This window comes from Petromyzon marinus, chromosome 51 (assembly GCF_048934315.1).
Source record: "Petromyzon marinus isolate PM22_M1 ecotype Great Lakes invasive population chromosome 51, UKy_Petmar_22M1.pri1.0, whole genome shotgun sequence".
In the NCBI taxonomy this organism is placed as follows: Eukaryota; Metazoa; Chordata; class Hyperoartia; order Petromyzontiformes; family Petromyzontidae; genus Petromyzon; species Petromyzon marinus.
The window spans coordinates 14,236,111-14,474,575 of record NC_133717.1 but is presented as its reverse complement, the minus strand read 5'-3'; the positions used below and the strand labels follow the sequence as shown (position 1 = coordinate 14,474,575).

The following is a 238,465-nucleotide window of genomic DNA, read 5'->3' as shown; positions in this document are numbered from 1 at the left end:
ACGGTGGGTGAGATTGGCTCACCCACACTCTCCCCGTGGTCGCGTGAATTTTTCTCCGGATCCTCCGGTTTCCCCCCACATTTATACAAACACGCGTTTAAGAGTATTTGGCTTACGACTATAAATGTCCACACGATGATAAGCCACTTCGTTGAGCGAGACGTTTGTGGCCAGGTAGCTTCTGAAAAAAAGAGCTACATAGCTCAGTGGGCCTTAATTGGCAAAATAAAAAAATTGTTTCTAGTTTAAAATCGCCACTGAATGACCGGGACGTGACATCTTCCCATAACGAAGATGACTGCGGGCGAGCGCCAAGGCGACTCCAGCTGATTGCTGCTGCTGCTGCCCGTTTCGTGACCGCGCGCCTTCGTGCTGGAGACCCACGGGCCGGTGGGGGCGCTGTGATTCGCATGGAAACTGACGGGAAATTAAAATAAAAAGCACGGCCCTTCGACAATCGAAGGGAGGAGGAAGAAGAATAAAAGTAGGGGGGGTGGGGAGCGGGCCACTTGACCACCTCGATTCACGAACGAATCGTCATTGGCATTGATGGCATGTTATTGGTGGCACGTTATTGATGGGACGTAATTGATGGCACGTTAGTTATTGATAGCACGTTCTTGATGGCACGTTGTTATCGATGGCAAGTTATTAATGCCGCTCAATGATTTGCCCGCGGAAATTTGAAACGTAAATGGAATTTTTTTTGCTAAAACATTTGAAAAATTATTAATGACAATCCCCGTTTTGTGCTGCAAGTTCCAGCAGACTCCACAAACGCCGCCGCTCTTGCTCTGAAACAGGAATTTAAAAACAATGTTTAAATACTTGCTTTTCGGTTTGTTTCATTATGAGACCTCCATTGCCACAAACAAGATATAGGAATAGGTTTTACCCTTTTAACTGGCACAAAAACTGACACCTTTATTCAAGGCATCATGTTTGCAATAACCACAACACAAGCAGTCAAAATGCAAACAAAAAAGACAACTCTGACAGTGCATATTATTATCAGAGTTGTCTTTTTTGTTTGCATTTTGACTGCTTGTGTTGTGGTTATTGCAAACATGATGCCTTGAATAAAGGTGTCAGTTTTTGTGCCAGTTAAAAGGGTAAAACCTATTCCTATGGTTTGTTTCATGTTCATTTTAATATTGCGTACGTTTACAAGGTGAACCATTACGGAAAGTAACCGCATTATTGTGTCCGTTTTTATTTTAAAGTGTGTCCGAATTAATATTAAACTATAACTTACTGTCCGTTTTTTATATTACAGTTTATGCAGTGTCTTAAACAATATTCGATTTTATTTTAAACTATCCGTTTTTATAAAGAATTAAAGCTTTCGTGACTGCATAAAATTACTCATTGGCTTTGTCGGTAAAGTCACGTATGTAGAAATACAATAAAATTATATTAAAACAAAACAATCACGACGTTTCGATCACAGCACAAGCGATCTTCATCAGTTTATACAGTGTCTTAAACAATGTTCGATTTTATTTTAAAATATCCGTTTTTATATTAAAGTTTATGCAGTAAGTACAGTCCTAAACAATGTCCGATTTAATCTTAAAGTTTATACAGTAAGTACTACTGTGCTTCATTGTTTTTCAATTGGATTTGCATTCGCAAGTGCTTAGAACGTTTGTGCACGCGAGCCACTTGTGTTGTGACCAAGGGTCGGAACTGAACCTCTGCACTCCGTTGTGCATCATTGCTTTGCTTAAGAGTCGGATAAGAAAGACTGCGTATGGTGACTCTTGACTCTTGCACGTTTATTTACAGAGACACTCCAAAGCTTCGAAGTTCCGACACCGTTCTGCCTCTGTCGCATACACACATCACTAAACTGCATACAGAAACGGGTTGGACACACGAGGACATTTTTAAGTATTTGGAGCATAACATCGTGCCCATTCTGCGAAGCAGACAGCAAACGTTTAATTTCAAGAAATATGCAGAAACTTTTAAAGTCGTGGATGGGAAGCTTTTTAAATTGCGCAGACATAAATGGATTCGTTGCTGTGTGAACGACATAGAAAGAAAATAAGATCTGAAGTGATGTCATGATGCCTCTGGCCATTGGGGGCTGTCAAAAACGCAGATAATCATGGGCAGGACATATTATTGGCAAGGGATGACAAAGCATGTTAAGCAATGCTTTGAAAGCTGCGAGAAATGCCAGAGACAGCGGTCTGTCAAGACAGTGCCCACACCACTACGACCAATAGAAACCTCAGAGCCTTGGCAGCTGGTAGGCATAGGCCTCGTGTGCATGCCAAAATCGGACAAAGGCAGCAGATATTTGAAGCATTTTGCGGGACCCTGGGGTCCCGCAAAAATCAGATCAATAATTATTATTTTTCAGTCCGCCCACTCGTGATCCCGACAGCAACGCGCCGCCCGCCCAGACTCGCACCAACAAGCGCCAGCAGCAGCAGCAGCAGGCGGCGATCAACACGATGGGCGCCACCCCATCGGCCAAACGCAAGCCCCGGGGGGCGTCCGCTGCAGTCGCGCGCGGCGACGACGCCCTCCGGTCAGCCGTCGATCCTCAGCTTCTTTGCCAAGGCGAGCCCGCCCCCGCAGTGAATTTAACGTGTTTATGTAATTTTTCAACTTTTTACGAAACTTAGTGCCCCGAGTAGCTCTCGACAAGGCCAATCGATTGACCACTAGTTTTGTTGTTGGTAAGGCAAGACTCGTGTCGCTACGCGATTTTTCCCACCCCGGGGCAGTGATGGGACCCCGGGGTCCCGCCAATTGCTTCATTTGTTCACAGCAACTTGTCTTTTTAGCAAATTTGTGATTGTCAAAGCTTTGCTTGACAAAACCGCCGACACAATCGCAAAGGCATTGGTGAGCCTTAGCCGAAGATTTGGAAGGCCCTTGGCTTTTTTGTTGGACGGAGGGCCAGAATTTTGCATTGCTTTAAATGACAGTCTTCTGAGCCTGCTCAAGATAGAGCATTTGAAGACCTGGCCATACACGCCGCAGCAAAATGGACAGGTGTGAAACACAAATAAAACGATGAAGCTGCTTTTGAGGAAACTTGCGGGGCCAGATCTAAAAAACTGCGACGATGAAGATAATCTAGAGTCTGCGTCATTTGCCACGAATATGAATTATCAGATTTCTTCAAAAATTCCCCCTTTTGAGATCATGCACCGTTTCCCTGCACGCACGATTGAGACGGGGTTGCCCACATTGCATGAGTCGCAGCTGTTGAAAAACATCGCTCTTTATGACATGGAAAAGCACATGGGAAATACAGCATCAGCAGAATCAACAACTGCAGCGGCAGCAACAGAACCGACAGCTACAACAGCAGTAAGCTGGACATTGGAGAAAGCTGTACGTACAGAAAACCTACAGTTCATGTTTACTTAACAATGTTCAGCTATTAAACTGCAGTGATTAAAATTGGGTTCAAGTGACATGACAGTGCAGTTTCCTCCCTCTTGATGGTGGTACCATCAGAAAAAAAAGCAGAACTCCTGGACGGGGACAACCGCAGAAGCCAGGATCCAGCCCAGACATCTCCACCCTCACCAGGACATCCAACTGAAGCTTGAGTGATGACCTCACAGCTGAAGATCGTTGGAGAAGATGGGCAATGCGAACAAGGACTCTGTGGACCGTGTGCGTGTGTCAGGATTAAATGGGAGCATAGGCGTGAATGATGTTTTGATTGTATGCCTTTGTGGTTGTCGGTCTCAGGTGTGCAACCCTTTGAGGTGCTGCTCACGTCTCTGTTTTATGTGTCTGACTGTTTGCATTTACAGTGGAATGTAATTGTGTGTTGATGAAATGAAGAAGAATACAATGGTATGGCATGCACTGACTGAATTTTTATTTTAATATGTAAACACTCGAAGTATCAAGCTGAAGAAGGAAAAGTACATCACAACACAATGGTCTTGTGTGTACTCGAATCAAAGTTTGTACAAGGTCGGACATTGAAAGAAAGATGTTTAAAGTTAATAGGACATGAACACATTCATCCGCAGCTATGATAAAATCGGACATCGACCTGCTGCCTTGCTTCAGCCACTGGATAAAGTATTACACAAAAACTATCGAGTCAAAACGAAATAAGACATCGGAACACAACTGTCGTTAGTGCTCTCACTATTTAAAGTTTAATATAAGATCTGACACTTCACAGAATCAAATTAATACAGCATCAGAATACACAAACGTAGCTATAATAACATCCGACATTAAACACTTTTTTAAAGACAAAACCTTTTGTACAGCGAATTAACACAGTTGTCTCGTCTAGCGTTAGAACACTGACATTGAACAGCATGAAAAAAAACCCCTTTTGCTCCATTAACCGCGGGATTGAAGTTGAAATAAAAGCGGGCATCAGAATACACTTTACACGCAGCTATGATGAAACCGGACACGATAAAAACATGTAAAGGCATAAAAGACATTTGTTTGCATAGCGAATCAACACAGCCGTCTCGTCTGGTGTCAGAACTGACTGCCATTAAATACAATTTGCTTCGTTAACCGCGCGGGGTTTTTTTTCGATAAAGTTGAAACAAAAGTGGACATTTACAAATCTTGAAGAGTCGTCGTAACGTCGCGCTTGCTTGCAGGCCATCCGAGGAGGTGATCCATGGGGCTTGCTTCACCTGACAGAGCACGCATCGCTCGGTTGTGTTGGAGCACCCCCGGCCAGCCGCTCCCCATCACTTCATGAGCGAATCGTCGCCTCTGTCGTGACCAGGGCCGGATTAGGGCACGGGGCTTTAGGGGCTCCAGAGATGAAGTGAAAAGTTATTTCATTTGTGAATGCTAAATTTAATTTGTTAGCCGTGTAAAAAATAAATTTGATTTTTCTTTAACTTTGTTTTCCTTTTGGAAATATTACTGGGGGCCTCACAGTAGCTGAAGCCCAGGGCTTACCACTCTCGCTCTCAAGAGTCTGTCTGGGCTCTGCCATGCGAGCCCTTTGGAATTGGTGCGAGATGCGAGCTCCATTCCTCACCTGGGGCAGGGGTGGTGGGGAGGTGATTCCTCGCTGGGCTCCACAGTGATTGCTTCCCACATTTTGTTTTGTATGCAAACACAAAAAATGGGACTATATCTGCCTCGACACAAGTTCAAGTTGGGGACCTTTTCTCCAGACTATGGCAGTACGAAGAGCAAACACGCCGAGCACAGCTTTCCCCATCCCCCATTAGACATCGCCGGGCCAGTATGAATGGCATTCGGAACGATACCAGTCTGGCTTTATTCGCTAAACGGGACCCCCCCCCCCTCCCACTAAAAGTACTATGAGTGACATAGCCTGGCAGGGGGCGCTATGGTGCCACCCGACACCACCTGCTGCTTAGGACTCCGCCCATCATTAATTCCTCATGCGGTCAATAAAATTGGTAACACGAAGGTGAGAAGTCAACAGCGGTCCCATTCTTTGGCCCGTTATGCAAAAAAAGGGAATTTCCATCACAGGCTTAGGGCTGCCAAACAGACGAGCGCACCCCCTACGCCCTAATTCGAGAAAACAGAGCTGACGCATTACAGGCTCGCTAACGCTTAGAAAACAGTTAAAATCTGCAATGAACACTAGTTTCTGATAAAGCCACCGCTATTGTGTGGGAGCTTCTCTTCAGGCACGCCGGCCACTTTCCTCAAAAACTTAAAGGGCATTTTTAGAAACAAACAAAAACGAATTAAGATTTGACCAGGTAAGGCCCTCTGAGATATGCGGCTCTTTTTCAGAAGCGACCTGGCCACAAATGATAGCTCAACGAACTGGTTTATCACGTCGGAATTGATATCAGCCAAATACTCTAAACGCGTGTTGAGCCTAAATGTGGAGTGAAAAACCACACGACCACGGAGAGAGAAACATGCAAACTCCAAATAAACAGGCGCCAGGGACGGGTTGGAACCCACGACCTCCTGTATACCAGGTGAGGTAGTTAACATTTCGCCAACGTGGTGCAGCACTAGGTTCCAGCGTAGATTTCCGGATGAAAACTCTCAATTGGCAAATTGTTATTACAGCCTCCGGATGAGTTTCACATGTATTTTTTCCTCGAATACTTTTCGGCTCAATGTCGGTCTTTGACATATTTTGAATTTTTAAAAAACAACTGTAATAACTTTCATTGTTCACGAAATGATTTATTTTTATATTGTTTACCTTTACTGTAATTCCCTTGGTTAATGCCCCCACCTCCCGTATCTTCACATTTCAAGGACTAATCCTCCTCCACCCCCCACCAAACCTCTCCTCACTCTCTTGACCACTCTCTTGTTCAGTGCATCTGGAGTTCTCTTCGATCTTATTACTGGCAGGGAAGTCATTGTACCTTCATGAAGTCAGAGTGACTACTAAGTTAGTATTCTCTGCAGAAGACGATAGCATGTGCATCATGAAGACCTCCTAAACAGTCTACTCTAGAACTGGCACGTGCACTGCTGGGAATGAATGCTTTCAGGGTTGGCTATGGAAATTTCCAGAGATGACATTTCTACAGTTGGAAAGGCATTTTCTTGGTGAGATATTCCCTTGCAATTATTGTTTAGATATTAAATATAAAAGCCAACACCATAACGAACATTTAACTCACCTGTCAATCCAGAATACTGTCGGCCAAAGTACATTGACAGCATCCACTGGTTCATACAATTATTTTCTTGCAACCAAATTCAGGGGGGAATGAGTTTATTGTGTATTTTTCATTGTCATGATTAACAGGATCATGTAATATAAAAAGAACATCAAATATTTCACTCCAATTGATTCAATAATCAAATCGGTACCCCTTATCGACGCGATACATAAAATCGCTAGGGAAGGAAATTGCTTTGGCCCTATGCATAAACACGTGCATCAGGGTAGATGTTTGCACAAACAAGCAGTGAATATCTACATTGTTAACTGCTGATATAAAAAAATAGCCTCCTTATTCTACAGCGATAAATTGGAACTCCTAGCCAAAAGCCTCTCCGCATCATGGCTGGGTTAATGTGTCTGCACACGTAATTGTATCCCAACTGTATAACGTTCCAAGAAAGTTTCTCAGTCAACTCCAACTGAATTGGAAACCTCGGTGTTAAACGTGTCCAAGGTTTATCCAACCCATTATCCATCCCGTAAGTTTTGCAGGGGTGTTGATAAATATTCTTGAAAAAAAGAACATGGCACACACAGTTTAAACATACGGCATACATTTAAATTGTGTTTTACATTCCACAGATAGTGAAAATGCTTTCACATAATTTCACGTTCATATATAAAAATGTAAATTTAAATAAAATATTACTCCATGAAAAATGAAATTCATATTTAATACAATTTAACATCTGAAATGTAGGTGCTCCTTAGAACAAATGTCAAATGCAGCACAATTTTTGTTAAAAATATTATGAAAATGACCGGAACATATCAAAGGCAATGGTGTGCCTTTCCGCGAGTATATGGTCAGCCGAGTTGGCGGCATTTATTTTACAATCGGCTACAGTCCCACATTGCAATGCAACCTGCAACAACCCGACTGATCGCGGAAGGAGTCACACGTTGTGTTCCTGTTAACCCAGCGGTGTACAGCAGACTCATGACTAACAGGGACATACCACAAGGGATTCCCTTTACAAAGTACAAGCGGCAGATTAAGGGGTTAATGCGTTATGTTTGAGTCGGTTATGCAAAAAGTACTAGGCTATCTGTAAGAAAATGGAAATTCAATCTTTTTACAATGAAACTCATTTTTTTAAAGGTTACATTTTAAACAGCTTGTAAAAGGTTAAACGTTTAACATGGCATCGTTTACGGAAAAGGAAATGGCATGCATGCTTAATATTCACCAGCCTGTCATTTGAAGTGCGATAAAGAGAGAACGACATTTATGCAAAATCTAGAAGTCTCGTAACAAATAACCGAGTATATTCTTGGTTCTTTCGGTAAAGTAACGTAGAAGGGAAACAATAAAATAAAAAAATATATATTTTTTATTATTTTATTGTTTCCCTTCTACGTGACTTTACCGAAAGAACCAAGAATATGAATCCCTGCAGTCACGAAAGCTTTAAATCAAAATTTAAATAACCGAGTGAAGTAAAAATATGAATGTTAAATAATTTTCCAAGTGCTTTTTTCACCCCCTTCTCGTTCAGGAATTGCTTTTGTTCATTCTTGACATTGTCGAATGTTATGGATGCAAATAAACAAAAGAAACTTTAAAAATGCCAATGCTTGCACAAATGTTCTCGGCAAATAAAACCGTATATGTTTTACGACCCGATGAAAGGTTCCTGAGATGGGAAATGCTACAGATGACCCCAGGCAAAAGCCTGGATACATAATCAATAGCCGTATTTCCATAGTCTGTCAGAGAAGTATATGTGTCGTGTTGATAAAGGCATAAAACATACATTTACACAAAATGCTTTTGATGCAATATTTTTTTGATAAAGAGATGTTTTACAGTTCGGTTTGGCAAAAAAAAGTGACGTGTACAAGACAGAAGTTACTATCGCAACTTTGGACACAACCCACGGCTATACCTGGAGAAAGTGAGGCATTGTTTCCCATGCCCAGTCGTAAGCAAAGCGAGGCTGGAGACATTGGCAGGACCTTATAAGCCGTGCCCATGGCATCAAAAGTCAGGAATTGGATCAATTCCGAAAGTCAGGAATGGGTCCAATTCCAGTGGAATCGTTCAAACCACATGGTGCACACGAATGATTGGTCTTTTTTGTGAATCGTCACGATTTGTTAATTCAAACACACAATTTAAACAATCACAGTTTCAAGCATGGGGTGGTTGAGCAGTGGATGGAAATCGAGCACGAGGCTCCTGGTGTACAGATCACACACACAGCACCAGGTAGCAGACTCCCCCTGATCTTGTCACAATGTAACAGTTGTTCTCAGCCTCGCATCCACTTTATTCTTTGACTATGATTGTTTTTAGTGGATGCGATATGCATGAAGGCCGCTCAATGCCTTGTTGAGGACGTACGAAAGAGTTTTCCACTAACAGAGTTTGGCTTCTTTTGAAGCATCACACGTCAGTACCGAATAGTTGAACAAATGTGTACAGTTTTAGCCTCCTGTGAATACTTTTAATAGCCTGTTCTCATGGCTTTTCGATTGCCCCTGAGAATGTGTATACTGCATATAGTGTAAGTTAAACGTTATGTATAAGATGCATTTAGACTGCGTTTCCACCCATCGAGAAATAACGTGGGACCGACTCAACTCCTCACCTCTCCAAAGTCAATTGGCATTTCCTTATGACAATTCAATAGACTGGCCTCGCTGTGTTGACTTGGCAATTTCCATCACTGCTCCGGCAGGGCTGCCTCTCTCTCACGGACAACCTCCGTTGACTTCCCATCACCCAGCTCATTTTACTGATGCCCAAGAAATGAATGAGGGCGATGTGGAGGACATGGCCGAGATAACCTTGTCCAGGACTGCACAAGTGGAAAACCTGCTGCTTTAGCAGCCGAGCTGTATCATGACCATTCATCCATCACGATATGTCTAAAAAGTGACCAATGAAAATGTTGAGGATGAAATGTTAAAAGTGTGTAGATAGTCACAAGACAAACTATGTTTCGTTGACTTTATGTTAATTCAATGTCACACGACATTATGTGGACAAATATACACATGAGGCAGTCAAAATGTTTAGTAAATAGGACCCAACATCTTTTTGTAAAACTCGCCCACATTTTCAGTGACACATACGGTTCCAGGCATACAAGGATGCCATCGATTGAACTGGTAAAACTAATTCTTACACTCACGATCAAATCGTGCATTTCACAATCGATCGACCATCATTTCTGCACATTTTATGCAAATTATGAGGTGAGTGGAGTGGGTAAGAACGACAAATCGTACAGATTTAACTCTACAAACAAGACAGTCACATGTGAGGGGGGGGGGGGGGGAGTTGGGAATGCATGTGTGCCCAAATTGTGAGAATTCATTTGCTCAGTACGGGGGTGAATTCGTATCCTCAGACTACTCGCCACACTAACCAGCAGAGCTTGCTAAGACGGGCTTCAAATTGTGCCCGATAGGTTGGCGAAAATGTCTAGCATCTCACTACCGGATGACAATGGACTGCCTCCTGTGTATACACATGCAATGTGATACTTCTATTCTGATGGCCTTTGTTGGGAGGAGGAAAAACCCCTCATTCCACAACCTTAATGTACAAACGTGTTGTTACGACGCAAAAATAATGTAACACGTTGTCGTTGAATTAAGTACCCCACCCCTGCGAAGGACGTTATTAAAAGGCAGGATATTCACGATGGTCTGTGTTGCAATTTAAAAAGCGGCAAAGGATCCTGCATTGACAGCATCTCTTGGGAACGCACGTGCGCGCTTCGTGTGTTGTGGTCTGCAGTAAAGCGGCAACACGGGGGGACGGCGTGTCTTGTGTGTTGGCTCTTTAACGCTGTCGGGGTAACGCGGACGCTTGGGAATTGATGATGCAATTTGAACTTGAATACTTCATGTATTTAAGGGCCGCCGTCACGTTGGCTAGGAGATGTTAACTACCTCGCCTGGTATACAGGAGGTCGTGGGTTCGATCCCGACCCTGACGCCTGCTGTATATTTGGAGTTTGCGTGTCTCTCTCATCATCATCACGGTGTCTAGGAGATGTTAACTACCTCGCCTGGTCTACAAGAGGTCTACGTGGAGTCTCTCATCATCATCACGGTGGCTATGAGATGTTAACTACCTCGCCTGGTATACAGGAGGTCTATGTGGAGTCTCTCATCATCATCACGGTGGCGAGATGTTAACTACCTCGCCTGGTCTACAGGAGGTCGTGGGTTCGATCCCGACCCTGACGTGGTTTTTTTTCTCTCTGGGTCCTCCAGGTTTTCCCTGCACATTTAGAAACATGCCTTTCAGATAATTCTGCTGCGGCAAATGTCCAAATGACAAGACACTTTGCTGAGCTACCATTTGTGGCCAGGTCGCATTTTAAAAAAAGTGAATACCTCAGTGGGCTTTGTTTGGGAAGATGAGGATGGTTTAGTGTTGTATTTGTTTGTGTGATTTGTTGACCTTTCATGTACTTTGCACTGCTATCACGTGTTGTTGTGCTGTGCTCTTACTCGCCCAGACTGGACATCTATGAAAAAGAGCTTTATAGCTCATCGGATTCCTCCAGTATAAATATTCAGATGCTGATGTCGTGGTAACGCGGACGCATTAACGAGCGCAGGCCGCCAGCTCTGAGATGCATCACGAATGACCCAAGCCGTGTTTTGTACAAGAATTTCCGAGAATTTGACACAATCATCGAAAAAACCCACAGATTTAAAGCAGTTATTATTACGTTCGAGATGTCACAGACTTTACAAACACTTGCTTTCTCTCGTGGGACTCTACAGTTTATATTCTGTCCTAACAGGCACCGCAAGTGTTCGGTGAAAGGAATATTTACAATGGAAGACGGAGTGGGGGCTGGCGACTACCGGGAAGATCTTCCCTGCTCTGTTGGCGACTTATAAGGGCTGCGACTCGTCCCCCCACGGAAAGAACGCATTTCATGTTCCGAGAATCTGAACGAGGCGACATGACGAACCTACCAAAGGTGTGGGATCGGTCGATCATAGACATCGCTTGTAGTGGCTTGCCCAAAGCAATGCCTTTGTCCTCGACCAAGAATAACAGCAGCCATTAGCGGGTGTTCAAACACTCAAGAGGCTATGTTGAAAGGCCGCTTGATATGTTTATAATACAGCGGGCCTGATCCGACAGCGGTGTCGGTTCTGAACGCGCTCGCCTAGTGGTTTGTCAGGAATCTCTACGTGTGGCAAAGCGAGCACGAGGCAGCCCCAAGTCCCACTCGACTCCACTGGGTGTGAACAGTGAGTCGAGTATTATAACGTCGTCACACCGCCAGGTAACAGTGTGGGCCAGACTTCGTTTCTAAGAAGTAGGAAATAAGTGGAGGAGGGGGAAAGTTATTTTTACGCAATCAGGCGACCTCTGATTGGACGAGTTTTCACAGAAAGGCTTCTGGCCACAGCTAAACTAAAACTATTTTTTCTTTGACCAGCTTAAGACGCACTCAGCTACATATACTGGAGATCTTTTTCAGAAGCGAACTGATTACAAACGACAGCTCCTCAACGAAGTGGCTTATCATCATGTGGAAATGTATAGCGGCCAAATTCTGGAAACGCATGTTTATAAATGTTGAGGGAAAAACCGGAGGACTCGAAAAAAAACCACGCACTCACGGGGAGAGAAGAAAACTCCAAATACACAGCAGCAGGCGTCAGTGTCAGGATCGAACCCACGACCACCTGTATACCAGGGGAAGTGGTTAACATCTCACAGTCACCGTGATGCTTATGGGGCAACGGTACAAACGCGGCACAAGAAAGGAAACGTCAGTTCGAGAAGAGATAGGCGCCTCAAAGCAGCAAGAGCACACACACACACAGTCAGAGCACGTGTTATCGTCCATGGTAAGGGATGCCTTGTAAAGGCTTGAAGCATATACATTTCAAAAGGATAACATAACAAATTATTTGTGTTTAGAAACACATTAAAAAAATTATTACATATATTAATAAATGTAATGTTACATTTGCTCAGTGCCATAATTACATTTCCTTGTTTCACAGGATGATAAGTTACCAATTATGATGTGACCTTTATAATAGCAATGAAGCATAGCGGCTCTTCCATTTAAGGTGCTAACTTGTAAACATTAGGGGGCAGAAATTAGTTCGGAATTTGAATACAATTACGATAATGAAGCTGTTATACTTTGCTTCGGAGGGACAGTGAAATCAACACCGCACACAGGAGCATCAAGACGAGTCGGGGACAAGGATGCTTAAATGCACTTCTTCAATGCATTCAATCGCAAGTGATATTTACATGTGCAATATATAGTTTTTGCTTTTCAATACCTTAGTGTTACTTTGTAGTTAGTGCCTTTGGTTTTTTTTGTTTAATTTCTTAAAAATTCGTGGAAAAGCTGCATGCCATCATAACACTGAAACAAGAAACTGTGCGTAAAACGCCACCGACACAGAAACTCATACGAGCTAAACGTACGTTCCGCTCTCCAATACGAGTCGATGCTCAACTCTCGGGGGGGGGGGGGCGTCTGGAACACTGGGATGAATAATACGTGCAGACCACGCAGCCCTGCAGTCACTCGTGGAAGCCTCCACACCTCCTGGCGAGTGAAATGAGCGGTTTTCAAACTGGAATATCGTGGGCTGCCGGAAACAAACCCAGTCGTAAGCACGGAGTACACATTGTTGTTTAAACAAAAGGACGAGGTACACATCGAAGGGTCCGCATCCAGGAAAGCGACGATCCCCACACTTTGCATGCCGCACGGCGATTCGTGACGGTGCCGAGGTGCGAGTGGCGTTTGGGAAGGCAGTGCCGTCCCCCCCACTTCAGCCTCGACTCAAATTAAAAAGGACTCAAATTAAAAAAGACCCACCAATGTGGTTGGCGAACAGAACCCGGGGGGGAGGGGGGGGGCACTGACAGAATCCTGCGCTTCTCCAAACACGTTCCGGCACCAAATCTAAACCCGCTTCACTGCTCGCCTACTTACTCGCAGAATGTTAATGTTGCAACGTGGCGGGGGGGGGGGGTCCACAAAAACACCTCAAGAGTAAACGTGGAGAAAGTTCGCGGGTTGGCGGAGAAACAAAGTTGGTGTTGTGGAAACCCCTTGGGATTTCGGTAGACCCAACCACGGATAGGAGTTCATAAATAACTTCACCCTTGCTTCGCGAGTGCCGAATGTGTGCAGGCCCTGTGCGGCCGTGCAGCCTGCAATGCCTAAGTGCAAGGGGCAGAGCTTACAAATGAAGTAAAGTTTTTTGTCATGTTGACTGGCAGACCTGTTAACACTGCTTGATAAGACAATGCCCCATTAAGATAGTTTACCAGTGAATAGATGAACATCAACCGTACTTGGATATTTAATATTTAGAGAGACCTTTGATCATCATTATTTTTTGGACTCAACTTGCAAACGCGAAGACATTTGACAATGCAAATGTTTTGTATCAAAGCAAATGTTGCCTTTGCCCATTTAAAATGTACAGCTGTCAAACAGCGATGCGCGTTTTGACAGAGAATGTGTCCACGAGATGGCAGTGTCAGGTTTGTTGCTGCTGCTGCCGCCTGGCCCTGCGTGCGCAACGTCGTGCTCATAACTCCCGCAGTGCTGCAGCGACGATGGGAGGAGAGCCACTGGGGGGGGGGGGGGTTCCAAACCACTCGCGTGGACCATCAAGCAGTGCTCAGATGGGGGCTCCATCAAGGCTGCGAGTGAACCCACAAGTGCTGGCGTGAGTGGTGTTTTTTTCCAGATTTGGGTTTCACTTGCAATCCAGACATTTTTTGTTCACCCTAAAATAAGGACCAGGAAATGTGGCTATCCGTATCACGCAGTACAGCAACGGAAACTACCTGCTACAAAAAGACAAAGATCCCCCGTATAGCCTTAACAGACTGGAGGGGTAAGTGCTGTTAGCGAGCACCTATGAAGGCCGGAACGTTACACGAGGGCGTGGGTGGCCAGCACCACGCCCGACCGCCTTTGTCTCCCCAGTGGTGATGCTTACACATCGCACCAGGTACTCATTTGAGGCCGAGTCGACCTAGGGGAGGCCCAGGACCGGTTCAAATAATCGTCACCGGTGTTGGCCGTGAGCGGGAATCGAACCCGGGTCGCCGTGCGGTGGAAAGGGGCTATATAGCCAGCCCAGCTGCCATGTTGTGACAATATAGGAAATAAAACACGCACTACTCACACTGCGGCTACAAGCTAACTTGAAAAGTGAAATTAAAGAACTCTTAAAAAGGGGTATTGTGGATAACCCGAGCTGCCTGTGGTGCACCCTGCTATTGGTGCTGTTGGTGGGTGTACAGATTTCTGACGATGCGGGAGGGGGGGGGGGCGAGTGCAGGTGACACTCACAGGCCCCCAACGAGTACTTGAGCAAATCCTCTACAATGTTTACGAAGGATTAACATCTTCACCCGGCAAGACCCGAGTCTTACGACCTTTCAATCGAAAAAATAATTAGGAAACCAAACGGCCTGGACAAATCTCTTGAGTTCTGGAGAATGACTGCAAAGCGAACCTGCTTGCTGTACTACCGCCTTCATGAAGCACCTCATGTTCCCAGGTGGGCATCTCACAACGTCAAACTCTCGCGAGGACCGGCGATTCAGGATTCCATTCCCTGTGTGAACCCTCCACTTGACATCCAAGTAACCACATGGGAGGCAACGTCACCGCTACCACAACGTCTCATCCTCTTCTCTATCCTTATTTTGCACTCAACGTGCCAATGATCCTTTATGTCATTTAGGCAGCACTGCAGAACACATTCCTTCCAGAAGCGTGCATCCACCAAAATATATAAATATATATTCGGCCAACGATTCCTCCTCTGTGCAAACACCAACGCCCGTCGCCATGAGTCCTCAACACCGCACTGATACACAGGAGGATGCGTCTTGAAACGGTCGCTTCTCCAGCGCACGACGGATGGGGGTCCGTTGCCAGAATCGTCAACTTCCTTGCACAATTTTACCGCTGTCGAGCAGTGTTGGGGGGGGGGGGGGGGCTGCGGCACGAAGTGGCGGGCGGGCCGCGGGCGGAGGATCGGTTTTTTTGGCCTTCTCAAAAGTGTCAAACCGCCGAATGGGAATGACCGCGACGCGCAGGTCGGAAAGTGGCGAGAGGAGAGGGGGGGGGCAGCACGAGCGAAGCGGCAGAGCAGTTTGACTGCGGCGCCTCGGGCACGCGGCTCCCAACGAATTTGATTCGAGCCCCTTGTTGTTGTTGTTTTTGTTGTTATCCTTTCCTTTTTTCTTAGGCAGGTGGCCGGCGGGAGATAAGACGGGAAAAACACGCAGTCACATATTGTTGAGAGGAAGCAAAAAACGATAGTTTGTCTGCTTCGATTGTAATTGTTTGCAGTGACAAGGGCGACGCGGGTTTTGTGATAAAAGCCTGCCCGAGTGGAGTAATTGCGAATGTTTAAGACTTACGAGTCTGTTACACTGTAAAAAAAAAGAGAATCCGCAACAATGGAAACCACAAAAAAACCGTGTGACCATTAACATTTGGTAACGAAATTGATAACCTGAGAGCATTACTGCCCGAGAACTGAAGGCTCGCTGTTGATGACATCCCAAGGAACGTTTACATCACCAGAAAAAAGGGTGCACTTGAAACGTGACAAGCCTCTCTGACAGAATTTTTAGCATTTTGAATAGACCGTTGGATACCTGGCCCCGCTAACGCGGGGGGTTGTGGGGCGATTCATGTTGCTGAAGAGGAAATTGACTGCCAATTTCCAGCAGAACAACAGCCAACGGGAGAAACTGCCGCGCTGAGGGTCTGCTCCACGGGCTCTTTATCAAACGGTTCTTACGAGCCACAAGTAAAACAAGAAATGAGTACAAAAGACTGAGGGGACTACGTAGCCATAGAAAGGGGGCTCCACAGACATTGTCAAGCGGAGTCTGCAAAAAGGGCACTTCTCACCCAGCTTTGCTGGCGTGGTTTATCAAGCAACAGTGAAGTCACAAATGAGTTCCGTTACTTTTGCGTTCACGACTGGGGCGCGCAAAAAACATGCCACACCAGTCTGTGTCGGGTCTCCAGTCCGACGGACGGCCAACGCCGTGTCGCTCGGCGTTGGGCCAGCGCCGCGAAAGCGCGAGAACAACTCCTTTCGGACGCCTCGCGCGTAAGCCAAGCTCGGAGCAAACGTCATCGCGGAGAATAAACCGATTGAGGGACCCGTGGTGATCAAGTGAACAAACTATTTAACGTCTTGTTGCGACACAATCGCGAGGGTATTTGAATTTAATTTAAATCTTCCCAAAAGGTTTAAAAAAGGTGTATTGACGCCTTCAAAATGAGAGACAATCTTTACATACGAGGCAGTTTTGGCAAGACTTCCAGTTGCTTGGATTTAATAAGTTGTATTTTTGTGAAATGTAAATAAAAAACAATTGTTTTTTGTGAAAAAACTATAAAGTTAGTAATGCTTAGTATTTTATTTATATACAGCGACACAGCCATTGATCAATTACTCCTTTATAAATTGCTATGGAAATGACAGGAATATTAAGTATTATGTCTGGAGGAGCTAATTGTTGAGGTGAGGTGAGTTTGGCAGAGCCAAGTGCTTTTTTTACAAACACAGCTGCTGGCAAGCCTTTCAGAAAAAAACCCGATCTATAGTTGTGGACATTCGGCCAACTATGTTTGATTTATTTTCGCATTTTTATGAAAAGCCGGAGTGCCAGGAGAATATAGGAAAGAGGATAAAACCCTCCAGAGACGGCTTCACCGCTTCCTACGAGCAGCCAGCCGCCGCCTTCCGTTGCCAAGCAGACGGGGGCGTCACACACATAATGACTCCATCGACACGTGATCCGCCAACCCTGGGCTCCCAAGACGCTGGGATTGCAGGGTGTGCGGCAGACACAAAATCCCATTTTCGTCGTGCTTAAATATCCCGTCGGCAACCCGAGTTCGGCACTGTGGGAAGGGGGGGTGATGTCTGGCATGACGCGCGCCTCCCTCCGCAGCCGGCGCTGGCGACGCACGCAAGCCAGGCTCCGAGTGGACGCGTGCACGCGCTGCGAGACCACGGACACCCCGACGACACCCTCCCCGCCAGACGCAATCACAGCCCCCCGCCCCACCGCTCCACCCGCGTTGTGAATAAAAACGCAAGAACCCTGAAATGGTAAATCGCCTCTACAATGACTGTGTGTGTGGGTGCACGTGCTATGCGCACAGGGCTTGCAAAAAGTTACATTCTTAAAAAAAAAGCGACATGACAACAATGTAAAAAAGAAACCTGAACTCGTAAAATGTTTTACAGGCACATACACACGTTCTTCTTTTCCATCCCCTTTTTCGCATCAAAATGTTTGATCTTTTTAGTTTTTCGAGGGAGTTTGCTTTCGGGAAAGCAAATTTAAAATGGCATTTGTGTGTTGTACACAACTCGCTTCGTAAGCAAACAAATATATTAAAAAATATTTTCTTTCAACGGGAATCGGCAACAAATTGTCGAGGTTGTTGCGCCGCCGTTGACAAGGACCTTAATATCCCTCGAAGCCCGACAATACCACCGGGCGATCGTCGCGATAGTTATTTCGCAGTAAAAAAAAGGGGGGGGCGGGGTTCAGGCGGCCCAACGGACGTGGCAAACGTAGTGTCTCCCTCTCCGGCCCTGTCACAGTGGCCATTCCCACCCAAAGAGTCAGGCGAAGTCTCCCTGGCGCGGGCGACCTGCCCAAGACCATCGTCTCCTCCGTCGTCCACACATCCCCCTCCTCCCTCCACGCCCGCTCTTCAAACCGCTTGGTGGCCAACTGGTGATGGCTTTTAAAGGATACGGATTTTGCATTTTGTAGTGCACGTCGACGCCTCGGAAAACCCAAAAGCACCTTGCATCACGTCGCATCTCATTTCAATGCCCTGCTGCCAGGGGCTTGCCACGGAGACCCCCCCCCCGTCCCCCGGTGGCAGCTCTACCCTACTCGGCGGCAAAATGGTGTAATGCAGTGCCGGCCTGCAAAAGGGCATAAGTCTGGGATGATGTTGGTGGGTGGTTGCTCCCAGTTAAGTAACGTGCGAGTAATGTTTCTACCTGCATAGTGACGACGGGACACGTTGCCTCGTATTTTAAATGAACGTCACGGGGAGGGGGTGGATCTTTAACGTCCACCGTGAAGCAGACGGCACGTATTCGTGGTTAATCCACCCGCAGTACAATAGGGGCGGCCGCTGGGCTAGAACCACGAACGCCTGCGACCAGCGACGGATCTCTTGCAGAAGGTGACGTCACAGGAATTTAGTGACGTACCGTTAGGTTTTTCAAACCGTCGATTCTGCAGACTCGCCATAGACACTTGAGGGTTGCAAGCGCAACCCGAAGGTGCCTGAATCTCACCGCTATTGTCACGAGTCGCCCGTAAAAATCACCAGGTGAGGTCGGGATTTACAATGCTCCCCCCCCGCACTCCCAGCAGTCCACGTAGGCCTGGCCCATGGAAAAGAAAAAAATGGCTCATTACTGAAACAGATGTTGATACATTACAGGAAAATTAGTCCCAATATATGAGTACAACTGGCAAGAAACGCTCTGTGGACCCGGTAACTGTTAATAATCTTAACAGCAACATCACTGCTCGTGCCTTTCGATGGAACTGCAGGCAGTTTTCACGTAGGAAGAAAAAGGCCGGGCGAACGACGCATCCTTTCTCCTGGACGAAACATCACTTTGTGAAGGCTCGCGGATTGACAAGGCCTTCCCTGACGGTAGAGCCCTTTGAAAGTGTGCGAGGCTGCTGGGATGGCCCCCCTTGAGATATGCTGGTGAGAAAAGTAGCACCGACCGCGTGACCACACGTAGTGCTCATTCAGCATCGATTTTTCTTTCCCCCCACCGGTAAAATGGACCACCGCCACCGCTCCACACGGGAAAAAAAAAGCAAACCGCCGGGGGTTTTGTTTTTCCGCGTTGCTTTCGTTTCGAGGGAGGGGGAATCGCCACCTCACGCCTGACGTAGCGCCTCCCCCCCCCACCGGCACCGATTCACAAACGTGCCCTGCCCGGGGCTACCCGGCACCGTCGTTCCTCCCCAGAGCTCCTCCGCCGTCCTCGCGGTTATCGGCGTCGCGAACCGGTGCTTCCGACGCCGCCCCTCCCACCTCGGCCTCGTGAGCGCCGCCGCCGCCGCCGCCATCCCCGCCCTCGCCCTCCTCCATAGCGGCGGCGCCCGTGGGACGACGCGGCCTCGCGCCGCCGAGACCGCGCCGCGCGACCGGAGGCGCGGACGGCTGCTGTAGGTGGCGGGCGGCGGCGGGGGGCTCGGGGGGCCGCCCCCCGGGAGACATGTACTGGCCCAAGAGCTGCATGTGCGCCGGGTTGTTCTGCACGCCCTGGCACAGCTCCCGGCATAGCCCCGTGAAGCTGTGGTAGAGCTCGTCCATGCACACGCGGAGGTGCTCGCGTTCCACCAGCAGGCGGTCCTTCTCCTTGCACTGCAATCGCCACCGTGGCCACGAGCACAGCGCGGGCGAGAGCGCACGGTTAGCGAGCAGGCGCCACCGAGGCCGACGGCGCACGTGAACCGGAGGCAAGCGCGCGACAACGACGAGTGAACACAGCGCGGCGAACGCCGCGATGAGCGGCGCGCAAAAATTTGTTCCGAAAGTGCCAGCGTGCAACTGACCGCCGACCTCCGAACCCGGAGCTGACACGGAGGGACGGACGGATATTAACCGTGCATACCGCGATAATAACACTTTCATGAGAGGCGGCGGATTGGGAAGGCCTTCAAAAGCAGTGGACTGACGACGGCCAATGATGACGACGATGAGCACGGCCGAACGCTTGCGCCACGTTTGCGAGCCGGCTCCCAGGTGATAAAACCGGAGGGTGAGACGCGGCATGCGGAGCGCCGTGGCTGCGTGCGGGGGTACCAGCTTGTGGATCTCCGTCTCCAGGTTGTGGATGCAGTCCAGCTTGCGCTTGCGGCAGCGCTGCGCCGCCAGGCGGTTCTTGCTGCGGCGGCGCATGTCGTGGATGAAGTCGAGCTGCTCGGGGGTGAGCGCGTGCATCTTGAGCAGCTCCTGGAATTCGCTCCGCGGGAGCCGCGAGATCTTCTCCATGGGGAAGGGCAGCTTCATCTGCCGCACAACGTTCGTGGGTGCAAGCGGCCGTAAACCGGTGGTTTAACGCAAGGAATATCGTTGACGTATCCATGAAAACCTCACCGAGTGTGAGGCCTCTTTTTTAAGACCATGCTGCTGCTGATGATGATGATGATGATAAAGAGAGCCTTGCTGCTGCTGAGGATGATGATATGATGGTGAGCGGAGTGAGCGTGGCATCGTGCGTGCTGAAGTGCCCGGACCCCTCTGGTGGCCGCACGAGCACACGAACGTGAGGCCACGCGGGGAAACAATGGCAAGGTGTATTCTTAGTTTTTTCGGTAAAGTCACGTTGAAGAGAAACAACAAAATAACAAAATATATATAAAACAATAAAAAAATTCTCACGACGTTTCGACCATAACTCAAACGGTCATCATCAGGTGTGTTGGTTTGCATAAATTTATTTTTAAACGGCACATTTATTTATTTATAAAAAACGTTGGCGTCACGCGCAGCGATTAGCAGTTTGACCAGGACTAGTCCATCTATTTTTTTGAAAAGAGGAGGGGGGAGACGAATTTTTTTTTTATAATGTATGCTGTCTGAAAGCCACTGTAAGCGTGAACAATCAATCAAGAACTGAAATGATTTATCAAATCTTTCCAATGATTGCTAAGATAGAATCCATCTTCTCGGTTGAAATTGTCTCTGTGCTTGTATATGTGGATAGCCTCATGAACGAATCTCTCATGGAAGCCAGATGGCTTACAAAGAACCTCCGTCTTGGAAAAGTCAATGGCATGTGAGCCTACTGAATTAGAACAATGATCTGCTACGGCCGAGGTGTTGGTCCTACCGTGTTTAAGGTCTGCTTTATGTTCACGAATGCGGTCCGAGACATGGCGTTTGGTTTCTCCAATGTAACTACTACCACAGAGGCAACTTAGTTTGTAGACACCAGGGTATTGTATGTCCGGAATCACATCTTTTACAGACGGAACCAGATCACGGATTTTATGTAATGTGTGGAAACGGACCTGGATCTTGTGTTTATTCAAGATTTTGGAGATCTTTTTTGTGATCCCAGCAATGTAGGGTAAAGTGATGGTTTTGAAAGGCTCCTCAAGAGGGTTCTTCTTCATGGTTTGAGTGATAGCTTTGCGGATTGTATAGTCGGAGTAACCATTAGCCCTAAGAGCTTGGTGTACGTGCTTGAGTTCACTGCTTATGTGTTCCTGGTCGGATATGCATTGGGCTCTATGATACAGAGTCTTGATGAGAGAATTCTTCTGTGATGGATGGTGGTGGGAATCCGGTTTCAGATAAGCATCCGTATGGGTAGCTTTCCTGTAGACAGAGTGGCTCATTGAACCATCAGGTCTCTTTTTAATTAGGACATCCAAAAAAGGTATCTTGCCATCTATTTCGACTTCCATGGTAAATCTGATGGCTGGGTGTATGGAATTGATGTGGTCGAAGAATTGGTCTAGAGCAGGCCGGCCATGTGGCCAGATGACAAAAGTGTCATCCACGTACCTCTTCCATAAGGTTGGGCGCAGAGTGGCAGTCTGGATGGCGTCAGTCTCAAATTTCTCCATGAAAATGTTAGCTATAACTGGAGAAAGGTGGGAGGTTCTTTGTAAGCCATCTGGCTTCCATGAGAGATTCGTTCATGAGGCTATCCACATATACAAGCACAGAGACAATTTCAACCGAGAAGATGGATTCTATCTTAGCAATCATTGGAAAGATTTGATAAATCATTTCAGTTCTTGATTGATTGTTCACGCTTACAGTGGCTTTCAGACAGCATACATTATATAAAAAAAAATTTCGTCTCCCCCCTCCTCTTTTAAAAAAAAAATAGATGGACTAGTCCTGGGCAAACTGCCAATCGCTGCGCGTGACGCCAACGTTTTTTATAAATAAATAAATGTGCCGTTTAAAAATAAATTTATGCAAACCAACACACCTGATGATGACCGTTTGAGTTATGGTCGAAACGTCGTGAGAATTTTTTATTGTTTTATATATATTTTGTTATTTTGTTGTTTCTCTTCAACGTGACTTTACCGAAAAAACTAAGAATATGAATTACTGCAGTCACGAAAGCTTTAAATAAAAATTTAATGGCAAGGTGGTCGGTGCAATGGACAAGGTGCAGAGGGGCCTTTCTGAAATGAGCCAGGTAGGACAATCAGCTCTCATCTATTGCACCTGCAACAGTGCTGTTTGTTGATGGCCCGCTGTGTTTCTCGGGCCTTAGGGGCCCTGTGCCCAGCAGCTGTGAAAACACCCGTGGGGTTAATCGACGAAAGCCTGAGTGTCTCGATACTTTTTTGAGCAGGGTTCTCTACATCTAGATATTTGGCCAATACATTTGTAGACGAGTGTTTTTCGTAGCTCACGCGTGGGACAGGACAACGCAGGGGTCTGTGCAAATGGCTTCACCAACTCGTGTGTTCTGCTAGCCTCGTGACCCCCAAAGGACCTACAATACAATCCACTACACCGACCTCTCTTCTACAAAGCTCTGGGTTACAGCTGTACGCCCCAACGGCCGACTACAAGAGACGACCTCTCTCTCACCACCAACCGAAAGTGAGGGCACAATAGAAACAAATGTTGTTTAAGAATATTATCTCATCTTAAAGGAATGTAAATAAGAATAGGTTTTACCCTTCTGGCAATAATACAGGAGGTGTTAAGATGTTCAAACACCAAACAGACACCTTTTGCAAGGTCCCATGTTGTAGCTGTTCACCCCGAGATATAAATGCCCTGAGAGTGCTTTGTGAATTTTGGCGGCGTTGTTCTCTGGTCTGACACTGGCTGAGACACGGCACTAAAGAAGGCTGTCTCTGGTGTAGACCAATACGTTTCAAAGGCAATGCACATATCACCAGAGCGTGTTTTTGTTTGCATGTTCACCACAAGTACTGTGAGTGGTTAATGCAGGCTTGGTTCCTTGCAAAAAAGTTTCTATTTGGTGTTTGAACATCTTAACACCTCTTGCTTTATTGCCAGAAAGGGTAAAACCTATTCTTATACTTTGATACTGGCAAGATAGGTCCCAGGAATTGAAATAGCGCCTTAACCGAGGCGCTTTACGAAGAATTAACGAAACATATGAATGTAATGGTGGAGATGAGGTGAATGAAATAGATGAGAGGAAGCAATGGGGGAGAAATCTGCGATGTCTGAATTCGGTGAAAGCGAAATTGATGACAGTAAATTATTATGCATGGATTCAATGAATGGGGGTTAAATGAGTGATAGCCATAAAACAAGAATACGAAGAAGAAAATGGGGGCGGTTATGAGGGGGGAGAGATTAAGGGGGCGTGGAGTGAGCTAGGGAACAACCGGTGAGTTCCGAGTGAGGAGCGGAAGCGAGTGAGCGAAGGTGACTGTTTGATGTGGAGGGGGAAGTTTGTTCCAGTGAAGGAGCACAGGAAGAGAAAGTGAGCGAAAGCGTGGATTGTGCGCAAGGAGAAGGAACAGAGTGAGACGGCAAAGATAGAGAACGGAGGGGGAGAAGGCGACGTAGAAAGATACAAGCGGGGCAAGATTCGGTGGGGCAAGACCAAGAAGGGATTTGTAGACCAGGGCGGTTGTCGTACCGTTCTCCGACTGCTTACAGTCAAATGACACGGGCTCACCTCCTTCTTGCACATGTCCTGCTCCTGCGACGTATAAAGTTCACTCTCGTCGTCCGAGAACGAGTCCGACTCGTCCCCGGAGTGGCTGGCGGACAGCGCTGGGTATCTGGTGCATGACGCGCAGGAAGCGGCTGCGGCTGCGGCTGCGGCGGCGGCGGCGGCGGAGGCTGGGCACTGCTGAGCCGGCGGGGGGGAACAGAGGCGAGGCCCCGGGGCGTCGTCCCCGTGCCACACGGGGCCCGACTCCCAGCGCCGCAGCACCGGGCACAGCTCGAACTGCACGGCAGAGGACAGCGGGGGCAGCCGGCGCGTCGGCGGCGGCACCGGCGCCTCGTGGCTCGGCAGGGAGAGGTTGATGGGCGAGGGCCCCGCGCTGGACCCTCTGCTCTCTCCGCCGCACAGGCCCCGCTCCGCAGGCACCGCCGCCGCATCTTCCTCCTCCTCCTCGTCCTCCTCGTCCTCCTCTTCCTCCTCCTCGTCGTCGTCTTCCCCGCCGTGCCTCTTCGCGTGCGCGTAGCAAGCCGCTTCCTCGCCCGCGCTCCCCCGCCTGGATTCCGTCTCCGTGGCCGGAGTGTCCGAGGAGCGACGGCGTGCCGGAGGGAGAGAGAAATCCCCGACGGCCTCCCAAGTGATATCCACGGTGCGGCCCCTGAGCGGACACACGACAGCCGAGGGACTGTAGCCTGAGGTAAGTGGGTACTGAGGGCTCCGGGCACCTGGCTGGCAAGACGATTGCAAACTGTAGGTTGCTTGGCCGCACAGGAAGTTTTTCCTGGGGTCCATCTGAGGTGGTAATCGAGAGGTAGTAGGTATTGAAGGTTCTTGCGACACGGTGTGTTCCAGGTCCATCCCCTCCGGCGAAACCTGTTCCTTGACGCCAAAGTTCGTCACGTGCCGATCCTCGTTGGTTGCTGCCTGAGATGCGTTGGACTCCTGCTTGGAAGGTGCCGAAGCGGAGTCGCCGTAGTGTTCCTTCGAGCCCGTCCACCACTCAGGGGACGCCGCCTCGAGGCGAACCGAGCCGCCGAAGCCCTGCTCCTGCCGGCAGGCCTCTTGGAACCTGCGGTACTTGGGGCACAGGTTGGAGAGGGAGAGCGCGTCGCCCGCGTCGTTCCTCGAGCACCGTATCCGCGTCACGTCCCTGCCGGGGGCGTCACACGCGGCGGTGCCCACGTGGCGGTCGACGAGCCTCGGGTACGTCGAGTCCTCCCGCGCGACGTCGCAGCCAACCCCCGGCGCGCCGTGCTCGCCCTGCTGCTGCGGCTCCGTCTTCACGGATCTCGACGCGGGGCAGAAGTCCACGGGGCGCCGTTCCGACCGGGGGCACACAGGGGGAGGAAATTCCGTGCCCGGGGCGTCTCTGGCGGACTCGCACACGCCGGCCTGAAACCTGATGCCGGTTCTCGGGGAGCTGACGATGACTGTGACGGAGGCGTCGGGGTCCCGCAGCGGGCACATCATGGGCGGCGGCCCGCAGGGTTTCTCGGGCGCCGTCGAACCCACTCCCCCCTCATGCGCATTCTCCCCTCCGTACTCGGGAGTCCCCGTACTCCGCTGCGGGGAGAACCGGGGCTCCCGAGAACCGCAGAACCTTCGTGCGGAGGCCTGCGGGCAGGTGATGATGCTGGCCTTGGCCGCGTCCGTTTGCGAGTACGGCGATGAATTAGCAAAGCTGCCTAGGGGCGATTCGCTGGCCAGATCCTCCTGACCGACGTCGCCCGGACGTTGAGGCTGGCGCTGGCATTGCACGGCCCGCGGGGTCAGGCCGCACCTCTGGGAGTTCTGGTAATGTGGCGTCACGAACGCTAGTCTGGCATCCGGGCGCTCGTCCTTCGCGAGCGTCTCCTCACGGTCGCAGCGCGACTCGGGGCTATTGGGGCTGCGGGGCCTCTGCACGCACCGCTGCGTCGGCCCGCCCGGGGCGGCCTCCTCGCAGCCGCCGGCCACGCCGCACAGGACCTGGACCGGGCCGCAGGCCGACGCGGGCCGGTAGGGCGCCGCCGGCGAGCGCGCGGCGCCGCCGTCCCCCCGCTCGTCGCCTCGGCCGTCCCACCCCCGCGCCGCGGCCTGCTGGTAGCGCACGCGGTCCGAGAGGGGGAGGGGGCAGGTGGACGGGGCGCCGCCGGTGGGAGTGGCGGGACCATCGCGAGGGCCCGCGAGCTTGGAGGCGAGGAACTCGAAGCAGGACTCCTCGAGGTCGTGGACGCGCAGGAGCGACGCGCAGCGGGCCACGTCCGCGAAGTTGTCGCGGCTCAGGAACAGCTTCCCCGTGTAGGCGAACTGCAGCAGGGGGTCGAACCCAGCCGCCGTGACCTGTGAGGGAGCACGGCAAATCCTTCAGACCCGCGTCCCGTCACACGGCCCATTGGGCGCACTTCCCCATGAAATTCATCCCAGTTCTGGACCTCTTTGTGTGTACACACGTGTCCCTGCAATGCCGTGCCCCATTGAACATTATCAACCCGTACTGCGCGGAATGGTAACGATGATAGAGCAGCAGGGTTTCCAATTGTAAAGTCCTGGCCAAAGTTATCTCGGCCCTATCCTCCACGTCGCCCTCAATCACCATCATCCCTCTGGCATCAGTGAAATGAGCCCCATTTGGCGATGCAAAGTAACCGGAGGTTGTCCTGTAGAGGGAGGCATAAAACGGCGATAAGTGCTGTCGGCAGCCCTGCCGGAGCAACCATGGAAATTCCAAGTTACCATGGCGAGCCGAGTCCAATGAATTGTCAATAAAGTACAAATTGACTGTGGAGTGGGTGATGGATTGAGTCGGTCCCACTTTATTACACTTCCCATTATTCAACACGTAAACTATGCGCAATTGTTAGCTCGTAAATACTTGATTAGCACATAAGGGGATAGCTGTTATATTGTGTTTAAAGCAATTGTGGGATGTTGTGTTTTAAGCTTGGGTAAAAAGCCTTTACTGGACATGAAACGATTCACCGATTAAAATTGAGGATTACCGTATTTTCCCGCAAAGAGCCCGCGTACGCATATAACCCGCAAAAATAGCGTTTTGTGAAAAACAAATTTCAGATAGCCCGCACCTCCATATACCCCGCAGGGTCTTGTTTTGTTTGTAAAATGTGGTATAACCCACGGGTTATATGCGGGAAAATACGGAACATTCTAGCTTTGTGCACGTGTAACAACCAATTATTTTCTATTTACGTTGCTTGGAAGTCTTATTTTGGAGGCAATGGACGTGGTTTTGCCTTTAGAAATTAGGGTGAACTAAGAGGACGGCCGTTTGTCACCGGGCCGGTCAGGCCGTGCGGGGAAGGGGAGGGGGGGGGGGTGACGACGTTAGGCCCTGTGCGTCGGCGGAGGCGGAGGCGACCGACCTCGGCGGGCAGGGACAGCGCGGGCCGCGGCTCGGGCTGGCAGCTGAGCGCCGACAGGAAGTAGTCGCTGCACGCGGCCAGCACGGCGCGGTGCGCCGGGAACCGCCGCTCGCCCACCCGCACCGTGACGTCGCACAGCAGCTCGCGCTCCCGCTGCGCGTCGAGCCGCCGCAGCACGCCGGCGCCGTGCTCCGCGGACTCGAACACGTAGCCGCCCGGATCGCTCATCTCTCCCGTGGCGAGACTGCGGGGCGGGACGGACACGCGCACGCACGTCGATGAGAACGCGCGCCCGTGTACGAGCAACAGGTGCACGGTGTGCGTACGCGCGATGACGTCAAAACGCGGAGGGCAGGCGCCTGACTCGGTGCGATCGTTCTACCGCCGAAATACGGAAGCGGAACCCGCGGGACTGCGCCGTGCAGGCGCAAACCAAGGGAGGCCGGGTGCGTGGAAGAAAGGCGGAGCGCGTGCCGACTGTGGCACGCCCTTGTTTGCTCAAGTACACCCCGTGCCCCCCCCCCCCTCGCCAGGGCGCTTTAACACAACAGGCTCGCCAAACGTGACGTGATGTCGATCGCAGGGTGGCATTCGCCCCCGGACGATGACGTGGCCACGGTGGCTTAAGGGCTCCGCGAGTTGCGCAAGTCTTACTGATAGAACTTGTAAGGCATACAAATTGAACTTAAATCGTCTGGTTCGAAGGAATGGGATTTGAAGCGGATCCGAGGTTGCTAGATGGAACAAGCGCAGGCTGACCAGGACGGGTGGACCCCGCACGTGTGCTTTGTAACAGACGACGGCGACTTTGTACAGGGTGCGCTGTTGAAACAGGAGCCAGTAAAGTCGACTGCAAAGTCCTGAGGAATGGGAGAAGGGGTCGCGTCTAGCGCCGAGCGCCTTGCGGCAGCCGAGGCGATTTCTGAATGCGTGCTGTTGACGCTCAACATTGTAGACATGCTGGAGGGTTTTGATTTAAAGCTTTCGTGACTGCAGCAATTCATTTTCTTAGCTCTTTCGGTAAAGTCACGTTGAAGGGAAACAATAAAATAATAAAATATATATAAAACAATAAAAATTCTCACGACGTTTCGACCATAAGACATACGGTCATCATCAAAAGCACCTGATGATGACCGTTTGTGTTATGGTCGAAACGTCGTGAGAATTTTTATTGTTTTATATATATATTATTATTTTATTGTTTCCCTTCAACGTGACTTTACCGAAAGAGCTAAGAATATGCTGGAGGGTGTTGCAGTGATGCATGTCTGTTGATGGGTTGCGCAGAATTCAAGCCTGCAGGAGACAGTACAGCAGGAAGGTTTCTGCCCTAATGGTGCGGCATTTGCTATAAACTTTTTTATTTACCAGGTAAGGCCCACTGAGCTGCTATACAGCTCCTGGCTATCACAAATGATAGCTCAACGAAGTGATTTCCGTCATGTGGAAATTTATGGCAGCCAAATACTCTAAGCGCGTGACGTTGATTCTAAATGTGGAGGGAAAAACCGGAGGACCCGGAGAAAAATCCACGCGATCACAGGGAGAGAGACACTCAAAATATACAGCAGGCGTCAAGGGTCGGATTGGACCCACGACCTCCTGTATACCTGGCGAGGTTGTTAACATCTCTCCACCGTGGCGTCCACTCTTAGATCCATTTTTACGCAATACAACTGACAACCACCGTGCTTGTCCTATACAGTAGAAACCCTCTAAACAACGGTAATTGGTTCCACGGAACCGGTCATGAAGCGAGTATAAGAAACACATATTAAAGGCTTCGTTCTTTCCAATGGCATGAAAAGTTACCCTTTTTCACCCAAGAAACTTACTTTATAATATTTAAACAATGGATATTAATACATAAAGATACTAACAACATAATAAACACATAATATTAAAATAAACATGGTTAATAAATGCATTAATTAATATTTAGTCTACCTTCTGCAGACCATCGTTAACAGAGGAATGGTCGGTAAATGAAAAAAATTGGGCTCTGTGGAGGCCGGTCGTGAAGAGGGGTTCTAGTCTCCACTACTCTACATTACACTATACACTACAATAATATACACTACACTATACACTACACATTGGGCTCTGTGGAGGAGGCCCGTCGTTAAGCGATTAGTCTTTAACAGGGGTGGTCGTTAAGAAGGGTTCTACTGCAGAGGCAGGTCTCGGAATAATGAAACGGGGAGAGCATTTGAGTGTCATCTCCCCCCTATCGGTTTTCCCTCAAAGTAGGTCGCCTCCCGCTCGGTGGCGAACATCCCAGAGTGGACGCGTCGTCGTCACATGAGTCTCGGGACCGACGCCTTCCTTACTAAAAACGCCCACAACGGTGTTGTCAAATTGAGCGGGAGGGCAACCTCTTCCACCAGTGGCTCAATTTAGTGCATTGGGTAATGATTTTATTTTAACACGTAGTAGTAGTAGCAGTAGTAGGCTTTCGCGAACAATATTATCCAAAATAGAGGTTTTTGGGTTAGATCGCGTATATAAATGTCGTTAAACCCGTCACCACCCGACAAAGCCAATGAGTAAGGTTTGTCCAGGTAAATAAAACATGACAATTTGTTACGAGTACAGCACACCAGTGTGTTGGGAGACTAAACCCACTTATAAATGTATATTTACACGATCTAAGCCAAAAACCTCGATTATGGATAAGGATTTCATGTTTGCGGTGATATTTCCAATGAACACCTACAAAACAATACGAAATCCAGCAATTGGCAGTTGATGATCACGAAAGGACGTGTCCCCGTAATTGCCCATTTCAACAAGAGGCTCCCGCCTATGGCAAGTGAGGGTGCCCTGCACGAGTGCTTCGCAGCAAGTGGGTTGCTAACGAGCCATGTGCGGTGGCGTTTTGGAGGTCTCCCCTCACGAGGCGTGAGCGGGGTTTTTCCCGCCGACGCTCCCGATTTCTTCCCAGGGGCGAAAACGCTCAGAACCGACGAAGCATCCCACCGAACACCGCCGTGGGACAGCGTCGAGACCATACCTATTAACTCCTTATCAGTGCCTACCATATTACAGACCAACTCGGACCTTATTGGTCACCCCGTGCCCTTATAAATATCAACGTTCATCCTACGAAGTCCCATCACAAGGGAGAAACACAAACAAATAGACAAACATGAGTTGTTTTTCTTCAATTTCCCCGTACAAGAATACGGGTGAACCGTATGGGTTGACAGGTATACGAGAATCGGTGCGGTTTTGCCCGTGTACAGGACAACAATGTCGCTGTTGTGGCAAAACATTACCGGTGTACGCCATGCCCGTGCGTAGTCATTTGCCTGCTAAAACGATTTGGAAAACGGCAAGGCGTAAAATAAGATGGCGCGTCAACCACGACGCGCCCCCAAGGCCGTTTGCTAAACAGTCGTAACGACCGTGACCACCGTACAAGTTGTACAGCAGGGCCCAAGCAATGTGAAAAATGCAGGCGTCACGCAAAGCTGCCCGGTCACCATTCTCTCCTGCACCCTCATCACTCATCGCAGTTGTACACAGCCGACACACACACAGGCTACCTTTGTTTCATGATATCACAACAACACTTTGACCTAGAGAGGAAATATGCTACGTCGTGTTATCTACAAGCCTGTTGAAGGCTACTTTACACATGCTGGGAAAATGACGCATCCGATTGGCCTGCTGTGGCCGTAACCCCCACAGGCAACACAGAATCTGAGCAAACTCAATTTGTTCCGCGTGCATTCGCGAATCAGTGGCCGAATGTAACAACACAAACCATGCTCATGCGGCGGTTACAACACAGCGTGGCTCTACGTAGCATCTAAACGTAGCCGCGTGCCAAAAGGCTGCGCGCAGTCGGACGCGCGCACTCCCTTACACCCGGACCGCCCTTTACGTGAACGAGCTTGTCAGATCTCGGAAGCTAAGCAGCGTTTCAGCCTGGTTAGCTGTACTTAAATCGGTGACCTCGAGAGCTTGCCAAGTGTTCTAGGTTGCAGGTGTGGGGGATACAATATGGTCAGGCTATACCGAGGTGTGGGAGCCCGAGTGGGGGTTTGAAATCCTAATTGTGGCACTCTGTCCTGCAGCTGGGATTTGAAAGGAGAACTTAAAGTTTCCATCATCATCATCAGCCATGACCAAACCGCTGCTGGATATAGGCCTCGATAAGTTTCCGACATCCATCGCTATCCTGCACCGTGACGATCTACCCTACTGCATGCACTGGAGCTCGTTTCATCCCTCCATCTCACCCACTATAACAAAATAGCACCCAACCGTTATCTTCTGTTAACTCAGCGTGCCAGGCAGGTTAACATGCAGCGGCAGCGCAATGTCTTCTTCCACGATCCTCTCGTACGAACGATGTGGATTACGGCAAACGTCGTCCACGCCGGCTCCCACCCGACGCCACCGGTTGCCGTAGACCGAGAATGTCCTTCGGCCTCTTTCCCATTCCTTGCGGCAAAAACCACCACGACGACCAAGACCGGTGGAAGGTGACTTTGATGGTTCGCGCTCCCCTCCAACTCGCCGGGCACAGTCAAGAGGGCGGCGAGAATGACATTCCTGGCTTCCCAGGGTCCGCTCCCATTTGGAACCGTGTGCTCATCAGGAACGGCAACTCCTCAAAGGGTTTCGAGGAAAGGCCAAAGAATTCCTAAACTGTGAGTCCCTTGGTCCAATTAATCTGCGCGCCCGTGCTCTCTCCGCCCCACAGTCCTCCTAGGGGCTCTAGGGGAGCGAATCGTGACGATGCACGGCAAACGGCTCGACACACGATCCTGTGTTTTGCAGAGAAAATGTTGGCAAGCCGGCTGCCTCGGCAGGCCCGGGCATGCAGGCAAACGTACGGCTGGGTACGCGCGCGAAGCCTGCGCAAGGCTCTCTCGAGACGGCCGTGCTGAAGTGACGCCTGTGTTCCGATGTATCCCTCTGCCCTGCCGGTTTCCTTCATTCTCAACAGCTCGGTTCTCAATGAGCAAGCTACGTGGAACTAACAGTAGTACCACCCGTTCTTGAAAGACAAAGAACCGCCAGCTTGTCTAACGCACAACTACTTGGTAAGGCTATACCCACTGGAAGCCTTCCCATGCTGACACCAACCATGATTATGTAGTCTTGTAACTCTTCTTCTGTCACGTATGTTCTCTCTCTCTCTCTTGCCTGCCTGTCCTTTTCAGACTATGTAGCTATCTCCAGGTGGCTCTTCCTGCCATCGTTTTATAAAAGGCTGTAGGTTTTGTTCCTCGCAAGGCCATCACTAATGGGCACTTCATTCTTTAGTTTGAGGCTGACAATTCTCTTACTCGTGAGGTCACAGGTGTGCACCCATCTGAGTCCAGCATCATCCACTATGGATATCTACCCAGAGTCGGAAGAGCAGCCTTTTTTTAGATTCTGCATGGATTGTACGAACGAGCCAGAAGCCGGGTTTGAAAAGGTGTTCCTAACAAATTCTGAAGAAACGCAAGCAGATCAAGGTCCGAGCACAAGCGGTCCCTATTGACATCATCTCCCTGGCCACCCGGGATGAAATGGGTGGGGCTTCGCCAAGTCAACCGAGTCTACCTCAAGACAAACATTTGGTCGCCACCGTTTATTAACGAAGAATCAAAATTGTGGAAGCTGCTTTTATGTTTAAATCTGCACAGGTCAACCCAGACGATAAGAGGTCGGGCCCAGAGCTAATGGCCGAGTGGAAGTGCAGCTTCTGCACGATTAATCGTCTGTGGTTTCAATATCCCAGGGTGTCAGTCCACTGTGTGGATACAAGCGGACTTACAGCACCGTCCCAGTCAGCACCTTTGATACCAGTGTCTCTAATCAGCTAATTAGTCACTGAAGACCTCACCACAAAGTATATAGCACCCACTTTGCAGCAGCAGCAACAACAGCTTTGGCGACTCCCGGCAGAAACAAAAGGGTTGGAAAATAAACCACCGACTCAGTGGTCAGGACGCTGACCACTAGACTATATCCTGCTGCCAGTTTGTTATTAACCGAGGGGACTTCAATCCACAGCCATAACAGTGGTAAAAAAAAAAGTGCTACAAGGTAGAATTTGTATTTCGGCCGAGCGTGTGTGGGTGGCGACTTCCATGGCAGCAGGGGCTTCTCTCGTGAGCACTTGAAAGTGTTTTTTATCTCACTACGAGCACCCGATACAAATTGCAATCGCAGGTTGGCCCTATCGGATAAATCACTGCAGCTGTAACTGGATCCAGCCACAACTCCACGAATAACGCGTTCAACCTCCTGTTCACGACGTCTCACGCACCTGCACACATGTTGAAGGCATCACAATTTGTCGAGTAGTTTTTCAGATACGCCATACATCATCTGCAAAATAAATAACACATAGGCTTTCGCGACCAATATAAAAAAGAGGTTTTTTGGGTTAGATCGTGTGAAAATAAATGTGTTGTTAAAACCGCCACCACCCGACACAGACCAATTAGTAAAGCTTGTCACTAAAAAAGTGAACATTAGTTACTAGTTCAGCACACCAGTGTGTTGGAGAGTAAACCCACAACATTTACAATTCAGTACTAGTAATTCGAATTGTAATTGTTGTGGGTTTACTCTCCAATGGAGATGAGCCATGTGGCACCTCCGATTAGCACGATTGGCTACGTACGGTGCGAATGAAGTTCAACATTACATACGTACATGCCGCATTGTCATTCGAGCAGAGATATCCATTTGCTTTTACATTTTATCTCTTAGAATTTTACCTCCTCCACCGCCACACCACACTCTGCAGCCCTGCATGGCATAAAGGACTCTCGCATTTCCATTTCGCAGCTTTGGCAATTTCTGGCAAAGATTACCAAGAAGCTCTGAGAACTGAACTGTTCACCCGACACCAAAGTCGCTCTGCTGCGAGTGCGCCGACCACCCCATGGGAGTGCTATCTCTCGGTGGGGCTGTAAACGGCAGACCACACAAGGTTGTGCGCCCCCCACCCCATCATGCCCCCCCCCCCCCGCCCGGAGCTGTTTTGCACATCACCAGCTGGGTCGGTCAAGTGACTCAGGGGACTGACTGCAAAGCACTGCAAAGGTAACATCAGGCACAGACATGTTGACACACTGCGACTGTTGGTGGCACTGCAAGTTAAGCAGCTGGGAGCGTGATCTTTCACCCAGACAGACGCTTCAGCAAGTCGCATCCCACACCCCCCCACTGGGAGACATTAAAACCCCTTTTCTATATTCTCTTCACGTTCTGTTGCTGTACTGCAGACGTGAGACGTGCCTCGACAATTGTAAGGGAGCAGTTTTCCTCGTCGAGGGAGGGCTGTGGAAGTTCGTGCTGCCTGCCGTTGCCCATCCTCCACTTCCCAAAGCTATGGAATTCAGTTCCAAAACTGATGATTTTATTTTTTCCACCCGGTTATCAAGGAACATCAATGGCAGCAACGATTTTGCTCAAGTTTCCCTATCATGTAATAGAGCCCTCAAGCCTGCGCGCACTGTCCCAAGAGCGCGGGGAACTGGCGAACGCAACAGAGCGGCTCTTTGTGTCCAGCACAACACCACAGCACTGTTAGGCGCACAACAACCCTCCCAGCGCATCACCACCACTTACAATGCGCCATCCCCTACGTTACAAACATTCGCTGCACTTCGGCAGCCACACAACAGGCCACGCGTGCATTCCACCAGACGTCCCTCGACCAACGATGCCAACGAAAAAAGGGCGGGCGCTAATCATGAACAGAACGCAGGCTGAGGATTGTTTCTTTGTCCAAGGAGAAATGCGATGAGAAAACCGGAATACGGTTGAGGGGTTCGGCCAGAAGCACTGGAGAAGTGCGGGGAGGGGGGGGGGGATTCTGAGTTTGGATTTCAGTTGGAGCAGAGGCTTGTGGTGTGGACCGCACGGCATGGGGGAGGGACCTCTAGGGTCCTGTTACCGAACGGTTACATGGAACTGAACCTACCATAATCGCTACAGTCGGTTTTCGGGTTAAACCAAAAAGGACTCGAAAACCCATCCGCTTGATGTATGCACGTTGACCTTCTTTCGCACCGTACATAGCCAACCTTGCTAATCGGAGGCGATGCCCTGAACAAAACAACCCACACTTTATAATCACGTACACAGATATTCATTTTTATTCGTTCAAAATAGTTTCACTTATAGCTAAACTAAAACGTGTCCTTCTTTTAAGCGACAGCCCTTGAGTGGTGTGGGAGATTATCCAACATGTCTGCGAGGACTGGGCCCTGTTTTGTAGTGGGCGCATTTCGGGATGCACGAGCCAATGGATTATGGAGTGGAGAGGGAGGGTGAGGATAAGTATATTGGGTGAGGTCAGAGAAGTATGAGGCCTTGGGGGAGACTTTAAAAACAAAGGGGGATACGAGAAACATCAACCGGATAAAACGCTTCGCCTCCATGGAACAAGTCCCGTGTTTGTGGCAACACTTCAACTCGTGAGAATTAATTAATTCAACACGACCAACATCAACCCCCTTTTTAAGAATCCCAACCAATATTGTTTTTTTAACACGTAAACCTCTGTTATGGATATTGTTTTTTTTTTCCCTTTTAAACGCACGCACCGCACTCTCTAAAGTCTAAACTATGAACCCAAGCAGAGAGCAGTCGGTCCCCGCCAGTGGATTTTTTTCTGAGCAGCACCCTGTGGATCGGAAGCGGCGGAGAGCACGGCGCGTACAGTGGGGTCAGACGCGAGCCACGGCGACACCCCACCAGACACCTGGCACGGAGCGGCAGGAAGTGAGTCATGGGGGAAGGAGGCAGCGTGCCCGCCGGGCCGCTCAGAGCCTCCCCCTTCCCCCGCGCGGCTCCCGGCCAGAGAGGGGGGCCCCCCACCACCCCTCCACCGTCCGAGGGCGGGGGGGGAAACGACGCGCGGTGCTGCTCTGCGTTTGGCGAGCTGGAGGGTGACATTCCACTTTGACTGGGAGGGCAGCCGCTACACGCACGCATGCACGCGCGCGCTGAGCAACTGCTGGCGACTTGACACAAAAGTGTTCCTCGCTCAATTAATCCTGCTGAGATGATCGGCTGATCCGACTGAGTTAGCCAGCTTTTGAATCTGTGACCCCATTGTAAAGCAGCCTGCCACAGCACCACCTCGCCAGACGTGCACATCTACAGAATTATTGACTATTTTGTTGTTGCTGTTGCATGGATAGCCCACAGGTTTGTATGTTGGATAAGATAAAACAAGCCCAAAGTGGAGGGTAGGAGGACAAATTAATAACAATCTTTGGTACAGACTCATCAATAAGCAATACAAGCATAAACCATAAAGTAGAATACTGTACCCAAGTATTGATAGCAACTTCTTGGTTTATCAAGGGGAGCTTTACAAAGGATTCTAGGCCGTGTTTTTTTTTAGTAGGGCGTCACGTCGGGACGTCCAACCGATCCCTGTCCGAACGAGCGAGCGTGCGGTACGGAAACCTGCGTGTGTCTGGAGGAAACCCACACGCACGCGGGTAAGAGTGAGAACGCTCCAAGGCGGTGTGGCAAAAGAAGACGGGGCAGCCCGACTTCATTGCGCTGCCTCAACACCGGCCTGCACTTGTTAACGTAGCGAATGCGACGTCCACGGACATAACGCTGCAGTCAACAATTCGAATAATGTTCCTGTGAAAATATTATCCTAACGTAGTTCATATATCGCACCTTAACCGCGAATGGCAAACTGAACAACAACACGATCCAAATCGCACAACACGGGCACCTCCGTGGCCCCCGCGCGGGAGCGTGGCTCAAAGCAATTTCGTGGCTGCGGACTGGCGGTGGCACCGCACCGGCTCCCACAGCTCCTCTCTGGAGAGTGACAGACACAAAGTGGCGTTGTGACCACGCCCAGGGCACGGCAGCTGGAGGGGCTCCCTCGTTGGAAGCGGCTGAACCGTTTGCACTCCTTTTTGGTCCCCTCCTCACCTTCATTTCCTCAGCATGAGCCAGCACTTGTTCACGCAGCGTGTACGACATCCACAGACTTAACACTGCAGTTTTACATTTCAAACAACGATCCTGTGAAAAGTGAAAATCCCTTCTTATCGTAACGTAATTTATATTGAGCCTTAACCGAGAATGACAAAGTGAACAACAATACCATCCAAATCGCACAACAGAGGAACACATTTAGAATAAATTGTTCTGAAGATATGAAAAAAATTACATTCATTTCCATCAGCCACGATCTATCCACTTATGTACTGGACATCTGTAAAAAAAGAGCTTTATAGCTCATTGTATTCCTCAAGTATGAATCAAGATTCCAATTCTGTACGAAGGCCTCCCCAAATGCCACTGCCGTCCCTCACTGTCTGGCGATGCTCGAATATATGCCCTGTGATGCATGCGAACCAATTTGATCACTCCATCTCCGTGGTTGCCGTGCTCTCGGGCGCACCCACGCTCTCCCTTGGCTGCTGCTCTATCAGCAGACTCTTCTACTATCCATCATTCCCTCTATAACACTGTCCTTCCCAAGCCCACTTACTGTATTTAATGGTAAACAGATGCTAGGGAGTGACATTTGGAAATCAAGTTAGAAATGCCTTGCTGTTCTTAAGCACCAATTAGCAAATGGTACCGTTTAGATTTATGTTAAGGTCGCATTGGAGACACAGGCCTCTGTGTGTGTGTGTGTGGGATACATGTTTAGATACATCGTAGAGGACGGTCTCAGGACCAAGGTGAACAAGCCACGAGTGAGTAAACGCCGCGTGCCTTCTGGGAATCATTTGTGAGGGAGCCACACGTTCAGCCCGACTGGCACAGGCGCTTCGGCTGTCAGGACAGGTGCGAGTGTGCGAACGTTGAAGGTAAATGACGCACGAGCGGAAAATTGCATCGCTAAAGCAACAAGACATGAAAGCGAGATGGCCGGGGCGGTGGCCCAGGGAGCTAGCGCCGAGCCAGCACCGAGCCAGCATTGAGCCAGTACTGAGCCAAGACCGAGCCAGCACTGACCCAGTACTGAGCCAGTACTGAGCCAGGATCGAGCTAGTACTGAGCCAGTACTGAGCCAGGACCGAGCCAGGACCGAGCCAGCATTGAGCCAGCACTGAGCCAGGACCGAGCCAGGACCGAGCCAGCATTGAGCCAGTACTGAGCCAGGACCGAGCCAGGACCGAGCCAGTACTGAGCCAGTACTGAGCCAGGACCGAGCCAGCATTGAGCCAGTACTGAGCCAGGACCGAGCCAGGACCGAGCCAGTACTGAGCCAGGACCGAGCCAGGACCAAGCCAGCATTGAGCCAGCACTGAGCCAGTACTGAGCCAGCACTGAGCCAGTACTGAGCCAGGACCGAGCCAGGACCGAGCCAGTACTGAGCCAGGACCGAGCCAGGACCGAGCCAGAACTGAGCCAGCATTTAGCCAGTACTGAGCCATGACCGAGCCAGCACTGAGCCAGCATTGAGCTATTGCCGAGCCGGTACCGAGCCGGCACCGAGCCAACACCAAACCAGCACCGAGTCATCATTGAGTCGTAACCGAGTCACCACGGAGCCCACACCAAGCCAGTGGGGTTGTAGCACCGTGGGGTCCTGCGAGGGACAAGTGTGAACGGAGCACCCGGTACTTAACGGGTCTAAAGATCAAATCCCTCAATGCAACCCATAGGCTGCCACTTCAGTGAGAGAGGCAGGGAGTGTTTAGACGCAAGTGAGAAGGAATCTGAAAGGCTATATTTATACGCAAGCTCAAATCGTATACCTTCTGTCAATCTGAAGGGTGCGAGGGGCATGTGGCCACCGTTTGCAATGGGCATGCTCCAGGCCACGGGACGAAATTCATCATCTGCCGATCTGGAAAATCTCCCCGCGGCAGCTGCGCCCTTTGCGAGCAATGCAAGAGGCAACGAGACCTTCGCACGTGAAATTTCACTGTTTAGTCCCCTCTCAAGGGTTCCCCTGCCCCCTCGCCTCTCCCACACCAACCACCACCAAACCAACAAACTGCCATTACTGCAATGTCACCACCACTGGTGACCCGCTCAAGTGTTCCGGGTGAGCGGGTGATAACAGCTGACAATGCACAGGCAAAGGTCAAACTCTCGACGACTTCTGTCTCGGCCAATCGCAAAGAAGGACGAGACGAATATATTCTGGTGAAGGAACTAGACGGAAATTAGGCGTTCTGCAATGTTACACTTGCGCTGCCAAACCTAGCGTGGTGGGAATTAGAATACTTGAGACTTGACCGCTCAGATAAAAAGCCGAGCCAACCGCAGAGAGAGCTGTCCCCCCCACCCCCTCTCATCGGACGGTCCAGGGGGAGCGCGAGTTCGCAAAGACTCCCGCAAGCCTCTCTCTCTCTCACTCTCCCCTCTCTCTTGCTCCTGCCAGGGCGAGTATCGGGTGAGCTTTAATTGCACGACTTGGCCGCCTCAACAACCCTGGGACGAGGTAGGGTCACATCACGAGCCAGGGCCCCGCTGCGTTCACGCCGCTCCAGGGGCGGGGGGGGGGGGTTAGTGGGGCGCGGGGGTGGGCGGGAGGGGGCCGGGGGGGCATGCACGAGGCAGAGAATTTGGGGAGGTTTTCCGCAGCAGATGTCCGTGCACTATGTGGTACGCACGCGCTGTAGGTTTTACGTTTGGAAAATGCGGATCTCCCTCGAATTAGAGGGCGTGCGAATTTTGTGAAAGAAAAAAAAGGAAATGGGGCTCTTGTTGAGAACGGGGAAGTGGTGGTCGCCTTCACGCGCCCCAGGCAGCCTAGCGGTGCCGCGGGGGGAGGGGGGGGGTGCCGGTTCAGCTCCCGCAGCGGCCCCGTGACCCCCCTGCGGGAAAACTCCCATCAAACCGCGCCGCTCGCTGAGAGGCCGCTCGTCAGACCTCTCGCCGTAACATTCACAAGAACCTGCAGGCCTCGTGAGAGTTTCCGACGCAAGAATTTCCACACGCAGGAGAACCCCGGAATTACGAGCAGGTTCAATCAGGGCACATAAGAGTCACGAGCATGCACCCGCTGCACATGCACCCGCTGCACATGCACACGCTGCACACGCTGCACACGCACACACGCGCATGCACACACGCGCATGCACACGCGTGCATGCAGACGCGCACGCACACGCTGCACTGGTGAATGCACATTAATGACGAGGTATGCTGCCGTGTAATTTCAATCCAGTGATGTTCACGGCAGGTTTCTGGATGATCATGGGAAAGAGAGAAGAAGGCGCGCAAGACACCAACCCACTCCTGCATTAAATCAGGGCACAATGCACACGTGTGCAACACGCATGTGCAACACGCACATGACGCCTCACACTCACAGGCCCCAGCTCTAAAGGAGCTCTCATATTGATTGTGCATTAATAACCCAGAGAGCGGGGGGGGGGGGGGCGGTAATGGTGGTAGCGCATGCGAAACTTCGATCCATCAAATATGATGGCTGGGGTTGGGCGGGTTATGCTGGGATGGGAAAAAGACGTTGGGGCGAGACACCGACCCACGCGTTGCAGCACAAAAGGTGCCTGTCGGGGAGATTATCGCACTTCACCACCTACGACAAACAGGCAGGCTTTCGACAATCACGTGTGTAAAAAATAAAACATAATTACACAAAGTGGGAACCCGCATTGATCAAGGCCTTGAGATTCAGTGAGAATTTCACAGGAAAATATTCAAATCATAACAATGAATCTCGCACCCATGAAATTCACAATAGTTCAGTGGAAGTTGAATTAATTGGACAGTTATTGCCACGCAGGCGGGCGTCAGCTCGCACGTTACACAGATCCATCGCAATGCCGTCAAGGGCCAAAATGGGTTGGGATAATAGGTAGATAGATTCAAGTCTGCTTTGAAAACCCATCTCGTTTAAAGTGGCCTTCCCTCTTGAGTTTGGTCGGTTGCCCTGGTTCTGTTTTTTATTTCCTGCTTCTCAGGCGCTGCACATTTGGATCCTAGGATGGAATGTGCAGACTGGTGATGGCAAATGAAATATGACCAGTGGCGGGAACTATCCGTTAGGGCGGTGGTTCTTAAGCTGGGTTCGATCGAATCCCAGGGGTTCGTTGAGTCACTCTCCGGGGTTCGGCAGGGGTCAAGACACACACAGTATAGCAGCCCGGTTCGCACCAGCAATGTCGGGCCGTTTTTGTCGGCCGTCAAAAAATTGGCAACACACAATTTTTCTTCGCCATGTTAAATTACAAATATTTAGTTGCTTAGTAAAAATGTGTTACACAAAATAAATTCAGCCCACTTGTATTATTCGTGACGTCACGCTCCGCTTGGCCATCATTGGCTGCAGCTGATCACGCCACATTGCGTGATCAGGAACTTGGTGCACTCAGTAGTCGACTTGTGGCTGTTGTGATTGCACGTAATTTGTGATTTTCTTTTAATCTTTCAATCCCTTCATACTAAGTATGTCGAGCAAAAAAAGAAAGTGGTTGGACGAATCCGTACAATATGGATTCACGTGTATAAAGGAACGTGATGGGAGTCAGCGTCCTCAATGTATGATTTGCAATGCCAAGTTGAGCAATTCTAGTCTAGCACCGGCAAAACTAAAGGAACACTTCCTAAAGCTGCATGGAGATGGGAAATACAAGAACACAACGCTCGCTGAATTCAAGGTGAAGAGAGCCAGATTCGATGAAAAGGCTACTCTGCTTGTTCTCGGCTTTGTACCCATCGACAAACCGATCCTCACAGCATCGTACAAAGTTGCATACCTGATCGCAAAGCAGGGCAAACCACACACCATTGGTGAAACACTCGTAAAACCAGCTGCGTTGAAGATGGCGAATATCATGCTGGGAAAAGCTGCTGAAGATAAGTTATCCCAAATTCCTCTTTCAAATGACACTATCAGCAGCAGAATAGACGACATGAGCGATGACATCTTGGCTCAAGTAGTTGCAGATCTGATTTCAAGCCCAGCAAAATTCAGCCTCCAACTCGACGAGACCACCAACGTTTCCAATCTAAGCCAGCTTGTTGGATTCGTGCGCTATATGAAAGACGTGATAAAGGAAGATGTTTTTATTTTGCAAGCCTCTTACAACAACAACCAAGGCAGTCGATGTGAAGAAACTCGTGGATGATTTCTTCAGAGACAACGCTCTTTCGTGGAATATAGTTTCTGCAGTTTGTTCAGACGGAGCTCCAGCTCCGATGCACCACACATCATTGTTACGCACTGTGTTCTGCACAGGCATGCGTTGGCAACAAAAAACTTGCCTCCAAAACTGGCAGAAGTATTAAAAATTGTAGTTGAATGTGTGAACTACGTGCGAAATAGTGCTATGAAGCACCGCATCTTCAACGAGCTGTGTAAGTAAATGGGCTCTGAATTCGAGGTACTTCTGTACCATTCTAACGTTCGGTGGTTATCCCGGGGAAAGGTGCTGAATCGTCTTTTTGCCATGCGTGTGGAATTAGCCCTGTTTTTGCGAGAGTACCAACATTGTCACGCAAATTGCTTCGAAAATTCTGAGTTCATTCTCATTTTGGCGTACATGGCCGATATTTTCGATGCTCTCAATCATCTCAATCGACAGATGCAGGGCGGTGGAGTCAACATCATCGAAGCGGAAGAAAACCTGAAGGCGTTTAAAAAAAAGCTACCTTTATGGAAACGACGAACAGAGAATAACTTTGCAAACTTTCCCCTGCTGGACGACTGTGTAAGTAAGATCGAAGACGTGTCTTGAATTTCTGTACCTGGGCAGCTGAAGCAAGCAATTGCCATGCACTTAGTTGAGCTCGCAAAGTCTCTCGATGGATACTTCCTCATCAGAGAGTCATATCCAGCATGGGTGAGACAGCCGTTCATGTTTAATGTTGCGACAGCAGATGTCAACGATGTATACCTCGAGGAAATCATTGAACTTCAGCAGAGCCAGCTTCAACAGCAACTCTTCAGAACAAACAACGCTCTCAAGGTTTTGGTGTCACCAAATCGTACCATACCCTCTCATTGCTAAGAAAGCCCTTGAGATACTCACACCGTTTGTTACAACGTATCTTTGCGAGCAATCTTTTTAGAGGATGGTAGACATAAAAACTAAGAAAAGGAACAGACTTTGTTGCGAAAATGATATGAGAGTGGCACTTGCCAAGGTGAAGCCGTGCATTTATGAACTTGTATCTGAAAGGCAACAGCGAAAGTCACATTGATTTGCAGTAAATATTAATTGAGATATGTTTTTGCGTGAAATTCATGTTTTGTTGGTTTTGTTCTTTGAACACAGTGATTTTGTGTGCAACTGATGCATGGTTCATTTTGTGCACTAATAAAATATATACCTATCTTATGAAGAGATCATTTTATTTTTCCATTTACAAAGGTTTCGTTGAATGCACTGATGAAGCTTGCAGGGTTCAGTACCTCCAATAAGATTAAGAACCACTGCGTTAGGGAATACAACCTCAGAAATCTGTTATGCTTGTAACGATGTTAAACGTAGCAGCCACGAATGGCTGGAGAGGCCTTAAGAACCAATGATATTGGGGTATATCAAATGAACAAGATTGATTGTGAAACCTTCCTTTCGATACATGTATTACGAGCTCAAAAATCAATACCAACTGATGAACCGATGCATCGCTACACCTCTACCGAAAGTCGTGTCAATCACACTGCAACACGACCGATTGGTTGTCAGAGGGTTAGAATCAAGCGCATTGAATAAGAATAATATAAACATTACACACAGATGAATTTGAGTTATTGAGCTGTCGAAGAATTTTGAGAAATTCATGGAATGAGACAGGATACTGCTTGGAAGGGTGGGGGGAATGGTTAAGAGAGCTTAGAAAAAGATTCAAAAACAGAACGTGATTTATTTTCCCCTAAAAACTTTGAGATGGAAACCGCTTGGATAATACGTCACCGGTGGGGACATGAAGAGGATAATAAGTAACGGATGCCTCATAGTTGGGATGGTGTTGCAATATAAAAAAAGATGAACATAAGGCAATTCAGCCAAGTCAATAGAAGAGATTTGATGACTTGACCGTGAGACTGAGAGTCCGTGGGCAGTTGGACGATAACCATCCCAACGTGAAAATACAAAGCAAAAAACCTGAAGAATGAGCCAAAGCATGTACATGCCGAGACACATCTCCGCAAGCCCTGGGGCGCGAGGGAGGCCTTGGGTTTTATTTTCCAGCGCAGCCACTCAACAACTGCTGCTGCTGCAACGGCTCTGCACGATTGCACAGATGCTGCCCGCACAGCACCGTCATCTGGCTCCATGCATTCCACCTCAGTCTAACGTTGTCGGCCGCACATTCCTCAAGTAGCCAGTGTGCTCGGCTCTACATGTCACACAGCCCAGAGAATGGGGGAACTCAGAGGCCACATGCAGTCCCATTGTATTCACCATCGCCACAACGCTTGTGGCACTAATGGTCCCAAGAGCAGCCCAATAAACTGATGAAGCAAGTGATCAACTGCGTCAGAATCACCTAAGCGAGTACAATTACCTGTCACTAACCAATTAACACTCTTCATGAAATTGTAACTTAAACCATATTAAAGCTCTCAGCCTGTCATCTTAAACAGCTGATCGTGTATTCATACACTCAGATCCTCAATGTAAGCCTCACTACTATTAGGAGAAACAATGTCAAGCGATCACCTATTAGATGTTAATGTCACTAAAAATGATCATCATCATGTCAATTACTTACTCAGAACAGCCTCACTTAGTCTGAATACTTTTTCAGGAGGGTTTCTACATTGGGGATGTTGGCCAATGCCATTATTGAGCTCTTAACAAGCGGCAGGAAATGGGAGTATCCAGAGAAAGTCCACGCATGAGACAGGATGACAGCACAGTCATCTGGCCACCTCTCAGCTAGCGCAGTCAACTTTGTCCCCCCAGTTCTGATGCTGTATGCGTGTACATTGAACTTCTTTCGTACTGTACGAAGCCAACCGTGCTAATCGGAAGGCGCTGGGATGCAGAAGCATGCATTCAATGAAAAGAACTGAACTTAAGGCGAGGTTCAGACACTAATATTCACTTCATGAGAATCATGGCTGCAAACCGCTACGAAAAAATACAAGCAAATAGGATTTATTCGGCATCGTTTATCCGCATGTCAATAAAACGCTTCCTTCCCATATACAGCACATGAACACAGAGAAAATGTGGTGAGTACCCCCCCCCCCACTCCCCCTTGTCGTTATAGTAAAGGAAGACTCAACTCAAAACACAAGTTCCTATTTTGAGCGCAGTTTCAGACGTGACGCGGGCTTCACGTGAAAAAATCTGTTGCTACGGAACCCAAACTAAAGCAGAAAGAGCCACCCATATCTCGGAAGATGTGTACCAACACACTTTCACTGCTAGGCTGTGGTACACTCAGGGCTATGGACTACGGTGATCCACAGCCTGGCGATTCCTAAATTGTTTTGCAACCACTTCTCATCACATTGCCAAACAGAACAAAATACACTCGACTTGTGGGAGATGACGGGCGATTTCCAGCGCGGTTGCAGTGTGGGAGCCGGCAGGACAGCCACGTCACAACGCGTTGGTGCCTGCTGGGAGACGGCAGTGAGTACTGGCTGGGGGGGGGGGGGGCACTCAATTGCAGCGCCGCTTGGATGCCGTCTGACAGGTGAATGGGCAGATTCCTTCCCCCAGCAGCAGCAGGAGGAGATCCACGCTGCTGCACTGCCATGGCTCGGTGCGTTTCTGGAAACAAAATAAAACCCTAATTCTCACTGGGTTTGCGTCTTCCTTCAAGGAGAAATTGCTCCTCACCGCAGGAATGTGGAATTTTCACCACTAAGGACCGCAGGCAAGGGATGGGCACCACCCCCATGGCTTGAAACAAGCGAACATGACACTGTGGTGTTCAGTACAGTACAGCACTCGCATACTTTGAGAAATATCCGCTTGTTCCCCGCCTCGCCCCCGTGATCTATTGACCTGTCATGACTGTGCAGTGTCGCTAGATATCTGTACGCCACTCTGTGACGCGGCTGCATAAAACCACGCGGAATTGCGGCTCGTAAACTCTCTCTCAGCCAAAGGTAAAGCACAGCAGACGCATCTGCAGAGGAGGGCAACGCCTTGATAAACGTCTCCCGACGGCATGGGGACGTCAACAAGACTGCTACATTGTAGAGAAAAGGGCCTTGTCAAAGCGTTGACGCCATTCACCAGCGATGCGCTCTTGGCAAAAAGGCCTTGTAGAGACCACTGGATTCTATCCAAAGCAAGATAACCCTGGGAATGTCATTGTGTTCAGGCAGTCCTCTGCCTGTATATCTCACAAACTTCCTGTTTATCTAACTCCGTGTTTATTTCACAAACTTAATATTTATCTCACAAACGTCCTGTTTATCTCACAAACTTCCTGTTTATCAAACTTCATATTTATCTCACAAACTTCCTGTTTATCTCACAAACTTCCTATTTATCAAACTTCATATTTATCTCACAAACTTCCTGTTTATAAAACTTCCTGTTCATCTACATTGAGGGAAAAAAGTATTTGATCCCCTACTGATTTTGTACGTTTGCCCACTGAAAAAGAAATGATCAGTCTATACTTATATAGGTTTATTTGAACAGTGAGAGACAGAATAACAACAAAAAAATCCGGAAAAACGCATGTCAAAAATAGTATAAATTGATTTGCATTTTAATGAGGGAAATACATATTTGACCCCCTCTCAATCAGAATGATTTCTGGCTCCCAGGTGTCTTTTATACAGGTAACGAGCTGAGATTAGGAGCACACTCTTAAAGAAAGTGCTCCTAATCTCAGCTTGTTACCTGTATAAAAGACACCTGTCCACAGAAGCAATCAATCAATCAGATTCCATAGGCGAATGCCAACGAAAGGCAACGCACAGCGTCCGCTGGTAAAGACATCGCCACGATGCGGTGAGAGCCAAGTGCCAACTCCTGCTGATGTTTTCAGACCAACCCACCGCCCTCCGTTGTTGTTGGAGGGCGACTGCCTCCAACTGCCCAGAAGCGTCCTTCACTAGCCTCCTCCACAGAGGCCGATCTTGACACCACTGGTACCAGTCATCGGCAAGTCCACTCAGCTCCACGTCCTCCTGTACCACATCACTCCATCTCTTCTCCAGCCCGTGCCGCGCCCGTTTAGCCCCCTCGATCTGGCCGAACAAAAGCTGTTTCTGCATGCGGTGGCTAGGCATGCGGGCTACATGACCCAGCCAACGCAGCTTTGCCTGCCGGAGGAGCTCACCGATGGGACCTTGCCCAGATCTTTCAAGGATTTGTGAGCTCCTCACACAATCCAGCCTGGTTAAACCCAGGATGGATCGTAGGCAGGCTAGCCTAAATGTTTCTAACCGGTGAATATGTTCCATTAGGGGGGTCCATGTTTCGCAAGCGTAGAGAAGGGAGGGAATGACCGTGGCTGAGAAGACCTGAAGCTTAGTGCGGAGCGACAGACCAGGTAGCTTCCACACAGCGTTACGCAACCGATGAAAAGATATTGCCGCTCGACTGATTCGGAGTGAGACCTCTGCTGTTAAACTGGAGCCGGTCATAAGTACACTGCCCAGATATGGGAAACTCTCCACTCTCTCCACAACTGTCCCATCACCAATTGGGAGTAGTGGGGGTGGAGTGTCCGATGGTACAAAATACCCAGGCAGGTGCTTAGTTTTGGTGGGGCTGATGGAAAGGCCCCATCTCTTAGTGGCACGCTCCAGTCTCAGCAGCAGCGTCTCCAACTCCTCCTCTGAATGAGCAGCTATTACTAAATCATCGGCATACATAACATGGTTGAGCAATAGGGAGCCATCCCTTGACCGCACCCGGGCATCGATCAGCCTCCCATTATATCTGTACCAAATGGAGATTCCCCCGGTAGAGCTATTGAAGGCTTCACGAACTACATGGTCAAAATAGATGTTAAATAATGTGGGAGCCAGACGACATCCCTGTCATACCCCAAGGTGTACAGGGAATGGATATGACTCCCAGCAATGTAGTTTTACCCGGGCCCGCTCACCATCATGAAGGTCCTTAATGATCGTAAGCAGAGGGTCAGGGACTCCAAAAGCACGAAGAACAACCCAGAGCCCAGGCCGACTGATAGTATCATACGCCTTGACCAGGTCAATAAAGCAGAGATGTAGGTCTTGCTGGAATTCCCTCCACGTCTGCTGTAGCAGACGGACAGAAAATATGGCATCTGTGCAGGACCGCCCTTTCCTGAAACCGCATTGGGGCTCCGCAAGCCTTTCCTCAGCGTGCCTGCCAAGGCGATTTTGAATAATCGTTGCCAGGAACTTTCCCGGCACACTGAGGAGTGAGATGCCCGTGAGCAGAGGGGGACCACCAGGGCATCCTTACAATCCTGCGGAACCCATCCAGTGGTCCAGACTGTTGTTATGATGTCATATAGGGCAGTCTGTGTACAAACGCCACCCTCCCTCAGCATTTTGCTTGGGAGATCATCTCTGCCTGGTGCCTTTCCTGGTCTCAGACTCCGGATCGCCTTCAGTACTTCCTCAACAGATGGCACCTCAACCAGCCACTCACAGGGGGTGACTTCCTCCAATATATGAGGCACCGCAGCCTCAGCAGGGTCATCCCCACTTTGTGCCACGATGTTTTCCTGGCGGAGGGATTTCCCCTCCCCCAGGACCTCACAGAAATGCTCAGCAAATCTGCAAACCTTTTCCTGGGGGTCGACGATTGGATCACCGTTTTTTCCCCTAATGATGGCAATAGGTGTGGCGCTGCAGGTTACTTTTTTGATCGAGCTAAATAGAGATTTGTGATCGCGGGCCACTGAGGCAGACTCCATCTCCTCAGCAACCCTTCCGCTTCCTGGGCACTATTCTCTCCCGGGACCTCAAGTGGGAATTGAACATCAGCTCCCTCACCAAGAAAGCTCAACAGAGGATGTACTTTCTACGGCAGCTGAAGAAATTCAACCTGCCAAAGACAATGATGGTGCAATTCTATACAGCGATCATTGAATCCATCCTCACCTCCTCCATAACCGTCTGGTACGCTGCTGCCACTGCCAAGGACAAGAGCAGACTGCAGCGTATCATCCACACTGCTGAGAAGGTAATTGCCTGCAATCTACCGACCCTCGAGGACCTGCACACGACAAGGTCTATGAGGCGAGCGAGGAAGATTATGGCCGATTTCTCCCACCCTGGACACTCTCTGTTTCAGCTACTCCCCTCCGGCAGAAGGCTTCGGTCCATCAGGACCAAAACCTCACGCCATAAAAACAGTTTCTTCCCATCTGCTGCTGGCCTGTTAAACAAGGCCAAGGGCTAACACTGTTTTTAACATTTGATCTACATAACGACACGTTGCTGATATTAACTATGTTTCCCTATTTGTATTTTTAAATTATATCTTAAAGCTATTTTATATTCGATATTTATTTAATTTTATATACTTCAGCCCCTTAGTGTTAGACTTTTAACCCTTATTATAGTAAGACTTGTTTAAAACTTATTTAAGATTTTAGATTCCTATATGTTGAATGTATGCACCATCCTGCCAAAGTAAATTCCGTGTCGGTGTGAACTTACATGGCGAATAAAACCCTTTCTGATTCTGATTCTGATCCTTGCAGCGCATCACGGCTCTCCGAACTTTCGAGCGAATGCTGCGGTAAGACTCCTCATTCTCTGACGTGGGATGCTGTAGCCGATGACAGTGGGCCTGTCGCTTTTTCTCAACCATCCTGAATACCTCCTCTGTCAGCCAGGGTCTCTGGGGAGGTCTGGACCGCGTACCCAAAGCAGCCAATGCAGCTGCATGAGTGACAGTCCTAAACCTCGCCCATTTACCCTCGACATCAGGAGGAGTGGGGGACGATGCCAACCCCAGCCGCAGGCGATGATGAAATTCTCGCTTGCAACTTTCATCAGATAACTGAGACCAGGCCACTTTAGGTTGGAATGGGGTCCTGGGTGTACACCCACCACAGGAGTGGAAGAATGGCAGGCGCATCTTACAGATGACTAGTCAATGGTCAGAGGGCAGATCAGCTCCACGGTAGGTCCTGGTGTCAAGGACATGGGCTCGCATCCGCTGGTCCGTCACTATGTAGTCCAGCAGATGTTCGTGCTTGGACCCAGCATGTATCCATGATGTTGTGTGGATGCGCCGATGCCGGAACAGCGTGTTGGTAATTACAAGCCCGTTATTGAGCTGATCTGGCCCATGCCCTTCAATCACTCTAGACCAGGTGCCAGCATCATGACCAACTCGGGCATTGAAATCACCCATCAAGATGACTCTATCCCGAGGGGCCACTTTAGCCAGCACCTGTGACAGGTCATAGAAGGCATCTGACTCATCGACTTTGCCTGCATCCCTCCACGGATGTTCGTCTTCGGTGGGGGCATAAGTAACCACGACCACCACTCCTCGCCTCTGGTTGATGGGAAGGCGAGCCCAAAGTAGCCTGGGGCTTACAGCTTCCCACACATCACACACACACACACAAACCTATCCAGGCCCACTCTCCGCCGAACCATTACACACACACACCTAGCCAGGACCACAATCTCTCCTACATACACACTCGATTGATATCACAGCTGCTCAACCCTGCAACAGTCATCTCGTTCAGCGCAACCTCCCTTCACCTTGTGCACATTCGCACCTGGCAAGGGTAACAATCACAGCAGCCCCCACCCATCCACCCACCACCACCACCACCACACACACTCCCCTGGCCAGCAGAACCTCGCACCACCCATCACAACTCACCTGGCCAGGGCATCCACCACACCTCACCTGGGTGACTTGCTGGTGACCTCTACTCGGGGTCCCGGCGCATGTCCCAAGGCTCTCCTCCCCCTGCAGCGTCAGCAGCAGCAGCAGCACGTGGTGTCGCCAGGTCGGCCTCACCGTGAATCACGTGACCCCCCCCATACACCACGTGGTCAGGGCAGATGTGTCTGTCACGTGACCAGACGTTCCATTGACCAGCAATCGCGTCGACGGGCGCGCGTTTTTTGGAGCGGCCGATGCGCGACTGGCGCCAGGAGACGACGTCACTTAGCGCAGCGATTGGCACAGCGTGGCGCCCAATCAGCGAAGACCCCGAGCAGCGGCCAAAGCCGCGTGGTCCGAGCCTAACGCGCGCCCCTCGTCTCCACACTCCCCCCCCCTCAACGTCGCCGTTTGGTTTGTCCCACCACGGCGCCACGTGATGTGCCTCGGCCAATCAGAGGCACGGCGCGGCCGCGCCGCCGCGGCGATGGTTAAGCCACGACCTCGGACAGCGCGGGCCCCCCCACTCGCCCCGCGCCTCTCACCTCAGCCGCGCTCCCCGCCCATGCGCCGCGCCACAACGCCAAGGCGAGCGCAGCCGCGGCGGCGTCAGAGCGAGACGGCGGCTCCCGTGCACTCGGGGTGGGTCTTCTCCTCCTGCCTGCAGCAGCGGAGCGCGGAGTCACCGCGTCCCGCCATCACGGCCCCTCCCCCAGCGTGACGACACGCGCGCATTGACGGCCCCGCCCCCCCCTCGCCGTGACGTTTCGGCCAGCTTCAATGTTGCTCGAGATTCTGCTCTGATGACGTCACTTCACCAATGTCACGGCCAAGTGGGAGCGGGAGTGACGTCACGGCCATGCGCTTTGTGGCCCGCATCAGGACGCAACGTGACGTCACGTCTCGCGCGCGTTCGACATCACTAATATCTGATAATACCGCCGTGGAATCCCTATACCGTGATCAATGTTGCTCATTGGAACACAAATGTTTTTTTCCTCACTGAACATATACGATATGCAAAGTTTTGCTGGCTGCCTGACGTGGGGGTGATGTCGTGAGAATTGTATTGTTTTATATTTTTATTATTTTATTGTTTCCCTTCTACGTGACTTTACCGAAAGAACCAAGAATATGAATCCCTGCAGCCACGAAAGCTTTAAATCAAAATGTAGAACGTGTTGTCTATATTTATTTAAAGTTGCGCATTTTGATGTTACGTCACATTTCTCACCCCCCCCCCCCTCGTCACAAATGTCTGACCCCCCCCCTAGGTGCGTGAGGTCATTCATGGACGGCCCCTAAGACAATTTCTTAAACTGATCAATGAAGAATGTGTCGATTGATGGTAACGATAGATGAATATAATGGTCACGATGACGACGCTGTTGCTACCGATGATCCACATTTAGAAGTATGCATTGAGATTTAGAGTGTTTTAGTGCTATAAATGTCCAAATGATGGGCCATTTTTCTGAGCCATCAATTGCGACCAGGTCGCTTTTGAAAAATAAGTTAATACTTCAGTGGGCTATGCCTGGTAGGATGGGCATGGTTTAGTTTTATTTGCATGTGTTTGGGTGACGTTTACATTTCTTGTACTTTGCACTGATATCATGTGTTTGTACCGTTTGTTGTCATGTTCTTACCCACCCCCTACTGAAAAAGAGATATGTAGCTTATCGGATTCCCCCAGTGTAAATAAGTATTCTGATCCACCAACCCCTATCCCGTGGTGGTCCACTAACCCTGGACAATAGTGGCAGCCGAAGGTGGGAATATATCCAAGAGGCATAGGCGGAGTTTTGACTTCGATATTTTCAGCAGGGGGTTCACCACTTTGTCCCACATTAGGAATCGCGGGTGCATGTAATTAATTTATATTGTAAATTACTGAAAATAAATTAATAAAGCTGTCCAGTTTGGCGGGTGCTGTCCCCCCGTACCACCCCCCCCAAGCCAGAAGGATAACCACTGCGAGATGCAATGACTGTTGACCCCCTGCCCGTTTCAAGAACTCTTAGCCACTGCATTACTCTCTCTCTCGGTGACACTCAAGCAGTGCCGGATTATCCGAGCAGCAAAAGTATCTACATATGCTACGGGCCCCGCACTTTGATTCCGATTCAGTGATTCTGCGCTTGCTCTATTACTATAGTACTATACCACCTTCAACTTTTACAAACGACTGTTTAAGGTTACGCGATGTCGTATTATCTGGCTGTATAGCAAATGAAAAAATACGATTACTTAACTATACAAAAAAAGTTTTACATTTTTTTTATATTTAGGGCCCCTTTATAACATACGCTACAGGCCCCATACTTGCTTAATCCGGCACTGCACTCAAGTCGTGTTTTCTCGGATGGCAACGCGACTCGCCTTTGTAAGGGATCACCAGCTTCGCCACACGCGACCCTGGTGTCCCGCTTAGCTCGGTGGTGGCTGACCCTACGTCCTGGTGACAAAACGACTCGGTTCTCCCCCCCCCCGACGTCTGTTGTTCTTGTTGTTTGACTTGCATCCCACTGGGATTTTTGCACAGCGTTGGTGTATGGTGCTTTTTCAGGAATATTTTGCTGTGTTTCCTGAATTTTCTGTTTGTAGTCTCAGTCACTTTAAGATGTTTTCTTGTTCATGTTTTTTGTTTGTTGCGGTTGCACCCGATTCAAGAGCCGAATGGCTCACAGGGCTATACCAAATAAATGAAACTGAACTCGTGTTCTTCCACAGGAGTGAGGAATCACAAAGGACCTGGGACTGGAACTGTGGACTCGCACGGCAAGATGCGTGTACTGTGTTGAACTTCTTTCGCACCGTACGGAGCTCACCGTGCCGATCGGAGGTGCGGGGAAGGACAACTATGTGGCGGAATAGAAGCGGGAGACTTACACCACCTCCGAAAGTGATGCGGTGGAGACGTGTGCGGGAGCGACATGGATTGTGATGTCTAAATCCGACATGCCTACTGCACGGGTCACATTCACCTGCCATTGCCCATTATCATTGCTTACGGTGCTCGCATTGTTTACCATTCGTGTAAGCACCTATTTTAAACCCTCAATATTCTATACATTTTCTAATGGAACACAATGCTTACACCATTGGCCATGAATTGCCTTATAAAGCAGTGATCGTATATGTTCTGACCATTGCTTCAAATTGGGCTGAGAGTTCTGGTAAAAAAATATAACAGCAATATATAGATGCGTTACACAACACTGCAAGTTAACTGCCCATGATGTTGAGCCTGGTTAACTGTGGCTCTGCAAACTTGCATAACGAGGCATGCAGAATGCTTTCTAATAACTGCAGTGATTGATGCAAAGCTAAACACGTCCGTGTTTTCCAGACTCAAGTTTCTCTCCATTATTAAAAATAGATGCCATACGATATTCTCTAGTCACTTGGCACACTACCAGCTAAGGAACCGTTAAATAAATCTGTCTCGCACCTCCCAGTTTCCACCTTGCATGTCAAATTGGAGCGTATTTTATCCGATAACATGCCTTCAGCCACTGGGGTTTAAGGCAGTTTTAGTTCCGTTTAAGACCTGCAAGTGTGGTGGTCTCAACTTAAATGAGACCATAATTTATGTTTAAATAACACGACCCGATTACCCATAAATATAACGCTCTTAATTCGGAAAAGTCTGATATCCGTTATTTTGTATTGGTAAAATTAGTCCCACGTCGGTTAACATCGTTGGCTTAAGCAGTAAACGTTGCATAACTTTTGGGCCATCTTCTGCAATAAACCTGCGACGACTCATTCAAAATAATTCAATAACTTTTGTTATAAGCAGCACGAGCAGTCATCGACTTACGAACACAATTAGTTTATGGGGCCCGTTCTTAAGTTAAACGGATCGTAAGCCAGAACAAAAAATCTACTGTATTTAAATGCACAAACACTCGCTCCCAGTACGAGTGACTCATTTACATCTCGAGGATCGCTCAGCTGAACAAAATAGTGCAGCGGTTGAATTTGCAAGTGAGAGTTCGTGTTTTAATTCAAAGTTTAAAAAATATATATTCATGGAAGCTGGTTCGTACGTGCGGGTGTTCGTAAATCGAGGACTGCCTGTATGTACATATTTAAGTAGATTAAGCAAGTGATCACCACGTATATACATATGCACTTCTGGGCAAAGTCCTGTACATGTACACGACTGTGTTATTTATTAACAGATAAAAAACTAAACGTTAACACTTGAGAATATGCGGCTCTAAGGAAGGGATATTAAAACTTTGTACATCAAAAACTAAATGTTTAGGTGCCATTGATAAAATATGAACTAAAAGCAATAAAAAAATAGGTATTCAGCCAACAATTTTCCATTACGTATATCCACAACAATAAAACATGTTCATTGGCCTATTAGCATTCTAGAATTGCATTACCCAGTTCGTCAGCAGTCAGACGTGCTATCAAACAATTACGACCAGTTTATCAGATGTTATTTCCAAAATGTACATTCCTATCGGCAAACATGTGAACCGTGAACCAGTTTCTCTCTTGTGGGGATCATCACCTGACCAAGCGCTGAGGTCTAATGCAATATTTTTTTAAACAAACTGTTTAGAAAGATTCTAGATTTGAAGCTTTCGTGACTGCAAGGATCCATACTCTTTGGTTCTATTCGGTAAAGTGACTTTACCGAATAGAACCAAAGAGTATGTTTAGAAAGAGTGCATCTACCAATACCATCTGGTAAACCATCAACATCCTATTAACACACGGAACTGCTGCTGTCGATGGCTAACGGGTCCACAATTAACGTATTTAAACATGCTGCCGGTTAACGTAAATATGGAAGTCCAATATTTAGTCAGATGTGGAAATACATAACGGAACACGATTCAATTACCGAGAAAACGCTGAGGTTCTATACAATATGGTTTTCCACTACGGGTTCTCGTGATACACGTTTTTACATAAAACATACATACATGCATACACAGTACATATACATGCAAGTATTAATAAGTGGTCCCAATAAAATAAACTTGCAGAATATATTGAAATTTGAGTTGTCATTAAGTGTTTCGAGGTCCAGGTGTCTCTTTGCTCAAGTGACAATTCAGTGACGCTCAACACCATGGGCAGTCCTGAGCCAGTCATGTAAATTCCACATTCCTTTGGCAGGAATGTCTACAAAGAGGGAAACTATTGTTTGAACACAGCTACTGAATCGCAGAGCTTAGATGGGCAGCGTTAATCCCTTGCCAATGTGAATCAGGCACTCTGCCAGTGCCACCTGCACGGATGTTGTTTGGCATTTAAGTGTTTAATGTGCTCATACAACTGGCTGCTAGTAGGTATGTCTGGATTGGGCTTGTAACTCCATTAACAAGACATTTCCTACATTTGTACAACTTTTTCAACAAAATGTAATATCCATTGTGAAATTAAATTGTTACCCAGGACCTCAGCAGGGTTGTCTTAATACCACCCACTTACGACCAGATAGGTTGCTCTGGAATATTTATTTCTATTCTAATTAAAACCAAACGTGAACTCAGAAAACGTGGTCCCATTCACTTTGCTCAGTGCGGCAAGAGTACTCTTTTCAAGGTCGTAAAACCAGAATGTAACACGGCGAGTGACATTTGCTGCTTTAACGGAGCACGTGATTAAATGAAGGTGAATTATAATCCCCAGTCGCAAGTAGCCGAGTTCATTATCTCTCCACAGGTACTGGTTCATACCATGTTTTTTTTCTCACTCAGGGCTGCCAACTGACATGAGCAACAACCCATATTAATAAGCAATCGGACCCACTGCCTGATGAATGTTAAGTGGCACTGTGAAAAACATGAATGACCAAATATTAACATCAATTAAATAATATCATTCACATGTGCAAAATAAAAGGAATCTAATAGCAGATCACATACTTTATATATAGAAAAATACAGGTCCTGTACATATTTACAGACATTTTCTCATTTACTCACATTAAGCACTAGCTATATTCCACATCATCATTACACCACCATGCGATCATCATTTAGGCAACAGGCATGTTACTTAATACAATTTTAAACAAAGACATTAGGTTGATATAAAGAGATGGGTGGTGTTTTGCCAACAGGCGAATGGAAAACATACTGTAGGTAATGCAAGCAGATTAAATACTCACTTAAGTGATAAGGCTCTCTTAACTACTATGTGTTCTTATACTGTCTACTACATATTGTATATACACAAACATAGAAATGTTGCCGCAACAACCCACGAGGCTAAATGACAGTGCTGCTTGTGAACAGCTCAAGCTGGCATGACACACAATGGGATAGTGTGTTCTGCATTCAGGCTCACCTCTCTTCTGTCAGAACAATTCGTATGGGTTTTAATACACTAATACGCCAAGGGACCGAGGCCCCCTCAGGCATGGAACCTACTTTGTCTCTGTAGAAGACTCCTTGCATCTTTGTGCACCTTTTGACGATCCTATCACATGGAACAGTGTAGAGAAGTTGTTGTTACTCTGGAGATTGGAAGATCAAAGTGTACAGAAGTTGAGGTTTACTTCAGAGAATATGAGTGATGCTACGGAGACCGTGTGGGACCCTTGCCCTTTATCAGATGTTAATAATGATGCCTCTGGCCCTTAAGAGTCAAGATGGAACATCGACGTTGATCCGTCACTTCAGGTTCGGTGAAAAGGTCTTGATGGGAGCAACTCTGGGACCATGAACTCACATTCAAAATTTACTCTGCATTGGCACGAGGATAACAACGGGAATGAGTGATTTTGGCACAGCTAGAAAATTAGCAAGTGTTGCAAATTTGGAGTTCCAGTGTGATATCCAGATATTGCATAAATCATTGTTTTTCTGTTTCTGCGAGCTCTTATAAAGCTGTACGCGAGTTACTGATTCGTTTACTGTGCTCCCGATGGCCAAATATGACCCTCCCGTTTGACACTGTACTGAATGAGATTCTTCAGGCCCTTCATGTACAGGGTGCAGAGAAAATCCACGTAGTTCTCCCAGGCAACTCCCTGCAACATGACACAGGAGAGAAAACCAGTGTTGAGAGCTCTGGTGTAAGACAATCAGTTTCGGGAACAATGCATACATTCATATTCTTGGTTCTTTCGGTAAAGTCACGTTGAAGGGAAACAATACATTATATATAAAACAATAAAAGTCTCACGACGTTTCGACTGCAACACAAGCAGTCGTCATCAGGTGTGAAAACAAACGGCAAGAACATTTGAAAGAAGTGGCAGTTTGCATTTATTTATTTTTAAACGTTAGCACCACGGATAGCGATTTGACAGTTTGTTTAGATGGACGAGTCCATCTATGTTCGGAAAAGAGGAGGGGGGAGACGAAAAATTAATGTATGCTGTCTGAAAGCCACCGTAAGCGTGAACAATCAATTAAGACCCGAAATGGTGTATCAAATCCTTCCAATGATTGCCAAGCCACAATCCATCTTCTCGGTTGAAATTGTCTGTGTTTGTATATGTGGATAGCCTCATGAACGAATCTCTCATGGTAGCCAGATGGCTTGCAAATAACCTGTCTTGGAGAAGTCAATGTCATGTGAGCCTACTGAATTATAAGTGATCTGCCACGGCCTTGGTGTTGGTCCTACCGTGTTTAAGGTCTGCTTTGTGTTCACGAATGCGGTCCGAGACATGTCATTTGGTTTCTCCAATGTAACTCCTACCACAGAGGCAACTTAGTTCGTAGACACCAGGGTACTGTATGTCCGGAATCACATCTTTTACAGACGGAACCAGATCACGGATTTATGTAATGTGTTGAAACGGACCTGGATCTTGTGTTTATTCAAGATTTTGGAGATATTTTTTGTGATCCCCGCAATGTAGGGTAAAGTGATGGTTTTGAAAGGCTCCTCAGGTGGGTCCTTCTTCATGGTTTGAGTGATAGCTTTGCAGATTGTATAGTCGGAGTAACCATTAGCCTTAAGAGCTTGGTGTACGTACTTGAGTTCACTGCCTATGTGTTCCTGGTCGGATATGCATTGGGCTCTATGGTGCAGAGTCTTGATGAGATAATTCTTCTGTGATGGATGGTGGTGGGAATCTGGTTTCAGATAAGCATCCGTATATGGGTAGCTTTCCTGTAGACAGAGTGGCTCATTGAACCATCAGGTCTCTTTTTTATTAGGACATCCAAAAAAGGTAGCTTGCCATCTTTTTCAACTTCCATGGTAAATCTGATGGCTGGGTGTATGGAATTGATGTGGTCGAAGAATTGGTCTAGAGCAGGCCAGCCATGTGGCCAGATGACAAAAGTGTCATCTACGTACCTCTTCCATAAGGTTGGGCGCAGAGTGGCAGTCTGGAAGGCGTCAGTCTCAAATTTCTCCGTGAAAATGTTGCCTATAACCAGAGATAGGGGGGAGCCCATTGGGGTGCCCTCAAAACCTCTTCTCCAAGACAGAGGTTCTTTGTAAGCCATCTGGCTACCATGAGAGATTCGGTCATGAGGCTATCCACATATACAAACAGAGACAATTTCAACCGAGAAAATAGATTATGGCTTAGCAATCATTGGAAGAATTTGATAAACCATTGTGGGTCTTAATTGATTGTTCACGCTTACGGTGGCTTTCAGACAACATACATTAATTTTTCGTCTCCCCCCTCCTCTTTTCCGAACATAGATGGACTCGTCCATCTAAACAAACTGTCAAATCGCTATCCGTGGTGCTAAAGTTTAAAAATAAATAAATGCAAACCGCCACTTCTTTCAAATGTTCTTGTCGTTGGTTTTCACACCTGATGATGACTGATTGTGTTGCAGTCGAAATGTCGTGAGAATTTAATTGTTTTATATATTTTATTATTTTATTGTTTCCCTTCAATGTGACTTTACCGAAAGAACCAATAATATGAATCACTGCAGTCACGAAAGCTTTAAATCAAAATTTAATACATACATTATTATCAAAGCATTTTTTTTTGCATTTTTTGCCACAAGTATGTGCGGTTAATACAGACTTCACGCCGTGCAATAGGTATATATTTGGTGTTTAAACATCTTAACACCTCCTGTATTTATGCCATAAAGGAAAAAATCTTTTTATCAACCAAATGGCCCCATAGATAAAACATAAATGTCGTTCATTTATGACATAAGAGCACAAATGGAAATTATTTGGTTATGCAGGAAAAAGAAAGAAAAACAGAACTCTATATATCTCACCATGAATTCTAGTGGAAGATTTAATTTTAGCAAAATCCCAAGGAAGACTCTTCCCCACTAAGGGTATGAGAATTCACTCGGGCTCTACCAAGTAAAGATTATGAAACATTTCAATTTGTTTCACCAAATGTGATCCAATTTGTGGGCCACGTCATAAGGTGAGTAAGGAATGCCCTATTGTACTTCATCAGTGAACAGCTGCAGAAGATGCCCTGGGCCATTATCTTGTAGAAGTGGAGTAGCTGGACTACACTGTGCTGAGTGATCTCTCAAGAGTGACACGGAGACCCAGCTGCCACATTGGTCTGCCACCACAACACCTTGGGAGACCACACTTTTCTTATTTATGCATCCAGCTCAAATAGGCTGTTTTAAGCATACACATGCTCTTTATTATGTTTCTATGAAAACACAAATTGGTCCTGCCTGAAAGAGTTATTTGACATTACAAGGCCGATTGTTGAAACTGTATAAAATGTCTTGGCCCACTGTGGGCCGTATTTATTTTGCATCGTGTCACATTGAGACATTTAATATTTATTGTGTTGGTTTTTGACAGATTTAATTGCAGCATGGATTTAATAAAAATACAGCATGGCTCAATATATTTTTTCGCATTCCAATGTGTCATTTGACGCGAGTGGAAAGACCAAAGCGATAATGAGCATAAAGTACTGAGGTTTATTGAGAGAGGGATAGAGAGTGCATGGCGTGGAACTGCTCACTTTAATCTTGTGGAGTCTCTGAATAAGAGCAGATGGGTCCACAAGCATCTCATTCTGTGAAGAAAACATTTAATTAATTCACAGTATCACACAGCACTCGGGCATCCGTGTGGCTCGCAGCCCCCAGTGTATTTCACCCGGTTGACGAGTATGAACCTCACAATAAGCGGGAGGGAGGTGAAGTCTAGTGTATGTTTCTCAATGCAATGAAATGTTGATTGAAGTTTTTTTCTTCGAGGTTAAACATTTCAATTAGCTCTGTCCAAGGGGGGAGAGAGAGGACGGTAAAGCGTGCACCCTATGGTGTGCTCTTTTTAATATTTTAATCGCAATGTTGTTTGACCCCTCAACCGTTCTAACACTGCCATGGCATCTGCATGGAATCACCAAAGTGTCCTACTTATCGCTATAACATGGATATTAAAGTCCCTGGCACATCATTCACAAGATATGATTGATGTCCAAACCCCAAAAAGGAAAAGCTGAATAGTGAACAAAACATCTCCTGTGTAGCCACAGCCAGATCTCCTGCAAATAGTTAAAAAAAATGACATATACATCAATTAAACTAAGCAACACTGTAATAGAACGACTGTTCAGTTGTACACAAATATAGCATTGTGCAAGTGTAGTGATGGTACTATCACTACTGTGTACACACGCACACGTGTGACGTCACTATGCGGGAGACCACGCGGGTCTACACACACACATGACGTCATCCCGGCTGGAGGCGGGAATGACGTCAGGGCCGGTTCTGGACTCGGGAGGCCACGAGGGTGGTGTGAGGTCGTGGCACTCTCTGTGACCCCGGCTGGACATGTGACTGGACCCCAGTGGGGGGCCGGGGGCCTAGGGGGCACCTCGGGGGGCACGTGGACAGCAGGGGGGCTTCGAGAGGGTTCTCGAAGGGAGGCGTGGCCGGGGCGGGGCCCGGGCACGCCGAGGCCCATATAAGCAGCCTCCTCACGAGGTTCGAGGCTGCCCGTATCAAGAATGAAGATGCATCGTGAAGACGCCAAGAAGAGTCAAGCCTCCAGTCAACGGACCTGCCAGTAGCCCACCTGGCTAGGTCACGCTAGAGTATCTGAGAAATGTGTGTTAGCTAGAGTAGGTCGGTGGTCACCACCCTATGCGTAATGTAAGAGTTAACTGTTGTGTTCATTAATAAATAAGTGTTGCCTCCCAAGGAGTTGTGTGTGCACCTAATTCGAATCCACTACACAAGTAATAAAGAGACCATGTCATTTCTGTCAAGTGCTAAGAATAAATGTGCACAAAAAGTTTATTTGTGTAGATACCCAACTGGGTCCTTGGGCCCTTCCTTCACCAACCCCCAACTTAGCAGGTGTAGTAAAGAATGGTGAAACAACCCCACCAGGCAGCACAGAGTGGCGAGGCCTTCATCCAGCGGGGAATGGATGATGGGCTGTCATTACTTTCATGAATTATTAAAGAATGAATGATTTTTGAAACATTCCAACAGTCAAGGTAGTGTGCAGAGTCATAGCATCGTTCATTTTTAACTCAGCTGGAGTCTCTTAAGTCACACCCACACACACCCACCTGTGCGATAAAGCGTAGAGCCATGCCCAGCAGCGCGGGGTGGTATATCAGGCTGTAGCCGCAGTTGTGACCGGGCTCGCCGATGTAACTGGGCTCGCCCTCGAAATGCCTCTTGTTCACAAACCTACCAAACGTGCTGTCGCCTGAAAAGGCACAGCTCTTCCACAGGCAGCTGATGATGCACATCACGTATTCGTTGTACGCCTTGATGCTCTCCTTTTTCCAGATGAAGTCCTGCCTCTGAGTAGGAGGGGGGGGGCGTAAGAGGGGGCAAACCACAATGGCACCCATGCAGCACCAAACACCCCCCCGCCCCTTTTGTCTGTGGCAACAGACGCAAGAGACATGATGTCGGCATAAGTGTATGTGGTGGACGAGGTATAAGGCATTGGTCTACTGTACACCAAAGGGGCAATGAGTATTTTGCCTACGTTTAATTTCAAGCACGTGGCTATATAACTGTATTCGTGGGGAAAGTGGTACCATCAATTGGTTCATAATTATTCCCAGGATGAAACAAAAACAACACGAACATAATTACCGTCAATGACTTGACTGTCTTGAGCTCTGTGATGACTTTCCGATAACTGTCAAAAACAATAAAGCCAAGTTTATTACGGTACTGTATTAAACCTTCGTTTTAATTTTCACTTTCAGTTTATATCAGTACATTTCCTTCTTGTTTATGCGGTGTGTTGTATTTATTCTCTGTACTCCAGGTTTCTCTTGCATTAAAAGTATTCTCTTGACATACTCTTTGGTTATTTCGGTAAAGTCACGTAGTTTAAAATAAAATAAAACAAATCACGACGTTTCGATCGCAATACAAGCGGTCGTCATCAGGCCTTTGCCTTTGCCTGATGACGACCGCTTGTGTTTCTATGGAAACGTCGTGATTTATTTTATTTTATTTCTAACTACGCGACTTTACTGAAAGAACCAAAGAGTATGGATTCCGGCAGTCACGAAAGCTTCAAATCAAGATCTTCTCTTGACCCCAAAGAAGCTGAATGGACAAACATGTACGCTTTTAAATATCAGCAATTAATGTAAATTTACCAACAAATTTCGCATGGACAAGTTATTTACATTATTCATAGATATGTTAGAAGTCTGCCATAAAGTTCAGAGTAATGTTTTATTTTCTAGAATTCTCTACACACAAATGCATGTAATTCAAATTGTAAAATTACTTAGAAACAATATCACGGGCCTTTGCCTTCAGATACCTATCTTACCACAATCTCTATCTGATGTACAAGCATTGGAACAAGACATACCAAATTAAGTCATTGGCAACTGAGCTGAAATCCTAAACCCACTTCACAAATGACAACTGGATTAATCTCATTCAGATGCCTGTATATGAACCCAGCACCTTAGAGTTGCTGGCTCAGAGCTCCGAATGGTACAGCATTAAGGCTCCCGAGCATATGTTGATGTGAACTGTAATGTAATTCCCAGAGGTGACTCCAAGTTGTTACATACCTGCAGAGGAGGTGGCAAAGGCGATCCAGAGTGGAATGGTCCGCGCTCAGGAAGGCAGGGTAAACCACGCTCTGAGGCGCCACCAGCACCACGGGCAGATTGCCGATGTTGTAAACCTTCGCCACCTTCAAGGGTCACAAACCAAGACATCACAACACGAAACATCCAAGCCGCGATGCTGCGACACGGCATGCAAGAACACGCCGTGACTCGCAAGGCCACGGACACACCGCGACACCCAACATAAACACTTCCTGATATTGGCTGCATTATGGGTGGAGGGATAACTTCTACAATAAGGTTATAAAGTCGCTGTTTCTACGACAAAGAGCAAATATTTCAGCCAACAGTTGACTGCAACGTCGAGATATTCCTTTTCTCTTCAGTGACAATAAAAAAAGTCTATTATTTTCAATTAACCCGTAATTTACTGTACCGTTGACCACAAGTGACAATACAAACCAGTATGTAGGGTAGAAGTGCTATGTTGTACTACACTCCGACACTATAATGGGCTCATGGTCCAATTACCGCCAATAACATTACCATCGTTATGCACATCAAGTAAAGCGCCAAATGAGCACACGGCAATATTCATGTCCATTAATGACCCCAATCCAGCAGTGAAAATTCCACATTGCTCAGAGGCCAGTACTTTCATAGGACCACTGCTGAATTTCCACAAAGTAACATTTGTTGGAGCAACTTCTGATTCATCTTCTTTGGTTCTTTCGGTAAAGTCACGTAGAATGAGAATAAAATAATAAATTGATAAAATAAAATAACACAATAATATCCTCACGACGTTTCGGCCACAACACAAGCGGCCGAAACGTCGTGAGAATATTATTGTGTTATTTTATTTTATCACTTTATTATTTTATTCTCATTCTACGTGACTTTACCGAAAGAACCAAAGAAGATGAATCCTTGCAGACACGAAAGCTTTAAATCGATATTCAACTTCTGATTGTGAGTATTCTGTCAGTGTGCTACGCAAAGGTTGGAACACTATAATGACTTGTGGGAAATAGAAAGAATGGCATTTAAAATAACATTTCATCCATTTAACAGCACACCTTATGGAATCAATGGCATCCTAGAAGTGCTGGTTCGTTTACAGTACAGCCAGCACATCATTTTTGGCCCAGCATTGTTTGTGGATGTCTCTTGCCCATTATATTGGCTACCCAGTGAGTACTGGGTTTAACACCCTTGCCCTTAGCAATGGCTTAAGAATAGAGTTGCTCAGAAAAATGGGCAAGTTTAATTCACAAGACTTGTCAAGTGGACATTCAAATACTGTATGCTACAGACGGCTTTCCATTCTTTATCAGCAACAATACTCTCCCAGTGGTCAGTTACATAATACACCAAAGGTGAATTTACCCTCAATTTACACTGCTTTAAATAACAAACTAAGTGTTACACCCAAGGTTCATCAGCAACTCGCCACATTTTCCTGGAACGAGACTTGGTGTCTCAGTGGGATCCCACTTGGCTCAAAATGAAGCTCTTGACACATTGACATACCGTCTGGTAGAAGTCGAGAATGCAGTGCATGAGCAGGCAGTTGGACATCTCCTGCTGGAGGGCAGCTGTGGCCAGTTCACTGATGAAATTCACCAGCTGGTGGATGGCATGCCTGGTGTTAAATTCACCATTGGCCCTGGAGAGTGAGGCAAGAATGCATTATTTATTGCCACGTATCCCTATACAAAAGTGCACAAACACGTGCCATCAAGGGTTTATGATCAGATGTATATTAAACATGTAAAATTATGAGAAATAGGGCATAATATTAATGGCTGAATAGAGATGTCTGTTCATTCCACATGACTCAAAAACAAAAGTAGTCCTGTAAAGATAAGCAATACGTGAAAAATCTAAACTGAAAAAACTCTTCTAAAAGGCAAGTTTGTTTTTTGACAAGGTGTGACCTGACCTGGGAGAGCTGGCTATATAAACCACAATTACAGATGAGACGGCATAGCAGTACTTTTCTCTCAATTAAGTACAGCATTTATCTCATCCCTTACATGTGTACCACACTGGTATGCAGTATACATGCAAAGCAGATACGCTGAAGTTCTCATCTGTGTTTGAGATAATTACTATTGTCACCCATTTTTCTACAAAAAGGTTCTCAACAAAAATAAAGTGTCTGTAAGTGTAATAAACTGCAAATAAGGCTTACAAGGTAGGCTGCTCTGTCAGGCCAACAGCGTTGACCTCTGTCTCCGCTTGCGTCTGCTTGGCCATCAGCAGATTGATGAGCAGCCGGTGAAGGCTCTCTATGATTGCGCACTGCAGGGAAACGGTGGCAACTCATCACTCGCCCAGAGCCTCACTCACTGGTCAGCAGTGAACCGCGCATCCAGCAAGAGCCAACTCGAGCTGTTTACAAACTCTGTGTAAAGAAATCGTGTTTGTTTGCCACCACTTATAAGTTTGTCTAAGCCACAGCAAAATACAAGTATCCGCTACCCGATTGTGCATTTAAATTAATAAACTGCTTACAAATATATTGTTATTTTTATGGTAATTAACGGCTAAATTAGTTTTGAGTCAGAGGCTTTCTAAAAATATTACAGATCATGTGGTAACCTCCGAAACAGGATAATTTCTCTACAACTCTAGCTGTCGCATGACGATGCTGGTTGTAATTACTGGCAAAACGTCACAGTACTCGAATTGTAAATGTTGTGAGTTTACTCTTCAACACACCAGTGTGCTTACTAATTGGCTGTGTCGGGTGGTGACGGGTTTAACGATATATTTATAATAATAGGGTTTTTCCCCTTTTTTCTGGCAACAAAACTGAAACCTTTTTACAAGGATTCATGTCTGCATTAACCACAATACCTGCAGTCAAAATGCAAAAAAAAACATACTATGATAATATATGCATTGTCCTTGAAAGCCGTCCCTTGGTCCACACCAAGGGACGGCTTTCTTTTGAGCCTCGACCCAATATATTATCATAGTATTTTTTTGTTTGCGTTTTGACTGCAGGTATTGTGGTTAATGCAGACATGAATCCTTGTAAAAAGGTTTCAGTTTTGTTGCCAGAAGAAAGGGGACAAAACCCTATTATTACATTTTGGTACTGGCAAAGGAGGTCTAATGATTAGATATATTTATATTAATGCGATCTAACCCAAAAAGTCCCTATTACAGCTACAGCACTTATATAATTGCTAGATTTGCTCTTATCGCCACCTGGCCAAACCAAAAAATCTATGATGGCTCATAGTATAGCGAGTTTGGAATAAAATACACCTCAAGTTATCCCCGTCATGCTATAAGCATCGCGTCGTGAAGCGAAGAATCCATTCGAAAACTCTCAGAGCAGTGCGACCGTTCCGCTTTCGAGAAAGTCCAGGGAAGCGGACACCACGGAGCGACTACCTCCAAGGTTTCTTCAAGCGACGGCTTTAACGATATATTTATATTTACGCGATCTAACCCAAAACCCTCGATTATGGATAATATTGGTCACGAAAGCCCACATGTTAAATGACATCCTCTGGCTTGCCCCACTCTCAAGAAATCGAAACTCCAATCTGAAAACCTCTGTCTCTGGCAGCAATCTGAATGCACACATTGACCCACTGAGGAAGATAAGTAACCATGGTCAATTAAAACAAAAACCGGGCAACTCTGACAACCCTTACTGGAATTCTAATTTCCATTAAATTATACGCTGAAATGTTTTAATGAATATGTTGGAAATTATGGCAGATAACTGTATTATTAAATAATACTCACCACAGAGTTTTGTAAATAAATATTTTAATGGGTATTTGCTTTGAACATTCATGCTTTTTATCCCAAGACATCAGGAGCTTAAATAAAACATGTTTCCCAGAACCTGACTGATGCTGTTATTTATAGCCAACCGTGTGTTGATGGAACTTATTAAAGTAGCTGCCAGGCAGCACTCTCCACTCATTTCTTGCTGCAGAAAAACATCAATGGAAAGATTAGTACATTATTAACATTGTACTTGGCAGCCAATTTGAGTTTCCAAATAAATGGGACTTCAGTGCCGAGCACATTTTACGTGAAATTTCTGTTCATAGTCTACGAAGCCATATCATACAAGAATTGAGTAGAAAAAACTCTAATGTATTTTATTTATCTGGGAACGTTTTAGATACGTGTTAATCATTTCCGTGAGGGTCCTGCTTGCTGAATAACGTGTCAAGATTCCAAATGTCGTTTTCTTAATTTTTTTGTTACTGTGGTGAGACTAAAAATATGCTGGACTAAGCACACGTGTAAATGTGTGGCTGATAGTGTAATACAGCAATGGCTATTAACTTACCTTGAAGTAGACACATGAAGAGATGAACGTCAGGGTCAGAGGCTTCAGGAAACACTCGTACAGCTCTAAGTGCACAATAATAACAAACACCGTGTGGTCATGCGCCAAAAAAATCACTCAGATGCAGAAACAATTGTACATGAAACACAACAATGCTGCCTCACACAGACATGTAGGAAAACATGTCGTACTCCCCCTTCTATGCCTTTTCATTCGCAGCAGAGGCATTCGCACACATACATTGGCTCCATCTATCGCACCTCCGATAAGCAGTTGGCTACGTGAACAAACGTACACATCTATATATGGTTCACCAACTCCAAGTCACCAAACTTCAGTGTACTGCGACACACCTTGGATACGTTCAAGGGGCAGAGGGCCCCCGAACACTTCTATTGAAAGACCCATTAGTCCAGGCGCATCATGATAAGAGATAACGATCTGAGGAGCTGGCAATCGGAGGCGCCATACCTTCCTGTGAATTCTCAAGTTTAGGGATGCAAGGCGCTGGCACCCGTACTCATTAACTGAGTGGGTGCGTCACATGCCCCACCACTGGCAAGGCTTTCAGCATCCTAACACCCCACTGACGACAGAGTGCTCCGCCCCATTGAATGCTTTCCTGAAAATTAATGCGATCAGTTAGGGTTACATAAACCGGTAAAACCTTAAATGTCCTTATATGACCAACAGACATTTTAATTAAGATTTCTAATGGGAGAAGCATCTCCAGATTTTTCTTTGGATTCAGTGTGAACCAGTCTAGTATAAAAACAAAAGTCCACCCAGCTCAGTCAACTCCATTAGCTTTTAAGTCATGTCTAAAAAGTGTCAATGCCAAGCATATAATTTCATTTTCTACATGAAACAGTTAAAATAAACGTTTTTGGGTTAGATCGCGTTATTTATAAATGTGTCGTAACCCTCCAACACCCGAAACGGCCAATCAGTAAAAAAGTGTCACGTTGACAAAAAACAAATAGTTCACTACTTTAGCCCCTCTTCACACCGGTGGGCTAAAGTAGTGAACTATGTCTTTTGTCAACGTGACAATTTTTTACTGATTGGCCGTGGCGGGTGGTGGAGGGTTATGACATATTTATAAATAACGCGATCTAACCCAAAAACGTTTATCATGAACAATATTGGTCGCGAAAACCTACGTGTTAAAATGAAACAGTTACCCATCTTGTTAATGAATCAATAGATTATTAGTTTAATCATTCCATTGGTTGTAGTATTTTACAAATTCCAATTTAACCCGAGTCACCCTGTCCATTTGGGTGGCGCTGTGGTCAAAGTGCTCGACTTAAAACTACAAAGTTGCAAATTTGTATTGTCCAGGGGTCAAATGCGTCTATCAATTCTATGCACAATAACATTAGTACGACTTTGTAAAGACTTAACCATTTTTCATTCCATAAAGAAAATGGCCTCTAGCATGCAAATTTACAAATTGCACCACTGGCTCAGGGCAGAAATGTTGTTCAGCATTTGTGACATTTTGCTTCACGCTCTGGGGACCTTTTTCAATTTCTGAACAAGTGGTTAGTTGAAGGCTTAGTTATATAGCTGAAGTGTGAGCGCAAGTGACTTATAAGAAGTACAAGGACTATCACTGCCGGATCTCATTTCTCTGTGGCAGCCTCTGCAATCTGGAATGCCATCCTGCTACACATTTGCAGCAACATTCAATCAACACCTACAGTAGACTCCGGATTATTTGCGTGTGGTTTAAAAGATATGCGGACTAGGTTTTGATATAAATTAATAACTAATGGATTTCCCCCTAGGCCCAAATTAATAATCTAAAAATAGTTATATATTGTTATTCTTGTAAATGTGTATTACATGTCACGTGCTTAAACCGAACAAATATGTGCTCCGGTTAATCCAAAATCCACGTGATCGCCTCTACAGTGCAGTAGTTGCATACAGTGAGGGAAAAAAGTATTTGATCCCCTGCTGATTGTGTACGTTTGCCCACTGACAAAGAAATGATCAGTCTATAATTTTAATGGTAGGTTTATTTGAACAGTGAGAGACAGAATAACAACAAAAATCCAGAAAAACGCATGTCAAAAATGTTATAAATTGATTTGCATTTTAATGAGGGAAATAAGTATTTGACCCCTCTGCAAAACATGACTTAGTACTTGGTGGCAAAACCCTTGTTGGCAATCACAGAGGTCAGACGTTTCTTGTAGTTGGCCACCAGGTTTGCACACATCTCAGAAGAGATTTTGTCCCACTTCTCTTTGCAGATCTTCTCCAAGTCATTAAGGTTTCGAGGCTGACGTTTGGCAACTCGAACCTTCAGCTCCCTCCACAATTTTTCTATGGGATTAAGGTCTGGAGACTGGCTAGACTACTCCAGGACCTTAATGTGCTTCTTCTTGAGCCACTCATTTGTTGCCTTGGCCGTGTGTTTTTGGGTCATTGTCATGCTGGAATACCCATCCACGACCCATTTTCAATGCCCTGGCTGAGGGAAGGAGGTTCTTGCCCAAGATTTGACGGTGCATGGCCCCGTCCATCGTCCCTCTGATGAGGTGAAGTTGTCCTGTCCCCTTAGCAGAAAAACACCCCCAAAGCATAATGTTTCCACCTCCATGTTTGACGGTGGGGATGGTGTTCATGGGGTCATCGGCAGCATTTCTCCTCCAAACACGGCGAGTTGAGTTGATGCCAAAGAGCTCCATTTTGGTCTCATCTGACCACAACACTTTCACCCAGTTGTCCTCTGAATCATTCAGATATGCATTGGCAAACTTCAGACGGGCATGTATATGTGCTTTCTTGAGCAGGGGGACCTTGCGGGCGCTGCAGGATTTCAGTCCTTCACGGCATAGTGTGTTACCAATTGTTTTATTGGTGACTATGGTCCCAGCTGCCTTGAGATCATTGACAAGATCCTCCCGTGTAGTTCTGGGGTGATTCCTCACTGTTCTCATCATCATTGCAACTCCACGAGGTCAGATCTTGCATGGAGCCCCAGGCCGAGGGAGATTGACAGTTCTTTTGTGTTTCTTCCATTTGCGAATAATCGCACCAACCGTTGTCACCTTCTCACCAAGCTGCCTGGCAATGGTCTTGTAGCCCATTCCAACCTTGTGTAGGTCTACAATCTTGTCCCTGACATCCTTGGAGAGCTCTTTGGTCTTGGCCATGGTGGAGAGTTTGGAATCTGATTGATTTATTGCTTCTGTGGACAGGTGTCTTATACAGGTAACAAGCTGAGATTAGGAGCACTCCCTTTAAGAGTGTGCTCATAATCTCAGCTCGTTACCTGTATAAAAGATACCTGGGAGCCAGAAATCTTTCTGATTGAGAGAGGGTCAAATACTTATTTCCCTCATTAAAATGCAAGTCAACTTATGACATTTTTTACATGCGTTTTTCTGGATTTTCTTGTTGTTGTTATTCTGTCTCTCACTGTTCAAATAAACCTACCATTAAAATTATAGACTGATCATTTCTTTGTCAGTGGGCAAACGTACAAAATCAGCAGGGGATCAAATACTTTTTTCCCTCACTGTATCTTTACAACAGTGGGCAGAGTTTGATTGATGTTGATTGGCGTGGCTGCTATCCACTTAGTGAGCCGAGCCTTCTGCATGGGAGCAGGAAAGTGCTATCACTGAGCATAATACATTCTTTATTACAAATTTTTGTTTTGTTCATTAACAAACTCTATTTTCTTAACTGAAACATAATTATACCGATATTAGTGGTTTTTGGCATAGAGATCCTCGGAAAAGATATTTCTCGGATTATCTGGGATTTTGAATTATCCGCAGCCATCCTCATTAGCGCGGATAACTAATCGATCGTCTACTATACTTTTAAGAGACTCTTACAGGCCCACCTATCTAAATGGGCCAACTCTTCCGCTTAGCTTTCGAGTGACACTGAGTTTAGCTCCGCACCTCAGTTAGTAATTTGCCTGTGAACTATTGTGTGCTTTACAAATTGTATTGTTGTTACCGTACCACTGCTGTCCTGCAGGTTCAGACGGGTGAGAAGCTTTAGCGTCTGTGGCCGTAAAGTCTCACCGTCCCAGACCGACAGCCACGATGTCAGGAAGTAGGAGACACTCGAGAAACCCTCCTGCGCAGGAAGACAGCACTCGTGAGAGCAGATATGGCACTGTACATACAAAGTCTAAATAAAGATTCTGACACACACAGCAGTGGATGTTTCAGATTAATCCAGAAGTAGGCAAATACATAACCTAATAACCTTGAGGTACAAGAAACTGCACTTGCAGAAGTCACAAAACATATCACAATTACAATAACTCACTTGGCACCAACTTACTTGACAAATAAGGTAAGCCGAGCAGACTTACCTTAAATACAATGCACAGACCAGAAATGCTTAACATGCAAGGGCATCTTAACGCATCAGAGCTTCAAGTTTTTTTTAATCCCAGTATGTAAAAAAAAAAGCTTCATATTATAGGTCCGTGTTTTTTTAACTCTATTATTCGCATCCCAAGTTTACCAATCTCTTCCATTCAAATGCAAAGTGGCCAGATGTTACTGGCATCTGATGGATGGTAAACATGGAGGCTGCACTGTAAGGAGTTGCGAGTTTGAGAAAGTTATAGGCGATGCCATCATACCTTCATTGAACCAAAGTGAACATGTGAACAACAAACTAATGTAAATATCTTAGCACATTTTCAACTTTGTGGGATGAAAATAACTGCTTTATTTTGTTATTAGAAGCACGTAATGTGTCAGATGCTTTGTCTCCATGAGTCAGGCTTTATAAATATCAATATTTTCCAAATCTAAAATCAAAATGCGATATAATAAACACATAATATTGCAGCATGATACCCAATATATCCCTTATTTTAGTAGTATATGTGATACACATTGGGGCAGCCCTGTATAGCCTTAATGTTTTATGCATTGGCTACCCCACTAGACGGGCAGGATTTCGTAAAGACTCTGGAATCCAGCAACATGTAAGAGGAGTTAATGGGTCACAACAAGATGGAGCCTTCCACTGGCAGAGCCAGTGGGGGGGGGGGGGGGGGGTGGCACACGTCACCTGCATGTGGCAGTGTCACGCAGTGTGCCTGCTGATGTCACGCATCCCCCCACCCTCCGTGTAGGCCGTGTATTCATCCAATACAAGAATTCAAGTCTCGGGCGAAGCCGGGTAGTAAAGCTAGTTAGTAATAAATCGGAATTATATTATTACGTGCCAGGAACTCTATGAGATGATAGGACAATAGTATGAGTTTATAATTGGCAATAAGTAACAGCAAAGCAGTTATAAGTGACTCACAGAATTGTGCGCAGTTGCGTATACAGTACACGACTTCGCTGAAGGCATCAACACCTTCAGCGAGCGCGATGCTGCTCACACACGGTTCGAATTCGACCCTCGATCGATGGCTGCGCCATCGCCGCACACGCATCGAATAAAAAGCAAGGGACAAGTCCTTATACTTACTAACAACTCCTATCATTTTTCATTGCTGGAGGGGTTGCCCCCCCTACCTGAAAATCCTGGCTTCGCCATTGGAGCCTTCATTTGCATCAGGCTGCTGGGAAAACCAATGCCTGTAGGAAGCTGAGCGCAAGTGGGTTTTTTACAGACTGAAATTTTCCGATAGACAGCAAGTGGGTTTCTCAGACCGTGCAAGATATTTCAAGAGATAAAAGTGACCTCCTGCATATGTTTTCGCGGCTGTGCTGTTGTATATTTCTCAGGTGTGTGTTTCGGGCGTTGTTCAGCTTGATGTCCGATGTTTCACTCCACGTGCCGACAGCTTCTTCAGGAACTCAAATGGTCTCCTCAAAGAAAGCAAATCTTTTACCACTGGCTCAGGGCCTCCACAAAGTGGGGGGGGGGGGGGAGATACTTCGAATTTTGATATTTATACCCCAACCTTTCACGTTTCCATGGCCATTCCACTTATATCTGTGCTTTCTACATGGGGATATTTACCTCGGTGTAAGTCTTTGCCACCATTACTGTGTATGGAGTGTGAGTCTCTTTTAGCCCAAGAACAGCTAGGCGCTGTAACAGGGACACGGTGAGGGTCTGGAGAGGCCTGCGAGATGTGTACCTTAAGCATCTCCTGCGTGTGAACTATGCGGTTCAGGAATTCTGCCTTGTGCTGCAGGGTGTCCTCTGTGTCCTCCTCCTCACAGTAGAGAAACTCTGCCATGAGTACACAATAATTGAATCGTGAATCCTTTGAAATGTGTAAAAAACAAAATTTCAGGGGCATCAATATGACTGGGATTGAATCTCACAATGTCCAACAATCACTTCCATTCGGTTATTTCAGAAAAACATCAAAGAAAAAAAGCAAGTAATATTTAAAAAAACTTTAAAAACACGCTTTAATGAAATGTACCCTACTAGTCATGGAAGACCTCCACGACCCCAGGAAGTGGCCCCGAAGCTTGCCATAACTCAAGGTTACCGTGGTGATTTACAGCCAACATTAGTTGAGCGTGAACAATTAGAGACAAGGTGAAACATAACATATAAAAAAATTGGTTAAAAATATTTTTCTTTCATTTTTTATGATAGAATATAGTATTGTCATCAGTATGACATAAGTATACCAAGTTTGCAGTCAATACCACATTGGGAAGTGGGTTAAAATTTAGTTACAAGATTTGAGGATACAACAACAACAGACAGAGTGAGTTAATAGAAAGCGTGTAATAACCTATCTCGAATTACTCCGAGACATGATTTGGCAAACAAAGATTACATCATATTGTATTGTTTCTACTTAACAATGCTTCCTCATAGCTGTTACTATAAACTGTGGCAGTGCTTTCAATCTGTGCTTATACATTCAAACTGTATTGTATTGAGGGTATTTTGACTTCTTCTAGGATCTTTGGTCAGCTTGGAATAGTACGCCTTATGGCCTCTGGAGCTGGCTCTTGTGGACGCACCCTTCTGCCAGCAGTGGTGTGATCAAGAATTAGTAGGGCTACACCCTTCCAGTTTTATGTGTAATGGCATTGCAAAAAGGTGAATAATCAGTGTGGTGGACATGAGTTGAAGGCACACGCCCAGTCGCGCAGTGCTACTCGCAGGAGCCATACCTTCCTCCAGGGTGTTTGAGAGCCAGAAGTCAATGCGGTTCTGGGATACGGGGTCCATGGCACAGCTCAGGAAGGAAATGAGAATGTCGGACGACAGCACAGAGGCCATTTGTGCTGGGAACTGTGGAACGAGCCGTCACACGATCATCAAGAGAAGATAAAATGCCTCCACAAACCAATAGCAAGAGGTAGTAATTATAACATACATCTTCTCCGTTTCAAGGATACAAATATTTTTTTACAAAGGAGAAGCGGTGGCAAAGTGGTTAGCACACTGTTTTATGAACCCGTCGACCTGAGTTTGTTTCACGGTCAAAGTTAGCATCGGTGGCGAGAGAAGGCTGACTCATACATGCCCCTCCCTATTCACTAACCCACACTGACCTGCGTGGTGAGGTAAAGCCAAACAAAGCAGATGAGCAAGACAGCGTTAAGATCTTTAATTCGGCAGTGCATTGACAAAGGGGGCAAAAACATATTTCTGTAGATTATGGAAATTTAAAGTCAGTCAAACGTGACTTGATTAGGAATTTCCTAAGGTAGTGCTTTCTGAAATGGAAACCCTTCATCAGTGGTGGAAATTCCAGATTGTTTTGGGCAGGAGCAAGTCTCCCCATAGAGACAACCAACCACCAATGAATGGACAAAGTAATCAAGTTTGGCAAATGCTCCTCAACCGATCACCTAAGACTTCACAAAAAAAATTGTTTTAACTGTAACTTAGCCTACATTTGTGCAGAATAAATAACTCAAAGATGAGAACACCCTAATTGAGTCAAAAATGTGGTAAATATAACCTGTGAGTATATCAGGTTAAGGCTTGACATACTTGAAATAATGCAGAAGTGAAAATGTCAGTATTTTAACTTCTGGATAATTTCAAACATGTGACTTTGCAGTTTAAGGGAGTTCCAGAAAGTATTTTACCCTGCAAAAATGCCAACAGCAGATCTGTAATAGAGGGTCATAATCAACCTTGATCAACCCACAGCATCCCCTCGCTGCCACCATATCTCATGATCCTGTAATGTAAGGATCTACCTAGCACCATCACACAAACCAAATTAATTGCTTCATCTCCTTGGTGGATGTTAGCTCAGAAGCGTTCCACCCCTTGGTGCTAATCCATCGTTATTTTTGACCATCAGCCCAACCCAAGCCCACTTTATTTTCTCAACGTTGTAATACAATGGGAGAAAATAAGTAAATAAACTGTCGTTTTCTATAGGTGCTGACCTCCAGATTGTGAATGTTGTTGAGAAGGTCCGGCAGGGTCCTGATGAGCAGACATGATGTTGGGGCGTTATCTGCACTTGTGCCGTCATCCATCTGGTATCTGTTGGTGCTGGTGAGCTCTGAGCTGGCCAAGTCAGGGATGGCTCCGGTGCGAGTACGTTTCCTCCCCACAGCCTGCTAAGCACAGGGTCAACAAATCAAGGTAAACGCCGCTCATCCCACTTTCCCTCCTCAGATATGACAAAGAAGAGCAGCCACGATTACGCACCTCCGATTAGCAGTAGGCTACATACTAAAGAAGTTGAACATACATACATACATATACGAGAGCAACCACGAGCAGGGCATTAGTATCTACAACATGGTAACGAGATAATGGGTTCATCATGAAGGATTAGCTCCTTGATCAAATGAGGCAAGGTAATTATCTCAACCTAATCACCAAATATTGCAGACAAAAACAGAGCATTGCTAATCAAACGCGTTAAACCACAGAAGTCAGCAGAAGCCTGGACTCTTAAAACAGTTCCAAGAAAAAGCCAGAAGCTTGGGTAGTCGCAGAGTGCAATGTGGTATGAAAGCAACAAAAGGTCACCTTTTGAGCGGGCGGACTGGAGTACAGCCCAGCTGTCGGGAAGTCAGTGTGTGTGGCTGTCGTTTTGTTTTTGTTCTGCACTAGCTTAAGGCTTGCGATCCAGTTTTTGTCTTCACTACGGAAATATTTCTGCCAATAAATAAAACAGAGAGCAAAGTCAAACAACAGCATCAAAGCATTGGGTGGTGCTTATGTCTATTGGCATTCCTGAGCCAGCAGTAAATATAACACATTGCTAAGTAAGAGGTGCGTTTCTTTACGAGACAATTGCAGGTGATTTTATGAAAACGTGTTACTTCAGAATCAGAATATGCATTTATACTGGAAGAATCCATTGAGCTATAAAGCTTGTTATTTTCACATATGTCCAGTAGGGGCGGGTTACAACAACAAACAGTACAAAAATATGATAGTAGTGCAAAGTACAAGAAAGGTAAACACATCACCCAAACACATACAAATAAAAAGAAACCATCCCCATCCTACCAGGCAAAGCCCACTGAGGTATGAACTTATTTTTCAGAAGCGACCTGGCCACAAATGATAGCTCAACAAAGTAGCCCATCATTTGGACATTTATAGCACCAAAATTATCTAATACTTAGTTTGTCCCACCATAATGGTATAATGTGTTTAGTTGATTCCTGACCGGCATTTGAACTTTCAACCTTCATAATGTCCCCTCAGTATGCGATAACTGACACAATGGGCGGAGGTATGAATTTGTAAAGATGCCCGACACATGTGGTTTTTTCATTACTAAGAGCCTTTATTCGGACACAACAATATTCCTAGGCCCGGACTTCGGTTCTTGAGGCAAGAACTTCATCTACTCTCCAAGCGTCCCCTCCCGCTGCGCTATCCCCTTTTATATTCCCTGAGCCCCCTTTCTGGAAGCTTCCTTCGCCCCATTTCCCTCAGCCAATCGCCGTCCTCCTTCTCCAATGGTTGTCAACCGTCTCCCCTACAGGCAACCCTCGTTTCCTACCTTCCACGTTTGAATTTATCCTCAAATCCCTTTGAATCGCTTATCCTAACCGATCGTCTTTGAGGCCTCCTTGCACCAATCAGAGGCCTTGATTGACTTCCTGACTGTTCGTTTGCATATACAGTACTCCCTGTCAGGTAAGTGATCTGTTGCCTCGGTCATTATAAATTGTAACAGTCCCGCAAGTAGACATTACACATGTAGTGCAGGAATCACACTGGCAATGCCATGTGACTTGGATCAGACTGCTAAACCCACTCATCTGTCTGGCATAGATAAATGTAGTCCTGATGCACATCACATTTGCCTCCGACACATACTATAGCCGAACAGCATAAGGTACGGCTGGGAGTTGATGCTGGCGCAAGGAATTAAAGTATTATCTGGTCTCGTATGTACGTTGACATACCCTGCTGCGAGTTGGCAGTGAGAGGGACATGAGCGTGGGACAGTAGGCCTTGAATAAAGACAAGAGGCCCATGAAGTGAGGAGCCGGAGAGTCTTTCAAGCCCTGGAAGACAACAAGAGCACAAATGATTGAGAAAAAATAAGATTAAGCTTTTTTTTACCACTAAATTGTCTTCATGCTGAAAACAAGCGTTGGGGCGATGTTCATCTCCACTGGTTGAGGGTGTCTTTCAATGACTGCTGTTGATTTGCTGCAAAGTACTAATTTTATGAACCCCTGAGATTATATCACAGTTTAACATTCGTTTCACAGCAGATGGCTCTTTAGTTATTTTTTAAAAATAGAAGCCATTATGCAACTTTAATGGGAATTAAACCTTTGGCCCTGTGCTAAAAGGCAATGGTACATGTAATGTTAATGTAACCTCTACTAAGCTGAATTGTTATAATGCTTAGGTGTGAGTGCTCAGCAGTGCTTACCAGTTTTGTGTGGATGGACAGGAGCAACTGAACACGAAAGAGTTTAACTAAAAAGCACATGGGAACAAATGGAACATCAAATTAATGGTACAGCTTTAAGCAACCACTGGTGTAGTGTTTATCAGAATGACCACTTATTCATTAGTTGGCAGTTTAAAGGAACACACAATCAAAAAGACAAATTCCTCTTATCATGCAGATACATGAGTTCTCAGCTGTCTGATAGAAACTTGAAACTTAGTGAGAAAAAGACCAATGGTATTTGGGGGTCACTAGAGTTGGAGAATTCTAGTGATGTCCCACAGTGCGATTTTTACATTTGGCAGGTAGTTACATCAGTTAAGTGGTGCTCCTGAAGGTGACAGCCACTTAATTTTCTTCATTAATGACACTTAAAATGTGTCGGACAGGACTGCCTCCTACAAATCTTTGAAATAAGAGCTGTTTGTTTTGGGTCGAAACCTCCCTTTAAGCTCACTCACCATCTTCTCTGCGTGTCAGCAGGTACAGTAGGTGACATGCATAGGAGCTCTGAAAGCACAAAAACCAGAGCAATGAATGATTCAAAATCAATTTAACAGTAGTAGGCTTTCACGACCAACATAATTCATAATAGAGGTTTTTGTGTTAGATCGTATAAATATATCGTTAAACCCGCCACCTCCCAACACTGCCAATTAGTAAGGTTTGTCACGTAAACAAAACATGCCAAATCGTTACTAGTACAGCACATCGGTGTGTTGGAAAGTAAACCCACAACATTTACAATTCGCGTACAACGTTTCAACAGTAATTACAACCAGCATCATCAGATGACAGCCAGAGCTCTGGAGAAATCCTGTTTCGGAAAATACCACATGATCCGTAACATTTTTAGAAAACGAAACATATTTAGGTGTTATAACAAAAAACCCTCTATTATGGATACATAATTATTAAATTCATACTTGATGTGAAGAGAGATCAAAATATTAAACCTTATAGGACAGAATAAATGTCTTACTTACATCAATGGAAATGTTATATTTGCATTCATAAGAAGAGTTGGACTGCGATTCATAATTGCTTTATTTTTAGGTGAGAGCATGTAGGTATAATGCCAATGTTCAACTATAACCCACCACCTGGGAAAGTCAGTCAAATAAAGTTGTTATTAGCAAAACCGAAGTAATGAAAGGCAAACAAAATTAACAATCTCAAAATGTTTGCTTACCTTTCAACATTCCGGTTTTGCTAAAAAAAAGAAAATTAGCATACTTTGCCCACGTGACAACTTTGATTGGCTTTGTTGGGTGGCCGAGGGTTGTAGTCACAAATTGGCATTATACCTGCTCGCTAACCCAAAAGAAACCAATTATGAATGTTAATATTGGTCAAGAAAGCCTACAGATGAAAAAAAGATGCTCTGCGCTTGGCTTCCTCACCAGCTTCTCGTATCGCACGTAGTTGAATATCATCCCATAAAGGAGGTGCAGTGTCTCCTTCTCCTCAATCAGGTCAAACACCATGACCAGCCACCGCAGTAGCCATGCCTAGAAAAGGGCACAAATACAAAGATCCCCCGTGTGTAGCCTTAACAGACTGTTGGATAAAGTGCTGTTAGCGAGCAAATATGAAGGCCAGCACCGCACACAAGGGGGTGGATGGCTAGCACCTTGCCCGGCTGACTATGTTTAACTAGTGGCGATGTTTACACAATGCACCAGGTACTCATTTGAGGCCGAGTAGACCTAAGGGAGGCCCAGTACCGGTTAAGATAATCGTCACAGGTGTTGGCTGCGAGCGGAAATCGAACTTGGGTCGCCGGGGTTCGCAGCGCAGCGTGCTAACCACTCCACTACCGCTCCCCACACACACGCAGTTACGCGCACCCTCCAGCACACTCTCTACACCAAAGTTGAACGTGAACACCACACTAATGCACAGTTTTACTTACTAGACGATTATTATTTTTTAAACAGTAGTTTACTCAAATACAAGTTATGTGAAAAAAAAACAACCAGATGAAAAAATACGTAAATCGTCAATAATAAAACCTATGCTAGCAATGACTAAAATAGTAAAAAAGCCGACCTCGTTTGCAATGTATGAAATAATTTAATGTATGGAGTGAAAACAATTCAAATCTGAGACACAAAGCTGTTTGCCACCTTTTTTGAGTGACACTCTGTGTTCGCTCAAAAAAAGTGTCCCTACTGCCCGGCCCTTGCATCCACAAGTGCTTTTCCATGTCTTGGGAATGTGCGGAGCACAAAGCCGTGACCCCATGACTTCAACATAATTAGCATATGAGGCACGAACTAAGCCACGCAATTTCTACTTCAACATTTCATGTGCGTACGCTTTCCAGGTGTTGGCACTTCACAAATTTGGCGCCAATTCTCGCGGTGATAAATTCAGTATTTTAATTGTACCTAATTGTGTGCATTTAAAGCAATTAAATTCTCAACATTAGACATCCACTCCTCTAGATTTAAAGCTTTCGTGACTGCTAGGATCCATACTCTTTGGTTCTATTGGGTAAAGTCACGTAGGTGAAAATAAAATAACAAAAAATCGCGACGTTTCGGCCACAACACAAGCGGCCTTCATCAGGTGAAGGGACGAGACTGTCTGGAGGACAGCGCTGGAGTGGAAGAAGCCACGCTTAGATCACGACCTTTAAGCTGTGTGAGAAAAAAAAAAGACCACGTGCCTTGACAAAGGAATTAGCATATAATTTAGCATTGAAATAGCTAAGTTAAAGTATACATATCCGCAGAGGTACACCTTGACAAAGGAATTTGCGCTGCTTGACAAAGGAATTCGCATATAATTTGGCATTGAAATGGCTCATTGAAATAGCTAAGTTAAAGTATACACATCCGCAGAGGTACCCCTTGACAAAGGTCCGATGTCTGAGCGTGGTTGTGTTTCGCTAAATTCTCCTGTTTGATGAGTACTAGGTGCCTCGGTGAATGTATATGCTCTAACTTTAACATAGCTATTTCTGTGACCAGTTACAAGCTAATCACTCAGCTATTTCAATGCTAAATTCGATGCTAATTCCTTTGTCAAGAGGTACCTCTGCGGATGTGTATACTTTAACTTAGCTATTTCAATGAACCATTTCAATGCTAAATTATATGCTAATTCCTTTGTCAAGGCACGTGGTCTTTTTTTTTCTCACACAGCTTAAAGGTCGTGATCTAAGCGTGGCTTCTTCCACTCCAGCGCTGTCCTCCAGACAGTCTCGTCCCTTCACCTGATGAAGGCCGCTTGTGTTGTGGCCGAAACGTCGTGATTTTTTGTTATTTTATTTTCACCTACGTGACTTTACCCAATAGAACCAAAGAGTATCCACTCCTCTTTTGAAATGTAGAGAAAAGATGCAAAGTTGTATAAAAAATAATATATGCAACTTGCTATATTAATAGCACACGTTCTTGCTCAAGTAGAAATATAGTCAATGAGGATATTGCTGCCTGAATTTAATTGATTTATTTTTATATTTTCTTTACCTACATGACTTTACCGAAAGAACCAAGAGTATGGATCCTTGCAGTCACAAAAACTTCAAATCTAGAATCAAATCTAGAAAGTTTACTGTGTTGTTAGGAAAATAATACCAATAATATTCAGCTTTATTTTATGGTTATGTCACTCTCTGGGAAGTAGTTGAGAACTTAGAGAGAGTACTCTATTAGGGAACACACCTGCACGTTGTTTGTGGAGCTTAATGTGCACATCCATGAGATGATAATGGCTGGAGTGCTGCCCAAAACCACGGATGACGGGATAAGACATTTCACCATCTTTAATTTCACTGCAAGACCTAAAAAAAACACAAACGGTACATATAAATTAATCACATTCAACGCACTTTAACGGCCATCCAATTGTTTCCTGAGACACATTACTGAAACAATCGAAGGCGGCAATGCAGAGCAGTACAATCAAGAATTGAGAAGAGATGTCGTTGCCTTTGCTGGATAACGTTTCAGACGACAATTCGCTCTCTCCCTCTGTGTAGTCACAATAAAACAGGTTCCATAACACAGTAAAAAGAAAAGAGGATGCATATATTACTGGCAGAGTTAAAGATCTAACACAGGGGGTACCCGCTCTTATGACAACACATTCTTGAAAACCCTGACGTAAATTGGATTGTCGTAAATCGGACGCGATTTTCCCATAGACAGTAGAAAGAGTAGAAACATCACTTTCCGATGTTTTTTTCTTTCATCAGCCGTACTTAGCAGGGTTTAAAAAGTAAAAATCCACAAATAATATAGCCAAATCACACAGGAAGTCATGTTGGAAGATGCAACGCAAATCAAGTTGCTGCAGTTGTAAATTGATCAGTGGTGGCATATATACATGTCGTAACTGTGGATCGTCATAAATCGGACCGCCGTAAACTATTGGGCCATCGCAAACCGGACCCAGCGTTATACAACAAAAACATCCATTTTAAGAGCATTAGTGCACAGCCGATTTAGGAAACATCAGTTGCGTGAATTGTTTTTCGTGACTTTAGACTGCAAATGCTATTAATATTGAAATGGATTGGGAAAAACTCTTGGGGGTCAGCTCGAATGCACTTTTAGACAGAAACACCATTTACCTCCAGACATTGAGCACCACTCTTTCGCCAGCTCATGGCCTTAATTCAGCGTGAGGCACCAAAAATATGGGTGCTCAGTGGCTAAACACCCTTAAGCAGGTAGATTCAAGCAAGAAAGGACAAGTCCAAAAATTCCAGTGTTTCCATGCACAAACGAGAAATGGTGAGACACGTGAAAACAAGTCACGTGGTGCGTATGCAGACTGAGAAGCCCTGTGCAACGAATAAAATGTTGTAGACGGCCTTCTGTGGGTGCCACCACTCACTGAATTTTGAAGAAAGGGCCATGATGAGCAGCTCCTGCAGATCGTGAGGATCCAGGCCATGCCGTCTTGCTGCAGCTTCCACAATGGTGAGATGGAAATTTTGCAGCACCCGGTTCTTATCTTCAGGTTCTGGACAAGGGCAGCACATTGGCAAGCTGTGGCAGTCACAACCGTCCCTTCCCTTCTCAGTTTATTTTCCGCTTCTTTCCGTTACTAATACTGAGTGGCTATTCGGGCTGTATCAATGCATTAATGGATTAACATAAATTATGAAGCTTACGATACATCGGTCGACTTGCACACCAATGTTTGATTACTATATGTTGAACATAAATCGAATCATTGCCTAATAATGTATTGAATCAGAATAGGGTGAATTGATAGACCCCTATCGAATAAACCAAGTCAGAAGTCTGGCCACTAAGGAAGTCTGCATTAAATTGAGCAATTCCACAGCTCCTCAGCACAGTGAAAGTAATAAATAGTGGCATATACACCACTGTCAAAAGAGCAAAACACAAAACTCAAATATCCAACAATGTTGCTTAAATGCTGTAATAAACTTAGAAAAACTCCACAAATGAGTAAATCTACCAAAAAAAATATGATTGCTAACTTAAAGATGAACCATCGCTAAGCTTCCACCAATGAACCCCCACACCTGCGATTTAAAGAGCAATATACAGTAGACTCTCGATTATTCACGTGCGGTTTATCCGATTTGCGGATTAACCGCGCATCTGAGAATTTGACATAAATTAATAACTAGTGGATTTGCCCTTCAGCACAAATAAAAAACATCGATAAACCATTATACATTGTTATTCTTGTAAATGTGAATTACAAGTAACGTGCTTAAACCGAACAAATGTGTTGCTCCGGTTAATCGAAAACTCACGTGATCACCTCTACAGTACAGTAGTTGCACATATTTACAAGTGGGTGTAGTTTAATGTTGGTTGGCATGGCTCTGCTGCTGTCACTGAGCATGCGCATCAATCGGTCGATTATTTACTGCAAACCTTAACTGAAACGTAATTTATACCTATACTAGTGGGTTTTGGCATTGAGATAGACGGCAAATGGATACTTTTGGATTATCCGCGGCCGTCCTCCCTGTAATTAGCGCCGATAATCGAGTCAAATGTAGACATGAAAAGTGGCACAAAGGGGAGGGAAAGATTTGATTATGCGAGGGCTCACCTTTTAAATAAGCAAACGCTTCCTCTAGCTGCGACATCTGAGCTTTCGTTCGTTATTCTCGAAGCACCTTCTTCCCACTTACTGGTGCACTCCTTGCAAAACACCCTGCTTGTACAAAAAAAAACACATTACTCTTCCCAACATGAGGTGCGGTTGTATTTGGATGCCATATACTGTAAACTGAAATGTTATTGTATAGTACACAACCCCAAAGTCTCCCGTGAGTACGAAATGTGTGTGAATTATGTCCTGGCACGTATATTAGGGATGCCTAAGCATGAGTTTGTTGTGGTCAAAGCGCCATATTCGGACCACCGCTGGAAAAGTGAAATCAACTCCGGCAACAGTAACGATAACATCGTATGACAAATAAGAAGTGTTTTACCCTTTCTGGCAATAAAACAGGGGTTAAGTTGTTCAAACGCCAAAAAGATACCCTTTTTGCAAGGAATTAAGCCTGCATTAAGCACATACAGTACTTGTGGTGAACATGCAAATAAACATGCTCTGATAATATATGCATTCTTTGAAACTGATTGGCCTATACTAAAGACGGTAGTAGTAATGATGATGGTGTATAGTCGTTTGTGTGGTGATGAGGAGTGGTAGTGATGTTGCAATGTGTATTGATGAGGTGTATTGTAAGTATTCTAGTGATGAGGTGAGTGGCAGTGATGCGATGTGTGTACAGTAGTAGTCAGTGATGACCGCGCTGCGGTACGACGAACCTGGCGACCCGAGTTCGATTCTCGCTCACGACCAACACCGGTGACGATTATCCGAACAGCTCCTGGGGCTTCCCCTCGGTCGACTCGGCCTCAAATGAGTACCTGGTGCGATGTGTAAACATCGCCACTGGTGAAGACAAAGACGGCCGGGCGTTGGTGCTTACCACCCACGCGTGCCGGCCTTCGTGGGTGTTCGCCCAACAGCACTTGCCTCGAGAAAGTCTGTTCAGGCTATACGGGGGGGGGGGGGTGTCTGTCTCTTGCACGGTTGTAGTAGTTAGTAGAACTAATGATGTGTGGTGGTCGCAATGATGTTGCTGATGGTGACGAGCTGGCGGCACCTCGCTGGAACCGCCGAGCGCCCAACCGCCGTTTTCGCGCTCAAACTCACGCCTTCCTCGCAGCCGATTGGTCGAGCCGAGGTGGTTCCTCTGTACGTCACTTCCGGTGGGGGGGGGTTGATCAGGTCCTACCCCTCCTGCTCACCCTCCTCCTACCCCCCGCCCCTTCCATCCCCGCTACTCCACTAAGGTGGCGAGCGATTGGCCGGCGAGCCGCACCAATCGGCTTGCGGATTCCACAGTGTTTGGCACATTATGGGGGGACGGCTGGTGGTGCATCTACCGGTCATCTCAGTCAGCCAACCCTTGGCACCTGCTGTGTCTGCCCCGAGACCTCCTGCACCTAGCCTGGCACAGTAGGGGGTACAGCTGGTGGTACATCTACCGGTCATCTCGGTCAGCTAATCCGTGGCACCTGCTGTGTCTGCCCCGAGACCTCCTGCACCTAGCCTGGCACAGTAGGGGGTACAGCTGGTGGTACATCTTCCGGTCATCTCAGTCAGCCAACCCGTGGCACCTGCTGTGTCTGCCCCGAGACCTCCTGCACCTAGCGTGGCACAGTAGGGGGTACAGCTGGTGGTACATCTACCGGTCATCTCAGTCAGCCAACCCTTGGCACCTGCTGGGTCTGTCCCGAGACCTGTCAGCAGCGAGCCTTTGACATTCCACGCGGCCTCAAAGTGCACCTAGCCTGGCACAGGCGCCGTGGGACGTCAGCGCCACTTAGTGACGAATAGCGCGAGGTTATTGGCAGCAAGCGGGGAGTGAACAAACGTCGGAGGAAGCGGCGGCGGCGGCGTGGGGGGGGGTTATTTTGGCGACAAAAGCTCGCGTAGTCCTGGCAGCGCGCACTACAAAGCCCGCCGCTGCAAATCGGCGGCCGAGTCGGAATAACCACAAGCAACGAAAGAAGAAAACAAACTGAAGAGGATAAAAACACACACAAAATACGTGACTTGGAACGAAACGCAGTCGACGCGAAAATAAAAAATATATATTTGAAAAAATTCTGCAGTGGGTAAATGTGCAGCAGCGATTGTAGAGGTCGGGGACACATGTCTCGTCACTTGTCTCCGTTGTGTGGAATTGGAGGGTCCGGCTCCCTGACGGCCTGCCTACACGTGCTGTCGGTCGCTTCTCGTGGCGTCTTTGACCCAAATAGCGTATCAAGTAAACACGCAACCTTGGACCAACGGTTCACCACCACTCACAACAACAAGCCAATGTTGACCCGACTTTGGGTTGTTACTGGGTTGCATACTTGGGCCCGAAAGTGGCCTAATATTTATGTCACATCTGTATCTCTCATCTCCACACCTGTCAACCCATAAGGTTTACCCGTATTCCTGTACAGGGAAATTGCGTTTTCAGGTTCATGCGGCGCACAGCCGTTTAAATACGGGCAAAACATTTTTTTTATATCTCTGTGTGATGGAACTTTGTCGGATGCACGTTGAGATTTATAAGGAATCGGGGTGACTAATGAGGTCTGAATTGGTCTGTAATAAGGTAGGCACTGATAAGGGGTTGACAGCGATGCATCTCATTACATTTTGTCTATAATTTATATAATCTGGTTAAATCTCTCTTCCGTCATCTCGCCACCAAAAAAGTAGCTCTGCTACGGACACCAATCGGTCAGCACAATTTGCCTGAAACCGCGCCTTTTCTTCTTTAAGAAGGGGCGATGCCTGAAACATTTTTTGACATTGTTTCTTCAAGGTCCATTTCCCTAAAAACGTTGCCTTAAATTGTTCCTTGAAGAGCCTTTCGCTCAAACTTAATCTGAAACGATGTGCATACCTTTCAACCCATAAGGTTGACCCCGTATTCTTATACAGGGATATTGAGTTTTTGGGTCCATACGGCGTAAGCCGTTTCAATACGGGCATATGTTTTTTCGTTTATTTGTGTTTCTCCCTTGTGATGGGACTTTGTAGGATGAACGTTGAGATTTATAAGGGCACGGGGTGACTAATGATGTCTGAATTGGTCTGTAATAAGGGGTTGACAGGTATGGATGTGCGATGTAGAAGCGCCATGGCCACTTTCATTGTTCCTTGGAGAAGGGTAATTCTCCCCAAACATCACCTCACACGTATTGCTCTTTCAAGGCCCATTTCCCGAAACGTTGCCTTAAATCATGCGGTATGGATGACCATTCCTGAAACGTTGCTTGAAATGTTTTTTGTTTGTTAAGAAGAGTCAATACCTGAAACGTCGTTTTAAATCTTTCCTTGAAGGGCCGTTGAGCCAAACATCGCCTTAAATGTGTGCTATGAAGGGCCATTTCCCGAAACGTCGGTTTCAGTTATGTCCTATGAAACAGGGCCGCTGCCCGAAACGTCGCCATACATTTTTGTTCTTGAAGGGCCATTGCCCAAGCATCGCCTTAAATTGTGTGCAATGAAGGTCATTGCCCAAAACGTCGCTTTCAATTGTTCCTTGCAGGGTCTTTGTCACAAACCTCATCTTAAATTAGTGCTGTGAAGAAGGCCCACTGCCTGAAACGTCAGCGGCTGATATAAAACCCCAAGTCCTCACCTCCCCGACTCCTGGAACACCCCGCCAGCCACCGCACATCCGAAACAAGCCGAGTATCTCTCAATTCAACAGGCTGTGCAATGCACACCTATGCAGACTACGCCTTCCCATTGAATAAAACATTTTAAATAAAAACGGTCTCTTTATTGTCCAGAAATGTTATTTATCGTTTTACCTTTTAATGCTATTCGTTATGCACGTGTAGTAGCTACATGTGTAGCTACTACATGTGTAGCTACTTTTGCTACTAGGATAATCCGGCACTGTACCTGGATCAGCATGTCTGTGCGTGTGTGTTTTAAGACTCAATGACTTTAAAATCAGTCTTTAATCTTCCCCATTAACACAACTGACGTGCTTGCGTCCAGGGATGGCATTCCTTTCCAGCTCAGACCCCGCCTGCTTGCCCTTCGCCACATATTTCACCTCTTGTTGTTGTAACAGCTCTCTCGCTGGTTCAGCTGGATTATTTGTTTCTGCCTGAGGACGATCGCTTATGTTGTGATCGAAACGTCGTGATATATTATTTTTTATACTCGTTGGTTCTTTCGGTAAAGTCACGTAGATGAAAAATAATAATAGTAATGAGAATAATAAAATGAAAATAACTAAATTAAATCACGACGTTTCTGGCGCGACACAAGCGCCCGTCATCAGGTGGGAATGCATGGTCTGCTGCTAATGCAGACTGTTTTAAAAGTATGGATTCTTGCAGTCATGAAAACTTCAAATCTAGAATATTATTTTTTATTTTATTCTTCTACCTACGTGACTTTACCGAAAGAACCAAAGAGTATGGATTCCTACAGTCACAAAAGCTTCAAATCACAAGGCTGGCACGGCCCGGTTTTATTCATTCGGGTTTTAATCGTTTTTTATATAAAACCGGAGCACATGGATCCTGCCCAAATCCGGTTTTATTCGGTTTTATTAAAGTTAAGTCGGGATTCATATTCTTAGCTCTTTCGGTAAAGTCACGTTGAAGGGAAACAATAAAATAATAAAATATATAAAACAATAAAAATTCTCACGACGTTTCGACCATAACACAAACGGTCGTCATCAGGTGTGTCGGTTTGCATTAATTTAATTTATGTGAGAATTTTTATTGTTTTATATATATTTTATTATTTTATTGTTTCCCTTCAACGTGACTTTACCGAAAGAGCTAAGAATATGAATTACTGCAGTCACGAAAGCTTTAAATCAAAAGTCGGGATTTCAGTCGCACGCGTGGCTCAGCCGCCATGCGCCTGAGCCACGCGGTGCGTTCGGCCCTCGCCCAGGCCTTCGTCGTGAGTTCGTCACTCGACGGCAGCGACTATCCCGCGCTCCAGAAGATCGCCATCAAACTGTTCCGCATGGCCACGTCGACTGCCGCCGCTGCGTCTGAGCGAAACTTCTCGACGATGGGATTTATCCATTCCAAGTTGAGGAACAGCCTGGCGCCCGACACAGTCGAGAAGCTCGTCATCAAGTCGAACCTCAACGCGTTCTACGACTACCCCGACGCCCGACGACGGCAACGACAACACCGAGTCCAGCGGCGAGAGCGACGACGAAGACGACGCGGCGGCGGACGACGACGACGAGGAGCAGGATTGAAGTGTGCACGAGACGCCAATAATAAAACCAGGTTTTAATCGGAAAAATCGGATTTAATTCCATTAAACCCAATAACCCGATTTGTCGGGCAAAAAAATCGGGGTTTTCCCACCCTTGTCAAACCAACATTGAGGACAAACAATTAAGCCGGTGTTGTTTAATCATCTGTTAAAATTGTAAAAACAACACAATTTTCTTAGCAGCAGAAAATGACTAAACAGAGAAACAATGAAAGGTTACGAAACTATGCTCAATAACCCTTCAGTCTTCCGACAGATTTACAGTAGCATTGTAAGTGGTTTTCACATTATATAATATTAAGGCACTAGACATTTAAACAAACGAGACGATAATTCTAATAATAAAAAATACATTAATGTAAAAATGTGCAATACACCAGACAATATATACGCACATTTTACTTTTCCTCAGTTAATGATAAGGGACACCTAACCATTAACTTGATACGAACACAATCAGGCTCAGCCCAATTCACTCTTTTAGCATAATGTAGGATTCCTACAAGTAGAAATGTTGACAATGTTTTCAAATTGTTGTACTGTATTTCACATTATTATGGTAATGTGTTTATTTTAGTTTCAGTAGGGATAAGATGACTTATCTGTCAACCCATGCGGGTTACCCGTATCCTTGTACAGGGTAATTGAGTTTTCAGGTCCATACCGCGTACAGCTGTTTCAATACGGGCAAAAAATGTATCTATTTGTGTTTCTCCCTTGTGATGGGACTTTGTAGGATTTACGTTGAGATTTATAAAGGGCACGGGTTGACCAATAATGTCTGAATTGATCTGTAATAAGGTAGGGCACTGATAAGGGGTTGACAGGTATGTGATCACTTCAAAAAATGTGTCTGAACTCTTAAATGGAATTGGTTGCCCAATTCCAAGCAGTAGCCTCCTATAAAATGAGTCTTGGATACGCCCACGCAGGGCTCTTTGTGATTGTGCCGTATAGCTCCTCCACGTGTTGTTCGGTTGTTGAAGATGCTCTCTGCAAGTGGAACGAAGCGCCGGACATCACGCAGAACAGCTCACACAGCACGCAGTATGACTCAAAAACACAGCAGAGAGAGCTACTTTTGTCTTGATTTAAAATAAAATCCATAGTTTAAATTATATGACAGGACATGGCTCTCTGCTGTGTTCTCCGTGGGGTTGTTCCGGCAAGTTTTGGCATGGTGCTCAACGTTTCGCCACAACCGCTGGGAGCAAAAACGTCAAAAATCGTTTTCCGAACAACACAACCCGAAAAAAAACATCGGAGAAGCTACAAGGCGGCACAACCGTGGAAACCCCACGCGGTAACGTGATATGTCTAAGGTTTGTATTATTTACAATCAATACAACTTAATTGCTACGATGATTTAACAAACAAAAAAACCCCGCAACTTTCTATTGCAGGTAGTGTCGTTCGTATGACACTGCAGTCACTCTTCATGACATTCACCGCTGACATTTCTTGAGCATCTACAGATAAGGCAGCGGCGGTATTATGCCGTCTTCCACACGCCACATTCATTTCCATACATTGCAATGAATTTTTCACTTTTCTTTTACATTCTAAAAAAATATGAAATGGACAACAGCTTCTTAAAATTAAATAAAATGGGGGGGGGGAGCGGGAAACGTGGATAGGTTTTCTTTTTGTGTGAAAACCATCATTTAGAAAATTGGCTTGAAAGTGCGATCGACCAATCACAAGCCAATGAGCTCAATCACATTGGCTTCCCAAAGCCAGTGCAAAGCAGTATGACAATGCCGAAATAAAAACGTTCATAGTTTGGGTTTTTGTGTGTGTGATGGAATACTCGATATATGAATCATTAATTTAAAAAATAGCAGGACTTCTCATGATCCTCATTGTGTGAACTGAAGATGAAACTTCATTGCCATCTGTGGTGGCACTGGCTAATTGGTGGGGGGGGGGCCTCGTAATCATTTTTTTTGTGAGTCCCCCCCAATTAAATTAAGTGAGATGACAAGAGAGATGCAGATGAAATAGGTTGGTTTGCTTTACGCCAAGCACCACTACCGATTGCCGCACGGCACGTGAAACGCTCCACCGTCCAGTGTCGATTAGACACCAATTGAAGCGACCTCAGAGTTAGTTCCATGACATTATCTTCTACGGCCACTTTCTCATTTACCGTGCCGCTCGCATCGAGCGGTTTCGTAGGTAAACAACGCGTTCATCAGCTCGTGACAGACTTTTCATCGTCGCCATCGTCATCGTATTATCGTTGGAATGTGAATTGGTAATACATTAAAAAACTTTAAAATTATGCTAAAAAAAATCGCGTAATTTTATTTGTTAAATAACGTTACGTGCTTTTGCACGGTTCATTCTTCCGAGTATCGTGGTTGTTGCTCGGCCTCGTCAGGTCCAGGATAACTCGGTCCTCCACGAGCTTGTGAATGAAAGCTCCTTCCGCCGTGATGTTGTGGGTCGTTGACTGCAAGACAAGGAAGGGCACGGCGATCAACAGCTGCTCACGTGCTTTTCTCGTTCATTCGCTGCAAAGCGGAAACGCTGAACGATCGCTGGGAAGGGAACACGGCCCAGCCGTGGCAGTGGATGTGCTCGTCGCTTGTTGCAGAGGTTTGTGGTTCGATCCGCAGCGGCCGCCCTGGTTAATGCTGCGGGTATGTTAAGCATGAAATAATGTGCCGTCTGCTTCACAGGGGACGTCAAAGACCCTGTGATGTCATTCGCAAGAGTAGGCCATCGTGTGCCAGCGTCACTGGACAAAGTTGTTCAATTTGATATATTACACTGCAGTTGAGTAATTTAGGATTACACATAGCAGCAGGCATCGCCCTCCTGCTGTGAAAACCTTTGCAGGATCCTCGTGAAAAACAGTCAATTTAGGATTACACATAGCAGCGGGCATCGCCCTCCTGCTGTGAAAACCTTTGCAGGATCCTCGTGAAAAACAGTCATACAGACTCAGTGGAACTTTCCTGGGTAAATAAACGGAATAATAGTAATGGTAAATGTGACAAATCACTCTGAAATTAACCAATTGATATAACGTATGGCAAGATCGCCCCCTACCGGTATATTAATGCCAAATCACAGGCAAGATGCTTTGTTCGCTTTGTGCCACACGTCCGGACGAGCTGCTCATAGAGAGTCCCGCACGTAAAAAAGATACGTGCTCTGAGACGTTTGGTTACGTTATGGGCACAATATATATGCGAGTATCATTATTTTTACGTATCACTATGTAATTCTATAATCACGGTGCAGATCGAGCCATTCATGGGACCTCCCTTGCCAGTATCAAAATAAAATAATAGGTTTTACCCTTTCTGGCAATAAAACAGTTGTGTTAAGGGCGGGGCCAAGTGGGGGACATTGATGGGGTGTGGGGCTAAGTTAATCATTCTGTTGTTCTGTTGATGGTGCGGTACGTCCGCTGGGCCACTGCACGGGGGCAGTGGGGAAATTAAGTTAATCATTCTTTTGTTCTGTTGATGGTGTGGTACGTCCGGTGGACCACTGAACGGGGGCAGTGGGAAAATTTGTAAGTTATACAATGCGTTACTGTGTACTACCCTATACTTTAGACTATAAAAATATTAGACTTGTAATATTACACTGTCTTATTCTGTCAACCTTAATGTATGACACACTGCTGTATATTCATTATGCAATTACGATACTATATATTGCCTTATGAATTATGTTAAACATTACGATGCTGTACTATTTATTATTATACTACATGTTATAAACCATACCATTGACTGTGGTGTGAAAGATATCAAGAGGCAGTGCTAGCGAATTTACTGCGGTCTGAAGGTCACCGTAAAATACAATCAATTAAGAACTGAAATGGTTTATAACATCTTTCCAATGGTTACTAAGCCAGAATCCATCTTCTCGGTTGAAATTGTCTCTGTGTTTGTATATGTGGATGGCCTCATGAACGAATCTTTCGTGGTAGCCGGATGGCTTGCAGAGAACCTCCGTCTTGGAGAAGTCAATGTCATGTGAGCCCACTGAATTATAACAGTGATCTGCCACGGACGAGGAGTTAGTCCTACCGTGTTTCAAGTCTGCTTTATGTTCGCGGATGCGGTCCGAGATATGTCGTTTGATTTCTCCAATGTAGTTGCTACCACAGAGGCAACTTAGTTTGTAAACACCCGGGTACTGTATATCTGGAACAGCATCTTTTACAGACGGAACCAGATCACGGATTTTATGTACTGTGTTGAATCGGACCTGGATCTTGTGTTTATTCAGGATTTTGGAAGTCTTTTTTGTGACCCCAGCAATGTAGGGTAAGGTGATGGTTTTGAATGGCTCCTCAAGAGGAACCTACTTCGTGACTGGAGTGATGGCCTTGCGGATTGTGTAGTCTTTGTGCTGTTCGCCTTTAGGCGTCCTATGGTCTAACACTGTTTGAGACTAGGCTCTAAAGAAAGCTGTCTCTGGTGTGGACCAATCAATTTAAAACACATTGCATATACTATCAGAGCATGTTTTTTTGTTTGCATGTTCACCACATGTATGTGTGATTAATGCAGACATGATTCCTTTAAAAAGGTTTCAGTTTGATGTTTTAACATTAACGCCTGTTTTATTGCCAGAAAGGATAAAACCTATTCTTTCAGATAGAGCCCCGTTTATCAATCCAAAGCTGGAAGGGGGGGGGGTCTCTCCTTGTTGTGCGATCATGGGGATTATTTGAGCCATGGCTTGCCGGGGACATTCATCCACGTCTAGAAGCCAGGGTCTCATTGGTGCTGGGTCAATGACTGATATAGACACTGAGCCAGCACCACTGAGACCCTGGGTCTGAGTGTCTCTTTCTGTCTGTCAGAGGGTGAACCCAGTGGTGCTGGCTCTGACATTATGAACCCTCTGACAGAGAGAGAGAGACACTCACACCCTGGGTCTGAGTGTCTCTCTCTGTCAGAGGGTGAACCCAGTGGTGCTGGCTCTGACATTATGAACCGTCTGACAGAGAGAGAGGCACTCAGACCCAGGGTCTCAGTAGGGCTGGCTCAGTGACTGATATAGACACTGAGCCAGCACCACTGAGACCCTGGGTCTGAATGTCTCTGTCAGAGGGTGAACCCAGTGGTGCTGGCTCTGACATTATGAATCCTTTGACAGACAGAGAGAGAGAAAGAGAGGCACTCAGACCCAGGGTCTCAGTGGGGCTGGCTCAGTGACTGATATAGACACTGAGCCAGCACCACTGAGACCCTGGGTCTGAGTGTCTCTCTCTGTCTGTCAGAGAGTGAGCCTAGTGGTGCTGGCTCTGACATTATGAACCCTCTGACAGAGAGAGAGAGAGAGGCACTCAGACCCAGGGTCTCAGTAGGGCTGGCTTAGTGACTAGATACAGACATTCTTTAGCCGGGCGGTGGTGGCGCATGCCTGCAGCACTGTGGAGGTGAAGGTTGGTGGATCCCAAGCATTTTTACAAATCTCGTTCCCCGTGGGCGTCGATGAGCCATCGCCTGGCTTCCCAGGAGGAGGTGGTGCAGCAAAAATGTGGACTCCACCAGTTCCGTCCGTATGGGGCTTGCGTGTAAACACTCGTCAATTGGCAAATAACACCTTTACAGAGGACCGCAGAGCTTGGGCAGTTGTTGGTAGCGCCAACTCAAACCGCCTGACCGCCAGTGCTGCCTTCCCCACTCCTGATGCGGTTCCTCCTCACGCCTCTGAGCCATCCTCTCTCTCTCTCTACGAGAGGAGCGATGGGCGAGAGCTGTGCGGCGACGGTGGCGCGTTATAGCTTGGCATTATCATCATTATTAAGACGACGATGATGACGATGAACCCTCTGGTGGTCGGAGGGACATGGGATCCCCGTCGTGCGGACGCTGGGGCCTGCGCGCACCTTGTTCATGAAGGACATGGTGTTGTTGCCGTAGTAATGCACCGGGTTGTCCGGGGAACTGGTGTTGTAACCAAAGCCGGCGATGTGCAGCTCGTCGCACAGACGCAGCCCGATCGTGATGGCGATGATGCCCGTTGTGGGAGTCAGGGGCTGTGAAATAAAAACAAAAAGATCCCCCCCCCCGTGTAATCTTTAACAGACTGTTGGGGCAAGCGCTGTATGCGGGCATCGATCAAGGCCAGCACTGCACACGAGGGGGTGGGTGGCCCACACAACACCCGACCGCCTTTGTCTCCCGAGTGGCGATGTTTACACAAACGCACGAGGCATTCATTTGGGGCTGAGTCGACCTAGAGGAGGCTCAGGACCAGTTCAGATAATCGTCACTGGGGTTGGCCATGAGCGGGAATCGAACTCGTGTCGCCGGGGCCATAGCGCAGCACTCTAACCGCTCCACTGCCGCTCCACACACACATCAACACACAGATCCCGCTGTTTAGCCTTTCACAGACTATTGGGGCAAGTGCTGCTTGCGATCATTCTACGTTGGGCAGTAGTAGGGCCTTCTCGAGTGTGGCACCTAACATGTGAACTCTCTTTCGCCGGCCCTCAGATTGGCTCCGAGCACCAAACAGTTTAGGAAATATATAAGAATAGGTTTTACCCTTTCTGGCAATAAAACAGGAGGTGTTAAGATGTTCAAACACCAAACAGAAACCTTTCGCAAGGAATCATGTCTGTATTAACCACATAAACTTGTGGTGAACTTGCAAACAAAGAGTTCAGGAAACTCTGCGAGACTCATTGGTTTCCTTTTAGCTTTTCCTTGAGTATGTCCTCTCATTGTGATATATTTTTTATAGGTTTCTTGATTGTATAGGTATAGTAACTACCTTCGTTCAACTTATACTGTAAAGCATTGCGATGCCCTCTTTAGCAGGGGACGAGTTTTTACAAATATTTTTAATCAAATAGAATCGCCTCTGAAGGCTGTCAGAGCGCAAGAAGGTGGTGGTGTGACCAGTACCACGCCCAGCCGCATTTGTCTCCCCAGTTGCTGATATTTACACACCGCCCATGTTAACAGATACTTTAATTTTAACACGTAGGCTTTCTTGACCAATATTATCTATAATAGAGGTTTTTTGGGTTAGATCGTGGAAATATAAATGTGTGTTAAACCCGCCACTACCAGACAGCCAATTAGTAAGATTTGTCACGTAAACAAAACGTGCTAATTCGTTACTAGTACAGCACAGCGGTGTGTTGGAGAGTAAAGCCATCATGATGCTGGTTGTAATTACTGGCGAAACGTCGTACTCGAAAATGTAAATGTTGTGGGTTTACTCTCCAACACAGCGGTGTGCTGGACTCGTAACGAATTGGCACATTTTGTTTAGGTGACAAACCTTGCTAATTGACTGCGTCGGGTGGTGGCGGGTTTAACGACACATTTATATTTACGCGATCTAACCCAGAAAAACACTACTTTGAGTTCATGTTGTCCGATTGGTCGAGGAATGGAACCGACAGTCCTGCAGAATAAAGGATTCCCAAGCTCCGCTCGACGGACGCATTACTGTATCAGTGTTCGTCCACAAGAGGGAGCCACGCGTTCATTTTTTGCAGGGATCAGAATTATAACATTGATGATACCGGAGGAATCCGTTGAGCTATAAAGTTCGTTATTTTCACAGATGTCCAGTAGGGGCGGGTTACAACAACAAACAGTACAAAAACATGATAGCAGTGCAAAGTACAAGAAAGGTAAACACATCACCCCAACACATACAAAAAAATTCAACCATCCCCATGCTACCAGGCCACGCCCACTGAGGTATGAACTTATTATTCAGAAGCGACCTGGCCACAAATGATAGCTCAACAAATTGACCCATCATTTGGACATTTATAGCACCAAAATGATCTAATACTTAGTTTGTTCCACCATTAAGGTATAATGTGTTTAGTCGATTCCTGACCGGCGTTTTAACTTTCAACCTTCAGAATGTGCCGCCAGTATGCGATAACTGACACAAGGGGCGGAGGTATGAATTTGTAATGATGCCCGACACACGTGGTGTGTAAGAACGTTACACCAACAAGCAGTACAAAAAGACGATAGTGGTACGAATAACTGGAAACATTCCTCCTCGCCGTATCCGTCTCTTCGCATAAACGTTTTTTTGTTTATTTTGTTACACATCCCATCGGCCAACACGGCCTTCTGGGAGTGCCTCATGTCAGCAGCACCTGGGATCAACACAATTTAACTCTGGAACTGGTTGACGAGCTATTGAGATCGAGGCTGGCCTGAACCAATCCCAGTGAATTTGACAGATGTCGAAAGGCTCTCCAATCAGATACGGGCCGTGTGGAAATCTGCATGGCTGATGGATGTGGACAGGGAATGCTTTGCCTCCCCAGTGGCGATGTTTACACACCACACCAGGAACTCGGTTGAGGCTGAGGGGAGGCCCAGAACTGGTGCAGATTGTCACTGGCATTGGCCAAGAGCGGGATGCAGCACACTCAGAGCACCACTTCTGCTTCCCTTTCACTCCCCTGTCTCGTCTTAGCATACTGTTGGGGCAAGTGCTGTTAGCGAGCACCTATGAAGGCCGGCACGGTACGCGAGGGGGTGGGCGGCCAGCGATGCTTTACACACCGCACCAGGTACTAATTTAATGTTGAGTCGACCTAGGGGAGGCTCAGGACCGGTTCAGATAATTGTCACCACTGGTGTTGGCCGTGAGCGGGAATCGAACGCTGGATTCGTCGCGCGGCCCTCTAACTTCCACGCCACAGCTCCCCACATGCACACTCATAGCTCACACGTACGTACACATGCATGCACACACGCACATGGGAATTGATCACATTGTCGGGCGGCTGTCCAAACAACTCGGCACGAGGACCAAAACCAGAAGTTCCACATTTGTCAGGCAGCCAGCGCATCCCGCAGCGTTTAACAGCGAATCGCTGGGGTGGGGCATTGGGCCGAGCGAATGAGCGATACAACCCGGGGGTCAAGGCGCGGCACCTCTCAAGTGCGAGCTCAGCGATTCTGTCGCGCGATATTTTTCACCAAGTCTGCGGTCTGCTGGCCGAAAGGGTGTAAATTAATTTCGCTGGCAATCGTTAAAAGCAACACAACCCCTTAACAAATGCTCCACCACACCCGCTAGCCCGAGGTTCAACTTACGCGATTGATTGTCTGAGGCGGGGGGTGGTGTCACGTTAAGTTTTGCTCAAAAGTGGTGGCCGTGCGGCAGCTGTTTAATCGTCGCGACTTTGCGATCCACGGCGCGTTTAGAAAGCCGCGCGCGTGCGGCTACTCAACTTCGAAGGGGGCTGCCGTCGTTATTCGGGGCACCGCAGCTGCCCGTCGTCTCGATCTACTGAAGCCCCCCCCCCCCGGCGGAGCGGATTACCACCGCACGCAGGAACGGCGCACCCATTCCACCCCCCTCCCCCCGTGGTCGTGCCCTCAATTTAGCGGGCGGTGCGGACAAGTCGCCCGCGAGATGCCACGAGGGGCAGCGAGAGAAAGCTTCCGCTGCCGGTGCCGTCGTAAGAGGTCGCACGACCTGGCGCAAGGGCCCCCCTCTTGTTGGATACGCGTGACGATGATGGTGGTCATGATAACAACTCAGAACGCGCCACCGCCAGGAGCAGGAACCACAGACAAGCTGGCAGCAGCCACCCAGCGAAGAGCCGGTGGCCTAAAAGATAAATGAATGTCATTCACAAGAAACTACCAAAAAAAATTCGTACAAACATCACCTCCGATTAGCACGGTTGGCTACGTGCAAAAGACGTTCAACATCATGTCACCGATCACCGTGGAAAACATTTTTGAAAAGCACATAATTTGAAGGGGAATTAGCTATTTCATTAGAACTTTATTTTGATTAATAATTTTTTTGTGGGGTTAGGCCACGAAAGACCTTCCACCACCAGACGCGGCCAAATAAACGTCATTGTCACGTGGTGCACAACGAACGTTTAGCGGTGCGCTGATTGTTAATTAGTCAGCTCACTCACCCATAGCTGTCAACCCATACGGTTTTACTCCGTGTTCTTGTACAGGCAAATTGAGTTTTCAGGTCCATACGGCGTACAGCCGTTTCACTACGGGCAACAACAAAACAAATATATTTGTTTGTGTTTCTCCCTTGTGGTGGGACTTTGTAGGATGAACGTTGAGATTTATAAGGGGCACGGGGTGACCAATAAGGTCTGAGTTGGTCTGTAATAAGGTAGGGCGCTGATAAGGGGTTGACAGGTTTGCTCACCGGTGAGCTGAAAAGTAATCCTCACAAAAGTACGAAGTGGGTACGCGACGCTTCTCTTGAAATTGCGCCAAGTATTCTCATGACATAATCCAGGAAGTCAGAACAAGCACGTCACCCGAAGCTGGCTTGTTAAACAGGCAACGTGACACCTGTTTAATTACTACTCATCAGCTACAGTTAGCGTCCCTATTCACATGCCAATTTAAAAACCGGGTCATCGAAAACAAATGTCTCACCCTAATTCTCATCAGGTACCCACGGAGTAAACAAGCGCAGCTGTCTCCAACTCCCATCATCCACTCCCTCTCTCTACGGGCCTCCCTATGTACTACGAAGAAGGAACATTGTCCGCAACGTCGCCTAGGATATTTTTTCTTTAAGACCAAGTACAAAGATCCCCCGTGTAACGTGTAACAGAATGTTTGGGAAAGTTATGTTAGCGAGCAGCACCTAGGCAGGCCGGCACGGCACACGTGGGGGTGGGTGGCCAGCATCACGCCCAATCACACACGCACACACACACACGCGGTGTTGTCATTGACACACGTGTTGAGTTTGTTCCTATTTTATTATTGAGATTTTTTTATTTTGTGAATATTTGGTCGGGAGAAATTATACGAAAATAAATCAAATAAATAAAACAGAACAACAATAATCCCGATTTAGGAAAGTGGACGGGAGGATTCATCATGGATTTCGTATCGTACGATATCATTCCGATCAACGGTGACCACGCAAAAAATCGCCCCGCCCCCCCGCCCCCTCCATCCACCATCGTTACCTATGCAGTCTCAACGTCGACGGTGGGAACTAAGCGTTGCTGTGTTATCGCCACTCGTGTGACTCTAAACACTGTTTTGGGGGGGGGGAAATGCAAGGGGAGACACGGACTCGGGAAACCAAAGAGCAGCTCTGCACGGGGTCGCTCTCCAACGCAATGCCTCGCGGGAGTTCGCATCGGAGGTTTCTCCATCACGCCGCGCGTGCTTGCGTGCGTGCGTCTTGTAACTAATAAGCTTGTGCCGGAGGCCCCGGGGGGCCAGGCGTCTATGACCTCTCCTGGCCAAACCCCAATTGAAGGAGCCAGGAGATTGAATTCCTACCCTCGGGGCTACTCCAGAAACAACGAAAAGCCACTACGGGTGGCCACGTGGAATGTTCGAACGCTCACTGCGGAGGAGAGGCTGCCACTCCTCTGTCGGGAGCTGGACCGGTACCGCCTGGATCTATGCGGCATTCAGGAGGTCCGGTGGACCGGCTCTGGCTCCTGCCACCATGAGGGGTGGACAGTCCTCTACTCGGGGCAGCAGACTGCCAAACAACAGGGTGGGCTCTTCTTTTGAACAAAAGAATGAAGGGGGCGTGGGAGTGTGGCGGTGAGGTGTGGGAAGCTGTAAGCCCCAGGCTACTTTGGGCTCGCCTTCCCATCAACCGGAGGCGAGGAATGGTGGTCGTGGTTACTTATGCCCTCACCGAAGATCAACATCCGTGGAGGGATACAGGCAAAGCCGATGAGTCAGATACCTTCTATGACCTCCTGTCACAGGTGCTGGCTAAAGTGGCCCCTTGGGATAGAGTCATCATGTTGGGTGACTTCAATGCCCGAGTTGGTCATGATACTGGCACCTGGTCTGGAGTGATTGGAGGGCATGGGCCAGATCAGCTCAATAACAACGGTAGGAGGCTGCTAGATTTTTGTGCAGCCCATGGCCTTGTAATTACCAACATGCTGTTCCGGCATCGGCGCATCCACACAACATCATGGAAGCATGCCGGGTCCAAGCAAGAACATCTGCTGGACTACATAGTGATGGACCAGCGGATGCGAGCCCATGTCCTTGACACCAGGACGTACCGTGGAGCTGATCTGCCCTCTGACCATCGACTAGTCATCTGTAAGATGCACCTGCCATTCTTCCACTCTGGTGGTGGGTGTACACCCAGGACCCCATTCCGACCTAAAGTGGCCTGGTCTCAGTTATCTGATGAAAGTTGCAAGCGAGAATTTCATCATCACTTGCGGCTGGGATTGGCATCGTCCCCGACTCCTCCTGATGTCGAGGGTAAATGGGCGAGGTTTAGGACTGTGACTTATGCAGCTGCAATGGCTGCTTTAGGTATGCGGTCCAGACCTCCCCAGAGACCCTAGCTGACAGAGGAGGTGTTCAGGATGGTTGAGAAAAAGCGACAGGCCCACTGTCATCGGCTACAGAATCCCACGTCAGGGAATGAGGAGGCTTACCGCAGCCTTCGCTCGGAGGTTCGGAGAGCCGTGAGGCGCTGCAAGGATGGGTGGTGGTCGCGGGTTGCTGAGGAGATGGAGTCTGCCTCAGTGGCCCGCGATCACAAATCTCTATTTAACTCCATCAAAAAAGTAACCTGCAGCGCCACACCTATTACCATCATTAGGGGAAAAAACGGTGATCCAATCTCCGACCCCCAGGAACAGGTTTGGAGATTTGCTGAGCATTTCTGTGAGGTCCTGGGGGAGGGAAAATCCCTCAGCCAGGAAAACATCGTGGCACAAAGTGAGGATGACCCTGCTGAGGCTGCAGTGCCTCAAATATTGGAAGAAGTCACCCCCTGTGAGTGGCTGGCTGAGGTGCCATCTGTTGAGGAAGTACTGAAGGCGATCCGGAGTCTGAGACCAGGAAAGGCAGCGGGCAGAGATGATCTCCCAAGCGAAATGCTGAGGGAGGGTGGCGTTTGTGCACAAACTGCCCTATATGACATCATAACAACAGTCTGGACCACTGGACGGGTTCCGCAGGATTGGAAGGATGCCCTGGTGGTCCCCCTTTTTAAGAAGGGGGACCGCACAGACTGTAACAACTACAGGGGCATCTCACTCCTCAGTGTGCCGGGAAAGGTCCTGGCAAGGATTATTCAGCATCGCCTTGCCAGGCATGCTAAGGAGAGGCTTGCGGAGCCCCAATGCGGTTTCAGGAAAGGGCAGTCCTGCACAGATGCCATATTTTCTGTCCGTCTGCTACAGCAGAGGTGTAGGGAATTCCAACAAGACCTACATCTCTGCTTTATTGACCTGGTCAAGGCCTATGATACCATCAGTAGGCCTGGGCTCTGGGTCGTTCTTCGTGCTTTTGGAGTACCTGACCCTCTGCTCACGATCATTAAGGACCTTCATGATGGTGAGCGGGCCCGGGTAAAACTACGTGGCCGGGAGTCAGAGCCATTCCCTGTACACCTTGGGGTGCGACAGGGATGTCCTCTGGCTCCCACATTATTTAACATCTATTTTGACCACGTAGTTCGTGAAGCCTTCAATAGCTGTACCGGGGGAATCTCCATATGGTACAGATATAATGGGAGGCTGATCGATGCCCGGGTGCGGTCAAGGGATGGCTCCCTATTGCTCAACCACGTTATGTATGCTGATGATTTGGTAATAGCTGCTCAGTCAGAGGAGGAGTTGGAGACGCTGCTGCTGAGACTGGAGCGTGCCACTAAGAGGTGTAGCCTTACCATCAGCCCCACCAAAACTAAGCACCTGCCTGGGTATTTTGTACCATCGGACACTCCACCCCCACAACTCCCAATCGGTGATGGGGCAGTTGTGGAGAGAGTGGAGAGTTTCCCATACCTGGGCAGTGTGCTTATGACTGGCTCCAGTTTAACAGCAGGGGTCTCACTCCGAATCAGTCGAGCGGCAATATCTTTTCATCGGTTGCGTAACGCTGTGTGGAAGCTACCTGGTCTGTCGCTCCGCACTAAGTTTCAGGTCTTCTCGGCCACGGTCATTCCCTCCCTTCTCTACGCTTGCGAAACGTGGACCCCCCTAATGGAACATCTTGGCCGGTTAGAAACATTTAGGCTGGCCTGCCTATGATCGATCCTGGGTTTAACCAGACTGGATTGTGTGAGGAGCTCACAAATCTTTGAAAGATCTGGGCAAGGTCCCATCGGTGAGCTCCTCCGGCGGGCAAGGCTGCGATGGCTGGGTCATGTAGCCCGCATGCCCAGCCACCGCATGCCGAAACAGCTTTTGTTCAGCCGGATTGAGGGGGCTAAGCGGGCGCGGCACTGGCTAGAGAAGAGATGGAGTGATGTGGTACAGGAGGACGTGGAGCTGAGTGGACTTGCCGATAACTGGTACCAGCGGTGTCAAGATCGCCCTCTGTGGAGGAGGCTCGTGAAGGACGCTACTGGGCAGTTGGAGATAGTCGCCCTCCAACAACAACGGAGGGCGGAGGAGCGACGCTCAGAACAATGAGCGGAGCGCCGGGTGGCTAAAGCACAGCAGGTTGGCACAGTAGGGGGCACAGGTGGTGCATCAGCCAGTCATCTCAGTCAGTCGACCCGTGGCACCTGGGTCTGCCCCGTGACCTCCTGCCAGCGGGCGTTCGACACTTCACGTGGCCTCAGGGTGCACATTGCCTGGCACAAGCGTCGTGGTGACGTCACCGCCACTTAGTGGCGAATGGCGGTTGTTGTTGTTGTTGCGTGCCTCTGTGCGTGCTCGACGTTACCGCTGAGATGAGATTCTCCGTAGAGATTCCGACGAAGTGCTGCCCGGCCACTTTGATGAGATCGGGGTTGATGATGTTCATGTGGTCGCTCTCGAACGACGTTGCCTTCGGCGGAGTCTTCCAGAACCCGTGCGTGCTCTACAGACAACGAGGGCGGACGGAGTTCAGTGGCGATCAGTTGGAGCGCGTCGGTGACCTTCGCACGAACAACTCGTGTTACGCTGATGGTGGTAGTGGTGGTGGTGACGGTGGTGATAGTAGCAATGATGGTGGTGTAAGTGTCTCAGCGGTGGTGGTGATGATGTAGTGACTAAGCAGTGGTGGTAGTGATGGTGGTGTTGGTGACAACGGTGATGTTGGTGGTGGTAGCGTGTGACTATTTAGTGGTGGTGGTGTTGATGATGGTGGAGTAGTGACTCAGTGGTGGTGGTGGTTGTGGGGCGCAGTGATGAGTGTCCTGCCCTCTCTGCCCGGCGACCCAAGTTCGATTTCTGCTCATTGCCAACACCAGTGACGATTATAATTATCTGAACCGGTCCTGGACCTCCTCAAGTTCAACTCAGTTGCAAATGAGTACGTGGTTCTGTGTGTAAATATCGCCACTGGCAACCAACCCCCTCATGTGCCGTGCCGGCTTTCATCTGCGCTCGCTCACAGCATTTGCCCCAACAGCCTGTTAAAGGCTATACGGGGGGATCTTTGTAATTTTGTGCGTGCGTGTGATTAGCGGGGAGTGGTGGCGCTCGGGCTGGTTCAATAAGCCGTATTCCCAGTGGCCAGAGTCCCTCCCTCCCAGCCAGGACAAACAGGGGTGACGTGCGCTGTGCTGCGAACTCGGCCTGGAGAACCTGCCTTGAGTCAACGCAACCTTTTGGTGGGTAAACAGCATGGGCGGTGCAATGTCAGTACTGGGGGAGACAAAGGTGGCTGGGTGTGGCGCTCATCACAACACCTTGCCATGCTGGTTTCAGCGTTCACGGCTCTTGCGTCCATCGTTCTGCGCGTATTTTGTTCGGCCGTAATTTCTTCGCGTTGTACATTTATTCGCTTGCGCTATTCATTACTGAACGCCTCCGGGATTAGACGACACATAATGATCTGGGAAAATTCGTCTCTCTAAAGTACCCCTTCACTGCACCGCGCGAGGACTGAAACTCATTGAATTGTCACGTGTGACAGCTTTCAGCGTGATCACTTTTTATCGTAACAGCTCACTCGCCGGCTCAGTTGAACAATTCTCACGAATGAATGTATCTAATCAGATACTTGTCTAATTAGGTACTTTTTAGATACGTATATAATCAGATACAATTGTAAATGTTGTGGGTTCATTCTCCAAATCACCGGTGTGCTGAACTAGTAACGAATTGGCACGTTTTATTTACGTCACAAAACCTTTCTAATTGGTTGCCGGGTGGTGGCGGGTTTAACGACACATATTTACGCGATCTAACCCCAAAAAAACCTCTATCACAGATAGAGTACTTATATATTTGCTACATTTGCTCATATCATCACGTGGCCAAACCCAAAAATCTGTGATGGATTATAGTACTGTGTGCGTCCGGAATAAAACACACCCCAAGTTATCCCCGTCGTGCTGTAAGCATCGCGTCGAGAAGCGAAGAATCCATTCGGAAACTCTCACAGAGCAGTGGAGAATGGCCCAGGGAAGTGGACACCACGGAGCTACCTCCGAGGTCTCTTCAAGTTGACCTCCGGGTCAGTGCGGTAAGGGGCAGCACATTCCAAACATTCCCGACCAAATGCTATGCTGTGAGCGCAGGTCCAGTGCGCAATCCATTACAGCGCAGGCAGGCACCACCCACCAGAGCAGGCAAGACCACGTGCCAATGAACGCCCACTATTGGCAGACTAATGACAGCTTGAAATGCAGATACCGAGTCACCTTGTGCCACACAAGAACAGCTGCCACTGGGTGTCCCCTAGGCTAGACCACATGCCAATCATTGCCCACTATCGTCAGACTTATGGGCCGCTTGGAGCGTAGATGCTGGCGTTGCGATGAGACGCGATGCCGGTCGCTTATCCCGTGTGTAAATCGCTCCGAGATGCCCCGGCGTGCAGAACGGGGCGGGCCCTACCAACAACTACCCCGCCGCCCCCGCCCTCTGCCGCTACCATCGTCACCATCACGCGGCACTCACCACGGGCTGCTTGCGCAGGACGGCCAACAGCCACTGGAGGTCGCGCGACTTGAAGGGCAGGAAGACGAGGAAGGAGGAGCGGTCGTGCTCGGCACTCGTGTCCGGCAACGACTCCGGGTAGCAGAGCCGCAGCGACGTGCGGTTCCCCACGTCCCGGGAGAACCCGCGCAGCGGCGCGTCATTCATGCTGCACGCACGAAGATTGTTGGCGCTTGTGCAGGCGCGTGTGTGGTGGTGTGTAGTGGTAGTGTAGTGGTGTGTAGTGGTAGTGTAGTGGTAGTGTAGTGGTAGTGTAGTGGTAGTGTAGTGGTGTGTAGTGGTAGTGTAGTGGTAGTGTAGTGGTGTGTAGTGGTGTGTAGTGGTAGTGTAGTGGTAGTGTAGTGGTGTGTAGTGGTAGTGTAGTGGTAGTGTAGTGGTGTGTAGTGGTAGTGTAGTGGTAGTGTAGTGGTGTGTAGTGGTAGTGTAGTGGTAGTGTAGTGGTGTGTAGTGGTAGTGTAGTGGTAGTGTAGTGGTGTGTAGTGGTAGTGTAGTGGTAGTGTAGTGGTGTGTAGTGGTAGTGTAGTGGTAGTGTAGTGGTGTGTAGTGGTAGTGTAGTGGTAGTGTAGTGGTGTGTAGTGGTAGTGTAGTGGTAGTGTAGTGGTGTGTAGTGGTAGTGTAGTGGTAGTGTAGTGGTAGTGTAGTGGTAGTGTAGTGGTAGTGTAGTGGTAGTGTAGTGGTGTGTAGTGGTAGTGTAGTGGTAGTGTAGTGGTGTGTAGTGGTAGTGTAGTGGTAGTGGTGTGTAGTGGTAGTGTAGTGGTAGTGTAGTGGTGTGTAGTGGTAGTGTAGTGGTAGTGTAGTGGTGTGTAGTGGTAGTGTAGTGGTAGTGTAGTGGTGTGTAGTGGTAGTGTAGTGGTAGTGTAGTGGTGTGTAGTGGTAGTGTAGTGGTAGTGTAGTGGTGTGTAGTGGTAGTGTAGTGGTAGTGTAGTGGTGTGTAGTGGTAGTGTAGTGGTGTGTAGTGGTAGTGTAGTGGTAGTGTAGTGGTGTGTAGTGGTAGTGTAGTGGTGTGTAGTGGTAGTGTAGTGGTGTGTAGTGGTAGTGTAGTGGTAGTGTAGTGGCGTGCGAGCGTGGTAGTGTAGTGGTAGTGTAGTGGTGTGTAGTGGTAGTGTAGTGGTAGTGTAGTGGTGTGTAGTGGTAGTGTAGTGGTAGTGTAGTGGTGTGTAGTGGTAGTGTAGTGGTGTGTAGTGGTAGTGTAGTGGTAGTGGTGTGTAGTGGTGTGTAGTGGTAGTGTAGTGGTGTGTAGTGGTAGTGTAGTGGTAGTGTAGTGGTGTGTAGTGGTGTGTAGTGGTAGTGTAGTGGTAGTGTAGTGGTGTGTAGTGGTAGTGTAGTGGTAGTGTAGTGGTGTGTAGTGGTGTGTAGTGGTAGTGTAGTGGTAGTGTAGTGGTAGTGTAGTGGTGTGTAGTGGTAGTGTAGTGGTAGTGTAGTGGTGTGTAGTGGTAGTGTAGTGGTAGTGTAGTGGTGTGTAGTGGTAGTGTAGTGGTAGTGTAGTGGTGTGTAGTGGTAGTGTAGTGGTAGTGTAGTGGTGTGTAGTGGTAGTGTAGTGGTAGTGTAGTGGTGTGTAGTGGTAGTGTAGTGGTAGTGTAGTGGTGTGTAGTGGTAGTGTAGTGGTAGTGTAGTGGTAGTGTAGTGGTAGTGTAGTGGTGTGTAGTGGTAGTGTAGTGGTAGTGTAGTGGTGTGTAGTGGTAGTGTAGTGGTAGTGTAGTGGTGTGTAGTGGTAGTGTAGTGGTAGTGTAGTGGTGTGTAGTGGTAGTGTAGTGGTAGTGTAGTGGTGTGTAGTGGTAGTGTAGTGGTAGTGTAGTGGTGTGTAGTGGTAGTGTAGTGGTAGTGTAGTGGTGTGTAGTGGTAGTGTAGTGGTAGTGTAGTGGTGTGTAGTGGTAGTGTAGTGGTGTGTAGTGGTAGTGTAGTGGTAGTGTAGTGGTGTGTAGTGGTAGTGTAGTGGTGTGTAGTGGTAGTGTAGTGGTGTGTAGTGGTAGTGTAGTGGTAGTGTAGTGGCGTGCGAGTGTGGTAGTGTAGTGGTAGTGTAGTGGTAGTGTAGTGGTGTGTAGTGGTAGTGTAGTGGTAGTGTAGTGGTGTGTAGTGGTAGTGTAGTGGTAGTGTAGTGGTGTGTAGTGGTAGTGTAGTGGTGTGTAGTGGTAGTGGTGTGTAGTGGTAGTGTAGTGGTAGTGTAGTGGTGTGTAGTGGTGTGTAGTGTAGTGGTAGTGTAGTGGTAGTGGTGTATAGTGTAGTGGTAGTGTAGTGGTAGTGGTGTGTAGTGTAGTGGTAGTGTAGTGGTGTGTAGTGGTAGTGTAGTGGTAGTGGTGTGTAGTGGTAGTGTAGTGGTGTGTAGTCGTGTGTAGTGGTAGTGTAGTGGTGTGTGGTGTGTAGTGGTAGTGTAGTGGTGTGTAGTGGTAGTGTAGTGGTAGTGTAGTGGTGTGTAGTGGTAGTGTAGTGGTGTGTAGTGGTAGTGTAGTGGTAGTGGTGTGTAGTGGTGTGTAGTGGTAGTGTAGTGGTGTGTAGTGGTAGTGTAGTGGTGTGTAGTGGTGTGTAGTGGTAGTGTAGTGGTGTGTAGTGGTAGTGTAGTGGTAGTGTAGTGGTGTGTAGTGGTGTGTAGTGGTAGTGTAGTGGTGTGTAGTGGTAGTGTAGTGGTAGTGTAGTGGTGTGTAGTGGTAGTCTAGTGGTGTGTAGTGGTAGTGTAGTGGTAGTGTAGTGGTAGTGTAGTGGTGTGTAGTGGTAGTGTAGTGGTAGAGTGGTGTGTAGTGGTAGTGTGGTGTGTAGTGTAGTGGTGTGTAGTGGTAGTGTAGTGGTAGTGTAGTGGTAGTGTAGTGTAGTGGTAGTGTAGTGGTAGTGTAGTGGTGTGTAGTGGTAGTGTAGTGGTAGTGTAGTGGTGTGTAGTGGTAGTGTAGTGGTAGTGTAGTGGTAGTGTAGTGGTGTGTAGTGGTAGTGTAGTGGTAGTGTAGTGGTAGTGTAGTGGTGTGTAGTGGTAGTGTAGTGGTAGTGTAGTGGTGTGTAGTCGTAGTCTAGTGGTGTGTAGTGGTAGTGTAGTGGTAGTGTAGTGGTGTGTAGTGGTAGTGTAGTGGTAGTGTAGTGGTAGAGTGGTGTGTAGTGGTAGTGTGGTGTGTAGTGTAGTGGTAGTGTAGTGGTGTGTAGTGGTAGTGTAGTGGTGTGTAGTGGTGTGTAGTGGTAGTGTAGTGGTGTGTAGTGGTAGTGTAGTGGTAGTGTAGTGGTGTGTAGTGGTGTGTAGTGGTAGTGTAGTGGTGTGTAGTGGTAGTGTAGTGGTAGTGTAGTGGTGTGTAGTGGTAGTCTAGTGGTGTGTAGTGGTAGTGTAGTGGTAGTGTAGTGGTAGTGTAGTGGTGTGTAGTGGTAGTGTAGTGGTAGAGTGGTGTGTAGTGGTAGTGTGGTGTGTAGTGTAGTGGTAGTGTAGTGGTAGTGTAGTGGTAGTGTAGTGTAGTGGTAGTGTAGTGGTAGTGTAGTGGTGTGTAGTGGTAGTGTAGTGGTAGTGTAGTGGTGTGTAGTGGTAGTGTAGTGGTAGTGTAGTGGTAGTGTAGTGGTGTGTAGTGGTAGTGTAGTGGTAGTGTAGTGGTAGTGTAGTGGTAGTGTAGTGGTAGTGGTGTGTAGTGTAGTGGTAGTGTAGTGGTGTGTAGTGGTAGTGTAGTGGTAGTGGTGTGTAGTGGTAGTGTAGTGGTGTGTAGTCGTGTGTAGTGGTAGTGTAGTGGTGTGTGGTGTGTAGTGGTAGTGTAGTGGTGTGTAGTGGTAGTGTAGTGGTAGTGTAGTGGTGTGTAGTGGTAGTGTAGTGGTGTGTAGTGGTAGTGTAGTGGTAGTGGTGTGTAGTGGTGTGTAGTGGTAGTGTAGTGGTGTGTAGTGGTAGTGTAGTGGTGTGTAGTGGTGTGTAGTGGTAGTGTAGTGGTGTGTAGTGGTAGTGTAGTGGTAGTGTAGTGGTGTGTAGTGGTGTGTAGTGGTAGTGTAGTGGTGTGTAGTGGTAGTGTAGTGGTAGTGTAGTGGTGTGTAGTGGTAGTCTAGTGGTGTGTAGTGGTAGTGTAGTGGTAGTGTAGTGGTAGTGTAGTGGTAGTGTAGTGGTAGAGTGGTGTGTAGTGGTAGTGTGGTGTGTAGTGTAGTGGTGTGTAGTGGTAGTGTAGTGGTAGTGTAGTGGTAGTGTAGTGTAGTGGTAGTGTAGTGGTAGTGTAGTGGTGTGTAGTGGTAGTGTAGTGGTAGTGTAGTGGTAGAGTGGTGTGTAGTGGTAGTGTGGTGTGTAGTGTAGTGGTAGTGTAGTGGTGTGTAGTGGTAGTGTAGTGGTGTGTAGTGGTGTGTAGTGGTAGTGTAGTGGTGTGTAGTGGTAGTGTAGTGGTAGTGTAGTGGTGTGTAGTGGTGTGTAGTGGTAGTGTAGTGGTGTGTAGTGGTAGTGTAGTGGTAGTGTAGTGGTGTGTAGTGGTAGTCTAGTGGTGTGTAGTGGTAGTGTAGTGGTAGTGTAGTGGTAGTGTAGTGGTGTGTAGTGGTAGTGTAGTGGTAGAGTGGTGTGTAGTGGTAGTGTGGTGTGTAGTGTAGTGGTAGTGTAGTGGTAGTGTAGTGGTAGTGTAGTGTAGTGGTAGTGTAGTGGTAGTGTAGTGGTGTGTAGTGGTAGTGTAGTGGTAGTGTAGTGGTGTGTAGTGGTAGTGTAGTGGTAGTGTAGTGGTAGTGTAGTGGTGTGTAGTGGTAGTGTAGTGGTGTGTAGTGGTAGTGTAGTGGTAGTGTAGTGGTGTGTAGTGGTGTGTAGTGGTAGTGTAGTGGTGTGTAGTGGTAGTGTAGTGGTAGTGTAGTGGTGTGTAGTGGTAGTCTAGTGGTGTGTAGTGGTAGTGTAGTGGTAGTGTAGTGGTAGTGTAGTGGTGTGTAGTGGTAGTGTAGTGGTAGAGTGGTGTGTAGTGGTAGTGTGGTGTGTAGTGTAGTGGTGTGTAGTGGTAGTGTAGTGGTAGTGTAGTGGTAGTGTAGTGTAGTGGTAGTGTAGTGGTAGTGTAGTGGTGTGTAGTGGTAGTGTAGTGGTAGTGTAGTGGTAGAGTGGTGTGTAGTGGTAGTGTGGTGTGTAGTGTAGTGGTAGTGTAGTGGTGTGTAGTGGTAGTGTAGTGGTGTGTAGTGGTGTGTAGTGGTAGTGTAGTGGTGTGTAGTGGTAGTGTAGTGGTAGTGTAGTGGTGTGTAGTGGTGTGTAGTGGTAGTGTAGTGGTGTGTAGTGGTAGTGTAGTGGTAGTGTAGTGGTGTGTAGTGGTAGTCTAGTGGTGTGTAGTGGTAGTGTAGTGGTAGTGTAGTGGTAGTGTAGTGGTGTGTAGTGGTAGTGTAGTGGTAGAGTGGTGTGTAGTGGTAGTGTGGTGTGTAGTGTAGTGGTAGTGTAGTGGTAGTGTAGTGGTAGTGTAGTGTAGTGGTAGTGTAGTGGTAGTGTAGTGGTGTGTAGTGGTAGTGTAGTGGTAGTGTAGTGGTGTGTAGTGGTAGTGTAGTGGTAGTGTAGTGGTAGTGTAGTGGTGTGTAGTGGTAGTGTAGTGGTAGTGTAGTGGTAGTGTAGTGGTAGTGTAGTGGTGTGTAGTGGTAGTGTAGTGGTAGTGTAGTGGTGTGTAGTCGTAGTCTAGTGGTGTGTAGTGGTAGTGTAGTGGTAGTGTAGTGGTGTGTAGTGGTAGTGTAGTGGTAGTGTAGTGGTAGAGTGGTGTGTAGTGGTAGTGTGGTGTGTAGTGTAGTGGTAGTGTAGTGGTGTGTAGTGGTAGTGTAGTGGTAGTGTAGTGGTAGTGTAGTGGTGTGTAGTGGTAGTGTAGTGGTGTGTAGTGGTAGTGTAGTGGTAGTGTAGTGGCGTGCGAGCATGGTAGTGTAGTGGTAGTGTAGTGGTGTGTAGTGGTAGTGTAGTGGTAGTGTAGTGGTAGTGTAGTGGTGTGTAGTGGTAGTGTAGTGGTAGTGTAGTGGCGTGCGAGCGTGGTAGTGTAGTGGTAGTGTAGTGGTGTGTAGTGGTAGTGTAGTGGTAGTGTAGTGGTAGTGTAGTGGTGTGTAGTGGTAGTGTAGTGGTAGTGTAGTGGTAGTGTAGTGGTAGTGTAGTGGTAGTGCCTCGTGCATTGTGCTACAAATGCGGCGGACCGAGTTCGAGTCTTCGCTAGCGACCGATAACAGCGGCGAATATTTTACACTGGTCCCGAGTCTCCTCTAGGTTGACTCAGCCTTAAACGAGTGCCTGGTGCGGTGTGTAAAAATCAGCACTGGGAGATAAAGGCAACTGAGCGTCGTGTTTGCCACCCACCCCCTCGTGTGCCGTGCCGGCCTCATTAGGTGCTCGCAAAAAGCACTTGCCCCAACAGTCTGTTAATGGCTACACGGGGGGGGGGGGCGGATCTTCGTGTGCGTGTGGCCACATAGAGGGGGCTAAACGGGCACAGCACAGGCTGAAGCAGCTCTGAGTGGGCTGATGTGGTAGAGCAGGATGTGGAGTCGAGTGGACTTGTCAATGATTTGGTATCAGCGGCACCAAGATCGGCCTCGAGTGGAGGAGGCTCGTGAGGATGCTAACTGGGCCGTGCACTTTGAGGCTGAGAAGCGACGCTCACAACGACTGGCGGACGTGCCGGGCGGCTAAACCGCAGCGAGTTGGTATCGCTGTACAACCACCCCGTCCGCTTCACAGTCGATGTTAACGATCTCTTGACGTGAGCCAAACAAACGGGGTCGGTCAATGTGTGCCGGTGGCACCCTGTCAAAATTAGCCAAATAACAAAGTTATATAATTACCGAATTGGGTAAAAAAAATAGCAGCAGCAGACAATACACACATCCTCTTCCCAAATCTGCCCCTCCACGTAATAAATAACTATGTGAAACCTATCCCGTCAGCCACGCGTCCTTCTGCATACTTCCAGCAGCGTTTAATGCAACAGAACGCACGCTGGCAGGAGCAAAGCCGGTTTCGACGTTGAGCGTCTCATCGATCGGGTACCACACAGGGGCGTCGCCTCCCCCCGCCCACCGGCAGACTACACCTGACACGTCGCGCCCTGGTGATCACCTTGCGAAAATTCCATTAATTGTGATCGTCGTGATTATAACAATCAGTATCGCTATTATTATAATAATCATCGTCGTCGTCTCACCGTATGATGATGTCGTAGGAGTCGATGCAGCTGCCCAGCCCGCTGTCTTTGAGCAAGTTCCCATTGCCCACCACGACGCAGCGCCGGCACTGCGCACTGGGGAGCGCACGGCACGCACGTCACAAACAGTGCACCCACGCCACCCACACCACCCATGCCACCCACACAACCCACGCCACCCACACCACCCACACCACCCATGCCACCCACACAACCCACCCCACCCACACCACCCACACCACGCACGTCACAAACAGTGCACCCACACCACCCGAAAAAAAAAACATCCTAAAATAAAAACCCAACGTGCCAGAACCCTCCCGAAAAGAGTCCCGATTAAGGCGACAAATTGTTACGATCATTACAACCACAGCAGAGCACGCAACACGAACACGGCGGAAGCCACACCTAGCGCCACCCTCGTTCGCTTTCGCAGTCGTGCTGCTGTCGCAGCTCACCGGCGCGCTGCGGTTCCGTGCCACGCATCGCTCGGCACGACGTCCAACGTTTTCCGCTCCATGGCCACGAGCGGCCATTCAACTTTAACGTGAACATTTTGGCGTTCGATTTGGGTTTCCCCGAAGAAGCTGTCGCGAAACTTCCCGGCACGCGGCATGACCCGGAGACGAGCGTCGGCACGGTGCTCGCTGCCAGCGCGTGGACACGGGCCAGGTGGATATTCCACATTCCTGTGGCAGGGGTTAGTCGTTGTCCGTAACTTGACTTCTCACGCACGGTGTTTTTTGCTCACCTTGTTAATTTGTCCACGGAAAGTGGATGTTTCAGGAGTTGCAAAAGGGATCTCATGTTCATGCTGTCAGCTGAAATCACAAGGCATTGACAAAGTGATTATACAGCTGTTAGGTATTAAAGTTATACAACTCAAAACACATCTGGATTCATATTAAATAAGTTGGGCCCCCACATTGCCATTATTAACCACTTGGGACAGACAGAGAGAGACACGCCCAGACCCAGGGCTTGAGGCCCAGCATTTCAGTCGTGCCGACTCAGGTCTTGAACCCAGAAAAAAATACAATTATCATAAGCATGAGCTCAGTGGGGCCCCGATATGGTCATCGTGAACCCTCTGTTAAACCCCCCAGAATATTCCAAATATATTCAGGTTTCAGGAACGGAGCCGGCTGGGCTCTGTGACTTTATTTAAAATTGGAGGGACGGGGGGAAGTTTTGTTTATGTTGAGGCATTTAATTAGGCGCACTTTTACTTTCCACTTCAACAAAACCCCGGCCTTGGGGGGAAATAATAACAACCTCGTTTGTTATGGGCGGGGAGCGGAGGGAGCGGGGGGCGGTGACGCTTAAACCACAGTTGCCTACATACGCCCCCCCCCCAAAGCCACTGAAATACTTCGTACGCTTTGGCATTCGGGCCTCGCTCACAAGGCAGGGTGGCCATCGTGCGGGAAGGTGCGGCCGTGTTTCTCGCAGGCGCAGTCCGCAGCTGCGTCGCGGTGAGGGGGTGACGCTGCTGTGTTGTGTAAACCAGCCCCCCTTCATTTTAAACAGATTTGGACCATAAACGCTGGCGCACAATAAGCCTACTTGTTTTTTTTCGAACGACGTCACGGCATACTTTAACGTCAACCGTGAAGCAGGCGGAGCGCGGCATTGCGATGGTTTAACGCACCCCACGCATTACTTGTGCGTCGCGCTGACATTCGTGGTCCGTGCGAAATTTGGGCTGTGGGAATTCGCCGAGGCAACGACGAATCTTTGTTTTGGTCACGTTGTTAAACGCCTGCGCAGCACGTGCGATGATTATGTTTTAGTTTGGTTGCGTCCGGCGGCTGGCAGGGTTTCCGCGACACAACCGCTGGTGAAGTCGTGATTGCGACCGAACCGCAAAATGCATATTGAATCATCGCGTTTCAGCGATAAGTTTAACTTCACCAAAAATCGCACTTGCTACTTTAACGACCTGATTGGACTGTGTGAATGGGTGAGTGGGTGGGTGGGTGAGTGATTGTGTGCATGGGTGAGTGAGTGAGTTGTTGTAACCTGCAGTTCGGTGGAGGTTGAACACAGTGTGGACCGAAGGTCATGGGAATGGTGCCCATTGTGGTAGTGACAGAAGAGTGATTTGGTGAGTGGGTGAGTTGGGTGGGTGAGTGAGTGTGTCGGTGGGTGGGTGAGTAAAGTTCACGCTGAACATTAATCAGGGCAGTTACGACAAGTGAGCGATAATTGGACAAGGAGCATGGAATACGTCCATATCCCCACGTGTCCACCTCACTTCGCGCCGCATGAGAGTCACGCCGTCAAGAACGATCAATCACTCGGGACGTTAAGACTCCGCTGTGTGCGGCGCAGCGAGAGGAATGCCTGGAATGCCGATCGGTGATAATTCAGCACAAGAGGGGAAGGCTGCAGTGACTCGGTGATTACCTAACTCAATTCTGTCTCCACGTAGAAAGAAAAATATTGTTGAACCAAATTGGCCGAGTTTATTAGCCTTCCGAACGAATATTGTTGTCGAGCCGAATTCGCTTGAAGCTAGGATACTTCGCAAGAACCGTTTCAGCATCGTGGGTCTGGGCCAGGCTTGTTTTAAATATGCAGATAAATTACCAGATGTTATTGTCAAGAGCACTCCACAGAGACTACGGTGCCCTGTTCAACGCAACAAACGATACCGTACACAAACTCGTAACGAATGACGAGATGACGGACACATCATGATGCATATGATGATGACACTGTTGCCGATTTGGCCGATTCAGCCCATGACCAAGATTTGAACTGGCGACCTTCCGATCGTTACCGCCAAGCACTCTGACAACTTGCGCCACCCGTGGCGCTTCCCGGCGATAATTAACAAACTGCCCTCAATTGAAATCGTGGCCCTGGGACTGCGGCAGGTTTCCCTGAATAAATACAAACTCACAGACGGTTCTTATCTTGTAGGGCAGCTGCTCCATTGTGTAGATCCAGGCCTTCCTGTGGCGCCGAATGTCCTGATTTTGGTATCGAAACCTCTCCATGTCCTTTTCTCCCAGGAACGGGTCGCCGGCCTGACTCAAGTCAACCCTGCAAAAGTCGCAACGGCCACGCGGACGACGCCGCTCGAGAAGGCTGAAGCGACGGCGCCGGCTCTGCGCCCGGGCCTCCGAGGTCGCGATAAACGTCTCTGTCGTGAACATTTATATCGGAGTGCGTTGCGAGCGAGCGAGAGAAAGCAAACAACATCTTGGAAAATATCCCGGTCGTAAAGCCCGGGGGGAGGAGGATGAAACACGGGCTCCCTTGAACGAGCTGGCTTGTCTGTCTTGGTAAGCCCACCTCTCTGGTCAGTCAGCTGCCCGGAGTCGGTACGGATTGAGAAAGGAAATTGTCTGCCTGCCACGCTGCGAGACGCTTAGCATGAGTGGGTGGTGGTGCGTTCGAGGTGAGACGTGGCTTCAGGCAGAGCTGAGCCACGGTCTGGAGCCCTCCAGCGATCGGTGGCACACGCATAAAGGGGCCGCGCTTATCGGAGGCCCTCATTAACTGGAACCACATTTGATAAACGCCGCACCGTGCTCTTGCCAGCGACGCTGGTGACGCAACGGGGTGAGTGCGCGTGGCACCGGAAGGCGGTTGTGTGTTACAGATAAGGGGAGACCGGTGGTCAAACGTTGGACGCATTTATTTGTCGGCAATGCAAACTTTTTCGTAACTGCATCGTAAACTTTGCCGCTGATGAAGGCCTCCGTGAGCAGTTGCCATCTCTCACTATCCGGCGGTGTAAAAATCCACCTGCACGTGAGCCGATTTCACCACTCCATCTCCTTGTCCTCTCAGACGCGTCCCATCCCTGAGCTGTGCCACACTCGTCAATATCCCTTCTTTAGCCTTCAAACACGCTCACCACAAGCACTGTGTGGTTAATGCAGACTTTCTGCCTCGCAAAAGGTTTCTATTTGGTGTTTGAACATCTTAACACATCCTTTTTTATTGCCAGAAAGGGTAAAACCTGTTCTTATTTTTCATTTTGAGGGAAGTGCTGTTAGCGAGCACCTACTTAAGGCTGGAATTCCACGTGTGTGATGGGGTGGTGTGATAAACTTGAACAAACGCACACGCATTCGTGTTGTTGAACACACCCATATATGCGAACACGTACAGAAGAACACACGCAGGGTGAACACACATTGGGACGAACACGTATAGGGATGAACAAGCATGCACGAACACACACGCGAGCACACATACACATGAGCACGCACAACAATAAATCGCCGCCCGCCACTGAGTGGCGGGTGACGTCACCACGGCGCTTGTGCCACTTTGAAGCCGCGCGAAGTGTCAGAAGGCACGCTGACAGGAGCCCACGGGACAGACTCAAGTGCGATGGGTTGACTGACTGAGACGACTGGCAGATGCACCGGTTGTGCTCCCCGCTGTTCAAACTGTTGACGTTTGTGGGTTTAAGGCAGCGAGCAGCGATGCGGTGGCTGTCACTGAGTGCGGGGTCATTGAGTGCAGTGTAGCAGCGAGCACAGATGAACACGCACACACATAGGGATGAACGCACGCAGGTGAACGCACACACGCGCGCGTTTCACTCGAGTGCGACGCCATCTGAGCGACGCAGCTTAAGTAAATCCACAAAGGCGACAAGGACACATGCAGTGAAAAGTGTATCTGTCAATCTCGTCCATTCTGTTCCCACTGTGGGGAGAGTGTATGTCTGTGTGGCCACCAATGACGGCTTAAACGTCCATCGACAGGATTACTTGGCCATCTTAAAGGTTCCTGTGACGCCGTTCGGGAAAACGTGGAGTAGGCCGTCGTGTGCCGGCTGTCACGGTCCAAATTTGCCAAATAAAAAAACACAAGCACTTGCAAGAAGTTAACTCAATTAGGGCTGCGGATAGCAGCATCGCTCCCCCATATGACTGTGTGAAGCTCCTGCAAACCGTGCCGGTGGTGATGCAGCGGTGCCTTCCTTCGCGACAGCGCATCTTGCGCTCTAACAAATTACACAAATACCGGTGGCACAAATACCAGTGTTGAAATTGCACAAATGTGGCACAAATACCGGTGAAATGGCACACATTCCACAAAAACTGGTGTTGAAATGGCACAAATATGGCACAAATACCGGTGAGGAATGGCACAAATACTGATAAAATGGCACAAATGTGGCACAAATACCAGGGAAGAATGGCACAAATACCGGTGATGAATGGCACAAATACCGGTGTTAAAATGGCATAAATATGAAATGGCACCGCGCTTTTGCGCTCTAACAAACGGCACAATACCAGACTGCGCGAAAACTTTATGTAAATGATGATGATGATCATTACCCAGGATATGAGGCCTTGAAATTCTCCTGCACGTGACTGGGCAAGCACATGGGCACGCCGATCCTCTTGTCAAACCTGGGCGACAAAAGGGGCGTGGGGGTTTACACAGACGGCGCACAGAGAACGTACCATGCAGCTCACACAACTCAGGTGGCCACTCGCACGCAACGCTACAGTCGCGTGCGCATGTGTACGTGTGTGTACGTGTGTGTTATGGGGAGCGGTAGTGTAGTGGTTAGTGCGGCACGCTTCAAATCCGACGACCCAAGTTCCATTCCCACTCACGGCCAACAACAGTGATGATTACCTGAACCGGTCCTGAACCTCCCCTAGGTCGACTCAGCCTCAAATGAGTACCTGGTGCGCCGTGTAAACATCGCCACTGGCGAGACAAAGGCGGTCGGGCGTGGTGCTGGGAACCCACCCCCTCGTGTGCCATGAGGGCCTTCATAGGTGCTGCTCGCTAGCAGCACTTGCTGCAAGTCTTTGTCTTTCGTGGCGACATAACTCGAGATTCTCCTGCCCGCGGCCAACCTATAGCGGCGAGTAGCTGAAACCGTGATGGATAGATATCCCCGCCCCCTCCCCCCGCCCGGGGCCGCGGCTCTGGCCACACCTCGTGCGAGTTCGCCGCACGTTCATTCACAGGTTGCTAGCTCACAGCACTTGCCCACTCTCCATACACCCCAACAGTCTACGGAGGTTGCACAGAGGACCTGAGGCTTTTATAAATTTGTTTTTGGAGAGCTGTACAACTATCCTAGCAACCTAGGTTTGATTCTCGGTCACGAGTCCCAACACCATATGACGGGCATGCGGTGTCTGAAGCTGTCCCAGGCCAGCCTCTAGGTCGACTCGGACTTAAACGAGTACCTGGTGCAGTGTGTAAATATTGGCATGGCGGGGGGGGGACAAAAAGGCGGCCAAGCACGATTCAGGCCACACCTAGTCCTAGTACGCCATGCAGCCTTTAACAGCACTTGCCCCAACAGTCTGCGTAGGCTACACAGGGGGATATTTGTCTACGGTTCTCTGTGCGTGTGTTTATAAGTCACATGCCATGGGTTTTACTTTCTGCCGAAGCCTCTTAATCCCTGCTGGAAACTGCTGTGAATGAGGTTGACTTAAGGATCAATCCCTGTTGGCACTGGTGTTGAACTTAGGATAATGAGGCTGGGGGGGGGGCAGCCGAGTTCACTCGCCCAAGGTGACCCTAGATCGGTTTTCCACTGCCACACAGCAGAGCAGAATGTACACACAATATGAAGGTGATGCTTCTCTGCGTGTGTGCAGTCTAGCTCGTGTGTAGCGGTCAGCGCGCTTGGGTCGCCGGTTTTCGATTCTATCTCCCGGCGTGGCGGTCGAAGCGACGGTGGCGGGATTCTCGAACTGACCCTCCTGCCCCCCCACCACAAAAATGGGGTTCACCACAGCCGACTTTAGAAGATCACACGCGGTGGGGCTGTAAAGTGCTCGGCGTTCCCGCCTCTTCCCAAGACGTCTTTGTCGGCGTGGAAGAGTTCGGTCCAAAATGTACCCTCTGGAGAGGCTCTCGGGAGCTAACTTCAGGTGCGGGCCCTTTTCTCAAGCAGTGCGGTTGAGCAAAGCAAATGCACGGCTACACCTACTGCATTTTATTTTGTTTTAGCGTCAAACCGAAGTATCTCAGCGATCGAAAGTTGCCGGAGGTACGACGACCCCCATCGTCCATTGGCGGTCCTCAGCTGGATGTTTACAAACTCCACATTCCCGTGATAGGTGGGCCAACCTCTCCACAGGACAACCACTCTCGACTTTCCCGCAATGCCGTGCTCAATGTATGAAGCCTGGATCAATGTTGATGGCAATTGAGGCCGGGTTGATCCCCCCCCCCCACCATCCCAACGAGGAATTGGGAGTCATGCGACCTTTCCGATCGCGAGTCGTGTGACTCTAAACCGCTGCAACCGCCCGAGAGGGGACGGGGTGGGGGCGGCTTCCGCACCGGCCCTCTCGCAGCGTTGCAAGCGGCGTGCGGCGCGTGTTCGGCGCCACGTGCTCTACTCACTCTTGCGTGCGGTCCTGCAGACTGAAACCTCGCCCTGCCAGCAAACACCATAAAAAAGAAAAAAAGCACACAAACCGCAGAGCGTCATCGTTAATGGGGGTAGGTGGGTGGGGACATCCACCAACGGGGTCACGTCACCTGTCCCCCAACCCTCCCAGCTTTCCAGCATCTCGCCACCATGGTGTCCGTCGTCCGTCGGTGGCGACGGGCCAATTGGCAGAACAAGGGCAGCGGCAGTGGGATGATATCCGCCAATACAAACAGATCAACAGGGTAGGTCATATGCCACGTGAAGTAAGAAAAAAAGCATTACGCTGTGAAATGTTTTAAAGTTAAAAACCTCCCCACACCACCAGTGAAACCACAGAGAATAGTGATGGGCCAATTACAAAATGCACGGTCCAATGCTCCCTGATCTTGTCTGCAACCCTCTTTTCTTATCTCACACCGTATCTCTGGATCTGTATCACGCATCTCTCGCCACGGTGGCGAGATGTTAACTACCTCGCCTGGTATACAGGAGGTCGTGGATTCCATCCCGACCCTGACGCCTGTATATTTGGAATCTGCGTGTTCTCCCCGTGGTCCTGTGGATTTTTCTCCGGGTCCTCCTCCAGTTTTTCCCTGCACATTTACAATCAACGAGCGTTTAGAGTTTTTGGCTGCTATAAATGGCTACATGATAAGCCACTTCATTGGCGCTATTATTTGTGATAGCCAGGTCCCTTCTGAAAATAGCTATATAGCAGCTGAATGGGCCTTACCTGGTAAAATATATATTTTTAACAGTATATTTGCTGTAAACCATCTATGCAGTGACATCTGAAAGTCATATGCAGTCCAAACAAAAAATGTACGCGATAAAACGTCGCTTAACCGAGTGTCACGTACCTGAGCATTTGCGTACCCGAGCGTAACGTATCCGAGCGTCGCATTCCCGCCCCGATCGATCAACCGCCCACACTTAGCGCAGTGTTTGTGCCTGGTGGTGGTGGTGCAGCTGTAATTTTTACTACGGGATGTTCACAAATTCCATTTTATGCCTCCCATCACCGTTGAGTCACGCTCTATGCGACGTTCGGCCGCATCGACAGCTCGCGTGCAGGGGGGAAACGCCCAAATGCACGTAGACCTTCTGTGACGGTTTCGACACTCAACGTCTCCTTGTTTGAACCTGACCTTTTTTCGTGTGTGTTTTTGTGGAATAGCTTCCATTCGGTTGCGGCGATAACAAAAGTAATCGTCTCAGACACAACATCCCACGCTGAGTCACACTCATCGTGGATGCTTAACTGCCGACAGGTGACCGCACATGCCCCACAAACAGATCGGATGACTCAAAGTTTCACTTGATGTGTCCCGTGTCAACTTTTCGGACAGACTTAGCTTTGTGGATATACTTAAGCTAACATTAGCTTAGCAGCGCTGGGTTAATACGAGAAAACTCTGGACTGGTTTCGAACATTCAGCCTCATTAGCGGAGCCAGGTGTGGGAACAACGACAATGCGCTGCTTACAAACAGAGGGAAGACACAAACTCCCATCTTTCAGTTTTCAGTTTCATTTATATGGTATAACCCTGTGAGCCATGCGGCTCTTGACTCGGGTGCAACCGCAACAAAACAAAAACATGAACAAGGAACATCTTAAAGTGACTACACGTGTGTGCATGCCTTGTGACTACCACATTGCCTCGGCTAAACCACCAGCTCGAGAGAGCTGAACACGTGGATGCATTATTGCTGATACCACCAGCCGGGCGGCGGTGACCCACGCCTGCAAGCCAGCACTTTAGGGGTTTGGGGGTCGGTGGATCTCACACAGATGGGCTGTGAAACTGCCTTCCCATTGGCGTCGAGGAGCAGCCATTGCCCCGGATCACTAGGAGAACACGGCGCCACAGAATTTGGTTGCCACCCGTTTCACCGGCGTGAAACGGAGTGCTGCCCCCCCCCATGCACGGATGGCTTTCTTCCGCGCGCGTAAACTCTCATCGAGTGGCCGATGACACCTCGCTATGTAGAGGACCGCAAAGTTTCGGCAAATTGTCGGCGACGCCGGCTCGTCGCCTGGCTGCTGCTTTACCGAAAGACCCAAAGAATATTATTAATAGTATTTTTGAATATTATTTACTAATATTATGTATCAATAGTATTCATTAATATTATTTACTAATATTATTTAGCAATAGTATTTATTTATATTATTTACTCATTATTTGTCAATATGATTTACTAATATTATTTACAAATATTATTTATGAATAGTATTTATTAATATTATTCACTAATATTATTTACCACTATTATTTACTAATATGATTTATCAATAGTATTTATTAATATTATTTACTGACATTATTTATCTTCGCCATGCACATTTTTACGGCTAGGCTGGGGCTTTCAGGGAGAGCATTCGCGTCTTAACAAGGGCTTCTTTACTCTTCTGCTTCCTCCGCTTGGCGTTAAGATAAAGCAACAGGCGCAAGTTTGTCCGTTCAGTGTTTTGCTGGAGCCCTTGCACTCGCTCCACGCGAGCACGCGCACTGTAGCCGGGCAGTCATCGGTGACATCCACTTGATGGTCTGCGCCTCATTGGTGGCGGTGCAGTTCCCTGGTCATCTCATTCTAAGGAGGAACTACCGAACTACCCCGCCCCACCCACACCTTCCTGTGCCTCCTCCACGTTCTCATCGTCGTCGTTGGGACGTTGTCGTCGAGAGCGGTCCCCCCACTGTCGTCGGGACAGCGGAGAGAAGGGGGGGGGGACGCGGGGGGGCCGCCGTTCCTCCGTCGGCTCTCTTCGGTAACACATAAACCACGTGACAGCCTTTAAGCTTCACCACGTGGCGCTGGCCTGCAAGGGGCAGGGAAAACCCCAAAACGCCTCTCCTCTTGTGTCAACACGTCGGTGGCCCCAGCACGGTGCTACCGAGGCAGCTGGAAACGATCAAGAGAAGCGGAACGCCTTCTGTGTTCGGCTCGCAACGTGAAGCCCCGACAAGCGAAACGTCGTAGTTTTTTGTTATTTTTTGTTATGTTCTTTGAACCTATCTACGTGACTTTACCGAAAGACCCAAGAATATGAATTCCTGCAGTCATGAAATATTTAAGTCATGCGTGAGTGGAGTTTGTATGTTCTTTTCCCCTGTTCTGTATTGGTTTCCTCAAGGGTTGTCCAGTATAGTTTAAAAAACAAACAACGTAACTGGTGTTGGACAAAATCTCCCAATGCCGACAAAGTCACCTGCAAATCACTCAACTGAAATCACACACAGCGGCAACATCGCCTCTACTGCGAAAACTTGGCAGAACCCTCCTGTATTTTGGGTAAGCAAGCGTATAAAATAATAATTATTATAATCATCGCCCCTCCAAGATCAATAAGACACAAATAGAAATTGCTGACTGCCTGTCTGAACATGGGTTCATTGCTGCCTTTGGCTGAGAGCACTTAGCCGCAGATGTCTGGGAGCTTCCAGGACACTCTGGCAATGCGATCTCTTAAGTCTGCCGATTGTTCAACCGCTCATTAAAACGCAAGTGCTCCTCGGCCCTGCATTCGGGACAGCGGTGGCAGCAGAATGCCGATCGGTGTCACGATGCCGCACGGCGAGATATATACGGCGAGATGACAAATCTGAATAAAAACTCGACATTCGAAAACGGTGTAAGCTGCACGGCTTCTAAACCCACATCGAGCGGTACTTTGAAAGCTTTCGGGGCGCCGCCACGGTGGTGTGACAGGTGCCGCGCACAGAAGTCACCAGTTCGGTTCAATCTCCCGGCCAGGCAGCTAAAACAAAACGGCGCAGGTTTCTGAACCTCCTCCACAACCCGCCGCCCGTCTACCCTGCATCGGTGTCACCGATCGCCACCGCAGTTGACGACTGCCACCATCTCCAAGGATGTCTTTGGCCCGCAAAAGGGAAGAGCAGGCCACGCTGATGGGTTCACAACAAAGTTGCTCTGGATCTTCAGAGGTTGACTCGAGAAAACTATTAAAACGAACAACTTTTTGTTTTATTTGACCAAGTAAGGTGCCCACTGAGCTGCTATGCAGCTTTTTTGTCAGAAGCGACCTGGCTTCCACAAATGATAGCTCAACGAAGTGGTGGCTTATCATCACGTGGACATTTATAGCAACAGCCAAATACTCTAAACGCGTGATGTTGATTCGAAGTGTGGAAGGAAAAACCGGAGGACCCAGAGAAAAAGCCAAACAACCACGGGGCGAGAGAGAGACACGCAAACTCCAAATATACAGCAGGTGTCAGGGTCGAGATCGAACCCACAACCTCCTGTATACCAGGCGAGGTAGTTAACATCTCGCCAGCATGGCGCCCATTGGTGTTGGTCTCACGAACATCAGCAATGGGGAGACAAAGACGGCTGGGTTTGTTTCCGGCCGCACCGCTCCTCGGACCTATTCCATTGACTGTCTCAGTAGGTGCTCACAAATCGCACTCGCCCATGCGGCCTCGCGGTGCTAAGCGAGAGCTCTTTGCCTCCGAGCGAGGATCGAACGTGCCACAGCAATTCCCAGGATGGATTCACGCATCCCGACACGGGACGTTCCCAGCCTTAGAGCTGGTGGTCTGGATAAGGCTGAGGGCGCTCTGTACATGTGGTGCTGCACACCTCCGTGTGTCGCTAAATCTGCTTGCGTGCGTTAGATTTGAAGTTGCTATTCTCTCGCTAGGGGCATAGAGGAGTTACTAATAGTCTTGGGAATGTCAGGGAAGTGCGACTTAGAGTGGTGTGTGCTTGTGTTGAGAAGAGATGAAGAAGATGCAATGAGAAGGGCTATGGAGATAAGTGACCCATGAACTCGCACAGTCACCCACCTGCTCACACAGAGACTCATAGACTCACATAGAAACCATAGACCCGCAGAGACTCGCACATAGACCCATAAACTCACATAGAGACCCACAGACTCGCACAGAAACCCATAGACTCAGAGGCCCATCAACTCGCACAGAGGCCCAGAGACTCACACAGAGATCCATAGACTCACACAGAGGCCCATAGACTCACACACAGACCCATAGACTCACATAGAGACCCATAGACTAACACTGAAACCCATAGACTCGCACAAAGACCCATAGACTTCACAAGGAAAGAGACGAGAGACGAAGGCGCCGTGGATGAGCGATCGCACGCCGGGCTACAGAGACTCCGTTCTGGGTGGGTGGGACACAGCGGAGCGGGGCATTGTGCCGGACGTGCCATGGACCCCCAGGGAGACGATGTCCCAACGGTCGGGAATGGCGACGGAAGCGGCCGCCGAAGAACGGAACGCTCCCCGGGGGGAGATGGGAAATAAATATAAAAGGAAATGTGTTCCGTCTCCACATTATCATCATCATCCGTCCACTGCTGGATGAAGGCCTTCTCAAGCCATGGCTACCTCTCACACGGTCTTACAACTTCATCAGCCCCGTGTTGACGGTGCGGGGTGAATTGTTGCTTCGTAAGGAGTGGTGAGAGGTGGCTGCCGGCTTGCAGAGGCCCTCATCCAGCGGTGGGTTTGCATGGCTGATGATGACAGTGAATACAGTTCTCATTATCATCATCACCATCAGCCACGGCCAATCCGCTTCTGGATGACTGCCTCCAGTTTACAATACGGGTATGTTAATTTGTTATTGTCGTCCAATCACTCACGCACCGTTTGACCACCGGTCTCCTCTTATCTGTAACACACAAACGCCTTCTGGTGCCACGCGCACTCACCCCGTTGCGTCACCAGCGTCGCTGGCAAGAGCACGGGGCAGCGTTTGCCAAATGTGGTTCCAGTTAATGAGGGCCTCCGATAAGCGCGGCCCCTTTATGCGTGTGCCACCGATAGCTGGAGGGCTCCAGACCGTGGCTCAGCTCTGCCTGAAGCCACGTCTCACCTCGAAGGCACCACCACCCGCTCATGCTAAGCGTCTCGCAGCGTGGCAGGCAGACAACTGCACGTTCTTCCCAATCTTTGAATCTACTCTCTGTGTGCAATCTCATTATGCATTGTTGTGGAGCATTATATGTCAGCGGGGGTAAAAAATATAAACAGAAATGTGTTCTGTCTCCACATCATCGTCATCATCAGGCTTGGTCTGTCCACTGCTGGACGAGGGCCTCCTCAAGCCATCGCTACCTCTCACACGGTCTTACAATGTCATAATGATCCACCTCACTCCTGCACACGAGCCGATTTCATGGCTCCACCTCCTCGCTGCGCATTGCGATTCTGCACCATCAGCCCCCCCCCCCCCCCTAGTTCCAGCTGCTAGGCATTCCGCCCGAGCCCGACTTTTATTTTTCTACTGACAGTGCGAGCAGCGTTGCTTGCCTGGGTGTGTGTCCTCTAATCGACAAAGTTCCTCTTTCCGTCACTCAGTGTAATTCCAAAGCGTGCGTCTCTCCACACACATCGTAAGTAAAACAAAAATGGGCTTTCGCCCATCCGACCGTTGGCTTTCCAAACTAATATTACCCAGCGGGAATTTGTTTACACCAACAAAACTCTGCATTGGTTTTGACCTTCTGAGTCTCATCAGCAGGGCCATGCTCGTTGAACGAATGTTGCAGCTGCTGCTGGGTTAGCGGATGTCATTGGTGAGTTACGCCTGTGAAGCCTGACCACGGCCAGATGTCCTGCGACACAACAAGCCGTGACGTCTGCGGGCTCGTTTTCACGATCCCTATCTCCTCCCGTGCAGCTGACTCACAGTTATGCTGAGAGCCAGACAAGCCAGCTTGTTAAACGAGCCTGCGTATCGCTCCAGCTGCCCCAGCCTAAGAGAGCCTGTTTTAATGAGATAAGGAAGGACATAAACATTTCACAGAATTACCCCGTGGTTTTATGGTTTGTTTGGGGAGCCGCGGTGGCTCGATGTTAACTCCCTCGCCTGGTACGCAGGCGATCGTGGGTTAGATCCTGACCCTCATGCCTGGATATTTGGAGTTTCCATGTTCTTCCAGTGGTCGCGGGGATTTTTACATCCACGTTTAGAAACGTGCGTTTAAGAGTATTTGCCATCTATACATTTCCACGTGATAAGCCCATTTTGTTTAAGCAATAATTTGTGGCCATTTGTGGTCGCTTCTGAAAAAAAAGCTACAGTATATAGCGCAGTGGACCCTGAGCTGGTAAAATAAAAAAATAGTTTGCAGTTTTTGCTTGGAGTAGGGATCTGCATCTCAGAGACACCGTTTACGAGACCCGTGGTGAGTTGGTACACTCCAGACCCCAAAGGGGCTGCAACGTAACCAGGAGATACCGTAGCAGCAACAGCAAAGTGGGTTCATAACCCCAGGTATCTATGGGGGTGTCGCCATGGTCTAAATGACGAAATTAACCACACGTTCAGTTCTTTTGTTTTAAGAGCTGGTGGTCTGGATAAGGCTGAGACCGCTTTGTACATGCGGCGAGGGGGTCGGTGGCCAGCACCACGCCCGTCCGCCTTTGTCTCCCCAGTGGCGATGTTCACACACCACACCAGGCACTCATTTGAGGCTGAGTCGACCCAGGGGAGGCCCAGGAACGGTTCAGATAATCGTCACTGGTGTTGGCCGTGAGCGGGAAATCGAACTCGGGTCGCCCCGGGTTCACAGCGCAGCGCTACGCTACACGCTACACCACTGCTCCCACAGATAAACAACGCACACACACACGAGACTTTTGAAGCCTGTCCGCCCGCCTGCTGTAGCCAGGGTCGCCTCCCCCCCCCCCGCGAGATTTAACTCGCGAGCCTCTCCGCTCACCACTTTCGAAACGGCGCGCGGTGTCTGCTGCGTGGGAATTCTCTCGCCTTGAGCCTGGCACGCGTGAACCCCCCCCTCTGCCTGCTCATTAACTCTGCTTAGCCGCTGCAGTTCCACTTCGTTTCTGGGTCACTGCCAAAGCCCAGTGCCGGATGAAGCTTGTGCGGGGCCTGTCGCATATGTTGTTAGAAAGGGGCCCGAAATTAAAAAAAAACAAGTAAATATTAAAACACAAACGTTTAACTTGCACAGTAAAGTAATTGTATGTTTTTCATTTGCTATACAGCCAGATAGTACGACAAATCGCTAACCATAAACACCCACTCGTTTATAAAAGTTTAAGGCGGTATAGTACTATAGTAATACAGCAAGTGCAGAATCACTGAACCGGAATTGATAGCTTGAAAGCATTTAGTGCGGGGCCCTTGAAATTGCGGGGCTCGTAGCTACTACATATGTAGCTACTACACGTGTAGTGGCTACTACTCGTGTAGTAGCTACTACACGTATAGTAGCTACTACACGTGTGGCTACTAAACGTGTAGTAGCTACACATGTAGCTCAAGTAGCTACATGTGTAGCTACTTGAGCTACGACGGTAATCCGGCACTGCCAAGCGGTGGCAACGGGCGGAGAGGGGAGCGAGGGGACAGCGGGCGGCGGTGGCGGTGTTGACGGTTGCGACGGAGGTGGACAAGGAGCGGGGCGAGAGAGAGGCAGCGAAGGGCAGACACAGGGAGAGGGGAGCGAGGGGACAGATGGCAAACTCGGTCCAGCAATGAGACGCAGAGGAGAGAGAGACAGGCAGACAGATGGGGAGACAAGTGTTGAGTTATACACAGAGACGGCCATTTAAACCTACATACACGTGGAGACAAGACGAGAGTACGCACGCACAGACACTCTGCAAAAAATCTTCACATTCTTCCTCCAGAAGCGATAGTTTGAGAACTGAGAACCAGTTTGGGGAAACACACAATCTGACAAAGCAAAGGACAACCGACGCTCCAGTACACCCACTCACTCACCCACTCACTCAAACACTCACCCACTCGCTCACACACTAAACCCACTCAACCATTCACTCATCCACTCACACACTCACTCATTTACTCCCCCACCAACTCACTCACCCAACCACTCATTCATTCAAACATACGGTCACCTACTCATTAACTCACCCACTCACCCAGCCACTCCTTCAATCAAACACACACAGTGGGAACAGTTTCTTAAACCTCCCACCCTCCCGCCTCTGTCCACCCAGGAGGTTGAATGGGTACCCAAAGTTCAGTCGATCGGCAGGTAAACAATGGTGGGGGCAGAGTTGTGGGCGCTGCCACCTCTTTGCAAGCCGTTTGGCCATTGTGGAAGAAGAGGCAGCTATGATCTGAACTCTTTGTTGTTGTTGTCGTCTTATTTACCAGCCAAGGCCCCACTCGGCTATGTGGCTCTTTTTCAGAAGCGACCTGGCCACAAATGATAGCTCAACGAAGTGGCTTATGGTGTGGAAGTTTATAGCAGCCAAATACTCTAAACGCATTTTGATAATAAATGTGGAGGGAAAATCCGGAGGACCCGGAGAAAAATCCACGCGACTGCGGGGAGAACATCCAAACTCCAAATATAACGGCGTCAGGGTCGGGATCGAACCCACGACTTCCTGTTCATCAGTCGAGGTAATTAACGTCTTACCACCTCTATAGAGGCTCTCTCGAGTTCCACGTCGCAGAGGACCCTTCTGCCAGCAGTGGCACGAGCAAAGAGACATTTCAGGGCTGCACCTTTAACCGTGGGGTGAAACAACTTATATCTGTTTGGCAGCCCTAAGTGAGCTATAAAAAAATTCCACATTCCAATGGACGAGACCAATCTATTCATAAGACAACCGCTCTCACCTTTCCACAATGCGGCACTCAAAAAAAGCTGTACACCCAAAAACTCACAAAAGTCGCTTTGCCCGGTCTCGCCGTGGAATTCCCAGCATCCTCTGCACGCGCGACGTCCCTCGCCCAGGCCAGACGGCCTCTCTGTGTGCGCTGTTATTGCTGCTGCAGAGTGGAGGATCTCTCACTTGGCTCCTTGTTGCTTTTGCTCGATGTGCTTGCATGGGCAACACTTTCCAATCGTGCGTCAAGGCCTGCTTAGACTTGCATTTGAATGAAGTATTGCCTTGCCGTGTGCGCGTGAGCGAGTGTGATGGTTTGTGGCTGTGCGTGTGCGGGCGAGTGCATGTATGCGTGTGTCTGTCTTTTGTGCGTGTAAGAAGACAAAAATCCCCCATATAGCCTTCGACAGAATGCTTGGGTAAGTGCTGGCACAGCACACGAGAGGGAAGGGTGGCTAGCACCACGCACTACACTATGAATTCGGTGACCCAAGTTCGATTCCTGCCCACAACCAACATCGATGATGAATATCTGAACTGGTCGTGGATCTCCCCTGGGTCTACCAAGCCTTAAATGAGTACATTCTGCGGTGTATAAACATCAGCACTTGGGAGACAAAGGTGGCCGGGCGTGATACTGGCCCCACTCCCTCTATTGTGGCGTGCCAGCTTTAATCGGTGCTGCTCGCTAATAGCACTTGCTCAAAAAGTCTGTGAATGCTACATGGGGTAGTTTTGTCTTTGTGTGAGCTCCTCTGGCAGGGAGGACTGTTTTGGCTTGGTCATGTAACCCGCATGCCCAGCCATCGCATGCCCGAGCAGCTTCTGCTTGGCCAGATAGATGGGGCTAAATGGGTGTGGCACGGGCTAGAGAAGAGATGGACTCATGTGGTATAGGAGGATGCTGATTGGAACCAGCAGTATCAAGATCGACAGGCTATGTCCTTCACAGTGACAGGCCATGAACACGTTTAGGCTAATGGGTAGTTGGAGACAGTCGCCCTCCAGCAACAACAGAGGGCAGAGGAGCGACGCTCACAACAACGAGCGGAACGCCGGGCGGATAAAACGCAGCAAGTTGTCACGGTGGGGAGTACAGGTGGTGCATCTGCCAGTGATCTCTGTCAGTCAACCCACGGCACCTGGGTCTGTCCATGACATACGAGCAGCGAGTCTTCCACACTTCATTTGGCCTCAAAGTGCACCTAGTCTGTCACAGGGCTATGTGGAATTCTAGCACAGAACCTGGTGACTTACTTCTTTTGATCCCTGGCCACATCAATTTAGCATCCAAACTGATGCTGGGCCTCCCCTTGGGGAACTCAGTATTAAAATGAGGACATGATGCAGTGGATAACAATAATTATAATTGGCGATGGGGATGCAAAGGAGGTCTGGCGTAGTGCTGGCCACTCCACCATTCACGTGCCGTGTCAATGTTAACAGCGCTCGCGAACAGCCCTTGCCCCAAGTCCACGGAGGCTGCACAGCACCGTACATTTGTCTTTGTGCGTTTGTGCTGCGATCCCGGCTACCCGGATTAAATTCCCGGCCACGGAAAACATCGGTGATGAGTGACTTCTGAACCAGTCCTCCCCTAGGTGAACTCAGGCTTACATGAATACCTGGTGTGGTGATAAACATCAGCAACGGGGGAGACAGAGGCAAGGCGGGCACGGTGCTGGCAACGCCACTGCATATGCGCCCTTACCAACAGGTGCTCGCTAAAAGCACTTGCCCAGACAGTCTGTAAGACTCAACGCGGGACCTATTCCACGTGTGAGCGTGCGTGCACGAATTGTGTGTGTGTGCCCTTGCATAACTGGGGAGTATTGTGCAATTCAATGCCTCACTGCAGTGCAAAAAATGTCACAGCTCACATCACTCTGTAACCCTGGGCCACGACAATATAACTCATGAAACATCATGCTTAGTCGGGCCTGACAAGTAAAAAGAGACAAGATCCATCTCGCCGAGAGTTAATTCATCCCAGCGGGTGGTTCCCACGTGGCTAATGGGTTCGAGTCGCATCGCGTTCCATCGTTCAGCGAAAATAAAAATTGGTGTTGTAACATAATCCGCCCACTCCCTGCCCCGACCCCCGGCCGTCACACTGTGGTCAATTCGCAAACTGAGCGGACATCTCTGGGGTCGGGAAGCGACTCAGCTCGTCATCGCCTCCGATTGGCGCGGATGGCTACGTACGGTGCAAAAGAAGTTCAACGTACGCACACCAATAAAGCAAACACGGTGAAGGGGCAGCCAGCCCCCCCCCCCCCATCTCTCTCTCTCCCCTGTTCGGCTTGCGCTGACGATGTGCGTACGTGCGTCACAGCGTCAGGTATCGAGCCCGCACAATGCCTCAATAAAAAGTAAATAAATAAAGTAGCACGGCGTTTGTGGCGACCGCGGTCGTTGTCTCGAAGCGCCTCGTCACACTGTCATGAAAGGCAATGACAAAAAAGGTAAAGGCGCAGGCCTGGAATCGCTTGCCCATGCCACTGCCGTCAAAAAGGGCCTCTGCTAAAGGGAGTCAAGGAGAGCCACTTTTGTAGGCATGTCCGCTTCTTCATCTTCTTCTACGCTGGCTCCATCAGGACTTGGAAGACGTGGAAGGACCCCGCACACTTTTCCCCACCACCCACGACCTCCGATGGGACTAACCGACCGATGCTGGGACAGCAGAGGCGGTGCTCGGGGAGGAGGGCGGGAGCGGAGGAATTAAACGAACTTGCACCGAAGTTCCAACTGCCGCATCAGGCACATGGAGCGGAACCAGCGAACGCTGGGTCGCGAGCCCACCTACCCCCCTCCCTGCGCCAACCTTTAAACGACTGTCGCGGCAGCATCCATACAGTAGTTGTGTGTATGTTGAATTCTTTCGCATCGTGCGTAGCCAGCCGTGCTAATCGGAGCAATTTATTATAATTTAGGGAACCTGTTAATTACTCGCAGGCAGGGTCCCCTTAGGGTAATATTTCTCTATTACATAACCGCTGCATCTGTGAATCTCAGCCAAAATACTTTTCCCAGGCACCGTAAAGTTACAAATTACTGGGATAAAATTGTGACGAAAACATTTGCCGATGGTAATTAAACGTGCAATGTTGGGGAGACGGAAAATAATACTTCTAAATTTCGTTTAATAGCACAATACACAGTGGGCGTCTTCACGGCATGCAGGGGTATTTATAGAGAGCAAGATATAGAAAATTATTGTTTGGAGGTCCAATAGAAAAGCTGAAATTAGCCTAATTCGGTTTAAACATCGTGCAGAGGCAAAGTAAATATCCCCTGTTATAATGAGCGGTGGGGCAGAGCTCACCTCCACGGTATTCCTGGAAGTGAGCACGGTCGCCACGGTGGCAAATCTCAACCCTGACGCCTGCTGTATATTTGGAGTTTGCATGTCTCTCTCGTCATTGTCGTGTGGATTTTTTCCGGGTCCTCCGTTTTTTCCCTCCACATTTAGAAACATGCTTTAAGAGTATTTGACTTCGTTGAGCTATCATTTGCGGCCAGGTCGTTTCTGAAAAAGAGTTATGTAGACCAGTGAGCCTTACCTGGTAAAATAAAAATAGTTTAGTTTTAGTTTAGTTTATTTCCGAGCCAGCGGTGGAAATTCCCAATCCCTGTGACAGTGAACAAGAACTTGCAGCCACTACATTGCGAGCCGGATGTTCCTGGAGAACAGGAACGCCGCTTGGGATAACTAAGACGTGCATTGTCCTGGACACGCCTGCAAATGAGATGTTCCCCCATGCGGGAAAATGTAGGATGAAATATGACCTCAAAAATTTAATTAATGAATAAAAACACCTGACCGGAAAAGGCCAAACAAACTCATTGCAGGACCCTCCATAAAAGACTCCTTCAGACTCAGGCATCTCCGGGGCAATAATCACAATGGCAAGGGGACAGGAGTTGACATAACAGTCCGATTCTGAGCTCACGTCTCTTGGCACGCGCGTGGATTGGAGAGACGACCAAACGCAGGAGCGCAGCGTGGACATGAACCCTGGAGTTCCGCGGAAGCCGAGGGGAGGCATTTTGACGCCAGAACACGTGTTGCGATTGTCCTGCACCACGCCGCCTCCACACGTGGAATGATAGGACAAGGATACAGCAATAATTATAATAATTTACATTTATATGTAAGGCGCCTTCCACTAGCGTCTCAATAAAATCCATTAGTACTTTTGGTGTTCACGCCATTATTATTGTTGTTCTTACAGTGCAAGGCTATCATCACGAAGGTGAGGGCGCTGCGAGGTTTCACGGTCGGCATGGATCCTGCAGACGTCTGCAGTGGTTGCCGCAGTAATCCCCACCGAGTCGTTTGCGGTGCAGGTGATTTAATTGGTGCGCAATAGCCTACGATGCTTTTCCAGCGACGTCACGGGGTCTTAGTCGTCCACTGTAAGCCAGGCGACGCTTGGACTTGCCTCACCCTGCGTCGTGTCTCTCGTCTCTCACTACCCTCACCCATCCCGTCCTCCACGCTGCCGGTCTCCACCGTCCCATCTCTGTGTCCTCCCTCGCCCTGCTGCGCACAGTCTCGCTCTCGCGCTCCCCTCCTCCACTGGCATCAACTCCCCCTGCAGCACACGGGGGTGATCATCTTCACGACGAAGACGACAACAACAACCTGCAGCTTGAGTGCTTCCCTCAGAACACCCGCCATCTCTTGCCCGATGTTGGCCCTGTGGACGTTCGAGGGAGCTTCGGAGGGCGGAGTGGATTATATTTATTTTATTGATTTGCCAGCAGTGCCAGTCTCCATGCCGACCGCTGTCATGTTTGAGCACATCTCTTAAGCCCCCTCCTCTCCAGTGACTTTGCCGGCAGTTGAGGTGGGTTTACAGACGAAGAACAAAAATCTCAAGTTTGCTGAGCGCAGGCCGGAAGGATCAAAACGCCGAGCGGCCAGCAACAATCGGCACTCTTGAAGTTGCAGTAGACTAGAGAGTTTACCTGTTTCTTGAAGTAAACGAGGTTATTGCAATGACACGATGATGATGACGACGATGATGATGGGAGTTGATTCCAGAGTGGAGCAGTGCGAGGGAAGAAGCAGACGGAGGAGTGAGGTGACCTGCAGTGTGATGAGTGGGTGGGCAGGTGGGTGGGTGAGTGGGTGGGCGAGGGAGTTGGTGAGTGGGTGAGTGAGTGGGTGGGCGAGGGAGTTGGTGAGTGGGTGAGTGAGTGGGTGGGCGAGGGAGTTGGTGAGTGGGTGAGTGAATGGGTGGGCGAGGGAGTTGGTGAGTGGATGAGTGAGTGGGTGGGCGAGGGAGTTGGTGAGTAAGTGGGTGCGTGGGTGGGCGAGGGAGTTGGTGAGTGGGTGAGGGAGTTGGTGAGTGAGTGGGTGAGTGGGTGGGCGAGGGAGTTGGTGAGTAAGTGGGTGCGTGGGTGGGTGAGGGAGTTGGTGAGTGGGTGAGTGGGTGAGTGAGTGGGTGGGCGAGGGAGTTGGTGAGTAAGTGGGTGCGTGGGTGGGCGAGGGAGTTGGTGAGTGGGTGAGTGAGTGAGTGGGCGAGGGAGTTGGTGAGTGGGTGAGTGAGTGGGTGGGCGAGGGAGTTGGTGAGTAAGTGGATGCGTGGGTGGGTGGGCGAGGGAGTTGGTGAGTGGGTGAGTGGGTGAGTGAGTGGGTGGGCGAGGGAGTTGGTGAGTGAGTGAGTGGGTGGGCAAGGGAGTTGGTGAGTGAGTGAGTGGGTGAGTGGGTGGGCGAGGGAGTTGGTGAGTGGGTGAGTGAGTGGGTGAGTGAGTGGGCGAGGGAGTTGGTGAGTGGGTGAGTGAGTGGGTGAGTGGGTGGGCGAGGGAGTTGGTGAGTGTGCTGTGGCCCGCAGAGTGACGTGGTTTAACACAGTATGGATGAGACGCAGCAGTCTGGCGGAGCAATTGAAGTGCACGGGAATAGTAACTGTAGTAGTGGCAGTAGCGACAGAAGAGTCACAAGGAGGCGACTAATCATGCCCCAGGTGAGCGAGCGACTGCAGTGAATGCCAGATCATCGATACTGCGCCAGAAGAGGTATACACAAACAATCAACAACAGGCCTCTAACTCGAACGGTCCACTCCACCTCCCTGGCATCTCTCTCCGTATGCGCCGTGAAGAAGGCCCATTGCCCGAAACGTCACATTTTATATACTTCTCCTTTCAGGGTCACGCAGTGTCACTGACGAATGCACGGCACGGCACTCGAGGGGGTGCGTGGTCAGCACCACTCCCATCCGCCTTTCTCTCCCCAGTGGCGATGTTTACACACCGTACCAGGTGCTCATCTGAGGCTGAGTCGACCTAAGGAAGGCCCAGGATCGGCTCAGGTAATCGTCGCCGGCATTGAGCGTGAATCGAACTCGGCTCGCCGGCGTTCGGATCGCAGCCGCGCTAACCGCCGCGCCACCGCTCCGCGCCAACACGCACGCGCATCAATACAGGCTCACAACCGCGTACGGTGATAAACGAGTTTAAAACGGACGCGCCACCGACATCGCCGCCGCCTCGGTGACTTTAGAGGCGAAGCGTTAACCCATCGTTTGCCTCGTCTGCACAAACAGTGAAACGCGACCGAGCGCTTTGTTGACCCCCCGCCCCCCCGCGCAGCGCGTGCGGAGCGCGAGACTCAGTGCTGCGGACTCTTCTCCGGCCGCCGCGCTCTGTTGTGTCAGATCAACACGCGCCTGTGAGATTGTCATATCTGCTTACACCTTCTCGGGAGTCGTGTTTCTTCCTGTTAATTAAAAAGAAAAGCGCAACACTCACCGTGGCATGCGTTGCGAGACACGGAAAGTGTTATGCAAGGACAAAGATCCCCCGTATAGCCTGTAACAGGCTTTTGCGGCAAGTGCTGTTAGCGAGCACCTATGAAGGCCGGCACGGCACACGAGGGGGTGGGTGGCCAGCACCACGCCCGGCCGCCTTTGTATCCCCGGTGGCGATGTTTACACACTGCACCGGGTACTCATTTGAGGCTGAGTCGACCTAGGAGAGGCTCAGGACCGGTTCAGATAATCGTCACCGGTGTTGGCCATGAGCGGGAATCGAACTTGGGTCGCCAGGTTCGTAGTGCAGCGCGCTAACCGCGACACTACCGCTCCCCTGGTGTTGTTACACACACACACGTACGCGCGCACGCATGCACCGAAGATCAAGTTCAACTCAGCTACACACTGTCAGCGTGCGTACAAAAAAAGGCAGAGGCGCAGCGCTGCAATTGCTCAGCTCACGCCACTGCTGTCCGAGCCACCGTTGGAGCGAGCGCTGAAGAGGAACAGCCTCGGGAATATTGTAGCCTTCTCTTCCACACTTGGGCAGACGTCGTACCCCACCACCCACGCCGTACCCACCACCCACGCCGTACCCCACCACCCACGCCGTACCCACCACCCACGCCGTACCCCACCACCCATGCCGTACCCCACCACCCACGCCGTACCCACCACCCACGCCGTACCCCACCACCCACGCCGTACCCCACCACCCACGCCGTACCCCACCACCCACGCCCGTACCCCACCACCCACGTTGTACCCCACCACCCACGCCGTACCCCACCACCCACGCCGTACCCCACCACCCACGCCGTACCCCACCACCCACGCCGTACCCCACCACCCACGCCGTACCCCACCACCCACGCCGTACCCCACCACCCACGCCGTACCCCACCACCCACGTTGTACCCCACCACCCACGCCGTACCCCACCACCCACGCCGTACCCCACCACCCACGCCGTACCCCACCACCCACGTTGTACCCCATCACCCACGCCGTACCCACCACCCACGTTGTACCCCATCACCCACGCCGTACCCCACCACCCACGCCGTACCCACCACCCACGCCGTACCCCACCACCCACGTTGTACCCCACCACCCACGCCGTACCCCACCACCCACGCCGTACCCACCACCCACGCCGTACCCCACCACCCACGCCGTACCCCACCACCCACGTTGTACCCCACCACCCACGTTGTACCCCACCACCACCGTGTGACTTTGCGTTATCGCAGCAGTCGGGGCGGGGGCGGTGGGCAATGTTGCGATGTGTAATTTCGGTTGAGTCATTTGCAGGTAATTTTTCTTTGTTTTGACATTGGGACGTTTGGTCAAATCAGTGCCCGTGACACCGTGTGTTTTTGTTGTAGCGAGAGTTATGGTGGTTGTGGTGTGCCGGGAAGGAAATATTTTAAGGGTTGATAACGCAGACAGAGCCGGGCTGAAATCAAGCAACGAGCCCACCTGTCTGCCTCTCGATGATGACGAAGGTTGACGATGGTTGACGATGGTTGACGATGATGATCGCTGCCTCTGTCCACAGGCACAGACAAATAATTGAAGCTGGAGATGCCGGGCGCTCTTTGTCACGGCAATCTGCGACGGTGGTGGTGGTGGTGGTGTGAAGGTGTTGATTCATTTGATGATGGAGATTGTGATTTCGATTATTGTGGAATTGTTGGCTATTCCATTGCAGTTTAACACGTGGTAGTAGGCTTTCGCGACCAATATTATCCATAATCGAGGATTTTTAGTTAAATCGCGTAAATATAAATGTGTCGTAAAACCCGCCACTAACCGACACAACCAACTAGAAAGGCTCAATCTTAATTTGAAGTTTTCGTGGCTGCAGGAATCAATACTCTTTGGTTCTTTCGGTAAAGTCACGTAGGTAGAAAAATAGAATAAAATAAAAATAATAATAAATCACGACGTTTCGATCGCAACACAAGCGGTCCTCCTCAGGCAGAAAAATAAATCCAGCAGTGGAACTCCTGAACCAGGAAGATCACAGCGAGAGAGCTGTTACAACAACAAGAGGTTATAGATGTGGTGAAGGAAAAACACAGCGAGAGAGCTGTTACAACAAGGAGGTTATAGATGTAGTGAAGGAAGAACACAGCGAGAGAGCTGTTACAACAACAAGAGGTTATAGATGTGGTGAAGGAAGAACACAGCGAGAGAGCTGTTACAACAACAAGAGGTTATAGATGTGGTGAAGGAAAAACACAGCGAGAGAGCTGTTACAACAACAAGGAGGTTATAGATGTGGTGAAGGAAGTACACAGCGAGAGAGCTGTTACAACAACAAGACGTTATAGATGTAGTGAAGGAAGAACACAGCGAGAGAGCTGTTGCAACAACAAAGAGGTTATAGATGTGGTGAAGGAAGAACACAGCGAGAGAGCTGTTACAACAACAAGACGTTATAGATGTAGTGAAGGGTGAACACAGCGAGAGAGCTGTTACAACAACAAGACGTTATAGATGTAGTGAAGGAAGAACACAACGAGAGAGCTGTTACAACAACAAGACGTTATAGATGTGGTGAAGGGTGATCACAGCGAGAGAGCTGTTACAACAACAAGACGTTATAGATGTAGTGAAGGGTGAACACAGCGAGAGAGCTGTTACAACAACAAGACGTTATAGATGTAGTGAAGGAGGAACACAGCGAGAGAGCTGTTACAACAACAAGACGTTATAGATGTAGTGAAGGAAGATCACAGCGAGAGAGCTGTTACAACAACAAGGAGGTTATAGATGTAGTGAAGGAAGAACACAGCGAGAGAGCTGTTACAACAACAAGACGTTATAGATGTAGTAAAGGAAGAACACAGCGAGAGAGCTGTTACAACAACAAGACGTTATAGATGTAGTAAAGGAAGAACACAGCGAGAGAGCTGTTACAACAACAAGACGTTATAGATGCAGTAAAGGAAGAACACAGCGAGAGAGCTGTTACAACAACAAGACGTTATAGATGTGGTGAAGGGCAAGCAGACAGGGTCTGAGCTGGGAAGGAATTCCATCCCCGCACGTCAGTTATGTTAATAGTGCTAAACTCCCATTAATACTGCTGTTGTGCGCATATGCGGGGATGATACTCTTATGCAGTGACGGAAGCTCATTTCATGCTAATCTCTCTCTCTAATCTCCCCCAATTAACACAACTGACGTGCTAGCGTGCGGGGATGGAATTCCTTTCCAGCTCAGACCCCGCCTGCTTGCCCTTCACCACATCTATAACGTCTTGTTGTTGTAACAGCTCTCTCGCTGTGTTTTTCCTTCACTACATCTAAAACGTCTTGTTGTTGTAACAGCTCTCTCGCTGTGTTTTTCCTTCACTACATCTATAACGTCTTGTTGTTGTAACAGCTCTCTCACTGAGTTCCTCCTTCACTACATCTATAACGTCTTGTTGTTGTAACAGCTCTCTCGCTGTGTTCTTCCTTCACTACATCTATAACGTCTTGTTGTTGTAACAGCTCTCTCGCTGTGTTCTTCCTTCACTACATCTATAACGTCTTGTTGTAACAGCTCTGTCGCTGTGTTCACCCTTCACTACATCTATAACCTCCTTGTTGTTGTAACAGCTCTCTCGCTGTGTTCTTCCTTCACTACATCTATAACGTCTTGTTGTTGTAACAGCTCTCTCGCTGTGTTCACCCTTCACTACATCTATAACGTCTTGTTGTAACAGCTCTCTCGCTGTGTTCTTCCTTCACTACATCTATAACCTCCTTGTTGTTGTAACAGCTCTCTCGCTGTGTTCACCCTTCACTACATCTATAACCTCCTTGTTGTTGTAACAGCTCTCTCGCTGTGATCTTCCTTTACTACATCTATAACGTCTTGTTGTTGTAACAGCTCTCTCGCTGTGTTCACCCTTCACTACATCTATAACGTCTTGTTGTTGTAACAGCTCTCTCGCTGTGTTCCTCCTTCACTACATCTATAACCTCCTTGTTGTTGTAACAGCTCTCTCGCTGTGTTCTTCCTTCACTACATCTATAACGTATTGTTGTTGTAACAGCTCTCTCGCTGTGTTTTTCCTTCACTACATCTATAACGTCTTGTTGTTGTAAAGGCTCTCTCGCTGTGTTCACCCTTCACTACATCTATAACGTCTTGTTGTTGTAACAGCTCTCTCGCTGTGTTCACCCTTCACTACATCTATAACGTCTTGTTGTTGTAACAGCTCTCTCGCTGTGTTCTTCCTTCACTACATCTATAACGTCTTGTTGTTGTAACAGCTCTCTCGCTGTGTACTTCCTTCACTACATCTATAACGTCTTGTTGTTGTAACAGCTCTCTCGCTGTGTACTTCCTTCACTACATCTATAACCTCGTTGTTGTAACAGCTCTCTCGCTGTGTTCTTCCTTCACTACATCTATAACCTCCTTGTTGTTGTAACAGCTCTCTCGCTGTGTTCTTCCTGGTTCAGGAGTTCCACTGCTGGATTATTTTTTCCGCCTGAGGACGATTGCTTGTGTTGCGATCGAAACGTCGTGATATATTATTTTATTTCATTTTATTTTTCAACCTACGTGACTTTAGTGAAAGAACCAAAGAGTATGGATTCCTGCAGCCACGAAAACTTCAAATTAAGATTGAACCGCCTCTACGGGGAGCGTTTTCACACATCTGTTAGAGCTTTTTACAGACTGCGAGACAAGAAGGCTCACCTGATCGAGTCGCTCACCTTTCTAAAGAGATGCCGCGACAACAAGGTAATACCGATTGCATTTACACTCACATCTGCTGCTATCACTTCTCCTAACGCTAAATGGATCTTGTTCAAAGCTAGCCTATTGCTAATCTCAGAGAGGATAAGACCGCTACGTTTTGAAATTGATAATTTAGACAAATGTCTCTTACAATCACACTTAGCATTAACAAATAAAATGTCCACATCTGATTGGGACCTTGTAGATAACATGACTGTTTCTTTTGCCGTGACAATGTCAACCAAATGTAAAGTTAACCTAATTGCTAAATTCAACATCCTGTCAAAAAAGAAGCCAGATCCACACGTTAAAAAGTTAGATGTTAACAAGATTGTCATCAATCAGAGTAACAGCCCAATTTCCGATAGCCTAAAATCGGTACTAGCTAGAGGGCTGAATTTTGCAGTCACCCCCAAACAACATCACAGTGGATGATATCATTGCCCAGGTTGATGTAGCCCTCACAAGGTTTGGGTCACATCCCAGCAGATGTGGCAAGATCTGAAATCGCCGCTATCCTCAAAAACGCCAGGAAACCCATTAGTAACATCAGCAGGGACGAGCGTTCTGAACTCGCTCAATTGAAAAAGAGAGATGACATTAATAATAGGATTTTTCCCCATTTTTTCTGGAAACAAAACTGAAACCTTTTTACAAGGATTAATTTCTGCATTAACCACAATACCTGCAGTCAAAACGCAAACAAAAACATACTATGATAATATATGCATTGTCATTGAAACTGATTGGTCCACACCAAGGGACGGCTTTCTTTTGAGCCTTGACCCAATTGGTGCTCGACCAGATGACTCCAAAAATTGGTGCTCTGATCCCATCTGTGAAGGATGTCATTCCTGACATGCAATATCCTGGTGTCTACAAACTAAGTTGTGTCTGCGTCAGCAGTTACATTGGGGAAACGAAACGACATGTCGTGGACCGTGTTCGCGAACGCAAGGCAGATTTGAAACATGGCAGAACCAATACCTCTGCCGTGGCTGATCATTGTTATAATGCAGTGGGCTCGCACAATATTGTTTTTTTCCGAGACCAACGTACTCTGAAAACCTTCGGACTACCATCAAAGATTTGTCCATGAAGCCATCCAGATATATAAACACAGAGACAATTTAAACCGAGAAGATGGGTATAAGCTGAGCAATCATTGGAAGGACATTATTAACCAAGCAAAGTCGTAACTTGCTGTGGGGCTTCCATTCTTCCCTGCCGTTTGGCTGTTATCTCCGACTCTCTGATTTGCATTGCCCTGTTGGGTGCCTCTGCATTAACGGGCTGGGGTCTCACTAACATGGCCACCTCTGCTCCCTTAGCCTCGATGTATCGATGGTTCTGGCTGTGTGATGGGCTGTGTGTCTCACTGGCGCGACCACCATTGCTGTGGTTCTCTTGCGTGTACGCGCTTGCCCGTCACAGCGCAGTTGGCAGCACCGCAGCTTGTGTTACACATAGACATGACATTAACTTGCTAATTCCCCTAATCTCCCTGCCTAATCTCTCCCATCAACATAGTGCTAATCTCCAATTAACACTGCTGTTGTGCGCATATGCGGGGACGATACTCTTATGCAGCGACGGAAGCTCATTTCATGCTAATCTCTCTCACCCTAATCTCCCCCACTAACACAACTGACGTGCTTGTGTGCGGGGATGGAATTCCTTTCCAGCTCAGACCCTGCCTGCTTGCCCTTCGCCACATATATAACGTCTTGTTGTTGTAACAGCTCTCTCACTGTGTTCTTCCTTCACTACATCTATAACGTCTTGTTGTTGTAACAGCTCTCTCGCTGTGTACTTCCTTCACTACATCTATAACGTCTTGTTGTTGTAACAGCTCTCTCGCTGTGTTCTTCCTTCACTACATCTATAACCTCTTGTTGTTGTAACAGCTCTCTCGCTGTGTTCTTCCTTCACTACATCTATAACCTCTTGTTGTTGTAACAGCTCTCTCGCTGTGTTCTTCCTTCACTACATCTATAACGTCTTGTTGTTGTAACAGCTCTCTCACTGTGTTCTTCCTTCACTACATCTATAACCTCCTTATTGTTGTAACAGCTCTCTCGCTGTGTTCACCCTTCACTACATCTATAACGTCTTGTTGTTGTAACAGCTCTCTCGCTGTGTTCTTCCTTCACTACATCTATAACCTCCTTGTTGTTGTAACAGCTCTCTCGCTGTGTTCTTCCTTCACTACATCTATAACGTCTTGTTGTTGTAACAGCTCTCTCGCTGTGTACTTCCTTCACTACATCTATAACCTCGTTGTTGTAACAGCTCTCTCGCTGTGTTCTTCCTTCACTTCATCTATAACCTCCTTGTTGTTGTAACAGCTCTCTCGCTGTGTTCTTCCTTCACTTCATCTATAACCTCCTTGTTGTTGTAACAGCTCTCTCGCTGTGTTCACCCTTCACTACATCTATAACCTCCTTGTTGTTGTAACAGCTCTCTCGCTGTGTTCACCCTTCACTACATCTATAATGTCTTGTTGTTGCAACAGCTCTCTCGCTGTGTTCTTCCTTCACTACATCTATAACCTCTTGTTGTTGTAACAGCTCTCTCGCTGTGTACTTCCTTCACCACATCTATAACCTCTTGTTGTTGTAACGGCTCTCTCGCTGTGTTCTTCCTGGTTCAGGAGTTCCACTGCTGGATTATTTTTTCCGCCTGAGGACGATTGCTTGTGTTGCGATCGAAACGTCGTGATATATTATTTTATTTCATTCTATTTTTCAACCTACGTGACTTTAGCGAAAGAACCAAAGAGTATGGATTCCTGCAGCCACGAAAACTTCAAATTAAGATTGAACCGCCTCTACGGGGAGCGTTTTCACACATCTGTCAGAGCTTTTAACAGACTGCGAGACAAGAAGGCTCACCTGATCGAGTGGCTCACCTTTCTAAAGAGATGCCGCGACAACAAGGTAATACCGATTGCATTTACACTCACATCTGCTGCTATCACTTCTCCTAACGCTAAATGGATCTTGTTCAAAGCTAGCCTATTGCTAATCTCAGAGAGGATAAGACTGCTACGTTTTGAAATTGATAATTTAGACAAATGTCTCTTACAATCACACTTAGCATTAACAAATAAAATGCCCACATCTGATTGGGACCTTGTAGATAACATGACTGTTTCTTTTGCCGTGACAATGTCAACCAAATGTAAAGTTAACCTAATTGCTAAATTCAACATCCTGTCAAAAAAGAAGCCAGATCCACACGTTAAAAAGTTAGATGTTAACAAGATTGTCATCAATCAGAGTAACAGCCCAATTTCCGATAGCCTAAAATCAGTACTAGCTAGAGGGCTGAATTTTGCAGTCACCCCCAAACAACATCACAGTGGATGATATCATTGCCCAGGTTGACGTAGCCCTCACAAGGTTTGGGTCACATCCCAGCAGATGTGGCAAGATCTGAAATCGCCGCTATCCTCAAAAACGCCAGGAAACCCATTAGTAACATCAGCAGGGACGAGCGTTCTGAACTCGCTCAATTGAAAAAGAGAGATGACATTAATAATAGGATTTTTCCCCTTTTTTTCTGGAAACAAAACTGAAACCTTTTTACGAGGATTAATGTCTGCATTAACCACAATACCTGCAGTCAAAATGCAAACAAAAATATACTATGATAATATATGCATTGTCATTGAAACTGATTGGTCCACACCAAGGGACGGCTTTCTTTTGAGCCTTGACCCAATTGGTGCTCGACCAGATGACTCCAAAAATTGGTGCTCTGATCCCATCTGTGAAGGATGTCATTCCTGACATGCAATATCCTGGTGTCTACAAACTAAGTTGTGTCTGCGCCAGCAGTTACATTGGGGAAACGAAACGACATGTCGTGGACCGTGTTCGCGAACACAAGGCAGATTTGAAACATGGCAGAACCAATACCTCTGCCATGGCTGATCATTGTTATAATGCAGTGGGCTCGCACAATATTGTTTTTTTCCGAGACCAACGTACTCTGAAAACCTTCGGACTACCATCAAAGATTTGTCCATGAAGCCATCCAGATATATAAACACAGAGACAATTTCAACCGAGAAGATGGGTATAAGCTGAGCAATCATTGGCAGGACATTATTAACCAAGCAAAGTCGTAACTTGCTGTGGGGCTTCCATTCTTCCCTGCCGTTTGGCTGTTATCTCCGACTCTCTGATTTGCATTGCCCTGTTGGGTGCCTCTGCATTAACGGGCTGGGGTCTCACTAACATGGCCACCTCTGCTCCCTTAGCCTCGATGTATCGATGGTTCTGGCTGTGTGATGGGCTGTGTGTCTCACTGGCGCGACCACCGTTGCTGTGGTTCTCTTACGTGTACGCGCTTGCCCGTCACAGCGCAGTTGGCAGCACCGCAGCTTGTGTTACACATAGACATGACATTAACTTGCTAATTCCCCTAATCTCCCTGCCTAATCTCTCCCATCAACATAGTGCTAATCTCCAATTAACACTGCTGTTGTGCGCATATGCGGGGACGATACTCTTATGCAGCGACGGAAGCTCATTTCATGCTAATCTCTCTCCCTAATCTCTCTCACCCTAATCTCCCCCACTAACACAACTGACGTGCTTGTGTGCGGGGATAGAATTCCTTTCCAGCTCAGACCCTGCCTGCTTGCCCTTCGCCACATATATAGCCTCTTGTTGTAACGGCTCTCTCGCTGTGTTCTTCCTGGTTCAGCAGTTCCACTGCTGGATTATTTTTTACACCTGAGGACGACCGCTTATGTTGCGATCGAAACGTTGTCATATATTATTTTTTATTTTATTTTGGACCTACGTGTCTTTACCGAAATAACCAAAGAGTGGTAAAGGTTGGTCATGTAGATAAAAGGTGCCAATTACTTACTAGTTCAGCACTAAGCGGTTGTGTATTGGAGAGTAAATCCACTTCAACATTTACAATTCGAGTACCGTGACGTTTCGCCGGTAATTACAACAATAACCAGCATCATCAGGTGACAGCCAGAGTTGTGGAGAAATCCTCCTCCTGTTTTTTATTAATTCTGATAATGACGATGAGGTCACGAGCGATGATGATAACGACGACGGTGTCCTAGTTTACAGCTTTAATGCCGATGAGCACAGTAATAATGATGCCACCAATAATGAACGCAACTCAACACATTAATCAACAATGCAATGGCCTTAAAAGAAAAAAAATAGACTTCAGGTGACATTTCAGGCAATGTCCCTTCTGCATAGCATGCAACGTTGATGAGGATGGTGATGAGGATGGTGATGAGCGTGGTGATGAAGATTAGGATGGTGATGAGGATAGTGAGGAAGATGAAGATGGTGAGGATGATGATGAGGATGGTGATGATGAGGATAATGATGATGGTGATTAGCGTGGTGATGAAGAAGGTGCAGAGGATGGCGATAAGGATGGTAATGATGATTGAGGATGGCGAGGATGCTGATTACAGCTTCGCCTGCGGGTGACAACGGCGTTGACGCAATGAATAATAATGCCGGCGACGGAGACGATGAATTTTTTTTATTTTACCGGGTAAGGCCCACTGAGCTATACAGCTCTTTTACGGAAGCGACCTGGCCACAAATGATAGCCCAACGAAGTGGCTCATCATCACGTGGAAGTTTATAGCAGCCAAATACTCTGAACGCGTGATGTTAATTCTAAATGCGGAGGGCAAAACCAGAGGACCTGGAGAAAAATCCATGCGACCACGGGGAGAGAGACACCGCAAACTCAAAATGTAGAGCACGTGTCAGGTCGGGATCGAACCCACAACCTCCTGCACACCAGGCGAGGTCGTTAACAACAATGGCCAACCACAACGATTTCCGCCGCAGCCACATACCTTCGGCCCAGGCCCCCAGCCACGTGGTGACTTGGAAGACGTTGTAAAGGCACACGAGCACCAGCGCCGCAATCCCGACACGCACCGCCTTATTCATCTTCATCCCTGCGAGGTGGGTGGAGATTTCACCGGAGCGTCAGCCTGGACCGAGGGGGGCTTCCAGTCGATCACCGCGTCCCTTTTTAAACCATCGCTCAGCCTCCACCCCCCTACCCTCCACTCCACCCCCCCCCCGCCTCTCGCTCGCTGCCACTGCGCCGACGAAAGCCACGAAGCCGCGTTGTTGTTGTTGTTGTTCGTGAGGGGGCAGGAAAATGTTGCCTCGGGGGGGGGGGCGGGGGAGGAGGCGGCTTAGAGGCAGCCGAGCGGCCAATTGCGGGAGATGGGGAAAAGTTTGGTCAGGCGCGCGCTCGCCGGGATTCCCGAGTTCGCTATCGTCTGTGCGCACGCACACACAGGCACTCACGCACACACACGAAAGTACACGCACACACACACACACGCATGAGCACTCACGCAAAGCAACAGCAACCGCAATTCGCCACTAAGTGGCAGTGACGTCACCACGACGATTGTGCCAGGCTATGTGCACCTTGAGGTCACATGAAGTGTCGAATGGCCGCTGGCAGGAGGTCACGGGGCAGACCCAGGTGCCACGGGTCGACTGACTGAGACGACTGGCTGATGCACCACCTGTGCCCCCTACTGTGCCAACTTGCTGTGCTTTAGCCACCCGGCGCTCCGCTCGTTGTTGTGAGCGTCGCTCCTCTGCCCTCCGTTGTTGTTGGAGGGCGACTGCCTCCAACTGCCCAGTAGCATCCTTCACGAGCCTCCTCCACTGAGGCCGATCTTGACACCGCTGGTACCAGTCATCGGCAAGTCCACTCAGCAGCACGTCCTCCTGTACCACATCACTCCATCTCGTCTCTAGCCCGTGCCGCGCCCGTTTAACCCCCTCTATCCGGCCGAACAAAAGCTGTTTAGGCATGCGGTGGCTGGGCATGCGGGCTACATGATGCAGCCAACGCAGCCTTGCCTGCCGGAGGAGCTCACCGATCGGACTTTGCCCAGATCTTTCAATGATTTGTGAGCTCCTCACACAATGCATCCTGGTTAAACCCAGGATGGATCGTAGGCAGGCCAGATTAAATGTTTCTAACCGGCGAAGATGTTCCATTAGGGGGGTCCACGTTTCACAAGCGTAGAGAAGGGAGGGAATGGCCGTGGCTGAGAAGACCTGTAGCTTCATGCGGAGCGACAGACCAGGTAGCTTCCACACAGCATTACGCAACCGATGAAAAGATATTGCCGCTCGACTGATTCGGAGTGAGACCTCTGCTGCTAAACCGGAGCCGGTCACGCACACACACATGCACACACACGCACGCACACGCACGCGCGCACACACGAACACCCACGCACACACACATGCACATGCGCGCGTCTCAATTATTCATTCGTCCGTCCATCGGCTCTCCACCTCATCCCCGCCTCCGCCGGCTCGCTTAAGATCGGAGTGGTGATCTTCTTCTTCTTCTTCTTCCTCTTCTTCTTCAAACCGAACGGCTCAATTGACACGTCCCACGTGGGCCACTCACTGCCGATCCCTCACTCCCACAACCTCGGCTCGTTCGTGCGTCAATTTGCGATTTATTCCTCACGGAGTTGTTTTTCCTGAGCCCCCAGCAGGTGGGACAATGTCTTACTGAGCTCGGCTCCCGGAGAGCAGCTCCCACTGAAACAAAGCTCTTGCGCATACATTTCTAATACCTTCACAATATATAATAAATATTTGTCATCGATCACTCACTCGCACTCTCCCACTCGCTCTCTGCCTCACGCGCTGACTCTAACCCGCTCGCCCATCTAACTAATCTACATAGTCACTAACTCCGCTCTCCAACTCACCCTTTAACCCACTGTCACATCCACGCATGCATGGCTCTGGGCACCCACTCACCCTCTTTCGTTCACCCATTCATTCGCTCACTCATTCATTGACTCGTTCACCCATTCGCTCATAAATTCACTCACTTACTCACTCACTCAGTCTACAAAGACAGAGATCCCTCGTCTAGCCTTAACAGACTGTAGGAGCAAGTGCTGTTAGCGAGCACCTATAAAGGCCGGCACGGCACACGAGGGGGTGAGTGGCCAACACTACGCCCGGCCGCCTTTGTCTCCCCAGTGGCGATGTTTACACCACACCAGGTACTCATTTGAGGTTGAGTCGACCGAGGGGATGCCCAGGGCCGGTTTAGATAATCGTCACTGCTGTTGGCCTTGAGCGGGAATCAAACCCGGGTCGCCAGGTTCATAGCGCAGCACACTAACCGCTACACCACCGCTCCCTAATCTACGCACATACACAACTTTCGGTCACCCTGTGAAAGAACGGATTAAAACGCATGAGTACAACCATATTTTCCATCGAGTGTCAAATCACCAAAGACCCATGCAGGCCTCTTTAAATTAATAAAGCGCGTTGTGTGTTGTCCCCCCCACCTCCCAGCATCGCCGCCGTGCAAACATTCGCAGGCCTCGCGAGAAGATCACGACCCCGACGCGGCGTGCGACAGCGGCAGCTCACCCACGACAGCTCACCCACGACAGCTCACCCACGACAGCTCACCCACGACACCAGAGCGGGAAAGGCGCACGGCGGGGACACTCGGCACTCCGAACACCGCTGCGGCATCGCGGCAGGGCGCGATGCGGCAGCGGTGTTCGTGAGGTGGCCCCATGCTGGATTCGCAATCCCCGAGGTCGCCGGTCCGATCCGATCTGGTCCGGTTCGGTTTGATCTCGCGGGCGCGGCAGTTGAATCACCGGTGCGAGTTTCTTAATCCTCCCTCCCCCCTGCGTTCACCCCTTCTCCATCTCGACAGCAGCACGGTCCAACCGCCATCGGTAGGCCGTCAACTCGACGGCTTAGAAGTCTATGGGGGGGGACTGCCGCGTATCCGGACGGCGTAGGAGAGCGGGCCGGATCTCTTCTTAACGGAGAATTAATTCGGCCGATAGGAGCGATCGCGACATAGCCGGGGGGGGGGGGGGGGGGGGGGGGTTGAACTCGAAGGCGTCAGTGGCGCTACTAATGCTGCTGCTGCAGTTTTCCCGTCGATTGTGTCCGTGCACCACGCGAGATCATCTCGGGCGCTCGCCGTGAGCTGCGGAAGCGCCGCTGTGCGCACGCGACGCCACGGGCGCGATATAGCCACGCGAGCAACAACAGTTACTAAAAATATCAAACAACAAGAACAATAGGAATGGAGGAGCCAGTAATCGCGGGGCTGCACGTTGTTCTTTCTCACAGCCTAACGCTAACTTGGCGCAGATCGATGAGTTTTTTTTTCTTTTTAAAGCAGTTCGCTGCCAACCTTGCCGTAAAAGTAGAGATGCGTGACCAGCGCAGTTGGTAAGCGGAGGGGAGCGTTTCTTCGGCGATTGGTTCAGGCTTTGTAATTTTTTCGTGTAAGAATATTCTCTGTACAATCCTCAGATAGACGGAGCGACGCACTGTGGGATACACAGATGGACACACCTCCGAAACACCAGCATTCCAAAACACAGCGGTGCATTTGCAAGAAGAACGTCGTTAACAATTTGTTTCTGATGGAACCACCTTCTTAATACGCCCGGGCGTCTCAGAGCACTTTACGTTTGAAATCGGCACCCCCCCCCCACCCCCAGTGGCAGCTCTCTCTGTGCGGCACAAGGTGACTCAGCACTGGGCCTGCAAGCGGGCATCAGTCTGCCAGTAGGGGACGACTATTGCCGCTGTGTATACTCCAAATTGAGTCGTTTGCAGCCGGAAGGATGTTGCCCTGGCGCGCGCAGCATTGCCGGCGCGCGGCACAGCGGTGCATTTGCAACGTCTCTATTTAGACGTCATATAACCACAGTGGCCGTCAATGACTTTGTAAACGTTCATCAGAGGCCTCATTGTTAATGCGACCGTGGCGTCAATTTTGGACATCGCACACGATTTGGCCCGGTGAGACATTGAAGCAAGTGAGCCTCCATTGCCAGTCTCCATAAATACTTTCCGTGACTATTTATTTACAAACTACATACGAGCAGATGTGACTGCATACTCAGCCTCATCCAGACCACCAGCTCGGAAGGACAAAAAAATGAACTTTACTGCTGCCGCGAGATTTCTCGTCACTTTCAATGATTAAATCGCGTGAGCAGCATCAAGTGCCCGTGATATCACCATCTTTTTTTGCCAAAACAAGAAGGTACGATTATCACGCGCCTTACACGAGTTACACCGATTAATGTCGCGCCGAGCTGGAGGTGTTGCTCTCACTTCACCGCCATTCGCTTAGCCACTACCCTCGAAACATCTGCAAAATTTGCGCAAGAACGCAATTTACAAAGGTCAAGGCGGCGTTCAAAACAAGGCTGCGTTGCCCCTTTGCAAAGGGCGAACTGGCTCACAGGCACCACGGCAGAATTATCTGAATTTTTACTTGAAAATACATTAATTTTTTTGCGCGCGTGCACAATATGTGACCGGACGTGCCACGGCTGGAAGAGCCGATGGCCGACGGGTCGAGAGCAACGACGACATGCGGCGAGCGCGGCAAGGGGTGACGGCGGAGCGAGGGGGACGCCGCCCAGCCACAGGGGAGACGGAGCGGTGGATTCGGTTGCTCGTGCGAGGGGACGTCCAACCCGAGCAGGGCGTGGCGACGAGATCGGTTCCTGTGGATCGCCGCGTCGCGCCATCGCGAGAGGCGTCATCCAGCAGTGGATCGATCATAGCTGATGATGATGTATTGTGATGTGTATTAAGGTGTGGGGGGGGGGGGTGTATTTAAGAAACTCGCACCGTCGTTCCAACCGCGCGCCGAGAGACGGAATCGAACCGGCGCCTTAAAGCCCGTTGCACCGCGACGACTCTCAGCACCCTCTCGTGGAACACCGCCGGCACCCACAAGGATGGATTAAGTTTCAGGGGGGGCCCGCGGCTGTTTTCACTTATTTGGTCGGCGGGGAGGGGCCCTGTTTGTACGTCCGTTCAAGTCCCACCTTGCACCATTTAATCCCCACCCACGCCGCGATGCCAATCCCATCACCGTCATTCACTTTCAAATATTTCAGCTCGCAGTTTTTTTTTTCTTTTTAAATGAAGCGCGATGCACGAATGGAAAAAGCCAAATCACCATTGGATACAAAACACTTGCCGCTTAACTGTGGCACTTATCTGGTCGTAATACAAATCTAACGCCTTCCGATTGCCAAATCACCAGTGGGATGTATCCTAGTGCCACATTATTGCGTTTAACCGTTGATGAAAACGGGTTTATAATGCGGTGTGGATATTTCTGGGAGGGACCCACAGTCTCTGAGGTTTCCTGGTTGCGGCCCCTCAATCCGTGGCGTTAATCCGGCCCTGCACACCGCAGCCTCGGCGCGGAGCGACTGCGACCCAGCTACCGGCTCCTGAAGAAGCTTCCACGAGCGAAATGTCGGGCATCGTGCAGTGCCACGCGAAGCTGCGCGAATAACCCGAATTTGATTCGCCGGAGTCATTTGCGTAAAAGGAAGGGGGCATGCGTGCGTGCGAGGAAACCAAACTCAATCCAGTCACCGTCATTTAAGATTCATAACAGATTTTTTGGGCAGTTAGGCTTCTGTGTAATGATCTGGGGTAGTTAGGCTGCTGTGTAATGATCTGGGGCAGTTAGGCAGCTGTGTAATGATCTGGGGCAGTTAGGCAGCTGTGTAATGATCTGGGGCAGTTAGGCAGCTGTGTAATGATCTGGGCAGTTAGGCAGCTGTGTGATGATCTGGGGCAGTTAGGCAGCTGTGTGATGATCTGGGCAGTTAGGCAGCTGTGTGATGATCTGGGGCAGTTAGGCAGCTGTGTGATGATCTGGGCAGTTAGGCAGCTGTGTAATGATCTGGGGCAGTTAGGCAGCTGTGTAATGATCTGGGGCAGTTAGGCTGCTGTGTAATGATCTGGGGCAGTTAGGCAGCTGTGTAATGATCTGGGCAGTTAGGCAGCTGTGTAATGATCTGGGCAGTTAGGCAGCTATGTGATGATCTGGGCAGTTAGGCAGCTGTGTAATGATCTGGGGCAGTTAGGCAGCTGTGTAATGATCTGGGGCAGTTAGGCAGCTGTGTAATGATCTGGGCAGTTAGGCAGCTGTGTAATGATCTGGGGCAGTTAGGCAGCTGTGTAATGATCTGGGGCAGTTAGGCAGCTGTGTAATGATCTGGGGCAGTTAGGCAGCTGTGTAATGATCTGGGGCAGTTAGGCAGCTGTGTAATGATCTGGGGCAGTTAGGCAGCTGTGTAATGATCTGGGCAGTTAGGCAGCTGTGTAATGATCTGGGGCAGTTAGGCAGCTGTGTAATGATCTGGGCAGTTAGGCAGCTGTGTGATGATTTGGGGCAGTTAGGCAGCTGTGTAATGATCTGGTCGGATTAGTGTCGTGAAGCCCCTCCACCACCAGACCGACACAGCCAAAACAAATTTAATTGCCACGTGCGTAAGCGTATAATGCCGCTGCACCAGCTATAATCCTTTCAACCTCCAGATCGTTACGTGCCAAGAAATGTGTTTATGAATCACGGCGACCAGAAACCCATGGTGGAGAGTTTTGTCGTCGTCCGTGTGCATGCTGAACTTCTCTCGCACCGTCCCAAGCCAAGCGTGGCGATCGGAGGTGCGGTTGAAACTTACTCATACAATGGGTCAGTTTTGACTGAAGAATCCTCCTTCCCGGTCTGAGCATGTTGCAGCCCAGCGCCACCATGGATTTTCTGGGGCATCGCGCCGCCATAAGGTGCAGAACATGGGACCAAGGGCGATCTTGACGGCTCATGAACCCCTGTGGGCACAGGAGTTTCTGCCCGTCAGTGTGAAATGGCAAAGGTGGGAAGGCGGGTGGACAACACGAGTGCTTCCCGTTGTGCTTTTCAGGATCGTGTCGCTTGTCCGACGTTTCGCTGCACGTGCCGGGAAACTCCCTCGTGAAGATGCTCCCGCTTTCTGAAGAAGCTACCAGTGCGGCACGTGGAGCGAAACGTCGGACATCGCGCCGAAACAGCACTCGGTAACGACCCGGAATCGCCAGCGCAGCTGTATGGCACAGCCGCGAAACCCGATGCGGAACTGCTCAGTGGCGGTCACTCCATTGTCGCCCTGCACACGTGCTCAAAGGCATTCGCATGTATTGGAGTTGAGTTTCATGGCTGTAAATTACACGCTCCTATGGCAAAGACAAGGATTTAATTGATAACTGCAATGACAGCTACTGTTGACTTTACTCGGCCAATTGGTTAAGCGTCGATTTAATAGTAATTCAATTTCCATGCCTTTGTCAATCCACTGCTTGTAGTGGCTCCCTATTGACGAGGTCCCTATTGGAGATTCCCCTATTGGAGCAGTCCCTATTGAATAGTCCCCTATTGGAGCAGTCCCTATTGGAGCAGTCCCTATTGGAGCAGTCCTTTTTGAAGAGGCCTCTATTGAAGAGGCCCCTATTGAAGAGGCCCCTATTGAAGAGGCCCCTATTGAAGAGTCCCCAATTGGAGCAGTCCCTATTGGAGCAGTCCCTATTGAAGAGGCCTCTATTGGAGAGTCCCCTATTGGAGCAGTCCCTATTGAAGAGGCATTTATTGAAGAGGCCCCTATTGGAGAGTCCCCTATTGGAGCAGTCCCTATTGGAGCAGTCCCTATTGAAGAGGCCTCTATTGGAGAGTCCCCTATTGGAGCAGTCCCTATTGAAGAGGCCTCTATTGAAGCAGTCCCTATTGGAGCAGTCCTTATTGAAGAGGCCTCTATTGGAGAGTCCCCTATTGGAGCAGTCCCTATTGAAGAGGCCTCTATTGGAGCAGTCCCTATTGGAGCAGTCCTTATTGAAGAGGCCTCTATTGGAGAGTCCCCTATTGGAGCAGTCCCTATTGGAGCAGTCCCTATTGAAGAGGCCTCTATGGAAGAGGCCCCTATTGGAGAGTCCCCTATTGGAGCAGTCCCTATTGGAGCAGTCCTTATTGAAGAGGCCTCTATTGAATTGGGTCTGCGGCATCATCTTCTGGGGCTGTTCACTGATGTTAGTCATGCTTGGGAAGCAAACTCAGGTGACCGATGTGTGTGGTGAAGTGCACTTACCACTTTGCCCCCGCTCCTCACTCATACACATGTGTGTTGTACAGAGACACACGTCACGTGCGCCTGGGTATATGTGTGGAGAGTGATGGTGGAGTGGTTAGTGCACCGTGCTAAAAACCCGGCAATCCCAGCTCAGTTCTCACTTATGGCTAACATCAGTGACAGATATATGTGGCACATTAGGAATCGACCACTCTTTTAATTATTTCCTCGTGCAGCAAGGGAGTAAAGTGTGGTTTTGTTAAAGTCCTTATATGCTGTGCAGTACATCAGTGCACGTGTGTACACCAGCATGCGATAACTGAGTTGGGCCTGTGGGTGGCTGGCAGGGTTATTGATTAACCGGACTTGTACACCAGTCACGTGGTTAATGGCGACTCGGTTGAGGATTGCTGTGTGGGACACACGTGATGTTGCAGATTGACCACAATGAATGTGTTTGCCCTCGATTTGGAGCACCTGCCCACGTCCTTCATTTCGATTGTGCAACATATCTGCTTCGGATTGATCAGAAATTCTGGAATGTATCAACACACGCGACCACACGTGCTCACAAACTAATAACACAAATATTCCCCCTACAGGCAGCCGGTTCTGGGCCTCCCTGGGGTCATAAATGAGTACGTGTGGCGGTGGGTGTGTTAACATCGGCACTCGGGAGAGGCAGCTTGGCTTGGTGGTCGCCACCCAGCCCATTGTATGCTGCGCCGGCCTTTTTCACGATAACAATATCATAATTTCATTAGGTTGCACACCGCACCCACCCAGCACTCGCGACAACTGCGTCATCTACAAAACAGCACCACCTTTGCAACACAGCGGCGCATACAGCGCTGGTGGCTCACTCTTGACAAGAGAGGCAGGCCGACTCGAGGGACGCGACGCAGCGCACGCGAGCGGGAGACAACAGCCAGGCGGAGGGCCGGTGCCAACAATTGCCCGAGGCTCTGCGATTTCCTCTACACATTGAGATGTTTTTGTTCCTCGGTTTATTGAGTGTTCGCACACGTGGGAGGAAACCGGACCTTGAAAAGTCGCGCGTGCAAGAGAGCAACGCTCTATCCCACACAGGAGGGACAGATTATTTTGAGTCCACAAATGGCTACTGCCTTCTGGAATGACATTGCTGGACACTTCACGGGAAGGGAGTTTTGAAACACTTGAACTATGCAGACCACGTGTAGCTACCACACCTTACAGATGACAGCCCCAGCCGTATTTACAAACATGCCAAAAAAACAAGATCTGTCGTGTAGCCTTAACAGACTGTTGGGGGCAGTGCTGTTAGCGAGTGAGCACCTACGGAGATCTTTGTCTCACAAACACACACACATGTACACAAACAAACACACAGGTACACACAGCACACGCAAAAAGAAGTGGATCTAGGCATGTTGACAATGAAGTCTGCCTTCGTGCCACGGTGACATTGTCTCCGCTGCAGGAAAATATTTGTCGCCGACGTGGATTTTTTTGGGGTGAATGAATGAGATGCCGTATTGAACCTGGCATCGGTTGAAGCGTCGCGGGTTAACCGTTCGAGAGTTGCGCGGATGGACGTGTCCCCCCCCCCCTCCGTCATTTCCAGCACAGGTTTGGATTCAGGAAACGTGTTGTTTCTATGTATAAAATGTATAATAATAATAATACGACGTAACTCAGGGTTAAAGTAGGGACAGTGGCAATCGCCGATGCAAGTAGATCAACAGGCGCGTCACATTCCACTGAACTACAACATAAATAAAAACCACACCATCAAAGAGAGATTGATCAGCTCCCGCCCACCATCCACGAAACGGCAGAAAATAAACGACGATACGCTGTCGCGATGCTCCCAAATCAGCCGTGGCCATGAGTAATGGCTCGGGACGAGGCCGGCTCGGGTCACCTTGTGCTACGCACCCTGGGATGAACGTTCACCTTGTGGGACGTGCGTGGGATGAACGTTCACCTTGTGGGACGTGCGTGGGATGAACGTTCACCTTGCGCTACGCACCGTGGGATGAACGTTCACCTTGTGGGACGTGCGTGGGATGAGCGTTCACCTTGTGGGATGAGCGTTCACCTTGTGGGATGCGCTCCATCTGCAGACGTTGTTCCCAAGGCAACGTCGTAGCGGACGCGGGGTCACGTCATGTCTTTACTTCGAGCGCCTCGAGTCGACGGCATCGGGGGGAACGGTTACGTTGGTGTGTCGCGCTGGGAAGTGGTTTACACTCACCTGGAATAATGCAGTGGTGGGGGGGGCGGGGGGGGCTCCAAGCTCCGTTATCTTCTGGCCGCGTGCCTCTCCTCCCCGCCGTATCTCTACCAACCCCCCTAGCAGCTGGCGGGGTACCCAAGAGCGCGGAGCACGCGACTGCAAATGACAGGCGGAGGAGGCGAGGCAATGACGGCATTAGTCCGCTCGCTGCGTTGCACGCGATTTACGCCGGCCCACGGCATCGGCGCAGTCGTCGTCGCCATCAATTAGTCTTGCATTTTTCGTCAATTAGTTGAATCAGTAACTCACCCGGTGGTGAGTTGTTGTTATTTTCTTTGTCATGGGTATCCAGCCGCCAAGAGTTCACAGTGCCGGACAATTAAGAGACAATTATACGGGGGTCATCATCGCCATCGTCTGCGGCAATCGATCTCACCTCACGCGTGCGCACTTATACCACCACTCCACCCCTAAGTGATTTAGTAAATATTTTATTCGCTTCGAAGTGCCGAACATCTTCCATCACAAGGCGATGGCAGTCCACCGGACTGGCCTCGTCTTCGAGGGGGTTCTTGTCGTAAATTACGAAACCCCCCCCAAACTTTCAATCGACCGTAGCCGGTGTTTTACCCTCCCCCCCACCCCCATTGCTCCGAGTCACTGCCGACCGGGCCTGTGACGCGAGACAAATCCCCATCACGAATGCGCGAGCACCCGCGGTCTCGTCGATGAGCGTCCACTTGGTGCGCAGCCATTCGCAGGAGGGAACTTGGCGAGCGCGGCGTTAAAACGGCGATAGATAATCCGCAATTAAAAAAAAACACCCGCCATTGATAATTATATTGCCAAATAATGAATCAAGATATTAAATCGAGAGGTGGATTAAAATCCGAAGCGATGCAGGGTAAAGACGTCACAATATCCACGAGAGGCTACACAAGTCTGCCTTCGAACGAGTTAAAAAAAAACCGCAACAGTTTGGTGCTTTTCTTTACGACGACGCCTCCATTAATGTGTCCGAAGGGCCGTGGAGGCGGAGCGATGACTGTGGCGGCTTGGGGAGGCGTTCATCCAGCAGTGGATTGACCATGGCTGCTACTGCTACCGATGATGATGAACAAGTATTCCTCCCCGTGTCCAGTGTCCCAGGGCCCACAGCCCGGGTGCGTTCTCTGCAAGAGCCCTCTCTGCCCTGTTGCCTTGAGTCTTCCTTTGAACACTTGCAGCGTCGGCAGGGAGCAATTGACTGAAGGGCTGTCTGTGAAAGCGACTCTCACTGCCGCGGGCACCTAAACACACCGCGTAGCCGAGCCAATGCAATCCCAACACCGGTCCAGTGCGCGCACTCGATCACCACGACGGCACTCGGATATGGGCAAGGGTTTGTTTGTTTTTCAGAAGGGGTTCACGACCGACCGGACAAGACCACAAGACTTGGCAGCGGCGGCCCAAGGAATGGAGCGCGTGGTGGTGGGGGGGGGGTCCCACCAGTCGATCGCATCGTTAGCGTTGTGAGAGGAGGTGGCGGCGGCTTGGGGAGGCCCTCATCCAGCAGTGGATTGACCATGGCTGCTGCTGATGATGATGATTCACAGTGGAGGTGCTGGCACATTGGGGGCCCGAAGCAGATATCATTTTGGGGTGGGGGGGGGGAGTCTACCCAGACTTTCAATCACAGCCATGAATCCCGAGAGATGAGCTGTGCAGGTCAACTAAAACTAAACTAACATTTTTATTTTATTTTACCAAGTAAGAAGGCTCACTGAGCCATACAGTTCTTTGTCAGCAGCGACCTGGCCACAAATGATAGCTTAACGAAGTGGCTTACCATCACGTGGAAATGTATAGCAGCCAAATACTCTAAACGGATGTCAATTATAAATGTGGGGGGGGGGGACCACGGGGAGAGAAACACCGCAAACTCCAAATATACAGCAGCAGGCGTCAGGGTCGGAATTGAATTCACAACCTCCTGCATACCAAGTGAGGTAGTTAACATCTCCTACCCACTGTAGCGAGACAAGAAATGAGAGTTTCAGACACGATCAGAGAGCGTCGGACCATGCATTGTGGCATTGGCTCGTCGCGATTCCCTGGGGGTGTGGGGAGGTTTTTAACCTTTATTTTTCTTACGGCGTATTGATTTGTTCTTGCTCCACGTGGCATGTGACCTGTCCTGTTGATCTGTTTGTATTGGCGGATATCCTCTCGTTGCCGCTGCCCTTGTTCTGCCAATTGGCCCGTCGTGTTTGTCAAGGTTTGCACCTCGAGCTGATATTCGAGGGACCCTTTTATTTTCCATGAGCCCTAAAAAGCCCCTTGAGCAGCTTGGCGGTGGGGGGGGACGACGACCCCCCTAACCTCGTGCTCGGTTTGCTCAGGCTGGCCCGGCACGCGGTGTGGGCCAGAGCAAGGGCAATGCCCCCGGGCCGCCTTTGTCTCCACCCTCCCCCCCCCCAATGAGCGCATATTTAACGTCCCGTTGCGAAGAGGGGGCGGCGCGTGAACTCCGATTGACGTGCGACTCCGCTGGTGTTGGACCGGGGCGGCCGCCGGGTTCGAAACCAACGAGCCGCGAGCGTCAGCAACAAGCGAGAGGCGTGCGCTCCCCGCTGTCTCTCTCTCTCTGTGTGTGTGCCGTGTCAGCGCTCAGCCAACGCGGCCTGCGGCGGTGCATTGGCAAACGGCCACGTGTTCCTACTAATGCAAGTCTGACTGCATACATATTTGTTTGCGAGAATATAAACAGATGGCGGTTTATGGACGGTTCGATTCGCGAGACGGCAGTTGTCCAGTGTGCAGCGGCGTAAATGCACGCCAAAGCCGGACCACTCTGCGCTGGTGAAGGCACGCGGCGTTTTACCATTCAGATGAAACGGGTCACAGGTCGCCCTTGTTTCGAAAGGACGAGGTGACACTCTCCCCCCCCCCCCACCCCGAGATCAGCGTCAGAAATTCCACATTCCTATGACGGGAGCCCTGCGTACTCTTCCGGCTGGCCACCGCCGCTGACTTCCCGAAAAAGTGACGCTCATTGTAATGATTGCCACGCGACACATTTCGGTACTGGGGAGGAGGAGCGGTGGCGCAGCGGTCGGCGCACTCACGCTTTGAACGCTTCCACCTGGAATGAGATTCCCCCGCCACGGTCGACATCAGCGGTGATAGCCGGAATCGCGTCCTGGGCACAGATCCACCTTCAGCAACCCACGATGACCAGCATGGGGTGAAGTATGGTCAAACAGGCCTCGTGACCGACCCGGAGTGGGGAGGCCTTCATCCAGCAGCTGATGACAAAGGGCTGCGCGTTATTATTACTTGACAAGCAGGATGGGCGTTGAAGACATTTGAGACGAATTGCCTTCATGCCTGTGCGCGTATACGAACTTGAAATAGGATTTTTGCGCGGAGGCAAACGCAAGCTCACATCTTTGTGTGTGTTTGTAGGTCGGGTCTTAGTAAAATAATGAAAATCACGCGGGTAGAGAACCCATTGCTCTGCAAGAGAAACAAAGAGGCGGCTGTCATCGTCATCCTCACAATCCCCCTGATCTCGGAGCGTGAAGAGCAATTCGCTTTTTTTGTTACGTAATAAAGCGCCAAACTTATATATATTGTGAGTTTTCTTTCGAATGCATGTAATATTGTGATGAAAGAATTACATTAATGTTGAAAAGTTGTAGCGACTTTGAATGGACCGCCAGTCTTCTGTAATCGGTACTCCCACCTCTTCTATTACATGACAATTGTTGGTAGTATTGTGTATTATTTTAGAAAACGTGTGAACACCTTATTTATCATATCGTCAATTATCAACATTTTAAATCACTTATTTACTGTATCCTCAATTATTCAATCGCTTTATAGAATTGAAATTAAAACAAGCTATAGATCATATGTTTGATTATTGGCAAAATCCCCCCAAAATGTATATGTTTGGGTAATAAAGGACACATCAAATCAACAGGTATTAAACATGTTACATTATCAAACATATAATTATTTAAAACGTCGTCTTTTGCGACCAATGTTATTGATAATAGAAGTTATTTTGGGTTAGATCGCGTAAATATAATCACGTTGCATTTAAATTTGTGGGTTTCTCCACTGCTGGTGCCTGCTGAATCGACAACATGAGATGCAGCGCTCTTGTGTAAATGTCTCATTCTGTTTGCATCGTTAGTGGACTGCTGCTCTGCTTCATGCGCTCGTGGTGGGAGTCCCCGTACAGCTCTGATCATTCTCGTCCCTTCTCGTCTTCATCTGATCCACAGCTGTTGAGTTTTTTTCTCTCTCTCACGGATAAGTGCAGCACATGCGTGCACTACCTCGTGGACAATAGGATCAACGATATCCCCACCCCCCTCCCACACATCATCACGGATAACAGGAGTTCTAACTGTACATCCTTGCTCCCCCCCCCCCCCCTCCAAAACCACGCATTCCATTCACTGACGGGAAAGCAACGAGTTCTCTTTTCACAAGCCTCATCCACAGACTGTGATACCGCTGGTAGCTTTTCATCGACAAGTCCAATCGGCTCCACATTCCCCCTTACCACATCAAACCCACCTTTGCTCCAGCCCGTGCCACGCCCGTTTAGCCCCGTCAATTTGGCTGAACAAAAGCTGTTTGGGCATGTGGACTATACGACCCAGACAATGCAGGCCTTGCCTGCCGGGGGAGGTCACTGATGGGACCCTGTCCAGATCTTTCAAGTATCTGCGAGCTCCTCACAAAATCCAGTCTGGTTAAAACCCAGGATGGATCGTACGCAGGTCAGCCTGAATGTTTCAAACCTGCGCAGATGTTCTGTAGGAGGGGTTCACGTTTCACAAGCATAGAGGAGGCTACAACAGTGGCTGAAGACACCGGGAGAGCATGGTGTGGAGTGATTGGCCAGATAGCTTCCACACAGCATTACACAACCGATAAAAAGATAATGCTGCTCAACTGATTATAAGCGAGGCCTCTGCCGCGAAACTGAAGCCAATCATGAGCATGCCGGCCAGGTATGGGAACTATTTCACTCGCTCCAAGGGTGCCTCATTACTCATGGAGAGTTGACAGAGTGGAAATGTTCTGATATAAAGTTCCCAGGCAAGTGCTGGGTATTTTACAGGTTGTGGGTACAACAACAAAACCGCCATTCGCCACTAAGTGGCAGTGACATCATCACGATGCTTTTGCCAGGCTCTGTGCACTTTAAGGTCACGTGAAGCGTCGAACGCTCGCTGGCAGGAGGTCACGGGACAGACCCAGCAGGTGCCACGGGTCGACTGACTGAGACGACTGGCTGATGCACCACCTGTGCCCCTACTATACCAACTTGCTGTGTTTTAGCCGCCCGGCGCTCCGCTCGTTGTTGTGAGCATCGTTCCTCTGCCCTCCATTATTGCTGGAGGGCGACTGCCTCCAACTGCCCAGTAGCATCCTTCACGAGCCTCCTCCACAGAGGCCGATCTTGACACCGCTGGTACGTCATTGGCAAGTCCATTCAGCGCCATATCCTCTTGTACCACATCATTTCATCTCTTCTCTAGCCCGTGCCGCGCCCGTTTAGTCCCCTCTTTCTGGCCGAACAAAAGCTGTTTGGGCATGCGGTGGCTGGGCATGTGGGCTACATGACCCAGCCAACGCAGCCCTGCCTGCCGGAGGAGCTCACCGATGGAACTGTCTCGATCCTTCAAGGATTTGTGAGCTCCTCACACAATCCAGCCTGGTTAAACCCTGGATGGACAGTAGGCATGACAATCTGAATGTTTCTAACCGGCGCACATGTTCCATTAGGGGGGGGGGTCCACGTTTCGCAAACGTAGAGAAGGGAGGGAATGCTCGTGGCCGAGAAGACCCGATGAAAAGATAATGCTGCTCAACTGATTCTAAGCGAGGCCTCTCCCGCCCAACAGAAGCCAGTCATGAGCATGCCGTACAGGTGTAGGACCTTTTCCACTCCCTGCAACGGTGCCCCACTGCTCATGGCGAGTTGGTGCACACACAGGGACTTGTTCTTTGTTTGTGAGACTGTGCGACCTTCAGTCAACGCGAGCCTTCGACACTTCACGTGGCCTCAACGTACACCTCGACTGGCCATGGGCGCCGTGGTGACGTCACCGCCAATTTCACAATCAGAATCTTCAGCAGTTATCCTGGCGGAGTAATTCGATGAGCCATGAAGCTCTTTCTCATGGATGTCCAGTATGGGGCACACGGGGGTCAGCTAGTTACATCAACAAACGCACACGACGATAGAAGTGCAGGGTAGAGAAAAGTTAAGCAAGTTGCTAAACATTAATAAATATAAATCCATTTGGTGGCGAACGGTGGCTGTTGTTGTGTATGTTGGGCTTCTTTCGCACTGTACGTAGCCCATCGTGCTAATCGGAGGTGCGGAGGAAGGAAAATAAACATAAAAAAGCAGTTCTAAAGAAACGTTTTTTTTCAACCTCGATAATTGAAAAGTGCACGGTTGTGTGCGTGTGTGGCGAGCATTGGCGTAGCCGCGAACGGACCGAGCTATGAACCCGAGTTCAAAGCCCGCTCACGAACAAACAGCATTTGAACCAGTGCGTGGGATTCCCCAAGGTCGCCTCAGCCTCAAAATTGGGGGCCTGGTGCAGTGTGTAAACATCAGCACTAGGAAGATAAAAGCGTCCGGGCATGGTGCTGGTGACCCACCCCCTCGTGTGCCGTGCCGGTCTTCAAGATGCTGCTCGCTAACAGCACTTGCCCCAACAGTCTCTTGAGGGTATACGGTGAATATTTGTGCTGCCCAGCTAACGATTACCTAAGCAGCTTCTGATTGATTGGGTAGATGGACTGGTGCAGTACAGGAGGATGTGGAGCTGATTGGACTTGCCGATGACCGGTACAAGCGGTGTCGAGATCGTCCTCTGTGGAGGAGGAGGCTCGCGAAGGACGCTACTGGGGCAGCGGTTTGCGGTTCAAACCAGACGGCCGCCCTGGTTAATACTGAGGAGTGTACTAAACATTAAATATTACACACTGTCTGCTTCACGGGCAGATGTTAAAGATCTCGGGAAATAATTATAAAAAAGAATAGGCCATTTGTTAAAATTACCTGCAGGTCACACCGATCGGGAAAGTGCATAGCAACATCATCCGCAACGTGAAGCTGAGCATGACTTTCTTAAAAAGCTATTCTTGAGACTTCAGCAAGCCTCTCCTGGGTAAATCAATATTGAACAAATAAACACGTACATGGCACTTCAGCGCAAGTAATGAACGGTATTATCAGCAACATTGAGAGCCACACACGAAATGCTCCAGGGGGATGAATACAATATTCGCATTCACAAAGAATGCTGGCATGGGCAATGGTTTGCCAATGATTTCTCAATTGTTTGGCCTGCAGTGAACCATTGCACCCACACATGTAGGCCATGGGCCACAGCAGAAAATAGTTCTGTACCTCCTAAAGTAACAAAACTGTAGCAATATTATTTATCGCAACTTTATTTTGCATGCGCAGTTTGGGGCGAGTGATGCGTGTTTGTGTGAGAACCCATTAGATTTCCGACCTCGGTCACGAGTGATGAATATCTGAGCCATTCATGGACCTCCCCCTAGGTCGACTCAGCCTTAAGTGAGAAGCTGGTGTGGTGTGTAAACACAAGCACGGGGGAGAAAAGGGCGTGTACCGTGCCGCCCTTCATAGGCGCTCGCTAACAGCACTTGCCCCAACCCCAAGAGTTTGTCTGCAGAGTTCAAACATCCCAATGCTGAAAATGTACCTGCAAATTATTCATTTGGAAATTGCCAATACGTAGCTACATCACTGCCCACTGCAAAAAAACCTGAGCAGGACCTTCCTGAAAATGAGCCTTGAGACTCGGTGAGGATTTCCTGGTTGAACACGTAAACTCGAATTGTGCACTAACACGGCTATAACACGGGGGGGCGCGGGGGTATGTACCAAGATGAGACTCATCAGCTCCGTCGCACGCGGAGTGCGGCAGGGAAACTTTCATCCAACAGTGGACAGAACATAGCTCGTGATTATGATATTAACTAGCCTACACGGTGTAACCAAAGGAACAAAATATCACGCATGTTCCAAGCGTGTCTTTATGTAGCACAGCAGTTGCTGATGCGTCTGGCAGTGGTGCACAGAGCACGAACAGCAGCAACAACGACAACGACTCGAAAACATTTCGTCCATAACGCTGCATGTCGCCTTAAAAGGAACGTACATGCAGGGATAGTTAGTTCCGAGTAGTCTCTAATAGTGTGACTATTCTTGGTGCCCATTTAGGAGCTGCTCGTTAGGAAACATCTGACATATATCTCTCATTGTGCCCCGCGGTGCAAAGTGTCGTCTCAAAGTCGTGCCCAATGCATAGCCCCCGACTTACGAACGCTCACGGTAGCCCGACTTACGAATGCTTCCATAAGATATTTATTTTTGATTTAAAGCTTTCGTGACTGCAGTAATTCATATTCTTAGTTTTTTCGGTAAAGTCACGTTGAAGAGAAACAACAAAATAACAAAATATATATAAAACAATAAAAAAATTCTCACGACGTTTCGACCATAACTCAAACGGTCATCATCAGGTGTGTCGGTTTGCATAAATTTATTTTGAAAACGGCATATTTATTTATTTATATATTTAAAAAATAACGTTTGCGTCACGCGTAACGATGGCAGTTTGCCCAGGACTAGTCCATCTATTTTTTGAAAAGAGGAGGGGGGAGACGAAATTTGTTTTTATGTATGCTGTCTGAAAGCCACTGTAAGCGTGAACAATCAATCAAGAAGTGAAATGATTTATCAAATCTTTCCAATGATTGCTAAGATAGAATCCATCTTCTCGGTTGAAATTGTCTCTGTGTTTGTATATGTGGATAGCCTCATGAACGAATCTCTCATGGAAGCCAGATGGCTTACAAAGAACCTCCGTCTTGGAAAAGTCAATGGCATGTGAGCCTACTGAATTAGAACAATGATCTGCTACGGCCGAGGTGTTGGTCCTACCGTGTTTAAGGTCTGCTTTATGTTCACGAATGCGGTCCGAGATATGGCGTTTGGTTTCTCCAATGTAACTACTACCACAGAGGCAACTTAGTTTGTAGACACCAGGGTATTGTATGTCCGGAATCACATCTTTTACAGACGGAACCAGATCACGGATTTTATGTAATGTGTTGAAACGGACCTGGATCTTGTGTTTATTCAAGATTTTGGAGATCTTTTTTGTGATCCCAGCAATGTAGGGTAAAGTGATGGTTTTGAAAGGCTCAAGAGGGTTCTTCTTCATGGTTTGAGTGATAGCTTTGCGGATTGTATAGTCGGAGTAACCATTAGCCCTAAGAGCTTGGTGTACGTGCTTGAGTTCACTGCTTATGTGTTCCTGGTCGGATATGCATTGGGCTCTATGATACAGAGTCTTGATGAGAGAATTCTTCTGTGATGGATGGTGGTGGGAATCCGGTTTCAGATAAGCATCCGTATGGGTAGCTTTCCTGTAGACAGAGTGGCTCATTGAACCATCAGGTCTCTTTTTAATTAGGACATCCAAAAAAGGTATCTTGCCATCTATTTCGACTTCCATGGTAAATCTGATGGCTGGGTGTATGGAATTGATGTGGTCGAAGAATTGGTCTAGAGCAGGCCGGCCATGTGGCCAGATGACAAAAGTGTCATCCACGTACCTCTTCCATAAGGTTGGGCGCAGAGTGGCAGTCTGGATGGCGTCAGTCTCAAATTTCTCCATGAAATAACTGGAGAAAGGGGGGAGCCCATTGGGGTGCCCTCAGTTTGTTTGTAGAAAGTTCCATTCCAAGTGAAGTATGTATTGGTTAAACAGTGTCTCACCAGGGGGGTACCTCAGTGTTTAGTCCTTGATGAACCAAGTCTTCAATGATTGCAATGGTGTCAGGTACAGGAACCTTAGTGAATAAGGAAACTACATCAAAACTGACAAGCAGGTCGTCTGGGGACAGGGAAATACCCTTGATTGTTGATACCAGGTGAGTAGAATTTTGTACCGCAGAGGTGGTCTTTCCAGTGAAAGGATGCAGGATTTCAGACAAAAAACGAGCTAGTTTGTAGGTGGGGGAGCTGATAGTAGAGACTATGGGACGAAGAGGTGTATCAACTTTATGTATTTTTGGTAAGCCGTATAATCTTGGTGGCCTGGCAGCAGAAGGTTTCAACGAAAACTGTTTAGATTGATCAATTAATGCGGTTGAATCAGAAATTATTTTGTTGGTTTGTGTGACGAGGCTGTTGGTGGGATCTCTTTTTATTTTTGTATAACTACCATCGTCGAGTAATTCTTTAATTTTGTTGTTGTATTCTATTTTATCCATGATGACAGTAGCATTGCCTTTGTCAGCTGAGAGAACTACAATATCATTCCTCTTTTTTAATTTATATAATTCAAAACGCTCATCTTTGCTGAGGTTGCTAGCTGGCATCTTAGCGTTTTTGAGGGTTGCAGCGATTTCAGATCTTGCTACGTCTGCAGCGATGTGACCCAGGCCCCTGAGAGCAACGTCTACTTGGGCAATTATATCATTAACTGGTATGTGTTTAGGTGTGACTGCAAAGTTTAGACCTTTAGCTAAAACGGATTTCAGACCATCGGAAATAGAACTGTTACTGCGATTAATTACGACTTTATTAACGTCTAACTTTTTGGTGTGTGGGTCCGGTCTTTTGTTGAAGAGGAGGTTAAATTTGGAAATCAGGTTTTCCTTACATTTGGTCGACATAGTAGCAGCTGAAGAGGCAGTCATATTGTCTACATGTTCCCAATCCGATGTGGACATTATTGCCGTCAATGATAAGTGTGATTTGTAGAGTGTCTTGTCTAACTGATCTAGTTCTGTGCGTATGTCTGATTTTTTCTGAGATAAGAGCTAAGCTAGTTTTGAAAAGAATCCGTTTCGCATTAGAAGAAGTTACAGTAGTAGAGGTGAGTGTAAATGCGATTGGTATTACCCCAGAGTCGCGGCATCTCTTCAGGAAGGTGAGAGACTCGATCAGCTGAGCTTTCTTATCCCGGAGTTTGTTGAAGGATCTTAAAGTTATGTGAAAACCCTCCCCGTAGAGGCGATTAAATTTTGATTTAAAGCTTTCGTGACTGCAGTAATTCATATTATGGTCGAGTTATGGTCGAAACGTCGTGAGAATTTTTTATTGTTTTATATATATTTTGTTATTTTGTTGTTTCTCTTCAACGTGACTTTACCGAAAAAACTAAGAATATAAGATATTTATTATTTTAACCCTCCGACTTGCGTGCGTAAACTCGCACTCGCGAACTGAACCACAGAACTATTTAGTGTTATATGTAGATTATTAATATTTGTTCTTAATTTGTGAGTTTAACAATGCTTGAATTTGTTGTTGTTGAACAGTAACACATGTTATAACAATGACCGTATGGGCATTTAAAATACGGTACGTTATTGTTTTCCGACTTACGTAATGGGTCTCACGAACGGAGCCCGTTCGTAGGTCGGGGACGATCTGTAATATATCTTTCTCTACTGGCCGTCTTTACACATTCTGAAGAAGGGCCATCACTCCAAGGTCGCCTATTATAAACTTTTCCTTTTAGTTATTTGCGAATGTGTTGCGCTTCATGTACACGTAACATCACTCTCGCCGTGCACCACACCGTTGGAGCCGATCGGAACGCACCGGAATGATCAATTTACAGAAACCCCACTCGTGTCTAAATGCCCCTCTCTCTTGCCAACACTTTGTCCCAACACACGGTGCTAATGTTGGACAAACGCGTGAAATCAGCAGAGTTGTTCCAAGATGTAGCGAGTGGATTTGAGATGGGTGGGAGACAAGGCAGAAGGCGACGCTCTACCTCTATAATCATAATCTTAATTACATTCATACAGTGCTTTAACCAAAGTGCCGTTACAGTGAATAAACGATGGTACAACAACATACTGTGTGCATGGGACAAGATGGAATGCGTACCTGTCAACCCCTTATCAGTGCCCACCTTATTACAGACGAATACCGTATGGGTCACCTCGTGCCCCTTATGAATCTCAACGTTCATCCTACAACGTCCCATCACAAGGGAGAAACACAAACAAATAGACAAAAACATTCCCATAGTGAAACGGCTGTACGCCGTATGGACCTGAAAACTCAAATTTCCCTGTACAAGAACACAGGGTGAACCCGTACGGGTTGACACGCTTCGGGAATGAGCACGGTGAATGTTCTACACACACACGATGAGCACGGTGAATGTTCTACACACACGATGAGCACGGTGAATGTTCCACACACACGATGAGCACGGTGAATGTTCTACACACACGATGAGCACGGTGATGATGAAGATGCGTGAGAGTAGACGAAGGTGGAGATGACACGGATGAGTGAGTCGACGGACGATGCCTGTGGGAGATAGGGAAGGGAATCGGTGGCGACGCGGGGAAGGGGCTGACAGGCGACAGAGGGGGGGCGTGCAAGAATAGATGTACAAGGTGTAGTTGTACAATAGATGTTCACGGTGTAGATGTACAAGGTGTAGTTGTACAATAGATGTTCACGGTGTAGATGTACAAGGTGTAGTTGTACAAGGTGTAGATATACAAGGTGTAGATGTACAATAGGTGTAGATGTACAATGAATGTACAAGGTGTAGATGTACAATAGTTGTACAATAGATGTACAATAATTGAAGATGTACAATGGATGTACAATAGATGTTCACGGTGTAGATGTTCACGGTGTAGATGTACAATGGATGTACAAGGTGTAGATGTACAATAGTTGTACAATAGATGTACAATAGGTGTAGATGTACAATAGATGTACAATAGTTGAAGATGTACAATGGATGTACAATAGATGTTCACGGTGTAGATGTTCACGGTGTAGATTTTCACGGTGTAGATGTACAATGGATGTACAATAGTTGAAGATGTACAATAGATGTACAATAGTTGAAGATGTACAATAGATGTACAATAGTTGAAGATGTACAATAGATGTACAATAGGTGTAGATGAACAATAGTTGAAGATGTACAATAGTTGAAGATGTACAATGGATGTACAATAGATGTACAATAGTTGAAGATGTACAATAGATGTACAAGGTGTAGATGTACAATAGTTGTACAATAGATGTGCACGGTGTAGTCGCGCTCCCTGCTATGCCCCACCCTCTCTCTCTCGACTGGCGTTGTCTGCAGCGGGCGCCCACAGGAGACGGAGCGATGGAAGCAGCCCGCGTGTGTGTGCGCATGTGTCCGTGTGTGTGTGCGTGTGTGCGTGTCCGTGTGTGTGTGTGCGTGTGTGCGTGTGTGTTCGTGTGTGTGCGTGAGTGTGTGTGTGCGTGAGTGTGTGTCCGTGTGTGCGTGTGTCCGTGTGTGCGTGAGTATGTGTGTGTGCGCGTGTGTGTGTGTGTGCATGAGTGTGTGTCCGTGTGTGTGTCCGTGTGTGTGTGTGTGCGTGAGTGTGTGTGTGTGCGTGCGTGTGTGTCCGTGTGTGTGTGCGTGAGTGTGTGTGTGAGTGGGGAGCGGTAGTGTAGCGGTTAGCGCGCTGCGCTATGAACTTGGCGACTCGGGTTCGATTCCCGCTCACGGCCAACACCAGTGACAATTATCTGAACCGATCCCGGGCCTCCCCTAGGTCGACTCAGCCTCAAATGAGTACCTGGTGCGGTGTGTAAACATCGCCACTAGGGAGACAAAGGCGGTCGGGCGTGGTGCTGGCCACCCACCCCCTCGTGTACCGTTCCGGCCTTCATAGGTGCTCGCTAACAGCACTTGCCCCTACAGTCTGTTAAGGCTATATGGGGGATCTTTGTGTGCGTGTGTGTGCCAAAGGGCAGTCGCGAGGACGCACCACCGCCGCCGCCGCAGGGATCAGCGAGGGCCGGGGCAAGAGTTCGTGGGAACCCTTCGTCCGGCTGTGGATCGATCACGTTTGTGATTGATGATGATGGTGGTGGTGCCCTGGTGGTTGATGATTATTGTTGTGTCGCGGGAGGGTAGCGGGGAGGGCGTTGCGCTACGAACCCGGCGTACCGGAGTTCGATTCCCGCTCAGGGCCAACACCGGTGACGATTATCTGAACCGGTCCCGGGCCTCCCCTAGGTCGACTCAGCCTCAAATGAGTACCTGGTGCGATGCGTAAACATCGCCACTGCGGAGACAAAGGTGACCGGGCGTGGTGCTGGCCACCCACCCCCTCGTGTGCCGTCCCGGCCTTCATAGGTGCTGCTCGCTAACAGAACTTGCCCCAACCGTCTGTTACAGGCTGCACGGGGGGTATTCTTTATTTTGGGGTGTCTCGAAATGAATCGCCCTATACAATGGACGATTACACAGCAGCCCAGTATCTTTGTTTCTTACACAGCACCGCACACACACACCGCACACACACACACAGTGTGTGTGTGCGGTGTGTGTGTGTGTGTGCGGTGTGTGTCAAGTCTTGAGAGGAGGCATGAGACTGTGTGTCGAGTCTGTAGAAGCGAGATGAGACTGTGTGTCGAGTCTACAGCAACAAGTTTGAAACCGCGTTGAAGGGGCGAGACGGGGAGCTGCGTGCAGGGAGTCAGGCACGAAACGACCGCGCGGCACTCACGAGGAGCAGCCACTGAGCTGTCTGGCAGTCAGGCGCGACGAGGATGGGGAACCCCCCCGCCCGTCCAGCACCAATCTCACACCAGTGGCCGGGTGTCGCCCTGCGTGCCTCCTCCCCAACTCCCAAGTCTAGAGCTCTCTGCAACTCTCTCGTCGCTGCGCGGCTCTTTGTAACCGCGTGCTGCGTCCCCTTGCCTCTCGACTCTCCCCCGTCTTTCGACTCCCCCCTGTCTATGCGCAGCTGTCTATCAAACGCCTCTTTGTCTCTCGCTCTCTGTCTTCCCCACTCGCCTCCTTTCTCTGAAACCCTCCGTCCGACCGCCCGCCCAGCTCTGGGCTCGACCCGACAACCCAACGGGACGCGCGCGCTCGCCCAAGAAAGGAGCCGCACGCCCCCAAATTTGAACACGGAGCGCACGGCCAGCGACTTACTCACCGACAAGGCGAGAGCACCAGGACGATGGATTTATTCGCTCTTCCACGTCGCCAGCACAAAGCCCTAAACGCGGCCGTGAGAACTCTATCCGTGTTGAGCGAAAACCAAGTGCACTCGCTTGCTCTTCGTGTATATATGCCTCCAAGCTTGCAAAAAGAACAGCCTACTTTTGTTTCAAAAGAAAGGCATTACTCCCCACCCCTACCACCACCACCCCTCCCCTGCCACCACCACCCCTCACCCGGCCCTCCTCCCTCTCCGCTCTCCGGTCCTCCGTGACGTCGCCGCTGGCTCCTCGCTGGGGGGCCGCTACCGCCACGTGGCGCCCCCTAGCGGAGCGAGAAGTTGCAGCCCCCCCCCTCCCCCCGCTGTTGCTTTCTGATGAGATGCTGACTCGGTGTTGCAGTGAGGCGACGTCACGAGTGAAGCGCGTGGCTTTATTACGGCCCCGATGGAACGAGAGCCGTCCCTAGGGTACACGCCGAATCTTGGCGACTGCCTCGGGCCCCAGGCCCCGTGCTTTAGGGGGCGGGGGGCACGCGCTTCGACGTAACAGTATCGTCAGATGTAATACTTCCAATGGGATTTGCCCCGGGCCCAGCTATGGAAGGTCCTGCAGGGGTCGTTGCCCGAAACGTCATCGTCATTGACGAATGCGTTGAGTTAATGACGCTGAGTGAGATGGGTTACGAACACGCTGGCTGGAATTGCCGTCCAGAGGTCGCGAAGCTTTAGATTCGATTCGATCACCCGGAGCGGCGGTTGACAACAATGGGGGGCAAGTTCATTAAATCCCCACCCACCGCTCCCCGCCGGCCCCACCACCACCTCGATCCGCCCAGCAATGTCAGTGAGTGACGCGCCACATTGCAGTGGGGTCACGCGTGGTGGGGTAACGTGTGGTGGGGTCACGCGTGGTGGGGTCACGTGTGGTGGGGTCACGTGTGGTGGGGTCACGCGTGGTGGGGTCACGTGTGGTGGGGTAACGTGTGGCGGGGTCACGTGTGGTGGGGTAACGTGTGGTGGGGTCACGTGTGGCGGGGTCACGTGTGGTGGGGTAACGTGTGGCGGGGTCACGTGTGGTGGGGTAACGTGTGGCGGGGTCACGTGTGGTGGGGTAACGTGTGGTGGGGTCACGCGTGGTGGGGTCACGCGTGGTGGGGTCACGTGTGGCGGGGTCACGTGTGGTGGGGTAACGTGTGGCGGGGTCACGTGTGGTGGGGTAACGTGTGGTGGGGTCACGCGTGGTGGGGTCACGTGTGGTGGGGTCACGCGTGGTGGGGTCACGTGTGGCGGGGTCACGTGTGGTGGGGTAACGTGTGGTGGGGTCACGTGTGGCGGGGTCACGTGTGGTGGAGTAACGTGTGGGTGACGCCCGCCTCGTGCAGCACGACTCAGCTAGCGTGTAAGCGTCAAGCTGAGCACCCTCCAGAGTCATGGCGAGTTCTGCACTTGCCAAAACAGCGGTGGCTAAGTAACGACGACATCGTTAGCTCAGGGGGGTGCGGCAATCAGTAAAGTGCCCCCCCAATATTTACTTTGTGTCGCACCTTAGACTATCATATCTCGCGGTTCCTATTGCCGAATTGCACCATTATATAAGCGGTTTTGTTGGTGTGGTTGCTGTTCTTTTGACACTCGTCCAAAACAAATCTCACGGTGGCTGTGAAGGAGGTGGCTCCAACTCGTAGCTTTGGCTACCAGGGAGGGGATGAGGCGGCGGGGGGTGGGGGGCAGGGCCCCCACCCCCCACGCGCGTTGCGCGACTGTCATGAAGTGTTTAGGTGCGAGCGGAAACCGCGGTTTCGTCCTGTAGTCTGACGTAGGCTGTTGGGATAAGTGCTGATATTGATCACCGATTCAATCCGAGAAACGCACCAAAAGTAAAGCACGTGGGCAGCACCGGCGACAAATGTGGCGTCGTGTTGAGCACGGGGAGGCTCAGAACCGGTCCCATGTTGGCCGTGAGCGGGACACGAATGACGTCCTGAGCAGATTCGCCGGGTTCACAAGGCACAGTGCGCTAACCGCCGCGCCACCGCTCCCCCCAATGATGTGTGTGTGTGTGTTGTATACAGATAGACACACATATAAACACGTCCACCTGAAATGTACGTATGTTGACCTTCTTTCGCACCGTACGTAGCAAAACTGAACACAAATACACGAATACAAGCACAACATTACACACATAATCATACAAGTACGCTAACCACTGCGCCACCGCTCCACCATCACACACACACACGAACTCATCAGATACGTATGGACACAGACCTAAAGTACACAAAGATCCTATTACATGAGCTCAAAATTGCGCACACAAATCAACCACTGCGCCACCGCTCCCCCATCAAAGACAAATGTCCCCCTTATAGTCTTAACAGACGTTTGGGGCAATAGCTGTTAGCCAGCACCTAGAAAGGGTGACACGGTAAACGAGGGGGTAGGTGGCCAGCACCACATACAGGCATACCAATACATGCGCCATTCGCCACGAAGTGACGGTGACGTCACCATGGTGACTGTGCCAGGCCAGGTGCACTTTGAGGCCACGGCTGACAAGAGGAGGTCACGGGACAGACCCAGTTGGTGCCATGGGTTTACTGCCTCAGATGACTGGCAGATGCACCAGCTGTGCCCCTCCTACTGTGCCACCATACACGCCGAGACACACAGACACAGCGGCTGTGTCCCGATACGCAAAGTGAGTTGGCAGGATGTTTGTGGTGGAGGGAGGTGGCTCATCTCTGCGAGGGGGTGGGGGGGTGAATCCCTTGGTCTCTGAGCCGCCATGCTGCGTCCACAGCAGCCTGCCCCACATCCTGCCCATCCCTGTGCCCTGCTGTTCGTGGGACGGCCCGCGGATGAGTGGCGAGTGGCAGAGACTTTCAAAAAAAGACCACGCACCGCGGGGGGGGGGGAAGTGTCAGATCCAGGGGGAGGGTGGAGGTGAGGACAATGACGCCCCCCTCCACCCGCTATGAAGGTCTCCATAAGTGATATTTTGTTAATTATTGACCAGAGAAAACACTTTAAATGTTTTGTTCATGAATGTAGACAGCCTTTTTTAAAAAGTTAAAAATTTCCAGACCCCCCCTACTCCTCTCCCACCCCACACCACCCGTCTACTAGATCCGCCACTGCGTGTGGAGCACGTGGAGGTGCCGCACTAGCAGAGAGCGTGAAGGCTGCCCCGCGTAATGTAGTCACGTGCTTTAACAAGAATGAAAACTCATTTCTTTAGAACGGCTTTTTGTTTCGTTTTTTGTTCTTCCCCTGCACCTCCAGTTGTTACGGTTGGCTACATAATGTGCAAAAAAAGTCTACATACATCCGACAATACCGATAAAGGTGCAGCCCCGCAAGTGCCAACATGTCTCCTTGTTTAAACTGAGCATTATAGCGCGCGGGGGTGCGGGTGTGTGGGGGCAGACAATGCCAATCTACATCGGTGGCTCTTAGTGAGCGGTGGGAATTCCACGCAGCAAGTGGCAGCTGCTGCCAATTGTCATGTTTGCTGTGCCGTGCGCTGGCGTGTCGGGACCTACGGGCGAGTCCACTTCAGTGGGCGTAGTAACTGCACGTTTATTTATTTCCAAAAGTATTCAATGAAAAACGATTCAGGTACAGAACACCAGAGGATATGAAAGGGAGGTTGACACCAGCACAAACAAATTACGGATTACAGTGCAATGGATATCTTGTCTAAACCGCACGTTTCAATAAGCTCTACGACCTCCTGGTCTTTTCCTAAGCTCTGATACCCCTGCAGGAGAATAAAAATTGAGATGGGATGGGAGTGCCAAAAATACCCCATGAATGCTCTTAAGACTAAAGTCACTACAAGTTTATTAAATCCATCTTCAGATTGACGATGATATCGCTGCCCTGGAGGGATGGGTTACGAGCACGCTGGCTGGAATTGCCGTCCAGAGGTCGCGAAGCTTCAGATTCGATTCGATCACCCGGAGCGGCGGCTGACAACAATGGGGGGCAAGTTCATTAAATCTACCCCCCCCAACGCTCCCCACCGGCCCCACCACCACCTCGATCCGCCCAGCAATGTCAGTGAGTGACGCGCCACATTGCAGTGGGGTCACGCGTGGTGGGGTAACGTGTGGTGGGGTCACGCGTGGTGGGGTCACGTGTGGTGGGGTAGCGTGTGGTGGGGTAATGTGTGGGTGACGCCCGCCTCTTGCAGCACGACTCAGCCAGCGTGGAAGCGTCAAGCCGAGCACCCTCCAGAGTCACGAGGAGTTCTGCACTTGCCAAATGGCACTTTCGTGAAACAGCGTTGGCCTAGTAACGACATCGTCAGCTCAGAGGGTGCGGCAATCGGTCAAGTGCCCCCCCCCCCCCCCCCATCGACTCGACTTGTCTCGCACGGGATCGCCAAACGTTTCTGCTCTAATGAGACTACAACGTGGGACATAAATGAAAGCATTTTCATACAAAAGGTTAATCCAAAAAGTTTTTTGTTCTTTTTACGTTATGGTTAAAAATAAAAACTCACGGTGGTTATCAAGGGAGGGCCCAACTCGTAGCTTTGGCCACCAGAAGGTGGGAGCCAAGGCACTCGGCCTGGCTGCCCCCACGCTCGTCACGCTACCGGCAAGGTGGCAGATAAAAAAAAAACTTCACGGCTGCGTCCTCGTCGATTACTTTTCAGCGGCTGATGATGTCACAAAGTTGCGCCTGTCACCTCCAGTCCAGCTGATTTTTTTTTCCACTGATTATTTTCGCGTTGTCCGCCTGGTTGAGCAGTCGATCCGATAATTATCGGCAGGGCGATGGATGACTTAAGTAATCGGATTGCACCGCAGCTCAATGGGGTAAAATTCTTATGGTCCTTATAATGCACAGTGGAGTGAACACAGAACATCACGCCGTCATTTCTTCATGCATTATTTAATTTAACCAGCTGAGACACTATGCCGCAATATAACATTCAATGTAATCGAGCACATTAATCCATGCGCTGTGAAATATATACGGCATGCACCTCCGATTACCTAGGTTGGCCACGTGCGGTGCGAAATAAGTTCAACATAAATACGTATGTATATATAAATATTTATTTATGCCGTATATGATTGCACACGACACATGTCTGCCTGTAATCCGGCACTGTGGAGGCAACAGCAGAGCGTTTGGTGGATCACACAAACGCAGGCCTTGAGTTTGCCATGGCCCTGGCAGTGCAGCAAATGTGGACTCATCTGTTCCAGCCACACGCGTGCGAGTGTTGCCCCCTCGCGCGCACGGCGTTTCCCATGGCACTCTGGTGTCCTTCCACGTCTATAATCGCTCATTTAATAGAGTTGACCGAGACATCCCAACATAGGGCCACAGAGAGCTTGGGCGATTGTTAGTAGGCACCGGTTCTGCGCGAGTCACACACGCGTAACTTTATTCTTCAAATGTAAAACACCGACATACTTATTCTTGGTTCTTTCGGTAAAGTCAAGTAGAAGGAAAACAATAAAATAATAAAAATATAAAACAATAAAATTCTCACGACGTTTCAACTGCAACACAAGCAATCATCATCAGGTGTGAAAACCAAAGCAAAGAAATTTTAAAAAAGTGGCGTTTTTTAACGTTAGCACCACGGAGAGCGATTTGGCAGTTATTCAGATGGGGGGAGACGAAAATAATGGATGCGGTCTAAAAGTCACCGTAAGCGTGAACAATCAATTAAGACCCGAAATGGTTTATCAAATCCTTCCAATGATTGCTAAGCCAGAATCCATCTTCTCGGTTGAAATTGTCTTTGTGTTTGTATATGTGGATAGCCTCATGAACGAATCTCTCATGGTAGCCAGGTGGCTTACAGAGAACCTCTGTCTTGGAGAAGTCAATGTCATGTGAGCCTATTGTTATAATTCAGTAGGCTCACATGACATTGTCCGTCTCTTTGTCATATTCAGCCACGCTGAGGCCACCAGGTGCCTCTGTAGAGTCGCTTGCACTGCCATTCCTGAGCCACCTGGGGGAAATTTATTATTCATATCAGTCATACGTGAGTGCGTGTGAAATTCGCATGTAAATTATTTATACAATGCGTAGTGTACACAGGATACTGCTGCCAAGGCGGTGGTGTCATGGTTAGTGCACAGGACTTGCATTACAGAGGTCGCCCGTTGGATTGCATCTTCTGGCGCGCCAGTTGAAACAAAGGCTACTTTTATTAAAGGCCACTGCCTCTATCCATCCAGCAGTTTCAATGGTTGCAGCACAATAGACGGACTAGTCTTTGATGAGATCTCAAGGTAGACAGACCAGTGTCTGATGGGGTCTCTGGATAAAAGACTGACAGACCAGTCTCTGATGGATCTCGAGACAATTCACTTTACAGACTGGTCTCTGATGGGCACGTTTTCCATTTTTCATTCATGCAACGCGTCTTGCTGCTGCCATGGTTTGTGAGCAGATGCGGTTTTTGGGGTTGTGGGCCCATTACCAATTGGAAGGTCGAAGCCAGGGATCTTCTGAGCTTGTCACTTCTTGTGAACGCCTTTCAGCTTCCCAAGCTTTATCATCACCATCAGCAGGGTTGAAATTGCATTTTGATTTAAAGCTTTCGTGACTGCAGGGATTCATATTCTTTGTTTTTGTCGGTAAAGTCACGTAGAAGGGAAACAATAAAATAATACAAATATAAAACAATAAAATTCTCACGACGTTTCGACTGCAACACAAGCAATCATCATCAGGTGTGAAAACCACAACAAGACCATTTGAAAAAAGTGGCAGTTATTTCTAACGATAGCACCACGGAGAGAGATTTGACAGTTTGTTTAGAAGGACGAGTCCATCTATGTTCGGAAAAGGGGAGGGGGGAGACGAAAAATAATGGATGCGGTCTGAAAGCCACCTTAAGCGTGATCAATCAATTAAGACCCGAAATGGTTTATCAAATCCTTCCAATGATTGCTAAGCCAGAATCCATCTGCTCGGTTGAAATTGTCTCTGTGTTTGTATATGTGGATAGCCTCATGAACGAATCTCTCATGGTAGCCAGATGGCTTGCAAAGTACCTCTGTCTTGGAGAAGTCAATGTCATGGGAACCTACTGAATTATAACAATGATCTGCCACGGCCGAGGTGTTGGTCCTACCGTGTTTCAGGTCTGCTTTGTGTTCACGAATGCGGTCCGAGACATGTCGTTTGGTTTCTCCAATGTAACTACTACCACAGAGGCAACTTAGTTTGTAGACGCCAGGGTACTGTATGTCCGGAATCACATATTTTACAGACGGAACCAGATCACGGATTTTATGTAATGTGTTGAATCGGACCTGGATCTTGTGTTTATTCAAGATTTTGGAGATCTTTTTTGTGATCCCCGCAATGTAGGGTAAAGTGATGGTTTTGAAAGGCTCCTCAAGAGGGTCCTTCTTCATGGTTGGAGTGATAGCTTTGCGGATTGTGTAGTCGGAATAACCATTAGCCTTAAGAGCGTGGTGTACGTGCTTGAGTTCACTGGCTATATGTTTCTGGTCGGATATGCATTAGGCTCTATGGTGCAGAGTCTTGATGAGGGAATTCTTCTGGGATGGATGGTGGTGGGAATCCGGTTTCAGGTAAGCATCCGTATGGGTAGCTTTCCTGTAGACAGAGTGGCTCATTGAACCATCAGGTGTCTTTTTTATTAGGACATCCAAAAAAGGTAGCTTGCCATCTTTTTCGACTTCCATGGTAAATCTGATGGCTGGGTGTATGGAATTGATGTGGTCGAAGAATTGGTCTAGAGCAAGTTTCCCTTCTACGTGACTTTACCGAAAGAACCAAGAATATGAAATTGCATTGTTGAAGGTTGAGCGCATGGGTCCAAACGGCCTTGCTGCATGACTTCCAAGTGGTGGTGGTGGCGAGGGACGCTGTTGAGATCCTTCTGGGGGATGGGGGGACGTTTCCCGCGATTCACTGGACTCCCCGGAGGGTTGCCTTATTACGGTGGCGAATGCATAGATTGAGGTGGGGGGGGCTATGCGCGATGACACGAAAAGCCGGGGCGTTGGGGGTCGACTCAAGAGTTGGAGTAATGCACCACCGCCTTGTAGCGTTCGACTGGATGGGCATCAACAAGTCGCGCGTGGCTATTTCTGGTCCATACCACGATGCTGCACGGTACTTGGCACAAGGGGGGGTCTATCGCTGATGTCCGTGGCAAGGGAGTGCTGATGCTCCCCAGCTTGTGCTCGCCAGTGTCTGGATCAGGGTGACCTTCGTCTTAGCAGCATACATTCTAAAGTGGTTGCAGAAGGTTACCCGCAATGAGGTCTCTTTTTTAATATATAACACAAAATGCTGCTCGAACATCGTATTTATCATTCAAAACACAATTCAGAATATCACACGTTCATTCGCATCGCCGAACCTGGAATTTAGCAAAGTTCCAGAATTGTCTTTCCCATGTAGCGCAACGCGTCACAAGAACGCATTGCGTACACCTTTGCACAACATTGTAAAATATCATATGTCCGAATGATAACAGATGTACTCTTTAATTACACCGACAGTCTAAATCATAACACGATACGCAAGCACGTCACCATGTAAGCATATTGTTCTGTGCTCAAATAAAGGCAGTTTATACTCGTAGCACCCTCCTGGTTACACCAGCCCACAGGGGATTATTGTGTCCGTCCGTCCATCGTGCATCCAAAAATGGGAGGGGTGGTGCCCTTATAAAACTCAACGTTTAACCTACTCACGCCGGCTTGTGCCCGCCCTCACAGTCGGGCATATTTGCGGAATACACCACGTGGTGCCGCCGTTGACCCTGGCCATTGACCGAGCAACCCAACGTTCCTACCAGCTCCCTCCGCAGGAATTTGTTGCAACCCAAACTGCCCAGTACATAGTGTCCAAGGCATTAACATTAAGTCAGCTGCATTAATAATTGAAGGTGACCAGCCTCCAAGTGCCCTTATGAACACAGGTAATACCAGGGTACAGATTATACCCAGTGTCTTATTGAGCTGTGTGTAATGGGCGGCATTTATGTGATCCACCAAACCTCCCCTCCACGTGGCGCGTGCCACCACCGCCCGGCTACTATTTAGGAGTTGCTCCGTTATGCACAGAGCTACCGCGTAGAAGAGACACGCATTTTGAAATTTGACCTCGAGTAAGAAAAAGCAATCTTCAAACTCGCTGTGCTTTTGAAGACGTGCTGACACACAGTCCACTCTTACAATAAGTGTCATCTGACAGTGGCAGAGGCCCCATGAATTATTCGCTTAAAATAATACCGGCGGCTCAATTTTCTTCCGAGCAGGTGGCATACAATATCTGTTTTGAAAGCTGGCCTCAACTCGCTGTGCAAGCACGGTCCCATTATCATTATGATTGTATTATTAAGATAATTGTCCAGTCGCGTGGTGGCGCTGAAGAATTCAGGTCGATGATGATCCGGCGCTGACCGATTTATTCCAGTCACTCGCTCACTGGTAGGTCAGTCGCCTCCTTCTAACTCTTCCATCGCTACCGCCATGGTTACTATTCCCACGCGCTTCGCTCATCGATTCCTCCTCCGATGTGGAGGACTCGGTCGGCCACACTGGCCGTCTGATCCTCTGGAGAAACTTGCCCCATTGTTTCAACTGCCGCGTCGGTAGACTGAGCCCAACCGGCCACCTCCAGCCAGCTGTTGCACCACGGCAGCATCTCAAACAGTCATAATATTTGTCAGCGTAAACTGCTTTCAAACAAATATATTTTTTCTTACAAATCACATTCGAAATCGTGCGATCAGCATCACTTCATGACACGAGCGAGCAGTACACAATCACATGGCATTACTCAAAACAGCCCCGGTAGAAGACGTTACAGAATTAATTCTGAAGACAATGGCCGTATCTCCTTACACCCGCAGCAACGGCCCGTATATTTATATTCCTTGCGAAACATGTTTATCGAACGACAAACCGAGATTCATCATATTTCTATGTTGATGTTGTAATTGGGCAACCACATTTTTTTTTATCCCGATAGCGCTGCAAGCGACGTCGTCGGACGAAGGAGCCATGGGAAGCTGTCGCTGAGCAGAGGGAACTTTCCACGAAGCGGACGTCACAGAACTACCGCCGAGAGCCCTTGAAGAGGGCCGCACTTTCCCACCCACTCTGCACACGAGAGCGAGGATCCTTCACGTGACAGTCAAACCGAAATAAATGTAATTAATCGTTGTGAACCACATTGAAAATTATGAGGTGTTTAATGTGTGCAGTCATCAGTGACCGGGCAGAGATCATCAACTCACGACCCTTAAGATCCACACTTAATCAGGGGGGGGGGGGGAGGGTGAGACCTGGATGGACACTCAGGATCTCTCACAATAGCGGATCGACGTCTGACCTAGGGACGCTGCTATGAATGAGCCTCTTCAGCCACCCAGCCCAACATAAAATTACCCATGAGCCCTGATTGTTTGACCACGAGGATGTCGTCAATTTCTCAAATATTTTTAGAGTACAGTACTTATTTTTAGAATCTCAAAATATCAGTTGCGCATGTACTAAAAAAATGTGCTCATTGTGAATTGCAATGTTTTGAAATACCCCAGGCGTCATACCTTCCGAGGGATGTTGCTGACCTAACGATTGCTCAAGATGTGTACAAATACGACATGTGGGATGTTACATATGGCGCAGTGGGTGAGCGAGCAGGTGGTCATTGACGTCACGAGACATACAAACAGGTCCCTGCAGGGTGGGCTGGTAGGACAAGTCTCTGCGCTGTCTATTGCTGATTTTACACCCAACAGCACGAGATTTAACTTCGTTAATTGAAAGGGGACGGACACATTAATCTATTGCAGGCTGGTACACTCAGTTTACAACTTCGTTCCTACCAGTAAAAGTTTAGCGCCTCAAATGGCACAGAAAGGCCCCGAGGACTCGTTGAAAAAAACATCTCTGGTGTCTAAAATATAATCTGGAAACTCGAACGAAAATGTAACAATTGTCTGCAGCTCTCTTCTCTCGTGTCACTGCGTGTATATATCTCTCTCTTCAGTAAATTTCCTTGGCTTTGATATATTGAAAGGACATAGCACATGACGATAGACTGATATTGAGCATAGACTGACATTGCCCATAGACTGACATTGCCCATACACTTACATTGTCTATAGACTGACATTGCCCATACACTTGCATTGTCTATAGACTGACATTGCCCATAGACTTACATTGTCTATAGACTGACATTGCCCATAGACTTACATTGCCCATAGACTGACATTGCCCATACACTTACATTGCCTATAGACTGACATTGCCCATAGACTTACATTGCCCATAGAGTTACATTGCCAATAGACTGTCATTGCTCATAGACTGACATTGCCCATCGACTGACATTGCCCAGAGACTAACATTGCCCATAGAGTTACATTGCCTATAAACTGACATTGCCCAGAGGCTAACATTGCCAATAAACTGACGTTGCCCATAGAGTAACATTGCCAATAGAGTTACATTGCCCATAGACTCCCATTGCCCATAGAGAAACATTGCCTATAGACTGACGTTGCCCATAGACTCCCATTACCCATAGAGTAACATTGCCCATAGACTGACGTTGCCCATAGACTGACATTGCCCATAGACTGACGTTGCCCATAGACTCCCATTGCCCATACACTAACATTGCCAATAAACTGACGTTGCCCATAGACTAACATTGCCCATAGACTACCATTTCCCATAGACTAACATTGCCCACAGACTAACATTGCCCATAGACTACCATTGCCCATAGAATACCATTTCCCATAGACTAACATTGCCCACAGACTAACATTGCCCATAGACTACCATTGCCCATAGACTACCATTGCCCACAGACTAACATTGCCCATAGCCTCCAAGGTTTCCTGGGTGATATCGGAGACAGAGGCGCTACTTGGAAGGGAGGGCCGTGACCGCCGGGCGTCTTTACGAAGGACGTGGCTCTCAGCCACGCAAGCAGCCGTCGTGAGCCCACGGCAGCCCCTGCGGGCCTTCTTCTCTTGGGGCAGTCGCTCTCGCGTGACGAGAGCAACGCCGCCACTCACCATGGCCGCACGCGAGTTCACGCGCGTGGGGCGAAGGGAAACCGTGGCAACATTGCCACCGATATGGAGGTGTAGGTGAGGTATTGATGAGGTGTAGATATGGTATAGGTGAGGTATAGATATGGTATAGATGAGGTATAGGTATTGGTATAGATATTGGTGATGTATAGATATTGGTATTGGTGAGGTATAGATATTGGTATTAGTCAGGTATAGATATTGGTGATGTATAGATATTGGTATTGGTGAGGTATAGATATTGGTATTAGTGAGGTATAGATATTGGTGATGTATAGATATTGGTATTGGTGAGGTATAGATATTGGTATTAGTGAGGTATAGATATTGGTGATGTATAGATATTGGTATTGGTGAGGTATAGATATTGGTATTAGTCAGGTATAGATATTGGTGATGTATAGATATTGGTATTGGTGAGGTATAGATATTGGTATTAGTGAGGTATAGATATTGGTGATGTATAGATATTGGTATTGGTGAGGTATAGATATTGGTATTAGTGAGGTATATATTGGTATTAGTGAGGTATAGATATTGGTGATGTATAGATATTGGTATTGGTGAGGTATAGATATTGGTATTAGTGAGGTATAGATATTGGTGATGTATAGATATTGGTATTGGTGAGGTATAGATATTGGTATTAGTGAGGTATAGATATTGGTGATGTATAGATATTGGTATTGGTGAGGTATAGATATTGGTATTAGTCAGGTATAGATATTGGTGATGTATAGATATTGGTATTGGTGAGGTATAGATATTGGTATTAGTGAGGTATAGATATTGGTGATGTATAGATATTGGTATTGGTGAGGTATAGATATTGGTATTAGTGAGGTATATATTGGTATTAGTGAGGTATAGATATTGGTGATGTATAGATATTGGTATTGGTGAGGTATAGATATTGGTATTAGTGAGGTATAGATATTGGTGATGTATAGATATTGGTATAGATTAGGTATAGATATTGGTGATGTATAAATATTAGCATTGGTGAGGTATAGATATTGGTATTAGTGAGGTATAGATATTGGTATTAGTGATGTATAGATATTGGTATTGGTGAGATATAGATATTGGTATTAGTGAGGTATAGATATTGGTATTAGTGATGTATAGATATTGGTATTGGTGAGATATAGATATTGGTGATGTATAGATATTGGTATTAGTGAGGTATAGATATTGGTATCAGTGAGGTATAGATATTGGTGATGTATAGATATTGGTGATGTATAGATATTGGCATTAGTGATGTATATAGGTATTAGTGATGTATAGATATTGGTATTTGTGATATATAGATATTGATATTGGTAAGGTATAGATATTGGTATTAGTGATGTATAGATATTGGTATTAGTCAGGTATAGATATTGATATTAGTGATGTATAGATATTGGGACAGATATTGGTATTAGTTATGTATAGATATAGATATTGATGAGGTATAGATATTGGTATTGGTGATGTATAGATATTGGTATTAGTGAGGTATAGATATTGGTATAGATAAGGTATAGATGAAGTATTGGTGAGATATTGATGAGGTATAGATATGGCATTGGTGAGATGCGGCCCGGTCACGCTACAAGCGGTCGAAGGGCCTACATTTGAAGTAGCTCAATTAGAGCGCTTCTCTCGAGTGTATTTGGCCTACTCTTCCAGGCTCCGCGAACCAACTTTGCTGCTGTTGTTGCTGTGCAACCTAGAGACGGGTATGGGCAAGTGTAACGGTAAAGACTGGACACAAACACGACGTTACTAATTCCACGTCTAGCAACAACGACAAAGACGGGTATGGGTAAGTGTAACGGTAGAGACTGGACACAAACACGACGTTACTAATTCCACGTCTAGCAACAACGACAAAGAACCAGGCACGAGAGTCTTATTATTATTATTATAAGCACCCACAAAGAGAGAGCGGCGCCCTTTCAAGACGGGAGTGGCACAGCAGCTTACGGTAAGAAGAGCACCAATGGGTATCGTGGCGTTTGGCCGACATGAGAATGCACATAATCATTGCACAATAAGCACAACAGCAAATCAAATAGTTACCAACTCGCGTGGTGTACACCTCCCAGTAAACAGTCGCTCGGGAGTTCGTTAAATCGTGACTGTCGCCCACCGCCGAGGGCTTTCTGGTGTGCGCGCAAATGTCTTCGAAACGAGGTCCATCCTGCAGCCATGTCCCCTCTTTAATTATCACGGCCACCACCACTTCTTGCGGCTCAAATGTTTGGGCTAAACGCGTCCACGCAGTGCCGAATTACCGTAGTAGCACAAGTAGCTACATATGCTACGGGACCTGCACTTTCAAGGGCCCCGCGCTAAATGCTTTCAAGCTATCAATTCTGGTTCAGTGATTCTGCACTTGCTCTATTACTATAGCACTATACCGCCTTAAACTTTAACGAACGACCGGGTGTTTAAGGTTAGCGATTTGTCGTATTATCTGGCTGTAAAGCAAATTAAAAAATACAATTACTTTACTACTAAATTAAACATTTATGTGTTTTAATATTAACTTTTATTTTATTTAAGGCCCCTTTTTAACATATGCTACAGGCCCCGCACTAGCTTCATCCGGCACTGCGTCCACGTTGAAGTTTGCAGGCAACTTTCGCAACACGACAGTTGCCCCCCATAGACGCGCTCCTCTTGTTTTCTTCCTGTGCCCCGCGTCCGTTACGCAACGCGCTCACTGTGTTCCAATCGGTTCAAAACAATACCTACTGGACATGATAGTGGGCAAGATAAGATTCTTAAGGTGGGGAGGGCGGTAGACGCTTTGGTTGAGCAACCCAGCTTCGTGTGGAACATGCCTGAGTTGCTCCACACTGGCCCAGTCAACTCAGAGCACACACAACAGCGTGTGTGTGTGTGTGAGCCACAAACACTTTGTGTGTGTGTGACTCCACCTGCAATAGGCTACGGTTGTTGGAAGCAGGGGCACCGTGCAGCAACAAGTCCACTGTTGTACTGCGCTTTCTATGCTGCCACACCTATGCCCAACACCACCACCTTCACCAACCCGCATTGACCGGCGTGGTGAAGTATAATCACATACCTGTCAACCCCTTATCAGCGCCCTACCTTATTGCAGACCAATTCAGACATTATTGGTCACCCTGCGCCCTTATAAATCTCAACGTTAATCCTACAAAGTCGTATCACAAGGGAGAAACACAAACAAATATGATTTTGTGTTGCCCATACTAAAACGGCTGTACGCGGTATGGACCTGAAAACTCAATTTCCCTGTACAAGAATACCGGTAAACCGTGTCGGTTGACAGGTATGTAATCAAATAATACCCACCACCTGCTTTGGCAAGGCACTCATCAACCCGCAGGGGAATGAGACAAACCTTACGCAGGAGCGTGCGTTTTATTTATTAATTTCGCTGTGCCGTGTGTTTGATCCAGAGCATTTCTCTTTCCCAATTTTGGCACAAGTGCCACCAAACGCCTCGTCAAGGACGCGATGCAGAAGTTCCCTGGATTCGATCATCCGCGAGGCTTATGGGCAGCAACCCGAAACCGCATCCGCACAAACCATGGCAGAAGCAGCAGCAGCAGATGCAAATCTTTGATGGAACATTCAAATAAAACTCTCCGCTCAGTGTGCCGAGGACCGGGGGTCAGCACACAATGACACGAACCACGGAGCGCGTAAACGACCCAATGCCCTCATTCACGAACACGAAGGAGGGGAGACATCGTCATTAGCGACGATGCCCCATCGCTCCGCGACTCCGGACACAACCGTCTCCGGCTCAACCACCTCGATGTAAACCCACAGCCGTTACTCGACTGAACGCCACGGGGCGTGCGCTGAAGGTGAGCGAAGACACGAGCATCGATCTCGATAGAATCAGTCACAAAACTGGCTGATTTATAGGGCGATGTCACTCACCACCTTCACCGCGTGTGTCGCTGGCACACTGTTCGACCCTGCCAGTCGGGCTGTCGCCTGATGAAGCTGGTTGTAATTACTGGCGAAACGTCGTTCTCAGATTGTAAATGTTGCGGCTTGGCTCTCCAACACACCGGTTAGTGCTGTACTAGTGACGAATTGGCCACGTTCTGTTTACGTGACAACCCTTACTAGTTCGCTGTGTCGGGTGGTGGCGGGTTTTAACGACACATTTATATATTTACGCGATCTAACCTAAAAAAAACCCTCTTTTATGGATGATATTGGTCGCGAAAGCCTACGAGTTAAACACAGTGTTAAACCAAGTTAGCATTTTCATTTGTTATTTATTTTAGTCGTAGCCTCAGGCCCGTATTCGTAATCACTGCCTATGACCTCTAACGCTTAGGCTTTGAGCCGCTCCACATTTGCTTCCAAGGGCGCTGGAGTGAGCGGCTCAATCGTGGCGTGGCGCTCAGGTTCATGGGTATCCTGAGCACGGCTGGGACCACGCTCGGAGCCGGCTCAAGCTCAGCGTGGTTTTGAGCCGGCTCACTTGAGCCACAGCCACGCCTGAGCCGAGAGCCATGTCTCCTGTGAATTGAGGACTTGGACCGGTCGATGACAAAAACCTATGACACTAAAAAAAAAACATCAGCACATTCTTCAATAACATTGCTCCAAAATGAAAACATTATAGCCGACGTTCCGGGCAATTGCTCTCCATAGCACATAGATGGTGTTTAAACATTCTATATATGTTCAATGTAGTTGTCATTCATGGCCAATGCAGCATTACCAAATAATCGGTTTAATATTGAATTTCAGTCAAACGTGGGTCTGTAGATTTAAAATGATTCATTCTCCTAGACTAGTCAAACATTACAAATAATTTAAGCAGTCAAACATTTGGTCGCTCTTAGCTGTATAAAGTTTGCCCCACAATGAGGCTTTATCAATCAAATATTACTTGTAAGAATGGCTGTGAGAAAGTACCTTGGTCGCCGCAGTGGCATTGTACTGCGTAACGCCAGTAGCCACACCACAGTGACACCACAGTGACATCACAGTGACATCACAGTGACACCACAGTGACACCACAGTGACATCACAGTGACACTACAGTGACACCACACTGACACCACACTGACATCACAGTGACATCACAGTGACACCACACTGACATCACAGTGACACCACACTGACACCACAGTGACACCACTGGAGTTCTCACTCGCGTGGCACTGCAGAAAAAACCGCTCATCATCAGCCAAGCTCTATCCACTGCTGGACGGATGTCATTCACGAAGCCACACAAACTAGCGAGCCTATACGCATGATCGCATACTCCCCCCCCCCCCACCATCCCACAATGGCAAATGGAAAATACTGTGCTTAAAAACCAAACACGGCTGGCTATTATCATTAAGTTTACGGTTCATAGGCTCGTAAATGGGTGCCTTAATGGCCTCTCAAAAAAAACCTTCACATGCCCGTCTCCCCACATAGTGCATCGAACAAAGTGTCTGTTTTTACACGTTCCTAATCGGCCACACGTCCTTCTCGAAGTACATCGGTTTTCACACAGTGTTCTCATCAGCAGTACTGGGCTCGCTGAATCAGTGCTGGTGAAGAGCCAGATGTTAATAGGCAAGGGCACCTCTGTTGAATATACGAGTCCTACGGCCGATACAAACCATATAAAATAATCACGAGACATATCAATGTGCAGTGAGTCACTTCTGAGACACGAACAATAGGAGGCAACACACGTTTATTCTACACCTTTGGACACTGCTCAACCACTGGATAACGATGAACGGGTCAGAGCAGCCGGCACGCTGTCTGACCCACGACACGGGCGACGAAGACGTAGCACCTTCGGTTCCATTCCACCGACAGGCAGCCTTGGGACTTCCCTATTACCCCCCCCCCCCCGGCGTGGCCTGGCTCCGCCCTCGGCCACGCCCCCTTCTGGAACCTACCAGAAGGTTCTGGTCCACCTTCCACTTGTCCCCTGCCTGGCTCCGCCCTTGGCTACGCCCACTTCCTGAACCCACCAGAAGGTTCTGGGCTTTTCCTCACATGTCCCCTCGGTTACCTTTGCCCAGTAGCCTTTACCCAGGCCATTAACGTGCTCGGCCAGCCGGCCAGGGTGCCACGTCCTCATATGGCCCCTTCTGCCAGCAGCCAGCGCCACGCACCCGAGTGAGTCCAGCAAGGCCTTCAATGCTGGCCTAGAGATTGTCAGAATCAGAAAATTTTACTTTTTACAATTTAATACATATTTTCATTAATGCTATATGCATTTTACAAAGTACGTTCCCATCAGCCTATTAACGTAATTTCATTGCTACTCTCTCCCTCAGTTGCGATGCTTTCAGTGCAGCTCATAAAATGGAGCTTTTATCCAATCAGATTTTCCACCTGTGCTGTCTCCGCCTCCCCGGGTGAAAAATCTACCCTGAGGCCTTCAAAATGTCGAGTGAATCCCCTCTGCTGCTGAAGCAAATGGGGACGATGTTGTTGATTGTCATCTTCTTTAACCAATCAGATGTCGAGTTTGCCATGGTGGGCGTGTTCTTTGACACGCCGGAGCCTTCTCGCTAGCCTAGCCGCCTACGTCAGCTTTGTTCGTGTGGCGTGATCGGAGGGCCAGTAGCTAACTGAAGTAAAACTAGCTAGCACGTAACGTCGCATCATCTAAGATTTATTGAAACTTTCTTTCGTGACGTTTAGAATTTTAGATGTAGTGCTTTAGATTTGTTTCTGTGGGGAAGTCTGTTGAATCCTGATTGTGTTATTTGTGCTTTACGGCATTTTTGCTTACTCGGTGGTTGTATGAATAAATTTGACTGGTTGTTGTAAGTTTGTTCTTGTTTATTTGGTAATGACATTGATTTGGGCTATGCGATGTCTATTTGTAATGCAGCATCCTGTCATACTGCGTAATAGTGGTACATCCTTGATGGTTTCAGTCACCAAGTATTCATGTCTCTGCAATGAGTGTATTGTAACTCTCACAGGTGTTGAGCCTCGTGTTAAATCACTTTAATCAACTCGATAAAGGTTACTGTCACTGTGAATATGGGGTGGTTACGTCGTGTTTATGGATCAGCGTGGGTCTCACTTTGGGTTAAAGTGTTGAACTGACAAAGTGAAGAGTTATCAATCGAATTCAATGTGAAGCCATGGGCGTCCAAAGCTTGAAGTCAGCGAGGTCCCTCACGCGGAGGGAGCGAGCCGAGCCACAGGACGATGTTAGCGGATCGCGGGCGCGACTGTCACCTATGGCAGGGTTGACCCGGTGGAAGACGCTCTTGAGACATTACGTAATGTGCAGCATTACAAAATGCAGCACGTTACGCAATGCAGCACAGTGATGTGAAGCGTCAAAGCGGTGTTGCTTTGACAATTCGCATTAAAAGTTAATTGAGGGGGGGGGGGGGTAACACAAAGCAACACCGCCACGACTGGCAGCACGAACGCACCACTGGCTGGGTGGCTACGGAGTGGCCTCGCAGCAGCACAAAAGGGCCTCAGGGTCGACTTGCTACTCGGCTGCCTTTTTGTGCAGAGTTTTGTGTGTTCTCCCGCCTGTTCTGCAGTGTGTGTGGAGTTTGTGTGTTCTCCCCCTGTTCTGCAGTGTGTGTGAGAGAGTGTGAGTGTGTGTGGAGTTTGTGTGCTCTCCCCCTGTTCTGCAGTGTTGTGTGACAGAGTGTGGGTGAGTCTGTGGAGTTTGTGTGTTCTCCACATGTTCTGCAGTGTTGTGTGAGAGAGTGTGGGTGAGTGTGTGGAGTTTGTGTGTTCTCACCCTGTTCTGCAGTGTGTGTGGAGTTTGTGAGTTCCCCCGCCTGTTCTGCAGTGTGTGTGAGAGAGTGTGAGTGTGTGTGGAGTTTGTGTGTTCTCCTCCTGTTCTGCAGTGATGTGTGAGAGAGTGTGAGTGAGTGTGTGTGGAGTTTGTGTGTTCTCCCCCTGTTCTGCAGTGTTGTGTGAGAGAGTGTGAGTGAGTGTGTGTGGAGTTTGTGTGTTCTCCCCCTGTTCTGCAGTATTGTTTGAGAGAGTGTGGGTGAGTGTGTAGAGTTTGTGTGTTCTCCCCCTGTTCTGCAGTGTGTGTGTGAGAGTGTGTGTGTGTGGAGTTTGTGTGTTCTCCCGCCTGTTCTGCAGTGTTGTGTGAGAGAGTGTGAGTGTGTGTGTGTGGAGTTTGTGTGTTCTCCTCCTGTCCTGCAGTGTTGTGTGAGAGTGTGTGTGTGTGGAGTTTGTGTGTTCTCCTCCTGTTCTGCAGTGATGTGTGAGAGATTGTGAGTGTGTGTGGAGTTTGTGTGTTCTCCCCCAGTTCTGCAGTGTGTGTGAGAGAGTGTGAGTGAGTGTGAGTGAGTGTGTGTGTAGTCCGGCAAAACAACCCCCTACCTCCTCGTGGTGCCGGACGGGCAACTCTGTCGTGGACAGTGCTGTGGGGGGAGATCCAATTTTGATTGGCTCCTCCCCTCATGGCATATGTGTCCACCACAGGGGCTAAACGGGGGCTCTGGACGGGTGCGAGGGGCTGGTAACCCCTCCACCTTCAATTAATTACCACGAAACCACGAATTAAACTGAAATATGTAACTAATAAGCTTGTGCCGGAGGCCCCGGGGGGCCAGGCGTCTATGACGTCTCCTGGCCAAACCCCAATTGGCGGAGCCAGGAGATTGAATACCTACCCTCGGGGCTACTCCAGAAACAACGAAAAGCCACTACGGGTGGCCACGTGGAATGTTCGAACGCTCGCTGCAGAGGAGAGGCTGCCACTCCTCTGTCGGGAGCTGGACCGGTACCGCCTGGATCTATGCGGCATTCAGGAGGTCCGGTGGACCGGCTCTGGCTCCTGCCACCATGAGGGGTGGACAGTCCTCTACTCGGGGCAGCAGACTGCCAAACAACAGGGTGTGGGTCTTCTTTTGAACAAAAGATTGAAGGGGGCGTGGGAGCGTGGCGGTGAGGTGTGGGAAGCTGTAAGCCCCAGGCTACTTTGGGCTCGCCTTCCCATCAACCGGAGGCGAGGAATGGTGGTCGTGGTTACTTATGCCCCCACCGAAGATGAACATCCGTGGAGGGATGCAGGCAAAGCCGATGAGTCAGATGCCTTCTATGACCTCCTGTCACAGGTGCTGGCTAAAGTGGCCCCTCGGGATAGAGTCATCATGTTGGGTGACTTCAATGCCCGAGTTGGTCATGATACTGGCACCTGGTCTGGAGTGATTGGAGGGCACGGGCCAGATCAGCTCAATAACAACGGTAGGAGGCTGCTAGATTTTTGTGCAGCCCATGGGCTTGTAATTACCAACACGCTGTTCCGGCATCGGCGCATCCACACAACATCATGGATGCATGCCGGGTCCAAGCAAGAACATCTGCTGGACTACATAGTGACGGACCAGCGAATACGAGCCCATGTCCTTGACACCAGGACCTACCGTGGAGCTGATCTGCCCTCTGACCATCGACTAGTCATCTGTAAGATGCGCCTGCCTTTCTTCCATTCCGGTGGTGGGTGTACACCCAGGACCCCATTCCAACATAAAGTGGCTTGGTCTCAGTTATATGATGAAAGTTGCAAGCGAGAATTTCATCATCGTTTGCGGCTGGGATTGGCATCGTCCCCGACTCCTCCTGATGTCGAGGGTAAATGGGCGAGGTTTAGGACTGTGACTCATGCAGCTGTAATGGCTGCTTTGGGTACGCGGTCCAGACCTCCCCAGAGACCCTGGTTGACAGAGGAGGTGTTCAGGATGGTTGAGAAAAAGCGACAGGCCCACTGTCATCGGCTACAGAATCCCACGTCAGAGAATGATGAGGCTTACCGCAGCCTTCGCTCGGAGGTTCGGAGAGCCGTGAGGCGCTGCAAGGATGGGTGGTGGTCGCGGGTTGCTGAGGAGATGGAGTCTGCCTCAGTGGCCCGTGATCACAAATCTCTATTTAACTCCATCAAAAAAGTAACCTGCAGCACCACACCTATTACCATCATTAGGGGAAAAAACGGTGATCCAATCTCCGACCCCCAGGAATAGGTTCGCAGATTTGCTGAGCATTTCTGTGAGGTCCTGGGGGAGGGAAAATCCCTCAGCCAGGAAAACATCGTGGCACAAAGTGAGGATGACCCTGCTGAGGCTGCGGTGCCTCAAATATTGGAAGAAGTCACCCCTGTGAGTGGCTGGCTGAGGTGCCATCTGCTGAGGAAGTATTGAAGGCGATCCGGAGTCTGAGACCAGGAAAGGCAGCGGGCAGAGATGATCTCCCAAGCGAAATGCTGAGGGAGGGTGGCGTTTGTGCACAGACTGCTCTATATGACATCATAACAACAGTCTGGACCATTGGACGGGTTCCGCAGGATTGGAAGGATGCCCTGGTGGTCCCCCTTTTTAAGAAGGGAGACCGCACAGACTGTAACAACTACAGGGGCATCTCACTCCTCAGTGTGCCGGGAAAGGTCCTGGCAAGGATTATTCAGCATCGCCTTGCCAGGCACGCTGAGGAGAGGCTTGCGGAGCCCCAATGCAATTTCAGGAAAGGGCGGTCCTGCACTGATGCCATATTTTCTGTCCGTCTGCTACAGCAGAGGTGTAGGGAATTCCAACAAGACCTACATCTGCTTTATTGACCTGGTCAAGGCCTATGATACCATCAGTAGGCCTGGGCTCTGGGTCGTTCTTCGTGCTTTTGGAGTACCTGACCCTCTGCTCACGATCATTAAGGACCTTCATGATGGTGAGCGGGCCCGGGTAAAACTACGTGGCCGGGAGTCAGAGCCATTCCCTGTACACCTTGGGGTGCGACAGGGATGTCCTCTGGCTCCCACATTATTTAACATCTATTTTGACCACGTAGTTCGTGAAGCCTTCAATAGCTGTACCGGGGGAATCTCCATATGGTACAGATATAATGGGAGGCTAATCGATGCCCGGGGGCGGTCAAGGGATGGCTCCCTATTGCTCAACCACGTTATGTATGCTGATGATTTGGTAATAGCTGCTCAGTCAGAGGAGGAGTTGGAGACGCTGCTGCTGAGACTGGAGCGTGCCACTAAGAGGTGGGGCCTTACCATCAGCCCCACCAAAACTAAGCACCTGCCTGGGTATTTTGTACCATCGGACACTCCACCCCCACAACTCCCAATCGGTGATGGGGCAGTTGTGGAGAGAGTGGAGAGTTTCCCATACCTGGGCAGTGTGCTTATGACTGGCTCCAGTTTAACAGCAGAGGTCTCACTCCGAATCAGTCGAGCGGCAATATCTTTTCATCGGTTGCGTAACGCTGTGTGGAAGCTACCTAGTCTGTTGCTCCGCACTAAGCTTCAGGTCTTCTCGGCCACGGTCATTCCCTCCCTTCTCTACGCTTGCGAAACGTGGACCCCCCTAATGGAACATCTTCGCCGGTTAGAAACATTTAGGCTGGCCTGCCTACGATCCATCCTGGGTTTAACCAGACTGGATTGTGTGAGGAGCTCACAAATCCTTGAAAGATCTGGGCAGGGTCCCATCGGTGAGCTCCTCCGGCAGGCAAGGCTGCGATGGCTGCGTCATGTAGCCCGCATGCCCAGCCACCGCATGCCGAAACAGCTTTTGTTTGGCCGGATTGAGGGAGCTAAGCGCGCGCGGCACGGGCTAGAGAAGAGATGAAGTGATGTGGTACAGGAGGACGTGGAGCTGAGTGGACTTGCCGATGACTGGTACCAGCGGTGTCAAGATCGCGCTTGTGGCTTTGTTACCGCTCGTGGGATTTTGAGGCTGAGTCGACCTAGGGGAGCCTGTTGCTTTGTTACCTTTGCAATTATTGACGGGCACCCTAAACGAATGGTACACTCTTTCATTAGTCTTTCGTTTGCCAATTTATAAATCTCAAGGTGTATCTCATGGTGCGAAGTGTTGTTGGTGTGGTTGCCATCATCATGGTCAATGTAAAGTCAAATCTGTTGCGGTTAGCGCCGGCCAGCGGGACTGAAAGCAACATCTGGCAGTTGTTACAACTTGGACCACCTCTCCTGCCACCATCTGCGCGGCTAACACGAAGCAGAGAAGCGTGGCACGATAATTGTCATTTAATTTCTGCTTCAAACGTGGCCCCCATCTCAGCCGAGAAGCCGAACGCAAGAACCTCGTGGTCTTAGATTGTCATTTTGTGTTCCAGGCACCCGTCGAATGAACGGCCCGGGTGCTTGTCACAACAAGACACACTTTTGTCAGTGCCTCAACAAGACAGGCCATCGAGGGTCGCACGCAATTTGAATTGGTCGTGCGTTATGTCCTCTTTGAACGCGGTAGAATGAGGTTCATGAAGAGTGCCGCGTCGAGTGAAAACAATTTCGCCGTAAACGAGTTAGCAATGAAGATTGACGATACGATGTGTACTACGCGCACTGCCTTTTTCCACGTGCTCTATCACTCCTTTTAGCCGCGCTGCTCAATCAAGTAGTTCGTACCGTGTCACACCGCTCAGCCTTGCAGCTTAAGAAAGTAGTCCGTACTGTATCACTCCACTCAGCTGCGCAGCTCAAGAAAGTAGTTCGTCCTCGACCGCTCGGAAACCGCGTTGTAAGGGGTGCGGTTGCACCAAAAGTGTTATCGCGAAAACGCGTTGCGCGAACACGCGTTAAGCGAAGCGATGACTTAGGGCGTTACTGTACGACATGGGAGCAGTCGATGTGTCGAGTGTCCGAGCGGGCACACGGCCAGGATTGAGTGTGGGATGGGTCACGCAGGGGTCACGCTGGGCAAGGAAGGCGCGAACGTGGGGATGGGGGATTGGGACGGGGCCACCTAAAGAGATACAGACTGGCACTGGCGGGACAGGGGGGAGAAGGAGAGAGGTTAAAACGAGGTGGAGAGGAGAGAGGATGTGAAGAGAGAGGGGTTTATGAAGAAGTGGGGAGGAGAGAGGGGATACAACGAGAGGAAGTGGTGGGGGAATAAATGACCTCGCTCAACGTAGTGAACTCTCGCCTGCAACGGTGCTGCTCGTTGCTGGCCACTTGGCGCTTTAGGGGGGCCTCAAGTGCATCGATTGAACGTCGCTGGGCAGAAACCAGCGGACGCGGCTCTCACACACAGCGCCGGTAAACCATTCACTGTAATCCCCTTAAACCCGAGAGCTAAAATGCATTTAGTGTTTGTTTTGTGTGTGTATATATAATTCACTTTATTACTTACGGTCATAAATGTTATTGCGCGTGTTTTTTTGCTGTTTTATTATCCCAATGCCTTCTGTTAATCGTGTCCACGGAAACTTGCTAGTAATCTAATATGTTATTTGCTCGTGTTAGATGTTATAATGTAGTCTGTATCGTCAACCAATACAAGTAGGAAATTGATGTTGATGATGATGTTGCTGTTCACGATTCATAATGGTTTTCTTTTTTTTTTGAAAGCTTACGTCTAAAATTGTTGTCCGTGTTGAACCCTCACTCAACAATTGCTGATATTGTGATGACATTGTCATGGGTGTTCATGTATGTATGCTGAATTTCTTTCACACCGTACGTAACCAACCATGCTAATCGAAGGCGATGATGTGATTCTGATTAAAATTATCATCTATTTTGAATTATTTATGTGCTATGAAGAAGAGCCATTACCTGAAACGTCACCGAGTATATCGGTGTTGAATGTCATGTTTCTTTCTATGAAATTGATGCAGACGATGATGAGGTAAACGCTGATATTGATGGTTTTTCACGGGCTGGTTAATTCGAACGATTTTAATGTTGATCTTCTTGTTAATGACGATGATGATAACGATGATTTCATTGATATTAAAGTATTAAAGCTTTCGTTCATTATGTTGACGCAGTTGCGTATGCTGCTGATGGTGATGATGATATTGATGACGGTACACAATGCCACATTGCACTTGAATGTCCACAACCGAAGTGTTGGTGCAACAGCAGAGTATTGAGCCTCCAACTAATCTCAACAATAAATTCATGCACAGGGGGAGTCTCGCAACACTGGGGATTTATTATTTCATTTTAAGATCTTTTCAAAAAATGCATTCATCTATAACGGAGAATTGTCTTTGGTTTGATCACGTAAATATAAATGCGTCATTAAACCCACCACCACCCGACAAAGGCAATTAGTAAAGTTTGTCATGTAAACAAAACATGGCAATTCGTTACGAGTTCAGCACACACACCGGTTATGTGTTGGAGAGTAAACCCACTACAACATTTACAATCCGAGTGCCGTGACGTTTCGCCGGTAATTACGGAAACCAGCATCATCAGGCGATAGCAAGAGCGTAGATACATCCTCCTGTCTCGTTCTTAGATAGGGCAGGAATAAATATGACGTCGTCACTTGTGAGCCAATCAGGTGTGAGGACCGGAGGGGGGCTTAATATGCATATACATTACAATAGATATCTATTATTGATTTGGTGATTCACAGTTAATCGACATACATAATGTACCTACATCATGCGTGCATATTATTTACGTGCATTGTGTATGTACATTATGTATGTACATCCTAATTGATGTTGGAGGAAACTGGAGCACCCGGAGAAAAAACGCACGTGTGTGACCGGCTGTACTCAATCCCCCGTACACATGTAAGCAGATGGAGATCAGCACAGGTAAAACCCATTGGGCAATAAATAAACGAATTGGCGGTACACCGGTAGTGAGAGGTATATACATAAATAAATAAACATTTCTCGCAATATGTATTTGTTTTCCCACGATTCACAACCCTGGTGAGAAAACCGTGCGTGGTGCACGTCGAAATCAGTTCTCGTGATGTCGAAGCAGTTGGGAGACGAACGTCATGAGTGGCTGACCACGAAGCTTCAGTCTGCTGCCGTACAGCAGCACCCAGCCTGGTGACGATCGGCTCCATGTTCCAAAAGGCAAAGATTTGACTTCTGGTGCCCTAGACTTGGTCGGACGGTTCACTCGATTCATTTCCGGAATCATCTCTTGTGCGGAGGATGGCTCGTGGTGTCGCACGTTGGAACGGGGACAGCAGCTGCTGAATCTGAGCGCAGCTTCTGATGGAGAGTCCAGGAGCTCGCTCAGGGGCAACAGCGACATCGCCGAGACTTTCATGATGACCCAGGTGTGTTGTTGTGCTGCACCGGTGGACTGCCTACACGTCCAAATGCTCATTTTCGATGGAGACCTGGTGAACAGACACCTGGCTATCACAGGAAAAAAAACATGTATAACGTTAATTATTTGAAGCGGTGCGATCAATTTGCACAAACACGTGAAGGACACTCGGAGAAAAATCAACGTCAGCTGAAACGGATTGCGAAAAATAGTTGCGTGTCGCTGTATCCCAACAGGTCAACCACAAACCAGATTTACACGCGAATCGCCAACACCGGGGAGCTTCGGAACCATAAAAAAATATATATTTTTTTTATCATAATGAAACTCTTATCGGCAGGAACAGCTTGTTTCTTGCAAATGTATAACTAATTCCTCCGCTCAGGTTGTACGAGCACGGCACGTGCTTTCGTTGGTCTTCTCAAGTCATTATTATTCAACAGGTCACAGTAGGCATTGTGCCTAGGGCCTACGAAAACCAAAAGGGCCAACGAAAAACAAAAACATTTTGACCATGTTTTTTTTGTTTGTAGGATAAAAAAAAATGTAGCCAAGATATCTTCTTGAATAAATATATTTACATAGCAAGTATAGGCACAGTGTATATACAAAGAGGCAGTTATGTCAATGTAGATGGTTTTATATTTTTTTATTCATAAGGTGAGAGATATTAACACCGGAGATAAACTTTTCGAGATTTTGTTGTCATTGCAAAATTAGCAAATAACATCAAACGAGTGACAACAGCGGTAGCAGTAACATCGGGAAGCAGCAGCAGTACCAACAGGAGAAGGTTATCACTGAAGGCCTACGAAACAGACGTGCCTGGGTCCTACACGAACCTTAATCCGGCCCCTGGGTCTTCTCCGGCGTGATGGTGAAACACCTCCGATCTGCACTGATTGGTGTCCACGCCTAACCGCAAGATAAGAGGAGCCGCCTGGAAGCGGCAGAAAAGCATCGCCGTTTGTGTTAACGCTCGAGATGGAGCGGTGACAGGGCCACGCGGTGCTGTGTCTCGCATTTTTCGCCTACTTGCAGAGGCTCGTGGTTTGGGGACACCAGCGGCAGCCCTGGTTGATAGCGCGGGGTCTGTTAACCGTGAATGCCACGCTCCTGAGATGAATCCAGTTCCCGAAGGAAGCTTCTCCCAATAGCGAGCAGCAGCATGTGGAGTGAAACGACGGACGTCGTGCCGGAACGACGGTTGGCACAACAAGAACACACACGGCAGTCATCAATGCAGAATTCTCCGGCTTTAATATTGGTAGTGAATGCACCACTTGTGATAATGAAAGTAATATTTTTCTCAAGTGACAAATTGCAAAACTTTCCAAGGGGGTGGGGGGCGGGGGGAGCGAACGTGGGGGGGGGGGGGGGTCTTAGTTTGAAAAAAAATAGTTACCGATTTTTTCTTCTTCTGGGAAATATGAAGACAATGTCAATTGTCTGGGAGTCAAGCGTGTAACAGAGATGGCAGAAGGGGCGTGGGTGGGAAACCCCCCCGCGCCCCTTCCCCCACCGCCGCGCCACTGCCCACCCGTTCACCCTTCGGTTCTGTCACTGACGTGGAACAAAAACAACCTCATGATCAGTTGCGCAAAAGAACACGCCGAGGAGGATGCGCGTCACCTAGTCGCCAGTGTCGCCATAGCGAGAGGGTGCGTGGCTTCGTGGGGGACAACACGTGCTGAGCGAAGCGGCCCCGGACACGTCTCGGCGACGGCTCTCCCCACGCGGCCGTGGTCGTGGCTAACGGGGAGTTTACCGTCCGCCGCCACCACCACTGTTCGTTAGTCAATATACAAAAAAAGTTATCAGAAATATATATTTTTTATATCATGCTCGTCAGGCCTCATGGTGTAAAAGTGCAGTCTCCAACTCGTATTCTTATTCACTTCGTCTCTCTGCCCTCTGTGCTCCGAACAAGAGTCATTGTCCTAAATTTCACCGAATATATATCACTATATTTTCAGGCAAGATACAGGCATAGTTATTATTGACGAACGTGTTGAGGTTTATATATATATATCACTGCAGTTTGCTTTGTTATTCATCTCCTGGTTGTCTTCCAATTGTGCTCGCGGCGTTTTTGTTCCCATCACACAGAGGGCATCTCTTGCCGAGCGGGCAGAGTGACCTCATCCCGTGTCGGTGTCACACACATCCGGTGGATGTTTAGCGTCACGTAGAAAGAAATGCTCATTTGATCACAATACCCAATGCGATTGCGCCAACTTATTTGTTGGCGATTGCGCAATTTGTGAGTTTGGAAATCATCTGACGGGTGTCTTTTTTTGTTTGTCATGTAGTGTGGCCGCTCCGATAATAAAACCGGTGCCTTCTGGGTGGTGCTTGCAGCACCTTCTTACCAGTCACACAACGTGACTCCCAGGACAAGATCCAGGCATTCAAATCCATGGAATCTGGCCCTTTTGCCAAGTAAAAAAACCTCGCATCTATAATTGGTGAAATTTGGTCATGAGAATTGTTCTTCAACTTACCCACCGTGGCCGGAAACGATAACAATCGGCGCGTTGCTAAATGCACACGTGACAATTGCATTAATTTGGCTACGTCGGCAGGTGGAGGGCCTTGAACGCCAAAGATTCGGCTAGATCATTATTATGGGGCCTCTCCCCCCCCCCAAAAAAATCTAACGATGAATTATTGCCTCATAAACATGCAACGTTGGACCAACGTTGGTTTGTGGTTGGAACCGTTGGACCAACGTTCCACGTTTACTGAGAATATTGGCTGTGGAAACCTTCCCATGTGTTAAAATACACGACGCACGTTTTCCACTGCCGGAATTGTGTACGTATTTTGAATGACCTGGGGTCAAATTCGCAACCGGTGCTCAATAAAGTCCACACGCTGTTTGGGGAAATTATTTTGGCAAGTCCATCCCACCGTATTCGTGTCCTCATGGGCACCCCGGTAAAAATGGAACGTTGAGGCCAACGTTAGGTCAACGTTCGTTCCAACCACATGGCAACGTTGGCCCGATGTTGGCATGTTGACTGGGACTGCGGTGGTGTGTGAAGACTGCACGTGTGATCAGCGCCGTAAGGGCCTTACTCTGATTCACGTTTCTTGTCCTTAAGATTGCGAAAAAGCGATTTCCTGATGAAAGGAGCATTGATTCGGTGCTCATCTCCTGTTTCTAAGCTCCGCTGAGCCAGTGCTGGAAACTCCACATTACTATGGCGGGGGGATTCTATTCATATGAAAACCACTGTTGACTTTCCCACAGAGATACTGCCTATTTGATCAACTCCGAAGGGGACGAGTGACTGCGTCAACTCTCCCAACTCGCATTTGAATTCACAACCTTCGAATGGGAAGCTCAATTCAAGAGCAATCTGATTACAAACTAAACACACGGGATTCCAGGGATTACATACGGGATTACAGATACGCTACCTGGTTTAGGTATCCAATCAGAGGAACACAGTAAATGTGCTACGTGTGTACTGTCGAGTATTTGGGTGCCTGTACGTGGGTTTCGGTACTAGTACATGTCTGTGTTGCGTGTGCATGTTGGGAGCGGTAGTCCAGTGGTTAGTGCACTGTGCTACGAACCTAACGACCCGAGTTCAATTTCCACTCACGATCATATTACAGTGATGAATATTTGAACCGATCATGGGCCTCCCCTAGGTCAACTCAGCCTCAAACGAGCACCCGGTGGCATGTGTAAACATCAGCACTTGAGAGACAAAGGCGGCCGGGCGTGGTGTTGGCCACATCATGGCCTCGTGTGCTTGCTAACAGCACTTGCCCGAACAGTCTGCTCAAGGCTATACGGGAGGCATCTTTCTATTTCTGTGTGCACGTGTAATTGCAGCGGCCTTATCGCTGAGCACACATGCACAGGGCTTAGATTCCATTTAGGAAATTGCCTAACTTGAAAACTCTCTTGTCATTCAGACAAACGTCGAGAAGACAATTTATTTGGTGAAACTGCTGTTGCTACTGCCGCGTTGGCAGTGGCGCAGAAGCACTTTAAACTAACTCGAAACATTTAGCCAAGAACGCCGTGGCCTAAAACACAACGGCATACAAAGGGTTATGCCTGTTACTCCCTAGCTACTAATGGTGTAACTATTCATGCCTATGTAAAGAGTGCCCCACGGTGTCAGGTGCAGTCTCAAACTCTTATTAGTAGTCGTAGTAGGATCCCCTCTGTTGCTCTGGCATCTCTCGCGGTATGTTCTGAAGAAGAAAGGCCATTTCCGCAGCCACGTTGCAAACTAAACACCTTTGTCAACAAACACCGGTGCCTTGAACTTATTTCGCACCCTACGTAGCCAACCGCGCTAAACAGAGGACAACAGACATATGAAACACTAAAAGCGGTTTAAAAAGAAATGAGTTTTCAATCGAGACTTAAATGTGCACAGCTCCAGTCACTTCCTATATATCTGAAGGAAGAGCATTCCAGAAGGCCGCAGAAGCGTATACATATATAATAGGCGTGAGGTTTTGAATTGGCCCTTCTTTATATGTGGCCAACCGCGCTAATCGGAGGTGCGTGGGAAGGGCAACAAACTGAACACAAACTACATTTACAAGTTGCCGCAGAAGCGTGTAAATAACTACATCAATATTTAGATGTGGCGTTTCGGGAATCGGGCCCTTCTTCATATAGCGCGTGTCACCTGCAATGGAAAAAAAAACGGCACTAAATGTCTGCGAGGATCGAATCGCGATACCGTCACCTGCGTCCGAGATTGAGACCCCTGTGGCGTTTTGTTGTCCCCCGCGGCTGAGTGCGAGCGGTGGCGTTGGCTGTCTGCGGGGATTTGGTGACGATCGCGGTCACGAGCCGACACGCCGCAAGCACACACCGCCACCCGATTGCAACACGCGAGTTCGCAAGTGTACAAAGACAAAGATCCCCCATATAGCCTTAACATACTTTAGGGGCAAGTGCTGTTTGCGAGCACCTATGAAATCCAGCACGGCACACGAGGGGGTGGGTGGCCAGCACCACGCCCGGCAGCCTTTGTCTCCCCGGTGGTGATGTTTACACATCGCACCGGGTACTCATTTGAGGCTGAGTCGACCTAGGGGAGGCCTAGGACCGGTTCAGATAATTGTCACCGGTGTTGGCCGTGAGCGGGAGTCGAACCTGGGTCGCCAGGTTCGTTGCGCAGCGTAGCGCTAACCACTACACGACCGCTAGTGTACGCGCGCACACCCACACTCACAACTCTGGCTGTCCGCATGATGATGATGGTTGTTGTTTGTAATTACCGGCGAAACGTCGCGGTGTCCGAATTGGTGTGGTGGGTTTACTCTGCAACACACACACACCGGTGTGCTGCACTGGTAACGAATTGCCACGTTTTGTTTACGTGACGAACATTATTTTGCCAATTGGCTGTGTTGAGTGGTGGCGTGTTTAACGACATTTATATTTACGCGATCTCACCGCAAAAACCTCGAATAAGAAATATTGGTCGCGAAATCCTACGTGTTAAACCGACATACCCTGTCACCGGTTCCCATTGCCTTAGTGACGCAACTCACGGTGAAGCACGGCTCCGACATCTGCAAGAATATTCTATTTTAAACGCGTGCACGCACATAGAGAGGGAGAGAGCGCGAGAGACAAACTAAATATTTACCGTTCACATCTACGACGATTGCATAATACGCCCGTCACTGAGAATGCGTGATGGTGCATGTGACCAGAGCCGTACCTTGGGTACGGCCAATGAGGGGGGGGGGCGAGCCCCTCCCCGCCCCTCCCCTGTGGACAGCCCTGCATGTGGCCAACGAAAATCCTACTCGTAGGGGGCTAATATAACAATTCAAATGTATCATGCGGCATCACATCCTAGGATCCTAAATGCGCAGTGCCCTGAGAAGCAGGAAACAGAACCAGGGGCAATCGACGACGCCTAAGAGGGAAGGCCACTTTAAACGAGACGGGGTTTCTAGAGCCGACTTGAATAATGCTGCACGTGGCCTGTGATTCAGCAATGCAGAGGGAGCAGGAGCAGTAGCAGCAGCAACGAGGGATCGCGCACAGAAGTTGCCAATTTAACACGTAGGCTTTCGCGACCAATATTATTCATAATAAAGGTTCTTGGGTTAGATCGCGTTTATTTATAAATGTGTCGCAACCCTCCACCACCCGACACGGCCAATCAGCAAAAAGTGTCACGTTGACAAAGACAAATAATTCACTACTTCAGCCCACCGGTGTGTTGAAGAGCTAATCCACATTTACAGTTTGAGTACGACGTTTCGCTGGTAAATACTTCCAGCATCATCGGGCAATTCGCCAGAATTGCCCGATGATGCTGGAATTGCCCGATGATGCTGTTGCCAAAACGTCCTTCCCTTGCACGGCGACGAGGAGGAGCTCGCATCCACCTCGCGTGCCCGAGGGGGTTCTTTGTTCTTCTCGTCAGTCGATGTCGAGGATCGCAGAGCGCGGCCCGATGCTCCGTTTTGAAGTTTTAAAATAAAACATCTTCAAATTGTATTATGTTTTGAACTAGATAATTGTATTTCTTCATTAAAAGCTTATATCATTTTACATATGGAAGACTTAATTGAAAAGGACATTCCGTGTGAATTTTCTCTCGTTAAGTAGATGGCCTTGCTGGGGGTTCGGTTCGACGCGGACTGTCACCTGGCTGGGATTGCGGGATCGAGATAAGGCGACATCGAGCTGCTGGCCGTGCGAGAAGACCGCCGTCTGCAGATCGATTCCAACGTGATCGAACGTCTGTCCCTGCGCCTCCGTCGTTCATGCAGGGGGCGCGTGGGTTTGTAGCGCCCCCTGCAGGAAAACAACGGAAAGTGTAGCGTTCATAACAGATAAAGTTGTGCGCTTATATAAGAGTATACACAACACATTGCAATTTCTTAAAGGCACATGCTAAGTGGCTGATTAGTGATCTATTACATAATTGCATACACCCCCACAACCGCCTCTGATCTCGAATCCTCATGCGGTTCAACGACGATGACGCCATCCTGGATGGCTTCACTATTCTGGCAAATCGCCCTAAGATGCTGGATGTAATTTGCAGCGATACGGCGTACTCAAATTGTAAATGTTGTGGATCCACTCTTCAACACACCGGTGGGCTAAAGTAATGAACTATTTGTATTTTATATTCTTAGTTTTTTCGGTAAAGTCACGTTGAAGAGAAACAACAAAATAACAAAATATATATAAAACAATAAAAAATTCTCACGACGTTTCGACCATAACTCAAACGGTCATCATCAGGTGTGTCGGTTTGCATAAATTTATTTTGAAAACGGCATATTTATTTATATATATAAAAATAACGTTTGCGTCACGCGCAACGATGGCAGTTTGCCAGGACTAGTCCATCTATTTTTTGAAAAGAGGAGGGGGGAGACGAAATTTGTTTTTATGTAAGCTGTCTGAAAGGCACTGTAAGCGTGAACAATCAATCAAGAACTGAAATGATTGATCAAATCTTTCCAATGATTGCTAAGATAGAATCCATCTTCTCGGTTGAAATTGTCTCTGTGTTTGTATATGTGGATAGCCTCATGAACGAATCTCTCATGGAAGCCAGATGGCTTACAAAGAACCTCCGTCTTGGAAAAGTCAATGGCATGTGAGCCTACTGAATTAGAACAATGATCTGCTACGGCCGAGGTGTTGGTCCTACCGTGTTTAAGGTCTGCTTTATGTTCACGAATGCGGTCCGAGATATGGCGTTTGGTTTCTCCAATGTAACTACTACCACAGAGGCAACTTAGTTTGTAGACACCAGGGTATTGTATGTCCGGAATCACATCTTTTACAGACGGAACCAGATCACGGATTTTATGTAATGTGTTGAAACGGACCTGGATCTTGTGTTTATTCAAGATTTTGGAGATCTTTTTTGTGATCCCAGCAATGTAGGGTAAAGTGATGGTTTTGAAAGGCTCCTCAAGAGGGTTCTTCTTCATGGTTTGAGTGATAGCTTTGCGGATTGTATAGTCGGAGTAACCATTAGCCCTAAGAGCTTGGTGTACGTGCTTGAGTTCACTGCTTATGTGTTCCTGGTCGGATATGCATTGGGCTCTATGATACAGAGTCTTGATGAGAGAATTCTTCTGTGATGGATGGTGGTGGGAATCCGGTTTCAGATAAGCATCCGTATGGGTAGCTTTCCTGTAGACAGAGTGGCTCATTGAACCATCAGGTCTCTTTTTAATTAGGACATCCAAAAAAGGTATCTTGCCATCTATTTCGACTTCCATGGTAAATCTGATGGCTGGGTGTATGGAATTGATGTGGTCGAAGAATTTGTCTAGAGCAGGCCGGCCATGTGGCCAGATGACAAAAGTGTCATCCACGTACCTCTTCCATAAGGTTGGGCGCAGAGTGGCAGTCTGGATGGCGTCAGTCTCAAATTTCTCCATGAAAATGTTAGCTATAACTGGAGAAAGGGGGGAGCCCATTGGGGTGCCCTCAGTTTGTTTGTAGAAAGTTCCATTCCAAGTGAAGTATGTATTGGTTAAACAGTGTCTCACCAGGGGGGGTACCTCAGTGTTTAGTCCTTGATGAACCAAGTCTTCAATGATTGCAATGGTGTCAGGTACAGGAACCTTGGTGAATAAGGAAACTACATCAAAACTGACAAGCAGGTCGTCTGGGGACAGGGAAATACCCTTGATTGTTGATACCAGGTGAGTAGAATTTTGTACCGCAGAGGTGGTCTTTCCAGTGAAAGGACGCAGGATTTCAGACAAAAAACGAGCTAGTTTGTAGGTGGGGGAGCTGATAGTAGAGACTATGGGACGAAGAGGTGTATCAACTTTATGTATTTTTGGTAAGCCGTATAATCTTGGTGGCCTGGCAGCAGAAGGTTTCAACGAAAACTGTTTAGATTGATCAATTAATGTGGTTGAATCAGAAATTATTTTGTTGGTTTGTGTGACGAGGCTGTTGGTGGGATCTCTTTTTATTTTTGTATAACTACCATCGTCGAGTAATTCTTTAATTTTGTTGTTGTATTCTATTTTATCCATGATAACAGTAGCATTGCCTTTGTCAGCTGAGAGAACTACAATATCATTCCTCTTTTTTAATTTATATAATTCAAAACGCTCATCTTTGCTGAGGTTGCTAGCTGGCATCTTAGCGTTTTTGAGGGTTGCAGCGATTTCAGATCTTGCTACGTCTGCAGCGATGTGACCCAGGCCCCTGAGAGCAACGTCTACTTGGGCAATTATATCATTAACTGGTATGTGTTTAGGTGTGACTGCAAAGTTTAGACCTTTAGCTAAAACGGATTTCAGACCATCGGAAATAGAACTGTTACTGCGATTAATTACGACTTTATTAACGTCTAACTTTTTGGTGTGTGGGTCCGGTCTTTTGTTTAAGAGGAGGTTAAATTTGGAAATCAGGTTTTCCTTACATTTGGTCGACATCGTAGCAGCTGAAGAGGCAGTCATATTGTCTACATGTTCCCAATCCGATGTGGACATTATTGCCGTCAATGATAAGTGTGATTTGTAGAGTGTCTTGTCTAACTGATCTAGTTCTGTGCTTATAAGTCTGATTTTTTCTGAGATAAGAGCTAAGCTAGTTTTGAAAAGAATTCGTTTCGCATTAGAAGAAGTTACAGTAGCAGAGGTGAGTGTAAATGCGATTGGTATTACCCCAGAGTCGCGGCATCTCTTCAGGAAGGTGAGAGACTCGATCAGCTGAGCTTTCTTATCCCGGAGTTTGTTGAAAGATCTTAAAGTTATGTGAAAACCCTCCCCGTAGAGGCGATTAAATTTTGATTTAAAGCTTTCGTGACTGCAGTAATTCATATTCTTAGTTTTTTCGGTAAAGTCACGTTGAAGAGAAACAACAAAATAACAAAATATATATAAAACAATAAAAAATTCTCACGACGTTTCGACCATAACTCAAACGGTCATCATCAGGTGTGTCGGTTTGCATAAATTTATTTTGAAAACGGCATATTTATTTATATATATAAAAATAACGTTTGCGTCACGCGCAACGATGGCAGTTTGCCAGGACTAGTCCATCTATTTTTTGAAAAGAGGAGGGGGGAGACGAAATTTGTTTTTATGTAAGCTGTCTGAAAGGCACTGTAAGCGTGAACAATCAATCAAGAACTGAAATGATTTATCAAATCTTTCCAATGATTGCTAAGATAGAATCCATCTTCTCGGTTGAAATTGTCTCTGTGTTTGTATATGTGGATAGCCTCATGAACGAATCTCTCATGGAAGCCAGATGGCTTACAAAGAACCTCCGTCTTGGAAAAGTCAATGGCATGTGAGCCTACTGAATTAGAACAATGATCTGCTACGGCCGAGGTGTTGGTCCTACCGTGTTTAAGGTCTGCTTTATGTTCACGAATGCGGTCCGAGATATGGCGTTTGGTTTCTCCAATGTAACTACTACCACAGAGGCAACTTAGTTTGTAGACACCAGGGTATTGTATGTCCGGAATCACATCTTTTACAGACGGAACCAGATCACGGATTTTATGTAATGTGTTGAAACGGACCTGGATCTTGTGTTTATTCAAGATTTTGGAGATCTTTTTTGTGATCCCAGCAATGTAGGGTAAAGTGATGGTTTTGAAAGGCTCCTCAAGAGGGTTCTTCTTCATGGTTTGAGTGATAGCTTTGCGGATTGTATAGTCGGAGTAACCATTAGCCCTAAGAGCTTGGTGTACGTGCTTGAGTTCACTGCTTATGTGTTCCTGGTCGGATATGCATTGGGCTCTATGATACAGAGTCTTGATGAGAGAATTCTTCTGTGATGGATGGTGGTGGGAATCCGGTTTCAGATAAGCATCCGTATGGGTAGCTTTCCTGTAGACAGAGTGGCTCATTGAACCATCAGGTCTCTTTTTAATTAGGACATCCAAAAAAGGTATCTTGCCATCTATTTCGACTTCCATGGTAAATCTGATGGCTGGGTGTATGGAATTGATGTGGTCGAAGAATTTGTCTAGAGCAGGCCGGCCATGTGGCCAGATGACAAAAGTGTCATCCACGTACCTCTTCCATAAGGTTGGGCGCAGAGTGGCAGTCTGGATGGCGTCAGTCTCAAATTTCTCCATGAAAATGTTAGCTATAACTGGAGAAAGGGGGGAGCCCATTGGGGTGCCCTCAGTTTGTTTGTAGAAAGTTCCATTCCAAGTGAAGTATGTATTGGTTAAACAGTGTCTCACCAGGGGGGGTACCTCAGTGTTTAGTCCTTGATGAACCAAGTCTTCAATGATTGCAATGGTGTCAGGTACAGGAACCTTGGTGAATAAGGAAACTACATCAAAACTGACAAGCAGGTCGTCTGGGGACAGGGAAATACCCTTGATTGTTGATACCAGGTGAGTAGAATTTTGTACCGCAGAGGTGGTCTTTCCAGTGAAAGGACGCAGGATTTCAGACAAAAAACGAGCTAGTTTGTAGGTGGGGGAGCTGATAGTAGAGACTATGGGACGAAGAGGTGTATCAACTTTATGTATTTTTGGTAAGCCGTATAATCTTGGTGGCCTGGCAGCAGAAGGTTTCAACGAAAACTGTTTAGATTGATCAATTAATGTGGTTGAATCAGAAATTATTTTGTTGGTTTGTGTGACGAGGCTGTTGGTGGGATCTCTTTTTATTTTTGTATAACTACCATCGTCGAGTAATTCTTTAATTTTGTTGTTGTATTCTATTTTATCCATGATAACAGTAGCATTGCCTTTGTCAGCTGAGAGAACTACAATATCATTCCTCTTTTTTAATTTATATAATTCAAAACGCTCATCTTTGCTGAGGTTGCTAGCTGGCATCTTAGCGTTTTTGAGGGTTGCAGCGATTTCAGATCTTGCTACGTCTGCAGCGATGTGACCCAGGCCCCTGAGAGCAACGTCTACTTGGGCAATTATATCATTAACTGGTATGTGTTTAGGTGTGACTGCAAAGTTTAGACCTTTAGCTAAAACGGATTTCAGACCATCGGAAATAGAACTGTTACTGCGATTAATTACGACTTTATTAACGTCTAACTTTTTGGTGTGTGGGTCCGGTCTTTTGTTTAAGAGGAGGTTAAATTTGGAAATCAGGTTTTCCTTACATTTGGTCGACATCGTAGCAGCTGAAGAGGCAGTCATATTGTCTACATGTTCCCAATCCGATGTGGACATTATTGCCGTCAATGATAAGTGTGATTTGTAGAGTGTCTTGTCTAACTGATCTAGTTCTGTGCTTATAAGTCTGATTTTTTCTGAGATAAGAGCTAAGCTAGTTTTGAAAAGAATTCGTTTCGCATTAGAAGAAGTTACAGTAGCAGAGGTGAGTGTAAATGCGATTGGTATTACCCCAGAGTCGCGGCATCTCTTCAGGAAGGTGAGAGACTCGATCAGCTGAGCTTTCTTATCCCGGAGTTTGTTGAAAGATCTTAAAGTTATGTGAAAACCCTCCCCGTAGAGGCGATTAAATTTTGATTTAAAGCTTTCGTGACTGCAGTAATTCATATTCTTAGTTATTTCGGTAAAGTCACGTTGAAGAGAAACAACAAAATAACAAAATATATATAAAACAATAAAAAATTCTCACGACGTTTCGACCATAACTCAAACGGTCATCATCAGGTGTGTCGGTTTGCATAAATTTATTTTGAAAACGGCATATTTATTTATATATATATAAATAACGTTTGCGTCACGCGCAACGATGGCAGTTTGCCAGGACTAGTCCATCTATTTTTTGAAAAGAGGAGGGGGGAGACGAAATTTGTTTTTATGTAAGCTGTCTGAAAGGCACTGTAAGCGTGAACAATCAATCAAGAACTGAAATGATTTATCAAATCTTTCCAATGATTGCTAAGATAGAATCCATCTTCTCGGTTGAAATTGTCTCTGTGTTTGTATATGTGGATAGCCTCATGAACGAATCTCTCATGGAAGCCAGATGGCTTACAAAGAACCTCCGTCTTGGAAAAGTCAATGGCATGTGAGCCTACTGAATTAGAACAATGATCTGCTACGGCCGAGGTGTTGGTCCTACCGTGTTTAAGGTCTGCTTTATGTTCACGAATGCGGTCCGAGATATGGCGTTTGGTTTCTCCAATGTAACTACTACCACAGAGGCAACTTAGTTTGTAGACACCAGGGTATTGTATGTCCGGAATCACATCTTTTACAGACGGAACCAGATCACGGATTTTATGTAATGTGTTGAAACGGACCTGGATCTTGTGTTTATTCAAGATTTTGGAGATCTTTTTTGTGATCCCAGCAATGTAGGGTAAAGTGATGGTTTTGAAAGGCTCCTCAAGAGGGTTCTTCTTCATGGTTTGAGTGATAGCTTTGCGGATTGTATAGTCGGAGTAACCATTAGCCCTAAGAGCTTGGTGTACGTGCTTGAGTTCACTGCTTATGTGTTCCTGGTCGGATATGCATTGGGCTCTATGATACAGAGTCTTGATGAGAGAATTCTTCTGTGATGGATGGTGGTGGGAATCCGGTTTCAGATAAGCATCCGTATGGGTAGCTTTCCTGTAGACAGAGTGGCTCATTGAACCATCAGGTCTCTTTTTAATTAGGACATCCAAAAAAGGTATCTTGCCATCTATTTCGACTTCCATGGTAAATCTGATGGCTGGGTGTATGGAATTGATGTGGTCGAAGAATTTGTCTAGAGCAGGCCGGCCATGTGGCCAGATGACAAAAGTGTCATCCACGTACCTCTTCCATAAGGTTGGGCGCAGAGTGGCAGTCTGGATGGCGTCAGTCTCAAATTTCTCCATGAAAATGTTAGCTATAACTGGAGAAAGGGGGGAGCCCATTGGGGTGCCCTCAGTTTGTTTGTAGAAAGTTCCATTCCAAGTGAAGTATGTATTGGTTAAACAGTGTCTCACCAGGGGGGGTACCTCAGTGTTTAGTCCTTGATGAACCAAGTCTTCAATGATTGCAATGGTGTCAGGTACAGGAACCTTGGTGAATAAGGAAACTACATCAAAACTGACAAGCAGGTCGTCTGGGGACAGGGAAATACCCTTGATTGTTGATACCAGGTGAGTAGAATTTTGTACCGCAGAGGTGGTCTTTCCAGTGAAAGGACGCAGGATTTCAGACAAAAAACGAGCTAGTTTGTAGGTGGGGGAGCTGATAGTAGAGACTATGGGACGAAGAGGTGTATCAACTTTATGTATTTTTGGTAAGCCGTATAATCTTGGTGGCCTGGCAGCAGAAGGTTTCAACGAAAACTGTTTAGATTGATCAATTAAAAAAAAAAAAGATCTCCAAAATCTTGAATAAACACAAGATCCAGGTCCGTTTCAACACATTACATAAAATCCGTGATCTGGTTCCGTCTGTAAAAGATGTGATTCCGGACATACAATACCCTGGTGTCTACAAACTAAGTTGCCTCTGTGGTAGTAGTTACATTGGAGAAACCAAACGCCATATCTCGGACCGCATTCGTGAACATAAAGCAGACCTTAAACACGGTAGGACCAACACCTCGGCCGTAGCAGATCATTGTTCTAATTCAGTAGGCTCACATGCCATTGACTTTTCCAAGACGGAGGTTCTTTGTAAGCCATCTGGCTTCCATGAGAGATTCGTTCATGAGGCTATCCACATATACAAACACAGAGACAATTTCAACCGAGAAGATGGATTCTATCTTAGCAATCATTGGAAAGATTTGATAAATCATTTCAGTTCTTGATTGATTGTTCACGCTTACAGTGCCTTTCAGACAGCTTACATAAAAACAAATTTCGTCTCCCCCCTCCTCTTTTCAAAAAATAGATGGACTAGTCCTGGCAAACTGCCATCGTTGCGCGTGACGCAAACGTTATTTTTATATATATAAATAAATATGCCGTTTTCAAAATAAATTTATGCAAACCGACACACCTGATGATGACCGTTTGAGTTATGGTCGAAACGTCGTGAGAATTTTTTATTGTTTTATATATATTTTGTTATTTTGTTGTTTCTCTTCAACGTGACTTTACCGAAAAAACTAAGAATATGAATTACTGCAGTCACGAAAGCTTTAAATCAAAATTTAATCGCCTCTACGGGGAGGGTTTTCACATAACTTTAAGATCTTTCAACAAACTCCGGGATAAGAAAGCTCAGCTGATCGAGTCTCTCACCTTCCTGAAGAGATGCCGCGACTCTGGGGTAATACCAATCGCATTTACACTCACCTCTGCTACTGTAACTTCTTCTAATGCGAAACGAATTCTTTTCAAAACTAGCTTAGCTCTTATCTCAGAAAAAATCAGACTTATACGCACAGAACTAGATCAGTTAGACAAGACACTCTACAAATCACACTTATCATTGACGGCAATAATGTCCACATCGGATTGGGAACATGTAGACAATATGACTGCCTCTTCAGCTGCTACGATGTCGACCAAATGTAAGGAAAACCTGATTTCCAAATTTAACCTCCTCTTAAACAAAAGACCGGACCCACACACCAAAAAGTTAGACGTTAATAAAGTCGTAATTAATCGCAGTAACAGTTCTATTTCCGATGGTCTGAAATCCGTTTTAGCTAAAGGTCTAAACTTTGCAGTCACACCTAAACACATACCAGTTAATGATATAATTGCCCAAGTAGACGTTGCTCTCAGGGGCCTGGGTCACATCGCTGCAGACGTAGCAAGATCTGAAATCGCTGCAACCCTCAAAAACGCTAAGATGCCAGCTAGCAACCTCAGCAAAGATGAGCGTTTTGAATTATATAAATTAAAAAAGAGGAATGATATTGTAGTTCTCTCAGCTGACAAAGGCAATGCTACTGTTATCATGGATAAAATAGAATACAACAACAAAATTAAAGAATTACTCGACGATGGTAGTTATACAAAAATAAAAAGAGATCCCACCAACAGCCTCGTCACACAAACCAACAAAATAAATTCTGATTCAACCACATTAATTGATCAATCTAAACAGTTTTCGTTGAAACCTTCTGCTGCCAGGCCACCAAGATTATACGGCTTACCAAAAATACATAAAGTTGATACACCTCTTCGTCCCATAGTCTCTACTATCAGCTCCCCCACCTACAAACTAGCTCGTTTTTTGTCTGAAATCCTGCGTCCTTTCACTGGAAAGACCACCTCTGCGGTACAAAATTCTACTCACCTGGTATCAACAATCAAGGGTATTTCCCTGTCCCCAGACGACCTGCTTGTCAGTTTTGATGTAGTTTCCTTATTCACCAAGGTTCCTGTACCTGACACCATTGCAATCATTGAAGACTTGGTTCATCAAGGACTAAACACTGAGGTACCCCCCCCTGGTGAGACACTGTTTAACCAATACATACTTCACTTGGAATGGAACTTTCTACAAACAAACTGAGGGCACCCCAATGGGCTCCCCCCTTTCTCCAGTTATAGCTAACATTTTCATGGAGAAATTTGAGACTGACGCCATCCAGACTGCCACTCTGCGCCCAACCTTATGGAAGAGGTACGTGGATGACACTTTTGTCATCTGGCCACATGGCCGGCCTGCTCTAGACAAATTCTTCGACCACATCAATTCCATACACCCAGCCATCAGATTTACCATGGAAGTCGAAATAGATGGCAAGATACCTTTTTTGGATGTCCTAATTAAAAAGAGACCTGATGGTTCAATGAGCCACTCTGTCTACAGGAAAGCTACCCATACGGATGCTTATCTGAAACCGGATTCCCACCACCATCCATCACAGAAGAATTCTCTCATCAAGACTCTGTATCATAGAGCCCAATGCATATCCGACCAGGAACACATAAGCAGTGAACTCAAGCACGTACACCAAGCTCTTAGGGCTAATGGTTACTCCGACTATACAATCCGCAAAGCTATCACTCAAACCATGAAGAAGAACCCTCTTGAGGAGCCTTTCAAAACCATCACTTTACCCTACATTGCTGGGATCACAAAAAAGATCTCCAAAATCTTGAATAAACACAAGATCCAGGTCCGTTTCAACACATTACATAAAATCCGTGATCTGGTTCCGTCTGTAAAAGATGTGATTCCGGACATACAATACCCTGGTGTCTACAAACTAAGTTGCCTCTGTGGTAGTAGTTACATTGGAGAAACCAAACGCCATATCTCGGACCGCATTCGTGAACATAAAGCAGACCTTAAACACGGTAGGACCAACACCTCGGCCGTAGCAGATCATTGTTCTAATTCAGTAGGCTCACATGCCATTGACTTTTCCAAGACGGAGGTTCTTTGTAAGCCATCTGGCTTCCATGAGAGATTCGTTCATGAGGCTATCCACATATACAAACACAGAGACAATTTCAACCGAGAAGATGGATTCTATCTTAGCAATCATTGGAAAGATTTGATAAATCATTTCAGTTCTTGATTGATTGTTCACGCTTACAGTGCCTTTCAGACAGCTTACATAAAAACAAATTTCGTCTCCCCCCTCCTCTTTTCAAAAAATAGATGGACTAGTCCTGGCAAACTGCCATCGTTGCGCGTGACGCAAACGTTATTTATATATATATAAATAAATATGCCGTTTTCAAAATAAATTTATGCAAACCGACACACCTGATGATGACCGTTTGAGTTATGGTCGAAACGTCGTGAGAATTTTTTATTGTTTTATATATATTTTGTTATTTTGTTGTTTCTCTTCAACGTGACTTTACCGAAAAAACTAAGAATATGAATTACTGCAGTCACGAAAGCTTTAAATCAAAATTTAATCGCCTCTACGGGGAGGGTTTTCACATAACTTTAAGATCTTTCAACAAACTCCGGGATAAGAAAGCTCAGCTGATCGAGTCTCTCACCTTCCTGAAGAGATGCCGCGACTCTGGGGTAATACCAATCGCATTTACACTCACCTCTGCTACTGTAACTTCTTCTAATGCGAAACGAATTCTTTTCAAAACTAGCTTAGCTCTTATCTCAGAAAAAATCAGACTTATACGCACAGAACTAGATCAGTTAGACAAGACACTCTACAAATCACACTTATCATTGACGGCAATAATGTCCACATCGGATTGGGAACATGTAGACAATATGACTGCCTCTTCAGCTGCTACGATGTCGACCAAATGTAAGGAAAACCTGATTTCCAAATTTAACCTCCTCTTAAACAAAAGACCGGACCCACACACCAAAAAGTTAGACGTTAATAAAGTCGTAATTAATCGCAGTAACAGTTCTATTTCCGATGGTCTGAAATCCGTTTTAGCTAAAGGTCTAAACTTTGCAGTCACACCTAAACACATACCAGTTAATGATATAATTGCCCAAGTAGACGTTGCTCTCAGGGGCCTGGGTCACATCGCTGCAGACGTAGCAAGATCTGAAATCGCTGCAACCCTCAAAAACGCTAAGATGCCAGCTAGCAACCTCAGCAAAGATGAGCGTTTTGAATTATATAAATTAAAAAAGAGGAATGATATTGTAGTTCTCTCAGCTGACAAAGGCAATGCTACTGTTATCATGGATAAAATAGAATACAACAACAAAATTAAAGAATTACTCGACGATGGTAGTTATACAAAAATAAAAAGAGATCCCACCAACAGCCTCGTCACACAAACCAACAAAATAATTTCTGATTCAACCACATTAATTGATCAATCTAAACAGTTTTCGTTGAAACCTTCTGCTGCCAGGCCACCAAGATTATACGGCTTACCAAAAATACATAAAGTTGATACACCTCTTCGTCCCATAGTCTCTACTATCAGCTCCCCCACCTACAAACTAGCTCGTTTTTTGTCTGAAATCCTGCGTCCTTTCACTGGAAAGACCACCTCTGCGGTACAAAATTCTACTCACCTGGTATCAACAATCAAGGGTATTTCCCTGTCCCCAGACGACCTGCTTGTCAGTTTTGATGTAGTTTCCTTATTCACCAAGGTTCCTGTACCTGACACCATTGCAATCATTGAAGACTTGGTTCATCAAGGACTAAACACTGAGGTACCCCCCCTGGTGAGACACTGTTTAACCAATACATACTTCACTTGGAATGGAACTTTCTACAAACAAACTGAGGGCACCCCAATGGGCTCCCCCCTTTCTCCAGTTATAGCTAACATTTTCATGGAGAAATTTGAGACTGACGCCATCCAGACTGCCACTCTGCGCCCAACCTTATGGAAGAGGTACGTGGATGACACTTTTGTCATCTGGCCACATGGCCGGCCTGCTCTAGACAAATTCTTCGACCACATCAATTCCATACACCCAGCCATCAGATTTACCATGGAAGTCGAAATAGATGGCAAGATACCTTTTTTGGATGTCCTAATTAAAAAGAGACCTGATGGTTCAATGAGCCACTCTGTCTACAGGAAAGCTACCCATACGGATGCTTATCTGAAACCGGATTCCCACCACCATCCATCACAGAAGAATTCTCTCATCAAGACTCTGTATCATAGAGCCCAATGCATATCCGACCAGGAACACATAAGCAGTGAACTCAAGCACGTACACCAAGCTCTTAGGGCTAATGGTTACTCCGACTATACAATCCGCAAAGCTATCACTCAAACCATGAAGAAGAACCCTCTTGAGGAGCCTTTCAAAACCATCACTTTACCCTACATTGCTGGGATCACAAAAAAGATCTCCAAAATCTTGAATAAACACAAGATCCAGGTCCGTTTCAACACATTACATAAAATCCGTGATCTGGTTCCGTCTGTAAAAGATGTGATTCCGGACATACAATACCCTGGTGTCTACAAACTAAGTTGCCTCTGTGGTAGTAGTTACATTGGAGAAACCAAACGCCATATCTCGGACCGCATTCGTGAACATAAAGCAGACCTTAAACACGGTAGGACCAACACCTCGGCCGTAGCAGATCATTGTTCTAATTCAGTAGGCTCACATGCCATTGACTTTTCCAAGACGGAGGTTCTTTGTAAGCCATCTGGCTTCCATGAGAGATTCGTTCATGAGGCTATCCACATATACAAACACAGAGACAATTTCAACCGAGAAGATGGATTCTATCTTAGCAATCATTGGAAAGATTTGATAAATCATTTCAGTTCTTGATTGATTGTTCACGCTTACAGTGCCTTTCAGACAGCTTACATAAAAACAAATTTCGTCTCCCCCCTCCTCTTTTCAAAAAATAGATGGACTAGTCCTGGCAAACTGCCATCGTTGCGCGTGACGCAAACGTTATTTTTATATATATAAATAAATATGCCGTTTTCAAAATAAATTTATGCAAACCGACACACCTGATGATGACCGTTTGAGTTATGGTCGAAACGTCGTGAGAATTTTTTATTGTTTTATATATATTTTGTTATTTTGTTGTTTCTCTTCAACGTGACTTTACCGAAAAAACTAAGAATATGAATTACTGCAGTCACGAAAGCTTTAAATCAAAATTTATTTGTATTTTGTCAACGTGACGCATTTTTACTGATTGGCCGTGTCGGGTGGAGGAGGGTTGCGACACATAAATAACGCGATCTACCCCAAAAACCTTTATCGTGGAAACATCGCTGCTGTTGTAATAAAGCCCCTTGCAAAAACAACATTTGGCTCGGACTCGAGGGGAGATCCCGAATGTCCGCCACCTATAAACTGTAAGGGAATCCCACAGGGACCGCGCTGGCCCTGTATGGGGTCAGGTTCAGCAGCAGCAGCAGACCACCGAGATGCCGTGAATAGTCAACGTCGTCGATGGAGGCCCGTCGAGGCTGGTGCCGCACGCAAGCGACACCGCTCGGCGAGATAGGAAGGGGAAGGGATTCCGTGCAGCCTTCTGGATGCGTGCGCAAGGCACGGTCCATCCTCCTCCTCCTCCTGTGTTTGATCGGCAGTCAGTGTGACCTGGGTCGTGTTGAGGTCGCGCTCGGACCAAACTTCCGCTGCAATTCAACGCTGCCAGGGCACAGATGCCGATGATGCTGTTGATGCCGTTGCTCAGCCTCGAGTCACTCGCTCGCTTCCAAAGGACACGCGCCGTGGTGGTGAGCGGCTCCACCGCAGCTCGGCTCACGCTCAAGGTTCGTCGGGAATTTTGAGCGATGACTGGCACCACGCTCAAGAGGCAGCGCTCAGGTTTGAGCGCGGAGCTTTGAGCCGCCCCCTGCACTTGAGCCAGAAGCCTCGCCGTCACGAAGCACAATGGGCCGTGGTCTCCTTGACATCTGTGGAGCTCCGTTTGTGTGCTATTAAAAAGGGTCATTGCCCCGAAACGTAGCCCATTTTATGTATTTTATTTTAACATGGCATTCATTAATATGTTGAGCTTTTCCGTGTTTGTGTGTGAAGTTTTATTCGAGTGCTACCTCTCGAGATGACATTAGCTCATTCCCATAGTCTGGTCGGTCGAAGCGTTCAAGCATTCCCGATAAATATACTCTCGTGAACATACTGTATCTGAACGTGTATTTTATCTGGTGTAGGTTCAGTAGGCACACGCTGTTGGTAATTGACACCATATATCAAATCAGCATGTTTATATGTTTAATAATTGAACGTGTTTAATACCTGTTGATTTAATGTATCATCAGTTATCAAACATATACATTATCTTATATTGTTAGTAATCCAAACATAATGTATTGATTATATGAATATGCGCAACAAACGTAGTATATTTAATTATTGAAGGTGATTTAGTATCGATCATTAGGGACATATCAGTTATTTAAATAAGTTGTTTCATATGTTGTCGATATTTGACGATATTAAATACGTTTAAACGTGATCGATTTTTGAACGTAAATATTTGAAAACAACATTTCAGCAACGAATATCATTCCGCAGTATATACATTTCAACATCTGCTTCCTGTAGGGTATTACTGTAAACCTTAAACAAAGGTTCACGTGGGGACAGCCAGCGATCTCAGAGCAGATACTGTGTGTGCGCTTGCTCTGAGAACACTATGACTAAACTATTTTTTTTATTTTACCAGGTAAGGCCCCACTGAGCTATAGAGTTATTTTTTTCAGAAGCGACCTGGCTATCACAAATGATAGCTCAACCAAGTTTCTTATCTTCACGCGGGGATTTATAGCAGCCAAATACTCTGAATGCGTGACGTTGACTCTAAATGTGGAGGGAAAACCAAGAGAACCCGGAGAAAAATCCACGCGACCACGGGGAGAGAGACATGCAAACTCCAAATATACAGCAGCAGGCGTCAGGGTCGGTATCGGGATCGAACCCGCAAACTCCTCCATACCATACCCTTTGTTTTTTAGGTAAAGTCACGTAGGTAAAATAAAATGAATGAAAACAACTAAATTAAATCACGACGTTTCGGAGGCAACACAAGCTTCCGTCTTCAGGTGGAACAGTCACAGCAAAATAGCTATAGCTGATACAGCTGTATCAAGATACAGCTATAGTTGATACAGCTGTATCAAGATACAGCTATATCAACTATAGCTATTTTGTTGTGACTGTTCCACCTGAAGACGGAAGCTTATGTTGCCTCCGAAACGTCGTGATTTAATTTAGTTGTTTTCATTCATTTTATTTTACCTACGTTACTTTACCGAAAAAAACAAAGAGTATGAATCCTTGCAGTCACGAAAGCTTCAAACTCCTCCATACCAGTCGAGGTAGTTGACATCTCGCCTCCATGGACGCTATCAAATCACACAGCTCCACAATCAACTAGAGTCACTGTTCAATCTCAATTCTTTAAAATGAGTTAACTTGTCGATTTTGGACATCTATTACAACAACAAAATCAAACGTAGCAACAAATATGATGCCTTAATAAAGTCTCGACTCTTCTCTCTCGCTGTACACATCGTCATTTCATTTCGGAACCTCACGCTTCCCGTTGATTGATGTGAATACGGCCTGCATCCGCCACCTCGTGGCGAGTCTGGGGCAAGAGCAGCCTTCTGGTGAGGATATCCCGAAGTAGAAGGATCCCTGGAGGTTTGATCTTCCACGAAAGCTCACGCATGGGCCACCCTAAGCCGCACCCACTGCACAAACCACGGCTGTAGATGCGGATTCCCGGCGCGCAAATGGAAACATTTTAAACTCCCAAGTCAGTGTGTGACTTTGGTCATCCAGAACAGACCGTACAACGGATAAGCGAGGCAATGCCCCGATCCACAAACACGGAGACTAAACTATTTAAACGATTTAAAGTAACTATTTTGTATTTTACCAGGTAAGGCCCATTGAGCTATTTAGCTTTTTCAGAAGCGATCTGGCCACTAATGATAGCTCAACGAAGTAGCTTATCATCATCACGTGGAATTGTATAGCTGCCAAATACCTTAAACGCATCATGTTGATTCTCAATGTGGAGGGAAAAAACGGGACCCGGAGAAAAATCCACGCGACCACGGGTTGAGAGAGAGAGACACGCAAACCCCCAAATAAACAGCAGCAGGCGTCAAGGTCAGGATCGAACCCACGAACCTCCTGTACACCAGGCGAGGTAGTTAACATCTTGCCACTGATATATATATAATTCCGCTGCCTCCTGACGCGGTTGTCTGGCTTGACCACCTCTTTAATGTGGGCTTGTAAAGTTCGTGTGCCCTGCATCTACACCAGCCGTACCAAAAAAAGGGAAAGCGTCGAGCCCCTGCCCGTTCACCCGCCTGCCGCATGCGTGGCGAGGGGAGGCTTCGGTTTCTCGAACGTCTGTCACGGCGCAATTAGCGGTCGCGTAATGTTGACGCTAAATGTCTACGTGGGACAACAATGGGGGTTGCTAGCTTCCCGTGTCCGACTGGACGTAACGGGAGAACATAAAACATGTTTGCTCACACGAACCCTGCATTCACGCATACACAGCATGCGTGTACTTAATTAAATTGTACAGCGATACAAATATTGGTAACACAATACGACGAAACGGAACAAAATATCAATAAATTATCCTGTGAATTCGGACGTTGTATTTACGTCAACAAAAAACGTCGTGGCGCGCTTTGAACGTTCAACGGATCTTGAGTCGTCTGGACGTTTGAATGGCGCGTCGAGAGGACGGGGTGGGGGAGCGGTGGGGCAGCGGTTAGCGCGCCCCGCACACTAACCCGGCGACCTGGCCAACATCAGTGACGATTATCTGAAACCGGTCCTGGGCACTGTCCTATGTCGACTCGGCCTTAAATGAGTACCTGGTGTGGCGTGTAAACATCACCACTGTAGGGGGGGAGACAAAGGCGGCCGGGCCTTACTGCACTCTATTCAAGATACGCTTGTGAGTGATCTGTCAGGAAATCTATATTCGAGATCGATACAGGGAGGAGGATTTCTCTAACAACTTTGGACGTTGCCTGATGATGCTGGTTGTTGTTGTTGTTCTAATTACCGGCGAATTGTAAATGTTGTAGTGGGTTAACTCTCCAACATACTACTGGCGAATGCTGAACTAAGTAATGAATTGGGCACGTTGTGTTTAACGTGACAAGCCTTACTAATTGGCTGTGTCGGGTGGTGCCGGGTTTAACGACATATTTATATTTACGCGATCTAACCGCAAAAAACCCCTCTATTATGGATTATATTGGTCGCGAAATCCTACTACGCATAGCTGCCGACCCATACGGTTTACCTGTATTCTTGTACCGGCAAATTGAGTTTTCAGGCCCATACGGCGTACAGCCGTTTCAATACAGGTAAAAAACACAAACACATATTTGTTTGTGTTTTTACCTTGTGATGGAACTTTGTAGGATGAACGTTGAGATTTATAAGTGGCACGGGGTGACTAATGAGGTCTGAATTGGTCTGTAATAAGGTAGGGCACTGATAAGGGGTTGACAGGTATGACCACGTGGCTCTGGCAGGTATGACTACAATATGGGACATTTCTTGCCAGTATTAAAATATAACAATAGGCTTCACCCTTTCTGGCAATAAAACAGGTGTCAAGATGTTAAAACACCAAACATAATCCTTATTCAAGGAATCCTGTCTGCATTAACCACACGTACTTGTGGTGAACATGCAAACAAAAAACATGCTCTGATTATAATATAATATATGCATTGTCTTTGAAACTGATTGGTCCTCACCAGAGACAGCCTTCTTTCGGGCCTAGTCTCAACCAGTGTTAGACCAGAACGGGTAAAAGCTATTGTCTAGGTATAACTACGTTGGCCATAAATTGTTTAAACGATTACAAGATCGTTTTAGTAGCTAAATAAAAACGCGGCGACAACCTCCATACCTCAAAAACTTCCAGTATTCTTCAAAGTCCATTACAGAGACGAAGAACCGATGGCATCGATTCTGATTCCGAGAAAACAACACAGTGTCCTTAACAACCCTTTTGTTTTGTAACCTCATTGCTGGAACAGTACAGCACAAACTCGTCAAGGACTTGGTGATAAACACAACGATGTACGCACGCAGAATAAACATTCACCGAAAGTTCTGAATATTTGGACGTATCTAAATTATCATCAAATACATTGAACAAAAATAAAAGTGTTCAAATGGTAGCCACAATTCACGCGATAACTGTTTCCGTACGAACCGCCTCGCACAAACAATGTATCCCTTCAACTAATCGGGAATCGATTATTTTGGGATCGACTCTCCATCACCAAGATGATTGTGGTCTATAGAGTGTAGTTGTAGTTCACAGTCGCACACGGACAGGCGGAGAGGTTGTTATAGCGTGGTCTATGGGGTGTAGTTCACAGTCGCACACGGACAGGCAGAGAGAGGTTGTTGTTGTTGTGTGGTCTACGGGGTGTAATTCACAGTCGCACACGGACAGGCAGAGAGAGGTTGTTGTGTGGTCTATGGGGTGTAGTTCAGGGCACGTGAGTGGAGTTCGCGTGTTCTTCCCCCTGTTCTACAGAGAGTGAGCGAGTGAGTTGATTTGTGTGATTCATAATAAAGGTTTTTGGGTTAGATCGCGTTATTGATGTGTCCTAACCCTCCACCACCCGACACGGCCAATCAGCAAAAAAGTGTCACGTTGAGAAAAGACAAATAATTCACTACTTTAGCCCACCGGTGTGTTGAAGAGTGAATCCACAACATTTACAGTTTGAGTACGACGTTTCGCTGGTAATTACATCCAGCATCATCGGGCAATTCGCCAGCGAAACGTCGTACTCAAACTGCAAATGTTGTGGATTCACTCTTCAACACACCGGTGGGCTAAAGTAGTGAATTATTTGTCTTTTGTCAACGTGACACTTTTTTGCTGATTGGCCGTTGCGGGTGGTGGAGGGTTACGACACATTTATAAATAACGCGATCTAACTCAAAAACCTTTATTATGAATAATATTGGTCGCGAAAGCCTACGTGTTAAACTGGTTTGTGTGAGTGAGTGGAGTTCGCGTATTCTTCTCCCTGTTCTACAGAGAGTGAGCGAGTGAGTTGCTTTGTGTGAGTGAGTGGAGTTCACGTGTTCTTCCCCCTGTTCTACAGAGAGTGAGCGAGTGAGTTGCTTTGTGTGAGTGAGTGGAGTTCACGTGTTCTTCCCCCTGTTCTACAGAGAGTGAGCGAGTGAGTTTGTTTGTGTGAGTGAGTGAGAGTGGAGTCCGCGTGTTCTCTCTGCCCGTGGTGGTTGCGTGGATTGTTCTCAGGGTTCCCTCCACATTGTAAAACACGCGTTTAGATGGCAGTACTTGGCTGTTCCTATAAATACCCAGGTGTGATGGTGATGATATCAGCCACTTTGATGAGCTTTATCATCACGTGCGGCCGGGTCGCCTTTAAACTGGAGCTGATAGCTCAGTAGTCTTTGCTTTGGTAATAAAGTATTTTTATGATACTGATGTAAGTTTTATGTGTCGTTTGATCGAGTGCCCTCCTCCCAGCGTATCAGAGCGACTTACATAACATCTCAATTTAACGCGTTTGCAAGGGCACCCTGTGTGTGTGTTTCATCAAAGTTGAGTAGTTTGCGGTGCGATGTTCGCATTTGGACCCTGACGCCACTTGCACACGCGATAGCCTACTCTTGCCAATTCACGTCACGGGATCTCGGACGCCAACTGTGAAGAAGACATCGCAGTATTAACCAGGATGGGCGCATGAAGCGGCAAGGGCGCTACCCGCTGGGGCGTGTCACCGAATATAAAGAAAAGTGCGGCCCGCCATAGGAATGTGGAATTTCAAACAACCTACGGAGCCGCGATCTGAAATGAGCGCTAACCAACCATCTTTCCAGGTGGTGGATAAACTTTGCAGCACTTTGTAGAATGTCAACATTGCTCATCAGATTGCCTGTACTGGCCCCGATCAGATGAATGTGGAATTTACAGCGCCGGCTCAGGAGCACCAGGAGAAATTACGTCCCTTGTCAATCCACTGCTGGATGAAGGCCTCCCCTACATCGTGTCGGTCATTAGAGTTGTTGACCATACTTCACCACGTTGGTCATTACGGGTTGGTGCTAAGATTGTCGCCAATCCAAGCACTATCCAGGCTCAAACCTGCTTAGCTTCTGAGGTCTGACGGGCCCCGGTGCAGTCTGAGCGATTCGGTAGGCCAGAACCACTCACGAAACTTCCACATTCCCATGCCGGGGACAAACGGCATCCGCAGGACCACCATTGCTCACTTGCCACGTTCGCTACTTGTTGTTATCACACGCCACTGATGTTAGCCGTGGCCGGGAATCTAACTCGGGTGGCCGGGTTTGGAAGCGTAGCACGTTAACCACTGCGCCACCGCTCCAAACCCCTGACAGTCGTATTACACTTTGGCCCGTGGGCAACTTCTCTCGTTTCAATGCCGCATGGACAGCAACGTTTGCTCAGTGGGGTGGAGATATTTAAGTTTCAGTGGTGCAGTGAACTCGGACAAAAGCGAGAGAGAGAGACCCCCTGGGTTGACTCGACAGTCGAGAACCACCTTTGGCGCAAATGAACAAGGCGATGATTTGGTAGCAGTTCACTAGCTTCAGCCAACAGTGAGATGGGAGCGAATCGTCAAACACAAATAGTTGTACAGAGAAAGTTGTGCAAACATTTCCTGGAGCCTGTGTGTGTGTCTGTGTGTTGTGGGGAGCGGTGGTGCAGCGGTGAACGCGCTGCGCTATGAACCTGGCGATCCGGGTTCGATTCCCGCTCACGGCCAACACCAGTGAAGATTATCTGAACCGGTCCTGGGCCTCCCCTAGGTCGACTCAGCCTGAAATGAGTACCTGGTGCTGTGAGTAAACATCGCCACTGGGGAGACAAAGTCGGTCGGGCGTGGTTCTGGCCACCCACCCCCTCGTGTACCGTTCCGGCCTTTATAGGTGCTCGCTAACAGCACTTGCCCCTACAGTCTGTTCAGGCTATAATGGGGATCTTTGTCTTTGTGTGTCTGTGTGTGCATTGGGAGCGGTGGCCCAGTGGTTAGAGATAAGCATCGAATGATATCTGATCCTCCCCCTAAGTTGACTTAACCCTGCATGAGCAAATGATTTGGTGTATAAACATCGGCACTGGGGGAAGAAAGGCGGTCGGGTGTGGTCCTGGCCACACCACTCCCTGTGACGCCGTGCAGTCCTTAATTACTGCTTCCCAACATCACTTTCCACAAAAACCTGTACGGCTATATGGGGCATCTTTGTAAAGTATTTGTTTTATGAACTCATAACACCAGAAATCACTTAACTTGGCTTTGAAGTGCACTTAGCCTGGCACAAGTGCCCTTATCCTTTGCCCACTCAATGGTCTATGGTGGCAGATATTGTTTGAAATTGATGATTCTGGTGATGATTGACAGACGATGATGATAATGGCAATAACGCTACCCCCATTGAGCATCAATCATCTTCAGCCAAGATCAATGCACTGCTGGATGAAGGCCTCTTCCGAGACGCCGTTGCCACCTTTCATGATCCTGTGATGCAGCAATCCACCCGGCACCGACGTGCACACGAGAGGAACCGATTGGAATCGCTCCATCTCCTCGGTGGTCGTGATCCTCCGGGACGAAGTTCCGCTCGTGCGAACCGGGAGAGGTTCCCCCAACAGAATGAGGCTGCCTCTTGACGGGGGGTTCACGTCCACGTCTCCCCCCTGCCCCCCCGTGTCCACGAGACAACACGGGCGAGGCACCAATGACCTCGGCTTAGGATACGTGGCAGTCGGCGCTGGGAGGAGAATCACCGCGGCTATGCTGGACAAAGCATTCCCTGGAGCGTGCCACGCGGGAGTTAATGGGTCGCAGGGAACTGTCTCTTGTGTAGACAAATCGATTTCAAAGACAATGCCCACAATATTATCGTGTTTGTTTGCATGGTCACCGCACGTACTCTGAGTGGTTAATGCAGACATGATTCCTTGCAAAAAGGTTTATATTTGTTTTTTGAAAATCTTAACACCTCCTGATTCATTGCCAGAAAGGGTAAAACCTATTCTTCTTTGTTCATGCTTTCACCTTAACATGTCGATTCGTTAAAAGTGCATTTGTATTGCTTTATTGGGGATGGAGGTGATTAAAATGGATCACCCTGTAACGAGGCTGTTCAGACTCCAAATGACGACATTAAATGCCCAATATAAATGTCATGAACTCAGAAACCGAGCGATGACATTATGTACAAATTCAGCGGGGAGCGCGTCTCCTTGACACGCCTGTCCCCCTCCACGCGACACAGAACCCACGTGGGGTGTTCACGCGCCTCGTCAGCCACGCGACACAGAACCCACGTGGGGTGTTCACGCGCCTCGTCAGCCACGCGACACAGAACCCACGTGGGGTGTTCACGCGCCTCGTCAGCCACGCGACACAGAACCCAAGTGGGGTGTTCACGCGCCTCGTCAGCCACGCGGAACCTCTGGGAGTTGCCTCGTTCCAGCAGCATTGACACGGAGACGCGCGACAGCACGGGTGTCTCATCGGCGGTCAGGCGTTGATTGAATCGGCGCCGATGAACTTGCCGATCTTGCCGGTTAGGTGGGGGGGTCTCTCTACGACGTACCCTCCCAGTTCGACGCAAATTAACACAATAAATAACTCAAGGTAATAATTGACTAGGACCCACGCTATGCAATTATAGGCCACATTCCCTCTTTGCGACTGCCACTGACATTTCTGCATTTTCATTATGTTGCCTCAAGATACGAAAAACGTGTTTAATACAGTGAGGGAAAAAGTATTTGATCCCCTGCGGATTGTATACGTGTGCCCACTGACAAAGAAATGATCAGTCTATAATTTTAATGGTAGGTTTATTTGAACAGTGAGAGACAGAATAACAACAACAAGAAAATCCAGAAAAACGCATGTAAAAAATGTCATAAGTTGATTTGTATTTTAATGAGGGAAATAAGTATTTGACCCCTCTGCAAAACATGACTTAGTACTTGGTGGCAAAACCCTTGTTGGCAATCACAGAGGTCAGACGTTTTTTTGAAGTTGGCCACCAGGTTTGCACACATCTCGGGAGGGATTTTGTCCCACTCCTCTTTGCAGATCTTCTCCAAGTCATTAAGGTTTCGAGGCTGACGTTTGGCAACTCGAACCTTCAGCTCCCTCCACAGATTTTCTATGGGAATAAGGTCTGGAGACTGGCTAGGCCACTCCAGGACCTTAATGTGCTTCTTCTTGAGCCACTCCTTTGTTGCCTTGGCCGTGTGTTTTGGGTCATTGTCATGCTGGAATACCCATCCACAACCCATTTTCAATGCCCTGGCTGAGGGAAGGAGGTTCTCATCCAAGATTTGACGGTACATGGCCCCGTCCATCGTCCCTTTGATGCGGTGAAGTTGTCCTGTCCCCTTAGCAGAAAAACACCCCCAAAGCATAATGTTTCCACCTCCATGTTTCACGGTGGGGATGGTGTTCTTGGGGTCATAGGCAGCATTCCTCCTCCTCCAAACACGGCGAGTTGAGTTGATGCCAAAGAGCTCCATTTTGGTCTCATCTGACCACAACACTTTCACCCAGATGTCCTCTGAATCATTCAGATGTTCATTGTCAAACTTAAAACGGGCATGTATATGTGCTTTCTTGAGCCGGGGGACCTTGCGGGCGCTGCAGGATTTCAGTCCTTCACGGCGTAGTGTGTTACCAATTGTTTTCTTGGTGACTATAGTCCCAGCTGCCTTGAGATAATTGACAATATCCTCTCGTGTAGTTCTGGGCTGATTCCTCACCGTTCCCATGATCATTGCAACTCCACGAGGTGAGATCTTGCATGGAGCCACAGGCCGAGGGAGATTGACAGTTCTTTTTTGTTTCTTCCATTTGCGAATAATCGCACCAACTGTTGTCACCTTCTCACCAAGCTGCTTGGCAATGGTCTTGTAGCCCATTCCAGCCTTGCGTAGGTCTATAATCTTGTCCCTGACATCCTTGGAGAGCTCTTTGGTCTTGGCCATCGTGGAGAGTTTGGAATCTGATTGATTTATTGCTTCTGTGGACAGGTGTCTTTTATACAGGTAACAAGCTGAGATTAGGAGCACTCCCTTTAAGAGTGTGCTCCTAATCTCAGCTCGTTACCTGTATGAAAGACACCTGGGAGCCAGACATTTTTCTAATTGAGAGGGGGTCAAATACTTATTTCCCTCATTAAAATGCAAATCAATTTATAACATTTTTTACATGCGTGTTTCTGGATTTTGTTGTTGTTATTCTGTCTCTCACTGTTCAAATAAACCTACCATTAAAATTATATACTGATCATTTCTTTGTCAGTGGGCAAACGTACAAAATCAACAGGGGATCAAATACTTTTTCCCCTCACTGTATGTGTTGTTAATTGCACCAGTGTGTGTAGCGGTCGAGTCTGAACATGCTTCAGTAAGGAGTGTTCTTGTCTTGAGTGATATATTTTTTCGGGATCTCGAGGTGGCCGCCTGCCAGGGACACCGTCGGCGACCTCCTCGTCATGAGACACACACTCGCACGCGGCACGCACCGGCTGCCTGCCCAAAGTACACGCGGCAAAAATAACCCAGGCCCGCCCGATGGCATCAGCTTGCCGCTGCCTGACCGAGCCGCGAAGTCGGCTGCGTCTTGTAGGCGTCCTGCTACGGAACAGAACCTTCACCGCACGGCAGGGCGCCACGGTGGCTGTGAGATGTTAACTCCCTCGCCTGATACGCAGGAGGTCGTCGCTTCGATCACGACCCTGACGCCTGCTGTATATTTGGTGTTTGCATGTTTCTCTCCCCGTGGCTGCGTGAATTTTTTTTCTGTGTCCCCCCTCCCCCTCCACATTGAGCAACGCGCGTTTAGAGTGTTGGCTGCTGCTATCCATTTCCACGTGATGAACCGCGAAATTAGCGATCATTTGTGGCCAGATCGCCTCTGAAAAATAACTATATTGCTCAGTGGGTCTTACCTGTTAACATCAAAAACACAACAACAACAACATAGGAGATCGAAGTCACAATCGGCTTGCACGGTTCGTGGCACACACAGCGAGCGTCGGCACGTGCTGTACATGTTGCAGGAACAACGAACATAAACACCCAACAACAACAACATGGCTACACTTCTTTACGAACAAAACCGATCGGCTCTCCGATGTGGTTGTGTACGGCGCGATGTCCGACGTTTCGCTCCACGTGCCTGGGAGCTTTATTAGGAACTGATATAATTGACCAAAAACATCAGTCTTCAATCTCAGCGAGGCTCCTGTGGAGAGTCAAATGACATCATACATATATCTTCTTTGGTTCTTTCGGTAAAGTCACGTAGAATGAGAATAAAATAATAAATTGATAAAATATATTATCAATTTATTATTTTATAAATTGATAAAATATATTATCAATTTATTATTTTATTCTCATTCTACGTGACTTTACCGAAAGAACCAAAGAAGATGAATCATTGCAGTCACGAAAGCTTTAAATCGAAATCATACATATAATTACATTCTTCACCGAATGCCTCGAATTGTTTCTTGAGGAGGAGGTATTCTGCTGTAAAATATGTTTGATATTTTGAGCACAGCCTGAAGATATTTTTTGACTATGAGGTAGCCGAGTGTCTGAGGTGATTAATACCGTGTCTGAGACAAACTTGGCACCACTGACCTTCTTAGTTAGAAACCAGGTCTCAGCCTTCAGCCACCCGGACATCAACTTGGCTCGCAATTGCAATGATCCGATGGTGTCAGCTCGGACGCTACCAAAACAAAGGCAAATACCCCCCGTGTAGCCTTAACATGCTGTTGGGGCAAGTGCTGTTCGCGACCACCACCACCACCCAGACACGCCTCTAATCCAACGCTGTGGAGGCAGCGGCGAGGAGGGTTGGTGACTGACACGCGTGGGTGTCGAGCCCTACTCTGGCTCGCCAGGAGACAGCGCTGCAGCACACGTGCACTCCATCCGCTCCGTCTGTATGGGATCGACTGTCCCCCCCCCCCCTCACACGCGTGGGTTTTCTCCGGGCGCTCCGGGTTTTCTCCCACACGTAAACCACTCATTAATTAACATCTCAACACATGTGGAGGACTGCAGAGTTTTGGGAAAAATTGGCACCGGCTCACCCGCGTGGTTCCTGCTTCCCCGTTCGTCTGGGGACCCTCCTCGTGTCCCCGAGTCGTCCTCTCTCTGTTCGAGAGCGAGGAGCAAATGCAGCGCAGCGGCGGCGCATTACACGTGACATTAGAGATCTATATGATGACTGGACGAAAATATCAACATCATCAGCCATGGTCGATCCACTGCTGGATGAAGGCCTCCCCAAGCCGCCACCACCTCCCGCGATCCAGCGATCTTCCAATCCGCCCAGCACTTTGCGCACGCCGATACCATTGGGCCCATCACCATCTCTCTCGTTCGTGGACGCCTCGAGGAAACATTCCATTCCTTGGCAGCCACCCCCGTCGTCATTCTTGACCATCGGTCATCGTCCTGCCCAGGCCAACTCGCTTTTCTCCACAGTTTTAGCGGTGTCTTCACAAAAGTGATTTCTTGGTCTCTTCACGAGTGGCTTCCTGGTGTCTTCACGAGCGATTTCCTGGTGTCTATTCAAAAGTGATTTATTGGTCAAATGAGCATCGAGGCAGCGCTCATCTCCTGGTTACAGCCCTGAGCCCGTGGTGGAAATTCCACATCCATGTGGCGGGGCGTGAGTCTCTCCAGAGGATATCGCCTGAATACTTCCCCACGACGCGACTGCAGGAGAGAGTCCGTGCGGTGTTGCCGTTCCTCCTCCTCCGTTGAAGGAGCGCAGCCTAATACGGCTTTCCCAAGTGTTACAAAGGTTTGGTTTGCAAGGCCCCAGGAGCACGACTGTGGCTGTTAAGAGAATGAACAACGTCGCTCTTCAGCTTCAAAAAAATCCAGGGCAACTACGCACAGAGCACCCACGTAACTCCACACGCGAGATGCGATGAGGCACACACAGGAAGCCAATACAGAGTTCTGACTTCGGCACCGCTGGAGGCTACGCAATTAAACGTGTTCACGAAATCCCTACGCCCCAAAAAGCGAGACCCAGCTGCCATGGACCTCTTTTGTAATTACAACGCCTACAAACAGTCCGCTGTTTAAGCCGAATAAATGCATTCCGATTTGCCGAGTGAGCATTTCCAGTGCACACGGTTTACACGCCCTGCAAAGTCAACATTCGGAGGTAAAGGTACATATATTTATATAAAAGCAGAACTTTCTTGCGTCTCCGCATATAAATATTGTCTTCAGTATACCAGCCTCATTGGCTTTCCAGACCGATATTACCCAGCGGCATTTGTTTTACCAAACAAACTCTGGATCAGTGCCGACCTTTATGGGTCTCATAAGCAGAGTCAGAGCTTGTGCAACAGACATTACTTCGTTCCCAGACGTTATCGGCAGGAGCACTCCGTCTAAACTAAAAGCGACATTGTAGCCAAACTCGTGCATCATTGTGAATCATCGTGGGTAGAAACACATCTAACACAGAACATATTTGATGAGACCCGGAAGGTCGAATTTAGTCCAGAATAGTGGCGGATATTGGCATCAAAAGCCAACAGTTTGATGGACAATTTTTATTTATTTATGGAGACATCACTTTTGCTCGTATTTTCTTTTCCCCATAATTCTCCACGGCAGCTCGTACAATGTCGACGGTGCCTCTATGGCTCAGGGGCGGGGGGTCATAATGGCCATGTCGGAGCCACTGAGCCAGCATCACTGAGACCCTGGGTTTGAATTTAGAGTTGCCGCCCGTGATCAAACCGCGTTCTCAGGTTTACCGAATTGGTGGTCTCAGCCAGGTCACCAATGACTGCACTAAAATACCTGTGAACTGTTTAAAATTAAAAAAAAGTTTAATTAACGTCTGTTTAATCCAGTCCAGCATCAATGGCCGTGTTTTTGATGAACTGAAACTGACAGCGGAACAACAACAAAAAAGCGCACGACAAAAGCGTGCAGTGATACACGATTCGTTATTACCGTAACCCCGTAACACCGACAGTGAGACAAAGGCGATACAAGGGTATCAGGGGAACGACACCTCGTCATCAGGGACGTCCTGTTGACAATCCCTAAGAATGAATGGGCTCGAACGGGAAGCATCGACAGAAGAGGGACGATGGCCCATGGGCACGGGGGCGGCGATGGAGTGCCGGCCACTCCGAAGGCCCGACCGCCGCAAAGACGAAGCGATGGGCTCGGCTCGCGTGCAGGAGTGAGACGGACGGCGGCAGCACCGGGGCGTGAGGGTTTCGCGACGGCGTGGGGGAGAGATCTGCATCTAGCAGTGGATAGATGAATCCAGGTCGAAGGGAGGTCGCTTTTCCATCGGTACGGCTGACGGGCGGCGAGACGCTTCCCAAGAGCGTCAAGCAGCGCCCTCTCGGGGTGGGGGAGGGTGACCTACTGGAGCGTTCCCTTTTGGAGTGCCCCTATTGGAGTGGTCCCCTATTGGAGTGCCCCTATTGGAGTGGTCTCCTATTGGAGTGCCACTATTGGAGTGGTCCCTATTGGAGTGCCCCGATTGGAGTGGTCCCTATTGGAGTGCCCCTATTGGAGTGGTCCCCTATTGGAGTGCCACTATTGGAGTGGTCCCCTATTGGAGTGCCACTATTGGAGTGGTCCCTATTGGAGTGCCCCTATTGGAGTGGTCCCCTATTGGAGTGGTCCCTATTGGAGTGGTCCCCTATTGGAGTGTCACTATTGGAGTGGTCCCCTATTGGAGTGCCACTATTGGAGTGGTCCCTATTGGAGTGCCCTTATTGGAGTGGTCCCCTATTGGAGTGCCACTATTGGAGTGGTCCCTATTGGAGTGCCCCTATTGGAGTGGTCCCCTATTGGAGTGCCACTATTGGAGTGGTCCCTATTGGAGTGCCCCGATTGGAGTGCCCCTATTGGAGTGGTCCCTATTGGAGTGCCCCTATTGGAGTGCCCCTATTGGAGTGCCCCTATTGGAGTGGTCCCTATTGGAGTGCCCCTATTGGAGTGGTTCCTATTGGAGTGGTCCCTATTGGAGTGCCCCTATTGGAGTGCCCCTATTGGAGTGCCCCTATTGGAGTGCCCCTATTGGAGTGCCCCGATTGGAGTGCCCCTATTGGAGTGGTCCCTATTGGAGTGCCCCTATTGGAGTGGTCCCTATTGGAGTGCCCCTATTGGAGTGCCCCTATTGGAGTGCCCCTATTATAGTGCCCCTATTGGAGTGGTCCCTATTGGAGTGCCCCTATTGGAGTGCCCCTATTGGAGTGCCCCTATTGGAGTGGTCCCATATTGGAGTGCCCCTATTGGAGTGCCCCTATTGGAGTGCCACTATTGGAGTGGTCCCTATTGGAGTGCCCCGATTGGAGTGCCCCTATTGGAGTGCCCCTATTGGAGTGGTTCCTATTGGAGTGGTCCCTATTGGAGTGGTCCCTATTGGAGTGGCCCCTATTGGAGTGGTCCCCTATTGTAGTGCCCCTATTGGAGTGGTCCCCTATTGGAGTGTCCCTATTGGAGTGCCCCTATTGGAGTGGCCCCTATTGGAGTGGTCCCCTATTG

General features: G+C 48.1%; 3 protein-coding genes and 2 long non-coding RNA genes across 14 annotated transcripts; 1 reads left to right on the top strand and 4 right to left on the bottom strand.

Moving 5' to 3' along the window:
• Positions 1-6,677: 6,677 nt before the first annotated feature.
• On the bottom strand, positions 6,678-52,103 carry LOC116953397 (transcription regulator protein BACH1-like). 3 transcript variants are annotated; one of them, XM_032973567.2, is made up of 6 exons: positions 51,974-52,079; positions 51,450-51,512; positions 27,712-27,955; positions 24,359-26,671; positions 20,524-20,730; positions 6,678-20,082 (listed from the first exon to the last, which is right to left on the bottom strand). In XM_032973567.2, exons 3-6 carry the CDS (start codon positions 27,937-27,939, stop codon positions 19,657-19,659), a joined length of 3,174 nt encoding a protein of 1,057 aa, XP_032829458.2. In that variant the 5' UTR covers positions 27,940-27,955; positions 51,450-51,512; positions 51,974-52,079; the 3' UTR covers positions 6,678-19,656. The 3 variants fall into 3 exon arrangements, with proteins under 3 accessions (XP_032829458.2, XP_032829457.2, XP_032829456.2); XM_032973566.2 differs by lacking the exon at positions 51,450-51,512 and adding an exon at positions 33,989-34,050 and having other exon boundaries at positions 51,974-52,062; XM_032973565.2 differs by lacking the exon at positions 51,450-51,512 and having other exon boundaries at positions 51,974-52,103.
• On the top strand, positions 51,934-56,455 carry LOC116953400 (uncharacterized). Its single transcript, XR_004404584.2, has 2 exons — positions 51,934-52,070; positions 54,162-56,455. It is a non-coding gene; the product is annotated as an uncharacterized LOC116953400 (long non-coding RNA).
• On the bottom strand, positions 55,567-86,759 carry CENPI (centromere protein I). 2 transcript variants are annotated; one of them, XM_032973568.2, is made up of 21 exons: positions 86,333-86,759; positions 85,605-85,709; positions 84,402-84,530; positions 83,225-83,343; positions 80,954-81,061; positions 80,012-80,060; positions 79,530-79,576; positions 79,051-79,152; positions 77,654-77,782; positions 77,059-77,235; positions 75,823-75,943; positions 74,820-74,914; positions 72,721-72,838; positions 68,729-68,793; positions 66,596-66,705; positions 65,932-66,067; positions 64,399-64,523; positions 63,452-63,497; positions 62,911-63,150; positions 61,345-61,398; positions 55,567-58,437 (listed from the first exon to the last, which is right to left on the bottom strand). In XM_032973568.2, exons 2-21 carry the CDS (start codon positions 85,639-85,641, stop codon positions 58,318-58,320), a joined length of 2,127 nt encoding a protein of 708 aa, XP_032829459.1. In that variant the 5' UTR covers positions 85,642-85,709; positions 86,333-86,759; the 3' UTR covers positions 55,567-58,317. The 2 variants fall into 2 exon arrangements, with proteins under 2 accessions (XP_032829459.1, XP_032829460.1); XM_032973569.2 differs by having other exon boundaries at positions 77,059-77,232.
• Positions 86,760-90,841: 4,082 nt separating this feature from the next.
• On the bottom strand, positions 90,842-174,706 carry LOC116953432 (type 2 lactosamine alpha-2,3-sialyltransferase-like). Of its 7 annotated transcripts, XM_076075006.1 has the most exons (14): positions 174,507-174,706; positions 159,489-159,626; positions 155,837-155,984; positions 149,138-149,242; positions 140,011-140,079; positions 122,121-122,154; positions 120,074-120,148; positions 117,667-117,809; positions 115,510-115,579; positions 114,759-114,854; positions 107,662-107,848; positions 105,494-105,631; positions 96,709-96,858; positions 90,842-93,297 (listed from the first exon to the last, which is right to left on the bottom strand). In XM_076075006.1, exons 3-14 carry the CDS (start codon positions 155,976-155,978, stop codon positions 93,166-93,168), a joined length of 1,341 nt encoding a protein of 446 aa, XP_075931121.1. In that variant the 5' UTR covers positions 155,979-155,984; positions 159,489-159,626; positions 174,507-174,706; the 3' UTR covers positions 90,842-93,165. The 7 variants fall into 7 exon arrangements, with proteins under 7 accessions (XP_075931121.1, XP_075931122.1, XP_032829527.2 ...); XM_076075007.1 differs by lacking the exon at positions 159,489-159,626; XM_032973636.2 differs by lacking the exon at positions 140,011-140,079 and having other exon boundaries at positions 174,507-174,705.
• Positions 174,707-200,493: 25,787 nt separating this feature from the next.
• On the bottom strand, positions 200,494-202,934 carry LOC142931272 (uncharacterized). Its single transcript, XR_012947289.1, has 2 exons — positions 202,453-202,934; positions 200,494-201,699 (listed from the first exon to the last, which is right to left on the bottom strand). It is a non-coding gene; the product is annotated as an uncharacterized LOC142931272 (long non-coding RNA).
• Between the last annotated feature and the right edge of the window lie 35,531 nt (positions 202,935-238,465).

Excerpts from the sequence above, each read along its gene's own strand:
- LOC116953397 (XM_032973565.2), bottom strand. The coding sequence starts at position 27,939 with ATGAGCGATCCGGGCGGCTACGTGTTCGAGTCCGCGGAGCACGGCGCC. Across the intron at positions 26,672-27,711 it reads CGCTGTCCCTGCCCGCCGAG|GTCACGGCGGCTGGGTTCGA; the intron begins GTCGGTCGCCTC and ends GCTCCCTCACAG. Across the intron at positions 20,731-24,358 it reads AGGACATGTGCAAGAAGGAG|ATGAAGCTGCCCTTCCCCAT; the intron begins GTGAGCCCGTGT and ends GTTGTGCGGCAG.
- CENPI (XM_032973568.2), bottom strand. The coding sequence starts at position 85,641 with ATGTCGCAGCTAGAGGAAGCGTTTGCTTATTTAAAAG. Across the intron at positions 79,577-80,011 it reads GCTGACACGCAGAGAAGATG|TTAAACTCTTTCGTGTTCAG; the intron begins GTGAGTGAGCTT and ends TGTGCTTTTTAG. Across the intron at positions 75,944-77,058 it reads ACAACATTCACAATCTGGAG|TTCCCAGCACAAATGGCCTC; the intron begins GTCAGCACCTAT and ends CTCGTTCCACAG.
- LOC116953432 (XM_076075006.1), bottom strand. The coding sequence starts at position 155,978 with ATGAGCCGTCAAGATCGCCCTTGGTCCCATGTTCTGCACCTTATGGCG. Across the intron at positions 117,810-120,073 it reads TTCAAGGCCTCATATCCTGG|GGTTGACTTGAGTCAGGCCG; the intron begins GTAATGATCATC and ends CGACTTTTGCAG. Across the intron at positions 105,632-107,661 it reads TCCTGCGCAAGCAGCCCGTG|AGCACGCACGGGTTCTGGAA; the intron begins GTGAGTGCCGCG and ends CGTTGTCTGTAG.